The 288,358-nt window shown below is 43.6% G+C and overlaps 1 protein-coding gene across 2 annotated transcripts; it reads left to right on the top strand.

The window, feature by feature from the left end:
* Positions 1-62,050: 62,050 nt before the first annotated feature.
* On the top strand, positions 62,051-267,533 carry INO80D (INO80 complex subunit D). 2 transcript variants are annotated; one of them, XM_073541880.1, is made up of 11 exons: positions 62,051-62,438; positions 123,904-123,994; positions 124,093-124,339; positions 135,297-136,039; positions 160,043-160,151; positions 165,012-165,236; positions 192,187-192,296; positions 226,864-226,997; positions 245,239-245,456; positions 251,504-251,661; positions 259,591-267,533. In XM_073541880.1, the coding sequence occupies exons 3-11, from the start codon at positions 124,122-124,124 to the stop codon at positions 260,757-260,759; spliced, it is 3,084 nt and encodes a 1,027-aa protein (XP_073397981.1). In that variant the 5' UTR covers positions 62,051-62,438; positions 123,904-123,994; positions 124,093-124,121; the 3' UTR covers positions 260,760-267,533. The 2 variants fall into 2 exon arrangements, with proteins under 2 accessions (XP_073397981.1, XP_073397980.1); XM_073541879.1 differs by lacking the exons at positions 62,051-62,438; positions 123,904-123,994 and having other exon boundaries at positions 124,075-124,339.
* Positions 267,534-288,358: the final 20,825 nt, after the last annotated feature.

Raw genomic sequence — 288,358 nt, 5'->3', positions numbered from 1 at the left:
TTTGTAAAATTTCATCTTACCTCCCTCAGCTGCGTTGTTCCTCAGACAATTCCTCCAGTGCCCTCAACGCTGCTTGTACATCCTCTGTGATTAAATTTTACTAAGGATTTGGGAGCTGCCTTAGTGGTGGATGAACCTATCATATCCACATTCCATCTGCTCCCGAAAATTCATAAAGATGCGCAATGTCCACCGAGTAGACCTATAGTTTTGGGTTGGGGGAACTACCTGGAGCATCTGAGCCAATGGATTGATTCAGTGTTGCAATCTTTGGTTGAGGAGTTACCTTCCTTCCGCAAAGATACAAATCAGTTACTCTGTAGAGTAGATGGGTTGTCTTTAGACACTGACTCTATACTAGTTACAGCCGACGTTGAGTATGTTGTATATGGCACTGTGATGGACTGCGTGCTGTTGAATTTTTTCTGGACATTTCCAGCATGTCCACCGGTATGAAATTGTTCATATTGGAGTTTCTTGAATTCACACTAACGCACAATTTTTTTGTTGTTAAGGGGTCCTTCTTCCTACAGACCAAGGGAACAGCAATGGGAGCGGCCTATGCGCCTTCATACGCTCATCTGTTCCTGGGTCTCTGGGAGAGGGACCTCTTCCTGTCAGATCCACACGAGTTTATGGACTGCGTCCTTCGCTGGACGCGGTCCATAGACGACGTGTTTCTGATCTGGCAGGGTAGCAGTGATTCCTTGGGCAACTTCTTCCATCAGTTAAATAGCAACGATCGTAACATAAAGCTGACTTTTTTATACGATCAGCATAAAATTGAATTCCTTGATGTGACATTGAAAAGAGATGTGGACCTCATGATTCAAACCAATATTTTCAGAAAACCAACTTCAACAAACATGTTGTTGCACGCCACCTCCTCTCTTCCTAATCATATGATTAGGTCGTTACCGATGGGCCAATTTCTACGCCTATGCCGAATTTGTTCGACGGATACGGATTATGAGGAGCAGGTGGAAGACCTTAAGCGATGTTTCCGTGAGAGGGGTTATAGTCACAGGTTGATTAAAAAAGCCTATAATTGGGCAAAATATAGTACGCGAAACTCTCTTCTGTACAAGACTGGGGTACATCCACAAAAATCAGAACAGCTTCGATTTAGCACTACCTTTCACTCCCAATCTGTGAACGTCAGGAAGGTGCTTGAGAAGTCATGGCCTATTTTGTTAACTGATCCGATAATGGCCAAATTGTTACCTGATAGGCCAATGATAACATACCGGAGGGCCAAAAATCTACGTGGGCATCTGATTAGGAGCCACTATGAGGGTAACCCGCCAATCACATTTTTGAATAATGGTACTCCTAGACGGGGTTGTTTTATCTGTGGACGCTGCGTGGCATGTGTCAATGTGGATCGCAACGATACCTTTACGGACTCGTCAGGCACTAAAACATACAAGATAAAGAATATCACATGCCTATCTAAGTATGTGATATACTATGCCACGTGCCCGTGCTCCCTGATCTATAAAGGACTAACTACGCGCCAACTGAAGGTCCGGATCAGGGAGCACGTACTGGGCACACAAGCCGCGGCGGGTGAAGAAGACCCATCAGTTCTCAAGACTATACCCAAACACTTCAAGATACATCACCAATGTGATAGTAAAGTGTTTAGGGTTAAAGGGATAGACAGACTGGAGTTAGGTATCCGTGGGGGAAAAGCTTCACAACGTCTTGCTCAACTAGAAGCAAGAAGGATTTGGACCTCAAATACGGTCCATCCACATGGATTAAATGAATGTCTAAATTTCGCATCATTTCTATGATCACCGGCCGACTGCACCGTTTGGTGCAGTTCGGGCACTCATGCTAATTTTGGTTGTTTTTATCCGGTTTTAATATTTTTCTTTTCTATCTTAGGTTGCATATAATGATGTGTTTTTTGTACACCATTATGATGTCGGATCCGGAGTATATTTACATCTTCATGCAGTGACAAAATATATGTCTTTTGTATTTATATGTAGGCTATGTCTATATTTATGAACTAATGGTACGGCACTATAAATGTTTGCATTTTAATCCTTTGTAAACATATACTTGTGAAGTAATTTACATGTTTGCTTCTGTATCTGTCTATAATATGTATGGGATGTGGCCTTTATTATTAAGTGATGTTTCACATTTATTTGCTGTTTGGTGTCTTGATGTATTTTCTATTTATTTTTGTGAAATGTGATATTGGCCCCGACATTATCTGTACATAGGTTGCTCTAATTTATAGACTGGCTATGATATATAATAGTGTCTTCCATTGGTATTGTTGAATACTTTCCCTAGGCGCTTATGTCCAACACAGATCTACAATACTATTGCTCCATAGTACTATGGCTTGACCGCCAAATGCCCCGTTTTGCATGTTGCACCAGGTGTTAGTGGCGATATTCACAGGACCAGTATGCATGCGCGTCATGCTCCGGGGTGCAGTGCGGCTTCCGGTGTCTGCAAGCGGCGTGCTGCTATGGCGTCAGCGACGCCTTGGCTCTCGCTGGTAGACGCCGGCGCCGCTCGGCATCCTCGGTTGTCATGACTGCGGATGCGTCATTTCCGGTCCATGCCCCCCACCTTCCGGGCCGTCTCCTTTTTAAAGCTTCCGGTTTTAGTACACACGCCCCCTGACGAAGTTCGAGCATCCGAAACGCACGTCGGGGCAGACGCGCAGACCCCTGGGACCCCTACCGTGCTACTCACTAGAGGTAATACATGGACAATTACTTGGCATTCTGTTGCGATATATAGTATACGATAGGTATTGGTTACTGATGAATCGCTAGCAAGTGTGACCCGGGCCGGTTGAGTATGGCTTACATGACTTACACAGGGCAGCAAATATTCTTAACCCTTTGTGGTGATATAGTAGTGTTAATCTTGCTGTGTTGGGGCTCAATTATTTCCAGGAGTCTACCCTGTCATTTTACCAATATTTACTTGGGCTTTGGGGATCGCAGCGTTTTCTCCCATTATTGACGCAGGTTTGTCTGTTTCATGCATTTTTCGGCACTGTTATTGTCTTTTCTTGTCTTTTCCTGCATAATTGTTTAATAAAGATGTACAATTTTAATATTTGGATCTGCGGTCGTTTATTAGTGGTTTTCTCCACCACCCCTTGATTGTCACCTGCATCGCACGGTGCTTGCATCGACATCTGTGATCTCACTGTTATGAAGTATTTTAGCCACCTCCACTGCTGTGTTTATTGTGATAGAACTTGGGATGAGCTGACGTGTTGACTCCGATATTTTGCGTCAATGTACACCTCTTGGCTTCTGATTGGATGGACTTCATTTTGAATATATATCAAATACTAGCTGAAGAGCCCGGCGTTGCCTGGGCGTAGTAACCAACTGTGGTTAGTTATAACAAATTATAATGATTATATTGCACATAAAAACGTGGATCTAATCCTATCCTGTGTGATATTGACTGCTGAGCTGTGTATCTAATCCTATCCTGTGTGATACTGACTGCTGAGCCGTGTATCTAATCCTATCCTGTGTGATACTGTCTGCTGAGCCGTGTATCTAATCCTATCCTGTGTGATACTGACTGCTGAGCCGTGCATCTAATCCTATCCTGTGTGATACTGACTGCTGAGCCGTGCATCTAATCCTATCCTGTGTGATACTGACTGCTGAGCCGTGCATCTAATCCTATCCTGTGTGATACTGACTGCTGAGCCGTGCATCTAATCCTATCCTGTGTGATACTGACTGCTGAGCCATGCATCTAATCCTATCCTGTGTGATACTGACTGCTGAGCCGTGCATCTAATCCTATCCTGTGTGATACTGACTGCTGAGCCGTGCATCTAATCCTATCCTGTGTGATACTGACTGCTGAGCCGTGCATCTAATCCTATCCTGTGTGATACTGACTGCTGAGCCGTGTATCTAATCCTATCCTGTGTGATATTGACTGCTGAGCCGTGTATCTAATCCTATTCTGTGTGATACTGTCTACTGAGCTGCGTATCTAATCCTATCCTGTGTGATACTGACTGATGAGCTGTGCATCTAATCCTATCCAGTGTGATATTGACTGCTGAGCTGTGTATCAAATCCTATCCTGTGTGATACAGTCTGCTCAGCTGAGTATCTAATCCTATCCTGTGTGATACTGTCTGCTGAGCCGTGTATCTAATCCTATCCTGTGTGATACTGACTGCTGAGCAGTGCATCTAATCCTATCCTGTGTGATACTGACTGCTGAGCCGTGCATCTATTCCTATCCTGTGTGATACTGCCTGCTGAGCCATGTGTCTAATCCTCTCCTGTGTGATACTGACTGCTGAGCCGTGTATCTAATCCTCTCCTGTGTGATACTCACTGCTGAGCCGTGTATCTAATCCTATCCTGTGTGATACTGCCTGCTGAGCTGTGCATCTAATCCTATCCTGTGTGATACTGTCTGCTGAGCTATGTATCTATTCCTATCCTGTGTGATACTGCCTGCTGAGCCATGTGTCTAATCCTCTCCTGTGTGATACTGACTGCTGAGCTGTGTATCTAATCCTATCCTGTGTGATACTGACTGCTGAGCTGTGTATCTAATCCTATCCTGTGTAATACTGACTGCTGAGCCGTGTATCTAATCCTATCCTGTGTGATACTGGGCTCCCCCTGCAGTCTGTGTCAGAGGGTGGTCTGTGTTGGCACAGTAATAATTTGTGTTATTTCCAGCTTTACAGAAGGACGCTAACACCATAGAAATGATAAGAATAATAAGCCTCAGTTACTACAACTGTCTACGAAGAAAACTGTTGCTGATAGCAACCAATCACAGCTCATTTTTCCTCTTTTAAACAGCTCTGGGACAGCGTGGTGAGTTTAGAGTTGCGACTTTTGTGTTTTGACTTTTATGTGGCGAGGTTGGTGTATGTGTGGTGAAATGTGTGCTGAGGGTGGTATATGTATTGAAGCACGTGGTATTGTGTGGTGCATTTTGTGTGTGTGTTCATATCCCCGTGTGTGGTGAGTATCCCATGTCAGGGCCCCACCTTAGCAACTGTATGGTATATACTCTTTGGCACCATCGCTCTCATTCTTTAAGTCCCCCTTTTTCACATCTGGCAGCTGTCAATTTGCCTCCAGCACTTTTCCTTTCACTTTTTCCCAATTATGTAGATAGGGGCAAAATTGTTTGGTGAATTGGAATGTGGGGGGTTAAAATTTCGCCTCACAACATAACCTATGATGCTCTCGAGGTCTAGATGTGTGACTGTGCCAAATGTTGTGGCTGTAGCAGCGACAGTGCGGATGCCAGTCCCGGACATACATACATACATACATACATACACACACACACCCACATTGAGCTTTATATATTAGATACCGTATATATCTCTAATATATATCAAATATATATATATATGTCTATCCCACCTATCTAACACCTTGTCACTCCCTTGCCAAAGCAGGGCTGAACAGGGTGAGCAGGGAGAGCCGCCGTGGAGTGGTGGCGCCACTGCGCAGGTTTTACGGTGCCAACCTCCACGGGTAGCGAGGGATACTGAGGCCAGTGTAGGGATAGGCACCTCCCTATGGTGATCATTTCTAACTGTTCTTTTTGGTGATGGTATGATGTGGTATTTTTTATATAAATTTTTTTAATATATTATAATAAAGGTTGTTGTTTTATTGTTTAAGTGTAAGACTATACGGTGAGCCTACTTGAAATTATCTTACATTCTATTTCTGAATACTGTGAAGCAATTCGTAAAATTTATAAGACGATCTCCAAGCAGCTTGATGTTCCTGTGACTACAATTGCACATATTATTCAGAAATTTAAGCTCCATGGGACTTTATCCAACCTCCCTGGACGAGGCCGCAGGAGGAAAATTGATGACAAATCAAAGAGACGGATAATACGAATGGTAACAAAAGAGCCCAGAAATACTTCTAAACAGAACTTCAAGCTTCAAGCTCAAGGAATATCAGTGTAATATTGAACCATCCGTCTTTGTATGAGCCAAAGTGGACTTCATGGGAAACGACCAAGGAGGACACCATTGTTGAAAAAAAAAATCATAAAGAAGCCAGACTGTCCTATGGACAGATGAGACAAAAATTTAACTTTTTGGCAAGGCACATCAGCTCTATGTTCACAGATGGAAAAATGAAGCATATCAAGAAAAGAACACTGTCCCTACTGTGAAACATGGAGAAGGCTGTTATGTTCTGGGGCTGCTTTGCTGCATTTGGCACAGGGTGTCGAGAATCTGTGCAGGGTACAACGAAATCTCAAGACTATCAAGGGATTCTAGAGAGAAATGTGCTGCCCAGTGTCAGAAAGCTTGGTCTCAGTCACAGGCTATGGGTCTTGCAACAGGATAATGACCCAAAACACACAGCTAAAAACACCCAATAAAGGCAAGAGGAAACAACTGGACTATTCAGAAGTGGCCTTCTATGAACCCTGACCTAAATCCTATTGAGCATCTTTGGAAAGAGCTGAAACATGCCGTCTGGAAAAGGCAACCTTCAAACATGAGACAACTGGAGCAGTTTGAGGAGTGGGCCAAAATACCTGTCGAGAGGTGCAGAAGTCTCATTGACAGTTACTGGAATCGTTTGATTGCAGTGATTGCCTCATAAGGTTGTGCAACAAAATATAAAGTTAATGGTATCATCATTTCTCTCCTATTTCATGAGTTTAATTTGTTTTACATTCTGTGGAAACATGGTTGAAAAGCAACGTCTGACTTTCATTTGTTCAGTTTCATAGATTTTTTATTTATTATTACTTTTGTCAGATTCAAGTTATTTCTGTCACCATTGTGGATTTGTCTGTCATTAAACGAGGGGAACCAACAGTTTTGACCACTTGTGTGTATGGTAGATATAAGAGCATTATTACTATATAGAGTATCTAGCTATAGGAGTATTATACATTATTATACACAGATTATACAGAATTACTATATACAGTAGCTGAGTATTATTATACATTATTACTATATGGCCAGGATCACAGTACAGTGTGTGATGCGAAAAACTCGCACGAGTCTCTCACATCAACACCCGGCGCTGCTGCCGGCACTCAGGACCGGAGATGCGGCAGCATAGAAATACATGCAGCCGCAGGTCCGGTCCGAAGTCCGGCGGCAGTGCCGGGTGTTGGTGTGAGAGACTCGAGCGAGTTTCTCGCATCACACATGGTAGTGTGATCCCGGCCTATAGCTGAGTATTATTACACATTATTACTATATAGCTGAGTATTATTACACTATACACTATTACTATACAGATTATTATACACTGACAATACAGCTGAGTATTAGCAAACATTATTACTGTACAGATTATTACACATTATTACTATATAGCTGAGTATTATCACACATTATTACTGTACAGATTATACACCGACTATACAGCTGAGTACTATCACACAATATTATTGTACAGATTATTATACACTGACTATATAGCTGAGTATTATCACACATTACTGTACAGATTATACACTTACTATACAGCTGAGTATTATCACACATTATTACTGTACAATTATACATTACTATACAGCTGAGTATTACCACACATTACATTATTACTGTACAGATTACTAAACACTGACTATACAGCTGAGTTATCACACATTATTACTGTACAGATTATATACTGACTATACAGCTGAGTATTACCACAAATTTACTGTACAGATTATTATACACTGACTATATAGCTGAGTATTACCATACATTACATTATTATTGTACAGATAACACATTATTACTATATAGCTGAGTATTATCACAAATTATTACTGTACAGATTATACACTGACTATACAGCTGAGTATTATCACACATTACTGTACATATTATACATTATTATACAGCTGAGTATTATCACACATTACATTATTACTGTACAGATTATAACACATTATTACTATACAGCAGAGTATTATCACACATTATTATTGTACAGATTATACACTGACTACACAGCTGAGTATTATCACACATTATTACTGTACAGATTATTATACACTGACTATATAGCTGAGTATTATCACACATTACATTATTACTGTACAGATTATTACACATTATTACTATATAGCTGAGTTATCACACAATACATTATTACTGTACAGATTATTATACATTGACTATACAGCTGAGTATTATCACACATTATTACTATACAGATTATTATACATTACTATACAGCTGAGTATTATCACACATTACATTATTACTGTACAGATTATTACACATTATTACTATATAGCAGAGTATTATCACAAATTATTACTGTACAGATTACACACTGACTATACAGCTGAGTATTATCACACATTATTACTGTACAGATTATTATACATTACTATATAGTTGAGTATTATCACACAATACATTATTACTGTACAGATTATTATACACTATGACTATACAGCTGAGTATTATCACACATTACTGTAGATTATACACTGACTATACAGCTGAGTATTATCACACATTATTACTGTACAGAATATTATACATTACTATACAGTTGATTATCACACATTACATAATTACTATACAGATTATTACACATTACTGTATAGCTGAGAATTATCACAAATTATTACTGTACAGATTATACACTGACTATACAGCTGAGTATTATCACACATTAGTACTGTACAGATTACTATACACTGATTATACAGCTGAGTATTACCACAAATTACATTATTACTGTACAGATTATTACACATTATGACAATATTTAGCTGAGTTATCACAAATTATTACTGTACAGATTATACACTGACTATACAGCTGAGTATTATCACACATTATTACTGTACAGATTATTATACATTACTATACGGCTGAGTATTATCACACATTACATTACTGTACAGATTATTACACATTATTACTATATAGCTGAGTATCATCACACATTATTACTGTACAATTATACACTGACTATACAGCTGAGTTATCACACATTATTACTGTACAGATTATTATACATTACTATACAGCTGAGTATTATCACACATTACACTATTACTATACAGATTATTACACATTATTACTATATAGCTGAGTATTACCACAAATTATTACTGTACAGATTATACACTGACTATACAGCCGAGTATTATCACACATTATCACTGTACAGATTATTATACATTACTATACAGCTGAGTATTATCACACATTATATTATTACTCTACAGATTATTATACACTGACTATACAGCTGAGTATTATCACACATTACTGTACTGATTATTATACATTACTGTACAGCTGAGTATTATTATATATTATTACTGTACAGATTATTACACTATCACTAAACAGCTGAGTATTATCACACATCATTACTGTACAGATTATTATACACTGACTATACAGCTGAGTATTACCACACATTACATTATTACTATACAGATTATTACACATTATGACAATATTTAGCTGAGTATTATCACACATTACGGTACAGATTATACACTATGACTATACAGCTGAGTATTATCACACATTATTACTGTACAATTATAAACTGACTATACAGCTGAGTATTACCACACATTATTACTGTACAGATAATTACACATTATTACTATACAGCTGAGGATTATCACACATTATTACTGTACAGATTATACACTGACTACACAGCTGAGTATTATCACACATTATTACTGTACAGATTATACACTGATAAAACAGCAAAGTATTATCACACATTATAACTGTACAGATTATTATACATTACTATACAGCTGAGTATTATCACACATTACATTATTACAATACAGATTAAAACTATATAGCTGAGTATTATCACAAATTATTACTTGTGATAAAACACTCCGGGATCGCCTTTGCTGGGGTCAAAGGTCACGTGCATTCAGCATGAAACTCAGGCGCAGAGCTGGGATTCGGGTGTAACTGACCCTGGGTCAGGTTTATTAACGGTGAAAGCAATGCAAAAGGAAATAAAACATAAAACAAATCCTTGCCTGTCCGGCACTAACTAAACAATGGACAACCTAACTACCAACTGGCGGGCTTCTCCCGTCCAGCCTAACCACAGTTGCAGTGGGCACTGCTTCCACTCACGTGTGTCTCTCACACAGACAGGCTCTCTGTGTTCCCAGGCTGAGACACTCACACAACCACCTGGCATCCTTTTATATCCACCTCCCATTATCCATTAGTAAGCAGGTGCGATACTGACCAGACTAGGCCACATAGCAAAGGAATCTGGGCGAGATATACCTGCCCTCATCCACTATTCCCACATGATTCTCACATATCCCCCCCTCTGCTCAGACCACTCTGGTCGAGCAATGACACCCGCCAAACAGTGCACTCAGGACAGGGCATCTGCATTCCCCATCTGTACCCCTGGGCGGTGCTCCACCGTAAAAGTGTAGGCCTGCAGGGCAAGGAACCACCGGGTCACCCGGCTATTCCGTTCCTTGTTCAAGTGCATCCACTTGAGAGGGGCATGGTCAGTGATCAGCCTGAACTTTCGGCCCACCAGGTAATATTTGAGGGCCTCTAGAGCCCACTTAATGGCGAGGCACTCTTTTTCTACGACTGCATACCTTTGCTCGTGTTTATTCAGCTTCCTGCTGAGATAGAGGACTGGGTGTTCCACTCCGTCCCTCACTTGTGAGAGTACGGCCCCGATACCGGTATCAGAGGCATCCGTTTGTACCACAAACTCGCTGTGGAAGTCTGGAGTCACCAGTACGGGCTGAGAGCAAAGTGCCGTTTTAGGCTATGGGAGGCTTCTTCAGCTGCTAAACTCCATTTAATCATGACGGAGTCTTTCCCTTTTGTAAGATCCTTCAGGGGGGTAGCGATGGCTGCAAAATTGGGTATGAACCGGCGATCCCCAGGAAGGCTTGCACCTGCTTCTTGTTGACAGGTTGTGGCCAGTCCTGAACCGCCTGAATCTTATCAACCTGGGGTTTAACAACACCCCTCCCAAATTACATACTCCAAATACCGGGCTTCTTCTAGCCCGATGTGACATTTCTTGGGGTTCGCGGTTAGACCTGCCTCCCACAGGTCGTCAATCACAGCTTGTACTTTCTGGAGATGAGTCTCCCAGTCCAAGCTGTAAATGACAATGTCATCCAAATAGGCCGAAGCGTACCGCCTATGTGGCCTCAAGACTCGATCCATCAGTCTCTGGAAGGTCGCCGGTGCCCCGTGCAGTCCAAATGGCATATACACATACTGAAATAAACCTTCCGGCATAGCAAATGCCGTCTTTTCTCTGGCAGCCTCAGCCAGAGGGATCTGCCAATACCCCTTTGTTAGATCTAGGGTCGTAATATACCGGGCTTTTCCTAATCGATCTATTAACTCGTCGACTCAGGGCATAGGATAGGCATCAAATTTTGAGACCGCATTCAGTTTCCTGAAGTCATTGCAGAACCGGATGGTGCCGTCCGGTTTAGGAATTAGCACAATCGGGCTGGACCACGCACTGTGCGATTCCTCAATGACTCCTAACTCTAACATTGCCTTCACTTCTCGGGAAACGGCTTCACGGCGCGCTTCCAGGATTCAGTAGGGCTTTACGTGAACTGTGACACCAGGTTCCGTTACGATGTCATGTTTCATTAGCATAGTCTGCCCGGGTTTTTCTGAGAAAAACTTTTGGTTGTAAAGTAGAAACTGCCTGACCTCAGTCTTTTGCCGCTCCGAGAGAGTCTCTGCAACCCGTACCTCCGGTACGGTATGCGAGCAGACAGGACGGGCCAGCTCCGCTGACAAGGCAGACCGATCCTTCCAGGGCTTTATCAGATTTACATGATAAATCTGTTCAGGTTTCCATTTACCTGCCTGGTATACTTTGTAGTTTACTTCACCAACTCTTTCCTTGATCTCAAAGGGGCCCTGCCACTTTGCCAGGAACTTACTGTCCACCGTGGGGACCAGGATCAACACCCTATCTCCGGGTGCAAACGTACGGATCTTGGCGCCCCTATCATAGATTCTTTTTTGGGCTCCTTGAGCCTGTATCATGTGTTCTTTGACGATAGGCATAACAGCCGCAATACGGTCCTGCATTTGTGTGACGTGATCTATCACTGTTTTAAATGGAGTGACCTGACCCTCCCAGGTTTCTTTTGCAACGTCTAACAGTCCGCGAGGACGTCGGGCGTACAATAACTCGAAAGGCAAGAATCCCATGGAAGACTGGGGTACTTCCCTGATGGCAAAAAGCAAATACGGAAGTAAATAGTCCCAGTTCTTCCCATCCTTGTCTATCACCTTTCTCAGCATCTGCTTCAGAGTTTTATTGAACCGTTCAACCAACCCGTCTGTTTGAGGGTGATACACGGATGTGCGTAACGGTTCGATTTGTAACAATCGGCAGAGCTCCTTCATTATCCTGGACATAAAGGGGGTCCCCTGGTCGGTGAGTATCTGTTTTGGTATACCGACCCGACTAAACACATGCACCAGTTCCTTGGCAATCGTCTTGGTGGCCGTGTTACGCAAAGGGATGGCCTCCAGGTAACGAGTGGCATAATCCAAGATGACCAGGATATGTTGGTGTCCACGTGCAGACCGTGGAAGGGGCCCAACTAAATCCATCCCAATCCTCTCAAACGGGACTTCAATAATAGGTAGGGGTACCAAAGGGCTACAGAACCGGGGCTTAGGTGCAGAGGCTTGGCAGTAAGGACAAGACTCACAATATACACGAATATCGTGATGCATGCCTGGCCAAACAAAACAGTGTAATATCCTTTCGGTGGTTTTCTGGACTCCCAGGTGACCTCCCATCACATGTCCGTGGGCCAGGTCCAGCACCTGCCGCCGGTAGGGTTTTGGCACGACTAATAGTTGCACCGTATCTTCCCCCCTTTTCTCTATCTGATAGAGTAAATCATTCTCCAGAACCATGTAAGGATATGCCAGCCTAGAGCCAGGTTCTACGGGTACCCCATTTATCACTTTTACATTTGTCCTAGCCTGAGAATGGGTAGGATCCTTTATTTGCTCACTTTGGAAGTCATATTTCTGAACTTCTAAATCCGGCAAACGGGGAGGTGGACGGCTGTCGGCCTCCTCCTCTTCCCCGGTCTCCTCCGTTTCACCCGCCATGACTGAAACCGGGAACTGCAGGTCATTTCCCGCAGACTCTTCCCCAGAGTCTTCCGGGGAGACCTCTTCCAGGGGTTCGGGACCCACACGCGCCCTGGGAGAAGAATCATGTACACTACTACCCTGGGGTATCAACTGATTCTCCCACAATTGCCAGAAGTGGGGAAAATCCCGGCTCAGGATAACATCATGCAATAACGCCGGGACGAGTCCCACTTTATGTTGCACAGACCCATAGGAAGTTGTAAGGCATATGACCGTGGTGAGGTACGAACAGGTGTCTCCATGCACACACGTTACAGAAAATTTGTCTGATGGTCTAGTCGGGGCTGACACCAGACTGGCCTTCACCAGAGTCACCACACTTCCCGAGTCTAACAATGCCACCACATTTTTGCCATCAACAGTTAAATCACACAAGTGTTTTTCCACATCCTTTTGACCGGCATTCACACTCACTACCCGTGCAACCATAGACATGCGGTTTTTAGAGTCTGTGACGTCGCACTGCATGGGTTCAGTAGTGACCGGACAGTTCGCAGCAATATGTCCCATCTCTTGGCAGCGGAAACACCTAACGGGCCCCTTGCTTAGACCATAGTTCGTTACTCTCGGCCTCGCAGTGCGGGCAGTCCCGTTTTCCTCCCCCACTGTCTTAGGGATTTTTCCATCTCCCCTACTCCCTGGAACAGTCTTACCGGTTCCACGTGGAGATGATGAAGAACGAGGTGGGGTAGCGTCGTCTCGGAGTCCTTCCGCCACGGAGTAACGTTCAACCAGATCCATCAGTTGATCTGCCCTCGTAGGATTTCTATGGCTTACCCACTTCCTCAGGGCTGGCGGTAGAGCTCTCAGGTACTTGTCCATGACGACTCTCTGGATTATCTCTGGCGCTGTCAGCACCTCGGGTTGTAGCCACTTCTTCGTCACGTGGATCAGGTCGAACATCTGTGACCGCGGTGGTTTATCTGGCTGATAAGTCCATTGATGCACTCTCTGTGCACGGACAGCGTTCGTCACTCCCAGCCGGGCCAAGATCTCGGCTTTCAATTTGTCAAAGTCCTGCGCGGCTTCAGGCTCTAAGTCATAATAAGCCTTTTGGGCCTCACCGGAAAGAAACGGGGCAATCAGGCCGGCCCATCGTGCCTTCGGCCATTTTTCTCGCACCGCCGTCCGTTCAAACGTGGTCAGGTATGCCTCGACGTCATCTTCGGTCGTCATTTTCTGCCAGTACCGACTCACGTGAATCACTCTCGACTCGGCTTCCAGGTTAAGCTCAGGTAAGCTTGCCAAGCGCTGCGCCACCTGCTGGAGAAGCGAACGATCGGCAACTGTCATGTCCACCAACTCCTTCAGCTGGGCCATCATCACCCGATTAGCTTCTTGCTGGACGGCGGTGGACTGTACCAGCGCTTTCACCACGTCCTCCATGCTCATGCTTGCAACGTGATGCCCGCGTTCTCCACCACAATGTGATAAAACACTCCGGGATCGCCTTTGCTGGGGTCAAAGGTCACGTGCATTCAGCATGAAACTCAGGCGCAGAGCTGGGATTCGGGTGTAACTGACCCTGGGTCAGGTTTATTAACGGTGAAAGCAATGCAAAAGGAAATAAAACATAAAACAAATCCTTGCCTGTCCGGCACTAACTAAACAATGGACAACCTAACTACCAACTGGCGGGCTTCTCCCGTCCAGCCAAACCACAGTTGCAGTGGGCACTGCTTCCACTCACGTGTGTCTCTCACACAGACAGGCTCTCTGTGTTCGCAGGCTGAGACACTCACACAACCACCTGGCATCCTTTTATATCCACCTCCCATTATCCATTAGTAAGCAGGTGCGATACTGACCAGACTAGGCCACATAGGAAAGGAATCTGGGCGAGATATACCTGCCCTCATCCACTATTCCCACATGATTCTCACATACTGTACAGATTATACACTGACTATACAGCTGAGTATTATCACACATTATTACTGTACAGATTATTATACACTGACTATACAGCTGAGTATTACCACACATTACAATATTAATATACAGATTATTACACATTATGACAATATTTAGCTGAGTATTATCACACATTACTGTACTGATTATTATACATTACTGTACAGATGAGTATTATTATATATTATTACTGTACAGATTATTACACTATCACTAAACAGCTGAGTATTATCACACATTATTACTGTACAGATTATTATACACTGACTATACAGCTGAGTATTACCACACATTACATTATTACTATACAGATTATTACACATTATGACAATATTTAGCTGAGTATTATCACACATTACTGTACAGATTATACACTGACTATACAGCTGAGTTATCACAAATTATTACTGTATAGATTATTATACACTGACTATATAGCTGAGTATTATCACACATTACATTATTACTGTACAGATTATTATACACTGACTATACAGCTGAGTATTACCACACATTATTACTGTACAGATTATTACACATTATTACTATACAGCTGAGTATTATCACACATTATTACTGTACAGATTATTATACATTACTATACAGCTGAGTATTATATATTATTACTGTACAGATTATTATACACTGACTATACAGCTGAGTATTACCACACATTACATTATTACTATACAGATTATTACACATTATGACTATATAGCTGAGTATTAGCACACATTATTAATGTACATATTATTATACACTGACTATATAGCAGAGGATTACCACACATTACATTACTGTACAGATTATAACACATTATTACTATACAGCTGAGTATTATCACACATTACTGTACAGATTATTATATATTACCATACAGCTGAGTATTCACACATTACATTATTACTGTACAGATTATTACACATTATTACTATATAGCTAAGTTTTATCACACATTATTATGGTACAGATTATACACTGACTACACAGCTGAGTATTATCACACATTATTACTGTACAGATTATTATACACTGACTAGCTGAGTATTATCACACATTACATTATTACTGTACAGATTACACATTACACACACATTACACATTATTACTATATAGCTAAGTTTTATCACACATTATTACTGTACAGATTATACACTGATAAAACAGCTAAGTATTATCACACATTATAACTGTACAGATTATTATACATTACTATCCAGCTGAGTATTATCACACATTGCATTATTACTATACAGATTATTATATATTACTATACTTATATTATTACTATTCAGATTATTATACACTGACTATACAGCTAAGTATTATCACACATTATTACTGTACAGATTATTATACATTATTAATATACAGCTGAGTATTATATATTATTACTGTACAGATTATTATACACTGACTATACAGCTGAGTATTACCACACACTACATTATTACTATACAGATTATTACACATTATGACTATACAGCTTAGTATTATCACACATTATATTATTACTGTACAGATTATTATACACTGACTATACAGCTGAGCATTATCACACATTATATTACTGTACAGATTATTATACACTGACTATACAGCTGAGCATTATCACACATTACATTATTACTGTACAGATTATACACTGACTATACAGCTGAGTATTATCACTCATTACATTTACTGTACAGATTACACATTATTACTATACAGCTGAGCATTATCACACATATTACTGTACAGATTATTAAACACTGTCTATACAGCTGAGCATTATCACACATTACATTATTACTATACAGATTATTATCACTGTACAGATTATTATACACTGACTATACAGCTGAGCATTATCACAGATTATTACACATTATTACTATATAGCTGAGTATTATCACACATTATATTATTACTGTACACATTATTATACACTGACTATACAGCTGAGCATTATGACACATTACAGTATTACTGTGCAGATTATTACACATTATTACTATACAGCTGAGCATTCACACATTATATTATTACTGTACAGATTATTACACATTAATATACTGCTGAGTATTATCACACATTATATTACTGTACAGATTATTATACACTGACTATACAGCAGAGCATTATCACACATTCCGTTATTACTGTACAGATTATTATACACTGACTATACAGCTGAGTATTATCACACATTCCATTATTACTGTACAGATTATTATACACTGACTATATAGCTGAGTATTATCACACATTCCATTATTACTGTACAGATTATTACACATTATGACTAGACAGCTGAGCATTCACACATTCCATTATTACTGTACAGATTATTATACACTGACTATACAGCTGAGTATTATCACACATTACATTATTACTGTACACATTATTATACACTATGACAATACAGCTGAGTATTATCACACATTACTGTACAGATTATTATACACTGACTATACAGCTGAGCATTATCACACATTCCATTATTACTGTACAGATTATTATACACTGACTATACAGCTGAGTATTATCACACATTCCATTTTTACTGTACAGATTATTATACACTGACTATACAGCTGAGTATTATCACACATTCCATTATTACTGTACAGATTATTATACACTGACTAAACAGCTGAGCATTACAACACATTCCATTATTACTGTACAGATTATACACTGACTATACAGCTGAGCATTATCAGACATTCCATTATTACTGTACAGATTATTATCCACTGACTATACAGCTGAGTATTATCACACATTCCATTATTACTCTACAGATTATTATACACTGACTAGCTGAGTATTACCACACATTACATTATTACTGTACAGATTACACATTATTACTATACAGCTGAGCATTACCACACATTACATTATTACTGTACAGATTACACATTATTACTATACAGCTGAGCATTACCACACATTCCATTATTACTGTACAGATTACACATTATTGCTATACAGCTGAGCATTACCACACATTCCATTATTACTGTACAGATTACACATTATTACTATACAGCTGAGCATTACCACACATTCCATTATTACTGTACAGATTACACATTATTGCTATACAGCTGAGCATTACCACACATTCCATTATTACTGTACAGATTACACATTATGACTAGACAGCTGAGCATTATCACACATTCCATTATTACTGTACAGATTATAATACACTGACTATACAGCTGAGTATTATCACACATTACATTATTACTGTACAGATTATTATACACTATGACTATACAGCTGAGTATTATCACACATTACTGTACAGATTATTATACACTGACTATACAGCTGAGCATTATCACACATTCCATTATTACTGTACAGATTATTATACACTGACTATATAGCTGAGTATTATCACACATTCCATTATTACTGTACAGATTATTACACATTATGACTATACAGCTGAGCATTACCACACATTCCATTATTACTTTAGATTATCATACACTGACTATACAGCTGAGCATTACAACACATTCCATTATTACTGTACAGATTATTATACACTGACTATATAGCTGAGCATTATCACACATTCCATTATTACTGTACATATTATCCACTGACTATACAGCTGAGTATTATCACACATTCCATTATTACTGTACAGATTATTATACACTGACTATACAGCTGAGTATTATCACACATTCCATTACTGTACAGATTATTATACACTGACTATACAGCTGAGCATTACCACACATTCCATTATTACCGTAGATTATTATACACTGACTATACAGCTGAGTATTATCACACATTCCATTATTACTGTACAGATTATTGTACACTGACTAGCTGAGTATTACCACACATTCCATTATTACTGTACAGATTACACATTATTAGTATACAGCTGAGCATTACCACACATTCCATTATTACTGTACAGATTACACATTATTACTATACAGCTGAGCATCATCACACATTACATTATTACTGTACAGATTACACATTATTACTATACAGCTGAGCATTACCACACATTCCATTATTGCTGTACAGATTACATATTATTACTATACAGCTGAGCATTACCACACATTCCATTATTACTGTACAGATTATTATACACTGACTATACAGCTGAGCATTACCACACATTCCATTATTACTGTACAGATTATTATACACTGACTATACAGCTGAGTATTACCACACATTACATTATTACTGTACAGATTATACATTATTACTATACATCTGAGTATTACCACACATTCCATTATTACTGTACAGATTATTATACACTGACTATACAGCTGAGTATTATCACACATTCCATTATTACTGTACAGATTACACATTATTACTATACAGCTCAATATTATCACACATTCCATTATTACTGTACAGATTACACATTATTACTATACAGCTGAGCATTACCACACATTCCATTATTACTGTACAGATTACACATTATTACTATACAGCTGAGCATTACCACACATTCCATTATTACTGTACAGATTACATATTATTACTATACAGCTGAGCATTACCACACATTCCATTATTACTGTACAGATTATTTTACACTGACTATACACCTGAGTATTATCACACATTCCATTATTACTATACAGATTATTATACACTGACTATACAGCTGAGTATTACCACACATTACATTATTACTGTACAGATTACACATTATTACTATACATCTGAGTATTACCACACATTCCATTATTACTGTACAGATTATTATACACTGACTATACAGCTGAGTATTACCACACATTACATTATTACTGTACAGATTACACATTATTACTATACAGCTGAGTATTACCACACATTCCATTATTACTGTACAGATTATTATACACTGACTATATAGCTGAGTATTATCACACATTCCATTATTACTGTACAGATTATTACACATTATGACTATACAGCTGAGCATTACCACACATTCCATTATTACTGTAGATTATCATACACTGACTATACAGCTGAGCATTACAACACATTCCATTATTACTGTACAGATTATTATACACTGACTATATAGCTGAGCATTATCACACATTCCATTATTACTGTACATATTATCCACTGACTATACAGCTGAGTATTATCACACATTCCATTATTACTGTACAGATTATTATACACTGACTATACAGCTGAGTATTATCACACATTCCATTATTACTGTACAGATTATTATACACTGACTATACAGCTGAGCATTACCACACATTCCATTATTACCGTACAGATTATTATACACTGACTATACAGCTGAGTATTACCACACATTCCATTATTACTGTACAGATTATTATACACTGACTATACAGCTGAGTATTATCACACATTCCATTATTACTGTACAGATTATTATACACTGACTAGCTGAGTATTACCACACATTACATTATTACTGTACAGATTACACATTATTACTATACAGCTGAGCATTACCACACATTACATTATTACTGTACAGATTACACATTATTACTATACAGCTGAGCATTACCACACATTACATTATTACTGTACAGATTACACATTATTACTATACAGCTGAGTATTACCACACATTACATTATTACTGTACAGATTACACATTACTACTATACAGCTGAGTATTACCACACATTCCATTATTACTGTACAGATTATTATACACTTTCTAGCTGAGCATTACCACACATTACATTATTACTGTACAGAATACACATTATTACTATACAGCTGAGCATTACCACACATTCCATTATTACTGTACAGATTACACATTATTACTATATAGCTGAGCATTACCACACATTCCATTATTACTGTACAGATTACACATTACTATACAGCTGAGCATTACCACACATTCTATTACTGTACAGATTATTATACACTGACTATACAGCTGAGTATTATCACACATTCCATTATTACTGTACAGATTATTGTACACTGACTAGCTGAGTATTACCACACATTCCATTATTACTGTACAGATTACACATTATTACTATACAGCTGAGCATTACCACACATTCCATTATTACTGTACAGATTACACATTATTACTATACAGCTGAGCATTATCACACATTACATTATTACTGTACAGATTACACATTATTACTATACAGCTGAGTATTACCACACATTCCATTATTACTGTACAGATTATTATACACTGACTATACAGCTGAGTATTACCACACATTCCATTATCACTGTACAGATTATTATACACTGACTAGCTGTGCATTACCACACATTCCATTATTACTGTACAGATTACACATTATTACTATACAGCTGAACATTACCACACATTCCATTATTACTGTACAGATTATTATACACTGACTATACAGCTGAGTATTATCACACATTCCATTATTACTGTACAGATTATTGTACACTGACTAGCTGAGTATTACCACACGTTCCATTACTGTACAGATTACACATTATTACTATACAGCTGAGCATTACCACACATTCCATTACTGTACAGATTACACATTATTACTATACAGCTGAGCATTACCACACATTACATTATTACTGTACAGATTACACATTATTATTGTACAGCTGAGTATTACCACACATTCCATTATTACTGTACAGATTATTATACACTGACTATACAGCTGAGTATTACCACACATTACATTACTGTACAGATTACACATTATTACGATACAGCTGAGTATTACCACACATTACATTATTACTGTACAGATTATTATACACTGACTATACAGCTGAGTATTATCACACATTTCATTATTAATGTACAGATTATTATACACTGACTAAACAGCTGAGTATTACCACACATTACATTATTACTGTACAGATTACACATTATTACGATACAGCTGAGTATTACCACACATTACATTGTCAAGGTGAAAATATATTTTCTTATATAACTTTTATACTTTTATACTGTGAAACAATAAGTTTTTCCTAATTGCTTGCTAATGCAAATGTAACTGTATTAAAGATGGCTGCCAGTGTTCACTTTCACTTAAATTCAGTGTCTAAAGAGTTAAGTTAAGTTTCATTTCTCCTAAAAAAGATAACTCAGGAATGTGAAGAAGAAGTAACCATCGGGAGACGTTTTGACGAATCAGAGAGAGACTGGACACTAGATGTATACTGCATAAACCCCGCCTAATGCACGCCTTCCCCTAACACTCAATATAGTATTGTGTATTTGTAAATAAAGCCAGTTGTTGTACTGCTCCTGACAGGTGTGGATGCGGGACATTAGCTAAGACTGAATCAGCTGCGTGTCTGAGTCATTCTTAATTGGTACCAGATGTTTTGCGCTCGCACAATGATTTGGAATGACTGGTGAATGAGGATTTATTGTCGTTTACGACCCCGACAATTTGGCGCCCAACGTGGGGCGTGGACAGTGATCCGAGGCTCCTCTGGACCCATGCCTGGATGTCTGTGGATGATACCTGTAGTGGCTGACCTCGAGGACTGATCACCCTCCAAAACACGGTAAGTGAGATCATATACACTGTATGTGTCACACTTGCTAGTGTCTCAGCCGTTATTGGTTTGTCTGTGGTCTCCTTGGGTCTGAGGGGTGACCGGTCGAGTGGTGAGACTGAGTGCGATCCTGTGCCACGCTCTGAACCAGCAACTGAGAGACGTCGCATTCTGCGCATCCTCGTGTACACCACACCTCCTTCACCGGTCATTGTACTCCATTCAACCACCCTACCCGTGACTATTGTCTAGTAGTGAAGTGGAGTGATAAATTGAGCTAGTTGCAGATTGTGGGGCAACTTAGAGGAAGGGATAGGAGACGCAGCCTCTGATATTGTACCAGCTAGGTAATTAAGACGTCCCGAGAAGGGACCACCTGTATTTCTGTGGAGGGCTCTCACTAGGAGACCGCCTCCCGACTGTTGGAATATCGTGGCAGGATAATCTGTTAATCACTGCTGTTCAAGGTTAGGGAAAGGAAATATTGAGCACGAGGCTCTTTTCCTAGTACGTCGAACGTGAGGCTCCGTACTGTGGAACATCAGTGTTGATATCGCTACCAGTGGTTTTTCTGCAGAGAACCATAGTATTCTGTAAGAGTCATGCTGCGTATCTTAAAGCAGAAGAAGTCTGTGCCCCACAAGTTAGATGAGGATGCTGTGGAGGTCAAGGCAATAGTAGCGTCACGGGAAGGCAAGAAGGCAGTCAAGAATGTTGAGAGATTGTATAAGCATGTAGGATTGCCCTCGTCAGGGAGATTACAGCCGGCTATGTGGCATAATCTCATAGAGAACAAACGAGGCATGTTCAAAGATAAAGGATTGTTAGAACAAGCACAAGCTCATCTGCGAGTTGCGCGAGGCTTGAAGAATGAAGGATGGAAAGAGATTGATGGGGAAGGAGGATCAGACAATGCGGAACCTGTGTTTGGTTATAAAATGCCTTTGAACTGTGATCTTATAGATTGTAAAATGGCCGCCGTGCCACTGATGATGAAAATGCAGTCCCAACCACCGCCCTATAATGGCGACAAGACGAGCTCTCCAGAAGTGTGGGTGTGTCCTGTTTGTGGCGTGCAGAATCCAACCTGGGTGGAAACCTGCCGTGTGTGTGGGGCGGGCCGTCCTTGGGGTTCCGCCCAGACCATGGACGGAAGTGGGGCATGCCACGCCTCCACCGGCAGCCATCTTGGTGCACCCGGAATTCCTCCCCAGCCACTATGTCCGCTGGTAACACTTTCCGGCGAGTACTATCAGGGACCACCACTTCCTGAGAAACCTCCGGCACCGACCGATGCTGTTCCCACCTCTAATGTTCCTGTTTCTGTTCCGGCCTCTGGGCCTAGTCTCCCGGTGCAACCCACTGTGATATTTGTAAATACACCTGGTCAAGGTCCCTTCACTCTTGATGCCCTGACCGGCAGTACGGCTTTCCGGTCCGTAATGCGTATGAGGCGCCAAGCTATCGGAGATGATGAGGGATCAGAAGATTCTGACAATCAGGTTGCTACAATTCCCCCTGCCCCGCCACTGCTATTAGGTCCGTTCGAATCCCCCCGGCCCGGAAGGAGCCCACTACCTACCCCTCTCAACAAATCCTCTAGGTTGCCCCATGACCCTGAAATCTGGTTCCCCTGTCATTCACGCTATTACATCACACCTCAGGGCTCCCAGGTTCTTTTCTCAGTGGGGTATGGGGACATAGTTACCCACCAGGTAGGAGCCATAGTGAACCCAGCTAACTCTACCCTGTCGCATAGAGGTGGTTTGGCCCAACAGATAGCTAAAAAGGGAGGCCCAGCCATAACCCAAGAGTGTCAGGCCTACCTTACCAATTATGGCCCCTTGCATCCAGGAGACGCTATGTCCACCCAGGGAGGGAATTTGCCCTGTGATATAGTGTTACACACTGCAGGCCCTATATATGATTACAGGACACCCGAGCATTGCCGTACAATATTGCAGACCGCCTTACAGACAGTGCTTATCTTTGAAGGACGGCTAGGGAGAGATACACTTCCTCGTAGAACTTTGGCTATACCATTGATATCTTCAGGACTCTTTGGATACCCACTGGGCCCCTGTATGAAGGAACACGTTGAAGTCATCAAGAATTGTCTCCAATCAACCCCAGATCTCGATTTACAAGAAGTTAGGATCGTCTGTTACCATGAATCCGGATTAGAGGGCATCATGCCCTTGGTAGCTGAATACATGATACCACTGATGCACACAGGTATAAAGCCCCTGGATGAGGTAATACCCACAGCACCCCCAACTGCCCCGAAGGATGAGGCAGTGACACATGACGAAGAAGAAGAAGGGCTGAAGCTGAAATACAAACCCTTCACTCCGGTACAAATTGATGCTATTGTTAACAAGTTACCTGACCCGGACAAATTTCCCATGCAGTATGTAAGGAAACTGGAACAGACTAGGAGCATCTACGGGGCTACATGGTCTGATCTATCAGGCATCACCTCAATCAAAGCCTCCGAATATTTTCTCCCCACCATCATGAAGGAATTGGACCCCACTAAAGCAGGACCTCTCAACAAGTTCAAGTCTGGAAAGGAGTTTATCGCTCAACTCACAAAGTGGGCCCAGGATCGTCTCTGTGACGAAGCAGGATCAATACAGGATATACAACAAGAATCTGGTGAAGCTGTGGAGAAATACGCTGCCAGACTAACTATGCAGTTTGAAGACTTGGGTTATTCAACTCATGTGAAGACGCAGGCAGCCTTGTTGGTCCGTGCTTTTATTGATGGTCTGGAAGATCCACTGAAGGATAGGGTCATGAAGCTTCGTCCCGAATTACCTGATGGTCCCCTAAAACAGGCCCTCACTGTTGTGAAGAGTTATCAGAAAATGCTTCAAAGGGAAGAAAAAGAAGCAGAAAAGGAAGCAGAGAAGGAAGCACAGAAGGACAAAGGCAAGAAGAAACCAGCCATGTATATGGCAGAAGCCTCAGAAGTACCTGTTATGGTGTATCAGGCTCAGGATCGGTATGGATCACCACGCTTGAGGCCGAGAGGGTCCCAGGGCCAAAACTACAGGGACAGACCAGTTCGTGATGACCAAGGGAGTGTGCCAGCCCTGGTCATACGAGAAGTTGTCCTCGCAGGGGGCACCCTTAGAGACCTCTTCCTCCTCCACACTCATGAAGTTCAGGCCAACCGGTGCCCACTTTTCCCGCCACCTGTACTTCCTCGTCTTGTGGTACAGTGACCCTGGAAGTGGACAATCAACCTCTCAAGTTCTTAGTGGACACTGGGGCGGCCACCTCTGTTATCTCTTCATCTCAGCTGCCTCCTACAATCTCCCCGTCTTCAGATTTCCTCACATGTATTGGAGTTGAAGGTCAACAAACCTCATCACCACTCACTGTTCCCGTCCCAGCTGGCCCATTCTCTGGTGTCTTTGCCAAATTTCTGGTGTCTGAAACCTGCCCCGTCAACCTTCTAGGTGCTGACCTCCTTCAAAGGCTTCACGCTACCATCATCTTCGGTGATCAAGGGATGGAATTGCAATTACAAGATCCTGCCTCACAACAAGGCACTGAAGATCGTTGTGTCCTTAAGGCTTTCCCTCTGATGATGATGACTCTGCAAACGACACCTTCCCCGGATTTGCCCAATCTACCTACCACTCTGTGGTCAACTGGACCTGAGGATGTGGGTCTGCTCAAAGTGCCTCCAGTAAAAGTCCACCTCAAACCTGGGCACCCATACCCCAGACTACCTCAGTATCCGCTTAAGGCTGCCCAAGAGTGGAGCCTTGGAGTTCAGATTACCTCCCTCTTACATTCTGGAGTGCTAATCAGATGTGTTTCACCCTGTAACACACCCCTGTTTCCAGTGAAGAAGAAGACAGCTCCTGGAGACCCTCCGAAGTACAGACTTGTACAGGACCTCAGAGCAGTCAATTCAGCCACCATCTTGGAAACTCCTGTGGTACCCAACCCAAACACCTTGCTTTCTCAAGTGCCTACTTCAGCAACACTCTTCACCGTTATTGACCTGGCTAATGCTTTCTTCAGTGTCCCGCTTCATGAAGACTCACAGTTTTTATTTGCCTTCACGTTTCAAGGATCTCAGCTGACTTGGAGCAGGACACCACAGGGTGCCCAGAACTCCCCTAACCAGTTCACTCATGCTATGAAGATGACCCTGGATCCGTGGGTGTTACAGAATCTTCATGTCACGCTTCTCCAGTATGTTGATGACCTACTCCTCTGTGGAACTGAAGAGAATCTGTTTGCTGCTTCTGAGTCCTTGCTCCTTTTTCTTCATTCTGCCAACTGCAAAGTCTCAAAGGCCAAGGTCCAGTGGTGCAAAGAGAAAGTCGTCTTCCTCGGACACTGCATCTCTCAAGGCTCGAGACACCTCACCGAGGACAGAAAACATGCAATCGAGGATATCCCTGATCCAAAGACATACTCTGCTATGCAGTCTTTCTTAGGACTCATTACCTACTGCAGACAGTGGATTCCGGATGCTTCAAGACTCATGCAACCTTTGTATGATTGCCTCAAGACTGGAGGACCGGACTGGGATCATGCTGAAAATCCGTATATCTATGCTCAGCAAAAGGACTGTTTCCTGGCTCTCAAGGAAGCTGTTGTCAGCGCCCCTGCTCTGGGTCTCCCTGACTACACTCAGCCGTTTCATCTCTTTGTTTCAGAATCTGAAGGACATGCCTCTGGTGTGCTGGCACAGAAACATGCTGATCGTTTCCGTCCTCTGGCCTACTACTCAGCCAGGCTAGACCCTGTTGCCAGAACTGCTCCTTCCTGCCTCAAGGCTGTGCATGCAGCCCATGTTCTTCTGGATAAGTCTGCTGACATAGCACTTGGTCATGACTTGGTCATTCAAGCTGGACATGATCTCTCTGCTGTCCTCCAACAAACATCTCCTAAGCATCTAACGAGCCAAAGACATCTCAGACTTCAGTGCTCTCTACTTCTGCCCTCCAACATCACCTTCCAGAAATGTACTACCATCAACCCAGCCACTTTGCTTCCACATTCTAGGGGGGAGTTCCCTGACGGGTATAAGGACTTACCAGACGGGAGGTCACCTGATGACCCGCATGACTGTGTAAAAGCACTGGAACAAGAAGCCTCTGCACCACAAAATGTGGTAACTCAAGAACTTCTCAACCCTGATTTGCAACTATGGACTGATGGATCTCGATTTGCAGACTCTTATGGCAAGTTCCACACTGGATATGCGGTCACCACTGAAACAGAAGTCCTTCTGGCTGAAGCCTTGCCACCTCACCTTTCAGCTCAAGAAGCCGAACTTGTGGCCCTACAACAAGCATGTTATCTAGCAGAAGGGAAGACGGCCAATGTCTACACTGACTCAAGATACGGCTATGGAATCTGTCACGATTTTGGATTCCTGTGGAAGTCCCGAGGGTTCATTACGGCTACAGGAACCCCTGTTAAACATGCACTAAGGATTAAAGCCCTGATGAAGGCATTGGAGCTACCTGTACAAATTGCGGTGATCAAGGTCAAAGCTCACGGGAAAGTCAATTCGAAGGAGACTAGAGGAAACCATTTAGCAGATCAAGCTGCCAAAGCTGCTGCCATAAAGAATGTCTCAGCAAAGTGGGAAGAAGAAGAAACAGCACCAGAAAAACCCTGTTGGGAAGGCACTGATACACCTGTGATGCCTGTGCTTACCAGAGCACAAACAAGAGAACAGGCAACCAAAGAAGCTACCCAAGCCGAAGAAGAACGAGACTTTGAGAAGTCCGAAGCCCGAAGAAAGAAGAGGGAGTTGATAGAAGACATGGAAATGGAATACCCTGCCACCGGATCTGTCTGGAAGCCAGCCCGACCACCTGAAGAGAGATTGTGGGAAGAACAAAAGTTGACCGCTAAAGAAGAAAAGAAGCAGTGGGAAGCTGCAGGAGCCATTCATGGGAATCGTAGTTCTGCCGGACAATACCAATTTCCTAGACTCTATAAGGTGGATGGGAAACCCTGTCTACCCAAAAGAATGTATCCAGCCGTTGCAGCATGGGCTCATGGATCAACTCATCGAGGAAAGAACCAAGCTCTGGCCTGTATCAAGAAGCTCTACTGGGCCCCAGGAATCTCTACCACTGTCACAGCCTACTCAAGAGCCTGCCCAGTCTGTGCCATCTGTAACCCAACAGCCACCGCCAAGGTTCCACTTCAGCATCTTGCCAAACCAGACTACCCTTGGCAGAGAATCCAGGTTGATCATATTCAGATGCCCAAGTCAGGAAAGTATGAGTACGTCCTAGTGGCTGTGGATATGTTCTCAGGATGGCCCGAAGCCTACTCAGTGACCAACATGACTGCCAAAACTACAGCTAAGAAGCTCATCACTGAAATTTCGTGCAGATTTGGAATTCCCGAAGTTGTTGAATCAGATCAAGGCCCAGCCTTCACTGCCAATGTCTACGAGGAATTGTGGCACATGTTAGGGACAGATTTGGGTCTGCACACCCCCTATCACCCCTCCAGTTCAGCCAAAGTTGAGAGAATGAACTCCACAATTAAGACCCAGTTGCTTAAAATGAGCCAGGACCACCCACTCCCATGGCCAGATTTGCTCCCCGTGGTCCTATACCATATCAGACACACCCCACAGGGAAAACACGGCCTGACTCCCTTTGAGATTCTTTTTGGTGCTCCACCTAAAATAGGGGACATTAGGCCACAAGAGTTGTCTGAGACAAATGATAAAGTTGTACAATTTGTGATTGCATTGTCTAAGGAACTGTCTAACACCCTCTCTACAGTTTCTGCTTCTCTTCCAGAATCCACAGGTGACGTGGTCCATGACTTTGTGCCAGGAGACCTGGTGTATGTGAAAAAGTTTGTGCGCAGAGATTGTCTCCAGCCGAGATTTGAAGGACCCCACACGGTGATCCTGGTCACCCCCACTGCAGTAAAACTTGAAGGAAAGAGCACCTGAATTCATGCTTCACACTGTAAAAGAGACCGAACCAGTGTTTAGTCACAGTTGTGACTGAAGGGAAATGTTGCTGTTGTTTTTGACCTTGGGACTGGGGGCCATCCTCGCCCCTACCTCTTCGGCCCCTATTGTAAATAAGAATTCTGGTCCCTTTATTCTCTGGGTAAACCTGACAGCCCCGGTGAATATCTGGCGATTTGATTTCTGTGATGTAGTCAAGTGCCTTGAGACTGAACGGGTGGTAGAGGGGATCATCCAGTTCTATATGTGTGTTACCAGACAAGACAACAATAATTGTCATTATTGGACAGATGCTGCCTGGAGTACGGGGAATGATTGGGGATATAAACCTAGCGAAGCCATGTTCCCCAAGGATGGGACGGGTAGGAGTCTTCGTGAGAGAATGCATCTAACAGCCCTTCTGCAACCATTTAGGGGCTGTAAATGGGGTAGAAGCTGTCACCCCTTCTCCTAAATCTTGAAAGCCCTCAATCTGCTGATCTGCAGACGTTCGTACTAGGAAGGCATTATAATTATGTATTTAGTGCTGGACCTTATGCGTATTTAGGCCATATACGGCTTCAGGATATTAGCTTCAGACCAACCAAGGCCCCCGTTACCAGTACACCTAAAATAGGCCCAGGTGAGCGTTTGCAAAATGTAGTTAATGAAGTGATCCCCATTCCAGGTCTCAGTTGGCAAGAGGTTTTCTCCATAGAAACACAAACAGCCCCAAGGAAAAATTTGTGGTTAGAATGGGTGAGGTACAATGTAAAAGTCCAGAATATCTCTGTAGGATGTATTGCTTGTGCTGCTGCGAATACACACCTATACACACATGCATTATTGCTTTTCCCTGATGACAACACCACTGCCTGTGTCATGAATTTGTTGAAAGGTTTGAAGCCCACTGATTGCCCAGATTACGTCCCACTAATTCATAAGGAACCCAAACTAAAGGTCCCAGGAGAAGTAACTGTATTAGCTGACAATTACACCTGCTATAATTCCCACGACACCACAGGTACACCAGTAGGGATCTTCGAGACAGGTTTCTGCAAAGAGAATAGTTCTCTAGATACTGACTTGTTAATCAAACATACACAATATATGTATGACATTTATTGGTTATGTGGAGATGGTAAGCTCCATCCTAGGTTGCCAAATGCCTGGACAGGCCAATGCACCCTTGTTAAACTAGCTATGCAGTTCAAGATTCTACCCTGGGATCCAAAGATACCTGATGAACCTACCAGGAAAAGGAGAAGCCTCGATCAGCTCCATATGAGTTATGAAGAAGATCCACTAGTATATATTGATGCTATTGGAGTGCCAAGGGGGGTGCCTGACCAATTTAAAGCCCAGAACCAGATCTATGCTGGCTTTGCTTCTATAATCCCACAGGTGCAGATTAATAAAAATGTTGAATGGATCAATTACATATATTACAGTGAACAAAGGTTTGTCAATTTCAGCCAAGATGCCTTCCAAGGTATAGTTGAAGAATTGGGCCCTAACACTAGAATGACACTCCAAAATCGACTAGCCCTTGATATGATATTAGCTGAGAAAGGAGGAGTTTGTGGGATGGTGGGAGAGGAGTGTTGTACCTATATCCCTCAGAACTCTGGAGTGAATGGAAAAACCATGATAGCCCTTAAAAAGATAACTGGGTTAGCAGCAGAATTGAAAACTAATGCTGGAGTAGACACATCTTTCTTTTCCGGCTGGTTGGGTGGACTCAAGGGATTCCTTCAACAAGCTTGTATAGTACTGATTGCCCTCCTTGTAATTGGATCGATAACTCTTTGTTGTGTTATTCCCTTGTATAAAAAGGTTATTGCCAAAGCAACTCCGACTGGCACCTTCCTCAATCAAGAAGTAGACCCACCAGAGTACGATGGTACTGATCTAGGGGAGATCCCTAAGTATATTCCCCTCAAGAGAGTAGACAAAACCCCCCATTCTCAGATGATGTTAAGAGACTTAGTTTAGGGACAGCGGGAGAACTCCATGTGAGGTTAGTGAAGGGTTCAGCTGCCTGGAGGCCTCTCGCTAGGGGAGAGCTTCTGAGGTGTCTGGATGAAGAAATCCACCTCCCCTTTTCCCATCGCATGGACAGTCTCGAAGGATCTTTCATTAAGGGAAAAACTTAGTGTTTAGGGGGGATTGTCAAGGTGAAAATATATTTTCTTATATAACTTTTATACTTTTATACTGTGAAACAATAAGTTTTTCCTAATTGCTTGCTAATGCAAATGTAACTGTATTAAAGATGGCTGCCAGTGTTCACTTTCACTTAAATTCAGTGTCTAAAGAGTTAAGTTAAGTTTCATTTCTCCTAAAAAAGATAACTCAGGAATGTGAAGAAGAAGTAACCATCGGGAGACGTTTTGACGAATCAGAGAGAGACTGGACACTAGATGTATACTGCATAAACCCCGCCTAATGCACGCCTTCCCCTAACACTCAATATAGTATTGTGTATTTGTAAATAAAGCCAGTTGTTGTACTGCTCCTGACAGGTGTGGATGCGGGACATTAGCTAAGACTGAATCAGCTGCGTGTCTGAGTCATTCTTAATTGGTACCAGATGTTTTGCGCTCGCACAATGATTTGGAATGACTGGTGAATGAGGATTTATTGTCGTTTACGACCCCGACAACATTATTACTGTACAGATTATTATACACTGACTATACAGCTGAGTATTATCACACCTTCCATTAGTACTGTACAGATTATTATACACTGACTAGCTGAGTATTACAACACATTACATTATTACTGTATAGATTACACATTATTACTATACAGCTGAGCATTACCACACATTACATTATTACTGTACAGATTACACATTATTACTATACAGCTGAGCATTACCACACATTCCATTATTACTGTACAGATTACATATTATTACTATACAGCTGAGCATTACCACACATTCCATTATTACTGTACAGATTATTATACACTGACTATACAGCTGAGTATTATCACACATTCCATTATTACTGTACAGATTATTATACACTGACTATACAGCTGAATATTATCACACATTTCATTATTACTGTACAGATTACACATTATTACTATACAGCTGAGCATTACCACACATTCCATTATTACTGTACAGATTATTATACACTGACTATACAGCTGAGTATTATCACACATTCCATTATTACTGTACAGATTATTATACACTGACTATACAGCTGAGTATTACCACACATTACATTATTACTGTACAGATTACACATTATTACTATACATCTGAGTATTACCACACATTCCATTATTACTGTACAGATTATTATACACTGACTATACAGCTGAGTATTACCACACATTACATTATTACTGTACAGATTACACATTATTACTATACAGCTGAGTATTACCACACATTCCATTATTACTGTTCAGATTATTATACACTGACTAGCTGAGCATTAACACACATTACATTATTACTGTACAGATTACACATTATTACTATACAGCTGAGCATTACCACACATTATTACTATACAGCTGAGCATTACCACACATTCCATTATTACTGTACAGATTACACATTATTACTATACAATGAGTAGGGAGAAGACATAGTACTGTGGATGCCGGAAAGTATAAGACTAAACGGCCATAAATTATGATCAATAATATATATTATATATCATGATCCACATAATAGGACAATCCAATAAAGAGGACACTGCACATTCAATAGAAGCTACCCAAGAAGAAAAAGCAGTCAAAAATCCATAAAACATAATTTTTATTAAATAATGTAAAATATTATATAAGGACATACGGTGTGTGGTGGGGAAAACAGAAATAAAGAGCATAATGGTCAACAACGGAGACCAGCCACACTGCAAGCATCGCTTCAAGAATGACCGTATTATAATAAACAAAATGGCAAAAGTCAGACAGGGAAAAAATGGCCCATATTGTTATGGCAAGGAGTGTATTAAAACATCACCATATAGCCAAAGGATGGTATCCTATTCCATGGCACACTACCCTGCCCATAAAAGACACATAACATCCATCCATAACTGATGCTATGTAAAGCATCAGAAACAAGAGCAAAAGTAACTAGTTATACCTGGAAGCAGTGGTGGCAGTGGGGTCGGTCCAGTCCCCACTGGACCGACCCCACTGCCACCACTGCTTCCAGGTATAACTAGTTACTTTTGCTCTTGTTTCTGATGCTTTACATAGCATCAGTTATGGATGGATGTTATGTGTCTTTTATGGGCAGGGTAGTGTGCCATGGAATAGGATACCATCCTTTGGCTATATGGTGATGTTTTAATACACTCCTTGCCATAACAATATGGGCCATTTTTTCCCTGTCTGACTTTTGCCATTTTGTTTATTATAATACGGTCATTCTTGAAGCGATGCTTGCAGTGTGGCTGGTCTCCGTTGTTGACCATTATGCTCTTTATTTCTGTTTTCCCCACCACACACCGTATGTCCTTATATAATATTTTACATTATTTAATAAAAATTATGTTTTATGGATTTTTGACTGCTTTTTCTTCTTGGGTAGCTATTATTACTATACAGCTGAGCATTACCACACATTCCATTATTACTGTACAGATTATTATACACTGACTATACAGCTGAGTATTATCACACATTCCATTACTGTACAGATTATTGTACACTGACTAGCTGAGTATTACCACACATTCCATTATTACTGTACAGATTACACATTATTAGTATACAGCTGAGCGTTACCACACATTCCATTATTACTGTACAGATTATACACTGACTATACAGCTGATTATTACCACACATTACATTATTACTGTACAGATTACACATTATTACTATACATCTGAATATTATCACACATTCCATAATTACTGTACAGATTACACATTATTACTATATAGCTGAGCATTACCACACATTCCATTATCACTGTACAGATTACACATTATTACTATACAGCTGAGCATTACCACACATTCCATTATTACTGTACAGATTACACATTATTACTATACAGCTGAGCATTACCACACATTACATTATTACTGTGCAGGTTACACATTATTACTATACAGTTGAGCATTACCACACATTCCATTATTACTGTACAGATTATTGTACACTGACTAGCTGAGTATTACCACACATTCCATTATTACTGTACAGATTACACATTATTAGTATACAGCTGAGCATTACCACACATTCCATTATTACTGCACAGATTACACATTATTACTATACAGCTGAGCATCATCACACATTACATTATTACTGTACAGATTACACATTATTACTATACAGCTGAGCATTACCACACATTCCATTATTGCTGTACAGATTACATATTATTACTATACAGCTGAGCATTACCACACATTCCATTATTACTGTACAGATTATTATACACTGACTATACAGCTGAGTATTATCACACATTACATTATTACTGTACAGATTATACATTATTACTATACATCTGAGTATTACCACACATTCCATTATTACTGTACAGATTATTATACACTGACTATACAGCTGAGTATTATCACACATTCCATTTTTACTGTACAGATTACACATTATTACTATACAGCTGAATATTATCACACATTCCATTACTGTACAGATTACACATTATTACTATACAGCTGAGCATTACCACACATTCCATTATTACTGTACAGATTACACATTATTACTATACAGCTGAGCATTACCACACATTCCATTATTACTGTACAGATTACATATTACTATACAGCTGAGCATTACCACACATTCCATTATTACTGTACAGATTATTTTACACTGACTATACAGCTGAGTATTATCACACATTCCATTACTGTACAGATTATTATACACTGACTATACAGCTGAGTATTACCACACATTACATTATTACTGTACAGATTACACATTATTACTATACATCTGAGTATTACCACACATTCCATTATTACTGTACAGATTATTATACACTGACTATACAGCTGAGTATTACCACACATTACATTATTACTGTACAGATTACACATTATTACTATACAGCTGAGTATTACCACACATTCCATTATTACTGTACAGATTATTATACACTGACTAGCTGAGCATTACCACACATTACATTATTACTGTACAGATTACACATTATTACTATACAGCTGAGTATTACCACACATTCAATTATTACTGTACAGATTACACATTACTACTATTCAGCTGAGCATTACCACACATTCCATTATTACTGTACAGATTACACATTATTACTATACAGCTGAGCATTACCACACATTCCATTATTACTGTACAGATTACACATTATTACTATACAGCGGAGCATTACCACACATTCCATTATTACTGTACAGATTACATATTACTATACAGCTGAGCATTACCACACATTCCATTACTGTACAGATTATTATACACTGACTATACAGCTGAGTATTATCACACATTCCATTACGGTACAGATTACACATTATTACTATACAGCTGAGCATAACCACACATTCCATTATTACTGTACAGATTACACATTATTACTATACAGTTGAGTATTATCACACATTCCATTATTACTGTACAGATTATACATTATTACTGTACAGCTGAGTATTACCACACATTCCATTATTACTGTACAGATTACACATTATTACTATACAGCTGAATATTAACACACATTCCATTATTAATGTACAGATTACACATTATTGCTAATCAGCTGAGCATTACCACACATTCCATTATTACTGTACAGATTACACATTATTACTATACAGCTGAGCATTACCACACATTCCATTATTACTGTACAGATTACACATTATTACTATACAGCTGAGCATTACCACACATTCCATTATTACTGTACAGATTACACATTATTTCTGTACAGCTGAGCATTACCACACATTCCATTATTACTGTACAGATTATTATACACCGACTATACAGCTGAGTATTATCACACATTCCATTATTACTGTACAGATTATTATACACTGACTATACAGCTGAGTATTACCACACATTACATTATTACTGTACAGATTACACATTATTACTATACATCTGATTACCACACATTACATTATTACTGTACAGATTATTATACACTGACTATACAGCTGAGTATTATCACACATTCCATTATTACTGTACAGATTACACATTATTACTATACAGCTGAGCATTACCACACATTCCATTATTACTGTACAGATTACACATTATTACTATACAGCTGAGCATTACCACACATTACATTACTGTACAGATTACACATTATTACTGTACAGCTGAGTATTACTACACATTCCATTATTACTGTACAGATTACACTGACTATACAGCTGAGTATTACCACACATTCCATTATTACTGTACAGATTATTATACACTGACTATACAGCTGAGTATTACCACACATTCCATTATTACTGTACAGATTACACATTATTACTATTCAGCTGAGCATTATCACACATTCCATTATTACTGTACAGATTACACATTATTACTATACAGCTGAGAATTACCACACATTACATTATTACTGTACAGATTACACATTACTGTACAGCTGAGTATTACCACACATTCCATTATTACTGTACAGATTAATATACACTGACTATACAGCTGAGTATTACCACACATTACATTATTACTGTACAGATTACACATTATTACTATACAGCTGAGTATTACCACACTTTACATTATTACTGTACAGATTATTATACACTGACTGTACAGCTGAGTATTACCACACATTCCATTATTACTGGACAGATTACACATTATTACTGTACAGCTGAGTATTACCACACATTCCATTATTACTGTACAGATTATTATACACTGACTATACAGCTGAGTATTACCACACATTACATTATTACTGTACAGATTACACATTATTACTATACAGCTGAGTATTACCACACATTACATTATTACTGTACAGATTATTATACACTGACTATACAGCTGAGTATTACCACACATTCCATTATTACTGTACAGATTAAACATTATTACTACACAGCTGAGCATTACCACACATTCCATTATTACTGTACAGATTACACATTATTACTATTCAGCTGAGCATTACCACACATTCCATTATTACTGTACAGATTACACATTATTACTACACAGCTGAGCATTACCACACATTCCATTACTGTACAGATTACACATTATTACTATACAGCTGAGCATTACCACACATTCCATTATTAATGTACAGATTACATATTATTAATATACAGCTGAGCATAACCACACATTCCATTATTACTGTACAGATTATTATACACTGACTATACAGCTGAGTATTATCACACATTCCATTATTACTGTACAGATTATTATACACTCACTATACAGCTGAGTATTAACACACATTATATTATTGCTGTACACATTATTATACACTGACTATACAGCTGAGCATTATCACACATTACAGTATTACTGTGCAGATTATTACACATTACTATACAGCTGAGCATTATCACACATTATATTATTACTGTACAGATTATAATACACTGACTATACAGCTGAGTATTATCACACATTCCATTATTACTGTACAGATTATTACACATTACTATACTGCTGAGTATTATCACACATTATATTACTGTACAGATAATTATACACTGACTATACAGCAGAGCATTATCACACATTCCATTATTACAGTACAGATTATTATACACTGACTATACAGCTGAGTATTATCACACATTCTATTATTACTGTACAGATTATTATACACTGACTATATAGCTGAATATCACACATTCCATTATTACTGTACAGATTATTACACATTATGACTAGACAGCTGAGCATTATCACACATTCCATTATTACTGTACAGATTATATACACTGACTATACAGCTGAGTATTATCACACATTACATTACTGTACAGATTATTATACACTATGACTATACAGCGGAGTATTATCACACATTACTGTACAGATTACTATACACTGACTATATAGCTGAGTATTATCACACATTCCATTATTACTGTACAGATTATTACACATTATGACTATACAGCTGAGCATTACAACACATTCCATTATTACTGTACAGATTATTATACACTGACTATACAGCTGAGCATTACAACACATTCTATTATTACTGTACAGATTATTATACACTGACTATACAGCTGAGTATTATCACACATTCCATTATTACTGTACAGATTATTATACACTGACTATACAGCTGAGCATTACCACACATTCCATTATTACCGTACAGATTATTATACACTAACTATACAGCTGAGCATTACCACACATTCCATTATTACTGTACAGATTATTATACACTGACTATACAGCTGAGTATTATCACACATTCCATTATTACTGTACAGATTATTATACACTGACTATACAGCTGAGTATTACCACACATTACATTATTACTGTACAGATTACACATTATTACTATACAGCTGAGCTTTACCACACATTACATTATTACTGTACAGATTACACATTATTACTATACAGCTGAGCATTACCACACATTACATTATTACTGTACAGATAACACATTATTACTATACAGCTAAGTATTACCACACATTACATTATTACTGTACAGATTACACATTATTACTAGAGTTGAGCGAAACGGGTCGAAAAAATTCAAAAGTCGCCGACTTTTGGCAAAGTCGGGTTTCATGAAACGAAACCCGACCCTAGGATGAGGTCGGCCACGAGGTCGGCGACTTACGCGCCAAAGTCGCGTTTCAAAAGTTTGTTTTGCGCTCTTTTTCAGCCAATCAGGATCCACGGACACTGTGGGCAACGTGATGACCTAGGCACGGGTCACCACCATCTTTCAGAAGGGCATGCAAGTGATTGGCTTGCTTTGGTGGGCGTCACAGGGGGTATAAAAGGGCGTGCACGCCGACCGCCATCTTACTTCTGCCGATCTTAGTATAGGGAGAGGTTGCTGCTGATTCTGTAGGGAGAGCGTTAGGCAGGGAAGAAGACAAAAGAACTGCTTCTGCTGCTAGCGATTTGGCCTGCACAACACACAAGTCACTGTGTGTGCAGTGCAAGGGGAGGCTATATTGTGGTGTATCAGTGGTGTTGGTTGTTGGGCTGCCTTCTAAGGCTTCCTGACAAGCTGGCATTGCTGTTTACCCACTGCTCCGCAAACTGCTTTTTTAAAAGCAATCCAATCTCCCTTATCCTCTAGTCACTTTTGTCACAGCTGTGCCATCGAGCGTGTCACATAGCGCTCAGATATCAGTGGGCCTCACACAATCCACAAGTGTCCAGTGTCCAAAAGTGTACGCAGAGATTCAAAATCTCCATTATCCTCTCGTCACTTTGGTCACAGGCAGCTGTGCCATCGAGCGTGTCACATAGCGCTCAGATATCAGTGGGCCTCACACAATCCACAAGTGTCCAGTGTCCAAAAGTGTACGCAGAGATTCAAAATCTCCATTATCCTCTCGTCACTTTGGTCACAGGCAGCTGTGCCATCGAGCGTGTCACATAGCGCTCAGATATCAGTGGGCCTCACACAATCTACAAGTGTCCAGTGTCCAAAAGTGTACGCAGAGATTCAAAATCTCCATTATCCTCTCGTCACTTTGGTCACAGGCAGCTGTGCCATCGAGCGTGTCACATAGCGCTCAGATATCAGTGGGCCTCACACAATCCACAAGTGTCCAGTGTCCAAAAGTGTACGCAGAGATTCAAAATCTCCATTATCCTCTCGTCACTTTGGTCACAGGCAGCTGTGCCATCGAGCGTGTCACATAGCGCTCAGATATCAGTGGGCCTCACACAATCCACAAGTGTCCAGTGTCCAAAAGTGTACGCAGAGATTCAAAATCTCCATTATCCTCTCGTCACTTTGGTCACAGGCAGCTGTGCCATCGAGCGTGTCACATAGCGCTCAGATATCAGTGGGCCTCACACAATCTACAAGTGTCCAGTGTCCAAAAGTGTACGCAGAGATTCAAAATCTCCATTATCCTCTCGTCACTTTGGTCACAGGCAGCTGTGCCATCGAGCGTGTCACATAGCGCTCAGATATCAGTGGGCCTCACACAATCTACAAGTGTCCAGTGTCCAAAAGTGTACGCAGAGATTCAAAATCTCCATTATCCTCTCGTCACTTTGGTCACAGGCAGCTGTGCCATCGAGCGTGTCACATAGCGCTCAGATATCAGTGGGCCTCACACAATCTACAAGTGTCCAGTGTCCAAAAGTGTACGCAGAGATTCAAAATATCCATTATCCTCTCGTCACTTTGGTCACAGGCAGCTGTGCCATCGAGCGTGTCACATAGCGCTCAGATATCAGTGGGCCTCACACAATCCACAAGTGTCCAGTGTCCAAAAGTGTACGCAGAGATTCAAAATCTCCATTATCCTCTCGTCACTTTGGTCACAGGCAGCTGTGCCATCGAGCGTGTCACATAGCGCTCAGATATCAGTGGGCCTCACACAATCCACAAGTGTCCAGTGTCCAAAAGTGTACGCAGAGATTCAAAATCTCCATTATCCTCTCGTCACTTTGGTCACAGGCAGCTGTGCCATCGAGCGTGTCACATAGCGCTCAGATATCAGTGGGCCTCACACAATCTACAAGTGTCCAGTGTCCAAAAGTGTAAGCAGAGATTCAAATTCTCCATTATCCTCTCGTCACTTTGGTCACAGGCAGCTGTGCCATCGAGCGTGTCACATAGCGCTCAGATATCAGTTGTCCTCACACAATCCACAAGTGTCCAGTGTCCAAAAGTGTACGCAAAGATTCAAAATCTCCATTATCCTCTCGTCACTTTGGTCACAGGCAGCTGTGCCATCGAGCGTGTCACATAGCGCTCAGATATCAGTGGGCCTCACACAATCCAAAAGTGTCCACTGTCCACAAGTGTGTGCAGAAATTCTAAATCTCCCCTGTCCTATAGACACCTTTTACCTTGTTTTACATTACTATATAGTTTGTTGGATTTTGTCTACATTTCTACCAAAAATGAGGAAGGCTGGTGGAAGAGGCCGTGGAATTGGGCGGGGGTTGGCAGCTGGTAATGATGGTGTTGGTGGTGGATCTGATGGTAGTGGCAAGAGCAAAATAGGACCGAATGCAGGAGGTGCTGACCCTGCGTCATCGTCTGGCTACATAAGGCCTCGAACGCTTAGTTTTCTAGGAGTTGGCAAACCGCTTTTAAAGGCAGAGCATCAGGAAAAAGTTTTGTCTTACATTGCTTACTCAGCCTCCGGCTCTATCGCCTCCTCTTCTGAAGTTGTAAAAAGTAAAAGCACTGAGTCGTCATTGGAGGCTCATGTTCATGAACCACACCTTTCCTTGTGTCCTTCACCCCAACCAAGATTGAAGGATGACGCAGGCCATACTACTGATTACTCCATGGAGCTGTTTTCACATACCATGCCTGGATTATCAAGTCAAATGGTGAATTACCCAGGCCAAGATGAATCTGACATGGAGTGCACTGATGCACAGCCGCTGATGGATGATTCTGCTGGTACATTCACTCAGAGCACTACATTGTCCTCGCAGTGTACAGAGCCAGATTTTGACCCTGATGAGACTCAGGTGCCCCTTCCCGCACACTATACCACCATACACGGTGACACAGAGAAAGGTGCACATGACATAGAAGAGGAGGTGATGGATGACCCAGTTGTTGACCCAGATTGGCATCCATTGGGGGAAGAGGGTGCTGCTTCCAATAGCTCAGATGAGGAGCATCCACAGCAGACATCGACATCGCAACAGCTGTTATCTGGCAGGCCCGGAGCACTCCAAAGACAGGTTCCAAACATCAAAACAGTTGCTGGACAGCTTGTCCAGAGGGTCAAAAGATCACAGCGTGCTAGGCCGCAAAATGCCTGCCAAAGTAGGAAGAGTGCAGTGTGGCACTTTTTTGAACAAAATCCTCATGATCAGGCCAAGGTTATCTGTAAGAAGTGCGCAAAGACCTTTAGCCGAGGGAAAAATCTGAAAAATTTGAATACCAGTTGCATGCTTAGACATTTAACCAGCATGCACTTGCAAGCGTGGACACAACACCAAACCTCAAGTGCCACATGTGCAACTGATCACAACGAAGGTAGTCAGCAACGCTACATTGTTTCCCCCACTGTAAGCCCACTGGTTAGCACAGCAGCAAATGTTGAGGTGTCGTTGCAAGGCCACAGCAGTCAGGGAATCCCACTGTTATATCAACGAAAGACTGAATCTAGGCCATCAGAAAGAACACCAACTCCATCACCATCATCAACCCTCTCTCAGTCCGCCCTGTCCACCGCTACTTCCACCATATGCAGCTCTCAAGTCCAGCTCACCCTCCCAGACACTATGAGTAGGTCAAGAAAGTACTCAGTCTCTCATCCGCGTACACTGGGTTTGAACGCCCACATTGCCAAACTAATCTCGTTTGAGATGATGCCCTTTCGGTTGGTGGAAAGCACAGCTTTCCGCGAACTCATGGCCTATGCAGTACCACGCTATGACCTACCCAGTCGCCACTTCTTCTCTCGCAAAGCCATCCCAGCCCTCCACCATCATGTGAAAGACCGCATTGTCCATGCACTCAAGCAGTCAGTGAGCGGAAAGGTGCACCTCACAACTGATGCATGGTCCAGTCGGCATGGCCAGGGCCGTTACGTGTCCATCACTGCGCACTGGGTTAATGTGGTGGATGCAGGGTCCACAGGGGACAGCGGTGGTGGGACAGTGCTGCCTAGCCCACGGTATAGGAAACAGTTGGCTGTAGGCGTTCGACCCTCCTCCTCCTCCAGAAGCGAAAGCTCGTCCACAGAGCGCAGTCGTACGAGCACTCCATCTGCAGCTGCCACTGTTGCACACGCTGTGTCCCCCTATCGAGCAGCTAGTGGAAAGCGTCAGCAAGCTGTGTTGCAGATGATGTGTTTGGGCGACAGACACACCGCCGAGGTGCTGGCCGAGTACTTGAAGCGACAAACTGAGTCATGGCTGGGCAGTGTACATCTTGAGGCAGGCAAGGTAGTTAGTGATAACGGCCGTAATTTTGTGGCAGCCATAGCCCTTTCAAAACTCAGCCACATACCTTGCTTGGCTCACACATTGAACCTGGTGGTGCAGTGCTTCCTCAAAAATTATCCGGAGTTAACAGCCCTGCTCCAGAAGGTGCGAAGACTGTGCGCGCACATCCGCCGGTCGCCTGTACACTCCGTTCGTATGCAGAAGCTGCAGCGATTGCTCCACCTTCCCAACCACCGCCTCATTATCGACATTGCAACAAGGTGGAACTCCACCCTGCACATGGTGGAGCGGCTGTGCGAGCAGAGGCAGGCCATAATGCATTTGTGGGAGGATACACGGCCAGGCACTTTGAGAGCAGACATGGAGTTGACAGGCGTGCAGTGGTCGAAGCTGAAAGACCTTTGTAAAGTCCTTCAGTGTTTTGAGGAATGCACACGGCTGGTAAGCGCAGACGACGCCATCCTAAGCATGAGCATCCCACTTATGCGTCTGCTCATGCAAACTTTGACGCACCTTAAGGAGCAGGAGTCTGCAGCCAATGTTGATGAGGAGGAAGAGGAGGAGGGAATCCTTGATGACATTCAGCCATTGTCTGCTCAGGGACCTCTCCTGGACGAAGTGGAGGAAGAAGAGGAGGAGGAGGAGGAGGATGATGGGGATGATTACTTAGGGGAGGAGGATGCATCTCGTGGGGCAAGTGAAAATGTTGGCGTGGCAAGGTCTGGTACAGGGTTTGTGCGTGACTGGAGGGATGTGGATTTGCCAGAAAGTGCTCCTCCACCCAGCACTCGCAGTGCATCATTGACACCGGGAACATTGGCCCACATGTCAGATTATGCCTTGCGGATCCTAAAAAGGGACCCCCGCATTGCCAAAATGATGAACGATGACGACTACTGGTTGGCCAGCATCCTGGATCCACGCTATAAAGTCAAATTACAAAACATCATGCCACAGGAGAACCTTGACCTAATATTGGCTAATAAACAAGCAACTCTGGTAAATCGGTTGCTTGAGGCATTCCCAGCACACAGCAGCGGTGATGGTTCTCACACGAGCCGTACGGGCCGGGGGCAGCTTGGCAGAGGTGTTCGTGGTGCACACAGCAGAAGTGGCGTTGGAGACAGGGGTTTCATGACAATGTTGTGGACTGATTTTTCAAATACCGCTCACACAACTGGTAATACTGCATCGATGGAAAGTGACAGGAGACAGCAGTTGTCAACTATGGTTACAAACTACTTTTCCTCCCATATCGATGTTCTCCCACACAGGTCATTCCCCTTTGACTATTGGGCCGCTAAACTGGACACCTGGCCTGAATTGGCCAAATATGCCTTACAGGAGCTCGCTTGCCCAGCTGCAAGTGTGCTATCGGAAAGAGTCTTCAGTGCAGCTGGATCAATCCTTACAGAAAAAAGGACCCGTCTGTCAACCCAAAATGTGGATGATCTAACCTTCATTAAAATGAACCACGCATGGGTTTCCAAGGATTTTGTCCCACCTTCCCCTGATGACACATAGGGTGACAGAAAAATGGCTTGCTTTGGTCCACCTCTTCCTGGTACTTCACCTATTTCGCCTTTTGCATCAGCTGAATGTCCAACATCAACATATGCCACTTTCTAAAACTCCCTAACTGTGCTGCCTCCCCCCCCATGGCCGGGGTCACCACCTACCGCACGACACCGTGCGAGTGCCGTTGCCCTGGACAGGTGGGTAGGCCGACTCTTGGGCGCGGGCACTGGCACAGGGTCCCTCATAGTGCAATCAAGTGTCTCTGACGGCGGTGGTGCACACCCGCCGTCAGACACACCGCTGTACTATGAAGGGCCCAGTGCCAGTACCGACGCCCACGAGTGGGCCCCCCTTGCTTGGGCAGGGCCCCAGCATTTGCAATCTTTACCTCTCCCTGCTCCTCCTCTGTGTAATCTGGGCCGTCAAATCCATACTGTGCCTGACACCGTCTGAGCCTGCCTCCTGAGACATATATTTTGAATGTGTACGCTATCCATACATGTTATCCGGGGATACGGTACCCTTTCTAAACTTTGTGCAATGACGTGCAATCCATACTGGGCCTAACACCGTCTGAGCCTGCCTCATGCTGTATAGACATATATTTTGAATGTGTACGCTATCCATACATGTTATCCGGGGATACGGTACCCTTTCTAACCTTTGTGCAATGACGTGCAATCCATACTGGGCCTAACACCGTCTGAGCCTGCCTCATGCTGTATAGACATATTTTGAATGTGTACGCTATCCATACATGTTATCCGGGGATACGGTACCCTTTCTAACCTTTGTGCAATGACGTGCAATCCATACTGGGCCTAACACCGTCTGAGCCTGCCTCATGCTGTATAGACATATATTTTGAATGTGTACGCTATCCATACATGTTATCCGGGGATACGGTACCCTTTCTAACCTTTGTGCAATGACGTGCAATCCATACTGGGCCTAACACCGTCTGAGCCTGCCTCATGCTGTATAGACATATATTTTGAATGTGTACGCTATCCATACATGTTATCCGGGGATACGGTACCCTTTCTAACCTTTGTGCAATGACGTGCAATCCATACTGGGCCTAACACCGTCTGAGCCTGCCTCATGCTGTATAGACATATATTTTGAATGTGTACGCTATCCATACATGTTATCCGGGGATACGGTACCCTTTCTAACCTTTGTGCAATGACGTGCAATCCATACTGGGCCTAACACCGTCTGAGCCTGCCTCATGCTGTATAGACATATATTTTGAATGTGTACACTATCCATACATGTTATCCGGGGATACGGTACCCTTTCTAACCTTTGTGCAATGACGTGCAATCCATACTGGGCCTAACACCGTCTGAGCCTGCCTCATGCTGTATAGACATATATTTTGAATGTGTACGCTATCCATACATGTTATCCAGGGATACGGTACCCTTTCTAACCTTTGTGCAATCACGTGCAATCCATACTGGGCGTGAGAACGGCTGGCGAGCTGTTAAGCAAGCAACAGCACCTGTCCAGACAAGTACAGGGATTCCCTAGCGAGGAGACTTATTTGATTGTTTTCAATGTTGGGACAGCAATTTTTGGGGAGCACTATACTCTGGAGAATGATAGATGGGGCCCACCATACACTGGAACATTCCAAAGGTGGACATCAGACACTGGAGCAGCATTTACAGGGCCCAATATACACTAGAGCATTAGAAATGGGGCCCATTATGTTTGGAGCATTATTTGGGCCCATAAGACAGTGGAGCTTCATCCATGGGGACCAACATATACTGTAGCATTATGTGGAGCTCATCATATACTGTTTCAAACATTATATGGGACCAATGATTCTGTATGGAGAAATAGATGGGCCTCGTCATGAGATGTAAAAAGTGAGGTATTTTTCATTGTACTATACCGCTATTTCTCTGCCGTATCGGAGCATGATGAGTTGTGGTATGTGTTAAAGGGGCGCTCTTTCGCCCAGGGCACATGAAAACCTGGAGCCAGCCCTCCCCCCCCACAGTTTGTAGCCAAATAACCCCCATTTTTCAGTGCGTAACTTGTAATATGAAGTTAATTAAGGTTGACAAGCTTAAGAAAGAAGAATTGATGCTTTTGGCATTCAAATAGGCACTGTAGGTGTGTTTCCTGTCCTCCTCTCACTGCCGACTTTTATTCCCCATTGACTTACATTGGGTTTCGTGTTTCGGGACGACCCCGACTTTTCCCTATAATCGGACGATCTTGCTCGACCCGACTTTTGGAAAAGTCGGGTTTCACGAAACGAAACGCAACCCTAAAAAACCGAAAGTCGCTCAATTCTAATTATTACCATACAGCTCAGTATTACCACACATTACATTATTACTGTACAGATTATTATACACTGACTATACAGCTGAGTATTACCACACATTACATTATTACTGTACAGATTACACATTATTACTATACAGCTGAGTATTACCACACATTAAATTATGACTGTACAGATTATTATACACTGACTAGCTGAGCATTACCACACATTACATTATAACTGTACATATTACACATTATTACTATACAGCTGAGCATTACCACACATTCCATTATTACTGTACAGATTACACATTATTACTATACAGCTGAGCATTACCACACATTCATTACTGTACAGATTACACATTATTACTATACAGCTGAGCATTACCACACATTCCATTATTACTGTACAGATTATTATACACTGACTATACAGCTGAGTATTATCACACATTCCATTATTACTGTACAGATTATTGTACACTGACTAGCTGAGTATTACCACACATTCCATTATTACTGTACAGATTACACATTATTACTATACAGCTGAGTATTACCACACATTACATTATTACTGTACAGATTATTATACACTGACTATACAGCTGAGTATTACTACACATTTCATTATTATTGTACAGATTACACATTACTATACAGCTGAGCATTACCACACATTCCATTATTACTGTACAGATTACACATTATTACTATACAGCTGAGCATTACCACACATTCCATTATTACTGTACAGATTACACAATATTACTATACAGCTGAGCATTACCACACATTCCATTATTACTGTACAGATTACATATTATTACTATACAGCTGAGCATTACCACACATTCCATTATTAATGTACAGATTATTATACACTGACTATACAGCTGAGTATTAGCACACATTCCATTATTACTGTACAGATTATTATACACTGACTATACAGCTGAGTATTACCACACATTACATTATTACTGTACAGATTACACATTATTACTATACATCTGAGTATTACCACACATTCCATTATTACTATACAGATTATTATACACTGACTATACAGCTGAGTATTATCACACATTCCATTATTACTGTACAGTTTACACATTATTACTATACAGCTGAATATTTTCACACATTCCATTATTACTGTACAGATTACACATAATTACTATACAGCTGAGCATTACCACACATTCCATTACTGTACAGATTACACATTATTACTATACAGCTGAGCATTACCACACATTCCATTATTACTGTACAGATTACATATTATTACTATACAGCTGAGCATTACCACACATTCCATTATTACTGTACAGATTATTATACACTGACTATACAGCTGAGTATTATCACACATTACATTATTACTGTACAGATTATTATACACTGACTATACAGCTGAGTATTACCACACATTACATTATTACTGTACAGATTACACATTACTACTATACATCTGAGTATTACCACACATTCCATTATTACTGTACAGATTATTATATACTGACTATACAGCTGAGTATTACCACACATTACATTATTACTGTACAGATTACATATTATTACTATACAGCTGAGTATTACCACACATTCCATTATTAAGGTACAGATTATTATACACTGACTAGCTGAGCATTACCACACATTACATTATTACTGCACAGATTACACATTATTACTATACAGCTGAGCATTACCACACATTCCATTATTACTGTACAGATTACACATTATTACTATACAGCTGAGCATTACCACACATTCCATTATTACTGTACAGATTATTATACACTGACTAGCTGAGTATTACCACACATTCCATCATTACTGTACAGATTACACATTATTACTATACAGCTGAGCATTACCACACATTCCATTATTACTGTACAGATTACACATTATTACTATACAGCTGAGCATCAACACACATTACATTATTACTGTACAGATTACACATTATTACTATACAGCTGAGCATTACCACACATTCCATTATTACTGTACAGATTACATATTATTACTATACAGCTGAGTATTATCACACATTCCATTATTACTGTACAGATTATTATACACTGACTATACAGCTGAGTATTACCACACATTCCATTATTACTGTACAGATTACACATTATTACTATACATCTGAGTATTACCACACATTACATTATTACTGTACAGATTATTATACACTGACTAGCTGAGTATTACCACACATTACATTATTACTGTATAGATTACACATTATTACTATACAGCTGAGCATTACCACACATTCCATTATTACTGTACAGATTACATATTACTATACAGCTGAGTATGACCACACATTCCATTATTACTGTACAGATTATTATACACTGACTATACAGCTGAGTATTATCACACATTCCATTATTACTGTACAGATTATTATACACTGACTATACAGCTGAGTATTACCACACATTCCATTATTACTGTACAGATTACACATTATTACTATACATCTGAGTATTACCACACATTACATTATTACTGTACAGATTATTATACACTGACTAGCTGAGTATTACCACACATTACATTATTACTGTATAGATTACACATTATTACTATACAGCTGAGCATTACCACACATTACATTATTACTGTACAGATTACACATTATTACTATACAGCTGAGCATTACCACACATTACATTACTGTACAGATTACACATTATTACTATACAGCTGAGCATTACCACACATTACATTATTACTGTACCGATTACACATTATTACTATACAGCTGAGCATTACCACACATTACATTATTACTGTACAGATTACACATTATTACTATACAGCTGAGTATTACCACACATTCCATTATTACTGTACAGATTATTATACACTTTCTAGCTGAGCATTACCACACATTCCATTATTACTGTACAGATTACACATTATTACTATACAGCTGAGCATTACCACACATTCCATTATTACTGTACAGATTACATTTTATTACTATACAGCTGAGCATTATCACACATTCCATTATTACTGTACAGATTATTATACACTGACTATACAGCTGAGTATTATCACACATTCCATTATTACTGTACAGATTATTATACACTGACTATACAGCTGAATATTATCACACATTCCATTATTACTGTACAGATTACACATTATTACTATACAACTGAGCATTACCACACATTCCATTATTACTGTACAGATTACACATTATTACTATACAGCTGAGCATTACCACAAATTCCATTATTACTGTATAGATTACATTTTATTACTATACAGCTGAGCATTATCACACATTCCATTATTACTGTACAGATTATTATACACTGACTATACAGCTGAGTATTATCACACATTCCATTATTACTGTACAGATTATTATACACTGACTATACAGCTGAGTATTACCACACATTACATTATTACTGTAAAGATTACACATTATTACTATACATCTGAGTATTACCACACATTCCATTATTACTGTACAGATTATTATACACTGACTATACAGCTGAGTATTACCACACATTACATTATTACTGTACAGATTACACATTATTACTATACAGCTGAGTATTACCACACATTCCATTATTACTGTACAGATTACACATTATTACTATACAGCTGAGCATTACCACACATTCCATTATTACTGTACAGATTACACATTATTACTATACAGCTGAGCATTACCACACATTCCATTATTACTGTACAGATTATTATACACTGACTATACAGCTGAGTATTATCACACATTCCATTATTACTGTACAGATTATTGTACACTGACTAGCTGAGTATTACCACACATTCCATTATTACTGTACAGATTACACATTATTAGTATACAGCTGAGCATTACCACACATTCCATTATTACTGTACAGATTATTATACACAGACTATATAGCTGAGTATTACCACACATTACATTATTACTGTACAGATTACACATTATTACTATACATCTGAGTATTACCACACATTCCATTATTACTGTACAGATTATTATACACTGACTATACAGCAGAGTATTATCACACATTCCATTATTACTGTACAGATTACACATTATTACTATACAGCTGAATATTATCACACATTCCATTATTACTGTACAGATTACACATTATTACTATATAGCTGAGCATTACCACACATTCCATTATTACTGTACAGATTACACATTATTACTATACAGCTGAGCATTACCACACATTCCATTATTACTGTACAGATTACACATTATTACTATACAGCTGAGCATTACCACACATTACATTATTACTGTACAGATTACACATTATTACTATTCAGTTGAGCATTACCACATATTCCATTATTACTGTACAGATTATTATACACTGACTATACAGCTGAGTATTATCACACATTCCATTATTACTGTACAGATTATTGTACACTGACTAGCTGAGTATTACCACACATTCCATTATTACTGTACAGATTACACATTATTACTATACAGCTGAGCATCATCACACATTACATTATTACTGTACAGATTACACATTATTACTATACAGCTGAGCATTACCACACATTCCATTATTACTGTACAGATTATTATACACTGACTATACAGCTGAGTATTATCACACATTATTACTGTACAGATTATTATACACTGACTATACAGCTGAGTATTATCACACATTCCATTATTACTGTACAGATTATAACACATTATGACTAGACAGCTGAGCATTATCACACATTCCATTATTACTGTACAGATTATATACACTGACTATACAGCTGAGTATTATCACACATTACATTATTACTGTACAGATTATTATACACTATGACTATACAGCTGAGTATTATCACACATTACTGTACAGATTACTATACACTGACTATATAGCTGAGTATTATCACACATTCCATTATTACTGTACAGATTATTAAACATTACGACTATACAGCTGAGCATTATCACACATTCCATTATTACTTTACAGATTATTATACACTGACTATACAGCTGAGTATTATCACACATTCCATTATTACTGTACAGATTATTATACACTGACTACACAGCTGAGCATTACCACACATTCCATTATTACCGTACAGATTATTATACACTGACTATACAGCTGAGCATTACCACACATTCCATTATTACTGTACAGATTATTATACACTGACTATACAGCTGAGTATTATCACACATTCCATTATTACTGTACAGATTATTATACACTGACTATACAGCTGAGTATTACCACACATTACATTATTACTGTACAGATTACACATTATTACTATACAGCTCAGTATTACCACACATTACATTATTACTGTACAGATTATTATACACTGACTATACAGCTGAGTATTACCACACATTACATTATTACTGTACAGATTACACATTATTACTATACAGCTGAGTATTACCACACATTACATTATGACTGTACAGATTATTATACACTGACTAGCTGAGCATTACCACATATTACATTATAACTGTACAGATTACACATTATTACTATACAGCTGAGCATTACCACACATTCCATTATTACTGTACAGATTACACATTATTACTATACAGCTGAGCATTACCACACATTCCATTATTACTGTACAGATTATTATACACTGACTATACAGCTGAGTATTATCACACATAACATTATTACTGTACAGATTATTGTACACTGACTAGCTGAGTATTACCACACATTCCATTATTACTGTACAGATTACACATTATTACTATACAGCTCAGTATTACCACACATTACATTATTACTGTACAGATTATTATACACTGACTATACAGTTGAGCATTACCACACATTCCATTATTACTGTACAGATTATTATACACTGACTATACAGCTGAGTATTATCACACATTCCATTATTACTGTACAGATTACACATTATTACTATACAGCTGAGCATTACCACACATTACATTATTACTGTACAGATTACACATTATTACTATACAGCTGAGCATTACCACACATTACATTATTACTGTACAGATAACACATTATTACTATACAGCTAAGTATTACCACACATTACATTATTACTGTACAGATTACACATTATTACTATACAGCTCAGTATTACCACACATTACATTATTACTGTACAGATTATTATACACTGACTATACAGCTGAGTATTACCACACATTACATTACTGTACAGATTACACATTATTACTATACAGCTGAGTATTACCACACATTACATTATGACTGTACAGATTATTATACACTGACTAGCTGAGCATTACCACATATTACATTATAACTGTACAGATTACACATTATTACTATACAGCTGAGCATTACCACACATTCCATTATTACTGTACAGATTACACATTATTACTATACAGCTGAGCATTACCACACATTCATTACTGTACAGATTACACATTATTACTATACAGCTGAGCATTACCACACATTCCATTATTACTGTACAGATTATTATACACTGACTATACAGCTGAGTATTATCACACATTCCATTATTACTGTACAGATTATTGTACACTGACTAGCTGAGTATTACCACACATTCCATTATTACTGTACAGATTACACATTATTACTATACAGCTGAGTATTACCACACATTACATTATTACTGTACAGATTATTATACACTGACTATACAGCTGAGTATTACTACACATTTCATTATTATTGTACAGATTACACATTATTACTATACAGCTGAGTATTACCACACATTCCATTATTACTGTACAGATTATTATACACTGACTATACAGCTGAGTATTATCACACATTCCATTATTACTGTACAGATTATTATACACTGACTATACAGCTGAGTATTACCACACATTACATTATTACTGTACAGATTACACATTATTACTATACATCTGAGTATTACCACACATTCCATTATTACTATACAGATTATTATACACTGACTATACAGCTGAGTATTATCACACATTCCATTATTACTGTACAGATTACACATTATTACTATACAGCTGAATATTTTCACACATTCCATTATTACTGTACAGATTACACATAATTACTATACAGCTGAGCATTACCACACATTCTATTATTACTGTACAGATTACACATTATTACTATACAGCTGAGCATTACCACACATTCCATTATTACTGTACAGATTATTATACACTGACTATACAGCTGAGTATTATCACACATTCCATTATTACTGTACAGATTATTATACACTGACTATACAGCTGAGTATTACCACACATTACATTATTACTGTACAGACTACACATTATTACTATACATCTGAGTATTACCACACATTCCATTATTACTGTACAGATTATTATACACTGACTATACAGCTGAGTATTACCACACATTACATTATTACTGTACAGATTACATATTATTACTATGCAGCTGAGTATTACCACACATTCCATTATTACTGTACAGATTATTATACACTGACTAGCTGAGCATTACCACACATTACATTATTACTGCACAGATTACACATTATTACTATACAGCTGAGCATTACCACACATTCCATTATTACTGTACAGATTACACATTATTACTATACAGCTGAGCATTACCACACATTCCATTATTACTGTATAGATTACACATTATTACTTTACAGCTGAGCATTACCACACATTCCATTATTACTGTACAGATTATACACTGACTATACAGCTGAGTATTATCACACATTCCATTATTACTGTACAGATTATTGTACACTGACTAGCTGAGTATTACCACACATTCCATCATTACTGTACAGATTACACATTATTACTATACAGTTGAGCATTACCACACATTCCATTATTACTGTACAGATTACATATTATTACTATACAGCTGAGCATCAACACACATTACATTACTGTACAGATTACACATTATTACTATACAGCTGGGCATTACCACACATTCCATTATTACTGTACAGATTACATATTATTACTATACAGCTGAGCATGACCACACATTCCATTATTACTCTACAGATTATTATACACTGACTATACAGCTGAGTATTATCACACATTCCATTATTACTGTACAGATTATTATACACTGACTATACAGCTGAGTATTACCACACATTACATTATTACTGTACAGATTATACATTATTACTATACATCTGAGTATTACCACACATTCCATTATTACTGTACAGATTATTATACACTGACTATACAGCTGAGTATTACCACACATTCCATTATTACTGTACAGATTATACATTATTACTATACAGCTGAATATTATCACACATTCCATTACTGTACAGATTACACATTATTACTATACAGCTGAGCATTACCACACATTCCATTATTACTGTACAGATTACATATTATTACTATACAGCTGAGCATTACCACACATTCCATTATTACTGTACAGATTATTTTACACTGACTATACAGCTGAGTATTATCACACATTCCATTATTACTGTACAGATTATTATACACTGACTATACAGCTGAGTATTACCACACATTACATTATTACTGTACAGATTACACATTATTACTATACATCTGAGTATTACCACACATTCCATTACTGTACAGATTATTATACACTGACTATACAGCTGAGTATTACCACACATTACATTATTACTGGACAGATTACACATTATTACTGTACAGCTGAGTATTACCACACATTCCATTATTACTGTACAGATTATTATACACTGACTATACAGCTGAGTATTACCACACATTACACTATTACTGTACAGATTACACATTATTACTATACAGCTGAGTATTACCACACATTCCATTATTACTGGACAGATTACACATTATTACTATACAGCTGAGTATTACCACACATTCCATTATTACTGTACAGATTAAACATTATTACTATACAGCTGAGCATTACCACACATTCCATTATTACTGTACAGATTACACATTATTACTATTCAGCTGAGCATTACCACACATTCCATTATTACTGTACAGATTACATATTATTACTATACAGCTGAGCATTACCACACATTCCATTATTACTGTACAGATTATTATACACTGACTATACAGCTGAGTATTACCACACATTCCATTATTACTGTACAGATTACACATTATTACTATACAGCTGAGCATTACCACAAATTCCATTATTAGTGTACAGATTACATATTATTACTATACAGCTGAGCATTACCACACTTTCCATTATTACTGTACAGATTATTATACACTGACTATACAGCTGAGTATTATCACACATTCCATTATTACTGTACAGATTATTATACACTGACTATACAGCTGAGTATTACCACACATTACATTATTACTGTACAGATTACACATTATTACTATACAGCTGAGTATTACCACACATTCCATTATTAGTGTACAGATTATTATACACTGACTAGCTGAGCATTAACACACATTACATTATTACTGTACAGATTACACATTACTATACAGCTGAGCATTACCACACATTCCATTATTACTGTACAGATTACACATTATTACTATACAGCTGAGCATTACCACACATTCCATTATTGCTGTACAGATTATTATACACTGACTATACAGCTGAGTATTATCACACATTCCATTATTACTGTACAGATTATTGTACACTGACTAGCTGAGTATTACCACACATTCCATTATTACTGTACAGATTACACATTATTAGTATACAGCTGAGCATTACCACACATTCCATTATTACTGCACAGATTACACATTATTACTATATAGCTGAGCATCATCACACATTACATTATCACTGTACAGATTACATATTATTACTATACAACTGAGCATTACCACACATTCCATTATTACTGTACAGATTATTTTACACTGACTATACAGCTGAGTATTATCACACATTCCATTATTACAGTACAGATTATTATACACTGACTATACAGCTGAGTATTACCACACATTACATTATTACTGTACAGATTACACATTATTACTATACATCTGAGTATTACCACACATTCCATTATTACTGTACAGATTATTATACACTGACTATACAGCTGAGTATTATCACACATTCCATTATTACTGTACAGATTACACATTATTACTATACAGCTGAATATTATCACACATTCCATTATTACTGTACAGATTACACATTATTACTATACAGCTGAGCATTACCACACATTCCATTATTACTGTACAGATTACACATTATTACTATACAGCTGAGCGTTACCACACATTCCATTATTACTGTACAGATTACACATTATTACTATACAGCTGAGCATTACCACACATTACATTATTACTGTGCAGATTACACATTATTACTATACAGTTGAGCATTACCACACATTCCATTATTACTGTACAGATTATTATACACTGACTATACAGCTGAGTATTATCACACATTCCATTATTACTGTACAGATTATTGTACACTGACTAGCTGAGTATTACCACACATTCCATTATTACTGTACAGATTACACATTATTAGTATACAGCTGAGCATTACCACACATTCCATTATTACTGTACAGATTACACATTATTACTATACAGCTGAGCATCATCACACATTACATTATTACTGTACAGATTACACATTATTACTATACAGCTGAGCATTACCACACATTCCATTATTGCTGTACAGATTACATATTATTACTATACAGCTGAGCATTACCACAAATTCCATTATTACTGTAAAGATTATTATACACTGACTATACAGCTGAGTATTACCACACATTCCATTATTACTGTACAGATTATTATACACTGACTATACAGCTGAGTATTATCACACATTCCATTATTACTGTACTGATTACACATTATTACTATACAGCTGAATATTATCACACATTCCATTATTACTGTACAGATTATTATACACTGACTAGCTGAGTATTACCACACATTACATTATTACTGTACAGATTACACATTATTACTATACAGCTGAGCATTACCACACATTCCATTATTACTGTACAGATTACACATTATTACTATACAGCTGACCATTACCACACATTCCATTATTACTGTACAGATTATTTTACACTGACTATACAGCTATTATTACACATTCCATTATTACTGTATAGATTATTATACACTGACTATACAGCTGAGTATTACCACACATTACATTATTACTGTACAGATTACACATTATTACTATACAGCTGAGTATTACCACACATTCCATTATTACTGTACAGATTATTATACACTGACTATACAGCTGAGTATTACCACACATTACATTATTACTGTACAGATTACACATTATTACTATACAGCTGAGTATTACCACACATTCCATTATTACTGTACAGATTATTATACACTGACTATATAGCTGAGTATTATCACACATTCCATTATTACTGTACAGATTATTACACATTATGACTATACAGCTGAGCATTACCACACATTCCATTATTACTGTAGATTATCATACACTGACTGTACAGCTGAGCATTACAACACATTCCATTATTACTGTACAGATTATTATACACTGACTATATAGCTGAGTATTATCACACATTCCATTATTACTGTACAGATTATTATACACTGACTATACAGCTGAGTATTATCACACATTTCATTATTAATGTACAGATTATTATACACTGACTAAACAGCTGAGTATTACCACACATTACATTATTACTGTACAGATTATTATACACTCACTATACAGCTGAGCATTACCACACATTCCATTATTACCGTACAGATTATTATACACTGACTATACAGCTGAGTATTACCACACATTCCATTATTACTGTACAGATTATTATACACTGACTAGCTGAGTATTACCACACATTACATTATTACTGTATAGATTACACATTATTACTATACAGCTGAGCATTACCACACATTACATTATTACTGTACAGATTACACATTATTACTATACAGCTGAGCATTACCACACATTCCATTATTACTGTACAGATTACACATTATTACTATACAGCTGAGCATTACCACACATTACATTATTACTGTACAGATTACACATTATTACTATACAGCTGAGCATTACCACACATTACATTACTGTACAGATTACACATTATTACTATACAGCTGAGCATTACCACACATTACATTATTACTGTACAGATTACACATTATTACTATACAGCTGAGTATTACCACACATTCAATTATTACTGTACAGATTATAAACTTTCTAGCTGAGCATTACCACACATTCCATTATTACTGTACAGATTACATATTATTACTATATAGCTGAGCATTACCACACATTCCATTATTACTGTACAGATTACACATTATTACTATACAGCTGAGCATTACCACACATTCCATTATTACTGTACAGATTACACATTATTACTATACAGCTGAGCATTATCACACATTCCATTATTACTGTACAGATTACACATTACTATACAGCTGAGTATTACCACACAATCCATTATTACTGTACAGATTACACATTATTACTATACAGCTGAGCATTACCACACATTCCATTATTACTGTACAGATTACATATTATTACTATACAGCTGAGCATTACCACACATTCCATTATTACTGTACAGATTACACATTATTACTATACAGCTGAGCATTACCACACATTCCATTATTACTGTAGCATTACCACACATTCCATTATTACTGTACAGATTACATATTATTACTATACAGCTGAGGATTACCACACATTCCATTATTACTGTACAGATTACACATTATTACTATACTGCTGAGTATTACCACACATTCCATTATTACTGTACAGATTACACATTATTACTATACAGCTGAGCATTACCACACATTCCATTATTACTGTACAGATTACATATTATTACTATACAGCTGAGCATTACCACACATTCCATTATTACTGTACAGATTACATATTATTACTATACAGCTGAGTATTATCACACATTCCATTATTACTGCACAGATTACACATTACTATACAGCTGAGCATTACCACACATTCCATTATTACTGTACAGATTACACATTATTACTATACAGCTGAGCATTACCACACATTCCATTATTACTGTACAGATTACATATTATTACTATACAGCTGAGCATTACCACACATTCCATTATTACTGTACAGATTACACATTATTACTATACAGCTGAGCATTACCACACATTCCATTATTACTGTACAGATTACATATTATTACTATACAGCTGAGTATTATCACACATTCCATTATTACTGCACAGATTACACATTATTACTATACAGCTGAGCATTACCACACATTCCATTATTACTGTACAGATTACATATTATTACTATACAGCTGAGCATTATCACACATTCCATTATTACTGCACAGATTACACATTATTACTATACAGCTGAGCATTACCACACATTCCATTATTACTGTACAGATTACACATTATTACTATACAGCTGAGCATTACCACACATTACATTATTACTGTACAGATTACACATTATTACTATACTGCTGAGTATTACCACACATTCCATTATTACTGTACAGATTACACATTATTACTATACAGCTGAGCATTACCACACATTCCATTATTACTGTACAGATTACACATTATTACTATACTGCTGAGTATTACCACACATTACATTATTACTGTACAGATTATTATACACTGACTATATAGCTGAGCATTACCACACATTCCATTATTACTGTACAGATTACACATTATTACTATACAGCTGAGCATTACCACACATTCCATTATTACTGTACAGATTACACATTATTGCTATACAGCTGAATATTACCACACATTCCATTATTACTGTACAGATTACACATTATTACTATACAGCTGAATATTACCACACATTCCATTATTACTGTACAGATTACACATTATTACTATACTGCTGAGTATTACCACACATTCCATTATTACTGTACAGATTACACATTATTACTATACAGCTGAATATTACCACACATTCCATTATTACTGTACAGATTACACATTATTACTATACAGCTGAATATTACCACACATTCCATTATTACTGTACAGATTACACATTATTACTATACAGCTGAGAATTACCACACATTCCATTATTACTGTACAGATTACATATTATTACTATACAGCTGAATATTACCACACATTCCATTATTACTGTACAGATTACACATTATTACTATACAGCTGAGCATTACCACACATTCCATTATTACTGTACAGATTACACATTATTACTATACAGCTGAATATTACCACACATTCCATTATTACTGTACAGATTACACATTATTACTATACAGCTGAGCATTACCACACATTCCATTATTCCTGGACAGGGCACACAGAGCCTATAGAGCAGAGTTGCACCCAGGACAGACTCGCTGTAGAGCGGCGGCCGCTGAGGGCAAAGCAGCGCCCCGGTGTCATGTCCTTTGAGCGCCGGTAGTGGTGCTGTCGGAGGCAGCTGCAGGAGGAGCAGCCCAGCCTTCCCTGCTGGAGAATACATCCAGGGATTCCCTTCCAGGCTCCGGCCCCCGCTCTGTTACTACGAGATTTTTTTATGACCTCCACCCCCTCCCTCCTTCCCCCGTAGAAATTAATTCGCATCGTACAGTTATTACTGGGGTCCTGGCTGGAAGGAGGAGATCCAGAGCGGCACAGCGCCCCCGGTCCAGATCGCAGCCGGCTGGGGAGGTCCTGGGATCTGACAGCCAAACAGAAAAGGGGGGAGAAAGGAGGAGAGAAAAAAGCAGCTTAAGGTAAGTGGAGAACACTGGGCCAGAGCGAGGCCTCGGCCTGCAGTGAGGCGCTCATGCCGGCTGGCGGCACACTGCTGCGGGGCGCTGAGTGTAGGACAGGCCGAGGATTCGGTGGGCCTCACTGGGCCGTCTCCTCATTTCCCCCCATTGCTCCGCTCACTTACTGCTGTGTGTTAGTACTGCTGCAGCGGCCCGTGGGCCGGAGAATCACATTGTACAGAAGCGCCGGTTCCTGGCCGAGCGGACGAGGCCTCGGTTATCCTGGGGGGGTGGGGGACACAGACCCGCTCCTGTGTGCTGTGCCCGGCTGGAGTAGCGGGGTTATCCCGCTATAACCGGGAGGAGCGGCCGCTCTGCTCTACTGCTCACAGGAGACTCCTGGGCGCCGGGTGTGTACCGTGTATGGACGAATGTATATGTCATATGTATACTGTGCAGTGTGTGATACATATGTGTATACTGTGCCTCCTGTGCAGTGTATGTGTGTGTATACTGTGCCCCCTGTGCAGTGTGTGTGTGTGATACATATGTGTATACTGTGCCCCCTGTGCAGTGTGTGTGTGTGATACATATGTGTATACTGTGCCTCCTGTGCAGTGTTTGTGTGATGCATATGTGTATACTGTGCCCCCCTGTGCAATGTATATGTGTATACTGTGCCCCCCTGTGCAGTGTGATACATACTGTATATGTATACTGTGCCCCCCTGTGCAGTGTATATGTGTATACTGTGCCCCTGTGCTTTGTATGTGTGTGATACATACACTCACTGGCCACTTTATTAGGTACACCTGTCCAACTGTGTGTTAAGACTTGATTTCTAATCAGCCAATCACATGGCGGCAACTCAGTGCATTTAGGCATGTAGACATGGTCAAGACAATCTCCTGCAGTTCAAACCGAGCATCAGTATGGGGAAGAAAGGTGATTTGAGTGCCTTTGAACGTGGCATGATTGTTGGTGCCAGAAGGGCTGGTCTGAGAATTTCAGAAACTGCTGATCTACTGGGATTTTCACGCACAACCATCTCTAGGGTTTACAGAGAATGGTCCGAAAAAGAAAAAAAATCCAGTGAGCGGCAGTTCTGTGGCCGGAAATGCCATGTTGATGCCAGAGGTCAGAGGAGAATGGGCAGACTGGTTCGAGCTGATAGAAAGGCAACAGTGACTCAAATTGCCACCCGTTACAACCAAGGTAGGCAGAAGAGCATCTCTGAACGCACGGTGCGTCGAACTTTGAGGCAGATGGGCTACAGCAGCAGAAGACCACACTGGGTACCACTCCTCTCAGCTAAGAACAGGAAACTGAGGCTACAATTTGCACAAGCTCATCGAAATTGGACAGTAGAAGATTGGAAAAACGTTGCCTGGTCTGATGAGTCTCGATTTCTGCTGCGACATTCGGATGGTAGGGTCAGAATTTGGCGTAAACAACATGAAAGCATGGATCCATCCTGCCTTGTATCAACGGTTCAGGCTGGTGGTGGTGGTGTCATGGTGTGGGGAATTTTTTCTGGGCACTCTTTGGGCCCCTTGGTACCAATTGAGCATCGTTGCAACGCCACAGCCTACCTGAGTATTGTTGCTGACCATGTCCATCCCTTTATGACCACAATGTACCCAACATCTGATGGCTACTTTCAGCAGGATAATGCGCCATGTCATAAAGCTCGAATCATCTCAGATTGGTTTCTTGAACATGACAATGAGTTTACTGTACTCAAATGGCCTCCTCAGTCACCAGATCTCAATCCAATAGAGCATCTTTGGGATGTGGTGGAACGGGAGATTCGCATCAGGGATGTGCAGCCGACAAATCTGCGCCAACTGTGTGATGCCATCATGTCAATATGGTCCAAAATCTCTGAGGAATGCTTCCAGCACCTTGTTGAATCTCTGCCACGAAGAATTGAGGCAGTTCTGAAGGCAAAAGGGGGTCCAACCCCTTACTAGCATGGTGTACCTAATAAAGTGGCCAGTGAGTGTATATGTATACTGTGCCCCCTGTGCAATGTATATGTGTATACTGTGCCCCCCTGTGCAGTGTTTGTGTGTGATACATATATGTATACTGTGCCCCCCTGTGCAGTGTATGTGTGATACATATATGTATACTGTGGCCCCCTGTGCTTTGTATGTGTGTGTGATACATATGTGTATACTGTGCCCCCTGTGCAGTGTATGTGTGTGATACATATGTGTATACTGTTCTCCTCTGTGCAATGTATATGTGTATACTGTGCCCCCTGTGCAGTGTATGTCTGTGATACATATATGTATACTGTGCCCCCTGTGCAGTGTATATGTGTATACTGTGCCCCCTGTGCTTTGTATGTGTGTGATACATATGTGTATACTGTGCCCCCTGTGCAGTGTATGTGTGTGATACATATGTGTATACTGTGCCCCCTGTGCAGTGTATGTGTGTGATACATATGTGTATACTGTGCCCCCCTGTGCAGTGTATGTGTGTGATACATATGTGTATACTGTGCCCCCTGTGCAATGTATACTATGCCCCCCTGTGCAGTGTTTGTGTGTGATACATTGCACAGGGGGGCACAGTATACACATATACATTGCACAGAGGAGAACAGTATACACATATGTATCACACACATACACTGCACAGGGGGCAAAGTATACACATATACATTGCACAGGGGCACAGCACAGTATACACATACATTGCACAGGGGGGCACAGTATACATACATGTATGTGTATACTGTGCTGTGCCCCTGTGCAATGTATATGTGTATACTTTGCCCCCTGTGCAGTGTATGTGTGTGATACATATGTGTATACTGTTCTCCTCTGTGCAATGTATATGTGTATACTGTGCCCCCTGTGCAGTGTATGTCTGTGATACATATATGTATACTGTGCCCCCTGTGCAATGTATATGTGTATACTGTGCCCCCCTGTGCAGTGTTTGTGTGTGATACATATATGTATACTGTTCCCTCTGTGCAGTGTTTGTGTGTGATACATATATGTATACTGTGCCCCCTGTGCAGTGTATGTGTGTATACTGTGCCCCCCTGTGCAGTATATGTGTGTGATACATATGTGTATACTGTTCTCCTCTGTGCAATGTATATGTGTATACTGTGCCCCCTGTGTAGTGTATGTCTGTGATACATGTGTATACTGTGCCCCTCTGTGCAGTGTTTGTGTGATACATATATGTATACTGTGCCCCCCCTGTGCAGTGTATGTGTGTATACTGTGCCCACCTGTGCAGTGTTTGTGTGTGATGCATATGTGTATACTGTGCCCCCTGTGCAGTGTATGTGTGTGATACATATGTGTATACTGTGCCCCCTGTGCAGTGTATATGTGTATACTGTGCCCCCTGTGCTTTGTATGTGTGTGATACATGTGTATACTGTGCCCCCTGTGCAGTGTATGTGTGTGATACATATATGTATACTGTGCCCCCTGTGCAATGTATATTTGTATAATGTGCCCCCCCTGTGCAGGGTATATGTATACTGTGCCCCCCTGTGCTTTGTATGTGTGTGATGTGTATACTGTGCCCCCTGTGCAATGTATATGTGTATACGGTGCCCCCCTGTGCAGTGTATATGTATACTGTGCTCCCCTGAGCAGTGTGTGTGATACATATGTGCATACTGTGTCCCCTGTGCAGTGTATATGTATATACTGTGCCCCCTGTGCTTTGTATGTGTGTGATGCATGTGTATACTGTGCCCCCCTGTGCAATGTATGTGTATACTGTGCCCCCCTGTGCTTTGTATGTGTGTGATACATATATGTATACGGTGCCCCCTGTGCAGTGTGTGTGTGATACATATGTGCATACTGTGTCCCCTGTGCAATGTATATGTGTATACTGTGCCCCCCTGTGCAGTGTTTGTGTGTGATGCATGTGTATACTGTGGCCCCTGTGCAGTGTGTGTGTGTGTGTGATGCATATATGTATACTGTGACCCCTATGCAGTGTGAGATACATATATGCATACTGTGCCCCTTGTGCAGTGTGTGTGTGTGTTACATATATGTATACTGTGCCCCCTGTGCAGTGTGTGTGATACATATGTGTATACTGTGCCCCCTGTGCAGTGTGTGTGTGTGTGAGATACACTGCACAGGGGGCACAGTATACATATATGTATCACACACACACACATTGCAGAGGGGGCACAGTATACACATAGGTATCACACACACACTGCACAGAGGGCACAGTATACGCATCACACATATACACTGCACAGAGGGCACAGTATACGCATCACACATATACACTGCACAGGGGGCACAGTATACGCATCACACATATACACTGCACAGGGGGCACAGTATACGCATCACACATATACACTGCACAGGGGGCACAGTATACGCATCACACATATACACTGCACAGGGGGCACAGTATACGCAGCACACACTGCACAGGGGGCACAGTATACGCATCACACACACTGCACAGCGGGCACAGTATACGCATCACACACACTGCACAGGGGGCACAGTATACGCATCACACACACTGCACAGGGGGCACAGTATACGCATCACACACACTGCACAGGGGGCACAGTATACGCATCACACACACTGCACAGGGGGCACAGTATACGCATCACACACACTGCACAGTATACGCATCACACACACTGCACAGTATACGCATCACACACACTGCACAGTATACGCGTCACACACACTGCACAGGGGGCACAGTATACGCATCACACACACTGCACAGGGGGCACAGTATACGCATCACACACACTGCACAGGGGGCACAGTATACGCATAACACACACTGCACAGGGGGCACAGTATACGCATCACACACACTGCACAGGGGGCACAGTATACGCATCACACACACGGCACAGTATACATATATGTATCACACACAAACACTGCACAGGGGGCACAGTATACACATACACTGCACAAGGGGGGTACAGTATACACATGTATCACACACATTCACTGCACAGGGGGCACAGTATACACATTCACTGCACAGGGGGGCACAGTATACACATTCACTGCACAGGGGGGCACAGTATACACATTCACTGCACAGGGGGGCACAGTATATACATATACATTGCACAGGGGGGCACAGTATACATACAGTCATATGTAAAAGTTTGGGCACCCCTATTAATGTTAACCTTTTTTCTTTATAACAATTTTGGTTTTTGCAACAGCTATTTCAGTTTCATATATCTAATAACTGATGGACTCAGTTATATTTCTGGATTCAAATCAGGTTTATTGTACTAACAGAAAATGTGCAATCTGCATTTAAACAAAATTTGACCGGTGCAAAAGTATGGGCACCCTTATCATTTTCTTGATTTGAACACTCCTAACTACTTTTTACTGACTTCCTGAAGCACTAAATTGGTTTTGTAACCTCATTGAGCTTTGAACTTCATAGCCAGGTATATCAAATCATGAGAAAAGGTATTTAAAGTGGCCACTTGCAAGTAGTTCTCCTATTTGATTCTCCTATGAAGAGTGGCATCATGGGCTCCTCAAATCAACTCTCAAATGATCTGAAAACAAAGATTATTCAACATAGCTTTTCAGGGGAAGGATACAAAAAGTTGTCTCAGTGATTTAACCTGTCAGTTTCCACTGTGAGGAACATAGTTAGGAAATGGAAGAACACAGGTACAGTTCTTGTTAAGCCCAGAAGTGGCAGGCCAAGAAAAATGTCAGAAAGGCAGAGAAGAAGAATGGTGAGAACAGTCAAGGACAATCCACAGACCACCTCCAAAGACCTGCAGCATCATCTTGCTGCAGATGGTGTCACTGTGCATCGGTCAACAATACAGCGCATGCATAACGCCTTTTTGTATGACCAAACAACTCAATCTTTGTTTCATCAGTCCACAGGACCTTCTTCCAAAATGTACCTGGCTTGTCCAAATGTGCTTTTGCATACCTCAGGCGACTCTGTTTGTGGCGTGCTTGCAGAAACGGCTTCTTTCGCATCACTCTCCCATACAGCTTCTCCTTGTGCAAAGTGCGCTGTATTGTTGACCGATGCACAGTGACACCATCTGCAGCAAGATGATGCTGCAGGTCTTTGGAGGTGGTCTGTGGATTGTCCTCGACTGTTCTCACCATTCTTCTCTGCCTTTCTGATATTTTTCTTGGCCTGCCACTTCTGGGCTTAACAAGAACTGTACCTGTGTTCTTCCATTTCCTTACTATGTTCCTCACAGTGGAAACTGACAGGTTAAATCTCTGAGACAACTTTTTGTATCCTTCCCCTGAAAAGCTATGTTGAATAATCTTTGTTTTCAGATCATTTGAGAGTTGTTTTGAGGAGCCCATGATGCCACTCTTCATAGGAGAATCTAATAGGAGAACTACTTGCAAGTGGCCACTTTAAATACCTTTTCTCATGATTTGATACACCTGGCTATGAAGTTCAAAGCTTAATGAGGATACAAAACCAATTTAGTGCTTCAGGAAGTCAGTAAAAAGTAGTTAGGAGTGTTCAAATCAAGAAAATGATAAGGGTGCCCATACTTTTGCACCGGTCAAATTTTGTTTAAATGCAGATTGCACATTTTCTGTTAGTACAATAAACCTGATTTGAATCCAGAAATATAACTGAGTCCATCAGTTATTAGATATATGAAACTGAAATAGCTGTTGCAAAAACCAAAATTGTTATAAAGAAAAAAGGTTAACATTAATAGGGGTGCCCAAACTTTTACATATGACTGTATATGTATCACACACATACACTGCACAGGGGGCACAGTATGCACATACAGTCATGGCCAAAAGTATTGACACCCCTGCAATTCTGTCAGATAATACTCCGTTTCTTCCTGAAAATGATTGCAAACACAAATTCTTTGGTATTATTATCTTCATTTAATTTGTCTTAAATGAAAAAACACAAAAAGAATTGTCCTAAAGCCAAATCGGATATAATTCCACACCAAACATAAAGAAGAGGGTGGACAAAAGTATTGGCACTGTTCGAAAAATCATGTGATGCTTCTCTAATTTGTGTAATTAACAGCACTTATAACTTACCTGTGGCACCTAACAGGTGTTGGCAATAACTAAATCACACTTGCAGCCAGTTGACATGGATTAAAGTTTAATCAACCTCTGTCTTGTGTCCTTGTGTGTACCATATTGAGCATGGAGAAAAGAAAGAAGACCAAAGAACTGTCTGAGGACTTGAGAAACCAAATTGTGAGGAAGCATGAGCAATCTCAAGGCTACAAGTCCATCTCCAAAGACCTGAATGTTCCTGTGTCTACCATGCGCAGTGTCATTAAGAAGTTTAAAGCCCATGGCACTGTGGCTAACCTCCCTAGATGTGGCCGGAAAAAAAAAATTGACAAGAGATTTCAACGCAAGATTGTGCGGATGTTGGATAAAGAACCTCCACTAACATCCAAACAAGTTCAAGCTGCCCTGCAGTCCGAGAGTACAACGGTGTCAACCCGTACTATCCGTCGGGATCTGAATGAAAAGGGACTGTATGGTAGGAGACCCAGGAAGACTCCACTTCTTACCCCGAGACATAAAAAAGCCAGGCTAGAGTTTGCCAAAACTTACCTGAAAAAGCCTAAAACATTTTGGAAGAATGTTCTTTGGTCAGATGAGACAAAAGTAGAGCTTTTAGGGCAAAAGCATCAACATAGAGTTTACAGGAGAAAAAAGAGGCATTCAAAGAAAAGTACATGGTCCCTACAGTCAAACATGGCGGAGGTTCCCTGATGTTTTGGGGTTGCTTTGCTGCCTCTGGCACTGGACTGCTTGACCGTGTGCATGGTATTATGAAGTCAGAAGACTACCAACAAATTTTGCAGCATAATTTAGGGCCCAGTGTGAGAAAGCTGGGTCTACCTCAGAGGTCATGGGTCTTCCAGCAGGACAATAACCCAAAACACACTTCAAAAAGCACTAGAAAATGGTTTGAGAGAAAGCACTGGAGACTTCTAAGGTGGCCAGCAATGAGTCCAGACCTGAATCCCATAGAACACCTGTGGAGAGATCTAAAAATGGCAGTTTGGAGAAGGCACCCTTCAAATATCAGGGACCTGGAGTAGTTTGCCAAAGAAGAATGGTCTAAAATTCCAGCAGAGCATTGTAAGAAACTCATTGATGGTTACCGGAAGCGGTTGGTCGCAGTTATTTTGGCTAAAGGTTGTGCAACCAAGTATTAGGCTGAGGGTGCCAATACTTTTGTCCGGCCCATTTTTGGAGTTTTGTGTGAAATGATCAATGTTATGCTTTTTGCTTCATTCTCTTTTGCGTTTTTTCATTTAAGACAAATTAAATGAAGATAATAATACCAAAGAATTTGTGTTTGCAATCATTTTCAGGAAGAAACTGAATATTATCTGACAGAATTGCAGGGGTGTCAATACTTTTGGCCATGACTGTGTGTATCACACACATACAGTGCACAGGGGGGCACAGTATACACATATACAGTGCACTGGGGGCACAGTATACACATATACAGTGCACAGGGGGGCACAGTATACACATATGTATCACACACATACACTGCACAGGGGGGCACAGTATACACATATGTGTGTGATACATGTGTATACTGTGCCCCCCTGTGCAGTGTATGTGTGTGATACATATGTGCATACTGTGCCCCCTGTGCAGTGTATGTGTGTGATGCATATGTGCATACTGTGCCCCCTGTGCAGTGTATGTGTGTGATGCATATGTGTATACTGTGCCCCCTGTGCAGTGTATGTGTGTGATGCATATGTGTATACTGTGCCCCCTGTGCAGTGTGTGTGATACATATGTGCATACTGTGCCCCCTGTGCAGTGTGTGATGTGTATACTGTGCCCCCTGTGCAGTGTGTGATGCGTATACTGTGCCCCCTGTGCAGTGTGTGATGCGTATACTGTGCCCCCTGTGCAGTGTGTGATGCGTATACTGTGCCCCCTGTGCAGTGTGTGATGCGTATACTGTGCCCCCTGTGCAGTGTGTGATGCGTATACTGTGCCCCCTGTGCAGTGTGTGATGCGTATACTGTGCCCCCTGTGCAGTGTGTGATGCGTATACTGTGCCCCCTGTGCAGTGTGTATGTGTGATACATATGTATATTGTGCCCTCTGTGCAGTGTGTGTGATACACTGCACAGGGGGCACAGTATACACATATGTATCACACACACACACATTGCAGAGGGAGCACAGTATACACATATGTGTCACACTGCACAGAGGGCACAGTATACATATGTATCACACATATACACTGCACAGGGGGCACAGTATACACATACACTGCACAGGGGGCACAGTATACATATATGTATGTGTATACTGTGCCCCCTGTGCAGTGTATGTGTGATACATATGTATACTGTGCCCTCTGTGCAGTGTGTGATACATATGTGTATACTGTGCCCCCTGTGCAATTTGTGTTTGATAAATATATGTATACTGTGCCCCCTGTGCAGTGTGTGTACACTGTGCCCCCTGTGCAATGTGTGTGTGATACATGTGTATACTGTGCCCCCTGTGCAGTGTGTATGTGTGTGATACATATGTGTATACTGTGCCCCCTGTACAGTGTGTGTGATACATGTGTATACTGTGCCCCCTGATCAATGTGTGTGTGTTTGTCATACATATGTGTATACTGTGCCTCCTGTGCAATGTGTGTCTGATACATGTGTATACTGTGCCCCCTGTGCAGTGTATGTGTATACTGTGCCCTCTGTAGAGTGTGTGATGCGTATACTGTGCCCCCTGTGCAATGTGTGTATACTATGCAGTGTGTATGGTACATAATGTGTAAACTATGCTATACATACCTGTTATCCAGTGATACGGTGCCCTTTCTCACCTTTGTCCAATCACGTCTAATCCATACTGGGCCTGAGACCGTCTGAGCCTGCCTCCTGTTATATAGACATAGGTTTTTTTAATGTGTAAACTATGCTACATATATATGTGTTATCCTGTGAAACTGTACCCTTTATCAACTTTCTAGAATCTTGTTGAATCCATACTGGGCGTGAGAATGGCTGCCGAGCTGTTAAGCAAGCTACAGCACCTGTGGTTAGGACACTTAATTTTTTGCATTTTTTTCAGGACTGCCGGTTAGGCCTAATTCAGGAATTGCGGTTGACCTGCACTTACTGGGAAATCATCGTTAGCGGGGAATAATTGGAATCACAGATCCCAATCACTAACTGTGTTCAGCGGGTTATCTGCACCTGTAAGCGACAAAAGCTGGTCCTTTCAGTGTAGCACGCATGCAGCCCCGGACATGTAAGGCCATGATAGACCTGTTATTGCTCGATGTCGCGTGCCAGAGCCTCGCGTATCCCTCTAGTAAGCTTGACGCGTACCACGGGGGCATGCCGGAGTCTCGTTCGTTAACGGAATAAAGCTGACAAATCGCTAGCACAGCTACAAACGGGCATACCACACCACACACAGAATCGACAAAACTTTCAATGTGTGCATCTTTTCTTGAGGTGGCATGGTTGTGGTTTCCCGGGTGGAGTCTAATTAAGCCGCAGACTCCACTCCTGGTGGTGCCCTTTTGGACATTCATTTAAGGTTCAGCTTTGCAATCATACTGCCCCCGGAAAGCAAACACTTTGCCTTCATGGACGCTGTTTGGAGGTTCGTGGGAATAACGCCACCCGATCGCCAGTTGGCATAATTTATTGGTGGGAAGTCCGACGGTATATGATCGTGTTCGATTTCAGAATTTTTATTTTTTGGTTTGTATCTTACATTTTTATTCCAGCCATTCTTGACTTCATAAGGGCATGACAAGTCTATATCTGTGTCTCCTCCACCTCTTTTCTAAATGTAGTTGCCCTTTTCCATGTGTTTTGTATGTGTTTGTGTTTGCCTGCCATTATTTTCAATGTGGTTCGACGAACATTCGACGAACTTGCCTCCTGTGCGACGAACCAAAACACTAGCGGGGTGGCTCAACACTACTCCTGATATATAGACGTACATTGTTAATGTTTAAACTATGCTATATATACCTGCTATCTGATGATACTGTACACTTTGTCTACTTATTATATTCTTGTCTAATCCATAGAGCCTGTGAGCGTCTGTGTGACGGAATATATATGGAAATTGACAATTATCCTTTGAATGAATAGAGCTGTACGCTTCTGATACAGTGCCATATATCTGATGTTATTTTGTGCTAAATTTTGAAGTTTGGTGGAAGAGGCTGCGGACGTGGGGGGGCCAGCTGGTGCTGATGGTGGTGGTGCATCTGCTAGTAGTGGCAAAAGCACAATAGCAGCTAAGGCAGGAGGTGTTGAGCCTGCGTTATGGTCTGGCTCCAGAACGCCTGGAAGGCTACCTTTTCTGGGAGTAGGTTAACCGCTTTTAAAGCCGGAGCATGAGGAACTGGTTTTGGCTTACATTGCCGAAACAGACTCCAGCAAATATGCCCTCCTCTTCTGAAGTTTCAAGAAATGCAAGCACTGAGCACTGGCTCCTGGTCAGGAAGAACTCCTTTCCTTGTGTCCTGCACCCCCACCCAAAGTGAACGATGCAGCAGGCCACACTTCACATTAGTCCATGTAGCTCTTTCTATCATACCATGCCTGGGTTATCAAGTCAAATCGTGAATTCCCCAGTCCAAGATGAATCTGACATGGAGTGTGGGTGGCCAGCCAGGGCAGTGGGGTTAATCGGTACCAGGACGGTGTCTCACAGGGATGTGTCACGGTGGTGGTGACCCGTTCCGTGGCCCTGGGTGTCCATGCAAAGGGGTGAATTACGTTTATAGGTGAATGATATGTGACGCCACCTGTGGTTTCTGATTAGATTGACCAGCGCTGCAGTGTCGCTTCTCTGGGACAGATGTTGTGGTGCAGCTAAGATGTAGAAGCCCTGCACAGTTAGGGCTGTAGTCGCAGGGCAGATGAAAGAGTTGGTAGATGGTGTGCAGTGCAGGATGTAGCAGAGCCGTGTGCCAGGCGCAGGAGAAAGATGACCGACACAGTCGTGCAGTTCCTTTACCTGTACTTGGTAAGTGCCGTCCAGGACCCAGAGTACATATGGAGAAGGAGTTGGTCAGCCTGGAAGCCAATTTGGAGTTCTCTCTCTGCAGATAGGTAGTGTGGCCTCCGTTCTAGCGCTTATCTGAGGTACTCGCAGTGCTGAGTTCAATGAAGTTCCCCCTGTTGACTCTCTTTTGGAACTTTCTCGTATGGCAGGCAGCCGTAGCCTTTTCCTTCTGGCTCCCACACGTCGCTGCTGGGGCCTCCGAGCCTTAGTTGTGTACAGAGCATTTACAACTGCTACTTCCTCCGGTTTCGGCTGCAGGAACGTCAGTGTCCCTACAAACACGCAGACCGGAATCTGGACCATGCGTTCCAGCTAGGAGTGAGCCTTAACTCTGCTCATCCTCCAGCTCCCCTTCTCACGTCCACACACTTCCCCTTCCCTTCACAGACTGCCCTAACTTACCTCCTCCCGGCCACAGAGAGCAGCTCCTGAGCAGTCAGGTTCAGAGGTCTCCCTGCTGGCCTGGAGTGTGAAATGTGTTGTGTGTTGGTTTAACTGCTAGAGAGATCCTTCGTTGCTCCTAAGCATGACATCACACTCCCTAGGAGGAAGGTAATGCCACTCTGGCGACCGTACTCCTGGGGGCGCCACAAGTGCACTGATGCCCAGCCACTGCTAGATGATTCTGCTGGTACATTGACCCAGACCACTATATTCCCCTCGCACTCTACACAGCCAGAATCTGACGAGTGGGCCCCCCCTGCTTGCTCAGGATCACAGCACTTGCAAAGTTGAAATACTTACCTCTCCCTGCTCCACTGCCATGACGTCTTCTCCTTTCCTGACAGTGATATTCTGATCAGAGAGCGCAATGACATCACGTCTGTACGCCCAGACTAGTACAGGGATTCCCTAGCGAGGAGACTTATTTGAGGAGACTTATTTAATTGTTTTCAATGTTGGGACAGCAATTTTTGGAGAGCACTATAATCTGGAGAATGATGTGTGGGGCCCACCATACACTGAAGCATTCCAAAGGTGGACATCAGACACTGGGGCAGCATTTACAGGGCCCATTATACACTAGAGCATTAGAAATGGGGCCCATTATATATGGAGCATTATTTGGGCCCATAAGACAGTGCAGCTTCATCCATGGGGACCAACATATACTGTAGCATTATGTGGAGCTCATCATATACTGTTTCAAACATTATATGGGACCAATGATTCTGTATGGAGAAATATATGGGCCTCATTACTCTGTATAGCGCACTATGCGGTGGCCATAATACTGTATGGCCCGAAACCCGACTCGACCCGAAAAAAGGCAAAGTCGCTCATCTTTAGTGCCCCCCTGTGCAATGTGTGTGTGTGTGTGTGTGTGTGTGTGTGTGTGATACATATGTGTATACTGTGCCCCCTGTGCAGTGTGTGTGTGTGATGCATATGTGTATACTGTGCCCCCCTGTGCAGTGTATATCTGTTTGATACATGTGCACAGTGCCTTGCGAAAATATTCGGCCCCTGGAACTAACCTTTTCCCACATATCATGCTTCAACCATAAAGAAACCAAATGTAAATTTTTGGTGACGAATCAACAAGTGGAACACAATTGTGAAGTTGAACGAAATTTATTGGTTATTTTAAATTTTTGTGGAAATTCAAAAACTGAAAAGTGGGGCGTGCAATATTATTTGGCCCCTTTACTTTCAGTGCAGCAAACTCACTCCAGAAGTTCATTGTATATCTCTGAATGATCCAATGTTGTCCTAAATGACTAATGATGATAAATATAATCCACCTGTGTGTAATCAAGTCTCCATATAAATGCACCTGCTCTGTGATAGTCTCAGGGTTCTGTTTGAAGCACAGAGAGCATCATGAAGACCAAGGAGCACAACAGGCAGGTCCGTGATACTTTTGTGGAGAAGTTTAAAGCCGGATTTGGATACAAAATGATTTCCAAAACTTTAAACATCCCAAGGAGCACTATGCAAGCGATCATATTGAAATGAAAGGAGTATCATACCACTGCAAATCTACCAAGACCCGGCCGTCCCGCTAAACTTTCATCTCAAATAAGGAGAAGACTGATCAGAGATGCAGCCAAGAGGCCCATGATCACTCTGGATGAAATGCAGAGATCTACAGCTGAGGTGGGACAGTCTGTCCATAGGACAACAATCAGTCGTAGACTGCACAAATCTGGCCTTTATGGAAGAGTGACAAGAAGAAAGCCATTTCTCAAAGATATCCATAAAAAGTGTCTTTTAAAGTTTGCAACAAGCCACCTGGGAGACACACCAAACATGTGGAAGAAGGTGCTCTGGTCAGATGAAACTAAAATTGAACTTTTTGGCAACAATACCAAACGATACGTTTGGCGTAAAGGTAACACACCATCCCCACTGCCAAACATGGCGGTGGCAGCATCATGGTTTGGGCCTGCTTTTCTTCAGCAGGGACAGGGAAGATGGTTAAAATTGATGGGAAGATGGATGGAGCCAAATACAGGACCATTTTTGAAGAAAACCTGTTGGAGTCTGCAAAAGACCTGAGACTGGGACGGAGATTTGTCTTCCAACAAGACACTGATCCCAAACATAAAGCAAAATCTACAATGGAATGGTTCACAAATAAACGTATCCAGGTGTTAGAATGGCCAAGTCAAAGTCCAGTCATGAATCCAATCGAGAAACTTTGGAAAGAGCTGAAAACTGCTGTTCACTAACGATCTCCATCCAACCTCACTGAGCTCAAGCTGTTTGCCAAGGAAGATTGGGCAAGAATTTCAGTCTCTCGATGTACAAAACTGATAGAGGCATACCCCAAGCGACTTGCAGCTGTAATCGCAGCAAAAGGTGGCGCAACAAAGTATTAAGTTAAAGGGGTCGAATAATAATGCACGCCCCACTTTTCAGTTTTTGAATTTCCACAAAAATTTAAAATAACCAATAAATTTCGTTCAACTTCACAATTGTGTTCCACTTGTTGTTTATTCTTCACCAAAAATTTACATTTGGTATCTTTGTTTGAAGCATGATATGTGGGAAAACGTTGAAAACTTTCAGAGGGCTGAATCCTTTCACAAGGCACTGTATACTGTGCCCCCTGTGCAGTGTGTATGTGTGTGATAGATATGTGTATATTGTGCCCACTATGCAGTGTGTGATGCATATGTGCATACTGTGCCACCTGTGCCATGTATGTGTGTGATGCACATGTGTATACTGTTGCCCCCTGTGCATTGTGTGATACATATATGTATACTGTGCCCCCCTGTGCAATGTGTGTATGATACATATATGTATACTGTGCCCCCCTGTGCAATGTGTGTATGTGTGTGATACATATATGTATACTGTGCCCCCTGTGCAGTGTGTGTGATACATATGTATGATACATATGTGTATACTGTGCCCCCTGTGCAGTGTGTGTGATACATATGTGTATACTGTGCCCCCTGTGCAGTGTGTGTGATACATGTGTATACTGTGCCCCCTGTGCAGTGTGTGTGATACATGTGTGTGCTGTGCCCCCTGTGCAGTGTGTGTGTGATACATATGTGTGTGCTGTGCCCCCTGTGCAGTGTGTGTGTGATACATATGTGTGTGCTGTGCCCCCTGTGCAGTGTGTGTGTGATACATATGTGTGTGCTGTGCCCCCTGTGCAGTGTGTGTGTGATACATATGTGTGTGCTGTGCCCCCTGTGCAGTGTGTGTGTGATACATATGTGTGTGCTGTGTCCCCTGTGCCGTGTGTATGTGTGTGGTGCATATGTGTATACTGTGCCCCCTGTGCCGTGTGTATGTGTGTGGTGCATATATGTATACTGTGCCCCCTGTGCCGTGTGTATGTGTGTGGTGCATATATGTATACTGTGCCGTGTATGTGTGTTGTGCATATGTGTGAAAGGTGCCTCCTGTGCAGTGTATATGTGTATATTGTGCCCCCTGTGCAGTGTGTGTGATACATATATGTATACTGTGCCCCCTCTGTGCACTGTGTGTGGGATACATATGTGTATACTGTGCCCCCTGTGTGGGAGGTATGCGTGTGTCTATACTGTGCCCCGTGTGGGAGGTATGCGTGACTGTATGTATACTTTGCCCCGTGTGGGAAGTATGTGTAAACTGTGCTCCGTGTGAGAGGAGTGTGCCCCCCCTGTGTGGGAGGAGTGTGCGCGTGTGTCTATACTGTGCCCCCCCGTGTGGGAGGCATTTTTGTTTGTGCTTGTGTATACTGTACCCTGTGTGGTATACATATAGACAGGGCACAGTATATACACATGTACAGCGCAAACAGAGCATATTCTGAGCCCTGTGTAGGATACATATGTGTATATACTGTTCGCTGTATATGTGTGTGATACATATACACCGCACACTATATACATAGGTATCACACATACAGGGCACATTATATGCATATGTATCACATGTATGTACTGTGCCGTGTGTGTGAGAGAGAGAGAGATATATCACAGTACAGACCAAAAGTTTGGACACACCTTCTCATTCAAAGAGCTTTATTTTCATGACTATGAAAATTGTTGATTCACTCTGAAGGCATCAAAACTATAAATTAACACATGTGGAATTATATAATTAACAAGTGTGAAACAACTGAAAATGTCTTATATTCTACTGTAGGTTCTTCAAAGTAGCCACCTTTTGCTCTGATTACTGCTTTGAACACTCTTGGCATTCTCTTAATGAGCTTCAAGAGGTAGTCACCAGAAATGGTTTTCACTTCACAGGTGTGCCCTGTCAGGTTTAGTAAGTGGCATTTCTTGCCTTATAAATGGGGTTGGGACCATCAGTTGTGTTGTGCAGAAGTCTGGTGGATACACAGCTGATAGTCCTACAGAATAGACTGTTAGCTGCTTTTTTCTTGCCATAACACAAATTCTAAGTAAAGAAAAACGAGTGGCCATCATTACTTTAAGAAATGAACGTCAGTCAGTCCGAAAAATTGGGAAAACTCTGAAAGTGTCCCCAAGTGCTGTGGCAAAAACCATCAATCGCTACAAAGAAACTGTCTCGCATCAGGACCGCCCCAGGAAAGGAAGACCAAGAGTCACCTCTACTGCGGAGGATAAGTTAATCTGAGTCACCAGCCTCAGAAATCGCAGTGAAGCATGGAGGAGGAGGTGTGATGGTGTGGGGGTCCTTTTCTGGTGATACTGTTGGGAATTTATTCCAAAATGAAGGCATACTGAACCAGCATGGCTACCACAGCATTTTGCAGCGGCATGCTATTCAATCTGCTTTGCGTTTAGTTGGACCATCATTTATTTTTCAACAGGACAATGACCCCAAACACACCTCCAGGCTGTGTAAGGGCTATTTGGCCAAGGAGAGTGATAGGGTGCTATGCCAGATGACCTGGCCTCCAGTCACCAGACCTGAACCCAATCGAGATGGTTTGGGGTGAGCTGGACCGCAGAGTGAAGGCAAAAGGACCAACAAGTGCTAAGTATCTCTGGGAACTCCTTCAAGACTGTTGGAAGACCATTTCCGGTGACTACCTCTTGACGCTCTACAAGAAAATGCCAAGAGTGTTCAAAGTGGTAATCAAAGCAAAAGGTTGCTACTTTGAAGAACCTAGAATATAAGACATATTTTCAGTTGTTTCTTACTTTTTTGTTAATTATATAATTCCACATGTGCTAATTCATAGTTTTGTTGCCTTCAGAGTGAATCTACAATCTTCATAGTCATGAAAATAAAGAAAACTCTTTGAATTAGGTGTCTCCAAACTTTTGGTCAGTACTGTGTGTGTGTGTGTGTGTATGTGTGTGTATATATATATATATATATATATATATATATATATATATATATATATATATATAATATATTTATTTATCTTAAATTGCCTGTCATCCACTTCTGTCTGGATGTCCCAGAATCCCACAATCCACTGCGCCACACTGGAAGTGTGCCGACTGCCATTTAGGAACACCCAAGTGCTGCCGCTCGGATCCAGGCCGCCGCTGCGATCCCGACTGTGGCTGGAATCCTGGCTGCCGCTCGGATACAGGCCACCGCTGAGATCCCGGCAGCCGCTCGGATCCAGGCCGCCGCTGGGATCCTGGCAGCTGCTCGGATCCAGGCTGCAGCTGGGATCCCAGCAGCCGCTCGGATCCAGGCTGCCGCTGGGATCCCAGCTGCGGCTCGGATCCAGGCTGCCGCTGCGATCCCGGCCGCTGCTTGGATCCCAGCCGCCGCTCGGATCCAGGCCGCTGCTTGGATCCCAGCCGCCGCTCGGATCCAGGCCGCAGTTGTGATCACGAGGCTGTGAAAGGGATGTAACGAGGGGATCTAACGAGAGGGGTGTAATGAAGGGGTTTTAATGAGAGGGGATGCCGCTGCCGGATTCTCGCCAGGACCGACCGCCTGACTACACGCGCCGGATCCCGCAGCTGCCTGCCCACCCAGCTCGGTGCAGTCACAGCCGGCAGGAAAGACCGCGGCTTGAGGCCTGTGCTGGAGATTGGGTGTGGCCACCCACTGGTGGCGCCGCACAGGCAGCAAAACAGTCTTTCCTGCCAGTTGTGACTGCATGGAAGTGGGTGGGCCGCCACCCCCAGCACCACAAAGCTGCCCCCATCGTGATGTTACTGCCCTCCCGATGCGATAGCATCGTGCGCACATCTAGTGTATATATATATATGTGAGTTGACGGGGATTACTCACGTTGCTGGTCTTGGCGGTAAAACACTGGCACACTTAGGGTTCAAATGAGTCCATTCGGTTTATTTGCTCCATAAACCTCACAGCAACAAATCACGGTTTCCAGCCTTCACAGCGGTCGAAAGCAACATAAACAGTCCTTAGCTGGGCTTTGTTCCCTCAGGCCCTGTGCACACACAGGCCAGGGCAATGTCCAGCCCGGAGGCTCCGTCTTGAGCCGTACACACAGTAGGGCTTCTCCTTCTTCCGCACAGAGATCACTCTGTAATGTCCCACCTTGACTTCTGTGCACACTCCCAGACTCCCAAAACTCACTGCACATGTGCTAAACACCGCCTCCATTACGTGGGTTGTAATCACACCCACAGGTGAGGTATGGATCACATGGGCATGACCTCATGGCAGGTCCTGAAACTCCTGCAGGTCATGAAGGAAAACAGGGGTACAGTCAACACCCTCACCCAGAGGTGAGGCAATATGGGTAGCCAGACCCTCCCATCTGTCGTAGCTACCCGCAACCCGGACCCAGTGGACTAAATGACATCTTTAGTGCTCATGTACACTAGAGACAAAATACTCTGGGTTGCATCGCAGGGAGCATCCGTCCCTGTGACATATACCTCCCATTAACCACGCGACCACAAGTCACGCCACATATTCACCCCCTCTGCCTAAAGCCGTGGGGCTTGGCACTTTCTATTACGCGACCAGAGATCCTTCTCGGTCGTCTCTGCCAGTCAAACCGTCTATCAAAGTCGGACCCTGCTACTGAACCCTTCTGTAGGCGTCCATCATCCGACTTGGTCTCGTTCTTTGATAAAGATGCCCCCTTGTCAGACCACCCGAATCCGCGGCAGTCAGTATGGTGTCGCGATTCCCTTGCACCCATACCTCTTGTCTGGACCGACTTTGTCACCACGTCTGCTATAGGGTCTCCCACCTAGGTCATTCAGTCCTGAGCTAACTGGGGCATCACTACTTCCTCTTCCATTAGGCCACCTTCTGTTATCTCTCTGCTGGCCATTTCCCCCATGGTCTTTACTGCCTGGAGAGCAGTCCTTCCATTTGTCTCTATGTTCGCTGTTAGCTTCAGCTTGATGACTTCCAGTCTTTAGAGAATCTCTTCGCCTCTCCATACCACGAGTTAAAGGTGACGGCCACCTTCTTCCCATTTCCTGCAACTCTCTGTTGGTTTGCTCCCTCTCAAGTCTTAGCTGCTGTACTTCCTTCAGGTACGCCACGCGATACTCCAGGAGCATCCGGATATTCCCAAGGCTCTCCATGGATCCGACAATGAGGAATGGATCCATCCCATCTTCACCCATGTTTTGGGCTTCGTCATCAGCTGGAATCCTCACTCTCATCACTCTCATCACCATCTCTTGCATCACTTTCCCAAACGTTCCGATGACTTTCCTCACCAGACCTCTGGGCACTAGAACGATGTCTTCTTCAATGCCCCGCTGACTTTGAACTTACTTCGCATGTTCTAGACGTCGAGCGGCTTCCTTATTTTTCAACAAGATCATCTGCTTTGTGCGGAGGCATTGTAGATGCATATCCCTCAGGATAGCCACCCGCTTCACTGTGACTTTCTTAGTTGACAGTATGACCAACTGCTTCGTCTCTGGTGCCCAGTTAACACTCCATGCTTCTATTGCCTTTCTAAAGGCTTCATGCACATCCTCAATGGCACAAGCTTCTCGCATGTCTTAGGGTACCTCTATTATACACTTGAAAAGCGAAGTCTGCCCTTCTTGGACATACTGTTGGACCTCCTCGTCATGAGCGTCAGCGCAATTTTCCAAGACATCGATGTCCCTTGTATGGCCATCTGCGTGGCACTTCCCCTGCTGGATTTTTTCCTCTGTGGAGGCCCCTTCTTTGGTCAGCCTCTCCAGTTCACTCTCCTTCATTGTCATCAGATCGGGAGAGCGTGACAGTTCGATTTCCCGGTCATCCGTGGATTTCTGGAGCTGGTCATTAGTGTCCTTCTCTATCTTGAGCTCTCTAAGAAATTTTTCTCGCCCCTCTGCCAGGCAGAGACGCTCATCCTCTCTCCAGAGAATCTCCTGCCGATGCTTTTCTTGGGCCTCTCCGAGCACATCCATATCTTTCACTATAGCTTTGCTTATAGTTTGACACTCTGACAGGTGACCTCTGAGCTCAGAGACTTCCTTCTCCAGCTCATCCACTCTGTGCTCAGCTGCTTGTCTTAGGACCCTTTCTCGTTCAATATGCTCTTTTACAGTCTCTTTAAACAGCTCTATCTCATGGTCCTGCTCTCTTTTGGCCAGCATATGTCGCACCATCAGTTCTTTAATCGGATTTTCACATGGGCTCTCTTGCCCACCCATACTCTGCCTCTTCAGAGCTCCACCTGTTCCTGCATCCGCAGGTTCCACTCTCTCCCGACTCTCAGTAACTCCAGAGAACTCCAGCTCTTCAGCATCATGTACTCCGGAGCCTTCATCATACTGAGCCATTTCTCCCTTTCCGGGCATTGCAGATGTCAGACTACCACAGGTCTGTTTTAATTCCAGCCCTACCTCTGTGCTGGGATTTGTTAGAGATATAGGGACCTCCTTTTCAAGGACAGTAACCTGATCTATATCTGACCCTGTCTCTCCCACATCATCTCTCTTCTCAGATGGTGTAGCCTATCCCGCCTTTCCGCGGCCCCCGCGAGAGGAAGATTTATTATTTTTACACGGCTCCACCTTACTGCACTCTCTTTTCCTGGCGTTCGAGTCACAGTCTGAACTGGAGTCACCCCCACTCACCCTGTCATCCTGGAACAGCAAGTCCCTACTTAAACAGGTGTTGGACCCCTTTCCTGAAGGTACCCCGTTTCCCACGGTCACACGTTTGGTCACCCCAGCCAAGTCCCCGAGTTGGTCAGACCCACAGTTTCTCTCGGTCACCCGTAACTCTGGACTATCGACCTTAGGTGGTGCTACTTCCTCCTTTGAGCCACCCCACACTTCATCAACTTCCCATGCATCTTCAAACAACACAAAGTCCCGGCCCCTCTCAAAAGGATACAATAAGTTTGGTGGTATACTGCCACCTTTGCACTCAACACTTTTGGACATCTCAATCATCACTGTCCACAGTATGGTCCACAGTGACCCTATGGTTGCAGCGAACCTTGACCTTTTTCTCGGTCAGAAAGAAAACGAGAGGAGTTCCTGTCAGTCACCTGACTCTTAAGTACAGCCGTCCAGAGACTCCTTCACGGTGTAGCATCACGGTACACACCTGCGGCTTTTCGTCAAATGGAAAGTCTATGCCGCACTCAGAATAAGTCAGACACAAACACCGCTGTTCCCCAGACATGTCCACTGAGGTAACCAGTGCTGTCCCTTTTGAAAGCTCCGCCCCTCTTTGGGCCACTATCCCCTTTTGGGACTTCGCCTCCCTCTGGGACTCCACCCCTTTTTGGGCCACCACCCCCTTTCTGGATTTCCCCATGTCCCCTCTAGAGGCCTGTACACAGCAGTCTGTCTGCCCCAACAGTACCACCTGTAAGGTTGCGCTCACTGAGTGCGCTGGGGAACACTCGCTTGGCTGCGATATTGATGCACACAGGAACACTTTCACTTAAAACAGTCCAATGCAGTTTATTATGGCATCATAAACTGCACCGTAAGCCATGTTATACTTCACAGGCTTACATATGGCTTTTCCGTGCAGTCCCTAAACAAGCTGGACCTCTTCACTGTCCAGTTTCTGTGGCCGACCGCACGCCGTTCAGTTCATTAATGTCCATAGAACACAACAGGCACCAACAGTCATATCCCCATGTCCGGGGTTACCTTGCAGGAGCTACGGCTCCAGATGCCGACTCTTGGTTGGTCCTTTCTGTCGGGGAAGCGGCCGCACTGGGCTCTCTGTTCCAGACAGTGCCTTATTCACTAGGCTGCCTCACGGTTCCAGAACCACAGCTGGGCAGTGGCTTCCCCAAATGTAGGCTGTCACAGATTCTGCTCACACACATGGCCTGTCTGGGTGCTATTCAGGGATCCGTCCCTACTCCCAGGGACTCCCAACACACCGGCCTCGCCAGGTCCAAGGTCGCAGCAGGTGCTATTCAGGAAGGCAGCACAACTTCCAACACACAGACCCTCCAGGACCTTCCACCCTGAACCATTCAGGTACACACTCTCTCCTCCATGTGACCAGACCTCAGGCACCTTATATTGTCAATATCCACACCCAGAGGTGAGGTATGGATCACATGGTTATGACCTCACTACAGGTCTTCTTTCACACACACACACACACACACACACACACACACACACACACACACACACACACGCACACGCACACGCTTTATCTTGGGCGTTCAGACACACGCCCCTGGGTGGGTTTGTAGGTGACTGGTCCCACCCATCTCACCAAGCCACCTTGAAGCTTTTCCCTGATACATAGTAACAAACACTCAGCAGTACCTCTGCTGATTACCATATATTTCAGCTTCCATCCCAGGGCCACCCACCCTGGGATACACAAGTCATTTACCATCCTATCTCCATTACCACAATGGATATGCCTGTGTGCATGACCCATACAGCGCCCCCTAGCTGTCACAAGGGTCACTGCATCACACACTGTACACTTAGGGCTTGTACTGGCCCTTTAAGAGGTCGCCCGCTCTGGACCTCTGATGTCCTTATGGCACCTCACCAGCTCCTACTGGCACTGCCACAGCTCCGACTGTAGCCACAAACCTCTGGCACCTCCGGCTGATGCTCACAAGCCACCACTGCAGCTCCTGCTGCGGCAGAACCTCTTGCTGCAACTTTCGACTGCAGCTCCCGCTGCCTCAAGTCTCTGCATGGCTCCGCACCGCAGACTTCGTGGACACGCCGATCCACCGCAAGCTTCGTAACCCCGCTGTTACAGCCATACGCTTGTCACCTTCGTGACCCCACTGAGCCACCGCAAGATGACTTGAGAAAAAAAAACTTTGTAACCCCGCCGAGTCACAGCAAACACCTTCAGCTTTATGGAGAAAAAAAAAAAAAAAGTCTCTCACTGACCCCGGTCAGTACAACACGGACTCCTGTCCGTTACCAGCTGGTGTCGGCCACACAGGTTCCTGGGTACCTCTTATCCACAGAGGCACCCTATAGCCACTTCTCACACAGTCTTCCACTGACCCCGGTCAGCATACCACAGATTCTGTCTGTTACCTTTTGGTGACGGCCACACAGGTTCCCGGATGCCTCTTCTCCTCAGAGGTATCCCACAAATATCAATACACAGTCTTTCTGACCCCGGTCAGCGTAACACGGACTCTGTTCCATTACCTGTTGGCCACGCAGGTTTGCGGATCCCTCTTATCCACAGAGGTATCCCAAAAATAGCTCTCACTGACCCCCGGTCAGTATTACTCACGGTTATCAGACTGTACGCTCTCCTGGCTCAGAGTCGCCAGCACTGCCACATGTGCTTCTTGGACCATTGCCCGCAGTCTAGCACCAATTGTAACGTTCCACCATGTGAGTGGACGGGGATTACTCACGTTGCCGGTCTTGGAGTTAAAACACTGGCACACTTGGGGTTAAAATGAGTCCATTTGTTTTATTTGCTCCATAAACCTCACAGCAACAAAACACGGTTTCCAGCCTTCACAGCAGTCGAAAGCAACATAAACAGTCCTTAGCTAAGTTAGCTGGGCTTTGTTCCCTCAGGCCCTGTGCACACACAGACCAGGGCAATGTCCAGCCCGGAGGCTCCGTCTTGAGCCGTACACACAGGAGGGCTTCTCCTTCTTCTGCACAGAGACCACTCTGTAATGTCCCACCTGGACGTCTGTACACACTCCCAGACTCCCAAAACTCACTGCCCATATGCTAAACACAGCCTGGTCTAATGTCCATTCCTTGTGTTCTTTAGCCCAAACAAGTCTCCTCTGCTTGTTGCCTGTCCTTAGCATTGGTTTCCTAGCAGCTATTTTACCATGAAGGCCTGCTGCACAAAGTCTTCTCTTAACAGTTGTTGTTGTAGAGATGTGTCTACTGCTAGAACTCTGTTTGGCATTGACCTGGTCTCTAATCTGAGCTGCTGTTAACCTGCGATTTCTGAGGCTGGTGACTCGGATGAACTTATCCTCCGCAGCAGAGGTGACTCTTGGTCTTCCTTTCCTGGGGCTGGCCTCATGTGAGCCAGTTTCTTTGTAGCACTTGATGGTTTTTGCCACTGCACTTGGGGACACTTTCAAAGTTTTCCCAATTTTTCGGACTGACTGACCTTCATTTTTTAAAGTAATGATGGCCACTCGTTTTTCTTTACTTAGGCTGGTTTCACATTTGCGTTTTTTTGCGCTGGAAAAAAACGCATATGTGCGCATGAGTTTTTTCCCCTATATTTAACATGGGTGCGCATACCTGCGCGCTGGCATGCGCACATATGCGATTTTCATGCGCTGCGTTTTTTTGGGGTGTGCGTTGGTATTTTCCAGACGCAGCATGTTGCATTTTTTGGCCCTGCAAAAAAGCGCATGCGCACATATGCGCACGTTTTGTGCTAAAAATGGCCATTATAGCCTATGGGTGCGCATATGTGCGCATTGGCATGCTTATGTATGCGTTTTTTTGCACAAGCGTTTTTTTTTTTTTTTAACCATGGAATTTAGGGGTTTGGGTTAGAGTTAGGGTTAGTTAAAGGGGTTTAGGGTTAGGGTCAGGGTTAGGGTTGGGGTTAGGGTCAGGGTTAGGGTTAAGTATGGTTTGGTTAAGGGTTAGGGTCAGGGTTAGGGTTAGGGTCAGGGTTAAGTATGGTTTGGTTAAGGGTTAGGGTCAGGGTCAGGGTTAGGGTTATGGTTAGTTAGGGTTTAGGGTTTGGGTTAGGGTTAAGTATGGTTTGGTTAAGGGTTAGGGTCAGGGTTAGTTAGGGTTAGGGTCAGGGTTAGGGTTAGTTAGGGTTTAGGGTTTGGGTTAGGGTTAAGTATGGTTTGGTTAAGGGTTAGGGTTAGTTAGGGTTAGGGTCAGGGTCAGGGTTAGGGTTAGTTAGGGTTTAGGGTTTGGGTTAGGGTTAAGTATGGTTTGGTTAAGGGTTAGGGTTAGTTAGGGTTAGGGTTAGTTAGGGTCAGGGTTAGGGTTAGGGTTAGTTAGGGTTTGGGTTAGGGTTAAGTATGGTTTGGTTAAGGGTCAGGGTCAGGGTTAGGGTTAGGGTTAGTTAGGGTTAGGGTCAGGGTTAGGGTTAGGGTTAGTTAGGGTCAGGGTTAGGGTCAGGGTTAGGGTCAGGGTTAGGGTTAGGGTTAGTTAGGGTTTAGGGTTTGGGTTAGGGTTAAGTATGGTTTGGTTAAGGGTTAGGGTCAGGGTTGGGGTTAGGGTTAGTTAGGGTTAGGGTTAGTTAGGGTTTAGGGTTTGGGTTAGAGTTAAGTATGGTTTGGTTAAGGGTTAGGGTCAGGGTTAGGGTTAGTTAGGGTTAGGGTTAGTAAAGTCATGGTTTGGGTTAGTGTGAGGGGCCACCTAATGTTGGAAAAAAACGCAAACGCGGTAAAAACGCACTAAAAACGCATACAAACGCATAAAAACGCTGCGTTTTTTTCATGCATGCTCATAAAAATGCTTGAGAAAAACGCAGCAGTTGTATGCTTTTGTATGCGTTTTTTTAATGCGTTTTTTTGCGGGAAAAACGCGCTGCAAAAAAAAGCAAGTGTGAAACTAGCCTTAGCTGCTTTTTTCTTGCCTTTATACAAATTCTAACAGTCTATTCAGTAGTAGCTGTGTATATTAAACCTGACAGGGCACACCTGTGAAGTGAAAACCATTTCCGGTGACTACCTCTTGAAGCTCATCAAGAGAATGCAAAGAGTGTGTAAAGCAGTAATCAAAGCAAAAGGTGGCTAATTTGAAGAACCTAGAATATAAGACATATAGTATTTTCAGTTGTTTCACACTTTTGTGTTAATTATATAATTCCACATGTGTAAATTCATAGTTTTGATGCCTTCAGAATGAATCTACAATTTTCTACAATTTTCATAGTCATGAAAATAAAGAAAACTCTTTGAATGAGAAGGTGTGTCCAAACTTTTGGTCTGTACTGTGTGTATGTATATAATATATATAATATAATTTGTGCCCTGTGTATGATACATATGTAGTGCGAAAGTGTTTGCACCCTTCCTAATTTCAGATCACCAAACAAATGTAAAAATTAAGCAAAGATAACACAAGTAAAGACAAAATTCAGTTTTTAAATGAAGGTCTTTATTATTAAGGGGAAAAGAAATCCAAGTCTACAGGTCTCCTCAAAAACTGGACATCATGCCGCAATCCAAAGAAATTCTGGAACAAGTAAGAAACAAAGTAATTGAGATCTACCAGCCTGGAAAATGTTATAAACGATTTTTAAAGCCATTCTCTACAAATAGGGAAAACATGGAATAGTGGTGAACCTTCCCAGGATTGGCGGGCCGACCAAAATTACCCCAAGAGCGCAGCGACGACTCATCCAAGAGGCCACAAAAGGACCCCACAAAAACATCCAAAGAACTGCAGGCCTCGCTTGAGTTAAGGTCCGTAAGGAGACTGGGCAAAAATGGCCTGCATGGCAGAGTTCCAAGACGAAAACCACTGCTGAGCAATAAGAACATAAAGGCTCATCTCCGTTTTGCCAGAAAACATCTTGATGATCCCCAAGACTTTTGGGAGAATACTCTGTGGACTGACGAGACAAAAGTTGAACTGTTTTGGAAGGTGTATGTCCCATTACAGCTGGTGTAGAAGTAGCACAGCATTTCAGAAAAGGAACATAATACCAATAGTTGCCTTTAACAACCTTCCCATGATGTTGTTTTTATTTGGTCCAGATTTTAGACACAACATCTTTTGCAACATTGCGTCATGATTTACCGTCTTTTAAGAGTTTGATAATCCTCTCCTTTGTTTCAATTGACATATCTCATGTTGGATACATGATTCATGTCAGTCCACTTGGTGCAACAGCACTTCAAGGTGTGCTCACTCCTTTTTAGATGCAGACTAACGAACAGATCTAATTTGATGCAGGTGTTAGTTTTGGGAATGAAAATTTACAGGGTGATTCCATATTTTTTTCCTCAGAATTGAGTGATTCCATAATTTTTTTCCTATGCTTAGTTTAAAAAAGTAACCATTACTGACTACCACATTTTTTGTTCTTGATTTCTTTTAGTGTTTCTTAAAGCCAGAAAGTTGCCATTTGAATTGAGTTTAGTTTTCTGCCATGTCTGTGATCTGCTTTTTTTTTCTACAAAATTAAACTGAATGAAATCCTCCAAGGCCGGTGATTCCATAATTTTTGCCAGGTGTTGTAAAATGTGTTGGTAGTCTGATGGTCTGTGGCTGTTTTGCGGCTTCAGGACCTGGAAGACTTGCTCTAGTAAATAGAACCATGAATTCTGCTGTCTACCAAAAAATCCTGAAGGAGAATGTACTGCCATCTCTTGGGTGACTTCAAGATGAAGCGTACTTGGGTTATGCTGCAGCACAATGATCCAAAACACATCAGAAAGTCCATCTCTGGCTTAAGGCCCGGTTCACATTAGCGATTGGCTGGTCTGCGTATGGCAGTGCACTTCTTCCCTTAACCCTTTCCTGACATCAGACGTACTATCCCATCCATGGGACCCGGGCCCCTATGCCCATGGACGGGATAGTACGTCTAGCGCGATCAGCGGCGCCCACGTGGTGAGTGCCGCTGATCGCGGCCGGGTGTCAGCTAATTATCACAGCTGACACCCGGCACAATGTGTCAGGGGCGGTCACGGACCGCCCCAACACGTTCAACCCCTTGCACACCGCGATCAAACATGATCGCGGTGTACCGGGGGTTAAAGGGAAGCATCGGCAGGGAGGGGGCTCCCTCCGCGCTTCCCTGAGCCCCCCACGGCAGCGCAAAGTGCAGCGCTGCTGCGGGGGGCTCCTTCCCTGCAGGCCCCCGAATCCAAGATGGCGACAGGGGCCTGCAGGGAGCCGACTTCCTCAGTGCCTGCAAAGCGCAGGCATGAGGAAGTCTGCAGCAGTGCCTGTGACAGATCACTGATCTGTCAGTGATCTGTGATGTGACAGATCAGCGATCTGTCACAGGACAGTGATGTCCCACCTGGGACTATGTAATAAAGTAAAAAAAAAAAAGTGTTTAAAATAATTTAAAAAAACCCCCCCCAAATTAGAAAAAAAAAAAAAATTCCCCCAATAAATCCATTTTTTGGAAATAAAAAAAAAAACAATAAAAGTACACACATTGGGTATCGCTGCGTCCGTAACGACCTGCCCTATAAAACTGTCCCATTAGTTAACCCCTTTAGCAAACCCCTTAAAAAATAAAAATAAAAGAAGCAAAAAATAATTTCATACCGCCAAACAAAAAGTGCAATAACGCACAATCAAAAAGACGCATATAAATATCCATGGTATCCACTGAAAACGTCATCTTGTCCTGCAAAAAACGAGCCGCCACACAGCATCATCAGCGAAAAAATAAAAAAGTTATAGCTCGCAGAATAAAGCGATGCAAAAATAATTATTTTTTTATATAAGTTTTCATTGCATAAAACCGACAAAACATAAAAAAAGACCTAAATAAGGTATCGCTGTAACCGTACTGACCCGAAGAATGAAACCGCTTTATCAATTTTACCGCACGCGGAATGGTGTAAACGCCCCCCCCCCCCAAAAGAAATTAATGAAACGCTGGTTTTTGTTCATTCTGCGTCCCAAAAATCGGAATAAAAAAAAGCGATCAAAAAATGTCACGTTCCCGAAAATGGTACCAATAAAAGCGTCAACTCATCCCGCAAAAAATAAGACCTCACATGACTCAGTGGGTCAAAATACGGAAAAATAGCTCTCAATATGTGGTGATGCAAAAACTATTTTTACAATAAAAAGCGTCTTTTAGTGTATGACAGCTGCCAAATATAAAAACTGCCATAAATAGTAAATTAAACCCCCCGTTATCACCCCCTTAGTAAGGGAAAAATAATTAAATTAGAAGAAAATGTATTTATTTCCATTTTCCTGTTAGGGCCAGGGCTTGGTGTTTGGGTTAGGGGTGTGTTGTCATTAGGGTTGGAGTTATAATTGGGGGTTTCCACTGTTTGGGCACATCAGGTGCTCTCCAAATGCAACATGCTTCTGATCTCAATTCCAGCCAATTCTGAGTTGAAATAGTCAAATGGTGCTCCTTCCCTTCCAAGCTCTGCCATGCGCCCAAACAGTGTTTTACCCCCACATGTAGGGTATCAACCTACTCAGGACAAATTGCAAAACAACTTTTGGGGTCCAATTTCTCCTGTTACCCTTAGGAAAATAAAAAATTGGGGACTAATTGATCATGTTTGTGGAAAAAATACGATTTTTTTTTTTTCATGCCCGGGCATTATAAACTTCTGTGAAGCCCTTGGGGGTTCAAAGTGCTCACCACACATCTAGATAAGTTCCTTAGGGGGTCTAGATTTCAAAATGGGGTCATTTGTGGGGGGTTTCCACTGTTTAGGTACGTTAGGGGCTCTCCAAAAGCAACATGACCCCCGCAGACCATTCCATCAAAGTCTGCATTCCAAAACGTCACTACTTCCCTTCCAAGCCCCGACATGTGCCCATACAGTAGTTTTCTCCCACATATGGGGTATCAGCGTACTCAGGACAAATTGGACAACAACTTTTGGGGTCCAATTTCTCCTGGTACCCTTGGGAAAATAAAAAAAATTGGTGACTAAAAGATCATGTTTGTGGAAAAAATACAAATTTTTTTATTTTCACGCCCGGGCGTTATAAACTTCTGTGAAGTACTGGAGGGGTCAAAGTGCTCACCACACATCTAGATAAGTTCCTTGGGGGGGTCTAGTTTCCAAAATGGGGTCACTTGTGGGGGGTTTCCACTGTTTAGGTACATCAGGGGCTCTCCAAACGTGACATGGCGTCCGATCTGAATTCCAGCCAATTTTGCATTGAAAAAGTCAAACGGCGCTCCTTCCCTTCTGAGCTCTGCTATGCGCCGAAACAGTGGTTCCCCCCCACATATCAGGTATCAGCGTACTCAGGACAAATTGCACAATAATTTTGCTGTCCAATTTCTCCTGCTACCCTTGGTAAAATAAAAAAAATTGAACCTGAAGTATTTTTTTTGTGAAAAAAAGTTTGATGTTCATTTTTTTTTTAAATATTCAAAAAATTCCTGTGACGCACCTAAAGGGTTAATAAACGTCTTCAATGTGGTTTTGAGCACCTTAAGGGGTGCAGTTTTTAGAATGGTGTCACTTTTGGGTATTTTCTATCATATAGACCCCTTAAAGTGGCTTCAAATGTGATGTGGTCCGTAAAAATAAAATGGTGTTGCAAAAATGAGAAATCGCTGGTCAATTTTTAACCCTTATAACTTCCTAAGAAAAAAAATTTTGGTTCCAAAATTGTGCTGATGTAAAGTAAACGTGAGAAATGTTACTTATCAAGTTTTTTGTGTGCCGTATCTCTGTGATTTAAGGGCATAAAAATTCAAAGTTGGAAAATTGCGACATTTTCGCCAAATTTCCGTTTTTTTCACAAATAAACGCAAGTTATTTGAATTAAATTTTACCACTAACATAAAGTACAATATGTCATGAGAAAACATTGTCAGAATCACCGGATCCATGGAAGAGTTTCAGAGTTATTACCTCATAAAAGGACAGTGGTCAGAATAGTAAAAATTGGCCCGGTCATGAACGTGCAAACCACCCTTGGGGGTGAAGGGGTTAAGCTCTGCCTACTTGCGCAGGTGTCCTGCGTACCTATCTTTAACATTCGGTACGCAGGGACATGCGTTGTCTGCGTGCGTCGTTTTGAAGTGCCCGCCGATAGGTACACAGGACACCTGCGGGAGTAGGCGGAGCTTAAGGGAAGAAGTGCACAGCCATACGCAGACCAGCCAAATGCTAATGTGAACCCGGCCTAAGAAAAGTAAAATTAGGACTTTGGAATGGCCTAGTCACAGTCCTGACCTCAATCAACTTGAGATGCTGTGGCATGACCTTTGAAAAGGTGGTTCATGTTTGTCTACTGTGGCTGAATTGCCAAAATTCCTCCGGAGCATTGTAAAAGATTCATTTCCAGTTATTGTAAATGCTTGATTGCAGTTGTTGCTGCTAAGAGTGGCCCAACAAGTTATTGGGTTTAGGGGGCAATCACTTGTTTCACACGAGGCTCTTCTGGTTTGGATTTCTTTTTCTTTTAATAATAAAGACCTTCCTTTAAAAACTGAATGTTGTGTTGTGTTATCTTTGCCCCCTTCCTAATTTCTTATTCTTTTGCAAGTTTACAAAACCAAATTTAATTAACCCCTTTACCCCCAAAGGTGGTTTGCACGTTCATGACCGGGCCAATTTTACAGTTCTGACCACTGTCCCTTTATGAGGTAATAACTCTGGAATGCTTCCATGGATCCCGGTGATTCTGACATTGTTTTCTATTGACACATTAACAGGAATTTTTTTGAATGTTAAAATGTTCATTTTTTTTTTTAAACTTTTTTCACAAAAAAATTACTTCAGGTCCAATTTTTTTTTTTATTTTACCTAGGGTAACAGGAGAAACTGGACTGCAAAAGTTATTGTACAATTTGTCATGAGTACGCTGATACCTGATATGTAGGGGGGAACCACTGTTTCGGCGTATGGCAGAGCTCAGAAGGGAAGGACTTTTTCAATGCAAAATTGGCTGGAATTCAGATCCGACGCCATGTCGCGTTTAGAAAGCCCCTGATGTGCCAAAACAGTGGAAGCCCCCCACAAGTGACCCCATTTTGGAAACTAGACCCCCCCCCAAGGAACTTATCTAGATATGTGATGAGAACTTTGAACCCCCAAGGGCTTCACAGAAGTTTATAACGTACAATTAAGAAATCATATTTTTTGCACAAAAATGATGTTTTCACCCCCAATTTTTATTTTCCCAAAGGTAACAGGACCCCAAAAGTTACTGTGCAATTTGTCCTGAGTTAGCTGATACTCCACATGTGGGGGTAAACCACTATTTGGGTGCATGGCAGAGCTTGGAAGGGAAGCGGCGCCATTTGACTTTTTTGGCTGGAATTGGGATCGGACGCCATGCAGCGTTTGGAAAGCCCCTGATGTGCCAAAACAGTGGAAATCCCCACAAGTGACACCATTTTGGAAACTAGACCCCCCCAAGGAACTTATCTAGATGTGTGGTGAGCACTTTGAACCCCCGAGGGCTTCACAGAAGTTTGTAACGCCCGGGCGTGAAAATATAAAAAATCATATAGTCTTTCCGCACACATGATCTTTTAGTCCCCAATTTTTTTTTATTTTTTCCAAGGGTAACAGGAGAAATTGGACCCCAAAAGCTGTTGTCCAATTTGTCCTGAATACGCTGATATCCTATATGTGGGAGAAAACTACTGTATGGGCACACGTCGGGGCTCGGAAGGGATGTAGTGACGTTTTGGAATGCAGACTTTGATGGAATGGTCTGCGGGTGCCATGTTGCCTTTGAAGAGCCCCTGATGTGCCTAATCTGTTGAAACCCCCCACAAGTGACACCATTTTGGAAACTAAACCCCCCCACCCCAGGAACTTATCTAGATGTGTGGTTAGCACTTTGAACTCCCAAGTGCTTCACAGAAGTTTATAACGCCCAGGCGTGAAAATAAAAAAATCATATTTTTTTTTCCACAAAAATGATATTTTTGCCCCCAATTTTTTTTTATTTTCCCAAGGGTAACAGGAGAAATTGGACCCCAAAAGTTGTTGTGCAATTTGTCCTGAGTAGGCTGATACCCCATATGTGGGGGTAAAACACTGGGCGCATGGCAGAGCTTGGAAGGGAAGGAGCCCCGTTTGACTTTTTCAGAATTGACAGAATTGGCTGAAATTGAGATCAGACGCCATGTTGCGTTTGGAGAGCACCTTATGTGCCTAAACAGTGGAAATGCCCCAATTCTAACTCCAACCCTAACCCCAACACACCCCTAACCCTAATCTCAGCCCTAATTGGAAAATGGAAATAAATACATTTTTTTAAATTATTTTTTCCTAACAAAGGGGGTGATAATGGGTTTTTGACTTATTATTTATTATTTATGGCGGGTTTTTATGTTTGGCAGCTGTCATACGCTAAGACACTTTTTATTGTAAAAATAGTTTTTGCATCACCACTTTTTTGAGAGCTTTAATTTTTCCATATTTTGACCCACCGAGTCATGTGAGGTCTGGGACGAGTTGACATTTTTATTGGTACCATTTTCGGGCACGTGACATTTTTTGATCGCTTTTTATTCCGATTTTTGGGACACAGAATGAACAAAAACCAGCATTTCAGGAGTTACTTTTGGGGGGTGCGATTACACCGTTCCACGTGTGGTAAAATTGTTAAAGCAGTTTTATTCTTCGGGTCATTATGATTACAGTGATACCTCATTTATGTCGTTTTTTTATGTTTTGGCGCTTTGATGCAATGAAAACAATTTTAGATAAAAATAATTATGCATCGCCTTATACTGCGAGCTATAACTTTTTTTTTATTTTTTTCGCTGATGATGCTGTGTGGTGGCTCGTTTTCAGCGGTACCATGGTTATTTACATCCGTCTTTTTGATCGCGCGTTATTGCACTTTTTGTTCGGCGGTATGATGATAAAGCATTGTTTTTTATATTTATTTTTTTAAGGGGTTCACTAAAGGGGTTAGCTAATGGGACAGTTTTATAGGGCTGGTCGTTACGGATGCGGCAATACTAAATGTGTACTTTTATTGTTTGTTTTTTTATTTCGAAAAAATGAATTTATTAGGGAATATTTTTTTTTTTTTTTTTAATTTATTTTACACTTTTTTTTTTTTTTTACTTTATTACAATGTCCCAGGGGGGGACATCACTGTCATGTGTCAGATCACTGATCTGACACTTCACACAGCGCTGTGTCAGATCAGCGATTTGACAGGCGCTGCACAGGCTTCCTCACTGCCTGCTCTCTGCAGGCACTGAGGAAGCCGCCTCCCTGCAGAAGGAGGCCCCCAGTGCAGCGCAGCACATCGCGCTGTGCTGGGGGTCTCAGGGAAGCAAGGAGGGAGCCCCCTCCCTGCCGATGCTTCTCTAAACCCCTGGTACACTTCGATCATGTTTGATCGCAGTGTGCCAGGGGTTAATGTGCCGAGGGCGGTCCGTGACTGCCCCTGACACACAGTGCCGGGTGTCAGCTGTGATAATCAGCTGACATCCGCCCCCCCCCCCCCACCGGGAGCGCCACTGATCGCTTAGACGTACTATCCCGTCCCCGGTGATAGGGGTTCGGGTACCATGAGCGGGATAATACGTTTGATGTCAGAAAGGGTTTAAACAAACACTTTGCACGCCAATATATGTATATTCTATGCCCTCTGTGCACTGTATGTGTGTGTGTGTGATACATATGTGTACACTGTGTGCTCCGTGTGTAAGACATATGTATATACTGTTCCCTGTGTGTGCTTTATGTGTGTGTGAAACATAGAAACAGTGGCATGAAAAAGTTTGGGCACCCCTGGTCAAAATTACTGTTGTGAACAGTTAAGTGAGTTGAAGATGAATTGATCTGTAAAATGCCTAAAGCTAAAGATGACACATTTCCTTTGTATTTTAGGCAAAAAAACCCCAAACTGTCAAAGATCGCAGCCAGGGTGCTTGTATTCCAGCTACTGACTATGTAGTCATTTGTGTAAGAATATTGCTTTAGAAGCAGAAGCATACAGGTGCTTCTCACAAAATTAGAATATCATCAAAAAGTTATTTTATTTCAGTTCTTGAATACGAAAAGTGAAACTCATGTATTATATACACAGGGTGCAGAATTATTAGGCAAATGAGTATTTTGATCTCGTCATTCTTTTTATACATGTTGTCCTACTCCAAGCTGTATAGGCTTGAACGGCAACTGCCAATTATGTAAATCAAGTGATTTGCATCTCTGTAATGAGGAGGTGTGTGGTCTAATGACATCAACACTCTATATAAAGTGTGCTTAATTATTAGGCAACTTCCTTTCCTTTGGCAAAATGGGTCCGAAGAAAGATTTGACGGACTGTGAAAAGTCAAAAATTGTGAGATGTCTTGCAGAGGGATGCAGCAGTCTTGAAATTGCCAAGCTTTTGAAGCGTGATCACCGAACAATCAAGCATTTCATGGCAAATATCCAACAGGGTCGCAAGAAGTGTGTTGATTAAAAAAAAGGCGCAAAATAACTGCCCATAAATTGAGGAAAATCAAGCGTGAAGCTGCCAAGATGCCATTTGCCACCAGTTTTGCCATATTTAAGAGCTGCAACGTTACTGGAGCATCAAAAAGCAAAAGGTGTGCCATACTCAGGGACATGGCCAAGCTAAGGAAGGCTGAAAAACGATCACCTTTCAACAAGAAACATAAGGTAAAATGTTAAGACTGGGCCAAGAAATATCTTAAGACTGATTTTTCTAAGGTTTTATGGACTGATGAAATGAGAGCGACTCTTGATTGGCCAGATGGATGGGCCCAAGGCTGGATCAGTAAAGGGCAGAGAGCTCCACTCTGACGCCAGCAAGGTGGAGGTGGGGTACTGGTATGGGCTGGTATCATCAAAGATGAACTTGTGGGACCTTTTCGGGTTGAGGATGGAGTGAAGCCCAACTCCCAGACCTACTTGCAGTTTCTGGAAGACACCTTCTTCAAGCAGTGGTACAGGAAGAAGTCGGTATCATTCAAGAAAAACATGATTTTCATGCAGGACAATGCTCCATCACATGCATCCACTCCACAGTGTGGGTGGCCAGTAAAGGTCTAAAAGAAGAAAAAATAATGACATGGCCCCCTTGTTCACCTGATCTGAACCCCATGGAGAACCTGTGGTCCCTCATAAAATGTGAGATCTACAGAGAGTGAAAACATTACACCTGTCCGAACAGTGTCTGGGAGGCTGTGGTGGCTGCTGCACGCAATGTTGATCGTAAACAGATCAAGCAACTGACAGAATCTGTGGATGGAAGGCTTTTGAGTGTCATCGTAAAGAAAAGTGGCTATATTGGTCACTGACTTTTTTGTTTTGTTTTTGAATGTCAGAAATGTTTATTTCTAATTTTTGTGTTGCTCTATTGGTTTACGTGGTGAAAATAAGTGAGATGGGTATTTATTTGGTTTTTATTAAGTTGCCTAATAATTCTGCACTGTAATAGTTACCTGCACAAACAGATATCCTCCTAAGATGGCCAAATCTAAAAAAAAACCCACTCCAACGTCCAAAAATATTAAGCTTTGATATCTGAGTCTTCTGGGTTGATTGAGAACATAGTTGTTATTCAATAATAAAAAGAATCCTCTCAAATACAACTTGCCTAATAATTCTGCACACGGTGTAGTCATTACAGACGGAGTGATCTATTTCAAGTGCTGTATTTCTGTTAATGTTGATGATTATGGCTTACAGCCAATGAAAACCCTAAAGGCATTATCTCAGTAAATTAGAATACTTTATAACACCAGCTTGAAAAATGATTTTAAAATCCGAAATATTGGCCTATGGAAATGTATGTTCAGTAAATGCACTCAATACTTGGTCGGGGCTCCTTTTTGCATTAATTACTGCATCAGTGTGGCGTGGCATGGATGCGATCAGCCTGTGGCACTGCTGAGGTGTTATGGAAGCCCAGGTTGCTTTGATAACAGTATTCAGCTCGTCTGCATTGTTGGGTCTAGTGTCTCTCATCTTCCTCTTGACAATGCCCCATATATTCTCTATGGGGTTAAGGTCAGACTAGTTTGCTGGCCAATCCAGCAAAGTGATACTGTTGCTTTTAAACCTGGTATTGGTACTTTTGGCAGTGTGGACAGGTGCCAAGTCCTGCTAGAGAATATTTCCATCTCCAAAAAGCTTGTCGGCAGAGGGAAGCATGAAGCGCTCTAATATTCCTCTAGTCACCTTCCATGACCGCCATATCGGAGGATGTCTCCCCGCCCTAATGGGGGACAGGAAACCCAAGGGATTAAATATCCCTCCCCTTCCTGCCACCACCAGTGTTTTTCCTGTCCCCTATGGGGCACGAAGAGGACCTGATAGTGCTGCCATGGCCGGTGACCGGAGGCATTATAACATCTACTGGCATGCCGGGCAGCCGCGGTCAGGGGCTCTGCTCTCCAGTGGAAAAGGCTGCTCCCCTTTCCATTTCAGATGGCACTTGGGACCCTCACCCGCCCCTCCTGCGCCTCCTCCGTGAGGTAAAGTGGGGCGGTGTTGTGCAGCCGGGGTCCCTCCTAGTGCTCCCCGGCGTCATCCTCCCCCATGCGGCTTTATCCAGGGCTGCGCGTGCACCGGAAGTCACGTCGAAGCCGGCGCCGGACTTCCGGTCTGTCTCCTATTGCGTTCCAGGCTGGAACGCACGCGCGGCCAGTGTGTGTCGCCGATCCGCTGGCGGTTTCGGTGTCCCCATCACGTCACAGCTGTGGCTCGCTGCATCACCCGACGTCGGGTGAGTGAGTCTCCAGCAACCCCTACAACAGCTTAATGCCAATGAATGGCAGAGCAGCTTGCAGCCGCTGAGCAGCTTGAGGAATCAGCTGTAAAGGATTAGGGGTGATTTGAGATGACCCCCACATGTGGACCAAGGGGAGGAGGAGCACAGAACACGCTGGTGTACCTCGGTTATATATATCCTGGTCTGGGTGCGTCCAGGTAAGGGCGTTACCTGTACAGGTGACTGTGACTGACTGACCATGGACGGCAACATACCCGTACTGCCTGTTTCTGCGGAGCCCAGCGTTCACCCTCCTACTGTAAGTAGCAGGGTGGGTTTCTTTTTCTGTCCTGGTAGTTTCTGAGGTGACTTGGTATGCCCCTCTTTCTCTCTCTCTCTCTCTATTTTAGGGAGACAAGGCCCCTGCCCTTAAAAAGGATAAACCACCAAGCCGCAAATGTGTGTGTGTGTGGTTCCCTACTTCCCTCTGCATATCGGAAGAAACTTTGTCAGCCCTGCACAGACGATGTTTTATTTGCAGAGCAGCTCTCCCTACTGGACAGTATAAAAACGCTCATCAGACAGGAAGTCCAATCTTGTATGATGACATTTTACCAGGCCCCCGACACCACAGCCCCCTCCTCCTAAGAAAAGGAAAATGGCACCTGTGGAATCTGACTCAGGCGAGATTGATACCTCTAACTCAGAAGATGCTTGGGAAAATGAGGGTACCACTTCCACCCCCAAATTCGATAACAAAAAATACTATTTCTCTTCCGAAGATATGGGAGAATTAGTATGGTGAGGGGCACTATGGGATTGGAAGAGGAGGAAGTAGAATACCCTATACAGGGTGAGATGTTTGGGGGGCTGAAACCTAAAACCCAAAAGGGGTTTCCCATTCATGAAAATATCCAAAACCTTGTTATGCAAGAATGGGCCCTCCCTGAGAAGGGACTTGGCGTCCCCTCAGAATTAAGAAATCTGTTTCCTTAGATGGAGATTGCTCCTTATGGGAAGTCCCTAAGGAGGACGTGCAGGTGTCCAGGGTAACTAAAAGAACGGCTCTTCCCTTCGAAGATTCGTCTCCGCTCAAAGATCCCATGGATCGGAAGATAGAGAGTTTGCTAAGGAAATCCTGGGACACTTCCACAACCCTGCTTAAAGCCAATATAGCCTCTATGTGTGTAGCCAGGTCCCTGTTCTGCTGGCTGCGTACGTTGGAGGATCACCTTACTCCGGGGACCTCCAGGGAAGAAATCCTTGACTCTCTTCCCCTATTACAAAAAGCAACAGGGCTCCCAGCTGATGCTTCCGCTGAATCCGTCCGGGTAGCAGCAAAATCTGTGGTCCTCTCCAACTCAGCCAGGAGGACACAGTCGCTGAAATCTTAGGGAGGAGACTTTACGTCAAAAATGAAACTCTGTGCGACTCCCTTTCAGGGAAATTATGTATTCTGCCCGTCCCTGGAAGAAGTCGCTTCCCGAGCAGAAGAAACCTAAAAAAATGCTTTTTTTGCGCCCCCCCCCACCCCCGAACAGTCCTCCCATGGAAAGAATTCAAGGGGAAGGGCAAAACGGGCCGGTGGAGTTATCCAAGAGGAGGTATGGGCATAAATATTCTTGCCCCCCAACAACAACAAAATACCACGGACAAACAATGACTGTTCTCCGGTCAGGGGCCGACTCTCGCATTTCATAGATCAGTGGCAATCCATATCGTCAAACCAATGGGTTCTTCGCACCATTCGCGACGGAGTGAGATTGGAATTTGAAAGTCCTCCCCCTCAATGCCTGAGAGTCACCTCCCTTCAGGCGCACCTCCAAAAATCCTTGTTAGATATACAGACACTTCTACAAGCAAGAGCGATCTCCCCAGTACCGCAACAGGAGATAGGCAGAGGCCACTACTCTCGCCTGTTCGTAAAAGTAAAACCTTAAGGGAAGCACAGAGTTATCATAAACTTAAAACCCTTGAATCAAGTAGTACAGTACAGACGATTCAAAATGGAGTCGGTCAAGTCAGCAATCCTTCTCATAGGACATAACTAGGTGATGGCTACAATAGACCTGAGGGACGCCTACTATCACATCCCTTTTCATCCAGACCACAGGAAATTCCTCAGGTTTGCAGTCTCCCAGGGTCACCAGGTCAACCATTACCAATTCAATGTCCTGCTGTTTGGTGTGTCATCAGCTCCATGCGTATTTACCAAGATTATGACAGAGGCAATGATCTTTATTCGTCAGCAGGGGATTTGCATTATCCCGTACCTAGACTGCTTTCTATTAATGGCTCCATCCATATCTCGCCTGAACCAAGACGTGGAGAGGACCCTGGAAATTTTACAGTCCCTGGGTTGGATCCTAAATTTGGAGAAATCAGACCTCCATCCTTCATCGAAGTAGTTGTTTTTGGGAATACTCCTGGACTCAGAGAAGAGAACATCTTTTTTGCCCAGGGAGCGATAACTCGACCTTGTTGAGAGGATCTCCACGTTCAGGGATCAGAGAGCACCAACCCTGAGGGACTCAATGTCCATCCTAGGATCACTTACAGCGTTCACCCAAGCAGTCTCCTGGGCTCAAACTCATGCTCGGATTCTTCAGTCCTGTGTGCTTCGGTGTTCAAAGAAGTATCGGAACACACTGACCAAGAGAACCCCCCCCTTCCTGGTCATATAAAGGCTTCTCTCCTATGGTGGTTGGACTACCAGAACCTCCAGCTGGGATCAGCTTCCCCTAAAAATACTCACCTCAGACGCCAGTCAGAGAGGCTGGGATGCTTTAGTGGCGAGATCACACTTTCAGGGGGTTTGGACCCCAGACATCAGAAACAGCTCCTCAAATATGAGAGAACTGAAAGCGGTAGAGGAGGCGTTGAAAGCAGCATCAACCCTTATCCGAAATCATCATGTACGCGTCTCCTCAGACAACGTAACTACAGTGGCCTACCTTCGACACCAAGGAGGCGCGAAATACTTCAATCTAAAATCTTTTCTTAGAAATCCTTTCAAGGCTGCAGTTATCCCGGTTGCTTGTGCACCTTTTTCTACCACACTTTTTCCTTCAACTCAACTTTCCATTAATATGCTTGTTTGCAGCACTCTGTGAATAGCCAGCCCTTTGTGGTTTATCCTCCTTGTGGAGTTTGTCAATGACTGCATTCTGGACATCTATCAAGTCAGCAGTCTTCCCCCATGAGTGTGAAGCCTACTGAAACAGACAAAGGGACCTTTTTAAATGCTTAGGAAGCATTTGCAGGTGTTTTTGTTAAGTATTCTAATTTACTGAGATAATGACTTTTGGGTTTTCATTGGCTGTAAGCCATAATCAACAGAAGTAAACACTTGAAACAGATCACTCTGTAATGAATGAATATATATATATATATATCTAATATATAAAGCTCAAAGTGTGTATGTATGTATGTATGTATGTATGTCTGTGTGTGTGTGTATGTTTGTATGTCCGGGATAGGCATCCGCACCGTCACAGCTACAGCCACAAAATTTGGCACAGTCACACGTCTGGACCCCGAGAGCGTCCTAGGCTATGTTGTGAGGTGAAATTTTAACCCTGCACGTTCCAATTCACCAAACAATTTTGCCCCTATCTACATACTGGGGGAAAGAGTGTGTACGCGTCAAGCCCCCCCCTCATTATGATGTCATAAAGCCCCTATTTGCATACTGGGGAAGCAGTGTGTGCGTATCAAGCCCCGCCCCTCATTATGATGTCACAATGGTTGCCATGGCGACGCTGATGTCATCAAAGGTTGCAAGCCCTGCCGCCGCTCATTATGATGTCATAATGGTTGACTATGGAATGGAGTTTGTGTGATGAGTATATGGGGACCGGACTATGGGATGGAGGATATGTATGACAGGTATATGGGCACGGGACTATGGGATGGCGGATATGTATATGGGCACGGGACTATGGGATGGAGGATGTGTGATGGGTATATGGGCACTGGACTATGGGATGGAGGATATGTTTGACGGGTATATGGGCACGGGACTATGGGATGGCGGATATGTATATGGGCACGAGACTATGGGATGGAGGATGTGTGATGGGTATATGGGCACTGGACTATAGGATGGAGGATATGTATGATGGGTATATCGGCACGGGACTATGAGATTGCAGATATGTATGATGGGTATATGGGCACGGGACTATGGGATGGAGGATATGTATGATGGTATATGGGCATGGGACGGAGAATATGTATGATGGGTATATGGGCATGGGACGATGGGATGGAGAATATGTATGATGGGTATATGGGCATGGGACTATGGGATGGAGGATGTGTGATGGCTATATGGGCACTCGACTATGGGATGGAGGATATGTATGATGGGTATATGGGCACGGGCCTATGGGATCGTGGACATGTATGTATGATGGGTATATGGGCACGGGACTATGGGATGGAGGATAATTATAATTTTCTATAACTAACCACAGTTAGTTACTATGCCCGGGCAGCGCCGGGCTCTTCAGCTAGTGTATATGTGTGTGTGTGTGTGTATGTATGTATATGTATGTATGTGTGTGTGTGTATGTATATATGTATATATATATATGTGTTTCACTTTTCGTATTGAAGAACTAGATTGACTTTTTGATGATCTAATTTTGTGAGAAGCACTTATGTTTGTATATACACTGGAGTCTATGGAAATCGGAGTGCTGGGGAATTCTAATAGATGAGGGTAACTGACGTCATCCCGCAGATATGCCATCAAAGGGATTGTCCGATGTACAGCGTTTATCACCAATCCACAGGATAAGTTATAGCTGCATAAACGCTGACTGCCCCATTAGTCATGAGAATAAGACTTTTATGTCCTATTTTTCAATAGATCAGAGGTCACATTCCCACTACAGTTTATTCAATGTCTATGAGAATGAGAGAAAACCAAGTACAGCTTCCTAACTGTAGACAGGGGTGGGGACCACTGGTGTAGGACCACCCAGTGATCTTGCATTCATCTCCTATCCTGCACTTAGGATCACAAGAAAAAAACAAAATGATACATGTAAATAACATGGGGTACTTAACACTGTTTTGATCAAAAAAGCGCAAAAGCTGTCCCACTGTGACAAGGTATACCCAATCAGGTCCTATCTCTAATATTAAAACATCACCTTGTGTCACCTGACCTCAGTATAGATGAGTGCAGAATGGGATCCAGGCCAGACTGTTCAGACTCCTGCCCATTGGAAGCTATAAAGATGAAAGGCCGAGCTGAAAAAAGAGCAGCCATGCCCCCTGTTAGCACAAAGTACAAGAAACTACAGCAAAACCAAAGAAATAACCCGGATCATAAATTGGTATACATGCAATGTATAGGAACATGTTCACACTTTGGCCATTCCTGCTCTCTGCCCTTCTCTATATTGAGGTTGGCCAAACCAGTGTTAACTATGTACCTTATGTTATTTACATGTACTACGAGTATTACTATTTAGTTACTCCAAGGTATCTGCTTTTTTTGTTTCTTTTTCCCCCTTGGGTTTTGGGCTATGGAATGGCCACAGTGTGAGCCTGCTCCTGCACATAGCACATATACTGTATCATCTTATGATCTGGCTCACTGCTTTTGTTTTGCTGTTCATGGGATGATGTTTGTGGACTGACCCCTTCAGGCTTGGATGCAGGTCAAAAATCGCAGTGAAAGTACTTTCTGTGGCAGGATGTTACCTAATCCTGTCCTTTCGCTTCTATACTAAACAAGTACTATGTTGTGTCTCACATGTAATCGTGTTACCACAACATATACTGGGTGTGCCAGTCAGTAAAGTGCTGTGAGATACTAAGTTACAGTAAAACCTCCCCAAGTGGTGCCACCTACTTATCCAGACCAGATATTTCTGACAGATTCTCATGCCTCTTATAACCTACTAGAATTAGGCCCAATTCTAAAGCATCGGGAGTGCGGTGAAATAAACATCCGCCAGCGGCTCAGCCAATGAGCGGTGCCGCGCAGCTTTGGCGGGGGATTTGAATCCCAATGATCAGTGTCGCGCCGGATTTGAATGCAGGCATGGTCCTCTCACCCCCCTATCCTGGTATGCATGGTCCTCTCACCCCCCTATCCTGGTAGGCATGGTCCTTTCACCCCCCTATCCTGGTAGGCATGGTCCTTTCACCCCCCTATCCTGGTAGGCATGGTCCTCTCACCCCCCTATCCTGGTAGGCATGGTCCTCTCACCCCCCTATCCTGGTAGGCATGGTCCTCTCACCCCCCTATCCTGGTAGGCATGGTCCTCTCACCCCCCTATCCTGGTAGGCATGGTCCTCTCACCCCCCCCCCCCTATCCTGGTAGGCATGGTCCTCTCACCCCCCCCCTATCCTGGTAGGCATGGTCCTCTCACCCCCCCCCCCATCCTGGTAGGCATGGTCCTCTCACCCCCCCCCCATCCTGGTAGGCATGGTCCTCTCACCCCCCCCCCCTATCCTGGTAGGCATGGTCCTCTCACACCCCCCTATCCTGGTAGGCATGGTCCTCTCACCCCCCCTATCCTGGTAGGCATGGTCCTCTCACCACCCCTATCCTGGTAGGCATGGTCCTCTCACCCCCCCCATCCTGGTAGGCATGGTCCTCTCACCCCCCCCATCCTGGTAGGCATGGTCCTCTCACCCCCCTATCCTGGTAGGCATGGTCCCCTCACCCCCCCTATCCTGGTAGGCGGGGTCCCATCACCCCCCCTATCCTGGTAGGCATGATCCTCTCACCCCCTATATCCTGGTAGGCATGGTCCTCTCACCCCCTATATCCTGGTAGGCAGGGTCCCCTCACCCCACCTATCCTGGTAGGCAGGGTCCCCTCACCCCCCCTATCCTGGTAGGCAGGGTCCTCTCACCCCTATTAAACTGCACACATTAAAAAAAACAAAACACTTATACTCCCCTTTCTTCCCTGTGCTCCAGCGCCGTCCCGTTCTGCTGGAGGAGGAGCTCCGGAGTACGCGCATGCCCATACCGCACTGTCCGGCACCATATTGCTGAAGGCACACCTGCAAATGTGTCTTCAGTAAAATGGCGCCAGATAGCACTATGCGCATGCGCGATACTCACGCACTCCGGCTCTGTTCTCCGGCCGAAGAGAAGTGCCGAGGCAACGCTCCTCCCTGTCAGTTAAGTATGTAAGTAAGTAATCCCCCGCCCCGCTGGCTGAGCCATTGAGCAGTGCCGCAGGGGATTTGAATCCGGCGCCGCTCATTGGTTGAGGCCAGGGGCACGGCTTGGTGGGGGATTCAAATCCCTTGCAGCAATGCTCATTGTGTATCGGAATACCCACAATTTGGGTTCAGTCACGTAACTACAAAGTTATGGGCCCCGGTGCGAACTTTCAAATGGGGGCCCCCCATGCCAAAATACGCGTGCGGCTCCGCCACCTTCCACCTCGTGCGCGCGCGGCTCCGCCCCACCCCGTGCGCGCGGCCCGCCCACCCCATACGCGCGCCATTGAGCAGTGCCGCACGGGATTTGAATCCTGTGCCGCTCATTGGATGAGGCCAGGGGCACGGCTTGGTGAGGGATTCAAATCCCGCGTGGCAACGCTCATTGCGTATCGGAAAATACATAACTTGGGTGCAGTCGCGTGACTACAAAGTTATGGGCCCCGGTGCAAACTTTCAAATGGGGGCCCCTATGTCAAAATACGCATGCAGCTCCGCCCTGCCCACCTCGTACGTGAGTGGCTCCACCCACCCCTCCCCCGTACACACAGTTTTTAAGAACACCCAGTGATCGAAACGCGTCCAGATCCTCTTGGGCTTCTCCGTATTATGATGAATATAGCAGCCTTGTCATGAATATTTCAATGGATCTACAATAAAGAAATTCTTTGGATTTTAACATTGGAGATGGACATTACTTTTTCAAGCAACACCTTGTTATACACGGAGTATGGAAAGTATTCAGACCCCTTTAAATTTTTCACTCTTTGTTTCACTGCACCCATTTGATAAATTCAAAAAGTTCATTTTTTTCTCATTAACCCCTTCATGACCAAGCCTATTATGACCTTAATGACCAGGCCATTTTTTGCAATTCTGACCAGTGTCCCTTTATGAGGTAATAACTCTTCAACGGATCGTAGCGATTCTGAGATTGTTTTTTCGTGACCTATTGGGCTTCATGATAGTGGTAAATTTAGGTCGATCATTTTTGCGTTTATTTGTGAAAAAAAACGGAAATTTGGAAAATTTAGCAATTTTCAGATTTTTAATTTTTATTCCATTAAACCACAGAGTTATGTGACACAAAATAGTTAATAAACAACATTTCCCACATGTCTACTTTACATCAGCACAATTTTGGAAACAAAATTTTTTTTTTGTTAGGAAGTTATAAGGGTTAAAAGTTGACCAGCGATTTCTCATTTTTACAACACCATTTTTTTTAGGGACCACCTCACATTTGAGGTCACTTTGAGGCTATGTGCCCACGTTGCGTTTTAAAACCCACACTGAAAACCGGACTCCTTCCCAGAAATTGCGTGGTTTTTTCCACGCGATTTCAACGCGATTTTACCGCGATTCTGTTCGCGATTTTGCCGCGATTTTCTCAAGCACTTTCCAAGCGATTTGCAGCATCGCTTGGAAAGTGATTGACAGGTTGGTCACACTCGTCAAACATAGTGTTTGACAAGTGTGACCAGCTTTTTACTATTGAGGCCGCCTAACAAAAATTTTCTTTTAGCATCAATTTTTTTCATTTTCACATGGATAACAGGATAAAGTGAATCATAAAATTTGTTGGGCAATTTCTCCTGAGTACACCAATTCCTCATATGTGGTCATAAACCACTGTTTGGGCTCAGAAGGGAAGGAGCACTGTTTGACTTTTTAAGTGGAAAATATGCTGGAATATTTAGCGGTTGCCATGTCGCGTTTGGAGAGTCCCTGTGTGCCTAAACATTGGAGCTCCCCCACAAGTGACCCCATTTTGGAAACTAGACCCCCAAAGGAACTTATCTAGGTGTGTGGTGAGCACTTTGAACCCCCAAGTGCTTCACCGAAGATTATAACACAGAGCAGAGAAAATAAAAAATCATTTTTTTTCCTCAAAAATTATTTTTTAGCAAGCTAATTTTTATTTTTCCAAGGGAAACAGGATAAATTGGACCCCAAAAGTTGTTGTCCAGTTTGTCCTGAGTACGCTGGTACCCCATATGGGGGGGGACCATTGTTTGGGCGCACGGCAGGGCTCAGAAGTGAAGGAGCGCCATTTTGACTTTTTGAATGGAAAATTAGCTCCAATCGCTAGCGGACACCATGTCGTATTTGGAGAGCCCCTGTGTGCCTAAACTTTGGAGCTCCCCCACAAATGACCCCATTTTGGAAACTATACCCCCTAAGGAACTTATCTAGATGCATAGTGAGCACTTTGAACCTCCAGGTGCTTCACAGAAGTTTATAACGCAGAGCCGTGAAAATAAAAATATTTTTTTTCTCAAAAAATTATTTTTTAGCCCGCTATTTTTTATCTTCACAATTGTAACAGGAGAAATTGGACCCCAAAAGTTGTTGTCCAGCTTGTCCTGACTACGATGGTACCCCATATGTGGGGGTAAACCACTGTTTGGGCACACGTCGGGGCTCGGAAGAGAAGTAGTGACGTTTTGAAATGCCGACTTGATGGAATGGTCTGCGGGTAACATGTTACGGTTGCAGAGCCTCTGATGTGCCTAAACAGTGGAAACCCCCGACAAGTAACCCCATTTTGGAACCTAGACCAACTTAGGAACTAATCTAGATGTGTGGTGAGCACATTGAACCCCCAAGTGATTCACCCAGGCGTGAAAATAAAAAATCATTTTTCCACAAAAATAATTTTTTAGCCCCCAATTTTTTTATTTTCCCAACGGTAAAAGAAGAAATTAGACCTCCAAAGTTCTGCAATTTTTCCTGAGTACGCGGATACCCCATATGTGGGGGTAAACCACTGTTTGGGCTCACATCGGGGCTCGGAATGGAGGGAGCATTGTTTGACTTTTTGAACGCAAAATTGGCTGGAATAAATGGTGGCGCCATGTCACGTTTGGAGACCCCCTGATGTGCCTAAACAGTGGAAACCCCTCAATTCTAACTCCAATCCTAACCCTAATCGCAACCCTAATAATAACCCTAACCACAACCCTAACCCCAACACACCCCTAACCCTAATCCCACCTCTAACCCTAACCCCAACCCACCCCTAACCCTAATCTTAACCCTAATTCCAACCCTAACCCTAATCCCAACCCTAATTCCAGCCCTAGCCCTAACCCTAAATGGAAAAATAAAAATATTTTCTTTATTTTATTATATGTGCCTGCCTATGGGGGTGATAAGGGGGCGGTGATTTACTTTTTTTTTAATCACTGTGAGAGTTTATCACAATGATCAAAATAAATGAATGAATGAATCTGCTGGCCGGCATATTCCGGCGGCGCACTGCGCATGCGCCCGCCATTTTCCAAGATGGCGGAGCCCATGCAGGAGGGACAGCGGGACACCGGGAGCCAGAGCGGGACATAGCAGGTACCGGGGAGGGTGAGTGGGGGTGATCGGACTGCGGGGGGGAGCGGAGGGAAGGCGAGGGAGAGCATATTGTGACAGCGGCGGGCAATCGCTGCTATCAGTCCGTGGCGGGGGGGCAGATCAGTGTCTCCAGCCATGTCCGATGCCACTGCAGCATCGGCCATGGCTGGATTGTAATATTTCATCAAATTTCATTGATGAAATATTACTATCGCTCTGATTGGCTGTTTCATTTTCAACAGCCAATCAGAGCGATCGTAGCCACGTGGGGGCTAAGCCACCCCCCCTGTGGTGAAGCACAAAGGGTCCTGTGTGTGCGGGTCGCGTGACCTTTCATTGATCCCAGTCACCCGACCCGCAGGGGGGCTTTTTATACCATGACGCCTACGGGGGCGTCATGGGTCGTTTGGGCACTACTTTTCATGACTCCTACGTAGGTGTCATGGGTCGGGAAGGGGTTAAATGAAACAAGTTTGGGACCACCAGAAGTCTTCCTAGACTTGGCCGTCCAGCCAAACTGAGCAATCATGGGAGAAGAGCCTTGGTGAGAGAGGTAAAGAAGAACCCCAAGATCGCTGTGGCTGAGCTCCACAGATGCAGTAGGGAGATGGGAGAAATTTAATGTCAGCTAATCACTGCAGCCCTCCACTAGTCAGGCCTTTATGGCAGAGTGGCCCAATGGAAGCCTCTTCTCAGGGCCAGACGTATGAAAGGCCGCATAGAGTTTGCTAAAAAAAAACACATGAAGGACTCCCAGACTATGAGAAATAAGATTCTTTGGTCTGATGAGACGAAGATAGAACTTCTTGGTGATAGTTCTAAGCGGTATGTGTGGAGAAAACCAGGCACTGCTCATCACCTGCCCAATACAATCCCAACAGTGAAGCCTGGTGGTGACATCATCATGCTGGGGGTGTTTTTCAGCTGCAGGGATAGGACAACTGGTTGCACTTGAAGGAAATATGAATGCGGCCAAGTACAGAGATATCCTGAATGAAAACCTCTTTCAGGGTGCTCTGGACCTCCGACTTGGCCGAAGGTTCACCTTCCAACAAGGCAATGACCCTAACTAAGCACACAGCTAAAATAACAAAGGAGTGGTTTCAGAACAACTGTGACCATTTTTGAATGGCTCAGCCAGAGCTTTGACCTAAACCCAATTGAGCATCTCTGGAAAGACCTGAAAATGGCTGTCCACGAACATTCACCATCCAACCTGACGGAACTGGAGAGGATCTGCAAGAAAGAATGGCAGAGGATCCCCAAATCCAGGTGTGAAAAACCAGTTGTATCATTCCTAAGGCCATATGCACGCGTTGCGGATTGTGCTGCGGATTTTTCCGCACGGATTTGGAAAAATCCGCAGGTCAAAAGACCTGCGGATTAGCCTGCGGTTTTCCCCTGCGGTTTGACACCTGGACAATGGAGTAGGTGTAAAACCGTTGCGGATTCCGAACAAAGAGTTGACATGCTGCGGATTTAAAACTGCAGCAAATCTGCACGGAAAAATCTGCAGCATGTGCACTGCGTTTTTCATTTTCCATTGACTATAGTGGTAAAATAGTCAATGGAAAAATCGCCGAAAACGCTGCGATCTGCAGCAGAATCCGCAATGTGTGCACATGGCCTAAGAAGACTCATGGCTGTACTGGCTCAAAAGGATGCATCTACTCAATATTGAGCAAAGGGTCTGAATGCTTATGACCATGTGATATTTCAGTTTTTCTTTTTTAATAAGTTTGCAGAAATTTCTACATTTCTGGTTTTTTTCAGTCTCAATGGTGTGCAGGGTGTACATTAATGAGAAGAAAAATGACTTTTTTTTAGAATTTACCAAATGGCTGCAATAAAACAGAGTGAAAAATTGAAAGGGGTCTGAATACATTCTGTGCCACTGTATAACGACATGACAAAGCAATGACCTCATTACCCCAACCAATATTTTTTCGGGCAGGTTTGGAGCGGATCCACTCTGAAAGCCACCTGAAAAAGTGGTAATAAAATGCTTTAAACGAATGAACATTTACATTTCTATGTAAAAATGACTTGCTGTTCATGTGTTCAGGCTATTTTAACTACTTATTCCAAAAGATGCCAAGCAGTAAAAAAAAAAAAAAAAAAAAGACATGGCTTTATTAATTCGGCTTAGACTTTGAAGACACTCTATGTAGGGTGATTCTTAAAGATAGTGCAAAATGATATCCTTGGTATTCATAATCCAGACAGCAGAACACATGTATTATCAGAAAACTCACTAAGTTTTTTCCATCCACTACAAAAGTTCAGTGTGAGCTCCATGACACGTGCCAGCATGTCCTCGGATATGAACTCCAATGTTTCAATGTGATGTCTGAAGTCATGCAGAACCTGTGGCTGGGGGACACAGTTCTTGATCTAATCCTACAGGAAGGGGTCTTGGGGTGTTAGATCTGATTATTGTGGAGGTCAATAGGCGCAACATTGGTGAATCGACCTGAGACAATGCATCAGTGAAATGCTCCATATTTCAGCGTTTTGTCAGCAGTTTTGCTTGAAAGCCTACCAGCGGTTTCTTAGTTTCTTCATAAATCAACGGCAGTCAAAACATTGTAAAAGTGCTAAAGAAATATCCAAAGCATGCTAAAAAATGCTTTAGGATTGTGGGCTTGAATGACAGGTCACTGAACCTTCAGTCACCTGCCTCCTATTTTAAATACTGCGCCAGCACTTAATATTCTGGTCTTCAAAAAAAAAAAAAGTTGATTCAACAAAATGGTGGTGCATGCGCAGTAGCATCTATCGACAAGTGATGCTCTCAATCTGCACGTGTTCCACCCACTGTGTTCCCGGGACCAGTCCGGCAGCGTTGCTATGTTGAGCGGCAACAATTTCCTCTTCTTGTGCGCGCTCCTGTACTGGTCCCTGGAACACAGTGGGCAGCGCATGCGCAGATTGAGAGCATTGGTTGCCGATTGGTGCCGGGACAGTAGCATCTTTTTGTTTAAGCAATTTTTTTTTTTCTTGAAGACCAGAATATTAAATGCTCAGTATATAAAATAGGAGGCTGGTCAATGAAGGTTCAGGGACCTGTCATTTATGCCAGAATGAGGATGATGAGACATCCCCCCACAGGCCGCCCTGGAGCATGAGCATTTCATTAACTCAAAACTGCAAACACAGATTACACAACAACCACAAGACTGATTTCTTGAACACCAGGTATCATTGTAATCAGTATAACGGTGCCAACATGACAGTGTCTGTAGGTTACGGTGCACAATCCTGATGACAGGTTCAGTTTGTCATATTGCTGTTTGTATTTCTGTGACTCTTATCTGGTGTGAGGAGCAGTAAAGCGAAATGAAGTGATCAGGTACAGGACACATTTATTTGAATGTTGTGTTGTTGCTTTTTTTTTTTTTTTTTTTTTACCAAAATTCAGGTAGCAGAACGGACACAAGCTGAAAAATAAAAAACAAAGCAATGGGCCCTGTAACTGAATGTTCTATTTTCGTTTTACTGCTCCTCAATCAGGTCAGAAACACTGAAATACAAAAGGAAATGGGAAGTGGCCTAAGGGCATATTCACACATCTGGTTTTCTCATAGATGTGCTCTTTCTAAAATGGCTAATACCGCTATATGGATTGATGGAACTGTCCCTCGGGTCCATTTTTAATCATCATCCTTGCACAGAACAGAGGTGTACAGATCTACAGTAAAAAAGTGGATTCTTTCAGAATGGATCTTACATATACCAAAGATCCTATGCTGATTCATTATTATGAATTCTCCCCTTTTCTGGAAAAATATTCAGAATTGAGAGTCCTCAGTGGTTGATACCTTTTAACCCCTTCCCAACCTGTGACACAGCGTATGCGTCATGAAAGTCGGTGCCAATCCGACCTATGACGCATACCCTGTGTCATGAATTCAAAGCCCCCCTGCGGGTCGGGTGACCGGGGTCAATGAAAGGTCACCTGACCCGCAGATACAGGGGGGTTTGTAATTTACCACAGTGGGCGTGGCTTCGCCCCCACGTGGCTACGATCGCTCTGATTGGCTGTTAAAAGTGAAACAGCCAATCAGAGCGATAGTAATATTTCATCAATGAAAATTGATGAAATATTACAATCCAGCCATGGCCGATGCTGCAGTAGCATCGGACATGGCTGGAGACACCGATTTGACCCCCCCACCGGCGATCGCCCCCCCTGCCACTGAATGACAGCGGCGATCTGCCGCCGCTGTCATCATCTGCCCCCCCTCCCATTCCCTTCGCTCCCCGCCAGCTTCCGATCCCCCCCCCTCACCCACTCTCACCGCCCCCGGCACCTTCCAAGTCCCCCCGTCGCTCTCGGTGTCTGGTGGGTCCGGTTCATGGGCGCCGCCATCTTAGAAAATGGCGGGCGCATGCGCAGTGCGCCCGCCCGAATCTGCCGGCTGCAGATTCCATTATTTCATTTTGATCACTCTCACAGTGATCAAAATGAAATAAAAAGTAAATGAACCCCCCGATTATCACCCCCATAGGTAGGCAGAACTAATAAAATAAAGAAAATATTTTTATTTTTATTTTTCCATCAGGGTTAGGGTTAGGGTTGGAAAGAGGGTTAGGGTTAGGGTTGGAAAGAGGGTTAGGGTTGGAAAGAGGGTTAGGGTTGGAAAGAGGGTTAGGGTTAGGGTTGGAAAGAGGGTTAGGGTTGGAAAGAGGGTTAGGGTTGGAAAGAGGGTTAGGGTTGAAAAGAGGGTTAGGGTTGGAAAGAGGGTTAGGGTTGGAAAGAGGGTTAGGGTTGGAAAGAGGGTTAGGGTTGGAAAGAGGGTTAGGGTTGGAAAGAGGGTTAGGGTTGGAAAGAGGGTTAGGGTTGGAAAGAGGGTTAGGGTTTGAAAGAGGGTTAGGGTTGAAAAGAGGCTTAGGGTTAGAATTAGGGTTATTCTTGTGGTTAGTGTTATGGTTAGTGTTGGGGTTAGGGGTGTGTTGGGGTTAGGGTTAGGGTTGGGATTAGGGTTAGGGATGTGTTGGGGTTAGGGTTGTGGTTAGGGGTGTGTTAGGGTTGGAGTTAGAATTGAGGGGTTTCCACTGTTTAGGCACATCAGGGGGTCTCCAAACGCGACATGGTGCAACCTTTGATTCCAGCCAATTTTGCGTTCAAAAAGTCAAATGGTGCTCACTCCCTTCCAAGCCCCGATGTGTGCCCAAACAGTGGTTTACCCCCACATATGGGGTATCAGCGTACTCAGGAAAAATTGCACAACAACTTTTGGGGTCTAATTTCTCCTGTTACCCTTGGGAAAATAAAAAATTGGGGGCTAAAAAATTATTTTTGTGGAAAAAAAATGTTTTTTTCATTTTCATGTCTCTGCATTATAAACTTCTGTGAAGCACTTGGGGGTTGAAAGTGCTCACCATACATCTACATAAGTTCCTTGGAAGGTCTAGTTTCCAAAATGGGGTCACTTGTGGGGGGGTTTCCACTGTTTAGGCACATCAGGGGCTCTGCAAACGTAATCACGACTGCAGACTATTCCATCAAAGTCTGCATTTCAAAACGTCACTACTTCCATTCCGAGCCCTGACGTGTGCCCAAACAATGGTTCCCCCACACATATGGGGTATCAGCGTACTCAGGACAAACTGGACAACAACTTTTGGGGTCCAATTTATCCTGTTACCCTTGTGAAAAAAAAAAATTGCGGGCTAAAAATCATTTTTTTTTGAGGGAAAAAAATGATTTTTTATTTTCATGGCTCTGCGTTATAAACTTCTGTGAAGCACTTGGGGGTTCAAGGTGCTCACCATACATCTAGATAAGTTCCCTGGGGGGTCTAGTTTCCAAAATGGGGTCACTTGTGGGAGGTTTCTACTGTTTAGGCACATCAGGGGCTCAGCAAATGTAACATGACGCCCGCAGACCATTCCATCAAAGTCAGCATTTCAAAATGTCACTACTTCCCTGCTGAGACCCAACGTGTGCCCAAACAGTGGTTTCCCCCCACATATGGGGTACCAGCGTACTCAGGACAAACTGGACAACAACTTTTGGGGTCCAATTTCTCCTGTTACCTTTGTGAAAATAAAAAATTGCGAGCTAAAAATTCATTTTTTGAGGAAAAAAAAGATTTTTTATTTTCATCGCTCTGCGTTACAATCTTCTGTGAAGCACTTCGGGGTTCAAGGTGCTCACCACACATCTAGGCAAGTTCCTTATGGGGTCTAGTTTCCAAAATGGGGTCACTTGTGGGGGGTTTCCACAGTTTAGGAACATCAAGGGCTCTGCAAATGTAACATGATGCCCGCAGACCATTCCATCAAAGTCAGCGTACCAAAACGTCACTACTTCCCTTCCGAGCCCTGACGTGTGCCCATACAGTGGTCATCCCCCACATATGGGGTATCAGCGTACTCAGGACAAACTAGACAACAACTTTTGGGGTCCAATTTCTCCTGTTACCCTTGTGAAAAAAAAAATTGCGGGCTAAAAATCATTTTTTTTTTAGGGAAAAAAATGATTTTTTATTTTCACGGCTCTGCGTTACAATCTTCTGTGAAGCACTTGGGGGTTCAAGGTGCTCACCACACATCTAGATAAGTTCCTTGGGGGGTCTTGTTTCCAAAATGGGGTCCCTTGTGGGGGGTTTCTACTGTTTAGGCACACAGGGGCTCAGCAAATGTAACATGATGCCCGCAGACTATTCCATCAAAGTCAGCATTTCAAAATGTCACTACTTCCCTTCCGAGCCCCGACGTGTGCCCAAACAGTGGTTCCCCCCCACATATGGGGTACCAGCGTACTCAGGACAAACTGGAAAACAACTTTTGGGGTCCAATTTATCCTGGTACCCTTGTGAAAATAAAAAATTGCAGACTAAAAAATTTTTTTTTAGGAAAAAAAAAGATTTTTTATTTTCACTGCTCTGCATTATAAACTTCTGTGAATCACCTGGGGGTTCAACGTGCTCACTATGCATCTAGATAGGTTCCTTAGGGGGTCTAGTTTCCAAAATGGGGTCATTTGTGGGGGAGCTCCAAAGTTTAGGCACACTGGGGATCTCCAAACACGACATGGTATCCGCTAACGATTGGAGCCAATTTTCATTTCAAAAAGTCAAATGGCGCTCATTCCCTTCTGCGCCCTGCCGTGCACTCAAACAGTGCCCCCCCCCACATATGGGGTACCAGCGTACTCAGGACAATCTGGACAACAACTTTTATGGTCCAATTTCTCCTGTTACCCTTGTGAAAATAAAAAATAGCGTGCTAAAAAATCATTTTTGAGGAAAAAAAAATGATTTTTTATTTTCACTGCTCTATGTTATAAACTTTTGTGAGGCACTTGGGGGTTCAAAGTGCTTACTACACATCTAGATAAGTTCCTTAAGGGGTCTAGTTACCAAAATGGTGTCACTTGTGGGGGAGCTCCAATGTTTAGGCACACAGGGGCTCTCCAAACGCGACATGGTGTCCGATAACGATTGGAGCTAATTTTCCATTCAAAAAGTCAAATGGCGCTCCTTCCCTTCCGGGCCCTGCCCTGCACCCAAACAGTGGTTTATGACCACATATGAGGTATTGGTGTGCTCAGGAGAAATTGCCCAACAAATTTTAGGATCCATTTTATCCTGTTGCCCATGTGAAAATGAAAAAACTGAGGCTAAAAGATAATTTTTGTGAAAAAAAAGTACTTTTTTTTTTTTTTACAGATCAATTTGAGAAGCACCTGGGGGTTCAAAGTGATCACTATGCATCTAGATAAGTTCCTTGGGGGGTCTAGTTTCCAAAATGGGGTCACTTGTGGGGGAGCTCCAGTGTTTAGGCACACAGCGACTCTCCAAACGCGACATGGCAACCGCTAAATATTCCAGCATATTTTCCATTCAAAAAGTCAAATGGTGCTCCTTCCCTTCTGAGCCCTGCCGTACGCCCAAACAGTGGTTTATGACCACATATGAGGTATCGGTGTACTCAGGGGAAATTGCCCAACGAATTTTAGGATCCATTTCATCCTGTTGCCCATGTGAAAATGAAAAAATTGATGCTGAAAGGAAATTTGTGTTGGAAAAATTAAAATGTCCATTTTTTCCTTCCACATTGCCTTAGCTGTTGTGAAACACCTGAAGGGTTAATAATCTTGAATGTGGTTTTGAATAGCTTGAGGGGTGCAGTTTTTAGAATGGTGTCACTTTTGGGTATTTTCTGCCATATAGACCCCTCAAAGTGACTTCAAATGTGAGGTGGTCCCTAAAAAAAATGGTTTTGTAAATTTTGTTGTAAAAATGAGAAATCGCTGGTCAACTTTTAACCCTTATAACTTCCTAACAAAAAAATATTTTGCTTCCAAAATTGTGCTGATGTAAAGTAGACATGTGGGAAATGTTATTTAGTATCTATTTTGTGTCACATAACTCTCTAGTTTAACAGAATAAAAATTCAAAATTTGAAAATTGCGAAATTTTCGCCAAATTTCTGATTTTTTCACAAACGCAAAAATTATCGACCTAAATTTACCATTAACATGAAGCCCAATATGTCACGAAAAAACAATCTCAGAATCGCTAGGATGCGTTGAAGCGTTCCAGAGTTATTACCTCATAAATGGACACTGGTCAGAATTGCAAAAAATGGCCAGGTCATTAAGATCAAAATAGGCTGGGTCATGAAGGGGTTAATGGCTAACTGAAAAGATGGTAACACATTGCAAGCTTTCGAGACTACTCAGGTCTCTTCATCAGGCATAGGCTAATACAAAATCTGAAGAGTCACATATTTATGCACAATAAAACACAGAAAAAATGCAATGGATAAGACAAGTGAGTAATTTGCCCTTTTTTAGTGTCTTTAGTATTTACACCTTATTCTTGATATGGTTTTGAGACTTTTTTTTTTCTCCACAAATGTGCTTATCCCGATATTTCAGGGAGATTCATGAATTGCGACTCTTAATTACCCCCTTTTATTTTACCACGTCTCACTCCAGTACTGCCTGGAATAAGATTTCTGGAGGAGTTTTCAATATGATGCATTCTAAAGCAAATTTTTAAAGGATTTGCGACTTTTAATGTTAAACCACAAGACAAAAAAAAGTCAAGTGACTTCAGTAAATTGCAAATGGTGAATCCATGCCTCCTGTTTTTACATGGATCCGTGTAAAAATGGGTACTTTTTAACCCCGTTTGCATCTGTATTTAATCTCTTCCATTTTTGTATAAAACTGCATCCATTACAAAATGGTTCCCATACAGAAATGTGAACATAACCTTACATATAGAGGAGGGAGCATGAGAAATTGTGTATAAGGGGCTAGATCACAATGGAGTCAGTGGATGTAGGTATCTACTGTATATAGATCTTGTTCAGTGAGAGGAGGCCATTGGGTTATCTATGCTTGTACTGTACCCTGGCCAATCGATTATTGTAGTCGCCATCCCATCTGCTCCATTACTACATAACTAATTAGCCAGCAGTAGAATGAAGGCGCCCAAGTGTGAAGTGTCTGCATGGCCTTGAGGAAACAAAAAAAATAGTGATGACTTCCAACTGCTGAAGTGTCTAGGGTGTGTAACAGCAGGCCTATCTGTCTCATAATGCAGCTGGGATCTGAGGTCTTGGCCATTTTTTTTTTTTTACGTATTTGTCTTATAGAATAGTAATAATGAATGGTTAAAAGTTCAACATTTCACATTGCAGTTAGGCTTCCTAAGGTTTTACTTATTTTATCGGGGCTGGTGGGCATTTCCCAGGTACTTGCAGCAATGGCTTTCAATCATGTAGTGGCCACACACTTTGACCTTAGGACATGGATTTTTAAGCGGATTCACTCCAATATCCACATAAAAAAAATAACAGTACAACCTAAGGCTGCATTCATGTGACTCCCTGGTGCTGTTGTTTTTACTATGATTACACACTGACCCATAGACATTCATCTATCCATGCACACTAATATTAAAAATGGCTCAATGGCTCTGGTCCGTGAGACTTGGAGCATGTCCTATTCTCACCATGCTCTGTGGATCAGTCTCGACCATTAAACTCTATAAGGATCCCTGTAAAACGAATGACACACAGAAGACACACTTTGTACGTCAGTGCTCCTTACACATTTAAAGGAGAATTTCCATCACCAAGATCCTTTCCCAATATGTAGTCAGTATAATATTAGCAAATACCTCAAATTAGAAATGTAGTGTAGTTTTTATGATTCACTATGTCTCTTTCCTCATGTGTAGGCATTGCAGGACCTTAGGTATTCATAGCATAATTAGGACCACTAGCAACTAGCTCACTATATCAGTGGTCGAAAAATATTCAGAATTGAGAGACCTTTTAATGGCTAACTGAAAAGATGGTAACAAATTGCAAGCTTTCGAGACTACTCGGGTCTCTTCATCAGGCATTGACTAATACAAAATCTGAAGACTCACATATTTATGCATAACACAGCACAGAAAAAAATGCAATAGATAACACAAATGACGTGAAGCAGAACTATCATTATGGGAGAGGGATAAACATAAATATTGGACCAGTTCATAGATATGGAGTAGAAGTTTTATTGTCCTCTGGGGTCTGGTTCTCTGTTGTAATGGCCCCACAAGGTCTTAGGAGCAAATTCCTTAATTGATGTAAAAAGACATAAATCCATGCCACACATTCATTCCAGCATTGAGTGTGTCAAGGGTCGTCATGAGCTTGTACTCCCAGACTTTTCTGTCTGAGATGTGAAGTTACCTTTCAATACCAATAATCTCATGTGTATGGTGCCACACCAGGATGGATTAAATGCCTGCAAATTCTTCATGGAAAACACAGGGACTGATGCTGATTCTGTGGTGAAACTTATAAAATTCATCCTCACCCACAATTACTTTGAATTTGACAACAAGATATATCTACAGGAGACTGGCACAGCTATAGGAAGTAAGATGGCTCCACAATATGCAAATCTTTTCATGGCCAAGCTTGAAAGCAACTTTTTGCCCTTATGTCCCATCAGGCCTCTTTATATGTGAATATAAGAATATGTGATTCTTCAGATTTTGTATTAGTCTAGCCTGATGAAGAGACCTGAGTCTGAGTTTCTGTTAGGCCTCTTTCACACTTCCGTTTTTTCTTGTCAGTTAAAATCCGCTAAAATGGCGGAAAGCGGATCCGTTTGTAACTGATGCAAACGGATGCCACGAGAGAGAGAGAGATTTTTTTTTTTTCACCGCCAGAAAGGATTTCAGGGTTAAATCCTTGGCTGACTTCCTTTCTCCGGGCATGCGCACTGAAAAATGCGGATCCTACAGCCAAAAAAACGTTGCAGGGTCCGTCCAGGCATGCCGGCGGACGCAAACATTTTGGCGGATCCGCAAAAAAACGGATCCAACGGATGGCCATCCGTCAAGATCCGCCGCTAATGCAACTCAATGGGGAAAAAAACGGATCCGCCAAAAAAAATTGCGGATCCGATTTTTTTCAAAATCTGGCGGATTTTGACTGATGGTCAAAAACGGAAGTGTGAAAGAGGCCTTAGCCATTAAAAGGTATCAACCACTGAGGACTCTCAATTCTGAATATTTTTCTATCTACTGGCTAACACGGTCCAAAGATATACATCTTTCGCATATCAGTGGTCGTAACCATGGATACCTAAGGTCCTGCAATGCCTGCACATGAGGAAAGAGACATAGCGAATCAGAAAAACTATACTACATTTCTAATTGGAGGGATTTGCTAATATTATTACACCTACCACATATTGGGATAGTATCTAGGAGATGGGAATACTCCTTTAACTCCTCTTTAACTGATATATTGTGAACAATTAATGAAAAACCTGATGTAAGGCTTAGATTCACACAGGTTGGGAAGTGAGACTGTGTTCTCACTGGTCATCTGGTTACAATCCATTTTTTTACAGACCATTTACAGTTTCCTAAGTTGGATTGCAGTCGATCAGTAATAATCTGATGCTGTACTGTGGCTCCATGTGGCATTCTATTTTTTTCAGTTTATGTATTTTATTTTTTTACACACTCGTAGACATGAGTGGGTGAGTCTCTGCCAGTGTATGGTGGAAACTAATGCTAATTGAAAAACACTGCTCCTAATGCTGTGTTGGTTTTTTTTTTTTTTTTTTTTTTCTCGGACCAAAAATACGGTTGTTTGAACAAGCCCATACATAGATGACACCTGAAGAAAATTGCTAATTTTCTCTCTGGCAAGACTCTGATCTGTGAATGTAGCCTAATTCTGTGATTTCTGAGCTGAAGATTGATTGAACTGTTGCTTTATTACTGGGGTAACTTGTTCTTTTGACCTGCACCCCATCTGCCTCGTGCTCCTCTCCATGTGTCCTTTGTGTAGTGTTGGAGCCATTTCTTACCAATGCGTCTTGGTCAGCTGATCCAGCCTGGGCTATAGCCGGTCATCTAGAGGCCGCTCTGGGCTTCTCTGGTTTCTGTTGACTCTGATAATAAATTGATCAAAATCAGCTGTGTTTTATCTATTTTCTGGTTTCTCTATACAGTCAGCTTGTTCTTAGGAGCAGCAGAGACTGAATTTATTCCCATTTATTCTGGATGCCGTGGGAGGCATACCATTCTATTTGTTTCTGTGCTCCGCGGGCCACTGAGTGCCACGACAAGTTTTCTGGTTTCTGTCCTTTACGTAATGGATGAGCATATTCTCAGCTGTTTCACACTTATACTCTTCTTTGCCATTTTGCTTTGATACAAGAAAATGTGATCTTTTCTGATGTACGCCATTTACATTTTCCCTCTTTTATTTTTCCAGGGTACTACCTTCCCTTGCTCGCTGTTGTAGAGGGTTTGTTGGAGGGCACATCACCTAATAAGCATATAAAATGCATAAAGTTTGAAATCAGGTAAGATGCCATATTTCCTAATGACAACGATAACATATTGTGCATGAGGATATTTCCCACGATAAAGCCATTATTGACTCCAATTATTGTTCTTTCAGCTGATGTTCTCAAGGAACAGAGTCACGTGATGTATGAAGGCAAACACATACACTTCTCTGAGGTTGACAATAAGCCCCTATGCTCCTACAGTCCCAAACTCTGCAAGCAGAGGAGACTTAACGGCTACGCTTTCTGTATCCGACACGTTTTAGAGGACAAAACTGCCCCCTTCAAGCAATGTGAATATGTGGCCAAGTATAATAGCCAACGTTGCACTAATCCCATCCCGAAATCGGAGGACCGGAGGTAAGTTGTCCACTCGCGTCTGAATACAGCTTTGTTAGGTTCCTTTAGAAGGACGTAGATATGGGGATTTATGCTGGGGATTTTATAGGCTGAACTGGATGGACTAATGTCTTTTTTCGGCCTTACTAACTATGTTACTATGACATAAGAGAATTGGAGCTGGAGTCTGCCACCTTCTGTTTATACGTGAGCGCTGATAATAAATGTGCATCTCTTAGGCTAGTTTCACACTAGCGTTTATGAGCGCAGCGACGGCCTGCGCACGGCCGCCGCTAAGCCCCGCCCCCTGCCGCGCCTCCGCCGGTAGCTCCGCCTACCGGCGCATGACGCTGCATGCGCCCTGCGTCCCCTATCTTTATTTATCACTGGGGGCGCAGGCCGTGCGCAATATGCGTTTGGCGGCGCATGCGCCTTTTTGACGGTGCGCCGGCGCAACCAAACTGCAGCAGGTTGCGTTTGGCGCAGGTCGGCGCATCGTCAAAAGGATGCATGCGCCGCCAAACGCATATTGCGCACGGCCTGCGCCCCCAGTGATAAAGATAGGGGACGCAGGGCGCATGCAGCGTCATGCGCCGGTAGGCGGAGCTACCGGCGGAGGCGCGGCAGGGGGCGGGGCTTAGCGGCGGCCGTGCGCAGGCCGTCGCTGCGCTCATAAACGCTAGTGTGAAACTAGCCTTACCTTGGCAAACTCAGCCTGTCACCAATTACATGGTTGGACATTTAGCCCCTTCATGACCTGAGCTTTTTTTGACTTTTCGTTTTTCGCTCCCCTCCTTCCCAGAGCCATAACTTTTTTATTTTTCCATCAATATTGCCATTTGAGAGCTTATTTTTTGCGGGACAAGTTGTACTTTTGAACAACATCATTGGTTTTAGCATGTCGTGTACTCGAAAACGGAAAAAAAATTCTAAGTGCGGTGAAATTGCAAAAAAAAAGTGCAATCACACACTGGTTTTTTGCATGGCTTTTTTGCTAGGTTCAATAAATGTAAAAACTGACCTATCATTATGATTCTCCAGGTCATTACGAGTTCATAGACTGCAAACATGTCTATGTCCTCTTTTATCTAAATGGTGAAAAAAATTTCCAAAGTTTGCTGAAAAAAAACAACGCAATTTTCCGAGACTCGTAAGCATCTTCATTTTTCGTGATCTGGGGTTGAGTGAGGGCTTATTTTTTGCGGGCCGAGGTGTAGTTTTTAATGATACCATTTATGTGCAGATACGTTCTTTTGATCGCCCGTTATTGCATTTTAACCCCTTAACGACCGTAGATACGCCTTTTAACGGCGGTAGTTAAGGGAACTAAAACCACAGCGCCGTTAATTCACGGCGCTGTGATTTAAGTGAATAGCGCCCCCCAGTGTCGGATTTTCTCCTGGGCCTCGGCTGCCAGGGGTAGCCGAGACCCCAGAGAACATGAATCGGTCGGTTTTTACCGACCCCCGCTTTTGCGATCGCCGTTATTAACCCTATACCGGCGACCGGAAAAAAAAGCTGCGATTTTACATTTAATTTCTCTCTCACATCAGAGGAGAGAGAAATGGGGTCCCCGATCCCCCCCCCGGTACCTCTCCGTGGCCCTCCGTCCCCTCCCGGTGGTCCCACGTCCCGCCGGCATCCTCCGATGGGCGCCGCCATCTTGAAAATGGCGGGCGCATGCGCAGTACGCCCGCCGGGAATCTGCCGGCTCCGGCTGGCAGATTCCATTAATTATTTTGATCATTATGATAAACGATCATAGTGATCATAATAAAAAAAAATAGTACATAACCCCCCTGTTTATCACTCCCTTATATAGGTCAATATAATGAAATAAAGAAAATATTTTTTTTTTTAGTTTTCCATTAGGGTTAGGGTTAGGGTTGGGCTAGGGTTAGGGTTAGGCTAGGATTAAGGTTGGGCTAGGGTTAGGGCTCGGGTCACGGCTAGGGTTAGAATTAGGGTTAGGGCGAACTAGGATTAGGGTTAGAATTAGGGTTGGGATTAGGGTTAGGGGTGTGTTGGGGTTAGGGTTGGAGCAAGAATTGAGGGGTTTCCACTATTTACCAACTTTGGGGTCTAAAAAATCACTTTTGTGGAAATAAAAAAGACTTTTTATTTTCACGGCTCTGCGTTTATAAACTTTTGTGAAGCGCTTGGGGGTTCAAAGTGCTCACCACACATCTAGATAAGTTCCTTAGGGGGTCTAATTTCCAAAATGGGGTCACTTGTGTGGGTTTTCCATTGTTTAGGCCCATCAGGGGCTCTGCAAGCGCAACATGATGCCCGCAGACCATTCCATCAAAGTCTGCATTCCAAAATGGCACTCCTTCCCTTCCGAGCTCTCCCATGCACCCAAACAGTGGTTCCCCCCACATATGGGGTGTCGGCGTACTCAGGACAAATCGCATAACAACTGTGCGGGTATGATTTCTCCTGTTACCTTTGTAAAAAATAAAAATTTGGGGGCGAAAAGATCATTTTTATGGAAAAAAATAGATTTCTTGTTTTCACGACTCTACGTTATAAACTTCTGTGAAGCCCTTGGGGGTTCAAAGTGCTCACCACACATCTATATAAGTTCCTTAATGGGTCTAGTTTCCAAAATGGGGTCACTTGTTGGAGGTTTCCACTGTTTAGGCACATTAAGGGCTCTCCGAACGCAACATGGCATCCGATCTCAATTCCAGCCAATTCTGCGTTGAAAAAGTCAAACGGCGCTCCATCCCTTACGAGCTCTGCCGTGTGCTGAAAAAGTGGTTTACCCCCACATATAGGGTATCGGCGTATTCAGGAGAAATTGTACAACAAATTTTGTGGTTGATTTTGTCTTTTAACACTTGTGAAAATAAAAAAAATTGGTTCTGAAGTAAATTTTTTGCAAAAAAAAAGTTAAATGTTAATTTTTTCCTTCCACATTGCTTTAGTTCCTGTGAAGCACTTAAAGGGTTAATAAACTTCTTGAATGTGGTTTTGAGCACCTTGAGGGGTCTAGTGTTTAGAATGGTGCCACTTTTGGGTATTTTCTGTCATGTACACCCCTCAAAATGACTTTAAATATGATGTGGTCCCTAAAAAAAATGGTTTTGTAAATTTTGTTGTAAAAATGAGAAATCGCTGGTCAACTTTTAACCCTTATAACTTCCTAACAAAAAAAAATTTTGCTTCCAAAATTGTGCTGATGTAAAGTAGACATGTGGGAAATGTTATTTATTAAGAAATTTATGTGACACATCTCTCTGATTTAAGGGCATAAAAATTTAAAGTTTTAAAATTGCAAAATTTTCAAAATTTTCGCCATATTTCCGTTTTTTTCATAAATAAACACAAGACTTATCGAAGAAATTTTACCACTAACATGAAGTACAATATGTCACGAAAAAACAGTCTTAGAATCAGCGGGATCCATTAAAGCATTCCAGAGTTATAACCTCATAAAGGGACAGTGGTCAGAATTGTAAAAATTGGCCTGGTCATTAAGCTGCAAACTGGCTCTGTCGCTAAGGGGTTAATGCAATGTCGCGGCAACCAAAAAAACGTAATTCTGGCATTTTTAATTTTTTTTCTCGCTACGCCATTTAGCGATTGGGTTAATGCTTTTTTTTTTTTTTTTTTATTGATCGGGCGATTCTGAACGCGGCGATACCGAATATTTATATGTGCGGTTTTTTTTTTTTATATTTTTATTTTGATTGGGGCGAAAGGGAGTTATTTTAACTTTTTGGTTTTTTTTTAACTTTTGGCATGCTTCAATAGCCTCCATAGGAGGCTTGAAGAATGCACAACCCGATCGGCTCTGCTACATATGGGCGATGAGCAGATCGCCAATATGTAGCAGATTTACTGCAGTGCTTTGAGGTGGCCGGCGCTCAATGCGATCTGCCTGCAACAACCATAGAGGTCTCTATAAGACCTCTGGTTGTCAGGCAACCCGTCGCCGACCCCCGATCACGAGCTCATTTCCAACCCAGCGGCTGGAAGCTCTACTTAAATGCCCGCTGTCAGAGCTTGACAGCGGGATTTAACAAGTTAATAGGCGAGGGCGGATGGCGATTCCGCCCGGGTCTATTGCGGGCACATGTCAGCTGTTCATAACAACTGACATGTCGCGGCTATGAGGTGGGCTCACCGACGGAACCCACCTCAAAGCGGGGAGTCTGACTGCTGACGTACTATCCCGTAAGCAGTCAGAAAGGGGTTAAAGCGGCTGCCCACTACTCGAAGAATCCCTTCTGAATCGCTATGTTTCCCTCCCAGATAAATAACACTTTTTACACTCTCCTCCGGTGCCGTCACTGTTTGAGTGACGTCGGCACTGGCTCTCTCAAGCATTGCGCACGCGAGTCCTTCAGCCAATCAGCGTTGGCTTCGCTCTTCTCTTCTATGGGCAGAGTAGACATTCTGTGGAAGTGAGAGCTGTGACTTCTCTCTCACTTCCTCCAGATGTCTTGATTTGTCCAGAAGAGGAAAGAGTGAAGCCAGCGCTGATTGGCCACAGGGATCGCGTGACATAACATTGTCATGCGATCCCCGAGAGAGCCGGTGCCAACACCGCTGAAACAGTGATTGCTCTGGAGGCGAGTGTAGGTGGTGCTGTTTTACTGGGTGGAAACATAGGGATTGAGAAGGGGTTGTCCAAGTAGTTGGAAGCCCCTTTAACTTGTATGTCTGGCAGGGAAACCTCCATTTTTCTTTTCGTGGTCACTGCAGGGAAAATGACAATCTCCACCACCTCCATCGGTTGTATGTTGTGTAGCATTTTACATCCCAAAACTGGCAAGCCTTGACTCTGCTGAGCAGTTTTATTTTTGGTCTTTTTCCTGACATTTACGATACACACTCAGTGAATAGTGGTCTAATTATTTTTTTTCGTTTGGCGTGACATTACATTTCTCCTTCGGATCATTGGGGGACACAGGACTGTGGTGTATGCTACTGCCGCCAGGAGGCTGACACTAAGTGAATGAAAAAAAAAAAAAAAAAAAGTTAGCTCCTCCTCCGCAGTATACACCCTTGCCCTGATTGCCGGCGACACCAGTTCATGCTTGGTGTCCTAGGAGACACACGTCTGGTCTTTTCTCCCCAGACTCTTTTAATTTTTTCTTTTTCCATGAAGATGAGACAGGGGCGACGGACCCTATTGAAAGGGTCCAATCTCCCCAAACCAACAACGGGCGAGCACGTGGAGTGTCGCCTCCACGTGTCCTCTCCCGCAACGTGGGACAAGATGCTGGACTCAGCCCTGACCACCCTAAGGTATTGAAACCCTAGGCTGTACAGAGGCCTAGGAACAGTCCGTGTGTCCCCCACTGCATCACCAATGCTAGACTGCAGTGATGGAAGGTGGTGGACTGTCCATCTCCTCATCCCTCGGAGGGAAAGATGGAGTTAGGGTGCTTGCACTGTCCATTACGCCGCCCTCCTCCCCGCTAACCTGAAGCTGGCAGCCGAAGCGCTTCATCCAGGGATCTCTGCAGGAAGCACGGAAGGAGGGTGGGCTAGGAGGGCTCCTGTAAAACGTTCCCCATGGCAGTCCGGCCCATACTAAGGCTGTGTCCCATGTTCTGGCCACAGCTTCTGCAGGAAAAAGGTCGCCACAGGTGCGCCCAGACGCACGCACCGCCACCTGTATCGTCTGGCATTCCGGATCCTTACTCCCCGGGCTGGGCCTGTGCTTTCAGCGCGCCCCCGTGTCTCCGGGCGGGCGCCAAAAATTTAGTCCCTGGCTTCGACCAGTGCTAGGGCTCGGGCGGAAGGCCCGCCCCCATCGACACATCTACTTCAGGCGGGCCCACCCCCCAGATACTGGGGCAGGCGCTGGAAATTTAGCCCCCGGCTTCGGCTGTTGCTATGCCGCGGCTGGATGTTTAGTATTTACTTCTGGCGGACCCGCCCACTCGCAGGGGCGCGATTTTTGAGATTAGACGCGGCCCCTTCTTTCTGCTGCAGTTCCGGACGCTTGGGGGTACATGACTTGGGCAAGTGCTAAACCCCCCAGTCACCCACGCAGTTTCTCCCGCTTGCATCACCCCTTTTTTCGGTGATAGCTACTCGGCTTATATACATGGCCGCAGCATATCAGCATGCAGGTCCAACATATCAGTCACACTGTGTTATATGCCTCATGCACCGCCTGTGGTCTGCTTTCCTGAAGGCACAGAGTCATCAGCTACGTGATGCCTGCGATTTGGAATGTGCCCAGGAGCCCTCCTCTGCGACCGAGCCCAGTGTACAGAGTCCCCCCGGAATGGGCTCTGTCCCTGTCGTAGTCTATGGCGTCACTAACGAGAGCTATCGAGTCCCTTCAGACCCCAGAATGACAAGCCACTGTCCCTGCCCCTATCTTGGAGGAATGCTCCTCCTCACAGGAGCCTCTGGCCTGCAGGGGCTGCTCTCACGCTAGGCAGATGCAGGGGAAGCGAACCCATACAGCGTCACCCAGCCCGTCCGGTGCCTCGGCATCCATGAGCTCTGCCTCTCACTCTCCTCACCAGTGGGTGATATCGAACTAAGCTCGGATTATGATTCCGATGGACCCCTTATTTTGGATGCACCTGACTAACGGGAAACAGTTGACAGTCTCATTGAGCCATCAACCAAACCCTGGTGATTCACGATGAATCCACCTTGACCTTAGGTCACAAGGTGTCATTCAAACGAGCCAAACGGCCTCATGGGGTATTTTGCGCTCACCCGGAATTCGAGGACATAGTGCAACGACACAGGGTACGGCAGACACCACCCGTGTCACGCTTGGCTTCTGAGACTATCTCTACCTAACGGCTCTTCTATTAAGGAGCCCACGGACCGTCTCATAGAGAGCCTGGCTCGCTCGTTTTTTGGAGGCCTTAGGACCAGCCCTCACTCTTTTGCGGCAACTTGGGTGGCTAAAGCCATGACTTCCTGGTCAGAATCGTTAAATAGAGCCCGGCAGGACATGGACCGGTCACCAGAAGTGGCACAAATTTCGAATTGGATCGCCCTGGCATGAGACTATCTGATTAATACATCTTTGGATGCGGCTAACTACGCACCATTAGCTGCTGCAAATGCAATTTCCGTCAGGAGAGCCCTGTGGTTGAGGACATGGAGAGCGCAGACTCAACGTCCAAGAAATCCCTAACTTATTTGCCCTATCAGAGCAGCCGATTATTCGGTGAGATGCTAGACCAGCTTATCATCGACACCAAAGGGGGGAAAAGCAACTTTCTCCCTTAGCAAAGGGTGAAGCAGCCATTCCGTCACCAGCTTCAGGCACTGTTTCGTTCCTTTCGCAACCCTGGGTGGGCCACGGAGGCCAACACCGCTGTTGCAGGTCGGCCTAATCAGGACAGAGATCGTCAGGTCTCATACAGGACCAACCCGTTGGGAAAGATACGATCTCACCAGCCAAAATCGAGGGGATCTAGGTCCCACAGATTTTTCAGCCATATGACTGGAGGCATTCTCCGGTCGACACCAGCAGCGTAGGCGGTCACCTTCTCTGGCTTCGCCACGTCTGGCTCACCATCGTTCATGACGCATGGGTAAGAGAGCTGGTGTCCTCGGGGTGCAAGATCAAATTTATCAGCCCCCCAGGACGATTTTTTTTCTCTCTCGCCCTCCCAGATTGGAAGCCTGTGCACGCGCCCTGTTCGAGGCCGCCAAAACTCTCTGGCGCAGTTATCATCCCCGTACCAGAAAACGAGAAATTTCAGGGTTTCTTTTCCAACCGGTTTGTTGTCCCCAAGAAAGCCGGATCTGTAAGGCCCATTCTGGACCTGAAACTGCTGAACAAATTAGTCAGGGTCAGGCACTTCCGGTTGGAGCCTCTCCGCTCTGTCTTATCTGCCATGGGAAAGGGAGGAATGTTTGGCCTCTATCGACGTCCAAGACGCCTACCTTCACATCCCCATCTTTCCGTTGCATCAAAGGTTCCTGAGATTCACCATCAGCAACCTACATTGCTAGTTCACAGCCTTACCCTTCGACCTAGCCAGCGCCCCCAGAGTATTCACAAAGGTCATGGCAGCGGCCATTTCCATTCTACATTACCGGGGCATAGTCGTCTTGCCATATCTGGACGACCTCCTGGTCAAGGGCCCGTCTTTTCGGGCTTGCAAGGAAAACGTCAACATCACGCTGTATACTCTTCGCCGACTAGGGTGGCTGGTGAAGTTGAAAAGGTCATCCCCTGGTTCCAGCTCAGAAATTGCCTCTTTGGGGATGATCTTCGACACCTCCCGGGGGTTGGTGATTCTCCCTCGGGACAAGGCCCTAGCCCTCCCCCAGGGGGTCTGGGCACTTCGCCAGCCAGTCTCGCGTACCATCCGGTTTTGCATGAAGGTTTTGGGGAGAATGGTGGCAGCAATAGAGGTAGTTCTGTTTGCCCAACTTCATCTTCGTCCCCTGCAGCACGCCCTCTTGGCGGCTTGGGACAGGAACCCATTCTCTCTCGACCACCGGTGCAGGCTGTCCGCGCAGGTCAAACGGACTCTCAGATGGTGGACAAGGTGCCCCTGACCATTGGCTGGTGGTCACATCTGACGCCAGTCTTCTCGGCTGGGGAGCGGTGTTTAGCCATCACACAGCCCAGGGATGTTGCTCTCCTCGGAATCACACCTCCCGATCAACCTTCCAGAGATATGGGCGATCTGGCTGGCTCTGCAGCTCTTTTCCTCATCTTCTAGCAGGCCGTCCTGTCCGGATTCAGTCAGACAATGCCACGACCGTGGCATACATAAACCATCAGGGGGGCACCTGCAGCAAGATGGCCATGCTTGAGATAAAGCATATCCTTTGCTGGGCCGAAAGAGACCTCTCCGTGTTATCAGCAGTCCACATTCCGGGCGTAGAGAACTGGGCGACAGACTTCCTCAGTTGGCAGGGTCATGCGTCCGGGGAATGGTCACTCCACCCCGAGGTTTTCCCTTCAGATTTGCCAACGCTGGGGAACTCCAGATGTGGACCAGATGGCCTCCAGGTTGAACGCCAAGGTGCCCACGTCTGTCGCTCGATGCCAGGATCCACAGGCATTGGTCGTGGACGCGTTGGTTCTGCCATGGAACCAGTTTTCGCCTCCCATACCTGTTTCCCCCGCTGTCATTTCTTCCGAAGGTCATCAGGAAGGTCAAGCCAGAGGGGGGGTCCCAGTAATTCTGGTTACCCCAGATCGGCCTCGTCGGGCATGGTAAGCAGATCTAGTACAGCTTCTCACCGACGTCACCTGGCGGCTACCGGAGTGCCCAGACCTGTCTTCTCCGGGCCCGATCTGCCACCAGAACTCAGGGACCCTGTGTTTAACGGCTTGGCCATTGAATCATGAATCCTAACCCAAGCCGGGTTCTGCCAGAAGGTGGTCACTACAATGATTAGCGCCCGGAAGCCCGCCTCAGCACATATTTACAACCATACTTGGAAGGTTTCTTTGCCTGGTGCAGAGAACGCGGTCATCCCCTGTTTCATTTCTCTATCCCTAACATTTTAGCGTTTCTCCAAACCAGCCTGGACTCTGTTCTAGCACCTAGCTCCCTTAAAAGGCAGATATCAGCCTTGTCCGTCCTTTTTCAACGTAAGATCGCTAACAATTTGCAGGTAAAAACCTTCTCCCAGGCGGTTTTCTCATGTGGTGCCACCTTATGAAACCCCCCCCTAGACACTTGGGACCTTAACCTGGTTCTAGGTGTTCTGCAGGAGTCTCCATTTGAACCACTACAGGACGTCTCGCTAACATGCCTTTCCTGGAAGATGGCGTTCCTGGTGGCAGTAACCTCAATCAGATGGGTTTCAGTACTGGCGGCTCTGTCCTGTCGAGCCCCGTTTTTGATTTTCCATGAGGTGGTGCTCAGACCAGCTCCTTCATTTTTACCTAGGGTCATTTTCTTCATTCCACATTAATGAGAACATTGTCTTGCCCTCATTTTGCCCAGCTCCGGTACACCGTGTGGAAAAGGCTCGTCATACGTTGGATCTAGTGAGTGCTCTCAGGAGGTATGTGTCACGGACGGCGTCCTTCTGTCAGAAAAGACACGCTGTTCGTGCTTCCCAAGGGTCGCAGGAAGGGACTCGCTGCCTCAAGGTCGACCATAACCAGGTGGATTCGCTTAATGATTCAGGAGTCTTACCGCATCAGAGACACACCGGTCCCAGTGGGGATCAGGGCGCACTCCATTCGGGCAGTGGGCGCCTCTTGGATGCTTTGGCACCATGCATCGGCAGAACGGGTTTGCAAGCGGCAACCTGGTCCAGCCTACACATGTTCTCCAAACATTACGATATCCATACTCATACTTCAGCAGATGCAAGTTTGAGTAGAAGGATTCTCCAGGCAGCGGTAGCGCACCTATAGACAGTAGGTGTTTATGGCCTGTACCGGTGAGTCGGTTTCCCGCCCAGGGACTGCTTTAGGACGTCCCACAGACTTGTGTCCCCTAATGAGGCGAAGAAGAAACATGGATTTTTGTGATACTCACCATAAAATCCTTTTCTCCGAGACACTCATTGTGGGACACAGCACCCATCCTGTTAGCCAATTGGCTCCTTTTTTTTTTTTTTTTAAATATGTATTTATGATAGTAGGTGGGTTTTCTAGACATGTTGTTTCCTGCATTAAGGCTGATTTTTGTCTGTTTTGAACTGATCTCCTATTGCTTTTACACCGAACTGGTCTCGCTGGCAATCAGGGCGAGGGTGTATACTGTGGAGGAGGAGATAACCTTTTTTTTTCATTCACTTAGTGTCAGCCTCTTGGCGGCAGTAGCATACACTACAGTCCTGTGTCCCCCAATGAGTGTCTCGGAGAAAAGGATTTTACGGTGAGTATCACAAAAATCCATGTTTTTAGACATGCACTTTCAATTTCCGAGCGCAGTCAAAATCTTCTATTTATGACCTGATTCTCCAATTAGACCACAAAATCTTAATATCTAAACGCCAGTTAAGTCCTGATTTTTAATTTTTTGTCTCAGACTAATAAATGTCTTTGTCTTTTTGCAAGGTACTGCAACAGTCACCTGCAGGTACTGGGGTTTATCCCCAAAAAGGAAAGGAAGAAAAAGAATGATGCGCTGGAGGACATAAAGCCTAGGCATCAAATGGAAACTGTGGCCTTCAGCTTAACAGTGCCCACCTTGGCCTTGAAGATGCCCAATGGACTGGATGGTATGACGCTATCCCCTCCTGGAGCCAGGCTTCCTCTCCACTACTTGGAAACGGACTTGGATGACTCCTTCACGCTTGAAGAGGAGGATGAAGAGGTTAAGAAAGGCGCATGCATTAAAAAGAAACTTCAAAGCAAGTTGGCCCAGAACCGGCAGCGGCAAAAAGAGACAGAGATTATAAAAGTTCATCAAGAGCACTTTAGCCCTCAACCTGCACCTTCTCAGCTGCAACCTCTGTCTCTCCAAGAGCAGCAGATGCTGGTGCAGCCGGCACCGACATCACTGAAGTCCACCGGGTTATCGCCGAGCCTGGCTTGTACGTCGCCTCAGCCTCAGAACACCAGCTTACCAGTACAGGGAGCGTCGCCCATAGCGCACACATTAGCACAAATAAAGACTCTGTCTAATAAAAGACCACTCCCTGCCCCTCCGCCCTCCGCAGATCCGTCACGTTCAGACAGGATTCAGGTGACAGCCTCCGCCTTACCCACGTACTCGTCTTGTGTTAGCCGGCTGCAGAGACTAATGAAACTGTGCACGCAAAAGCGCCAACTGGATTCGGATTTATTTCCACATTTGGGTAAGACCATATATCCAACTTATCTTAAACGCTCTGTAAATGGGCAATTTCTAATTCTTCTATAGACCAGTCAATGTCCTCCTCTAATATCAGTGAACATTAAACATTTAAATAACTCCTGATGGAAATATTGATTAGAAGAATGAAGTGAGAGATGTAGGATAGAGCATCTCATAGGACGCTAATATTGATGGCCTATCCTTGGATTAGGTCATCAATATCAGACTGCTGTCCCCGTCACCAACTCACTCCCATTAATAAGGTGATGGAAGGGACCAAGATCTTCCTTCATTTCATGGTTTGTTGTGCATAGCGCCTTTGTTTTGTAGTGGCTGTGCCTGGTACTGCAGCTCACTTATATGGTACTGGACTGCAGTACCAGGCACAGCCACTACAAGATGCACTGCGCTGTTTGTGGGGAAACTATTAAGGGGATGTGTAGCTCACTGAATGTCCACAATCCCTTCAATCAGCTGATCCTTGAAAGTGGCGGGATCTGGATCCTCACCCATCTGAAATTCATGGCTTATTTTAAGGATAGACCATCAATATTTGCATCTCTGCGTTTGTTAAAAGTCCGGTCAATCTCTATATATAAAACTGAGGGGGTGTGTGTGTATCACCAACCAATCACAAAGCATCTTTAATTTCAACAGAGCTGTTCAAAAGAAGCTGAGCTATGATTGGTTGCTATGAGCAACAGTTTTCCTTGCAACCAATCACTAAGCATCTCTCATTTCACCAGAGCTAGTTAAAAGAAGCTGAGCTGTGATTGGTTGCTATGAGCAAGTTTTCCCACTTGACAACACCTCAGCAGACACTGACATGGTGGGAGAAATCTAGCATCCCTGGGAACATAAGCTCCCAGTCATTGTCTGCCCCCCTGAAAGGAGCAGAGAGCGCATGACAGAAATAAATCCCCCCCTCCTATGCCCATATACAATCACACATCCTCCATCATATAGGCACATCTTCCTTCTTAAAGGGATCATTGGTATGCAAGTCAGAGCAAATCCATCCAGCGCTTTGGTTTTGACCCCAGGCCTCTGTTAAAGGGATCTCCGGTATGGAAGATAGGACTGTTCCACTCAGCTCTGTGGTTCTGACCCCAGTTTCTCTTAAAGGGATCATTGGTATGGAATTTAGGGCAAATCCACTCTGTGCTTTGGTACTGACCCCAGGCCTCTCTTAAAGGGATCTCCGGTATGGAAGTTATGGTAAATCCCTCAGTGCTCTGATTCTCACCCCAGGCTTCTATTAAAGGGATCCCCGGTATGGAAGTTAGGACCGTTTCACTAAGCACTCTGCTTCTGACGCCAGACCTCTCTTAAAGGGATCCCCGGTATGGAAGTTAGGGCAATTCCACTCAGCGTTCTGGTTCTGATTCCAGGCTCTCTTAAAGGGATCCCCGGTATGGAAGTCAGGGCAATTGCCTTCAGATGCCTGGTATTGACCTCCAGGATTTCCTGTATGGAAGTTAGGGCAGGTGGCTCTGGCTGACGGGACGATGTGGGATATTAGGAATAGTAGTCCGGTGGCTCTGGCTGATGGGACGATGTGGGATATTAGAGGTAGTAGTCCGGTGGCTCTGGCTGACGGGATGATGTGGAATATTAGGGGTACTAGTCCGGTGGCTCTGGCTGATGGGACGATGTGGGATAATAGGGGTTGTTGTCCGGTAGCTCTGGCTGACAGGATGATGTGGGATATTATAGTGAATATGGCTATGCGGAGTGGGCGTGGCTCTACACTCAGCTTTATATATATATATATATATATATATATATATATATATATATATATATATATATATATATATATATATATATTTAATTACACAAATTAGAGAAGCATCACATGATTTTTCGAGCAGTGCCAATACTTTTGTCCACCCTCTTTTTTATGTTTGGGGTGGAAATATATCCAATTTGGCTTTAGGACAATTCTTTTTGTGTTTTTTCATTTAAGACAAATTAAATGAAGATAATACCAAAGAATTTGTGATTGCAATCATTTTCAGGAAGAAACGGAGTATTATCTGACAAAATTGCAGGGGTGTCAATACTTTTGGCCACAACTGTATGTGACTGAGAAGCAGAACACTTCTTATATCCTCCTCTCATTCTTGGGCTAATGGAGACCCCCCATTATAAGCTCCTGCCTGTTATTACACCGTTATGTGACTGAGCAGCAGAACACTTCTTATATCCTCCTCTCATTCTTGAGATAATGGAGACCCCCATTATAAGCTGTCTCGGGGTCCTTCTCTGGTATCACATAATCAACAGAGCAAGTGAAGAGTGAACAATTCCAAGACCTTTATTCAGGCAAAAATACGAAAAGGTCCATATTCAGTCCACCACACAAAGGATAAGATATTCCAGAATAAGAATGCAGTCCAGTAACAGGATAAAATGTCCAGGGAAACGAGATTCCAAAACTCTAGCACCAGACGATAAAAATGGGTCCTTCTCTCTGAAACGCAGTCTTTACACGATCCTGTCCACACCGGAACTGACTTGCCCAGTTCCTGTTCTCTCTCCACCCCCTTCCTTGTCCAGGGGTAGTCAAACAAGTTGGGGCGGTTTCCAGGCCTTCCAGAGGAGAACAAAGGGCCTTAGGGATTAATGCACTACAGGGGGTCATCAAGAGACAGATACAGTGAGGCTGTAGACTTACAATGTAATAAGAAAAACACTATGAAAATAACTGAAATAGAAAAATAGGAATATACAAAAAATGACATCCACATAGCATATCACACCATCACATAAGCTCCTGCCTGTTATTACACCGTTATGTAACTGAGCAGCAGAACACTTCTTATATCCTCCTCTCATTCTTGGGGTAATGGAGACCCTCATTATAAGCTCCTGCCTGTTATTACACCGTTATGTAACTGAGCAGCAGAACACTTATTGTATCCTCCTCTCATTCTTGGGGTAATGGAGACCCCCATTATAAGCTCCTGCCTGTTATTACACTGTTATGTGACTGAGCAGCAGAACAGTTCTTATATCCTCCTCTCATTCTTGGAATAATGGAGACCCCCATTATAAGCTCCTGCCTGTTATGACACTGTTATGTGACTGAGCAGCAGAACACTTATTGTATCCTCCTCTCATTCTTGGGGTAATGGAGACCCCCTTTATAAGCTCCTGCCTGTTATGACACTGTTATGTGACTGAGCAGCTGAACACTTCTTATATCCTCCTCTCATTCTTGGGATAATGGAGACCCCCATTATAAGCTCCTGCCTGTTATGACACTGTTATGTGACTGAGCAGCAGAACACTTATTGTATCCTCCTCTCATTCTTGGGGTAATGGAGACCCCCTTTATAAGCTCCTGCCTGTTATGACACTGTTATGTGACTGAGCAGCTGAACACTTCTTATATCCTCCTCTCATTCTTGGGATAATGGAGACCCCCATTATAAGCTCCTGCCTGTTATGACACTGTTATGTGACTGAGCAGCAGAACACTTATTGTATCCTCCTCTCATTCTTGGGGTAATGGAGACCCCCTTTATAAGCTCCTGCCTGTTATGACACTGTTATGTGACTGAGCAGCTGAACACTTCTTATATCCTCCTCTCATTCTTGGGGTAATGGAGACCCCCTTTATAAGCTCCTGCCTGTTATGACACTGTTATGTGACTGAGCAGCTGAACACTTCTTATATCCTCCTCTCATTCTTGGGATAATGGAGACCCCCATTATAAGCTCCTGCCTGTTATGACACTGTTATGTGACTGAGCAGCAGAACACTTCTTATATCCTCCTCTCATTCTTGGGATAATGGAGACCCCCATTATTAGCTCCTGCCTGTTATTACACTGTTATGTGACTGAGCAGCAGAACACTTCTTATATCCTCCTCTCATTCTTGGGGTAATGGAGACCCCCATTATTAGCTCCTGCCTGTTATTACACTGTTATGTGACTGAGCAGCAGAACACTTCTTACACTTTTCCCTCCACATTTTTGCTTTCCTGGGAGCTGGCGCCATCTTGTGGTTGCTTTCCATTGCTTTGTGTTAATTCTGTGGAAACTGCTTGGGCTTCTTCTTGGCGTCTGTTCACATTCACCTAAGGCCTCATTCACACTCCGAGTGTCACGTATGTTTTGTATCCATTTTTTTTGTTTTTCACAGATATAACGTACCAACTATATAATCTTTGGTTCTGTTTTTTCCTAACAGCACAAATGACCAGGGCCATGAAGAACGCATGCAGCACACGGGTGGCATCAGTGTACAGTCAGTGTGCTGTCTTTATATAACATTGAAAGTATAGGAGAAGCTTTGTCATTTATTTCTTTATCCGACCATGGAAAACACTGATGGTAGTGATGGTAATATCAACCATACAGACCAAATACTGATGCAGAACGCCAATACGATTTTTTTTCACAACTTCTGACATAATTGTACTTCACGAGGGCCCAATGGTAGTCATGGCAACTTGGTGTCACATGATGACCCCCCCCGGGCCGTCAGCTACAGAGGCCTGTTAGATCATGCCCGCAGCAGCGGTTTTCTAAAAAAAATATATATATTTTTTTGTGTGTGTGACAGCAGCCATACATAAAACCGTTTATACAGTATCTCACAATAGTGACTACACCCCTCACATTTCTGTTAATATTGCATTGTGTCTTTTCATAGGACAACACTGAATATCTGACACTTGGATACAATGTAAAGTAATCAGTGTACAGATGGTAGAAGGCCGGGGACTCATTAGTGTATGGCATCTGATGATTCTCTCATGTGAGAGCATCAGATGCGATCTGCTAGTGACCCTCAGCTGCGGTGAGCGTGATCGAGTGTCAGTGCTCTGTACTCCCATCCTCTCACATGAGAGAATCAGAGTGCAGCTGCCGAGGAGACTGAGGAAGTCCTTTCTCCATCTCCTCTGCTGTCTGTGTTGGCGGGAATATAGACTCTTATATGGGTGTGTGCAATTCAATTCTTGGGTGCATTCTGAGAATGCTGCAATTGTTTTCGCATGCTGGATTGGCATGAGAAAATGATCACATGTGAGCTGCACTATAGGGAAACATTGGGGCCAGTTGAATTCGATTTTTTTATTTATTTTTATCGAATTGCTCTTGTTTGAATGGATTGCAAGTGGGAGTGAGCCCTAACAGTGTAAATTTGGTGTGCTCTCTAAATAACTCCACACAGCTATTAATGTCTAAACTACTGGCAACAAAAGGAAGTTCCACCCTTAGTGGAAATGGCCAAGATGTGCCCAAAGTGTCAATATTTTGTGTGGCCACCATTATTTTTCAGCACTGCCTTTACTCTTTTGGGCATTGCATTCACTAGAGCTTCAAAGGTTGCCTCTGGAATCCTCTTCCCTCCTCCATGACGACATCACAAAGCTGATGGATGTAAGAGACTTTGCGCTCCTCCACCTCCGTTTTCAGATACCCCACAGATGTTGAATAGGGTTTAGATCTGGAGACATGCTTGACCAGTACAACATCTTTACCCTCAGTTTCTTTAGCAAGGCAGTGGTCATCTTAAAGGTGTGTTTGGGGTCGTTATGTTGGAATACTGCCCTGCGACCCAGTTTCTGAAGAGAAATGATCATGCGCTACTTCAGTATGTCACAGTACATGTTGGCATTTATGGTTCCCTCAACGAACTGTAGCTCCCCACAGCTGGTAGCACTCATGAAGCCCCAAACAATAACACTCCCTCCACCATGCTTGACTGTAGGCAAGACATTCTTGTCTTTGTACTCCTCACCTGGTTACTGCCACACATGCTTGACACTATATGAACCGAATAAGTTTATCTTGCTGTCTTCAGACCACAGACCATGGTTCCAGTAATATATTGATAGATCGGCTGATTCTGAACACGGCGATACCAAATGTGTATTTTTTTTATATTTTGAATGGGGTGAATGTGGCGTAGTTTAAACTTTTTTTATATATTTTTATTTCTAACAATTTTTTAACCCCTTCCTGACATCAGACGTACTATCCCGTCCATGGGACCCGGGCCCCTATGCCCATGGACGGGATAGTACGTCTACCGCGATCAGCGGCGCCCACGTGGTGAGCGCCGCTGATCGCGGCCGGGTGTCAGCTGATTATCACAGCTGACACCCGGCACAATGTGTCAGGGGTGGTCACGGACCGCCCCCGACATGTTAACCCCTTGCACACCGCGATCAAACGATCGCGGTGTACCGGTGGTTAAAGGGTAGCATCGGCAGGGAGGGGGCTCCCTCCGTGCTTCCCTGAGCCCCCCACAGCAGCGCAATGTGCAGCGCTGCTGCGGGGGGCTCCTTTCCTGCAGGCCCCCGAATCCAAGATGGCGACGGGGGCCTTCGGGGGCCTGCAGGAAGCTGGCTTCCTCAGTGCCTGCAAAGCGCAGGCATGAGGAAGCCTTCTGCACTGCCTGTGACAGATCGCTGATCTGTCACAGTGATCTGTGATGTGACAGATCAGCGATCTGTCACAGAACAGTGATGTCCCACCTGGGACTATTTAATAAAGTTAAAAAAAAAGTGTTAAAACAATTTAAAAAAAATCGCCAAATAAATTACAAAAAAAAAAAAATATTCCCCCAAATCCATTTTTTGAAAAAAAAAAACAAAAAACAATAAAAGTACACATATTAGGTATCGCCGCGTCCGTAACGACCCGCCCTATAAAACTGTCCCATTAGTTAACCCCTTTAGCGAACCCCTTAAAAAATAAAAATAAAAAACGAAGCAAAAAATAAAGATTTATTATCATACCGCCGAACAAAAAGTGCAATAACGCGCGATCAAAAAGACGCATATAAATATCCATGGTACCGCTGAAAACGTCATCTGGTCCCGCAAAAAACGAGCTGCCACACAGCATGATCAGCGAAAAAATAAAAAAGTTATAGCTTGCAGAATAAAGCGATGCAAAAATTATTTTTTATATAAAATAGTTTTCATTGCATAAAACCGACAAAACATAAAAGACCTAAATGAGGTATCGCTGTAACCGTACTGACCCGAAAAATAAAACCGCTTTATCAATTTTACCGCACGTGGAACGGTGTAAACGCACCCCCCCAAAAGAAATTCATGAAACGCTGGTTTTTGTTCATTCTGCGTCCCAAAAATCGGAATAAAAAGTGATCAAAAAATGTCACATGCCCGAAAATGGTACCAATAAAAACGTCAAATCGTCCGCAAAAAATAAGACCTCGCATGACTCAGTGGGTCAAAATACAGAAAAATTATAGCTCTCAATATGTGGTGATGCAAAAACTATTTTTACAATAAAAAGCGTCTTTTAGGCTGTGTGCACACGTAGCGATTTTTAAGCGTTTTTGCCGCGATTTTCGGCGCGAAAACGCTTAAAAATCGTGTACAGAACGCCCCCCATGCATTCCTATGGCATTCCGCATATGCCGTGCTAATGCTGCGCTTTTTTCCGTGGCGGAATCGCATCGCGGAAAAAATCGCAGCATGCTCATTCTTTGTGCGGAATCGCAAAGAATTGCCGCGATTCCGCACCCATAGGAATGCATGAGAATCGCTTACTTCCCGCATGTGGCTATGCCCACCATGCGGGAAGTTAAGCGTCTCATGTGCGGTTGGTACCCACGGTGTGGAGGAGAGGAGACTGTCCTCCAGGCCCTGGGTACCATACCCCTGTAAAAAAAGAATAAAAAATAAAAAATCGGGGTATATTTACCTTCCGGCGTCCCGCAATGCATTCCCGGCCTAAGCGTTCCCAGTAATGACTTGCGGCAAGGTCCTGTGATGACGTAGTCTCGCGTGACTCTAGCGGTCTCGCGAGATCGCTATGGCAACGCGAGACTACCTCATCACAGGTCTCGCAAGGCATTACTGGGAACGCTGAGGCCCGGGAATGTAGCGCGGGACGCCGGAAGGTAAACATACCCTGATTTTTTTATTTTTTTTTTTAGCATTTTAACATCCTATCTTTTACTATTGATGCCGCATAGGCTGCCTCAATAGTAAAAACCTGGTCACACTTGTCAAACACTATGTTTGACGAGTGTGACCAACCTGTCAATCACATTCCAAGCGATGCTTCAAATCGCTTGGAAAGTGCTTGAATATCGCACGCGAAAATCGCGGCAAAATCGTGATCATAATCGCGGTAAAATCGCTGTGAAATCGCGCGGAAAAAAACGCGCAATTTCTGGGAAGGAGTCCGGTTTTTAGTGAGCGTTTTAAAACGCTACGTGTGCACATAGCCTTAGCGTGCGACAGCCGCCAAGCATAAAAACTGCCATAAATAGTAAATCAAACCCCTGTTATCACCCCCTTAGTTAGGGAAAAATAAAATAATAAAAAAAATGTATTTATTTCCATTTTTCCATTAGGGTTAGGGCTAGGGTTAGGGCTAGGGCTGAGATTAGGGTTAGGGGTGTGTTGGGGTTCGGGTTGGAGTTAGAATTGGGGGTTTCCACTGTTTGGGCACATCAGGGGCTCTCCAAATGCAACATGGCGTCTGATTTCAATTCCAGCCAATTCTGCGTTGAAAAAGTCAAATGGTGCTCCTTCCCTTCCAAGCTCTGACATGCACCCAAACAGTGTTTTACCCCCACATGTAGGGTATCAGCCTACTCAGGACAAATTGCAAAACAATTTTTAGGGTCCAATTTCTCCTGTTACCCTTAGGGAAATAAAAAATTGGTGGCAAAAATATCATTTTTGTGGAAAAAAATGATTTTTTTATTTTCACGTCCGAGCGTTATAAACTTCTGTGAAGCACTTGGGGGTTCAAAGTGCTCACCACACATCTAGATAAGTTCTGTGGGGGATCTAGTGTCCAAAATGGGTCACTTGTGGGGAGTTTCAATAGTTTAGGTACATCAGGGGCTCTCCAAATGCACATGACACCCGCAGACCATTCCATCGAAGTCTGCATTCAAAAACCTCACTGCTTCCCTTCCGAGCCCCGACGTGTGTCCATACAGTAGTTTTCACCCACATATGGGGTGTCAGAGTACTCATGACAAATTGGACAACAACTTTTGGGGTCCAATTTCTCCTGTTACCCTTGGGAAAATGAAAAAATTGGGGACTAATTGGTCATGTTTGTGGAAAAAATACGATTTTTTTTATTTTGGGCAGCACGGTGGCTCAGTGGTTAGTTCTGCAGCCTTGCAGCGCTGGAGTCCTGGGTTCGAATCCCACCAAGGACAACATCTGCAAGGAGTTTGTATGTTCTCCCCGTGTTTGCGTGGGTTTCCTCCGGGCACTCCGGTTTCCTCCCACACTCCAAAGACATACTGATAGGGAATATAGATTGTGAGCCCCATCGGGGACAGTGATGAAAAAATGTGTGCAAACTGTGTAAAGCGCTGCGGAATATGTTAGCGCTATATAAAAATAAAGATTATTAAAAATAAAGATTATTATTATTTTCATGCCCGGGCATTATAAACTTCTGTGAAGCCCTTGGGGGTTCAAAGTGCTCACCACACATCTAGATAAGTTCCTTAGGGGGTCTCGTTTCCAAAATGGGGTCATTTGTGGGGGGGGTTTCCACTGTTTAGGTACATTAGGGGCTCTCTAAAAGCAACATGACACCCGCAGAACATTCCCTCAAAGTCTGCATTCCAAAACGTCACTACTTCCCTTCCGAGCCCCGACGTGTGTCCATACAGTAGTTTTCTCCCACATATGGGGCGTCAGCGTACTCAGAACAAATTGGACAACAACTTTTGGGGTTCAATTTCTCCTGTTACCCTTGGGAAAATAAAAAAATTGCAGACTAATTGATCATGTTTGTGGGAAAAAATACGATTTTTTTATTTTCATGCCCTGGCATTATAAACTTCTGTGAAGCCCTTGGGGGTTCAAAGTGCTCACCTCACATCTAGATAAGTTCCTTAGGGGGTCTAGTTTCCAAAATGGTGTCATTTGTGGGGGGTTTCCACTGTTTTGGTACATCAGTGGTTTTCCAATCGCGACATGATGTCCGATCTCAATTCCAGCCAAAAACGTCAAATGGCGCTGCTTCCCTTCCGAGCTCTGCCATGCGCCCAAATAGTGGTTTACCCCCACATGTGGGGTATCGGCGTACTCAGGACAAATTGCACAATAACTTTTATGGTCTTGTTACCCTTGGGAAAATAAAAATTGGGGTGAAAAGATCATTTTTGTGGAAAAAATATGATTTTTTAATTGTACTGCTGTACGTTATAAACTTCTGTAAAGCCCTTGTGGTTTCAAAGTTCTCACCACATATCTAGATAAGTTCCTTGGGGGGTCTAGTTTCCAAAATGGGGTCACTTGTAGGGGGTTTCCACTGTTTAGGTACATCAGGGACTCTCCAAACGTGACATGGCGTCCGATCTGAATTCCAGACAATTTTGCATTGAAAAAGTCAAACGGCGCTCCTTCCATTCTGAGCTCTGCCATGCGCCGAAACAGTCGTTCCTCCCCACATATCAGGTATCAGCGTACTCAGGACAAATTGCACAATAACTTTTGCAGTCCAATTTCTCCTGTTACCCTTGGTAAAATAAAAAAAATTGAACCTGAAGTATTTTTTTTGTGAAAAAAAGTTAGATGTTCATTTTTTTTAAATATTCAAAAAAATTCCTGTGACGCACCTAAAGGGTTAATAAACTTCTTGAATGTGGTTTTGAGCACCTTAAGGGGTGCAGTTTTTAGAATGGTGTCACTTTTGGGTATTTTCTATCATATAGACCTCTCAAAGTGGCTTCAAATGTGATGTGGTCCGTAAAAATAAAATGGTGTTGTAAAAATGAGAAATCGCTGGTCAACTTTTAACCCTTATAACTTCCTAACAAAAAAAAATTTTGGTTCCAAAATTGTGCTGATGTAAAGTAAACGTGGGAAATGTTAGTTATCAAGTTTTTTGTGTGCCATATCTCTGTGATTTAAGGGCATAAAAATTCAAAGTTGGAAAATTGCGAAATTTTCAAAATTTTCGCCAAATTTCCGTTTTCTCACAAATAAACGCAAGTTATTTGAATGAAATTTTACCACTAACATGGAGTACAATATGTCACGAGAAAACAGTGTCAGAATCACCGGGATCCATGGAAGCGTTCCAGAGTTATGACCTCATAAAGGTACAGTGGTCAGAATTGTAAAAATTGGCCCGGTCATGAACGTGCAAACCACCCTTGGGGGTGAAGGGGTTAAACTTTTCTTTCTGTTTTGCCTCATTGGGGCACACAGGTACTGTGGGTGTATGCTACTGCCGCCTGGAGGCTGACACTAAGTGGAATAAAAGAGGTTAGCTCCGCCGCCGCCGCAGGGCTGTGGAGTCGGAGTCGGTAGAAATGTACCGACTCCGACTCCAGCTTTAAAAAAAAATGTATTAATATTTCATAATTGAACTTTCATATGAATTTTATAAATGTTACTCAAATATATATGTCCTATCAAAGTATGAACAACAGTGATAAGCAGTTCTGCTGGAGATAGAGACATTTCTTACTTCTTGTGTGTCACTGTTCTCCACTGCCCTTATCTAATCTTATACTTGGTTAACCTCATGCTGCCCCAACCCCCCTACTTACAATGTATGAAACTGAAAGTGAAAATGTGTTGCAAATTCTTAGTAGTAAAGCTCCTCCTCTAGACTAGATCATACTAGGTGTGCGTCTTCCAAGCATCTCACAGCTGCCTGCTACTCAGAAGAGGAAGACTGTAAGAAGTATTATCCTTTCAACAAACTTTGCATCAGTTAACTGTGAGTACATGAGGAATAATAACAGTATTACTGACCACCATATCAGTTGTACGACCTGGCAATAATTTTGTACAATTGTTTTTAGGAAAAACAATTGTCATTTGGATTGTGAATGCAGAATTAAAAACCTGAGAATGTCAAAGAAGCATCACATTAAATCAGCTGTATTTGAACATTTCACCATCACTCAACATAGAAAACATTATGTCTGTCAGTGTATGACAAATGATCCAGACGAAAACAAATGCTGTGAAGCCAAGATGAGTGCATATTCAGGCAAAGATAAAAATGCTCCTACCAGAGCTTCTAATCTAAAGAGACATTTACAGCGCTTTCATCCAGAAGTACTGAAAGCAGTGGATGAGAAAGACTGCATCCAAACCAATGAACCAGTGCCCAGCTCTTCCAGCCAAACAAAGGAGCAGAGAACTTTGCAGCCATCAGTTGCAAGATATTTTGTCAGTGACAAAGTTACTGTGACAATGACAGTAGATACATTTAAAAAAGAGATCATAGAGCTTGTTGTAAAGGATAGTGTGCCTATTTCATTATTTTCACGACCAGCTTTTATGTGTCTGAATGGGGAAATGGCCCGCAAGCTTGGTGTTTCTCTGGAGAGAGAGAGTATTAGAAAATTAGTAATCGAAGAAGCTTTTAAACAAAAGGAAGAACTTAAAAAAACTCTCAAGGGACGCTTTCTGTTTCTTAAAATGGATGCCGTCACAGAGTGAACTATTTTGCCATCAATGTCCGATTTGTTTGTGACAAAAATGAAATAGTTACCAAGACATTGGCAGTAAAAGACACCAAAGCTCATCACACCAGTGAGTTTCTCCAGGTCTTGGTGGAAAAGGTTCTGCAAGACTATGAACTTAAAAAAGAGCAAGTTCTTTCTGTCGTAACTGACAATGCTTCAAATATTATAAGTACTATTAAGCTAATGAATGAGAGTAATGATGGTGACCAGCAGCTAGAAGAACATTCTGGGTCCACAGACACAGAAATGTTTGAAATAGAGGAACACAGTATTGTAACTGAGGAGCAAACTGAAGTTGCTTCAGATGAACAGCAACATGATAGTTTAGATGATCTTGTTGAAACTGGGTCAATATGTTCTTTCATTCATCACATGCGCTGTGTTGTGCATACGCTACAGCTGGCTATAAGAGACAGTCTGCAAGAAGGACATGCTGCTGCACTGATTGGCAAGGTGAGAAAATTGGCTACTGTTGCCAGAACCCCTAAAGTTGACTCAATTTTGAAGAGACGTGCTGGAAAAGGGGCAATTATTGATCAAGCCACACAATGGGGCAGTACTTAATGATTCAGCGCTTGGTTGAACTGAAAACCTTTCTTGTAGACATGGCTAACCCTCAACTGACGCTAAATGAAAGTCAGTGGAATCAGGTGACTGAGCTGGAAAAATTGCTAGAGCACCCATTTACAGTGACTAAAAAATTACAAGCAGAGGACTTAACTCCAGGTATTTTCTTAAAGGAGTGGAAGAACCTGATGTTTCGCCTGTCCCAAAGAGGAAGGTTAATTGCAAGTGGCATTGCTACATCAATGAAACGGAGAGAGGAGCTACTATTACAAAATAACATTCTTTTGGCAGCTGTTTATGTAGACCCAATGCATCGGTTTCTTCTAGATGATCAACAGCTAAGTAAAGGAAAAGAAGCTCTGTTTGAAATAGCAGTAAGGATGAAAGGGTTGCAGAACAGTCAGGAGGAACAAGAAGAATTTGGTCGTCCTGCCACATCTTCACCCTCATCATCAACTGATGAAGAATTTAATTTCGAAAAACATTTGGATCACAAGGACCGTGCAAAGCGTTCCCGCATAGAAGAAGAGTCATCCCCATCAAGGAACACAGCCAGTACATTTCAGCAGAATTTTTCATGTGCTCTAAAAGAAATTGAGAAATTTGACCGTTCATCAAAAATAACAGTGCAACAAGCGATTCCTCTGTATCCTGACATTGTCAGAGATGTTGCCCGAGTGGTTACTGCTTTGCCACCAACACAAGTTAGTGTAGAGAGGTTGTTCTCTGCTCTCAAAATAATTAGATCAGATTTAAGGGTATCCATGAAGGAGGATCTGACAGAGGCAATACTTTTTCTGAGGACAAATTTATAGATTTCTTCTTATTAACTGCATAAAAGTGTTTATTGCATATTTACTTAGTTTAGAAAAGTTTATAAAAGTTATTTGCTATATTCTAATTGTATTCTAATAAATGTAGTTTTTGCTCTAAGTGGTCTGATTACTTATATGATGGTGAGAAACTGAATAAGTACGATGTTTAATATTTTACAACAGTAAATTTGTTGTTATGAATTGGCCATTTATGAAGGAGCCGGAGCCGGAGTCGGAGTCTGATAAAATCCAGGAGTCGGAGTCGCAACTGTGGCTTACCGACTCCACAGCCCTGCTCCACCGTATACACCCTCGCCCCGATTGCGGGCGGAAACCAGTTTTTTGCTTAGTGTCTGTTGGAGGCACACGTCGGTCTGTCTCAAGACTGATTTTTTTTTTTTTCTTTTTTCCCCATGAAGATAAGACAGGGGCGATGAACCCTATTGAAAGCGTCCGATCTCCCCAAACCAACAATGGGCGAGCACGTGAGTGTCCCTCCACGTATCCTCTCCTGCAACGGGGATTTTTTTCCGGATGTTCTTTTTTCACATGAAGATGATAGGGGCGACGGATCCTATTGAAAGGGTCCGATCTCCCCAAACCAACAACAGGCGAGCACGTGCGAGTGTCCCTCCACGTATCTTCTCCCGCACCGTGGGACACGAGGCCGGACTTAGCCCTGTCCACCCTAGGATAATGAAACCTTAGGCTGCGCAGAGGCACAAGCGAAGTCCGTGCGGCCCCCACTGCCCCACCAATGCTAAGACCGCGGTGGGGCAAGGTGGCGGACGGTCCCTCTCCTCACCTCTCGAAGGGGTTAGATAGAGCTAGGGTGCCCGCTCCGTCCTTGTTGCATATGGCCCCCCTTCCCGCTACCTGAGCTGGATGGAGGTGGATGGCCTGGGAGGGCTCCTGTAGCAGCGGCTGCTCTGGGGCAGCAGCAGAGATGCGCGTTCGGTGGCGGTAGATCCGGATCTGTAGTCCGGTGGTTCCGCCCGTCCCCCCCGGGTGGATAGTTAAAATCAAGGCCGCGGCTTCAGTCGGCGCTAGGTCGCGGCCGGAAGTCCCTGGCGTCGCGTCACGGCGGCCCCGCCCCCGGAAGCCTGGGCGGACGCTGAAGAAATTTAGGCCCCGGCTTCAGGCCGAAGCTAGGCCGCAAAAGGAAGTACCACCCCCAGGATCCTATTTTTCTTCCGGGGGCATGCCCGCAGTACTGGCGCGCAGATTGAAGCGACACCTCGCACACTGAGAACATGGACACAGGACTGAGGTAAGTGCTGCCTCCTAGCCACAGAGAGGCCACGCTAATAGAAGCAAAGAGCGCCCTCCCCTGGCGTTTTTTTCAGCGCGGATGCCTGACAGGTACAGCATGTCAGGAAAACTTAAGACGCATACGTTCTTATACGCTGCATGCATCTCCTTCGGTCCACTTTTCCGTGGGCGCAGACCAAGCGAGTATGCGAAGCGTGCGAGTCCGAACGCGCTCAGGATCCCTCCCCTGCGGCCGAGCCCAGTGTACCAAGTCCCCCGGAATGGGCGTTATCACTGTCGCAATCTATGGCGTCGCGAGAGCAATCGAGTCCCTTCGAGCCCCAGATAGGGACAGTGGCTCGCCTTTCTTAGAGGGGTCATCTACCTCACAGGAGCCTCCGGCCTGCAGGAGCCGCTCTCACTCCAGGCAGACCCGGGGGAAACGAACCCGCACGGCGTCTCCCGGTCCATCCGGTGCCTCGTCATCCATGAGCTCTGCTTCTCGCTCCCCGTCACGAGCAGTCGATAGTGAGCAAGGCTCGGAATACGACTCGGATGAACCCCTTGACCTGGATAGGCCGGGTGGTCAGGATACGGTTGACAGTCTCATAGAGGCCGTCAACCAGACTCTGGGGATTGAGGATGATTCCACTCTGGCTTTGGGCCATAAGGTGTCATTTAAGCGAGTCAAGCGTCCCCATAGAGTATTTTGCACTCACCCTGAATTTGAGGACATAGTGCAACGACACAGAGAACGGCCGGACAGGCGTTTCTCGGGCCAGAAGGCACTCGAGGCGAAGTATCCGTTTGCCCCGGATCTCTGTAAAAAGTGGACGGAATCCCCAATGGTGGATTCACCTGTGTCACGCTTGGCTGCAAAAACTCTACTATCTGTACCTAGTGGTTCTTCTATTACTGATTTCCCCACTGATCGTCTCATAGAGAACTTGGCTCGCTCAGTGTTTGAGGCATCAGGATCAGGCACTCTCTCCCTCGTTCGCAGCAACGTGGGTAGCCAAGGCCATGATTTCTTGGTCAGAATCATTGAATAGAGCCTTGCAAGACATAGACCTACCAGCTGAAGCATCAGATATCACAAATCAGATAGCCATGGCGGGGGACTACTTGATCCATGCATCTTTATATGCGGCCAACTGCGCGGTACTTGCGGCCGCAAATGCAATCTCCATTAGGAGAGTGCTATGGTTAAGGACATGGCGGGCCGATTCAGCCTCAAAAAAGTTCTTGACAGCGCTACCATACCTGTGTGGCCGCCTGTTCGGAGAGAAGTTAGATCAGCTCATCTCCGACTCCACAGGAGGCAAGAGCGGTTTTCTTCCTCAACAAAAGGTCAAACCGCTGTTTCGTCACCAGTTTCAGGTGCGTGTTCGGGCCTTTCGCAACCCCGGGTGGACTACGGCGGCTAATGCCACCGCGTCAGGGCACCCCAACCAGAACAGGGACCGTCAGGTCTCATATGGAGCCAACTCATTGGGGAGGATGCGTACTAACCAGTCCAGGTTGAGGGGATCCAGGTCCCAAAGATCTTCAGCCAAATGACTCGGGGCATTTGTCAGGCGGCTCCAGCAAGGTAGGCGGCTGCCTACTCCAGTTTCACCATGCCTGGCTCAATGTCGAACACGACACATGGGTGAGAGCTATTATCCACAGGATAAAAGATAAAAATTTGTCAGGTACCCCCCAAGACGATTTTTTCTTTCACGTCTTCCCAAAGTGGATACCCAGGCAAAGGCTCTACTAGGAGCCATCGATTCGCTCAGCCACAACAGAGACTCAGGGCTTCTATTCCAATCTGTTTGCAGTCCCCAAAAAGGACGGGACTGTCAGGCCCATTTTGGATCTAAAGCTCCTGAACAAATTTATCAGGATCAGACAGATCGGCAATGGGGCAGGGAGATTACTTGGCCTCTATTGATATTCAGGATGCCTATCTACATATCCCCATTTTCCCTCCTCATCAAAGGTTTCTACGCTTCGCCATCAACTGTCTTCATTTTCAGTTTGCAGCGCTGCCCTTCGGGCTAACCTCTGTCCCCAGAGTGTTCACGAAGGTCATGGCAGTCCCCATGGCCATCCTGCATTCCTCCCGGGGCATAGTCGTATTCCCCTACTTAGACGACCTCGTGGTCAAGGGCCCTTCAAGGCAGGCATGCGAGGAAAGTGTCAGCATCACGCTAGATACTCTTGCCTGCTTAGGGTGGTTGGTCAATGTAAAGAAGTCATCCCTTGTTCCAGCTCAGAGAGTTTCCTTTTTAGGGATGACCTTCGACACTTGCCGAGGGTTAGTAATTCTCCCTCGAGACAAGGCCTTAGCCCTCCGGCAGGGAGTGCGGGTACTGCGCCCACCAGTCCCTCACACCATCCGTTTCTGCATGAGAATTTTAGGAATAATGGTGGTGGCGATGGAAGCGATCTAGTTCGCCCAGTTCCATCTTCGCCCCCTGCAGCACACCCTCTTGTCATCCTGGGACAAGAAACCGTTCACACTCGATCATCGGTGCCGGTTGTCCTCTCAGGTCAGACAGTCACTAGAGTGGTGGACAATCACTTCCTCCCTTCTTCAGGGGAAACCCTTTCCCCCAGATCAGTGGCTGGTGGTCAAAACAGACGCCAGTCTCCTCGCCTGGGGAGCGGTATTTTGCCACCACACGACCCAGGGACGGTGGTCACCGCAGGAGGGACGTCTGCCGATCAACTTGTTGGCGATACGGGCAATCCGGCTGACTCTGCAACGGTTTCATCACCTTCTAGCAGGCCACCCCGTCTGGATTAAGTAGGACAACGCCACGGCGGTGGCTTACATAAATCACCAAGGGGGCACCCGCAGCAGGACAACCATGCGTGAGTTAGGGCACGTGCTTCGCTGGGCCGAGAGGTAGAGAGCTGGGTGGCAGACTTCCTCAGCTGGCAGGGGCTTGTGTCCGGGGAATGGTCACTACACCCAGAGTTCTTTCAGCAGATTTGCCAACGGTGGGGAACACCGGATGTGGATCTGATGGCCTCCAGGTTGAACGCCAAGGTGATTGCCTGCGGGTCCCGGGACCGGGTGACAAATACAATCGCAGTGGATGCGCTGGTTCTGCCATGGAATCAGTATCGCCTCCCATACCTATTTCCCCCGCTGCCACTACTTCTGAGAGTCATCAAGAAGATCAAGGCAGAAGGGGTGCCAGTGATTCTGCTGGCCCCAGACTGGCCTCGTCGGCAGGGCTGCGGAGTAAGAGTCATGGAGTCGGTGCTCATTTTGGTGGAGTCGGTATAAAATGGACCGACTCCTAAAATATATAACAAACTGGGTACAATAAACTGTGTTCCAAATTATTATACAAAAAGAGTTTAGGAGTGATAAGGTTAGAATTTTTTTGTTTGTCATTTAAACTCATTGATGTGTGTCAGGGCTCTTTATATCACTGAAAGCAATTGCAGTTACCTGTGCAAATTAGTTTGGCAGGTGTGTCCAAATAAAGGCAAGACTACTTAAAGGGAATCTGTCATCTCAAAAAAGGGGTATCATTTAATGATATCATTCAATTGTGTGTCACATAAGGATTCTCTTAGTACTTTTGCTTCCCCCTGACCCCGCACCTTTTATGCATAAATACCTTTTTTATATCGGATCAGATGTATGTAAACTGCCACGGTCCGGTCCGATGGGCGGGGCTTATTCAACTGCTCCCCCCTTCCTGTCTTGCTCTACACAAGAAGAAATGCGTAGAGCAAGACAGGGAGGGGGGGAGCAGGTGAATAAGCCCCGCCCAGCGGACCGAACAGCGGCAGTTTATATACATCTGAACCGATATAAAAAAGGTATTTATGCATGAAAGGTGCGGGGTCAGGGGGAAACAAAAGTACTAAGAGAATCCTTATGTGACACACAATTGAATGATATCATTATATGATATCTCAAAAAAGGGGTGACAGATTCCCTTTAAGAAGGCTGTTCCACATTATTAAGCAGCCTACATTTTTTGCCAAAATGGGAAAGAAAAAGGATGTGTCGGCTGCTGAGAAGCAACAAATTGTGGAGTATTTAGGTCAAAGCATGACTACAATCAACATTGCCAAGACACTTCATCGTGATCTTCACACAATCAAGAAGTATGTAGCTGATTCCCAGCACACACGTGTGCGTGCTGATAAGGAAAAATTGAGGACTCTTTCCAACAGGCAATTGCGTCAGGTTAAAAGAGCAGCTGCAAAAATGCCTTGTCATAGCAGCAGACAAGTTTTTGAAGCTGCTGGTGCCTCCGTCCCCCGAACAACAAGATGCAGGGTCCTTCAGAGGTTTGCAGCTGTGCGTAAGCCATCCTGTCGACCACCTCTATCCACTGCACACAAGCAGAAACGGCTCCAGTGGGCCAAACGATACATGAAGACTGACTTCCAAACTGTGTTGTTCACCGATGAGTGCCGTGCAACGCTCGATGGTCCAGATGGATGGAGTGGAGGATGGCTGGTTGATGGACACCCCATGAAAACACGGCTAAGGTGCCAACAAGGAGGAGGTGGAGTAATGTTTTGGGCTGGAGTCATGGGCAGAGAGACTTAGGATCCCTGAAGGGGTAAAGATGAACCATGGCAGGAAGTCTGTTTTAGAAACTCCCCATAGATTATGGAGTTCAAGAGGAAGAACCATGCTTTCCGCACAGCACCTAGAACATTTTTTTTTAAATTCGGAAACCCCTGAGCAAAATGTTGCAGTTGACTATTCCTTGATGATTTTCAAGGGCCGTCTGTTATTCTGCCAATTACTCCCCTTCAAGCGAGCCAAATGCGGTGTCAAACTGTACAAAATGTGAGCGAGCGCAATGGGGTACACATCCACCTTCATAATTTATGAATGTAGAGACCTAGGAGGCTTGAAGCATGCATAACCCGATCGGCTCTGCTACATATGGACAAAGAGCAGATCGCCCATATGTAGCAGATTTCCTGCTGTGCTTTGAGCACCGGGCAGCGCTCAAAGCGATCTACCTACAACAACCATAAATAGAGACCTCTGGTTGTCCAGGCAACGTGACAGGGGTCGGCGTTGAGCTCACTTCCGGCCCGGCAGCCGGAAACTCTAGTTAAATGCCCTCTGTCAGCGCTTGACAGCTGGATTTAACTAGCTAATAGGCGCGGGCGGATGGCGATTCGGCCTGCGCCTATTGCGGGCACATGTCAGCTGTTCATAACAGCTGACATGTTGCGGCTTTGAGGTGGGCTCACCGCCCGAGCCCACCTCAAAGCAGGGGAGTCTGACTGCTGACGTACTATCCCGCAAAAGAAAGGGGTTAACACACACTCAGGAATAAATGGACCTCAGTTTGTTGTAAAAAAAAAAAAATCCTATTAGCCCTTAGAAAAATTAAAAACTTGGGGCTAAAACATTTTAGTGGTTAAAAAAATGTAGTTTATTCTTTCTTCACCGCTCAATGGTATACAATTCTGTGAGGCACATGTGGTGTCAATATGATCACTGCTCCACTAGATGAATTCATTGGGGAGTGTAGTTTGTAAAATGAGATCACGTATTGGGGGTTTCTGTTGTTCTGGCGCCTCAGGGGCTCTGTCAATGTGACATGGCACCCTCAAACCATTAGAGCAAAATCTGAACTCCAATATGGCGTCTCTTCCTTTCTGAGCTTTCTGCTGTGTCTGAATAGTATTTCTTGATTACATGTACGGTATTGGCGCACTCGGGAGAAATTTTCACAACAAACTGAGAGGTCCATTTTTTCCTATTGGCCCTTATAGAAATTATAAACTTGAGGTTAAACCAACATTTTAGTGGTAAAAATGTAATTAGTTTTTCTTCACCGCCAAATGGTATGAATTTCTGTGAGGCACATGTGGTGTCAACATTATCACTGCACCCTTAGATGAATTCATTGAGGTGTAGTTTGTGAGGTGAGGTCACTTATGGGGGTGGGCGGCTGTTCTGGCACCTCAAGGGCTCTGCCAATGTCACATGGCGCCCTCAAACAAATCCAACAAAATCTGAACTCCAGTACGGCGCTTCTTCCCTTCTGAGTTTTACACTGTGCCTCAAAAGTAGTTTTCAACCATATATGGGATATTGGCGTACTCGGGAGAATTTACATAACAAAACTGCTTACAAATGTATTTTTTCAGTTTCAGGTCTCAACCTTATAAACCTCTGGGGGTTCAAGGTGCTCACCACACATGTAGGTAAATTCATTGAAGGGTGTAGTATTCAGAATAGGGTCACTTCTACTTGTTGGGCACATCAGAGGCATTGCAAGCGCAACACGGCGTCCGCTATCTAGGTTAGCCAATTTACTCTCCAAAAGTCAAATGGAGCTCCTTCCCTTCTGAGCTCTGCTGTGCATTCAGACAGTACGTTTCCATCACGTGTATCGGCGTACTCAGGACAAATTACACAACAAACCTGGGGCTAAAGCCACATTTTTGATGGAAAAATTAAAATGTACATATTTTCCTTCCACATTGCCTTTATTCCAGTGTAGCACCCAAAGTTGAGCACTTTGAGGGGTGCGGTTTTTCAGAATGGTGACGCTTTTTGGGTATTTTCTGTCACATAGGCCCCTCAAAATCACTTCGAATGGGATGTGGTCCTTAGAAAACAAATGAATTTGTAAATTTAGTTGGAAAAATGAAAAATTGTGGATAAACTTAACCCTTCTAAATTCATAACAACCTAAATGCATCAATAATATGATGTACAAGGTTGTTAAAAAAAAAAAACACACCAAAAAACGTTTCAGAATGACTGAGAGACATTGAAGCGTTCCAGAGTTATAAAGTGACACTGGTTAGGGCTTGTGCACACATTGCAGATTTTGGGCATTTTTGCCATGCAGATTTGCTGGCAAAACCTGAAGCAATCCTGATGCCAGCAAAGTGAATGAGAAACCTGAAATATCATGCACACGTTGCTCATTTTTGACTTGCAGATTTGGTGCAGAAAATAATCTGCAGCATGTCAGTTCTCTGTGCGTTTTTGCCCTACATTTTTCACTATTGTCTTCACTCAAATCTGGGAAAATTTACTCAACGTGTGCACATAGCCTTAATGAAAACTGGCCTGGTCAGGAAGGTGAAAACCGGCTTGGGGGTGGTGAAGGGGTTAAACACAGATATGTGAATGAGGCCTAAATCAAAATTGAGAGCTTTGTTCCTAAAGTTGGCTACTGGCCAGTATACATAGAAACTTTTAACCCATTACTGCCATTGGACGGGATAGTATGTCCGATGGCAGTACCCCCGCTTTGATGTGGGCTCCGGCGGTGAGCCCGCTTCAAAGCCGGGACATGTCAGCTGTTTTGAACAACTGACATGTGCCAACAATAGGCGCAGGTGAAATCGCGACCCACCCGCGCCTATTAACTAGTTAAACGCCGCTGTCAAATGCTGACAGCAGCATTTAACCAGCGCTTCAGGCCACCGGGCCGGAAATACGCGCATAGCCGACCCCAGTTACGTGATCAGGGGTCAGCGATGCGTTGCCATCACAACCAGAGGTCTCCTAGAGACCCCTATGGTTGTTGAGGAGGCATTGCTTATGAGCGCCACCCGGTGGTCGGCTCTCATAGCAATGCTGTAATTCTGCTACATATAGGCGATCTGTTCATCGCCTACATGTAGCAGAGCCGATCAAGTTGTGGATTCGTCTAGCCTCCCTTGGAGGCTATTGAAGCATGCCAAAATTTAGAAAAAAAAGTTTTAAAAAATCTGAAAAACAAAAAAATAAAAGTTTAAATCACCCCCCTTTCGCCACATTCAAAATAAAATAATAAAAGAAATCATACATGCACATATTAGGTATTGCCACTTTCAGAATCACCCAATCTATCAATAATAAAAAAAAAGGATTAACCCGATCGCTAAACGGCGTAGCGAGGGAAAAAATCAAAACCCCAGAATTACGGTTTATTGGTCGCCGCAACATTGCATTAAAATGCAATAACGGGCGATCAAAAGATCATATCTGCACATAAATGGTATCCTTAAAAAGTCAGCTCGGCACACAAAAAATAAGCCCAAGGTCATGAAAAATGGAGACGTTACGGGTATCGGAAAATGGCGCAATTTTTTTTTTATTTTTCGGAGGGTTTTTTAGCAAACTTTGGAATTTTTTTTCACCACTTAGTTAAAAAAGAAAAACCTAGGCATGTTGGTGTCTATGAACTTGTAATTACCTGGAGAATCATAATGGCAGGTCAGTTTTAGGTTCACTAAATGCTATCAAAAAAGCCAAACAAAAAACAAGTGAGGGATTGCATTTTTTTTGCAATTTCACCGCACTTGCAATTTTTTTCCCGTTTTCTGTTACACTACATGGTAAAACCAATGGTGTCGTTCAAAAGTACAACTTGTCCAGCAAAACATAAGCCCTCACATGGCCATATTGACGGGAAAATAAAAAAGTTATGGCTCTGGGAAGAAGGGGAGCGAAAAATGAAAATGCAAAAACGAAGAAAGCTCCGGTCATTAAGGGGTTTAAAGGAGTTGTCTACTTTTAAAAAAAAATTTTGTTTCCTGGCAGTAATTTGAGCAGTGCCAGAGTCTCAGCCCTTGAACTGGAGGCCAAAAGTACTACTTTTTTTTTATATAAACTGTGGGCAGGGACCAAGATTTCCTGAAACAGGACAACCCATTTGAAGCTGAGAAGCCCTGCCAGATACATCATCACTATATGAGGCAGCTTTTTATTTCACGCACAGAGACTATTGTAGATAACCACAGATATTTTTTGAGGGATTTAAAGCCTGAGTACACACACAGTGTGGTTTACTTTTGCTTTGCGGTATGTCACCTGTGCACTGTTAAGTGCTTTTTGAACTAGTTTGCTAGGCTTTCTATGCTAGACATATGAGAACTTTTTGTTAATTCCTTTTGATCCTTTTTCTCCATAGGGCTTGACTGGTCAGAAGACAGCGGAGAAGACCAAGATGACGTTGATCAGGCATCTCCTTACCAAGTTGCATGGTCATTCCGCGAGAATCTCCAACATGACTGCAAAAAGTAAGTGTTGTCTCTGTATACAGTCCAGTATAATATTCTCATGCACCATTCATAACTGGTCTTGCTCGGCAGGGCCTCCCACCAGGTCTGAAAAGAATTGTAGAAATCCAGAGAAATCAAAGGCACCATAGGATAATCCTAATAAAATGTCAATCGTTATTCCAAATTATTAAAAAGACATCACAAAAGTGAGGAGGCACAGTGAAGCAAGTTTTGGCCATATTGGCCATTCTCAATCCTATAACACTGCACTTTTAGGCTCGAGAAAGGCCGAAATGAAACATTACCTCACTGCGCCTCCTCACTGTTACGTCTTTTTAATAATTTGAAATAAAGATTGAAGTTTTATAAGGATCATCCTATAGTGCCTTTGATTTTTTCTGGATTGTCTCTGCATGTGTTCTCCTGTTCTTCACAGCCACCAACTAACCCTCTATAACTTATTGTCAAAGGAATACAATCAATGCAACACATTGGGCCCAATTCTGTCAAGCTTTCATGCAGATTTCTGACGTAAAAGCTTAAATTTGCAAAATTTGGATGCAACTCCTAATACGCAAAGTTTTGTTTGAACTTTGACGTTTTCATACCAGTTTCTCTCAGCTCGGCCAAAATCGATGGATCTAGAGCCAGACGTTGACGAGGCAGAGATGGAATGTTACAGCTCATCTAATTTGTAACGAGCTATGGCGTTCCCTACTCCAATTATCATTCTAGTACCTGACTTGAGTAAGGTTTCTGGCTTGGTGCATGAAGGTGCACACCACTCATCAGAAGCTCCAGATTCATGGATAGGTGTGCATCTCTTCTTGAGTGAGGGGGACTGACTCCAGCATATCTGCTCAAGAGCAATGTGAACATTGCAGATCTTGATTAGGCTCTAGTGATGAGCGAGTGTGCTTGTTATTCGAGTTTTCAGAATATGCTCAGGTGTTCTGAGTATTTTGGCGTGTTCAGAGATTTAGTTTGTGTCGCTGCAGCTGCATGATTTGCGACAGCCTGAATACATGTGGGGATTTCCTAACAAACAGGCAATCTCCACATGTATTCAGGCTGTCTAGCAGTCGCAAATCATGCAGCTATGGCTACACAAAATAAATTGAGCACGCCCAAACTACTCGGAGAACACCCGAGCATGCTTGGAAAAACTCAAGTAAGGAGCATACTCGCTCATCACTCTTGGGCTCCAATATTTCTAATTTGCAGGCACATGGCTCTCTACAACGTTTGTTTCGACTCGGCCGTTAGAACTCCAGTTGCGTTGATGTAGATGGAGTCTCTTCCATAAGCGACAGGGCACAATTCTTCAGTATTCTGTTTCTTTATAGTCCGTCTAGCATTCCTTCCAGACAGCAAGAGCAGGGTGAGGTTTTCCCGACTCCCATGACGGCACACATGAGAGAGGGGATCCGCCCAGTCAGGACAGGAACCCTACTGAAGATAAATAGGCGGTACCTCTCCCTCGCTTCAGTTGGGTTGGGTTTCCTGTCCTGACAGGGACCCGTGTGCTGAAGACGGCGGTCACACGTACCTGCCCCTCTCCCGTGCAGGCGTGAAAGATCAGGTGGGCCCTGTGCGCTGTGTGGGGGCAGGGGGAAGCGCCGTCCGCGGGTCCTTCCTGTTGGAGGCTCAGAGTCCGAGCGGGCGTATGTGCAGCACGGCCACTGGGTCCAGAGGCTCTGCCTTGGCTGCCGCGCCGCCCTCTCTCCTCTGCTGGTGTCTGGGAGCTCCAGGAAGCGTCCGCTTCTGGGTCGTGCCCCTCTGACGTCACGCGCAAGGCACGCTGGGAACGGGCGTGCCCGCGTGACGGGACGGTGCCGGATCCAAGATGGCGGCGCCCATGAAATAAAACGCCGGCCGGCAAATAATCATCCTGGCGGTGTGGCGGGGGGGAGGGGCTGTTAATGGGCACCGGAGGAGGCGGAGAGTGCAGTGGATCCCTCTTAAAAAGTGGGATAACCACAGAAGATGCACTCATGCCCAAAGCTTCACAATGGAAGTGGGGCAAAAAGAGCAGCAGCAGGAGCTCTCATCAGATGCCTTGCCGAGCCGCCAGCATATCAGGAGTAACTGCTCGAGTGGTAGGAGCGGCAGTCGTAAACAGGACCGGCAAGACTCTGCGACGTCCAGAAAAAAGTCACACGTGCATCTGATCAGCCTCCAAAATCGGTACCCTTGATTGACAGCGGTGGTGAGTGATCTACGTGAATGTCACCCTTATGGTAACGGGGTTCCATATTTCTGTTTGACCACTAGGGGTCGAGGAAGTCTAGCGGCAAAACAAAGAATAGAGAATGCGCCCTATGCAAAAACCCGCTGGCAGTTCAGTGGCTGAAAAATCTCTGCGCTGACTATATAAACAAAACCATACCGGATGAGACCCCTGATTTTGTAACTAGCCTTAGGGCTATAATACAAGAGGAGGTGAAAGTCTCCCTATAGGCAGCCCTCAAAAAGACGGATAAAAAAAGCCGCAAAAGGGATTCTGATTCAGAGGCCCCCCTCCGCTCTTCTTCCTCTACTCAGTCCTCAGAATCCTCCTCGGACAGCGATATAGGGGGCCGTTCGTGTTTCCCAACAGAAGATGTGGGAAAGCTGGTCAAAGCTGTCGAGTCTACAATGGGCCTTAAGGAGGAAAAGACACCCAAGTCATTGGAGGATGGTATTTTTGGAGGGCTGGAGGAAAAGAAAAAACACACCTTCCCTGTAAATGGTAAGATAAAGGCCTTAATTGACAGGGAAAGGAAAAAACCTGAGAGGTCGGGTGCCTTAAGGCCCCTTTACATTTAGCGATGCATCAGCGATCCCGACCACGATACGACCCGGTCAGGATCGCTGGTGCATCGCTAAATGGTCGCTAGTGAGCTGCCACACAAGCAGATCTCACAGCGATACAGCGGTCGTTACTTACCTTTCACATGCAACGATCCTGGCATCCTCCCGTCCGCGTCCACGCATCGCCAGAAGGAAGCGCCTGACGAGAAATGGAGCTGCGCGATCTCGCGCGAATAGCGACAGACAGCGGGGGAGCCGGTCGGAGGTAAAGGCCCCGTCACACTAAGCGACTTACCAGCGATCCCGACACCGATATCAAGGTGTCAGGATCGCTGGTAAGTCGCTATGTGATCGCTGGTGAGCTGTCACACAGACAGCTTCACCAGCGATCAGCACAGCGATGCCGAGCGCCCGGCATCGCTTGCCATCGCTGTAGAAAATAGAATCAAAATAAAAAATATAGTTATTCTCACCTTCCGATGTCCCGTTCAGCCATCCTGCCTCTCTCCACGCTCCGGTCCCAGTGATCCTTTGCACGAATGACCGCGAGATGTCACGGTCTCACGGGAGCGTGAAGTCTCGCGGTCATTCATGCAAAGGATCACTGGGACCGGAGCGTGGAGAGAGGCAGGATGGCTGAACGGGACATCGGAAGGTGAGAATAACTATATTTTTTATTTTTTTTATTATTTGTTTACACCTGATCGCTGGTCTCCCGCTGTCACACACAGCGATGCGTGCTGGCCAGCGGGAGACCAGCGACAAAAGAAATGTCCAGAGATTTCTTGCAGCGATCAGCGATACCGGCAGGGGGGCCGCTCGCTGATCGCTGTCACACACAGCGATCTCGCTGGTGAGATCGCTGTTACATCACAAAAGTTGTGACTCAGCAGCGATCTCGCTACTGAGATCGCTTAGTGAGACGGGGCCTTAAGTATCACACATAGCGATATCGCTGCTGCGTCACAAAATCGGTGATGCTATAGCGATATTGCTAGCGATATCGCTATGTGTAAAACCCCCTTTACCTTCTACATTGAAAAGGAGGTACCCATTTGAACAAAAAGACTCAGAAACCTGGGAAAAAAAATCCCAAAAATTGATGGTGCCGTAGCTAAATCCTCAAAAAAGGTATTTCTACCATTAGAGGACTCTGGCGTACTGAAAGACCCGCTTGAGGAAGTAGTGATGGCCAACTCACTGAATGAATTTAAGAAAGGAATGGATGCTTTTCTTGTGAGTAACAGTACAGAAGGTTACGAATAACAGAATATTATAGGTAGATGGTTGACCCGGCTTAGGGGAAGGAATTTTTTCCCTATGGAGAAAATTGGCTTCTACTCTGTGGGTTTTTTGCCTTCCCCAGGATCAACAATGCAGAACAACTGCACTAAAAATAGGCTGAACTAGATGGACATAAGGTCTTCCTTCAGCCTTCAAAACTATGTTACTATGTTGATAAAAAAGCAGATGGTTTCCTGAAACATAATATACAGTAAAGAGCACAGGGATCGTGTGATACATGGACATTTCAATAAACAAACACTGAGCTTAAAGAGAGAATCCTTAATTAGGTAAGATTAGATAAGTGGTGTGAAAGTTTTATGGACCCCATATGCTTGTGAGATCAAAGGGCTGGTGGTGCTTTCATAGTTTTTGGAGGAAATAGCTCAGATTTGGTAGTGGGCCATAAATCCTCCTGACAAATTGAGTCCTGTGTGAACAGAATCAAAGATTGTAATGAATTTGTATTCCCAGACTTAAGTATTGAAATGTCCATGTATCACACCATGCCTGTACACTTTACTGTATATAATTAGGTTTCTTCAAATATTTTGTTATATCAGCCTGATGAAGAGACGCAAGAAGTCTCGAGAACTAGCTTTGTAACATCATTCACTATATTTTGTTAGCCATTAAAAGGTATCACACCCACAAGATTCCTATTTTGTTTCTCTCACTGAGAGCACTTTGATATATTTTTTTCTACTGGCTAACACAGTACTAAACCACTTTTTTTTTGTTATATGTCTGCACCCACTCTGTGCTTGATCTGTCACTTTATGCTGTCATTTGTGATTCTAGGTATGATGCAGAGGTTGCAAACAGCAGGAGCTCCAGGGTTGCACAACTTTGCACTTATTTTCAACAAAAATACAAGCACCTCTGCCGCCTGGAGCGAGCAGATTCCTGTCAGCGGAAATACCGCCACACATTCCGGAAAGCTTTGCTGAAAGACGCCCTCAGACATCCCGAATCAGCAGGGCAGCTAATGCAAGAATTGCGGAAAACTACATGCATGAGGTCCAGGTAAGGAGTCACAAAGCATGAGTTACAGCAAACTGCTATATCATACTATGGAAAAATGGACCGACTCCTATAATATATAGTAAATTGAGTCCACTAGTTCAGTGCAGGATGTGCTGTAAGTATTTTCATAAGAATTTAGGAAAGTTATGAAATGTCCTATAAATGTCTGTTCTGTTCCTGATCTAAGGATCTCGTCTTTTAGCTGAAATGAGTCTGTGCTGCACTTTATTATGTACATGCTCAGTAGTGAGGCCATGCTGGGGAGTCGGAGTTGGGAGGTTTGGCTTACCAACTACACAGCACTGGTGACTGTGCGATGTTAGGAAATGATGAAGAAGCCATTTGGCAGTGCTAACCTGCAATCAGTACAGTGGGGAAAAATGGTATTTAGTCAGCCACCAATTGTGCAAGTTCTCCCACTTAAAAAGATGAGAGAGGCCTGTAATTGGCATCATAGGTAGACAAGAACTATGAGAGTCAAAATGAGAAAACAAATCAAGAAAATCATCTTGTCTGATTGGGCAAAATTTATTTTGCAAATTATGGTGGAAAATAAGTATTTGGTCATTAATAGTGATGAACGAGGATACTCGTTGCTCGGATTTTCCCGAGCATGCTCGTTTGACCTCCGAGTATTTGGATGTGCTCGGAGATTTAGTTTGTGTTGATGCAGCTGCATGATGTACGGCTGCTAGACAGCCTGAATTCATGTGGGGATTCCCTAACAAACAGGCATTCCTCACATGTATTCAGGCTGTCCAGCAGCCGTAAATCATGCAGCTGTATTGACACAAACTAAATCTCTGAGCACATCCAAATACTCAGAGATCACCCGAGCAAAGAGTATACTCACTCATCAGTAGTCATTAACAAAAGTTCATCTCAATATTTAGTTATGTATCCTTTGGCAATGATAGAGGTCAAACGTTTTCTGTAAGTTTTCACAAGGTTGGAATACACTGTTGGTGGTATGTTGGCCCATTCCTCCATGCAGATCTCCTCTAGAGCAGTGATGTTTTGGGACTGTCTATGGGTAACACTGACTTTCAAATCCCTCCAAAGGTTGTCTATGGGGTTGAGATTTGGAGACTGGCTAGGCCACTCCAGGACCTTCATATGCTTCTTATGAAGCCACACCTTCGTTGCCCTGGCGGTGTGCTTGGGATCATTATCATGCTGAAAGACTCATCCACGTTTCATCTTCAATGCCCTTTCTGATGGAAGGAGGTTTGCACTCAAAATCTCACAATACATGGCCCCATTCATTCTTTCATGTACACGGATCAGTCGTCCTGGTCCCTTTGCAAAGAACAAATCCTAAAGCATGAAGTTGCCACCCCCCATGCTTCACAGTAGGTATGGAGTTCTTTGGATGCGACTCAGCAATCTGTCTCCTCCAAACACGACGAGATTTGTTTCTAACAAACAGTTCCACTTTGGTTTCATCAGACTATATGACATTCTCCCAATACTCTTCTAGATAATCCAAATGCTCTCTAGCAAACTTCAGACGGGCCCGGACATATACTGGCTTATGCAGAGGGACACATCTGGCACTGCAGGATCTGAGTCCCGGCCGGCGTAATGTGTTACTGATGGTAGCCTTTGTTACAGTGGTCCCAGCTCTATGCAGGTCATTCACTAGGTCCCTACCGTGTGGTTCTGGCATTTTTGCTCACCGGTCTTGTGATCATTTTGACCCCACGGGGTGAGATTTTGTGTGGAGCCCCAGATCGAGGGAGATTATAAGTGGTCTTGTTTGTCTTTCATTTTCTTATTATTGCTCCCACAGTTGATTTCATCACACCAAGCTGCTTGCCTATTGCAGACTCAGTCTTCCCAGCCTGGTGCAGGGCTATAATTTTCTTTCTGGTGTCCTTCGACAGTTCTTTGGTCTTCACTATAGTGGAGTTTGGAGTGTGACTGTTTGAGGTTGTGGACAGGTGTCTTTTGTACTGATAACAAGTTCAAACAGATGCCATTACTACAAGTAATGAGTGGAGGACAGAGGAGCCTCTTAAAGAAGAAGTTACAGGTCTGTGAGAGCCAGAAATTTTGCATGTTTTTAGGTGACCAAATACTTATTTTCCACCATAATTTGCCAAATAAATCTTGCCAAATCAGACAAGGTGATTGTGATGAATCGCACAGGGGAAGGGAGTGTCAACTTTGTTCACCTTGGGGGAGGGGAGAGAAGGATCCAGCAGGGATCGGCTCTCTGGCGCCACCACTTGCCCCAGGTCAGTCAGGGAACTGCACCGAGGGCAAATAGTTGCCGGAAAGGCTTCCCTTATAGGTACGAGTTATTCAGGCACTCCCAGTGACGGAGGTATATAGCTGGGAAAATATATATAAGCCTCCCGGCCGTCACTGCCAGAGTTCTTCACTAAAACCTTGCAGTCTGCTTCCACCAGTTCCTCGTTCGAAATAAGCCCCGTCCGTCAGCAGGCTTATATCCGGTCAGAAACCAACCCGGGTGTCGTATAATAATAATAATAAATTTTATTTTTATAGCGCCGACATATTCCGCAGCACTTTACATTTTAGAGGGGATTTGTACAGACAATAGACATTACAGCATAACAATAATCACATACAGTAGATTATAACAAATACCAAGAGGAAAGAGGGCCCTGCTCGCAAGCTTACAGTCTATGAGGAAAGAGGTAGACACAAAAGGTGGGTTGTAACAGTTGCCCTGATTGTATGGACCAGCCATAATGTTAAGTGTGTAACAGTACAGACACAGAGGGCTAATGGATGCATAAAGCATGTGGGAACATGATGCGGGAAATCTGGTTATGGTAAAACTTTTGGCTGTGCCACACAGGGATAGATTAGGTTAATGTGTTGAGGCGATAGGCCAGTCTGAATAAATGCATTTTCAGGGCACGCTTAAAATTGTGGGGATTGGGGACTAATCGTATTGACCTGGGAAGTGCATTCCAAAGAATATGATCCTGGCTACAGCATTCAAGACAGATTGGAGAGGGGAGAGTTTGGTAAGAGGGAGACCGATTAGAAGAGAGTTACAATAGTCGAGACGAGAATGAATAAGAGAAACAGTAAGAGTTTTTGCAGAGTCAAAAGTAAGAAAAGGTCAAATTCTAGAAATGTATAATAACCAACGGAGCGTGCAGACGTGGGGATTCGTGTATGGAGATAAGAGCAGCCCAAGATTAATTTTATATTTAATCGCCGAAAGGCGCACTAGAAATATAGAGGCATATATCTACAGGACATCAGACAGGTATACAGTCAAGTGTTGTGAATTCTCTTGATCTGACTTCTGAGTCGGGGCTCCCTCTGGTGGTTACTGCGGGTAGTGGAGCTGGCTGGGTTGACAGATGTCTGCCACCTGACAACGATGATTGGAAATCAGGGGTTACTGACTGGGAGGATATAAGTGAGCAGGCTTCCCTCAGTTCCTGCTGATTAGTTTTTTCCTGTGCATTTTGAGGTCTGCTGTCTCCTGCCTGATCCTGCAATTTTCAGTTAAGTTGTTCATTTGCTAATCCTTTTCATCTGATCTGGTTTTGCCTCTTTTCTGCTTTGCTGTGAGGGTTCAGCGTGCTTCCTGCTGGGGCAGTGCTGGACCCCGCTCCTTATGTTAAAGCTTGTCAGTTTGTTCAGTACCCTGTTATATTAGTCTCTTTTGCTTTGCTGCCAGTTCACACCCGAATGCTGATATAGTGGGGGAGAGGTCGTGAGACCTCAGTGTTTTTTGTATATCAGACATGTTGGATTTTTTATGGTTTTTGGGTGATTCTGTGTCTTTCCTTTGCAGACAGTGTATTTCCTTTCCTATCCTATCTAGTCAGTTTGGGCCCCTTCGTTTGCTCAGTCTATTTCCTGCCTGCGTTTGTGTATCATCTTGTCTCACCGACAATATACCATATTTTTCGGACTATAAGACGCACCCAGATTTTAGAGGTGGAAAATAGGGGAAAAATGTTTGAACCAAAAAAAGTGGTAAAATATTTAATAACATACTATTATATGTGGTGTTAAAATATATATATATATATATATATATATATATATATATATTAGTATGTTATTATGTTGGGAGCTACAGGTAGAAGATGGTGCTGCGGGACTAGTGTGTTGTGTGTAAAGTACTGTATTAAGACGCTAGAGGGTGAGTATAAGAATGGGGGCACAGGGCTTATATTGAAAGCACCACTCCAGCACTGAAAAATAACACTGGGATGCTGGTTTAATATCCCATGGGAGAACTATAACTCCCAACATGTCATGCAGATCCTATGGCATGCTGGGAGTTATAGTTCACCACGGGATGTCAGAGTGATTTTTATGTGCTGCAATTACTAACCTTAGAATTCATTCTTGTACAGGCTGCTGCTCACTGTGCTCAGTGCAGGTCCTGCAGCTAGAAAGCCACGCTGTGGTGAGGTAATGCAGCATCCCATGGCCGCACAGAGCCCTCTTATGACCTCACCACAGGTCATGTAAGCGGAAACTACACTGTTTGTAGTGCGGTGTCTGCAGGACCTGTGATGACATCATGAAGAGGCAGGGCTTTGTGCGGTCATGTGATGCTCCAGCCCGCCCTCTTCATGACTTCACCACAGGTTCTCCACAGGAGCATTCCGCATCACGTCAGTACAGCCCTGGCTGTGCTGCCTGTCAGGTATGTGAGGATCGCTTCTGCTGCACTCTGCTCCTGCCCCTCCACCCTGCTCCTGCCCCTCCACCCTGCTCCTGCCCCCTCCACCACCTGACACACATCTCCCCAGCTGCTGCAGGAATCGGCGCTGGGGAAGCCATGTGGGTCTGTCCTTTGCTGCTCCCAGCTCACTGCTCAGCTGACAGGAGAGCAGGGAAGCGGCTCATGAATATTAATTTCACTTTAAGTATCGGGACCACGTGGTTTCCCCAGCGGCTGGATTCCTGCAGCAGGCAACATTTTCCTGCCTCCTGTGATCCCAGTGCGGTCTCACTCCACCGCTGCCCCCTCCCCACAAGCTACATTCCAACCATAAGACGCACCCACTCTTTCCTCCCAAATTTGGAGGAAAAAAAGTGCGTCATATGGTCAGAAAAATACGGTATGTCTGGGGGCTATCTATTCCTTTGGGGTTCTACTCCGGGGCAGTTTAGATTTCACCTTTCTTGCTTTAGGCTTAGTTAGCTCTCCGGCTGTGCCAAAGCATCTAGGGCATCGTAGGTACGCCCCACGGCAACTGCTAGTTGTGTTAGGATTAGGGGTCTGCAATCCGCTAAGTTACCAACCTTTCTGGTTTCCTGGTGGCTTAGCCTATTCCTGCCATCCTCCTCGGTGACCTATTCATAACAGAATCACCAGCCAAAACTGTAGACTCTAGGGTACTCTAAAGAAGGAAAGAATTGTAAAAAAAAAAAAAAAAGCGTCTGCATTTTTTTATGTTTTATTTTCTTTTTCTTTGGGGCCATAGGAGGATTTTTTCTTTAATGGAGACTAAGCAATTGTCCGATCGTTTTGTGCAGCTCGCTGCTGAAGTGAGGGGAATTTCTGCCTATCTCGCTCAATCATCTGCTGTAGAACCAAAGTTCCCTTCTCCTGATGTGTTTTCTGGGGATCGGTCTAAATTTTTGAATTTTAAGAATAATTGTAAACTATTTTAAACTGTGAAACCTAACTCATCGGGGAGCTCGGTGCAGCAGGTTAAAATTTTCATCTCCTTGCTGCGCGGCGATCCCCAGGACTGGGCTTTTTCTCCGACAACTGGAGAGCCTATTCTGGCTAATGTGGATGCGTTTTTTCAAGCCCTGGGGTTGTATGATGAACCTAATGCTATGGATCAACCTGAGAGAAATTTATTGGCATTGAACCAGGGTCAGGATGCTGCAGAGTTATATTGTCAAAAAGTGGGCGGTCCTTACTAAATGGAATGATGATGCCCTAGCAGCTCTTTCGGAAAGGTTTGGCAGAAACCGTAAAAGATGTTATGGTGGGATTTTCTTTCCCCTCTGGTCTTAACGACTCTGTCATTAGCCATTCAAATTGATCGACGTTTACGTGAATGTCAAACTGCGCGAGAGGCGTGCTGTCTTTTGAACAAACTTCTGAACCCATGCAATGTGATAGGGTTTTGTCTAGGGCGAAACGTCCAGAGTTTAGAAGGCGTAATAAGTTGTGCTTCTTTTGTGGGGACGCCTCTCATACTATTTCTATGAAGAGGAGAATGAATGAACTCATGGAGATCAACATCCGACACTGCGGAGACACCATCACGTGTTTCTCAACGCAGTGATTCTAGAGCACTGCCCCCATCCCTTATGGGAAATATGTAAAACATGCAAAACAGAAGCCGCGGAGACACCATCACGTGTTTCTCAACGCAAGCAATGACCAGCCAGGTCTTTGCCCGGGAAGGAACAACCACGGGAAGGGCAGTCTGTGGATGGATACCATGTTTTGGCATAGGTGGTTTCCTTCATTGGAGACTGCCCTTCCCGTGGTTGTTCCTTCCCGGGCAAAGACCTGGCTGGTCATTGCTTGCGTTGAGAAACACGTGATGGTGTCTCCGTGGCTTCTGTTTTGCATGTTTTACATATTTCCCATAAGGGATGGGGGCAGTGCTCTAGAATCACTGCATTGAGAAACACGTGATGGTGTCTCCGCAGTGTCGGATGTTGATCTCCATGAGTTCATTCATCCTCCTCTTCATAGTCTTTTTACTAGGCATTGCTCCTACCAGCCAGTTTCCTACTCCACACTGATGAGGGGCAATACCCCGAAACAGCTGTATGTGGATGGATACCATGTTTTGGCATAGGTGGTTTCCTTCATTGGAGACTGCCCTTCCCGTGGTTGTTCCTTCCCAGGCAAAGACCTGGCTGGTCATTGCTTGCGTTGAGAAACACGTGATGGTGTCTCCGCGGCTTCTCTTTTGCATGTTTTACATATTTCCCATAAGGGATGGGGGCAGTGCTCTAGAATCACTGCGTTGAGATACACGTGATGGTGTCTCCGCAGTGTCGGATGTTGATCTCCATGAGTTCATTCATCCTCCTCTTCATAGTCTTTTTACTAGGCATTGCTCCTACCAGCCAGTTTCCTACTCCACACTGATGAGGGGCAATACCCCGAAACAGCTGTATGTGGATGGATACCATGTTTTGGCATAGGTGGTTTCCTTCATTGGAGACTGCCCTTCCCGTGGTTGTTCCTTCCCGGGCAAAGACCTGGCTGGTCATTGCTTGCGTTGAGAAACACGTGATGGTGTCTCCGCGGCTTCTGTTTTGCATGTCTCATACTATTTCTGTCTGCCCTAAACGAGAAAAACGTTTTGCTCACTCATTTGCGGTAGGCAGTGTACAGCCTAAGTTTCTTTTGGCGGTTACCTTGATCTGCTCCTTGTCTACATTTTCTGCTAAGGCTTTTGTTGATTCAAGAGCAGCTTTGAATCTGATGGATTTTGACTTTGCCAAACGTTGTGGTTTTCCCATGGTGCCCCTGTGGACCCCTATTCCTTTGAGGGGTATTGATGCAACCCCTTTGGCGGAGAACAAACCCTAGCTTTGGACCCAGGTGATAATGCAGGTCGCCCCGGACCACTAAGAGAATTGTAAATTTTTGGTGTTGCACAGTTTACATGATATTATTGTACTGGGTTTTCCTTGGTTGCAAACCCATAATCCTGTTTTGGATTGTCATTCTGTGTCTGTGGTGAGTTGGGGTTGTCAGTGTGTTCTTAGTGACACTCCTGTTTTCTCCACCTCTCCCCAGTCTCATGATGTTCCTGACTATTTGGATGATTTTTCTGATGTATTTAGTGAGAGTAAGTCCGCGTCTTTGCCTCCTCATAGGAGTTATGACTGCTCATTTGAGTTAATGCCCGGTTGTAAATTTCCAAAAGGTCGGCTTTTCAACTTATCTGTACCTGAACATGATGCTATGCGATCTTATATCAAGGAGTCATTGGGGAAGGGTCATATCAGACCATCCTCTTCACCTTTAGGTGCTGTTTTTTGTTTTTTTTTTGTGGCCAAGAAAGATAGCTCATTAAGACCATGTATTATAGACTATCGTTCCCTTAACAAAACCACTGTTAAATATCAGTACCCGTTACCCCTGATTTGTGATTTATTTTCCAGAGTTAAAAGTGATTGTTGGTTTACCAAACTTGACCTCAGGGGTGGCGTATAATCTTATTCGCATCAAGCACAGGGATGAATGGAAGTTGGCGTTCAATACTCCGGAGGGACATTTTGAGTACCTGGTGATGCCTTTTGGGCTCACTAATGCCCCTTCCGTCTTCCAATCTTTTATGAACGATATTTTCCGGGACTTTGTGGATAAGTTTTTGATCATTTATCTGGATGATATTTTGGTCTTTTCCAGTGATTGGGATTCTCATGTGGAACATGTCCGGACTGTGTTCCGGATTTTGAGGGAAACTACTCTGTATGTTAAGGGATCGAAATGTCTCTTTGGTGTACAAAGGATTTCGTTTTCGGGATTCATTTTGTCCCCGTCTGCTATTGAAATGGACCCGGCCAAGATACAGGCCATTTATGATTGGGTTCAGCCCACTTCTCTGAAGGCTCTCCAGAAGTTTTTGGGTTTTGCTAATTTCTACCGTAAATTTATAAGGAATTTTTCTGGTATTGTTAAACCACTGACGGATTTTACCAAAAAGGCGCTGATGTGGTGAATTGGCCTCCAGAGGCTGTCTCGGCATATCAGGAGCTTAAGCGGAGATTCACTTTTGCTCCGGTTCTACGGCAACCTGATGTTTCACTCCCATTTCAGGTGGAGATAGATGCTTCCGAGATTGGTGCAGGAGCCGTTTTGTCTCAAATAGATCCGGTAATCTCAAAGATGAATCCCTGTGCCTTGTTTTCTCGAAAATTTTCCCCATCTGAACGTAATTATGATGTGGGGAATTGAGAATTGTTGGCCATGAAGTGGGCATTTGAAGAGTGGAGACATTGGTTGGAGGTAGCTAGACATCAAGTTGTGGTCCTCACCGACCACAAGAATTTGATTTTTCTTGAATCAGCCAAGCGCTTGAATCCTAGACAGGCTAGGTGGGCCTTGTTTTTCACGCGTTTTAATTTTGTGGTCTCCTTTCTTCCGGGCACTAAGAATGTTAAGGCGGACGCCCTTTCTACGCGTTTCTTAGCGGATTCTCTTGATGTGACCCAGCCTACTACCATTCTAAATGAGGGGGTAGTTCTTTCCGCCTTATCTCCCGATTTGAGACGTGCCCTAGAGGAATTTCAGGAGGACAAAACTGAAAGATGCCCTAAGGGAAAATTGTATGTCCCTGACCAGTGGAGGAGAAGAGTAATGACTGAAATTCATTGCTCCGCGTAAGCTGGTCATCCAGGTATTTTTGGTATCAGAGATTTGGTGAGTCGGTCTTTTTGGTGGCCTGCCTTATCTCGTGATGTCAGGAATTTTGTGCAGTCCTGTGGGACTTGTTCTCGGTCCAAGCGCTGTTCTCGTTGTAGTGGTTTGTTGATGCCCCTGCCGGTGCCCAGGAGGCCATGGACCCATAGCTCAATGGATTTTATTTCTGTTCTCCCTGTCTCTCAGAGAATGACTGTTATCTGGGTGATCTGTGATAGATTTTCTAAGATGGTCCATCTTGTACTACTCCCAAAGTTGCCATCTTCTGAGTTGGTGCCCTTGTTTTTACAACAGGTGGTTCATTTGCACGGGATTCCTGAGAACATTGTGTCGGACAGAGGAGTCCAGTTTGTTTCCAGATTTTGGAGAGCTTTTTGTTGCAAACTGGGAATTCAGTTATCTTTCTCCTCTGCATTTCATCCTCAGACCAATGGGCAGACTGAGAGAACAAACCAGACTTTGGAATCCTATTTGAGATGTTTCATATCAGCTGATCAAGATGATTGGGTCTCATTTTTGCCCTTGGCCGAATTCGCGCTAAACAATAGGGATAGTTCTGCCACTTTGTCTCCTTTTTTCTGTAACTTTGGGTTTCATCCTCGATTTTCTTCGGGGCAGGTGGAAGCTTCGGCCTGCCCAAATGTGGATTCTGTGTTAGAAAGAATGCAGCAGATTTGGGACCAAGTAGTGGATAAGTTGTCCCACTCTCAGGAAAAGGCCTAACAGTTTTCCAACCGGCATAGGACCATTGTTCCCCATTTAAAGTGGGTGATATGGTTTGGTTGTCCTCAAAAAATATTCCTATGAAGGTTGCGTCTCCAAAATTCAAGCCAAGGTTCATTGGACCTTATAAGATTTTGGAAATCCTTAACCCCGTTTCTTTCCGTTTTGACTCTTCCAGTTACTTTTAAGATTCATAATGTTTTTCATAAATCTTTGTTGAAAAGGTTTGTGGAGCCAGTAGTTCCCATGGCGGCGCCCCTGACCCCGTATTGGTGAAGGGTAATTTGGAATATGAGGTAGAGAAGATATTGGATTCTCGTCTGGCTAGACGGAGACTCCAATACTTGGTCAAGTGGAAAGGTTATGGCCAGGAGGATAATTCTTGGGTCTCTGCTTCTGACATTCATGCCGAGAGATTGTTTCGTGCTTTTCACCGGGCCCATCCTGATCGGCCTGGTGGCGTGGATGAGGGTTCGGTGACCCCTCCTCAAGGGGGGTACTGTTGTGAATTCTCTTGATCTGACTTCTGAGTCGGGGCTCCCTCTAGTGGTTACTGCGGGTAGTGGAGCTGGCCGGGTTGACAGAAGTCTGCCACCTGACGATGATGATTGGAAATCAGGGGAAATCAAGGGTTACTGACTGGGAGGATATAAGTGAGCAGGCTTACCTCTGTTGCTGCTGGTGATTTTTTTTTTTTCCTGTGCATTTTGAGGTCTACTGTCTCCTGCCTGATCCTGCAATTTTCAGTTAAGTTGTTCATTTGCTAATCCTTTGCATCTGATCTGGTTTTGCCTCTTTCTGCTTTGCTGTGAGGGTTCAGCGTGCTCCCTGCTGGGGCAGTGCTGGACCCCGCTCCATATGTTACAGCTTGTGTCAGTTTGTTCAGTCCCCTGTTATATTAGTCTCTTTTGCTTTGCTGACAGTTCACACCAGAATGCTGATATAGTGAGAGAGAGGTCGTGAGACCTCAGTGTTTTTTGTACATCAGACATGTTGGATTTTTTTGCGTGATTGCAGACAGTGTCTTTCCTTTCCTATCCTATCTAGACATCTTCCCTGAGACCCCCGCAGCAGCACGATGTGCAGCGCTGCTGCGGGGGCCTCCTTCCCTGCAGGTCCCCGGATCCAAAAAGGCTGGGACCTTCGAGGGCCTGCAGGGAGGCGGCTTCCTCATGGCTGCAAAGCGTCGGCATGAGGAAGCCTGCAGCACTGCCTGTGACAGATCGCTGATCTGTCACAGCGATCTGTGATGTGACAGATCAGCGATCTGTCACATGACAGTTATGTCCCCCCTGGGACATTGTAATACAGTTAAAAAAAAAAAAAAAAGTGTAAAAATAATTTATAAAGAATCGCTAAATAAATTAAAAAAATGTGTCCAACCTATATCATTCATCTTTGCAGCATATATAATGGTATTTAACTATTTCCAGCAACTTCTCGGAGTCCTGCATGTGTCCAACCTATATCATTCATCTTTGCAGCATATATAATGGTATATAGTTATTTCAATTCACCCTGCTTGTCCCCTTATGCTATTGAGGGCAAGTAACTTTTCAAAGTGGATTATGATCCATGTAGGCCTGGACACTTGTTTATCTGCTAAATACATTTATTGTGTCCTGCTGTCCTAACTTAGTTTGATTGATTGCTAACGGGTAAGGAGAGAGAAAAAAAAAAGAAGATCTTAGAACTGGCCTTCTATAAATTCAGAGCTAGCCTGGGGATGCATTTATGCAGGTGGGCATTTAAGTACATGTAATCGAAGTACATGTATCAGTATGCTGGCAGTTATAACATGGCAGTTAGACAGGGCAGGAGAAAGGTAAGACAAATAAATAAATCTATTCCCTGTACATTTGGACTACCACAAATATTTACCATATGCATTTGTATAATTTATGTCCTGGCCGCTGCATTTACACACATCCACCACTCTAGCATTAACTCTCTACACTCCATCCATATTGGCCCCTCACTCCTTTCCTCTCCTATGAATAGCACTCACGCTCTTTTCACATTGCTACACAGCACAGATCCATTCAGTCCCACCATTCAACATCAGAGCATTCTCACAAATCACTTAACCATCTGCTCACTCTTTCTATCTTCCTTCTCCTAGTCGCAGGAGACATTGCTCCCAACCCTGGTCCCCCATGTTATAGAAAGTCAAACCCCCCAACTGCTACACTCAGAAACCCCTCTAATCTTATTAATATTCCCTGCCTGCCATCTGTCTCTCTTAATTGTGCCCTTTGGAATTCTCGCTCAGTGTGTAACAAACTCTCTTAAATTCATGACTTTTTCCTTTCTAATTCTCTTAACCTTCTGGCTCTTACTGAAACCTGGATCCAGCAGTCAGACACTACCGCTGCTGCTGCTCTTTCATATGGTGGACTACACTTTTCTCATACCCCAAGATCAGACAATAGAGCAGGTGGAGGCGTTGGTCTGCTCCTATCACCAAAATGTACTTTTCAGGTTATCCCTCAAGTACCCTCACTTGTCTTCCCTTCTTTTGAGGTCCATGCCGTCAGACTCTACACCCCCTTCTCCATGCAAATGGTGGTGGTATATCGTCCTTCCGGCCCCTCCCATCAGTTCCTGGATCATTTTGCCACTTGGCTTCCACATTTTCTCTCCTTTGACATCCCTACCCTCATCATGGGCAATTTCAACATCCCCATTGCTCTTCCCCTCTCCCCATCTGCTACTCATCTTTTATCTCTAACCTCCTCTTTTGGCCTTTCGCAGCTTACTAGTTCTCCAACGCATGAAGACGGAAACTCCCTCGACTTGGTCTTCTCTCGGCTTTGTGCAGTGGATGATTTTGCAAACTCCCCTCTCCCGCTCTCTGACCACAACCTTCTTTCATTCTCTATCAAGAACTGCCAGGCTGCTCAGGTCACCCCCACTGTCCATATTTATAGAAACATACAGGCCATTAACATCCAGAAACTTATGAAGAGCTTGCAGTCTTCATTGGCCCCTATCTCCTTCCTCTCATGTCCGGAATCTGCACTGAAGCATTACAATAAAACACTTCAAAGTGCCCTGGATGAATTTGCACCTCCTACACATAGAACACCACAACACAGACGGCGACAACCCTGGCAAACCCTGGAAACACGTTTCCTGCAGCGGTGCTCCAGGTGCGCCAAACGTCTGTGGAGAAAATCCAACCTACCCGAAGATTTCATCCATTATAAGTTTATGCTTCAAACATACAACACTGCCCTTCACCTCTCAAAACAAACCTATTTCAACACCCTCATCACCTCACTGTCCAATAACCCTAAACGTCTCTTTGACACTTTTAATTCTCTACTCAACACAAGCGTAGAGGCCCCAACCACTGAGCTTTAAGCTGACGATCTGGCCAATTATTTCAAAGAAAAAATTGACTAGATCCGACAGGAAATGATCTCCCAATTACCTCATACTATGCACTGTCCTCCTTCCCCCACTGCATCTAGTTCACTCACTGATTTTGCACCAGTGACCCATTTCCGTCACATCTCCTCCAGTCCCTTTCCCCTGCTGTCACCCCTCACCTAACTAAAATATTTAACCTCTCTCTCTCTCTTCTGGTATCTTTCCCTCCTCATTTAAGCATGCCATCATACATCCACTACTTAAAAAACCATCCCTCGACCAAAACTGTGCCGCTAACTATAGACCTGTCTCTAATCTTCCCTTCATCTCTAAACTCCTGGAACGCCTGGTCCACTCCCGTCTTATCCGCTATCTCTTTGATAACTCTCTTCTCGACCCTCTCCAATCCAGTTTCCGCTCTTTACACTCTACTGAAACTGCCCTCACTAAAGTCTCTAATGATCTACTAACAGCTAAATCAAATGGTCATTACTCCATGCTAATTCTCTTGGATCTCTCTGCAGCATTCGACACTGTGGATCATCAGCTCCTCCTCACTATGCTCTGTTCCATTGGCCTCAAGGACACCGTTCTCTCCTGGTTCTCCTCCTATCTCTCTGACCGCTCCTTTACTGTATCTTTTGCTGGCTCCTCCTCCTCTCATCTTCCCCTTGCTGTTGGGGTTCCTCAAGGATCAGTCCTAGGCCCCCTCCTCTTCTCTTTGTACACTGCCCCTATTGGTCAAACAATCAGTAGATTTAGTTTCCAGTACCATCTCTATGCTGATGACACCCAATTATGTGCTTCTTCTCCTGACATCACGCCTGCCTTTCTAGAAGACACCAGCGATTGTCTAAAAGCCCGCGTGCTTCCGGTGACGCCGTAGCATGGATCCGGCTGATGCGAGGCGGGCACATCGTGCGCGCAGACGGCCTCTGGCGGGCGCGCTATATAAACCTGGTGGTCGCGCCTCTTTCCACCCACCCTGAGGAAGGAGCCCTTTGGCTCCGAAACGCGCGTCGGGGACCGGACCGACCCCACTGCCACCACTGTTTCCAGGTACATGTATGTAGCTACTAGCTATTCTATTTACGTTGCTCTTTGCGCAACGGTTTTGTTATATGTATGTTTTACCATCAGGGATCTTTTGTTATCTACACAAGGGCAGTAGCACTTGCTACATGGTGATGTCTTTATAACACTCCTTGCTATAAGATCATTATTTTCTATGTGTCCCTGACTTATCAGTATTTTGTAACTATTATTGCTGTTACCTGGTGCTGTGTCTGAAGTGTGGCTGGTCCTATGACCACTATGTCCGTATTTTCTGTTCCTCCCCATCAATACACTGCATGTCCATAATATATATATATATATACAGTGCCTACAAGTAGTATTCAACCCCCTGCAGATTTAGCAGGTTTACACATTCGGAATTAACTTGGCATTGTGATATTTGGACTGTAGATCAGCCTGGAAGTGTGAAATGCACTGCAGCAAAAAAGAATGTTATTTCTTTGTTTAATTTTTTTTTAAATTGTGAAAAGTTTATTCAGAGGGTCATTTATTATTCAACCCCTCAAACCACCAGAATTCTGTTTGGTTCCCCTAAAGTATTAAGAAGTATTTCAGGCACAAAGAACAATGAGCTTCACATGTTTGGATTAATTATCTCTTTTTCCAGCCTTTTCTGACTATTTAAGACCCTCCCCAAACTTGTGAACAGCACTCATACATGGTCAACATGGGAAAGACAAAGGAGCATTCCAAGGCCATCAGAGACAAGATGGTGGAGGGTCACAAGGCTGGCAAGGGGTACAAAACCCTTTCCAAGGAGTTGGGCCTACCTGTCTCCACTGTTGGGAGCATCATCCGGAAGTGGAAGGCTTATGGAACTACTGTTAGCCTTCCACGGCCTGGACAGCCTTTGAAAGTTTCCTCCCGTGCCGAGGCCAGGCTTGTCCGAAGAGTCAAGGCTAACCCAAAGACAACAAGGAAGGAGCTCCGGGAAGATCTCATGGTAGTGGGGACATTGGTTTCAGTCAATACCATAAGTAACGTACTCCACCGCAATGGTCTCCGTTCCAGACGAGCCCGTAAGGTACCTTTACTTTCAAAGCGTCATGTCAAGGCTCGTCTACAGTTTGCTCATGATCACTTGGAGGACTCTGAGACAGACTGGTTCAAGGTTCTCTGGTCTGATGAGACCAAGATCGAGATCTTTGGTGAAAAACCACACGTGATGTTTGGAGACTGGATGGCACTGCATACGACCCCAAGAATACCATCCCTACAGTCAAGCATGGTGGTGGCAGCATCATGCTGTGGGGCTGTTTCTCAGCCAAGGGGCCTGGCCATCTGGTCCGCATCCATGGGAAGATGGATAGCACGGCCTACCTGGAGATTTTGGCCAAGAACCTCCGCTCCTCCATCAAGGATCTTAAGATGGGTCGTCATTTCATCTTCCAACAAGACAATGACCCAAAGCACACAGCCAAGAAAACCAAGGCCTGGTTCAAGAGGCAAAAAATCAAGGTGTTGGAGTGGCCTAGTCAGTCTCCTGACCTTAACCCAATTGAAAACTTGTGGAAGGAGCTCAAGATTAAAGTCCACATGAGACACCCAAAGAACCTAGATAACTTGGAGAAGATCTGCATGGAGGAGTGGGCCAAGATAACTCCAGAGACCTGTGCCGGCCTGATCAGGTCTTATAAAAGACGATTATTAGCTGTAATTGCAAACAAGGGTTATTCCACAAAATATTAAACCTAGGGGTTGAATAATAATTGACCCACACTTGTATGTTTAAAATTTATTAAAATTTAACTGAGCAACATAACTTTTTGGTCTGTAAGATTTATGCATCTGTTAATAAATCCTGCTCTTGTGTGAAGTTTGAAGGCTCTAACTTATTTGCATCTTATCAAACCTGCTAAATCTGCAGGGGGTTGAATACTACTTGTAGGCACTGTGTATATATATATATATATATATATATATATATATATATGTGTGTGTGTTTTTTTTAAACATTATTCAATAAAATATTACATTTTATGGATCTTTTGACTGCTGTTCTCTTTTGGTTTTTGCTATACCCGACATTGCCATTTCCGTGTGTGGTTCCACTATTACTCCCCAGCAACATGCCCGCTGTCTTGGGGTCATACTTGACTCCGAGCTTTCCTTTGTCCCCCACATCCGATCACTGGCTCGCTCTTGTCATCTGCACCTCAAAAACATTTCTAGAATTCGACCTTTTCTTACTTTTGACTCCGCAAAAACTTACTGTTTCTCTTATTCATTCTCGTCTCTACTATTGTAACTCTCTTTTAATCGGTCTCCCTCTTGCCAAACTCTCCCCCCTCCAATCTGTCTTGAATGCTGCTGCCAGGATCATATTCCTCGCCAATCGTTACACCGATGCCTCTACCTTGTGCCAGTCATTACACTAGCTACCCATCCACTCCAGAATCCAGTACAAACTTATTACCCTCACCCACAAAACTCTTCATGGCTCAGCACCACCCTACATCTCCTCCCTTGTTTCAGTATACCATCCTACCCGCGCCCTCCGTTCTGCTGATGACCTGAGGTTAGCATCCACAATAATCAGAACCTCACACTCCCGTCTCCAAGACTATACACGTGCTGCACCAATTCTTTCGAATGCACTTCCCAGGTCAATACGATTAGTCCCCAATCCCCACAATTTTAAGCGTGCCCTGAAAACTCATTTATTCAGACTGGTCTACCGCCTCAACACCTTAACCTAATCTATCCCTGTGTGGCACAGCCAAATGTTATTACCATAACCAGGTTCCCCGCATCATGTTCCCACATGCTTTATGCATCCATTAGCCCTCTGTGTCTGTACTGTTACACACTTAACATTATGACTGGTCCATACAATCAGGGCAACTGTTACCACCCACCTTTCGTGTCTCCCTTTTTTCCTGATAGATTGTAAGCTTGCGAGCAGGGCCCTCATTCCTCTTGGTATCTGTTATGATCTATGTGATTATTGTTATGCTGTAATGTCTATTGTCTGTACAAGTCCCCTCTGAAATGTAAAGTGCTGCGGAATATGTCGGCAGTATAGAAATAAAATTTATTATTATAAAAAAAAAAAAAATATTCCCTAATTCATTTTTTGGAAATAAAAAATAAAACAATAAACGTACGCATTTAGTATCGCTGCGTCCGTAACGACCCGTCCTATAAAACTGTCCCATTAGTGAACCCCTTAAAAAATAAAAGTAAGAAACAAAGCAAAAAATGACGCTTTATTATCATACCGCCGAACAAAAAGTGCAATAACGAGCGATCAAAAAGACGGATATAAATAACCATGGTACCGCTGAAAATGTTACCTTGTCCCGCAAAAAACGAGCCACCACACAGCGTCATCAATGAAAAAAAGTTATAGCTCGCAGAATAAAGTGATGCAAAAATTATTTTTGATATAAAATTGTTTTTATTGCATAAAAGCACCAAAACAAAAAAAGATATTAATGAGGCATCGCTGTAACCATACTGACCCAAAGAATAAAACCGCCTTATCAATTTTACCGCATGCGGAGCGGTGTAAACGCACCCCCAAAAGAAATTCTTGAAATGCTGGTTTTTGTTTATTCTGCGTCCCAAAAATCGGAATAAAAAGCTATCAAAAAATGTCACATGCCCGAAAATGGTACTAATAAAAACGACAACTCGTCCCGCAAAAAATAAAGACCTCACATAACTCGGTGGTTCAAAATATGGAAAAATTATAGCGCTCAAAATGTGGTGATGCAAAAACTATTTTTACAATAAAAAGCATCTTTTAGCGTATGACAGCTGCAAAACATAAAAACCCGCCATAAATAGTAAATCAAACCCCCCTTTATCACCCCCTTAGTTAAAAATAATAAAATAAAAAAAATGTATGTATTTCCATTTTCCTGCTAGGGTTAGGGCTGAGATTAGGGTTAGTGGTGTGCTGGGGGGTTAGGGTTGGAGTTAGAATTGGGGGTTTCCACTGTTTGGGCACATCAGGTGCTCTCCAAATGCAGCATGGCGTCTGATCCCAATTCCAGCCAATTCTGCGTTGAAAAAGTCAAACGGTGCTCCTTCCCTTCCAAGCTCTGCTTTGCGCCCAAACAGTGTTTTACCCCCACTTATGGGGTATCAGCCTACTCAGGAAAAATTGCAAAACAACTTTTACGGTCCAATTTCTCCTGTTACCCTTGGGAAAATAAAAAATTGGAGACTAAAAGATCATGTTTGTGGAAAAAATGATTTTTTTATCTTCACGCCCAGGCGTTATAAACTTCTGTGAAGCCCTTGGGGGTTCAAAGTGCTCACCACACATCTAGATAAGTTCCTTGGGGGGGTCTAGTTTCCAAAATGGTGTCATTTGTGGGGGGGTTTCCACTGTTTAGGCACATCAGGCGCTTTCCAAACGCTGCATGGCGTCCAATCCCAATTCCAGCCCAAAAATTCAATTGGCGCTGCTTACCTTCCTGGCTCTGCCATGCGCCCAAATAGTGGTTTACCCCCACATGTAAGGGTATCAGCGTACTCGGGACAAATTGCACAATAACTTTTAGCGTCATGTTACCCTCAGGAAAATCAAAATTGGGGGTGAAAGATCATTTTTGTGGAAAAAATGATTTTTTAATTTTACGACTGTACGTTATAAACTTTCTGTGAAGCCCTGGGAGGTTCAAAGTTCTCACCACACATCTAGATAAGTTCCTTGGGGGGGTCTAGTTTCCAAAATGGTGTCATTTGTGGGGGTTTCTACTGTTTTGGCACATCAGGGGCTTTCCAAACGCGACATGGCGTCCGATCTGAATTCCAGCCAATTTTGCATTGAAAACGTCAAACGGCGCTCCTTCCATTCTGAGCGCTGCCATGCACCGAAACAGTGGTTTCCCCCCCCCCCACATATCAGGTATCAGTGTACTCAGGAGAAATTGCACAATAACTTTTGCTGTCCAATTTCTCCTGTCACCCTTGGTAAAAGAAAAAAAAAATTGGACCTGAAGTAATTTTTTTGTGAAAAAAAAGTTAAATGTTCACTTTTTTTAAACATTCAAAAAATTCCTGTGAAGCACCTGAAGGGTAAATAAACTTCTTGAATGTGGTTCTGAGCACCTTGAGGGTTGCAGTTTTTAGAATGGTGTCACTTTTGGGTATTTTCTATCATATGGGCCCATCAAAGTGACTTCAAATGTGATGTGGTCCGGAAAAATAAAATGGTGTTGTAAAAATGAGAAATCGCTGGTCAACTTTCAACCCTTATAACGTTGTAATAAAAAAAAATTTTGGCTCCAAAATTGTGCTGATGTAAAGTAAACATATGTGAACTGTTACTTATTAAGTTTTTTGTGTGCCATATCTCTGTGATTTAAGGACATAAAAATTCAAAGTTGGAAACTTGCAAAATTTTCGCCAAATTTCCATTTTTTTCACAAATAAACGCAAGTTATTTGAATGAAATTTTACCACTAACATGAAGTACAATATGTCACGAGAAAAAATTGTCAGAATCACCGGGATCCATGAAGAGTTTCAGAGTTATTACCTCATAAAGGGACAGTGGTCAGAATGGTAAAAATTGGCCCGGTCATGAACATGCAAACCACCCTTAGGGGTGAAGGGGTTAAAAACTAGATCACTTGGGAAGTGAAGAGTATATCTGGCGGCCTGCAGGACAGGCTCCAAAGTATTTGAAGGATACGGCTATCCCTCACAGGCTCACAGCCTTATGACCTAATGTGGACCGCCCCCAGAGCCAGGCCAGATATCGATGCACCAACCCCTTCACCTCTGACAGAAAAGCGAAGCCTGCACCCACCAGACGCCTGCTCAGGGGCCCCTACTGTCACCACCATCACCCACAGGAGAAACACGGAGATGCCCAACAACAGAGGCATGCGTCAAAGGAGTGGGACCACTTGAGGACTTAGCCCTCCTATCGCCGTCACCACCAGTCGAAAAAGTCCGGCGCCTTCCAGCGGCCGAGGCAGGAACACCAACCCCCGAGTCTGACGGCGACGTGACAGTCCGGCGCCTCCCATTGGCCGAGGCAGGAACACCAGCCCCCAAGTCCGACGGCAACGTGACAGTCCAGCGCCTCCCAGTGGCCGAGACAGGAACACCAGCCCTTGAATCCGACGGCGACGTGACAGTCCAGCGCCTCCCAGTGGCCGAGGCAGGAACACCAGCCCCTGAGTCTGACGGCGACGTGATAGTACCCCCCTTCTAAGAGGGGCCTCCGGACCCTCAAAACCCGGTTTGTTAGGTTGAAGGAGATGAAGCTTCCTGATCAAACCCTTGGCAGGCACCCAGGACCTTTCCTCTGGACCGTAGCCCTTCCAGTGCACCAGATACTGCACGGATCCTCTCACTAAGCGGCAGTCAAGGATTCTTTGGACTTCGTATTCCAAGGCACCCCCGACCAAAACTGGAGGAGGAGGGGACTGGGCAGGATGAATCGGGGAGCGGTACAATTTGAGAAGGGACTTATGGAATACATTAGGCAGTTTAAATGATTGAGGGAGTTTCAGACGAAAGGCTACTGGGTTAATCACCTCAATAATTTCATATGGACCGTTAAACCTGGGACACAGTTTGGAAGACGGCACTAGCTTAATATTCCTGGTAGAAAGCCAGACTTTGTCTCCAACTCCCAGGTGTGAGCCCTTTGCACGCCGTGTATTAGCAGAAGAAGCTTGTCTAGCCTGAGCCCCTTTTAATTTTACGTTGACTTCTGACCAGATTGTTTTTAACTGATGTATGGATCTTTCTACCCCAGGGAGCTCTGACATCTTAGAAGAGAATGAGCCAAAGTGCGGGTGCAGCCCATGATTACAGTTAAAAGGGGTGTAGTCTTGATGGACTCCTGGTACTGATTATTTATGGCAAACTCTGCTAACGGCAGGTGTCCCCCCCCCCCCCCCCAAACGGACTGATGCTCAGAGACATAACAACGGAGATACTGTTCAAGAGCTTGGTTGGTGCGCTTGGTTTGACCATTGGTTTCAGGGTGATAGGCAGAGGAGAAGGACAATTCAATTCAAATCGGTTTACAGAATGTCTTCCAAAATTTCGAAACAAACTGGGTTCCCCTGTCGGACACAATATTCACAGGAGCACCATGCAGTCGTACAACATGAGCAATGAACAGTTTGCTCAGGGTCTCGGAATTAGGTATTCCAGACAGAGGAACAAAATGACACTGCTTGCTGAATCTATCCACCACCCAGATACACGTCTTCCCTTCTGAGAGCGGTAAGTCAGTATTAAAATCCATGGAGATATGAGTCCAAGGACCCTCACGGGTAGGCAAGGAATGGAGCCACCCGGCAGGGAGATTATGGGGAGAGTTAGTGCGAGCACAGCTTTCACAAGCCAGTACATAATCCTTACAGTCCTTTACTATAGTTGGCCACCAAAAATTCCTGGTTACAGGTCTGATGGTGTTATTGATACCTGGATGCCCTGCAAGGACAGAATCATGCGATTCCTTCAGAACTAATTTTTGGGGAAGAGTAGTGTCAGGGGCTTGTTCTGGGGATCTACGGATTTCTTCCAGAAGATCCATAGACACAGCCGAAATAACAATCCCGTTAACTATTATAGGAGTCAGTTCAGAGTCCTCGACCTGTGAGGGGCAAAAACTTCGAGAAAGGGCATCAACCCTTATTTTCTTAGTACCTGGTCGGAAAGTGATCACAAACCAAATAATAATAATCTTTATTTTTATATAGCGCTAACATATTTCGCAGAGCTTAACATACATTTTCATCACTGTCCCCAATAGGGCTCACAATCTAAATTCCCTATCAGTATGTCTTTGGAATGTGGGAGGAAAACCCACGCAAACACGGGGAGAACATACAAACTCCTTGCAGATGTTGTCCTTGGTGGGATTGGAACCCAGGACTCCAGCGCTGCAAGGCTGCAGTGCTATCCACTGAGCCACCATGCTTCCTTTCACAATGCTTTAGTTAACTTCTTGATTGTGGTTTTGGGCACTTTGAGGGGTGCAGTTTTTAGAATGGTTTCACTTTTGTGTATTTTCTGTCCTATAGGCCCCCCAAAGTCACTTCAAATGTGATGTGGTCCCTAAAAAAATGGTTTTGTAAATTTTATTTCAAAAATGAGAAATTGCTGATAAAATTTTTAACCTTCTAATTTCCTAACAAAAAAAAGGTTAAATTATGCAAATGTAAAGTCTACATGTGGTAAATGTTATTTATTAACTATTGTGTGACATGACTTTCTGTTTTAAGGGGATTCGAACCCAGGACTCCAGCGCTGCAAGGCCGCAGTGCTATCCACTGAGCCACCGTGCTGCCCAAATCTAGAGAAGAACAAGGCCCACCTTGCCCGTCTAGGATTCGGTCTTTTTGCTGACTCCAAGTAGGTCAGGTTCTTGTGGTCAGTAATTACGGTGATGTTATGTTTGGCACCTTCGAGGAAGTGGCTATAATTCCCTATTACCTATATCATAATTCCTCTCGGTGGAAGAGAATTTTCGGGACAAGAAGGCACATGGACGAAGTTGAGTGAGCAATGCAGTGCCTTGCGATAGCACTGCTCCTACTCCAACTTCAGAGGCATCTACCTCTACAATAAAGGGGCCATCCAGATCAGGCTGAACCAATATTGGGTTAGAGGAGAAACATTCCTTTAATACAGAAAATGCATGAAGTGCTTCAGGCTTCCAGTTAACCACATCCGCCGCTTTCCGAGTCAAATCACTAAGTGGTTTGGCTATCTCAGAAAAACCTTTAATGAATTTACGATGATAGTTCATGAAACCTAGAAATCGCTGCAGCGCCTTTAGAGACTTGGGTTGTACCCATTCCTTAATGGGTTGGATCTTAGCAGGATCCATGCGAAACCCTTTAGCTGACACAATGTATCCCAGAAACTGTACCTCCTCAGCCATGAAAACACAATTCTCTAGTTTGGTGAATAAAGAATGCTCTCTAAGTCTCTGGAGGACAGGACAGACATGTTGAACGTGCGTCATAAGGTCAGCAGAATAAATCAGGATGTCATCCAAATAAACGACTACATATACCCCACAGATGTCTCTGAAGATATCGTTCACAAAATTCTGAAACACTGCAGGTGCATTACTGAGCCCGAACGGCATTACGAGGTACTCAAAGTGGCCAAGGGGTGTGTTAAACGCGTTCTTCCACTCATCTCCCTTTCTTATACGAACAAGATTATATGCTCCTCAGAGGTCAAGCTTAGTAAACCAACGGGCTCCCAACAGCTGATTAAAAAGATCAGGTATGAGTGGAAGCAGATACTGGTTTTTCACAGAGATTACGTTTAACTTACGGTAATCAATGCAAGGTCTGAGACCACCATCTTTCTTTTCCACAAAAAAGAACCCAGCCCCAACTGGTGAGGTGGATGGTCTAATAAACCCTTTTCGTAAACTGCTATGTAGTCTTTCATTGCCTGACGCTCTGGACCAGAGTGATTAAATGTTCTCCCCTTTGGGAGACGAGAATCCGATATCAAGTCTATGGGGCAATCATACTCTGTGAGGGGGTAATTTCTCTGATTTTAATATAGAAAAGACATCCTCATAATCCCTGAAATCATAAGGTACAAAGGGAGGTTTGACTTTATCTTGGTTCACTGATAGCGATATACAGTTGTCCTGACACTGGGCTCCAGAGCACAATATCACCCAAGTGCCAGTCAATGACTGGATTATTTTTGCGTAACCGTGGTATACCCAGAATAACAGCGGATGATAAATTATCGATAACAAAAAATGACACATGTTCAGCATGTAATGATCCCACTGACATTGATACTTCCTCAGTGACAAACTCCACTCCACCCTGGACGATGGATGTGCCATTAATCGCAGTGGTTTTAATGGGAGCATTAAGCCTTAGCAGTGGTACGCCAAGATTCCTTGCTACCAGGAAATCTATGAAGTTCCCTTCAGAACCACTATCTACATAAGCCTCCAAACACACAGATTTATTAAGGTAGGACAAAGAAATAGGTAAAAAGACTTTGGCCGCATCAGCGGGCAATACCTGGGCAGGCATGACCAGAACGACCCAGGTGCTGACGTCCTGGGAGTGAAGACTTCTGATGTCCAGCGTTTTCCCAGAGGTCTCCAGAATGTGGCTTGTGCAGCATGTTAGTGCAAGATGATGGGAGTGATCCTCCATAGGGCTGAGCAATGAAGCAGGTAACAGGTGCTTTAGCCACAGAATCAACTCAGAAAAAGAGAGGCAGGAGAAAAAAAATTCAGGAAAAAAGTAAGGTAATGCTTTTGTATATATCCTGGATACATACAAAAACGATTTTTGGCCAGATATAATGTGATGTCCGTCAGTTGCGAGTCTGAGCTGCACGCAAGACAGCACCCCGAGACCCATTACCTCCATACAGGGATCTAGAATTACAGCGGAGCCCAAGAGGTAGCTGCCTATGAGAGCAGCGGACCGGAGCAGGACGGTTGCCAGGAATGGACTAAAAACTGGGACCGAAAGCGTAGTCAGGAGTCAAAGGTCAGAAACCGGACGAGCAGTAGAGGTACAAAAATCGGCAGGTTGAAGCAGAGTCAATATCCAGGCTAAGGTCAGAGTCAAAAACCGGGCGAGCAGCAGAGGTACAAAATCGGCAGGCTGAAGCAGAGTCAGAAATCCAGGCAAAGGTCAGAGTCAAAAGTAGCAATTAAACCCTAGATCACTGGGGAAACCAAGACTATATCTGGCGGCCTGCAGGACAGGCTCCAAAGTATTTGAAGGATACGGCTATCCCTCACAGGCTCACAGCCTGATGACCTAATCTGGACCGCCCCTAGAGCCAGGACAGATGGTGATGCACCAACCCCTTCACCTCGGACAGAAGAGCCCCTTCTTTGTCACCACCATCACCCACAGGAGAAACACGGCGATGCCCAACGACAGAGGCATGCGTCAAAGGAGTGGGCCGAGGCAAGAACACCAGCCCCCGAGTCTTGACGGCGACGTGACATTCCTGCGCCTCCCAGTGGCCGAGGCAGGAACACCAGCCCCCGAGTCTGACGACGATGTGACACTGAGGTCCAGAGCACTCTGTAAGAGGTTTTCATCCAGGATATCTCTGTATTTGGCAGCATTCATGTTTCCTTCAATTGCAACCAGTCATCCTGTCCCTGCAGCTGAAAAACACCTCTGTAGCATGATGCTGCTACAACGATGTTTCACTGTTGAGATTCTATTGGGCAGGTGATGAACAGTGCCTGGTTTTCTCCACACATACTGCTTAGAATTATCACCAAAAAGTTCTATCTTTGTCTCATCAGACGAGAGAATCTTATTTCTCATAGTCTGGGAGTCCTTCATGTGTTTTTTTTAGCAAACTCTGCGGCCTGTCATATGTCTTCCACAGAGGAGAGTCTCCCGTTGTGCCACTCTGCCATAAAGGCCTGACTGGTGGAGGGCTGCAGTGATAGTTGACTTTGTGGAACTTTCTCCCATCTCCCTACTGCATCTGTGGAGCTCAGCCACAGTGATCTTGGGGTTTTTCTTTACCTCTCTCACCAAGGCTCTTCTCCCACAATTTCTCAGTTTGGCTGAATAGTCAGATCTAGGAAGACTTCTGGTGGTTCCAAACTTCTTCCATTTAAGGATTATGAAGGCCACTGTGCTTTTAGGATCCTTGAGTACTGCAGAAATTCTTTTGTAACCTTGGCCAGATTTGTGCCTTGCCACATTTCTGGCTCTGAGCTCCTTGACAGTTCCTTTGACCTCATGATTCTCATTTGGTCTGACATGCACTGTGAGCTGTGAGGTGTTATATAGACAGGTGTGTGCCTTTACAAATCAAGTCCTGTCAGTTTAATAAACACAGTTGGACTCCAATGAAGTAGAAGAACCATCTCAAGGAAGATCACAAGGAAATGGACAGCATGTGACTTAAATGGGTGTCTGAGCAAAGGGTCTGAATACTTATGACCATGTGATATTTCAGTTTTTCTTTTTTAATAAACTTGCAAAAATTTCTGCATTTCTGTTTTTTTTTTCAGTCAAGATGGGGAGCAGAGTGTACATTAATGAGAAGAAAAATGAGCTTTTTTGAATTTACCAAATGGCTGCAATGAAAAAAAGAGTGTAAAGGGGTCTGAATATGTTCTGTACCCACTGTATAGGCTTTACCAAGGGAGGGTGGGGGCATTGCTCACAGGTAAGTGTGCAGGATCAGCTTGTCCCCAAAGAATTCTGTGAGAATCGCTGCTTTGTGAAATACCATAAAATTGGCACTAACTAAAAAGTCCAAATCACTGGAACCGTATGGTGGATTAAGGGAAAGCAATACTCTGGGGAGCAGCAGTAATAAAATAAGACTGAAAACTTGACACTTTTGAACTGGTGACTGGTCCTCTTGGACAAAACAAAGTGTTTTTTTTTTTTGTGCTTATAGAATTTTCTTGAAAATAACTTTTTTTGTTTGTTTTACTTGCAGAACTATTCAACCTGAGCTCAGAGGGACAGAAACAGCACTTTGCAGTGCCATGGTGAGGAGTGTGTCTTGCACAAACAGAGCCCTCCCGTATTCAAGACATTGTTTTCAGCGTATCCTTTTACATAGCAGATGTCATGTTTTGCTCTTTAAGCTCAAAGGTACAAATTGGATTAGACAATTATCAAGGATGGAAGGAACCTGAATAATGTGACTCAATCACTGTCCAGTACTCTAGACCAGTGGTCCCCAACCTTTCTTGCACCAGGGACCGGCTTCAAGCAAGACCATTCTTCCATGGCCCGGCAGGGCGGAGAAGGAGGTGTGGCAGGGGTGGGGCTTTGGTCATAAGGGGGCGGGACTATGGACGAGGTTGTAATTTAGTAGTGCATACTTATCATTTAATTATAACATTTATAATGTGAATGTGACTCAACTCACCATAGGTTTTGAATGAGTGGGAGCACCGGGCTTGTTTCCCTGTATCAGTGGGAGCTCTGGGCTTGTTTTCCTGCAACAAGACGGTCCCATCTAGGGGTGATGGGAGACAGCGACACCTTTGTATGCATGGCTCCGATCCCACCCTTGTATGCATGGCTCTGCTCCCACCCTTGTATACATGGCTCTGCTCCCACCCTTGTATACATGGCTCCGCTCCCACCCTTGTATGCATGGCTCCGCTCCCACCCTTGTATGCATGGCTCCGCTCCCACCCTTGTATGCATGGCTCCGCTCCCACTCTTGTATGCATGGCTCCGCTCCCACTCTTGTTTGCATTGCTCCGCTCCCACCCTTGTATACATGGCTCTGCTCCCACCCTTGTATACGTGGCTCTGCTCCCACCCTTGTATACGTGGCTCTGCTCCCACCCTTGTATACATGGCTCTGCTCCCACCCTTGTATGCATGGCTCTGCTCCCACCCTTGTATGCATGGCTCTGCTCCCACCCTTGTATGCATGGCTCTGCTCCCACCCTTGTATGCATGGCTCCGCTCCCACCCTTGTATGCATGGCTCCGCTCCCACCCTTGTATGCATGGCTCCGCTCCCACCCTTGTATGCATGGCTCCGCTCCCACCCTTGCATGCATGGCTCCGCTCCCACCCTTGCATGCATGGCTCTGCTCCCACCCTTGCATGCATGGCTCTGCTCCCACCCTTGCATGCATGGCTCTGCTCCCACCCTTGCATGCATGGCTCTGCTCCCACCCTTGCATGCATGGCTCTGCTCCCACCCTTGCATGCATGGCTCTGCTCCCACCCTTGCATGCATGGCTCTGCTCCCACCCTTGCATGCATGGCTCTGCTCCCACCCTTGCATGCATGGCTCTGCTCCCACCCTTGCATGCATGGCTCTGCTCCCACCCTTGCATGCATGGCTCTGCTCCCACCCTTGCATGCATGGCTCTGCTCCCACCCTTGCATGCATGGCTCTGCTCCCACCCTTGCATGCATGGCTCTGCTCTCACCCTTGTATGCATGGCTCTGCTCCCTCCCTTGTATGCATGGCAGGGCTCCTGTCATGATCCATGTGGGATCAGGACAGATAAAAACACAGGTAACCTTTTTTTTCTGTGCTTAGTTTTGGTTTTTGCCCTCGGTGGCCATTTGGATTATTGCACTGTGGTGTCTTTTGTTCTAAATTTGCCCCCCGATGGTGGTGAGCGTCTTTGCACTTTGTTTCTTTAGTTAAGTGCACATGATTAGATTGCAGGTGTGATTCCTGGCTCTGCTATAAAAGAGTCACCGGTGTTGCAATCAGTGTTGGTGATAGTATTCATTTCAACCTTCCTTGGTGAAGGAAGGAGCTGGAGAACGTTCCTTGCAGCACTGTCTTAGCCCTGGTGTGGAAGGAGTCATAGGAGATTTCCTTGTAGCTCTGACAGAGCTTGGTGGCAGCATTTCGGGAGGAGAGCTGCATTCTGGTGGTAGACTCTGTTGCCGGGAGCAAGTGCACAGAGTAAAGCTAAGTGGTGTTCCCCTGTTTGTGTTTTCCCTTCGTGTGTATTAGTACAGCGGTGGGGCCAGTGCCTGCGCCACCTAGCTCCCTAGCAAAGGATAGGTGTAGGGTGTGCTAGGGCGACAGTTATCCTGAGCGGCGCCCGGTGCGGAATCGGCATAGGGAACGTTAGGGACACTGACTCAGGGGAGTGCAGGAGGTCTCCACGTCCCCATTCCCTATCGCAGGGCCCACCGTTGTTACTGTTGTCCCTCCCCCTTGTCTTGTTGTTTACAGTTACCGGCCTGCGGGCTGTGTCACACAGGACGGGTCCACGTGACATTATCACCAACCTACAACTTTTTTTTCTCTCTGCTGAGCCATGAACCCAGTTCAGACCTTTGCCCAAATCCTGCAGACCCTTACTAATGAGATTAGGGGGCTGCGCGGAGGGTTGGTGCGGCAGCTTCGGCTGTTGGTGGGCTCTGGGGGCTTGGTTCAGGAACAGGCTCAGTCAGAACCCAAGATATCCCTCCCTGACAGATTTTCTGTAGGGAGAGATCAATTCTTGGTATTCCAGCAAGCCTGTAAATTGTATTTCAGGCTGCGCCCTCGTTCATCAGGGAGTGAGGAGCAACGGGTGGGAATCATTATGTCCCTTCTTAAAGGAGATCCTCCCTGGGCCTTCTCCCTACTGGACGATTCTCCATCATTGGTATCCGTGGACGAGTTTTTTGCGGCTTTGGCGCTTGTGTATGGGGATCCTGATGGCGTCGCCCTGGCGGAATCTCGGATCCGTAGGTGTAATCATGGAGCCCGGGTTGCTGAGTAGTACTGCTCAGAGTTTAGGAGATGGGCCACTAACATTCAGTGGAATGACACTGCACTTAGGAGTCAATTTGTGCAGGGTTTGTCTCCAAAGTTGCAGGATACTCTGGTGCAGTACGCCGCCCCCAGGTCGCTGGAGGCCGCCATGTCCCTTGCCATCCGGGTGGATAGACGCCTCAGGGAAAGACATATACAAAAAGTGCCCCCTGATGTCCTTGCTAGGGAGGAGGACCCAACAGTGCGGACGGAGGAACCCAGACAGCCCGGTGTTGTTGATTCAAAAAAGGGGGTGTCTGCGGCTCGTCGTGGTGGGGGGGGTATACTTTTCCTGTGGGAAGCCTGGCCATTTTATGAGAGCCTGCCCAGTTAATGCCAAGTCTCCAGACGAACCTATGCAAGTAGGAGGAGCTAGTTTGTGTACGGAGCTGCCTACGGTTCGGGGAGTGGTGTCGGCATGTTTGTACTGTGGGCCGACTGGTCATGTCCTGAAGGCTTGCCCATTGCACGCCAAATTATCTGTGCCATCTGAGAAGCCGCATTTCCCTGGTCGCTTGGAGGGAGGCGACCAGGGAGTATACATTTCCTCCATTTTGCCCTCCCAAGGTACCATGTCAGCAGAGGTCTTGGCTGGTGGGGTACCAGAGGTGATACCGGTGCTTGTGTACAGCGGAGCAGGAGTCAGTCTGGTGGATGCTCGCTTTGTCCAGACTCATGGTCTGAGGTGTAGGAAGCTAGCCCAGCCTATAAGCGTCCAGGCCATAAACTCTCTTCCACTGAGCCAGGGGAGCTTGACCAAGGACGTAGACAATATCCATCTGCGTATAGGACATCATGAGGAGTCCTTATCGTGTTACATCTTGGAGGGAATTCCAGTACCTATTGTTTTAGGCCTCCCTAGGCTGAAAAGACACAACCCGGTAATAGATTGGCAGGCAAGGGAAGTGGTCAGCTGGGGGCAGTCGTGTGAGGGCTGCTGCCTAGGAACTACTGTCTCTGCCGTCTCTCTTCAACGGACCCCTTCCTCTCTGGTGAGAGCAGCAGATGTGCTGCAGGAGAGTAGGGGCAAGTCTCAACCCTCGCCATTTGCCAACCCTGGGAGGCGCAGACCTCGTGGTGGAAGGGGTTGGAGGGTGGTGTACCCCTTAGTGAAGTGCGGGGGTATGAGTGTGGTGACACAGAGGGCCGCCTCTGTTCTCAATCCCAGAATGAGTTCTCCAAATGGTGACAAACGAACGAGTGGCAATAAACGTTCAGGTCCGGACCTGTGTGTGAACGAGCGTGTATGGGTGGCCACCAAAAAACATCCAGTGGAAGTGTGTTGTGGAGTGTTACCAGCTCATACCAAACATACACAACTCGTTCCCCAGGTCAACGCTTCGGAGATGTGTGGTGCCTCCAGAACAAACGTTGCCAATACCAGCGGGCTCGTTTGTCATCAACCTGACGTGCAGGTAGTTGCTGGGGTGAACTCTGGGTCTGGGCGCCCCCGCTGTAGGTGGTTCCCTGATGGGGAGCGATCTTGAGGGTCCCGAGGCCCCTCATTAAGGGGAGGGTACTGTCATGATCCATGCGGGATCAGGACAGATAAAAGCACAGGTATCCTTTTTTTCTGTGCTGTTAGGTTTGGTTTTTGCCCCCGGTGGCCATTTGGATTATTGCACTGTGGTGTCTCTTGTTCTAAATTTGCCCCCCGGTGGTGGTGAGCGTCTTTGCACTCTGTTTCTTTAGTTAAGTGCACATGATTAGATTGCAGGTGTGATTGCTGGCTCTTCTATAAAAGAGTCACAAGTGTTGCAATCAGCGTTGGTGATAATATTCATTTCAACCATCCTTGGTGGAGGAAGGAGCTGGAGAACGTTCCTTGCAGCACTGTCTTAGCCCTGGTGTGGAAGGAGTCATAGGGGATTTCATTGTAGCTCTGACAGAGCTTGGTGGCAGCATTTCGGGAGGAGAGCTGCATTCTGGTGGTGGACTCTTGCCGGGAGCAAGTGCACAGAGTAAAGCTAAGTGGTGTTTCCCTGTTTGTGTTTTCCCTTCGTGTGTATTAGTACAGCGGTGGGGCCAGTGCCTGCGCCACCCAGCTCCCTAGCAAAGGATAGGTGTAGGGTGTGCTAGGGCGACAGTTATCCTGAGCGGCGCCCGGTGCGGAACCGGCATAGGGAACGTTAGGAGCGTTAGGGACACTGACTCAGGGGAGTGCAGGAGGTCTCCACGTCCCCTTTCCCTATCGCAGGGCCCACCGTTGTAACTGTTGTCCCTCCCCCTTGTCTTGTTGTTTACAGTTACTGGCCTGCGGGCTGTCACACAGGACAGCTTCACGTGCCACGCCGTGTTGTTTGTTACCGGCCTGCGGGTCGCGTCACACAGGACGGGTCCACATGACAGCTCCCCTGTCGTCCCCCATCATACTTACCCTCACACCGTCACTGAGCTTCCCTGCATCTCTATCCTGGCGCGTCAGCTTCTTCCTGTGCAGAGCGGTCACGTAGTACCGCTCATTAGGGTCATGAATATGGCGCCACGCCTATGGGAGTGGAGTCGTGTCCATATTATGACCTTAATGAGCGGTACTACGTGACCGATCAGCACTGGATGAAGCTGCCGCGCCCGACAGGGATGCAGGAACTGAGGGTGAGTATCGATGTCTTCTGAAAGCCGGCGGTTGCGGCTGTCACTACAGTGCTACAGCCGCCAGCTCCCCTTGTGTCCAGCATTCTGAGCCGTGGCTCCACAGACCGGCAACAGAACTACAACGGCCCCGTCCTGGGCCGCGGACCAGTGGTTGGGGACCCCTGCTTTAGACGAGGACTAACTGCCTCAACTGTGCATGCTGTGTAGCCTTAGTCCAGGCGAGCAATCATGGTTGACAGCAGTTAGTATCTAAAACAAATAGGACTCAGGGGAGATCCGTAGTAAATCTGGATTATGGACATGTTGCTAATGAACCGCATGAGTATTCGTACAATTTATTTTCCTCTTCGCCACGACAGCACCCACTGAGAGAGGGGATCCGCCCCCGGAACAGGAAACCTACAGAGAGATAAATGGGGCGGTCCCCCTCGCTCCCTCAGTTTTGGATGCCTTCACTCAGGCACCGTTTGAGCCCATAAGCTCAGCATCAGTAAAGTGCCTCTCATTGAAAACGGCTATGCTGGTGGCCTTAGTATCGGCCAGGAGAGTGAGTGATCTTCACGCTTTATCAGTAGACCCACCGTTCCTGTTAACAACACGAGACAGTCTGATTTTAAAGACGGACCCGTCCTACCTGCCCAAACGGGCAACTAAATTTCATAGATCTCAAGAGATATGCCTACCTTCATTCTATGAGAACCCGTCAACACAGGACGAGGAGAAATATCACACCTTAGATGTGAAGAGAGCCGTGCTAGCCTATCTAGATATGACCAGTCCCTGGAGGCAGAGTAGGTCTCTTTTTGTCTCCTTCCAGGGCAGCAGGAAGGGGTCTGCAGTTACATCAGGCACGATATCCAGATGGATTAGAGATGCGATCACAATGGCGTATCTGACAAAAGGAGAAGACCCTCCACTGGGGATTAAGGCGCACTCTACTAGAGCCATATCATCCTCCTGGGCCGAGAGGGCGAACGTCCCAATTGAACAAATATGTAAGGCTGCAACCTGGTCTTCTCCATCTACCTTTTATAGTCACTATAGACTAGATTTGTCCTCTACCGAGGATCTAACTTTTGGTAGATCAGTCCTTAACACGGTGTGCCCGCCCAAGTGATTATCTCTGGAAATCTCTCAGTGGGTGCTGTCGTGGCGAAGAGGAAAAACCGGATTACTTACCGGTAATACTCTTTTGTAGAGTCCACGACAGCACCCGCTCACTTCCCTCCTGTAAGAATTTTTTCACACATGGGTCTCCTTGGTGGTGGAGATTATGATTTAAGTTAGATATGTGATTAAACTTAGTAAGCTTAAAACTGCATAGGGGTAAGATAGATGAATCGCCCAAACAGTTTGACTAAAACATGTATGGCGGTTCCTCCGTTGTTCTCGGTAACACAAACTGAGGGAGCGAGGGGGACCGCCCCATTTATCTCTCTGTAGGTTTCCTGTTCCGGGGCGGATCCCCTCTCTCAGTGGGTGCTGTCGTGGACTCTACAAAAGAGTATTACCGGTAAGTAATCCGGTTTTTTAAATGAGTTGTCAATTACTCAAACCATCACTACTGAACCCCAGTAAAATAATTCCCGGTGCTGCAGCGTTCCAGTCATGTTGGCGCTTGCTGTCCCATGGATCACATGACATTGTTATGTCACGTGATCCCTATGGCCAATTATTGCTGGCTTCACTCTCCTCTCCTATGTTCGTAATTGACTTCAAAAGGAAATGAAAGCTGATCCTCCGGATTTTTGGATTTTTAGTCCAAAGGAGGAAAGAGTGAAGCCATTGCTAATTGGCCGCAGAGCTCAATGACATGCGGTCCCCGGTAGAGTCGGTGCCGACAATCCCTTTAAACCATGGGATGTTGTGCTATTAGGGGTCCAGCCTTTGTGTACTGTAAATCCAAAGAACTAAGTATTCAGAGACATGAGAAAGGAAATAATCCAAAAGTGAGTGTACAGCGTTTCGGTCATCGACTCTGACCTTCATCAGGCTCAGAGATGGTTTTTGCAGAGACAAGGACCAAGATGTGATAAAACTCTATAGGGAAAAACAGAATGGTTGGCTGCTGAGCACTGTGCTCATATTTTTCCAGCAGCGTCATAGTAAATGAATGAAGAGGCAGATAAACATGCGGTACGCACTGATTCTCCATTGTAACAGGAATAATTATTCTCCATTGGGAATAAAAAAAAAATTCTGCTGATCAGTGTGGGTCCCAGTGATCAGACCCCCACTGCTCAGTTTATCACCTTTCCTGTTGGATTGGTGAGAAATTTTCACCAGAAAAGCCCTTTTAACAGTTACATCATATGTCGGGTCCCTGACTTTACTGCAGGCTTGCAAGCCGAGCTTGCATGTTTCCCAGCTACTGATGGCTGTACTATTCTGCCATAATCTGCCTCTAACAGCTGTGGATGGAATAACTTTGTTAAACTGTCAATCTGTGACAGCATCATTTAATGCGTACTGGCAGGGGGTGCGTCAAACTATGCGTCCATCGGTGCCCTGTTGACGTACACACGAGGCGCAAATGGGTTGTCATAACAACTGAGGGTCTCTGGAAGATCGCCATGCCTGTAATTCTGTGAAAGCCAAGCCGGTAGCTGTGACTTTCACTATTCATATCAGTGCTGTACCACTGCTCTGCATAGTAAAAGGAATCAGATGATCACAGTTTCTAGTCTCCTAAGGGGACTAAGAAATACAGTAAAAAGTGAAAAAAAAAGTTAAAAAAATAAAGTTAAGTTCAAATAATCCCACTTTTGGCCCATTAAGAATAAAGCAATTAAAAAATAAAACTACACACATTTGGTAATGCTGCATAATTTTGGAATTTAATTTTTTTTTTTTCTCGTTACGCCATTTATCAATTTGGATTAATTTATTTGGTATTTTGATAGATGGACTTTGCCAACATTTTTTTGTTGTTGCAAATTTTCAAATTTGTACTTCAATAAAAATAATGCATATGTTTCATAATTGTACTGACCTGGAGAATCATATTTCCAAACCAGTTTTATTGTATAGTGAACTTGGTAAAAATAAAGCCCAAATACCAATTATGGAATTGCACTTTTTTTTGCAATTTTGACACACTTAGGCTGTGTTCACGCACAGCGTTTTTTAGCGGTTTTTACCGCGGTTTTCACTATAAAACCGCTATAAAGCCGCTAAAAATAAGCTTCCCAGTCATTTGTATGCATTTTGCACTTTGTGTGCACATTGATGCGTTTTTTTACTGCGAAAAAACCGCATCGCGGTAAAAAACGCAGCATGCTCATTAATTTTGCGGATTTTTCCGCGGTTTAGGATTCTTCCATGCGGTTTGAAACCGTTGCGGAAAAAAACACATCAAAACGTATCAAAACCGTGCAAAAACCGCCTCGGAAAAATAGGTGCGTTTTCTGGGAAGGGATTCAGGTTTTTGAGCAGAAATTTTCTGCAACGTGTGCACTTAGCCTTAGAATTTCATCACAATAAGATGAATGGTGTCATTCTAAAGTACAACTTAATAATACAAAATACACCAGCACCTATTTTGTAGAAATAGATGGAAAAGAAGGTCAAGGATGTTGAAAGCTGCGGACAGAATATGGAGTCTGTGTGATGACTCAGAAAATAGTCTATATTTACCGTATATGGTCTGTCGCGCTAATTTAATGGCTTTGTATGCCAAACACTATGTGCCTGATAATGAGTTAGTCTCAGGGTGGATTAATCATATAATAAATGGTGCGGATAGTCATAAATTAGTGCCGCTAATAAAACAAATTTATATGACATGTAAACTCACTGCTTGCTTGGCACTGAAAAATACTCCGTGCTACTGCTAGAGGAGACTGGCTTGCAGAAAGTGGGGGTGTCAGTAGATGACTGTTACGCTGCAATAACTTTGTATTTCAATCACTATTCACCTGATAAGTTAATTGCAGGATGAATTAAACATACGGTGAGTCATTTAGAAAGTTATGAATATTGCCAGTGATTAAACAAACTTATAAAGCTTCTGCACTCACTGTTTAGCTGCCACCAAAAGGATTTGCCTCGCGTGGCTGCCGATCGCTCACCTTCTACAAGACGGTCTCCTGTCAGTGGATGCAGTGTGTCGCATTAGGCTTGTCCCGTGGCTGTATGGAGCGGGATCTGTACTGTAGAGCCAGGAGCGCTGCGGCCGGTACCGCTCCTGGATGCCCAGCAGAAAAATGGCTGCTAGTACTTGGAGATGGTGTGTGGCATCACCTAGAGGTACGGAGGCCGATAAAAAACAAAAATCAATCCGTTACGTTTCGAGGAGTGCACGCACGGCTCCTTTTCCTCAGGGTGTCTACACATCGATACAGACCATGGTTTTATAGGTTGCCGATCCGCCCCTCTTGTTTTCTCCAAGCACATTACAATGCTATTCCCTTATTCCACTGAATCTCCGCATCCCATGTTATTAAATTGCTGGAATAAATGCTGCTGTTAGTATTGACGTGTGAGCAGTATGGAGTTTGCATGGTTTTGGTGCTAAAAATTTTTATTATATTAAAACAATGTATTGCTTTATTTAAATTTTAGTTAAAAAGAAAAATTGAAAAAGGTGGGGGGGAGTTTATTATTATTTATTATTAAAATCGTATTTTGTCTGAAAAAGTTAAAATCCAATGTTATATATAAAATCCAAATAGTTCAAGTGTGCATATGTGTATGCGCACACTTACACACCCAGAAAAAAAAATAAAATATAGAAAAGGGTGAAAACAGTATAAACAAAATATATATGGTAATAATTGGAATATTTTGAATCTTTTAAACTTAATGAAGCCGTAGATTGTCTATGCTTGTAATTAAGTTTCTATCTGTCCATATTTTAGACCTTTTTCATAGATGCTTCCAAAGAGTCTTGATTATAACCTTTACTTACAGTTGTGGCCAAAAGTATTGACACCCCTGCAATTTTGTCAGATAATACTCAGTTTCTTCCTGAAAATGATTGCAAAAAACAAATTCTTTGGTATTATTATCTTCATTTAATTTGTGTTAAATGAAAAAACACAAAAGAGAATGAAGCAAAGAGCAAAACATTGATCATTTCACACAAAACTCCAGTAATGGGCCAGACAAAATATTGGCACCCTCAGCCTAATACTTGGTTGCACAACCTTTAGCCAAAATAACTGCGACCAACCGCTTCCGGTAACCATAAATGAGTTTCTTACAATGCTCTGCTGGAATTTTAGACCATTCTTCTTTGGCAAACTGCTCCAGGTCCCTGATATTTGAAGGGTGCCTGTTGTGAGCTCATTTTCTCCTTCACCTTTGATGTCCAATGAACTCCCTCTGCTGGTGAAAGGAGGTGGTGAAACTGATTTGGATGGGAGAAACCTGTCATCTGAACAGTTGGATTGCGATTGGACATCTGGAATCTCTGAGTGGATATAAGGCTGCCGACGCCCTTGTAAGGTTGCTGGTGATTTCTCTGCTCTGAGCTCTGGCCTCCAGTTCAGTTCCTGTCTTCTGAAAGCTAAGTTTTGCTCTGTTATTGTTTCATGAGATTTTGTCTGATTTGCTTAGTTTTGTGTTCAGCAAGCCCCGGCTGGGGCTTTGCTGAATTTCCATTTTTGTCCCTGATCGGTTAAATCTCTTTTGCTCTGTCTTCAGAATATATCGGAGTGCTGATATAGGGATTTTGAAGTCTAGTGACTTCAGGGCCATTTTTCTTATCAGACGTGTTGGGACATTTTTGGTAGGATTTTTGCGGATTGCAGCTAGCATCTTTTCTGTCCTTTCCTATCTAGTTAGGTGGGCTCCATCGTTTGCTCTGCCTGTCTTTCTGTCTGTGTTTGTGTTTTCATCTGTTTTCACCGACAATACATGTTGGGGGGCTGTCTATTGCTTTGAGGTCTGCTCTGGGGCAGTTTAGATTTCCCCTTTCTTTCTTTAGGCTTGTGTAGTTCTCCGGCTGTGACGAGGTGTCTAGGATCACCGTAGGAACACTCCACGGCTACTGTTAGTTGTGTGAATAGGATCAGGGGTCTGCAATCCGTTAGCTACCAACCTCTCTGGTTTTCTGGACTTAGCTTGCATTTTTGTTTTTTCCTCCTCCGGTGTCTCATTCATAACAGAATCACCAGCCATACCGCAGATTCTAGGGTACTCAATAGCAGGAAAGAATTGTTAAAAAAAAAAAAAAAAAAGTGTCAGAATTTTTTTTTTTTTTTTTATGTATATTTTTCCTCTTTTTCTCTGAGGCCGTAGGAGGAACTTTTTCTTAATGGAGATTAAGCAATTGTCTGATCGTGTGGAGCAGCTTACTGCTGAAGTGCGGGGAATTTCCACCTATCTTGCTCATTCACATGCTGCTGAACTAAAGATCCCTACTCCTGATGTGTTTTTTGGGGATCGGTCTAAATTTTTGAATTTTAAGAATAATTGTAAATTATTTCTTGCCTTGAAGCCTAGCTCATCGGGGAGCTCTGCGCAGCAGGTTAAAATTGTCATCTCTTTGCTGCGCGGCGATCCCCAGGATTGGGCGTTTTCTTTGTACCTGATGATCCTATTCTAACTAATGTGGATGCATTTTTTCAAGCCTTGGGGTTATTGTATGATGAACCTAATGCTATTGATCAAGCTGAAAAAGCCCTGTTGGCATTGAGCCAGGGTCAGGATTCTGCAGAGTTGTACTGTCAAAAATTCCAAAAGTGGGCGGTTCCTACTACCTGGAATGATGGTGCCTTGTCAGCTCTCTTTCGGAATGGTTTGTCAGAAACTGTAAAAGATACTATGGTGGGATTTCCTGTTCCCTCTGGTCTTGACGATTCTATGTCATTAGCCATTCAGGTTGATCGGCGTTTACGTGAACGTAAGATTACACGAGAAATGTTGCCACCTGTTGAAAAAATGTCTGAACCTATGCAATGTGATAGTTTCTTCTAGGGCGCAACATCAGGAGTTAAGAAGGCGTAATAAGCTGTGTTTTTTCTGTGGAGATGCCTCTCATATTATTTCTGTCTACCCTAAACGAGAGAAACGTTTTGCACACACATTTGCTGTGGGTGGTGTACAACCTAAGTTTCTTCTGGCAATTACTCTGATCTGCTCCCTGTCCACATTTATATATCACAAATTTGGAAAAATAAACTCCAAATATGAAGCGTTCCATTAAAATGCAATTTATTTCAATATATTTTTAAAAAAGACACACAGAATAAAATAAAACAAAATGTCTCCAAAATGAGACGTCACCAAAAATTATTTAAACTACTATCAAGGCTAATAATTATAACCATTCAATTCAGAATACATAGTATGTTTTTTATATTTTTGATATATGCCAAATAATAAAAAGAGACTAATACACTTTATATTTAGATTGGTATGTATATCAAAAAATCAAACCATATAGAGACAAAGTCTAGCTATCAACTTCATAGTCATATATTATTACCAAAAAATAGTTTATACGTATCAGCAAAGACCTGCTCCATGATCACATAATTATTCCCAGCAAAGAGATTCTAGATATAAAATAATACAAAATGTATATTAGGCACCTAATAAATGAATTAAATTTATACCTGATAGTGTATAATGGTGGCGTCTCAGTACCCCAACGCGCGTTTCGCGGTCTGCTTCTTCCGGGGGCGTCCACATTGTCCGCTAAGTCTTTTGTGGATTCAGGAGCGGCTCTGAACCTGATGGACTTGGATTTTGCTAAACGTTGTGGGTTTCCTATGACACCTCTGCGGATGCCTATCCCTTTGAGGGGTATTGATGCTACTCCTTTGGTGAAGAATAAACCTCGGTTTTTGACCCAGGTGATAATGCGGGTCGCCCCAGTCCATCAAGAAAATTGCAGATTTTTGGTGTTGCATAATTTGCATGATTCCATTGTTTTGGGGTTTCCCTGGTTGCAAATCCATAATCCAGTTTTAGATTGGAAATCTGTGTCTGTGGTGAGTTGGGTTGTCGGTATGCTCTTAGTGACGCTCCTATTTTCTCCACCTCTCCCCAGTCGCATGATGTTCCTGACTATTTGGCTGATTTTTATGATGTATTTAGTGAGAATAAGTCTGCGTCTTTGCCTCCTCATAGGAGTTATAACTGTGCAATTGAGCTGAGCCCTGGGTGTAAATTTCCCAAGGGTCGACTTTTCAATTTATCTGTACCTGAGCACGAGGCTATGCGATCTTATATTAAGGAGTCATTGGAGAAGGGTCATATTAGACCATCCTCTTCACCCTTGGGTGCTGTTTTTTTTTTCGTGGCCAAGAAAGATGGTTCATTAAGGCCTTGTATTGACTATCGTTCCCTCAACAAAATTACTGATAAATATCAGTATCCATTACCCCTGATTTCTGATCTATTCTCCAGAGTTAAAGGTGCTTGCTGGTTTACCAAGCTTGACCTCAGGGGGGCGTATAAGCTTATTCGCATTAAGCATGGGGATGAAAGGAAGATGGCGTTTAATACTCCGGAGGGACATTTTGAGTACCTGCTGATGCCTTTTGGGCTCACTAATGCCCCTTCTGTCTTCCAGTGCTTCATGAATGATATTTTCCGGGACTTTGTGGATACGTTTTTGGTCATCTATCTGGATGATATTTTGATCTTTTCCAGGGATTGGGACTCTCATGTGGAACATGTTCGGACTGTGTTCCGGATTTTGAGGGAGAATTCCCTGTATGTTAAGGGATCGAAATGCCTTTTTGGTGTACAGAGGATTTCATTTTTGGGATTTATTTTGTCTCCGTCAACTATTGAAATGGACCCGGCCAAGGTACAGGCCATTTATGATTGGGTTCAGCCCACTTCTTTGAAGGCCCTACAGAAGTTTTTGGGTTTTGCTAATTTTTATCATAAATTTATAGCTAATTTTTCTGGTATTGCCAAACCATTGACAGATTTGACTAAGAAGGGTGCTGATGTGCTGAATTGGTCTCCAGAGGCTGTTTCTTCCTTTCAGGAGCTGAAGCGGAGGTTCACTTCTGCTCCAGTTTTGCGGCAACCTGATGTCTCACTCCCGTTTCAGGTAGAGGTGGACGCTTCTGAGATTGGTGCAGGAGCTGTTTTGTCCCAAAAAAATCCAGTAACATCTAAAATGAATCCCTGTGCTTTCTTTTCCCGAAAGTTCTCCCCATCTGAACGCAACTATGATGTGGGGAATCGGGAAATGTTAGCTAAGAAATGGGCATTTGAGGAGTGGAGACATTGGTTGGAGGGAGCTAGACATTAAGTCGTGGTCCTCACTGACCACAAGAATTTGATTTACCTTGAGTCGGCCAAACGCTTGAATCCTAGACAGGCTAGGTTGGCCTTGTTTTTCACACGTTTTGATTTTGTGGTCTCTTTTTTCTTCCAGGCACTAAGAATGTCAAGGCAGACGGCCTCTCTAGGAGTTTCTTTGCTGATTCTCTTAATGTGACCAAGCCTCCTACCATCTTAGTTGAGGGGGTAGTTCTTTCTGCCATCTCGCCCGATTTGAGACGTGCTCTGGAAGAGTTTCAGGAGGACAAACCTGAGCGTTGTCCCATTGGAAAATTGTATGTTCCTGACCAGTGGAGAAAGAGAGTAATGTCTGAAGTTCATTGCTCCGCATTGGCTGGTCATCCAGGTATTTTTGGTACTAGAGATATGGTGAGTCGGTCTTTTTGGTGGCCCGCCTTGTCTCGTGATGTCAGGAATTTTGTGCAGTCCTGTGGGACTTGCTCCCGGTCAAAATCTTGTTCTCGTTCTAGTGGGTTGTTGATGCCTTTGCCGGTACCCAGGAGGCCATGGACCCATATTTCAATGGATTTTATTTCTGATCTGCCTGTCTCTCAGAGGATGACTGTTATCTGGGTGATTTGTGATAGATTCTCTAAGATGGTCCATCTTGTACCACTCCCTAAGCTGCCATCTTCCTCAGAGTTGGTGCCCTTGTTTTTGCAACATGTGGTTCGCTTGCATGGGATTCCTGAGAACATTGTATCTGACAGAGGAGTCCAGTTTGTCTCTAGATTTTGGAGGACTTTTTGTTCCAAGCTGGGAATTCAGTTGTCCTTCTCCTCTGTGTTTCACCCTCAGACCAATGGGCAGACGGAGAGAACAAACCAGACTTTGGAGTCTTATTTGAGATGTTTTATCTCTGCTGATCAGGACGATTGGATCTCATTTTTGCCCTTGGCCAAATTTGCTTTATATAATAGAGCAAGTTCTGCCACTTTGATATCACCTTTTTTTTGTAACTTTGGGTTTCATCCTCGATTCTCTTCAGGGCAGGTGGATTCTTCTGCCTGCCCAGGTGTTGACACTGTGGTGGAGAGAATGCACCAGATATGGGACCAAGTGGTGGATAAGTTGTCTCTCTCCCAGGAAAAGGCCCAGCGGTTTTCCAACCGGCATAGATGACCATTGGTCCCCGGTTTAAGGTGGGTGATATGGTTTGGTTGTCATCAAAGAATATCTCTATGAGGGTGGCTTCTCCAAAGTTTAAACCTAGATTTATTGGACCTTACAAGATTTTGGAGATTCTTAATTGTATTGCCAACTGTTTAGCAATAAGGTTCGGGTACGGCTTTAAAGAAGGCTACTACTTGCATATAACACAATTTTATTATACAATGATTATAAAACACCAAATTTATGGAATGGCAGATATAATATTACCCTGTCTTGTTAATTCCATGTGAATCATACAATTATGAATTATAATACATAGAGAAATACGTATCCATTCTATACATTACCAAGTAGTATTGCAACATCACTTCTCCACTGGAGGGACCACAGTGTCAAATGAGAAGGAAATGCTCTGGTCTTGTCATCACGGAGACCGTGCACCCCACGATAGCTTCTGGAAATGTCCCCTGCTGGAAAATGTCCCTACCTCACTGACACAGGTCCACCTTTTTATACACAATATTCCCACATTCCCTCTGTGCAGTATGCTGAGTCATCAGAATCTGGAACTGCACAAGACTTCAAGGTCTGTTTGCTATAGCCTCTTAGTGTGTTTGCACCAACCAGAGATTTGTTTGCTATTAGTATGCCTCTTAACAATAGTACAATGCATCAGGGTTGTTTTGCTACTGATTATAACCTAGACTCTGTTTGCCTCTAGTCAACTTGTCAAAGTTGTCTGTCACTGTTCAAAGTTCAACATATGTTGCTTGTTACAAAGTTAACTCTTCATGCTCATAGCATAACACTCTAAGATGGCAGCCTATGGGCAGCATGACTTCCATTCTGAAAACTGGATACCTATGTAACTCACACTCATACATGTCAGATATGTATCACAATCAGTCCTAGATTATGGATGTCATGCATGACCCAATATTGCTACATGAGACCATAAAACATTTTGGTCTCTCTTGTCTTCGAGCAACATACTATTATTGAGCACAAGACTTCCTTGTTCAAGCAGCATATTAATTATCTATACAGTTGTTATTCCTATTGTCCTAGAATATACCACACAACTCTTATATTAGAATACCACACAGAATTAGTTGGAGAGCTTCTTTCCATCAACCACCCCCAATTGAAGGTATTCAGTATCTATCACTGTTTGTCAACAGGGGTCACTTGCCTGCAAATCAGGATAATGCTTTATCAATATACCCGCACCATTCACTACTCTTGAAATTCAAGTACATACACAAAGGTTAATCCTTTCCAGTAATCCAGATTAAACACACTGTTTCAACAAGCATTGTCTTTCAGTATACTCAGCACACAGACTGCATTTCAATAGCCATTGCAGGTCTGACCTCATGAACTCTGGTACTGGATATGGGGTCTTCTAATCCTGACATTACAGGTTAATTTCAATATGGACTAATCAATATATTACAATATGTAGGCTATAAGATATCCATATTTTTGTTAGCACCACATTAATCTGGTCTCTTTTCGATTGGCTCTTCCTCTTACATTTAAGATCCATAACGTGTTTCATAAGTCTCTGTTGAAGAGGTTTGTTGAGCCAGTAGTTCCTGTGGTGGCACCTCCTGACCCTGTATTGGTTGAAGGTAATGTGGAATATGAGGTTGAGATTATACTGGATTCTCATCTGGCTAGGCGGAGACTCCAGTATTTGGTTAAGTGGAAGGGTTATGGCCAGGAGGACAATTCTTGGGTCTCTGCATCTGATATTCATGCCTAAAGATTGGTTTGTGCTTTTCATCGGGCCCATCCTGATCGGCCTGGTGGCGTGGATGAGGGTTCGGTGACCCCTCCTCAAGGGGGAGGTACTGTTGTGAGCTCATTTTCTCCTTCACCTTTGATGTCCGATGAACTCCCTCTGCTGGTGAAAGGAGGTGGTGAAACTGATTTGGATGGGAGAAACCTGTCATCTGAACAGGTGGATTGCGATTGGACATCTGGAATCTGAGTGGATATAAGGCTGCCGACGCCCTTGTAAGGTTGCTGGTGGTTTCTCTGCTCTGAGCTCTGGCCTCCAGTTCAGTTCCTGTCTTCTGAAAGCTAAGTTTTGCTCTGTTATTGTTCCATGAGATTTTGTCTGATTTGCTTAGTTTTGTGTTCTGCAAGCCCCGGATGGGGCTTTGCTGAATTTCCATTTTTGTTCCTGATCGGTTAAATCTCTTTTGCTCTGTCTTCAGAATATATCGGAGTGCTGATATAGGGATTTTGAAGTCTAGTGACTTCAGGGCCATTTTTCTTATCAGACGTGTTGGGACATTTTTGGTAGGATTTTTGCGGATTGCAGCTAGCATCTTTTCTGTCCTTTCCTATCTAGTTAGGTGGGCTCCATCGTTTGCTCTGCCTGTCTTTCTGTCTGTGTTAGTGTTTTCATCTGTTTTCACCGACAATACATGTTGGGGGGCTGTCTATTGCTTTGAGGTCTGCTCTGGGGCAGTTTAGATTTCCCCTTTCTTTCTTTAGGCTTGTGTAGTTCTCCGGCTGTGACGAGGTGTCTAGAATCACCGTAGGAACACTCCACGGCTACTGTTAGTTGTGTGAATAGGATCAGGGGTCTGCAATCCGTTAGCTACCAACCTCTCTGGTTTTCTGGACTTAGCTTGCATTTTTGTTTTTTCCTCCTCTGGTGTCTCATTCATAACAGGTGCCTTCTCCAAACTGCTATTTTTAGATCTCTCCACAGGTGTTCTATGGGATTCAGGTCTGGACTCATTGCTGGCCACCTTAGAAGTCTCCAGTGCTTTCTCTCAAACCATTTTCTAGTGGTTTTTGAAGTGCGTTTTGGGTCATTGTCCTGCTGGATGACCCATGACCTCTGAGGGAGACCCAGCTTTCTCACACTGGGCCCTACATTATGCTGCAAAATTTGTTGGTAGTCTTCAGGCTTCATAATGCCATGCACACGGTCAAGCAGTCCAGTGCCAGAGGCAGCAAAGCAACCCCAAAACATCTGGGAACTTCCGCCATGTTTGACTGTAGGGACCGTGTTCTTTTCTTTGAATGCCTCTTTTTTCCTCCTGTAAACTCTATGTTGATGCCTTTGCCCTAAAAGCTCTACTTTTGTTTCATCTGACCAGAGAACATTCTTCCAAAACGTTTTAGGCTTTTTCAGGTAAGTTTTGGCAAACTCCAGCCTGGCTTTTTTATGTCTCGGGGTCAGAAGTGGGGTCTTCCTGGGTCTCCTACCATACAGTCCCTTTTCATTCAGACGTCGACATATAGTACAGGTTGACACTGTTGTACCCTCGGACTGCAGGGCAGCTTGAACTTGTTTGGATGTTAGTCGAGGTTCTTTATCCAACATCCGCACAATCTTGCATAGAAATCTCTTGTCAATTTTTCTTTTCCGCCCACATCTAGGGAGGTTAGCCACAGTGCCATGGGCTTTAAACTTCTTGATGACACTGCGCACGGTAGACACAGGAACATTCAGGTCTTTGGAGATGGACTTGTAGCCTTAAGATTGCTCATGCTTCCTCACAATTTGGTTTCTCAAGTCCTCAGACAGTTCTTTGGTCTTCTTTCTTTTCTCCATGCTCAATGTGGTACACACAAGGACACAGGACAGAGGTTGAGTCAACTTAATCCATGTCAACTGGCTGCAAATGTGATTTAGTTATTGCCAATACCTGTTAGGTGCCACAGGTAAGTTACAGGTGCTGTTAATTACACAAATTAGAGAAGCATCACATGATTTTTCGAACAGTGCCAATACTTTTGTCCACCCTCTTTTTTTATGTTTGGTGTGGAATTATATCCAATTTGGCTTTAGGACAATTCTTTGTGCTTTTTCATTTAAGACAAATTAAATGAAGATAATAATACCAAAGAATTTGTGTTTGCAATCATTTTCAGGAAGAAACTGAGTATTATCTGACAAAATTCCAGGGGTGTCAATACTTTTGGCCACAACTGTATAAATTGTTTTTTTTTTTTAAATGTGCTTCCTCTACATAAATCAGACGTTTTAGTACAATTACGTCAGAGACGACTGAATTGGCTTTTCGGGATGTTTAATAGCCATGCCGGAAGATGGCAGCTTGTAATGGGGATATAACTATTTGAGTTCACCTCTTTACGAAAGCTTTTAGTAATTAATTTGTTTTGCTCTACCATTATAGTGAAATCCAAAAAGTTTATCCTCATGGAGCTAGTGGTGGCAGTAAAGATTAAGCCAAAGTTATTCTTATTTTTATTTAAAAAGGCAGATATAGTGTCTATTGACCCTTACCTAATAAAAATCATGTTGTCAATAACTAGACCCTGGTGTAATTTTCCCTGATTGTAGATGACTAACTCCTCCCATCTTCCCACATATAGGTTGGTATAGCTTTGGGCAAATGTTGTTCCCAATTGCTGTGCATCATTTTTGAATGTAAAATTTTTTACCAAATATAAAAAAAATTGAGTTAGAATGAATAAAATTTCCTGAATAAACTGAATCTGTGTTGGTGAATGGATTCCTTTTTTGTCTAAAAAGAACTTTGCATCCTGACACCCTTTTTCATGTTCTGTAACTGTGTAAAGTGATGTTATGTCTAAAGTTACAAGAAAGTAATTGGGTTTCCATATAATTTTTTCCAATATTTGAATAGCTTGGCATGTGTCTTTTAAATAAACTGGCAAAAAGGGTACACATTGTTGCAAATGGTATGCCACATATTGTCATAAATTAGCAGTAAGGCCATTTATACCAGAAATGATGGGTCGACCTGGTGGATTTCTGATGTTTTTGTGTTTTTTAGGTATATGGTAGAAGAAGGGTATACTTGGATTTTTGTTAAGAATATAGAGAAATTCATTTTTATTTAGTATACCTTTTGTTTTAACCAATTGGGCCAATTTATTCAGTTCTTCCAAGAATTTATTAGTTAGATCTCTGCTAAGTAGTTGATAAATTTTGATAGTGTGAGCAGGTTGCAAGGTGCAGTAATGGGTTGGAGGCAGAGCAAGGGATAACATGGGGCTTAATTTAACAGGTATACTCCTCGCAGGCAGAATGCAGGGAAAACAGTATAAAGGAACATAGGGTACGTAACTCAGGGGAAACTGGTGTGAGGAATAGGGTAGGAAGTTGAAGAATAACTTATCAGTCTGACAAGTTCTGAATGCGGTTTGTTCAGAATGTGGACATTGGCGCCAAAGCTGAGGCGTGTAAAGGGTCCAGTATGGTCCTGGAAAAATGGCATCCTGGCGGCGGTGATTCCTTGTGGTCTGGAGTAGTCCTGGAAAAGATGACGCCTTTGCTCCTGGTGGCGACTGTGATTCCTCGTGGTCCAGTCGGTGATCGGTGTGTCAGGAAACGACGGGCAGGGCACAATCTATCCCCCTGTCAGCGTACAGTGACAACAAGCGACTTTATTCAGGTACGAAGGGAAACCACTCACTGCGGGTGTCACAATTCTCCCGTCTGTGTGTGCGTACGATTATGTACTGACTGGGTGTCCTGCCACTCATGGTCAGCGTGTCAGCGGGGACTGTTATGAATGGGTCACTGAGGAGGAAAACTAAACAAGCTAAGTCACAGAAAACCAGAGAGGTTGGTGACTATGCAGATTGCAGACCCCTGATCCTAACCACACAACTAGCAGCAGCCGTGGAGCGTTCCTACGATGAATCTAGACGCCTCGTCACAGCCGGAGGACTAAATAAGCCTAAAGCAAGAAAAGAGGAAAACTAACTGCCACAGAGCAGACCCCAAAGGAATAGACAGCCCCCACACATGTATTGATGGTGAAACAAGATGAAAACACAAACAGGCAGGAAAATAGGCTGAGCAAACGATGGGGCCCAAACTAAATAGAAAGGACAGGAAAGGAAAGACACTGCAATCTGCCCAAAAAACCCTACAAAAATAATGTCCAACACTTCTGATAACAAAATTGACCCTGGAGTCACTAGACTTCTCCCACTATATCAGCACTCTGAAATATTCTGAGACAGAGCAAAAAAGAGGCCAATCTAATAAGGGACAAAAAGCAAAATGGCTAATACAGATAAATAAGAGTGGAAATTCAGCACAGCCCCAGCTGGGGCAGGCTGATCACAAAAATCTGAATAGACCAACAAAATCAAGTGTGAACATTAGCAGAAACACTTAGCTTGAGAAGACTGGAACAGAGCTGAAAACCAAGACCTGAAAAGCCAGAAGGAATCACCAGCACCAGAATAGGGCGTCGGCTGTCTAAAATCCAGTCTGAGATTCCAGAGATCCAATTGTTATCCTCATCATCAGGTGGCAGATCTCTACTAATTAAATCAACCTCACTACCTCCTGTTACCACCAGAGGGAGCCCGGAAGGAGAACTCACAACTGGTAGACCAGAAAATGAGTTCACAACAGTACCCCCCCTTGAGGAAGGGTCACCGAACCCTCATCCACGCCACCAGGCCGATCAGGATGGGCCCGGTGAAAAGCACGAGCCAATCTATTAGCATGAATATCGGAGGCAGAGACCCAAGAATTATCCTCCTGGCCATAACCCTTCCATTTGACCAAATACTGGAGTCTCCGTCTAACCAAACGAGAATCCAATATTTTCTCAACCTCATATTCCACATTGCCTTCAACCAACACAGGGTCAGGAGGTGCTGCCATAGGAACTATTGGCTCAACAAACCTCTTCAACAGTGATTTGTGAAATACGTTATGGATCTTGAACGTAACTGGAAGAGCCAATCGAAAAGAAACAGGATTAAGAATCTCCAAAATCTTATAAGGTCCAATAAATCTTGGCTTAAATTTTGGAGATGCAACCTTCATAGGAATATTCTTAGACGACAACCAAACCATATCACCCATTTTAAACCGGGGACCAATGGTCCTATGCCGGTTGGAAAATCGCTGGGCCTTTTCCTGAGAGAGTGACAATTTATCCACCACTTGGTCCCATATCTGCTGCATTCTCTCAACCACAGTGTCCACACCTGGGCAGGACCAAGATTCCACTTGCCCTGAAGAGAATCGAGGATGAAACCCAAAATTGCAGAAAAAGGGTGACATCTAAGTGGCAGAACTAGCTCTATTGTTCAGCGCGAATTCGGCCAAGGGGAAAAATGAGACCCAATCATCCTGATCAGCAGATATAAAACATCTCAAATAAGACTCCAAAGTCTGGTTTGTTCTCTGTCTGCCCATTGGTCTGGGGATGAAACACGGAGGAGAAGGATAACTGAATTCCCAGATTGGAACAAAAGGCTTTCCAGAATCTGGAAACAAACTGGACTCCTCTGTTGGACACAATATTCTCAGGAATCCCATGTAACCAAACCACCTGTTGTAAAAACAAGGGCACCAACTCAGCAGAAGATGGCAACTTTGGGAGTGGTACAAGATGGACCATTGTTGTGAGTTCCTTTTTCCCTTCATCATTGAGGTCTGATGAACTCCCTCCTCTGGTGAAGGAAGGTAGTGAGACTGATTACCAAACACCTGGGCAGCTAGATGATAACTGGGTGGCTGGAATTGAGGACTGTAAGGCTGCCGACGCCCTTCTTCCTGGCTGGTGATTTTCCTGCTGGATTCTTGGAGACCAGTCTGATTCCTGCGTCTCAAAGCTAAGTTTTTCTGCTCTGCTATGTACTCTTCAGTTTTGTTTTTGTTTTCCTTGTTTTTTGGGAGTTCTGCCATCCCCGGCCGGGGGTGAGCTGAATTCCATTTTTTTCTCTGATCTGTTGATCTTTTGCTTTGTCTTCAGAATATACCTGAGTGCTGATATAGTCTTTTGAAGCCTAGCGACTTCAGGGCCTGTTTTTCCTATCAGTCGATTGGCTCATTTTGATAGGGTTTTTGAGGATGGCAGACAGCAGCTTTCCTATCCTGTCCTATGTAGTTAGCTTGGGCCCCATCATTTGCTCAACCTATCTTTCTATCTGTGTTAGTGTTTTCATCTTGCTTCACCGTCATTATATGTTGGGGGCTGCCTATTGCTTTGGGGTCTGCTCTGGGGCAGTTTAGTTTTTCCCCTTTCTGTCTTTAGGCTATGTAGCTCTCCGGCTGTGATCGAGGGGTCTAGGGCACCGTAGGAACCCTCCACGGCTATTGCTAGTTGTTGTGGATAGATTCAGGGGTCTGCAATCCGATAGCTGCCAACCTCTCTGGTTTTTCTGGACTTAGCTGGTATTTTGTTTTTTCCTCCTTCGGTGACTCATCATAACAGACCATCTTTGAAAATCACAAATCACCCAGATAAGTCATTCTCTGAGAGACAGGAAGATAAGAAATAAAATTCATTGAGATATGGGTCCATGGCCTCTTGGGCACCGGCAGCGGCATCAGCAACCCACTAGAACGAGAACAGGGTTTAGACCGAGAACAAGTCCCACAGGACTGTACAAAATTCCTGACATCACGAGATAAGGCAGGCCACCAAAAAGACCGACTCACCAAATCTCTGGTCCCAAAAATACCTTAATGACCAGCCAATGCGGAGCAATGAACTTCAGACATCACTCTTTCTCCACTGGTCAGGTACATACAATTTTCCCATCAACGCTCAGGTTTATCCTCCTGAAATTCCTCCAGGGCGCGTCTCAAATCGGGCGAAATGGCAGAAAGAACTACCCCCTCACCTAGGATGATAGTAGGCTCGGTCACATTAAGAGAATCAGCAAAGAAACTCCTAGAAAGGGCGTCTGCCTTAACATTCTTAGTGCCCAGAAGAAAAGAGACCACAAAATTAAAACGCGTGAAAAACAAGGCCCATCTAGCCTGTCTAGGATTCAAGCATTTGGCCGACTCCAGATAAATCAAATTCTTGTGATCGTTGAGGACCACAACTTGATGTCTATCTCCCTCCAACCAATGTCTCCACTCCTCAAATGCCCATTTCATGGCAAACAATTCTCGATTCCCCACGTCATAGTTGCGTTCAGATGGGGGGAACTTTCGAGAAAAGAAGGCACAGGGATTCATCTTAGAAGTCAACAGGGTCTTTTTGGGACAAAACAACTCCTGCACCAATCTCAGAAGCATCTACCTCCACCTGAAATGGAAGTGAGACATCAGGTTGCTGTAAAACTTGAGCTGAAGTAAATCTCCGCTTAAGCTCCTGAAATGCTGTGACAGCCTCAGGAGACCAATTCAGCACATCAGCGGCCTTCTTGGTCAGATCAGTCAGTGGTTTGACAATACCAGAAAAATTACCTATAAATTTACGATAGAAATTAGGAAAACCCAAAAACTTTTGGAGGGCCTTCAAAGAAGTAGGGTGAACCCAATCATAAATGGCCTGTACCTTGGCCGGGTCCATTTCAATTGTCGACGGAGACAAGATAAATCCCAAAAATGAAATCCTCTGTACACCAAAGAGGCATTTCGATCCCTTAACAAACAAGGAATTCTCCTTCAAAATCCGGAACACAGTCCGGACGTGTTCCTCATGAGAATCCCAATCACTAGAAAAGATCAAAATATCATCCAGATAGATCAAAAACTTATCCACAAAGTCTCGGAAAATATCATTCATAAAGGACTAGAAGACAGAAGGGGCATTAGTGAGCCCAAAAGGCATCACCAGGTACTCAAAATGTCCCTCCGGAGTATTAAACGCCGTTTTCCATTCATCCCCGTGCTTGATGCGAATAAGATTATACGCCCCCTGAGGTCAAGCTTAGTAAACCAGCAGGCACTCTTAACTCTGGAGAATAAATCAGACATCAGAGGTAATGGGTACTGATATTTAACCGTCATCTTGTTAAGGGAATGATAATCAATACACGGTCTTAATGAACCATCTTTCTTGGCTACAAAAACCCCCCCCCGCACCTAAAGGTGAACGAGGATGGTCTAATATGACCCTTCTCCAACGACTCCTTAATATAGGATCGCATAGCATCATGTTCGGGTACTGATAAGTTGAAAAGCCGACCCTTGGGAAATTTACACCCCGGCATCAACTCAATTGCACAGTCATAACTCCTATGAGGAGGCAAAGATGCAGACTTACTCTCACTAAATACATCAGAAAGATCGGCCAGATAATCAGGAATATCATGAGACTGAGAGGTGGAGAAAACAGGAGCGTCCCTAAGAACACACTGACAACCCCAACTCACCACAGACCCAGATTTCCAATCTAAAACTGGATTATGAGTTTGCAACCAGGGAAAACCCAGAACAATAGTATCATGCAAATTATGCAGCACCAAAAATTTACAATTTTCTTGGTGGTCAGGGGCAACTCGCATTATCACCTGGGTCCAAAACAGGTTTATTCTCCGCCAAAGGAGTAGCATCAATACCCCTCAAAGGAATAGGCGTCCGCAGAGGCGTCATGAAAAACCACAACGTTTAGCAAAGTCCAAATCCATCAGATTCAAAGCTGCTCCTGAATCCACAAAAGCCTTAGTGAAAAATGTGGATAAGGAGCAGATCAGAGTAATTGCCAAAAGGAACTTAGGTTGTACACTGCCCACAGCAAATGTGTGTGCAAAACGTTTCTCTCGTTATAGGGCAGACAGAAATAGTATGAGAGGCGTCTCCACAGAAAAAACAGATATTACGCCTTCTAAACTCCTGACGTTGCGCCCTAGACAAAACCCCATCACATTGCATAGGTTCAGACGTTTGTTCAAAAAGTGGCAGCGCCTTCCGTGTAGTTTTACGTTCACGTAAACGCAGATCAACTTGAATGGCTAATGACAGAGAATCATCCAGACCAGGGGGAACAGTAAATCCCACCATAACATCTTTTACGGTCTCTGATAAACCCTTTTGAAAGAGAGCTGCCAAAGCACTATCATTCCATGTAGTAATGACCACCCACTTTTGGAATTTTTGACAGTATAACTCTGCAGAATCCTGACCCTGGTTTAATGCCAACAGGGTTCTCTCAGCTTGATCAACAGCATTAGGTTAATCGTACAGCAACCCCAAGACTTGAAAAAATGCATCCACATTAATCAGAATAGGATTTTCAGATGTCAGAGAAAAATCCCAATCCTGGGGATCGCCGCGTAGCAAGGAGATGACAATTTTAACCTGCTGCGCAGAGCTCCCCGATGAGTTAGGCTTAAAGGCAAGAAATAATTTACAATTATTCTTAAAATTCCAAAATTTAGACCAATCCCCAGAAAACTCATTAGAAGTAGGGATCTTAGGTTCAGCAGCATGTGACTGAGTAAGGTAGGTGGAAATTCCCTGCACTTCAGCAGCAAGCTGCTCCATACGATCAGACAATTGCTTAACCTCCATTAGGAAAAAAAAAATCCTCCTACGGCCCCAGAGAAAAAGGAAAACATAAAAAAAAATGCTGACCTTTTTTTTTTTTTTTTTTTTTTAAACAATTTTTCCCTGCTTTTGAGTACCCTAGAATCAGCGGTATGGCTGGTGATTCTTTTATGAATGGGTCACCGAGGAGGAAAACTAAACAAGCTAAGTCACAGAAAACCAGAGAGGTTGGTAACTATGCAGATTGCAGACCCCTGATCCTAACCACACAACTAGCAGCGCCGTGGAGCGTTCCTACGATGAATCTAGACGCCTCGTCACAGCCGGAGGACTAAATAAGCCTAAAGCAAGAAAAGGGGAAAACTAACTGCCCCAGAGCAGACCCCAAAGGAATAGATAGCCCCCACACATGTATTGATGGTGAAACAAGATGAAAACACAAACACAGGCAGGAAAATAGGCTAAGCAAACGATGGGGGCCCAAACTAACTAGAAAGGACAGGAAAGAAAAGACACAGTCTGCAATCAGCCCAAAAAACCCTACAAAAATAATGTCCAACACTTCTGATAACAAAATTAACCCTGAAGTCACTAGACATCTCCCACTATATCAGCACTCTGAAATATTCTGAGACAGAGCAAAAAAGAGACCAATCTAATAAGGGACAAAAAGCAAATTTGCAAATACATATAAATAAGAGTGGAAATTCAGCACAGCCCCAGCCGGGGCTGGCTGACCACACAAGAAACTGAATACACCAACAAAATCAAGTGTGAACATTAGCAGAAACACTTAGCTTGAGATGACTGGAACAGAGCTGAAAACCAAGACCTGAAAAGCCAGAAGGAATCACCAGCACCAGAATAGGGCGTTGGCTGTCTTAAATCCAGTCTGAGATTCCAGAGATCCAATTGTTATCCTCATCATCAGGTGGCAGATCTCTTCTAATTAAATCAACCTCACTACCTCCTGTTACCACCAGAGGGAGCCCGGGAGGAGACTAACTGATTTGCCTGGCGCCACTGCTCCCTGCCGGAGCATTACGATCTGTGGCTGCTGCAACACTCGGCTGCTCGGCTCTGCACGGCTCTTTCTGCAGGCCATGGGGGCTCCTCCTTAAATACGGCCCATCGCCACGCCGGTTCTCTCTGGTGAGGGAAACAGAGCGCGCTGCTCTCTGCACTGTCCTCTCCACTGCTCTGCGCTAACGCCAGACTGCTTTGCTTCGCACGCTTTTTCCCTTTTTTTTCCCGCTGCTGCTCTCGCCTTTTTGGCTCCTTCTGCTCTCCTGGGTTCAAGGGTTGGTCCGGTTCACTCAGGCTTCCCCCCATGAACGGAAGATACAGCCTTTTCAGTTCCGGACCCGGAACCAGGTACCCGTCGTCTTGTCGGCCTCCTTAAAATATCACCCAGCAGACGGAGGGATTCTTGGTGATAGGCATCTATGTCCAGTATTACAATTCCACACCCTTTTGTCTGCTGGGAGAATGACAATTTCATTGTTAAGTTGAAGTGATCTAATGGCCTGTTGTTCTGTAATGGATAAATTATGTATGTATTTGTTGTATTTTTTTTCATCCCCACATTTTTTTTTTCCCTGACCTCTCCTACCACCATATTTTCAAAGGTTATAATAGTTTTTCAGTATTTGTTAGTAGCATTGAATTTAGATTTTTTAGTTAAATTGATATGTATAAAATTACAACATTCGGGTACAACTGTTTTATTTTTATTACTGTTATTGTTTATCTGTGATAAAATATTTCTTAAGCGCTAGGTTCCGTAGAAATTTCTTGAGCTCTATTATAAATCTTTTCGGATTATATGTTGGGGCAAACTTTAGTCCTTTCTGGAGTAGGGATTATTCTGCTTGAGACAGTTGGTACTGGCTAAGACTGAGAAATTTTTGAGAAGGGGTCAAAATTGTTTGGTTCACTTTCTTTTTAGCGAGCTTCCTGCCTCTCGAACCTCCGTTTGTTTTTCTGATGTTACGCTGAAAAAATCCCGATTTGATGATGGTTGGGGGTTGGACCATTTTTTTGGTATAATTGTGTTTTTTTTTTTTTATTACCATTATTAAAAAAAAACCAAACAAACTAAAAAAAAAAAAACCCAAGTATATTCTTGTAACTTTAGACATACCATCCCTTTACAGTTATAGAACATGAAAAAGGGTGTCAGGCAGCCGAGTTCTTTTTCGACGAAAAAGGAATTCACTCACCAACACTGATTCAGTTTATTCAGGAAAGTATTTTATTCATTCTAACTCATAATTTTTTCATGTATGACAAAAAAAATTTACATTCAAAAATGAGGCACAGCAATCAGCACAGAATTTGCCTCAAGCTATGCCAACCTATATGTGGGAAGATGAGAGGGGAGATAGTCATTTACAATCAGGGAAATTACACCAAGGTCTAGTTATGTTGAACCATTTTATTGATGACATGATTTTTATTTGGGAAGGGTCATTGCACACTATCCGTCTTTTTAAATAAATAAGAATGACTTTGGATTAATGTTTACTGATTAATCTATTCTATTATTTCTAAACACTGTTTTTCGGTGATTCCTTTTGTATCCCCGTTCATACTGAACCCACACACACAAATGATACACCATTTGAAAGGTAAACTTGCCCCCTTCAGCAAGAAAATAGTCAAACAAACCACACATCTATGATTTGATCACAAAATACAGTTTAAACATTAGTTTTCATAAACCTGCATTAAGGAAAAATGACCTACAGGTGACACCACAGTACCCCAAAGCACACTACCAACACATTTGTATACATGCACTGCTTTTTTGGGGATTACTTCGCCACACACACACACACACACACGATACACCATTTGAAAGGTAAACTTGCTCCTTTCAGCAAGAAAACAGCCAAACAAACCACACATTCACAATTTTATCACTAAATACAGTTTAAAAATTCATTTTCATAAACCTTCAAAAAGACACAATGACCTGCAGGTGGCACCTCAACCGGAAAACTTTCTTTGGCCTCTACTGATCAAAACTATTTATTGTATTACCAATCTACATATATAAATACCGGTCTGTTCATCAGCTCATGAAATACATTCACCGTATATACTCGTGTATAAGCCGCCCCGTGTATAAGCTGACCCCCCCCTAATTTTGCCACATAAAACTGGGAAAACTTATTGACTCGCGTAAAAGCCTAGGGTGGAAAATGCAGCAGCTACTGGTAAATTTCAAAAATAAAAATAGATACCAATAAAAGTCAAATTAATTGAGACATCAGTAGGTTAAATGTTTTTGAATATCCATATTGAATCAGGAGCCCCATATAATGCTCCATACAGTTCATGATGGGCCCCATAAGATGCTCCAAACAAAATACACCCCATATAATGCTGCACAAAGGTTAATAATGCCTCCATAAGATGCTCTATAGAATAATATGCCCCATATAATGCTTCATAAAGGTTATGGCCCCATAAGATGCTCCATAGGTTATGCCCCCATAAGATGCCCCATAGATTATGCCCCAATAAGATGCTAACATGGATTATGCCCCCATAATATCCTCCATAGATTATGCCCCAATTAGATGCTCCATAGATTATACCCCCATAAAATGCTCCATAGATTATGCCCCCATATGGTGCTCCATAGACTATGCCCCCATATGCTGCCCCATAGAATATGCCCCCATATGCTGCCCCCATATACTGTGCCATACCTCTCCTGCTCAGGACCCGGCACCTGATATTCACCTGTCCCCGGTCCACGCTGCTCACCGCTGTCTGCTGCTTCCTATGTCAGTGACTGTTTAGCCAGCAGAGGGCGCAGCATGCACTAACCATGTCGCGCCCTTTGCTGCCTAAACGTCACTGACACAGGACACAGCAGACAGTGGTGTGTAGCGATGGACTTGGGACAGGTGAATATCGCTATACTTACCCCCTCCTGGCGCGGTCTCTGCCCCATTAAATGTGCCATAGATTATACCCCCATAAGATGCTCCATAGATTATGCCCCAGTAAGATGCTCCATAGATTATGCCCCAATAAGATGCTCCATCATAGATTATTCCCCCATGATATGCACCATAGATTATGCCCCAATAAGATGCTTCATCGATTATGCCCCCATAAAATGCTCCATAGATTATGCCCTCATATGCCCCCTTTTTTGCGAACTTGAATTCCCAAATCACGTCCAAAATTCCCAAAAACTAGACCCAAACTCAGGTTATCCACTCTGCAGAGGCCTAAAAAGGGAGGTGGGGCGGCGTTACCAGACTTTTTTCTATATTATTTGGCTGGGCAGGCTTGAGCTCTAAGTAAATGGATGCCTGGTAATTATCTTCCCAATTCTAAAAATCACTTAATTCATGCCACACGAGCTGCTTGCCCACTGGGTTTCCTGGAGTTAGAAAAGAATAATGTTCCTCGTCTATTGCTCCTGCTCCGACTGGCACGATCAGTATGGAGGCAAATTAAGAAAATAATTGGATTTAAAGACATTATAACTGAAATGCCCTTGTGGAATAATAATTATCTACTAAACCACCCATCCACTGATTTTTGAATTCAATATAATGTCTCCTCGATAGGTGATTTGTATGATCATGGGACCTTGGCGTCTTTTGTACAACTACAGGTTAAACATGGTGTCCCGAGATCCCAATTTTTACGCTACTTGCAGTTGAGATTGGCCTTTCAGTCACACATGAGGTGCATGGATGTGGGTCATGCTATCTCCTCTCTACCTCTTATAGGAATCCTTAACTCACAGGGCCCCCAGCCCTTATCTCTTCTTTGTATACATACATGCTGTCAGTAGGGGCGGAATCTGCAGTAAGCTCTATTAAGGGGAAGTGGGAAAGACTCATCCCCGATACACAGGGAGAGGAGTGGGAAGAGATTCTGGAGTCTCTGATCGGAGTATCACCATCTATTAATAATAGAATGACACAGTTATTTATAATAAACCAATCATATTTGACTCCGACATGACTCTTCAGGATGGTTTGTTTTCAATCATCAGAATGTCTATGATGCCACTCACTGGACGCAGATTTTATTCACCTGGTATAGCTGTGTCCTATTATCCTACAATTCTGGAAAGAGGTGATGTCACTATTGACATCTCTGGTACAAGCTCCTGTTCCGCTTGAACCACTGGTTTGTTTGTTTGGGGTATGGGATGAGGAAACTTGTGGTCATTATGTTCGGATTTTTCTGCGAGAGACGTTATTTATGGCACGAAAGGTACTGGCACTGTGGTTTATGACAGGCTCATGTCCTTTCCTTAGAACCTGGATTGATTTGGTGAACTCGATTATCCCATATGAACGCACATTATATCAGAATAGGGAATGCCCGGGTAAATTTGAAAAGATTTGTGAGAGGTGGAACTCCTCTCATCTTACTCTGCAACGTGGGGGCATCGCATAGGAGATAACATAATGTAAAGTATTAGGCTACAAAATAGTAGTTGTTGTAGCTGTAGTTGTAGTTTAGGAATTTAAAATAGGTTTTATTATCTGTGCAACAATACAAGAGCTTGTATGATTTAACTGTCACAAATATTTCATGAAACAAATCCAAAGAGCAGAAAGAAGACGGGTTTAATGAACCGCGCTGACCAGAGAAACGCAACTTCCGCAGCAGATGTAATAAAAACTTCTTTAATGAGCCTACGCGAACCTACCAATTCAAAAAAAGGATCAAAAGTATAATTCACATGCATTAACCCACTGGACCACACCAAATGTTTCAGAGTAAATATCCCCTAAAATCCCCACTCATTAATTAAATACATCAAAAATAAGAATCTAATATAAATATCACATATCCCGTTATTTATTTTACCTCAATATATCTAAAAAGGTCACTAATTTCATTTAAACCCATTTTAGGGGATATTTACTCTGAAACATTTGGTGTGGTCCAGTGGGTTAATGCATGTGAATTATACTTTTGAGTCTTTTTTGAATTGGTAGGTTCGAGCTGGTATATTGATGTATTCTGTTTTATATTTAATTTTAATTTTGGTGCATAAAATTGTGATGTTTTTGACAGAAATGTTACTGGTTTTTAGAATATAGTAGTATACTAAAGTAAAAAATTTTTTTTATATATATTTAGATGTTTAAATGTTATATGGGCGTTTTCACAGGAAATGATGTCAAAGGAAGGTGTAAGGAAACGATTTGTGTTTGTATATATATCTTGAATTTGTGATTACTCTTGATGCCCTGATGAAGTGGCTGGTTTAAGCCACGAAACGCGTAGGCTCATTAAAGAAGTTTTTATTACATCTGCTGCGGAAGGTGCGTTTCTCTGGTCAGCGCGATTCATTAAACCCGTCTTCTTTCTGCTCTTTGGATTTGTTTCATCTATTACCAGCGGGAAACCAGCGACGACCGGATACATTTGTGAGTGATTCCCAGTTTGTTGTGACTCACACAACTATAGCAGGTGAGTCAAACAGATTGGGTGTGCCGTTGTGTTTTTTAATAGATGATACACCCTATGTGCGCTTTCCATTTTTGTTTTTACAAATATTTCATAGTATACAGCCTATTGTCCTTCACATTTATCCAATAGGTTATGTATGTATCACTTTGCATGTATATAAGAATGCACATTTTGTTTAGTATTCAACAATATATGGAAGTGTGTATGTTTTGTATAATGCTTACTACTGTATGCAAATATGTATGTTTTACATCTTGTTTTGGAGGTTAAATAAACGAATTTAAAAGAAAAAGTCAGTGAAATAATTTACCCCACAAAATGTATCCTCTGTGCTCTCCTGCTGTAATGTCAGTATTGTCTTTTGCTTCCTCCCCTGCCCAGGAGCTGTGGTATGTTCTATACACAGACAGACAATTTTTAAAATGAATTTTCTTTCACGGGAAAACCCCTTTAAATAGAAATTCCTTCTAACATGCTGTGCACTGACTGTTTAGTGATGGGGTGCACAGTTCAAACAAAAAATGACATGAGAGGAGAAGACAGCAGATGGGGGATAGAGAAAGCGCACAGGGGTGAGACAGAGCACGGGGGAGACAGCTCAAATGGGACAGTACATGAGGGGAGAACACAGCACAGGAAGCAGAGAGACAGCAGACAAAGGTGATAGCACATGGGGTAGACAGGTCAAAGAAGAGAGCACAGACGGGAGAAGTCAGCACATGGGGAAAGAGAGTGGATAGGTGGGTGAGCACATGGGGGTGAGAGATTCTCAACGCTGCAAAACCTGCCCCCATCGTGACATTACCGCTCTCCCGATGCTATCTCATCGGGCCTCCATCTAGTTTAATATATCCTTCTAAAGTACAATTCATCCTGCAAAAAAAGGTTATGGCTCTTAGAAGAAGGGGGCGAAAAAACAAAAACTCAACAATGAAAAGAAAACAATGGAAATTGGCCACCGTGTAAAGGGGTTATGGATGCTGAAGTATTAAAATGGGAAACTCCTGGGGTTTTGCTGACGTTTCCTGTATAACCACGCATGTATATTCATAGTTTTCAGAATGTAGTTTTGGCTTTCCAATTTAAGGTCCAGCATGAAAATATTACCGTACGGCTTATCCATTACTTCTCCATTTTACATCTGCCATGCGGTTACTAATGTTGGCTGTTCATCATATGTTCTGAATATTTTCTGAATTGTGGTAATGCTTTGACAAATTTTCCTTAATGATAGTAAAGATATCTTGTCAAACACCTCTCAGCAACTTTTTACCAGCTGCACAGCAAAATTTGCAGATGGACAACAGTGCTCTGTACCGGTTTTTGACGTTACTCATCAAACACCTCTATGTGAAGAACATGCCAAGAAAATGGTAAGCGAGAGATGGTTGTCTTAAATATTAGTTCCGACAGAGCCATTTTCAAATGTCTAAGGGCAGGGGTGCATAACATTTTTTTGGTCTGAGGACCACATTGTCATACTAAACCAATGCAAAGGGCCACAAAAATATGTAAAGAGGTACTTCCATGAATTTCATCCGCATAACTACTGTCAGTACAAAATTACATCACCTGAACCAAGTTTTGTGTATTTGCGAAGGATTTGGAGAGATTCTACAGGAAAAAAAAATCAGTGTCAACACATCCTAACTTGCATTGAGATTTTGGACCAGAAACTGCATTCCCCCTCAAAATCTCAAAATGCCCAAGCTTTGAAGAATTTTTAGTTTTAACATAGCCGTATATCATATCATCTGACCAGTCATGGATTGCTACATATGTAGAAGATTAGAACCACTATCAGAACATTAATACATCACCAGACCCACCATCCATAGAGTAGTGCAGCACCAGAATTACCAACAGTTCATAAATGAATCACCAGAACCTGCATCAATACAGCTCCACATTGTCCCCCATTATAAATTATAACCACAACAATATCCTCCCTTGTAAATCCTAACCAACACAGTCCACCCTTATGCCCTATAAGTACCACGCTGTCCTTCCTTACGAACTATGGCCTCAACACTGTTCTTCATTGTCCACCTTAGACCGTCACCACTCCATACTATCCCCCCACACTCCCACCACTCCATTCTGCCCCCACACTACCAGCAGTCTATACTGCCTCCCATTTCTTAATACTATCTCCCCGCCTCTCCATACTGCCCCCCCCATACTCCCAACACACCATACTGTGATCCCCAAGTTCTCCATATTGCCCCCTCGCACTGCCACCTTTCCACAATGTCCCACACACTGCTCCTCTCCCTATTTCAAGCCCACCTACACTGCTACCTCTCTATACTGGATCACCTTTTACAATTTTCCACTTGTTGCCCGCCCTTGTGGTAGATCGGCTCACTTTGCTGCACACGGAGGTAGACACGGGTACACAGCGGCTCTAAATACTTTTTTGGGTTTATTGTCGGCATCATAAACCTAGGTGTAGTAAAGAAAATGCAGCTTTCTGGGCAAAACAGGAAAACAAAATGGTGGCAGAACAAACAGTCCTTCTGGGAGCCGGGTTCCTCCTGCTCACGGCTAGCAGAACACACACTGTTCAGCTTCATAAGTCCATGCAGCACTTTCCTGGAGTGCTCCTTCTCCAGGCACACACACTGAACACTCAAAGCTGTTTCCTTCAGCCATTTATGCCCAGACCATGCGACTTCTCAACCATGTGAGTGATCATATGACTGTAACATCACCAAGGTGCTATCCGCACACAGTGGTGCCGACTCAGTAGGTGAAAATATGGGGGGGGGGGTACACTCCCACCCGCTCTATGCATGCCCCCCTAAAAACCAGCCCATAACATACGTTAATTTAACCCTCGCAACCCTTACTGTGGTGGAGGAAATAAAACTCTGGATTTTATATTACACCATAAGGCGTTGTGAAACACATCTCCCCTCTATTACATTACCAATGACTCTTGTCACATATTCCCCTCCCTCTGTCCAAAGCCAGGGGTTTGGGCACCTTCATTGGCTAAGCAGGGGACTCTGGACAGGGCATCTGCATTCCCATGCAACCTCACTGGCTTGTGCTCCACATGGAAAGTAAAGTCCTGGAGCGCCAGAAACCACCTAGTTACTTGGGCATTCTTCTCCTTCTTTTCTCTCATCTATCTCAGGGACGCATTCTGTTAATAGCCTGAACTTATGGCCTAGCAGGTAGTACCTCAGGGTGTCAATAGCCCATTTGATGGCCAAGCACTCTTTCTCAATCCCCCATGACAGCACCAGTGAGAGAGGGGATCTGCCCTTCAGGGACAGGAATCTTACTGATAAAAGGGCAGTACCTTGTATCAGTTGGTTTCCTGTTCCTGACGGGAAACCTTCAGTTTCTGCGGTACCTGAGAAGTTTGCAGGATGAAGATCCAGGGCCGGCCAGTCCGGGTTCCGGCTGCGGGGAGGCCCCTGCCGCAGCTGGTGCGGTGCCTGAGGCTACCACCGCTGGGACCGAGGGGTCTTGCAGGGTGAGCGGGGGGAAGCGCGGCTGCCACTCTAGAGAGGAGGCAGGGGCTTCTGGATTCCCAGGGGTGCGCGCGCCGGCAGCGTGCGCACCTGAAGGTGAAGAAAGCTGGCCGCCGCTCCGGAAGTAAAGCGGGGCTTCCGGGTTCCCGGCAGATGCATGCACAGTTGAGGCGCTTCCTGATGATGCGGCGCAGTAGGAGGGGCAGGCCGGACGTGAGCGCTGGGTGGTAAATTGAAAAGGGGAAAATACAAAGAGAAAATGGAGGGCACCACTAAACAATATTGGCGGGGTTCTCCGTAAGCATGTAAAAAACACTATGAAGTAACCAGAAGATCATGCCCACATGGATGGGAACACCCACAAGTAAAAAGCAATTGCTTTTTACTTGTGGGTGTTCCCATCCATGTGGGCATGATCTTCAGGTTGATTCAAATTCAAAAGGGGAAAGTGCAGACATTCTTGCTCCATGCAGTCCCCGTGAATCATGGAGGACAGCGACCACCAGCAGGAGCAGCAGCAGCAACCTAGGCAGCAGCAGCGCCACTACAAGCAGCAGTCAGATGTGCCAAAGGACCGAGACAAGCGGGGAAGCCGGTGTAGCAGCCACTCTACGCAGCACAGCAGATCTGCTGCAATGAGTAAGTCACCGTCTCTGGATCATCCCCTACAAGATCCTATACCCCCCCCCAGAGCCGATACCTGCGACTGCATCTAACTGGTGAGTGACAGGGTGAGATAGTTCACCATTGTAATGGGGTTCCTTCTCTTTCCTTATTAGGGAAAGAAGAGATTGGGGAAAATGCTATTCCACCTGTAACAGACCTTTACCAGAATCCTGGAACAAGAAGCTCTGTAAATCCTGTATACACAAGTACTCTGTGGGGAAACCCCGGATTTTGCCTCTGAACTGAGATCTGCAATCAGATCAGAGTTCCAGAGTGCCTTTACGTCCCTTAGGCAGGGGGATAAATTAAAAAAGGAGGAGGCTATATTATACTCCCAATCTAACCCCTCTACTTCTGGAGACATGAACTTGGTCATATCAGACTCCTCATCATCATCATCCTCTGGTGAAGAAACAGGGGGGTGTCATTGTTTTCCCCTAGGTGAAGAAGATACTCTGGTGAAAGCAGTGAGCTCTACCATGGGGGTAGCATAGGCTCGTCCTGATAAGACAATGCAGGACATGTTTGGGGGATTGGCTCGTCCTGATAAGACAATGCAGGACATGTTTGGGGGATTGGGCCAGAAGAAACGAAGGATGTTTCCACTAAATCAAAATGTCCAAACCCTAATGAAAAAAGAGTGGGAGTGACCGGATAGGGAAAACTCTTCAGTGCCTTCCCTTAAAAGGAAATATCCCTTTGAAGAGGAAGCATCCACCTCTTGGGACAAAGCCCCTATGCATGACATTGATATGGCCAAAACCTCTAAAAAGTTCGCCCTCCCCTTTGAGGACATAGGTACACTTAAAGACCCCTTGGATAAAAAAGCTGACACCTTCCTTAAAGGGGCCTGGGAATCAGCAGGGGTAAACCTTAGGCCAGATGGAGAAACAGCTGAGGGAAGAGACACCCAGAAATAAAATCTTAGAATCCATTCCCCTGATAAGAGGCGCGGCGGCTTTTTTAGCAGACTCAGCTGATTCTGTCCGCTTAACATCTAAATCTGCAGCCCTCTCAAATTTGGCTAGGGAAGCTCTATGGCTTAAATTCTGGCTAGGGGATTTACAAACAAAACTTAAATTATGCTCGATTCCTTGTGAGGGAAAATTTTTGTTTGGAGAAACTTTGGATGATATCCTCCAAAAGGCGGGGGTTAAGAAGAAGAGATTCCCGAACCTAGGACCAACGTCATTTAAACGGTCCTTTCGGAGCAAGAAATGTTTTCATAAAAAAAAAACCTGAGAGCAAAACAGATGGGATCAGGGAAGAAGGAAACACAGAGGGTTCCTCTTTATCAGCTCTTCCCGAGACAAAAAACCCTCGAAGTGACGGTCTCCCCAGGGTGGGGGGAAGATTAAGCCTTTTCCTTCCGGCCTGGGAAAGACTATCAAACAGCCCTTGGATCTTAAATCTCAAGTCAGGCTTGAGGATAGATTTTTCTTCTCCCTCACCCTCAAAATTACGTGGTGACTCCCCTAAGATCTTCAGCACGAGAACAAAAAGCCTTAGAAGGCGAAGTCTTAAACCTTGTAGAAAAGTCAGTCCTGCAGGAAGTTCCCCCTCAAGAAACGGGGAGGGGAGTTCTACTCCCCACTATTTCTAGTGTCCAAACAAGACGTCACCTATCGGACAATAATAAACTTGCAGAAATTGAATGGATATGTCAGGAATCAAAAGTTCAAAATGGAATCGATAAAATCCACCATCAAAATACTGTCCCTGAACTGTTTTATGACCGTCTTGGATCTCAGCGATGCATATTATCACGTCCCTTTCCACAAACAATCCCGGAAATTCCTCAGACTAGCAGTTTCGATAAATTGGGAAATAAGAAAATTCCAATAGAAAGCCCTCCTCTTCGGAATATCGATAGCCCCCCGCGTATTCACAAAATTGGTAGCAGAAATGATGACTCATCTGAGGGAGCAACATATCTTAATAATCCCTTACTTGGATGATTTTCTGATAGCAAGAGACTCGGCCCAGAACTGCAGAGAGCAGAGGGACAGAGTAATGAGCACACTGGTGAACCTGGGCTGGCTTCTAAATCTAAAGTCAAGGTTGGAACCCAGCAAAATCCAAGAGTTCCTAGGGCTAAAGATGAACTCTCAAATCTCAAAAACAAGAGTGTCACCTCCCATTCGCAAAAAAGAAAAAATCATGCACATAGTGGCAAAGGCCTTACGGATCCCCTCCATGACACTGAGGAAGGCGATTTCACTACTAGGCTCACTTTCCGCCTGTCTACCAGCAGTCCAGTGGGCACATCTACACACGAGATCTCCAGTGGGATATATTAGGTGCTAAGGAAATCAGTCGGTGCCAAGAGGTCACTTAGAGGGTCACATAACTTTAAATTCTTCTTCTATTCATTCCCTACTTTGGTGGAAGGATGCCAGCAACAGAGGGATCCCCTGGGTGACAAGAGTGTGCCACATAATTACCACTGATGCAAGTCCCATGGGATGGGGCGCTCACATGGACAACTGGGTTACTCAGGGGAAATGGGGGAATCAGGAATTAGGGGCTTCCTCGATCCAGAATGAACTCCGGGCGATGGGTCACGCTCTGTCAAATTTTCTACCTTTTCTACGGGGACATCAGGTCCGGATATTCTCGGACAATCAAGTAACGGTGGCTTATATAAACCATCAAGGGGGAACCAGGTCCCGAACTCTAATGGACACTTCCTCCAGGATCCTCAGCTTCGCGGAGAATAACCTTGTATCCCTTTCTGCACTACACATTCGGGGGGTAGAAAATCAAAAGGCAGACTTTCTGAGCCGCACTCAACTAAGGCAAGGCGAGTGGGTTTTAACTCAGTCCATTTTCGATCAGATTGCAATGATGTGGGGGACCCTGGAAATAGATTTATTTGCCGATTTCAAAAACAAAAAAGTAGAGGCATTTTGCTCACTGAACCCAAGGGGGAATCCTCAGGCACTAGATGCCTTTATGCTTCCATGGACACAGAACTTGACATATGTCATTCCCTCGATTTGTCCTTATTCCAGCAGTCACACGGAAAGTCAGGGAAGACAAAGCAAGAATGTTACTAATAGCTCTTTTCTGGCCAAAAAGAACTTGGTTCTATTGGCTGAGGATACTATGGATCACTGACCCTTGGACCCTATCGGATCTCCCGGACCTTCAATCTCAATGACCGGTGTTACATCCTCAGGCAGCGAACCTTCATTTAACAACATGGAATTTGAAGGGGCACTGCTGAGAGAAAGTGGGTTTTAGGAGAACCTAATTTCTACACTGTTAAAAAGCAGGAAACCAGTTATTACAAAGGCTTATGGTAAAATCTGGAAAAAGTTCCTGTCCAACTCCAGAATGAGAGTCCAGGATGGGGCCTCAATTTGTGAAATCCTTGAATTTCTAGAAAAGGGTCTAGAAAGAGTCCTGGCAGTCGGTACTTTAGAGGTACAGGTGGCAACTTTAGGTGCACTAATCAGGATATTGCAGTTAACCCATTGGTAGTGCGGTTCATTAAAACCGCAGCAAGATCTAGACCGTTAGTTAGTCAAAAGCTACCATTTTGTGACCGGAGTCTGGTCCTATCCGCTCTAACAGGTCCCCCATTCAAGCCTATAGATGCAGCCCCTCTCAGGATCTTATCCTTAAAGACCATCCTCCTGGTAGCTCTAACATCAGCCCGCAGAGTAAGCGACATTCAGGCCCTATCTGCGGGCCCCCCTTTTACAAAGATTTTAGATGATAGAGTTATCCTAAAGCCTGACCCTGCTCATTTACCAAAGGTAGCATCTTGATTCCATAGGTCCCAAGAGGTAGTCCTGCCTTCCTTTTGCCCAAATCCTGGAAATAGGAAAGAGAAAAAATTCCACACCCTAGATATTAAAAGAGGTCTTGTTCAGTACCTAGAGTCCACCCAGAGGTGTAGGAAGGAAGGATCTCTCTTTGTGTGTTTCCAGGGGCCTAGAAAGGGACTCAAAGCGTCCAAGAGTACCCTGGCAAGATGGATAAGAGATGCGATAGCCCTGGCCTATTCATCAACCGGGAACGTCATTCCAGAGGGGTTGAAAGCTCATTCCACAAGGGCCGTAGCGACCTCTTGGGCAGAGAGGTCCGAGGTATCAATAGAACAAATCTGTAAGGCGGCCACATGGTCATCACCTTCAACCTTTTTTAAACACTATCGACTAGATCTAACATCCATGTCTGACTTGACCTTCGGAAGAAGGGTCCTTCAGGCTGTGGTCCCTCCCTAAGCTTCCAATCTCTGTAATTCTCTCTGAGGTGCTGTCATGGGGGATTGAGAAAAATGTAGTTACTTACCGATAACTGTGTTTCTCAGAGCCCATGACAGCACCCGCTTATTCCCTCCCATCACGTGTGTGGTGATCACATTTTATTGTTCGTAGCGTGTTTTTGTATAGGCACGGTGTTTCTCCTGATAAGCAATACTATAATGTATATATATTTTTGTTGTCACTAACATGGAGGCCCTTCGATGCTCTGTAAACCAACTGATGAAAAGGAGAGGGACCGCCATTTTATCTGTCGGTTTCCTGTCCCTGAAAGGCGGGTCCCTTCTCTCCTTGGTGCTGTCATGGGCTCTGAGAAACACTTATAGGTAAGTAACTACGTTTTTCTCCACTTTGGCATAGTTCTTCTCACAGAAGGAGAGTTTCCTACTTGGGTACAGGACTGGATATTCGTCCCCATCTATTTCCTGGGACAGCACCGCTCCTAAACCGACTCCGGAGGCGTCCGTCTGGAGCACAAACTCCTTTGTGAGGTCTGGTGCGACCAAGACTGGCTGTCGGCACAGGAGGAGCTTGAACTCCTGGAATGCCATCTCTGCTTCAGCGGACCATTTGATCATCGTCAACTTTGTGCCCTTGAGAAGATCAGTCAAGGGGCAACTATCATGGCGAAATTCTTCATAAATCACCCATAATATCCCTCAATTCCCAGAAATGCCTTAACCTGCTTCTTGGAGAATGGCTGCGGCCACTTTTGGATTAGTTACACTTTTCTACTTGCAGCTTTATCTCGCCCCTTTCGACGATGTAGCCCAAGTATTTTCCCTCTTCTTTCCTGATAGCGCACTTCTTTGGGTTTATGGTAAACCCTGCCTTCCTCAGTGCATCCAGTACTGCCTGGACCTTCTGCAGGTGACTTCACCACTCTGGACTGAAGATCATGATGTCATCCAAATAAGCAGCGGCATACTTCTTCTGAGGGGCTAGGTCCATAGCCCTCTGGAAGGTAGCTGGGGCTCCTTGTAGACCGAACGGCATTCTGGTATACTGGAAGCATCCATCAGGGGTAGAGAAGGCCGTTTCTCCTTGGCACTTGGGGACCTCAGAATCTGCCAGTACCCTTTTGTTAGGTCAAAAGTGGTGATATATCTGGCTGAGCATAGCCTCTCAATGATCTCGTCAACCTGAGGCATTGGATACGCGTCAAATTTGGATACCTCCATTTAGCTTTCTGTAATCGCTGCAGAAGCGCCACTCTTCATTGGGCTTTGGCACAAGGACAGTAGGGCTGGACCAACCACTGTTTGACTCCTCGATGACTCCCAGGCTTAACATTCTCCTCACCTCCTTGGAGATCACCTTGCGGCGGGCTTCAGGAATCTGATATGGCCTCTGATTCACCCCCACATGTGGTTCAGTCAGAATCTCATGCTCCACAACCTGCGTACAACCTGGTAGCTCCGTAAATAGGTCACAGTTCTGCTGAAACAGCTCACGGCACTGTTTCTGGGCTGGTGACAGTCTCTCTGCCACACTGACATCCTCGACCCTGGCTTCAGCACTGGCTCAAAGGCACGCAGCCTCCCCTGGTTCCCGGTATCGCCACGGTTTGAGCAGGTTGATGTGGTACACTTGGTACGACTATTGTCTCCCTGGTTGGTGTTCCTTATAGTTAACATCACTGAACTTCTTGACCACCTCGTATGGCCCTTGCCACTTTGCAAGGAATATATTTTCCACGGAGGGAATCAACACCAACACCCGGTCTCCATGGCTAAACTGTCTCAGCCTCATGGCTCGGTTGTAGACCCTCGCCTGGGCTTCTTGTGCTTGAAGAAGGCTCTCCTTCACAATCGGCATCACCCTTGCGATCCGGTCCTGCATTTGAGCCACGTGCTCAATAATTCTTCAGTGTGGTGTAATTTCTGCCTCCCAGGTATCCTTTGCAACATTTAGAAATCCACGGGGGTGTCTTCCATACAATACAATACAATACAAAAGCTTGAACGTCGAGAATCCAGTAGAGAACTGAAGAACTTCCCTGATAGAGAACAACAGATATGGCAGTAAGAAATCCCAGTCAAGGCCATCCTTCTCCACGACCTTCTTAAGCATGGAGTTCAACATGTTGTTGAATCTCTCCATCAGGCTGTCCGCCTGGAGAGCCTTACACAACCCCCTTATTACTTTGGACATAAACGGTGTGCCTTGGTCTTTCAGGATCTCTTTCGGCAGGCCCGTGCGAGAAAAAATATGGACTAACTTTCGGGCTATGCTCTTGGCGGAGGAGTTTCTAAGAGGTACCACCTCCGGGAACCATATTGCATAGTCCATCACCACTAGAATGTATTAGTGCCCTCTAGCGGACTTAACCAGGGGCCCCACAAGGTCCATGACAATCCTGTCAAATAGGACCTCTATATTGGCCAATGGGACATGGGAGCTGTAAGCTGACAAGTAGGGTAGGACCGGCAGTAGTTGGCAATCTCCCTGTGACACCCAGGCCAGTAGAGCCTCCTAATCACCCGCTCTTGTGTTTTGTCTACTCCCAGATGTCCACCCAAGATATGGGAATGGGCCAGGTCTAATACCCTATGTCTATAGGGACCCGATACTAACAACTGCTCTACCTCTTCTTCTCTTAGCTTAGTGACCCGATACAGCAGCTCTCCATTTAATGCAAAATGTTGAAACCTGGTGTCAGCCCCCGGCTCTTGGACAACCCCATTTATCACGGTCACATTTTCCATTGCCTTTTTTTTAGGGTAAGATCCCGCATTTGCGCAGTCCCAAAATTTCCACCAGAAACCCCCAGTTCAGGAATCTCTGATCTGCCTCACTGGTCACCGTCTTGTCCTCATCACCATCCAGGACACACAAGGTGAACTCATCCACTTCCAACTGCGATGGAGTTTCCTCAGGGTTGAGTTGGCTTCTTTCTGGGACACTTGGTATCTCCGACTTCCTCCACAAGTCCCAGAACAGGCTAAAGTACCACCCTATTATTACCATGTGTAGCAAGTCCTTAACCACCCTGACCTCACGCGACTCAACCCCACATTTAGTTTTTATAGTCACTCTGGCAACGGGATAGTCCTTGGCGTCCCCGTGGATACAGTGGATTGCCCACGTTTCCCTGGGATCAACTGGTGGGGTGAGTGTGGCTCTTATCAGAGTCACCAAACTCCCTGAGTCTAACAGTCCTGGCACCAGCACTCCGTTTGTGGTCACAGGACATGACTGCGACCCCTCTCCGGGCTGATGGTCCACTCCACACTGCAGGCAGGATATGCATAGTAGGATCTGCACCACCCTAGGCTGCAGTCCATCTCTTAGGGGGACAAGGGACAACGGGCGGCTATATGTCTGAGACCGCCACATCTCCAGCAAACCAATTCTCTCCTCGAGGCCTTTGAGAACCCCTCAGCGACCCCTTGGGATCTTGGGGACCTTTTTGACCACCTGAAACCGTTCCACTAGGCCCACCAGTTTTTCCGCATTTTGGGGCTCTCCCTGGGCAACCCAGGTCTGCACCAGCCTAGGAAGGGAGTGCACAAATCTGTCCATGAAAACCCGCTCTACCATCTTGGCTGGAGTGGAGGATTTTTGCATCAGATGCAGTAGGTCAAACATTTGGGACCGAGGCGGTTTGTCTCCATAATACGCCCAGTGGTAAACCCTTTGCTCTCACTGACAGTAACTCCTGCACATGCCAAAATTTGTTTTTAACTTGGCATACTCTTGCGCATCCTGGAATATCAGATCATAATGGGCCTTCTGGGTTTCACCAGTCAAATAGAGGGCCAGCACCTCTGCCCACTGCTCTGGTGGTAGCTTCTCATGCTCCGTCACCCGCTCAAATACAGTCAAAAATGCCTCCACATCACCCGGGGTCATTTTTTGCATAGCTCGTCTTACCACCTTCCGGACATACGTGTCGTCAGCTGGACCTGGGGGAGGAGCTGCTCGTCTTCCACGAACTGCCTCTGTAAGTAAGTCAATCTGCTTCTGGTGTTGCTAGTGCTGCATCTGCTGCATAAGCAGCTTCTCTTTTGCTGCATCATTTGTTGCTTCTGTATTTGCTGCTGGTGCTGTAGTTGCTGTTGCTGCTGTGCTTGTAGCAGATGTTTCAGCAGGTCCACCATCTTGCCTGACGTCGTACACTTGCTTGTGGCCATCACATGTGTTCACTGTAAACGTTGCCCGCACTTCTAACACCATCTGTGGTAGATCGGCTCACTCGATTGCACACGGAGGTAGACACTGGTACAGTGCGGCTTTAAAAACTTCCTTGGATTTATTGTAGTCAGCATAAACCCAGGTGTGGTAAAAAAACACAGCCCTCTGGGCAAAACAGAAAAACAAAACAAAATGGTGGCAGAACAAACACAGTCCTTGTGTGAGCGGGGTTCCTCTTGCTCACGGCTGGCAGAACACACACTGTTCAGTTTCTCAATTCCATGCAGCACTTTCCTGGAGTGCTCCTTCTCAGGGCACACACAATGAACAGTGAAAGCTCTTTCTTTCAGCCATTTAAACCCAGACTATGTGACTCCTCAACCACGTGACTGATCGCATGACTGTGACATCACCATGGTTCTGTCAGCACACAGTGGTGTCGGCTCTGTAGGTGGAGATGTGAGGGTGTTTTCTAAGGGATTCAAGTGATCGTAGTGAATAAGAAATGGATCACGGAATGAATTACCTAAACGATGGACTACTTGCTAGAGATGGGGTGCACCTTACGAAGACTGGAAAACATGTATTTGGAAGTCGCCTTGCTACACTTGTAAGGAGAGCTTTAAACTAGAACAACGTGGGAAGGGAAGCAAAAGACCAGAAAAAGCCATACACCTGACAAATGCTATTGAGAACTCTGCTATTAGAACTGGAAAGGAAGAACAAAGACAAAAGAATCTAAATAATAGAAATATTGGAGAAAGAGAAACCAATCACAAACTAAAATGTTTCTATACTAATGCCCAAAGCATGGGCAACAAACAAGGAGAATTGGAACTACTAACACAGGAAAAGAAATATGATGTCATTGGAATCACTGAAACTTGGTGGGACGGTACACATGATTGGAATACTAGACTAGAAGGATACAACTTATTTGCAAGAAACAGACTTGATAAACGAGGAGGAGGTGTCGCATTGTATGTTAGAAACGCGTATATCTGCACAGAGATTGAAGCTTCTGAGACTGGGAGTTCTGTGGAAACTGTTTGGGTAAGAATACAAGGACAGAACAATGGAAAGGACACCATTGTAGGCATTTACTACAGGCCGCCTGTGCAAGCTGAAGATATGGATGAACTCTTTATGCATCAAATGGCCAAGTTCTCCAAAAAATATGACATAGTTGTCATGGGAGATTTCAACTATCCAGACATTTGTTGGGAATCTCTCTCAGGCAAAACTAACAGGTCAAGGAAATTCTTATCCTCTCTTGCTGACAACTTTATCTTCCAAAAGGTAGGGGAGAAAACAAGGAGGAACTGCTACCTTGGATCTAATCCTTATAAACATGGAGGAAATGGTTGAGGAGGTAAAAGTGGCTGGGACCCTAGGAGGTAGCGACCATGCTATTTTAGAATTTTGGATAACTAGAAGAGGAAGACCTGTGAAGACTCAGACATCAAGGTTAGATTTCAGAAAGGCAGATTTTAAGGGATTCAGAAAGAGAATTAGAGGGATACAATGGCTGGATATCCTGAAAGACAAAAATGTCCAGGAAGGATGGGAAATCTTGAAAAATGAAATTCTCAAAACACAATTGTTAACAATTCCGAAAAGAGGGAAGAATAGGAAGCATTTAAGGAAACCAGGATGGAGGAACACAGAACTTAAGCACATGCTAAAAAGGAAGAAAGAAATGTTTATAAAATGGAAAGAGGGAGGCATATCTAAAGAAGAATATAATGCTGTCTGCAGAACCTGCAGGGCACAAATCAGATTAGCTAAAGCTGACAATGAATTGAGGCTTGCAAGAGATGTCAAAAGCAATCATAAAGGATTTTGGGGATATGTCAAAAGTAAAAGAAAAGTCAAAGATGCTATAGGATTTTTACAGGATGAAAATGATGAAATGGCAAGACAGGATGTTGAGAAGGCCGAACTTTTAAATTCCTATTTTGCATCTGTTTTCTCTCAGAAAGGAAATGTAACCTCAGCTGTTCTTCACTGTCCTATTAAGGGAATAGAAGAATCCAGGATATCTATAAACAGAAACATAGTGAGGAAACACTTAGCTAACCTAAATGAATTCAAGTCTCCAGGTCCAGATGAATTACACCCCAGAGTACTGAAGGAGATAGCAGAAGAAATTTTTGAACCCCTCTCCATAATCTTTGAAAATTCTTGGAGAACAGGAGAAGTCCCAGAAGACTGGAGAAGAGCAAATGTTGTTCCTATCTTCAAAAAGGGGAAGAAGGTGGACCCAGGCAACTATAGGCCGGTGAGCCTGACTTCTATACCAGGAAAGATCTTTGAACAAATTATTAAACAACATGTATGTCAGTACCTAGATAAGAATGAAGTGATTAAACAGAGTCAGCATGGGTTTGTAACTAATAAGTCATGTCAGACTAACTTAATTTCCTTCTATGATGGAATCACTGATTGGGTGGATCAAGGAAATGCTGTAGATATAGTATATCTTGACTTCAGCAAAGCATTTGACAAAGTATCTCATACAATCCTTATTGAAAAAATGACTAAGTATGGAATGGACAAGGCAACTGTTAGGTGGATTCATAACTGGCTTAGTGATCGGACCCAAAGAGTGGTCGTAAATGGCTGCACATCCAGTTGGAAGAATGTCTCAAGTGGGGTACCACAGGGCTCTGTCCTGGGCCCTGTATTATTCAACATCTTTATCAACGATTTAGATGAAGGAATTGAGGGTAAACTGATTAAATTTGCTGATGACACAAAGCTAGGTGGGATAGCTAATACTAGAGAAGAGAGAGAGAGGATTCAAAAAGATATAAATAAACTGGAGCAGTAGGCAGCAACTAACAGAATGGTTTTTAACAGGGAAAAATGCAAAGTACTACATCTGAGCAATAAAAATGAAAAAAGCTTATACAGAATGGGAGGAATAGGGCTAAGTGACAGCACATGTGAAAAAGACTTGGGTATACTAATAGATCACAGACTGAATATGAGTCAACAGTGTGATGCAGCAGCAAAAAAGGCAAATGCAATTCTAGGATGTATTAACAGAAGCATACAGTCTAGATCACGTGAAGTCATTATTGCCCTCTACTCCTCTTTGGTCAGACCTCATCTGGAATATTGTGTCCAGTTTTGGGCACCACATTTTAAAAAAGACATCAACAAACTGGAGCAAGTTCAGAAAAGAGCGACCAGAATGGTGACCGGTCTGCAAACCCTGTCTTATGAGGAAAGGTTGCAGGATTTGGGAATGTTTAGTTTGCAAAAGAGAAGACTGAGAGGAGACTTAATAGCGGTCTACAAATATCTAAAGGGCTGTCACATTGTAGAAGGATCATCGTTATTCTCATTTGCACAAGGAAAGACTAGAAGCAATGGGATGAAACTGAATGGGAGGAGACACAGATTAGATATTAGAAAAAACTTTTTGACAGAGTGATCAATGAGTGGAACAGGCTGCCAAGAGAAGTCGTGAGTTCTCCTTCAATGGAAGTCTTCAAACAGAGGCTGGACAGACATCTGACTGGGATGATTTAGTGAATCCTGCTTTGAGCAGGGGGTTGGACCAGATGGCCCAGGAGGTCCCTTCCAACTCTATAATTCTATGATTCTAATAAAATGCTCACACAACAATTGAGTAGACTAAATTGAATTAACATAATAAATGATAAGATTAAGCAAGAAAGTAAAATAAATACATGTGCAGCAAAAACAAGCATTTTCATACATTACATAATTAAGGTGAGCCTCTGTGTCCATCTCTCTCCCTCGGAATCCCTTTATCCCCCATCTCCAATCTCTGCTGTATGTGTGTCCCTTCTCCCAAAATTCAGTCCTCTTTTATCCTAAAGCATCCAATGTATCTTATCTAAAGGAGGGGGACACTCTACCACCCGCTCTATGAATGACCCACCAAAAGCCAGCCCATAACATACTTTAACTTAACCCTCACAACCCTTACTGTGCTGGAGGAAATAAAACTCTGGATTTTATATTACTGACGCCATAAGGCGTAGTGAAACATATCTCCCCTCTATTACATCATCAGTGACTCTGTTACACCCTATAATGTACTCTCTCAGTAAATTCACCCCCCCCCCCAATCTATGATAATTGTCAGGACATTTAATCATTGGCTGCTCCATGGAGAACTTGGTCTTCAGTTCCCCCTCGTCTCTGCGGTGATAAAGCAGCGTGATAACCTCATCATACCGCTGCATGTGGGTGCGGGGAGCTGAGGAGCGCTTCTTAGCCCCTGTCCCGGCATTCAAATGGTCAAATATATTTGCATCAGGAATACATTTGAATACAGGAACAAGAGAACAGCATCTCCTGGTTCTCCGCAGACCACAAGAAATCCTTTGGCAGGCCGTGTGTTGTGTTGGCCTGTCTTAGGCCGGGGTTACACTTGCAACTGCAGTGTGAGGCATCAATACCCGGCACTGCCACTGACACTCGGGACCAGAGCGGTCAGCTGCATAGAAATATATGCAGCCGTACACTCTGGTCCCGAGTGCTGGCGGCAGTGCCGGGTATTGATGCAAGAGACTCACACGAGTTTCTCACATTGCAGTTGCAAGTGTGACCCCGGCCTTAGGGGGAAGGGTGGTTTTCTACATGTCATACACAAATCTATTAAAACTGTATGTGAGACCTCTGATTTAATTAATGCAACCTTAAAGAGCCTTAAACCCCCCAATAACACTTTAGATTACCGTTAGCTTAACCCACTGATATTGATTAGTTCAACCTACAGTCTGTGTATTGAGGCCACCCACTCTCCCCCCAATAGATAATGTCAGGGAACACCGGATACGGCATGTTTGATTTTGGCGTCTTAACCCCATAGTGACTGATCCAAATTTGACCTTGGATAACCAAGCCAAATTTTAGAAATCTGAGGCTGGTTTCACATTTGCGTTTTTTAGCGCTGGAAAAAAACGCTAACCTGCGCATGCGTTTTTTCCCCTATCTTTAACATGGGTGCGCATACTTGCGCGCTTGTAAGCGCATGTATGCGATTTTCATGCGCTGCGTTTTTTTGGGGTGTGCGATTGGATTTTCCAGACGCATCATGTTGCATTTTTTGGCCCTGCAAAAAAGCGCATGCGCACATATGCGCACGTTTTGCGCTAAAAAGGGCCATTATAGCCTATGGATGCGCATATGTGCGCACTGGCATGCTCATGTAAGCGTTTTTTTGCATATGCGTTTTTTTTTTTAACCATGGAATTTATGGGTTTGAGTTAGAGTTAGGGTTAGTTAAGGGGGTTTAGGGTTAGGGTCAGGGTCAGGGTTAGGGTTGGGTTTTGGGTCAGGGTTAGGGTTTAGTATGGTTTGGTTAAGGGTTAGGGTCAGGGTTAGGGTCAGGATTAGGGTTAAGTATGGTTTTGTTAAGGGTTAGGGTTAGGGTCAGGGTTAGGGTTAGGGTCAGGGTTAGGGTTAGGGTCAGGGTTAGGGTTAAGTATGGTTTTGTTAAGGATTAGGGTCAGGGTTAGGGTTAGGGTTAGGGTTAGGGTTAGGGTTAGGGTCAGGGTTAGGGTTAAGTATGGTTTTGTTAAGGGTTAGGGTCAGGGTTAGGGTTAGGGTTAGGGTCAGGGTTAGGGTTAGGGTCAGGGTTAGGGTCAGGGTTAGGGTCAGGGTTAGGGTCAGGGTTAGGGTTAGGGTTAGTTAGGGTTTAGGGTTTGGGTTAGGGTTAAGTATGATTTGGTTAAGGGTTAGGGTCAGGGTTAGGGTCAGGGTTAGGGTTAGGGTTAGGGTCAGGGTTAGGGTTAGTAAAGTCATGGTTTGGGTAGTGTGAGGGGCCACCTAAAAATGTTGGAAAAAAACGCAAACGCGGTAAAAACGCGCTAAAAACGCATACAAACGCATAAAAACGCTGCGTTTTTTTCATGCATGCTCATAAAAATGCTTGAAAAAAACGCAGCAGTTGTATGCTTATGTATGCGTTTTTTCAATGCGTTTTTTTGCGGGAAAAACGCGCTGCAAAAAAAAGCAAGTGTGAAACTAGCCTGACCAGTGTCACTTTACGTGGTAATAACTCTAACGGTTCAACGTATCCCACTGATTCTGAGGTTGTTTTTTATTTACGTATTGTACTGTTAGTGGTAAATTTTGGTTAATATGATTTGTGTACATTTATGAAAATATCGAAATTTTGACAATTTAAAAATTTTGCAATTTTCAAACTTTAGCCCTTAAATCAGATGATCATACCACACAAAATAAATAATAAATGTCATTTTCATTATGTCTACTTTACATCAGCATAATTTTTTTAGCAAAGTAATAGTGCGTCCACCGACATCTGCCAGTCGGCACCTGGCTAGAGCAGGGAATTTTTTGTTTTTTTGTTGGTCCCTGACTTTTGATTACTGTGTTAGGATTTGTCATCACCCTAGTCAGATTTTTTTTTTTCCTTTTATAGTTTTTCTTTCTTTGCCTTTAGCTAGGGTTAGGGTTAAGCTTCATTCAAAAGTACTTCAAAACAGGAAAACCAATATTTCATGATACTCGACACTTCCTTGGTGGTCAGTCTGTCTACAACTCTCCGAGGAACACCTGCAACGTCTCCCTGATTTCTCTGTATGGAATTTAGAGAATTTTCAGGAAGATACATTTTTTTTTTTCTTTTATTTTGCTAAAAATTGCATCTTTTAGCCAATAATAACCCATTAGTTAATGGATAAATTGCTGGCGTAACACCACCTAGCACAAGGTAGCAGCATTAGGAGGTCCATACTTGGCAGCCAAACTGACATTACAGGTATAGTGTAATGTAACCACACAAGGCTGTAATGGAGCCACTGGTTCCTCCATATAGACTGGGATAATGTACAAACGATGTGGAAGGATAAGAGCTAGATGCTTTAATGCTCAGTAACTATGGATTTTGCTTGTATTCCACAGAGACAGTCTCATATGTAATGCATACAGATGTGTTTATTGCTGTCCCACAAAATATTGTCAGTTACAATAGATTTTGGAAATACTTTTCCCTGTAAATTATTGTCCGTTGGTGTTATTGCATCTGTCTTTTGTGTTATCAGGATAATTTCCTACGCGGGGACAATTCACGTAAGGTTCAGCACCAGCAGCAGAGGAAACCCAGGAAAAAGACCAAGCCTCCTGCTCTTACCAAAAAACACAAGAAAAAGAGGCGGCGGGGACCCAGGAGACCTCAGAAGCCCATTCCACCTGCAGTGCCCCAAGGCAACCTCTGTATGCCAAGCAGCCTATCACTGCCAGTGGAGGTCACTAGTATAAGGTCAGTATTGGAACTTTATTAACCCCTTTCTGACATCAGACGTACTATCCCGTCCATGGGACCCGGGCCCCTATGCCCATGGACGGGATAGTACGTCAAGCGCGATCAGCGGTGCCCACGTGGTGAGCGCCGCTGATCGCGGCCGGGTGTCAGCTGATTATCACAGCTGACCCCCGGCACTGTGTGTCAGGGGCGGTCACGGACCGCCCCCGACACGTTAACCCCTTGCACACCGCGATCAAACACGATCGCGGTGTACCGGGGGTTAAAAGGAAGCATCGGTATGGAGGGGGCTCACTCCGTGCTTCCCTGAGCCCCCCACAGCAGCGCAATGTGCAGCGCTGCTGCGGGGGGCTCTTTCCCTGCTGGTCCCCGGATCCAAGATGGCGACGGGGACCTTCGGGGGCCTGCAGGGAGATGGCTTCTTCAGTGCCTGCAAAGCGCAGGCATGAGGAAGCCTTCTGCACTGCCTGTGACAGATTGCTGATCTGTGATGTGACAGATCAGCGAACTGTCACAGGACAGTGATGTCCCCCCGGGACAACCTAATAAAGTTAAGAAAAAAAAAGTGTAAAAATGATTTTTAAAAAATCGCTAAATAAATGTAAAAAAAAATATTCCCTAATAAATTTATTTTTTGGAAATAAAAAAAAAAACAATAAAAATACACATTTGGTATCGCCGTGTCCGTAATGACCTGCCCTAAAAAACTGTCCCATTAGTTAACCCCTTTAGCGAACCCCTTAAAAAATAAAAAACGAAGCAAAAAATATTGATTTATTATCATACCGCCGAACAAAAAGTGCAATAACGCGCGATCAAAAAGACGCATATAAATATCCATGGTACCGCTGAAAACGTCATCTTGTCTCGCAAAAAACGAGCCGCCACACAGCATCATCAGAGAAAAAATAAAAAAGTTATAGCTCGCAGAATATAGCGATGCAAAAATAATTATTTTTTATATAAAATTGTTTTTATTGCATAAAAGTGCCAAAACATAAAAAAAGACACAAAAGAGGTATCGCTGTAACCGTACTGACCTGAAGAATAAAACCGCCTTATCAATTTTACCGCACGGGGAACGGTGTAAACGCACCCCCCCCCCAAAAGAAATTCATGAAACACTGGTTTTTGTTCATTCTGCGTCCCAAAAATCGGAATAAAAAGCGATCAAAAAATGTCACGTGCCCGAACATGATACCAATAAAAGCGTCAACTCGTCCCGCAAAAAATAAGACCTCACATGACTCAGTGGGTCAAAATACGGAAAAATTATAGCTCTCAATATGTGGTGATGCAAAAACTATTTTTACAATAAAAAGCGTCATTTAGCGTGTGACAGCTGCCAAAAATAAAAACCGCCATAAATAGTAAATCAAACCCCCCGTTATCACCCCTTTAGTTAGGGAAAAATAATAAAATTTAAAAAATGTATTTATTTCCATTTTCCCATTAGGGTTAGGGCTAGGGTTAGGGCTGAGATTAGGGTTAGGGGTGTGTTGGGGTTAGGGTTGGAGTTAGAATTGGGGAGTTTCCACTGTTTGGGCACATCAGGTGCTCTCCAAACGCAACATGGTGTCTGATCTCAATTCCAGCCAATTCTGCGTTGAAAAAGTCAAATGGTGCTCCTTCCCTTCCAAGCTCTGCCATGCGCCCAAACAATGTTTTACCCCCACATATGGGGTATCAGCCTACTCAGGACAAATTGCAAAACAACTTTTGGGGTCCTATTTCCTCTGTTGCCCTTAGGAAAATAAAAAATTGGGGGCAAAAATATCAATTTTGTGGGAAAAAATGATTTTTTTATTTTCACGCCCGGGCGTTATAAACTTCTGTGAAGCACTGGGGGAGTTCAAAGTGCTCACCACACACCTAGATAAGTTCCTTAGGGGGTCTAGTTTTCAAAATGGGGTCATTTGTGGGGGGGTTTCCATTGTTTAGGTACATTAGGGGCTCTCCAAAGGCAACATGACATCCGCAGACCATTCCATCAAAGTCTGCATTCCAAAACGTCACTACTTCCCTTCCGAGCCCCGACGTGTGCCTATACAGTAGTTTTCTCCCACATATGGGGTATCAGTGTACTCAGAACAAATTGGACAACAACTTTTGGGGTCCATTTTCTCCTGGTACCCTTGGGAAAATAAAAAAAATGGCGACTAAATGATCATGTTTGTGGAAAAAATACGATTTTTTTATTTTCACGCCCGGGCGTTATAAACTTCTGTGAAACCCTAGGGGGTTCAAGGTGCTCACCACACATGTAGATAAGTTCCTTAGGGGGTCTAGTTTCCAAAATGGGGTCACTTGTGGGGGGATTCCACTGTTGAGGTACATCAGGGGCTTTCCAAACGTAATATGGTGTCCGATCTCAATTCCAGCCAAAAAAGTCAAATGGCGCGGTTTCCCTTCCGAGCTCTGCCATGCGCCCAAATAGTGGTTTACCCCCACATGTGGGGTATCAGCGTACTCAGGACAAATTGCACAATAACTTTTAGTGTCCTGTTACCCTTGGGAAAGTAAGAATTGAGCGTGAAAAGATCATTTTTGTGGAAAAAATATGATTTTACAATTGTACGACTGTACGTTATAAACTTCTGTGAAGCCCTTGGGGGTTCAAAGTTCTCACCAAACATCTAGATAAGTTCCTTGGGGGGGGGGTCTAGTTTCCAAAATGGTGTCATTTGTGGGGGGTTTCCACTGTTTTGGTACATCAGGGGCTTTCCAAACGCGACATGGTTTCCGATCTCAATTCCAGCCAAAAAAGTCAAATGGCACTGCTTCGCTTCCGAGCTCTGCCATGCGCCCAAATAGTGGTTTACCCCCACATGTGGGTTATCAGCGTACTAGGGACAAATTGCACAATAACTTTTAGGGTCCTGTTACCCTTGGGAAAATAAAAATTGGGGGTGAAAAGATCATTTTTGTGGAAAAAATGATTTTTTAATTGTACCGCTGTAAATTATAAACTTCTGTGAAGCCCTTGTGGGTTCAAAGCTCTCACCACATATCTAGATAAGTTCCTTGGGGGGTCTAGTTTCCAAAATGGGGTCACTTGTGGGGGGTTTCCACTGTTTAGGTATTATCAGGGGCTCTCCATACGTGACATGGCGTCCGATCAGAGTTCCAGCCAATTTTGCATTGAAAAAGTCAAACGGCGCTCCTTCCCTTCTGAGCTCTGCCATGCGCCGAAACAGTGGTTCCCCCCACATATCAGGTATCAGCGTACTCAGGACAAATTGCACAATAACTTTTCCAGTCCAATTTCTCCTTTTACCCTTGGTAAAATAAAAAAAATTGAACCTGAATTATTTTTTTGTGAAAAAAAAGTTAAATGTTTTTTTTTTTTTTTAAATATTCAAAAAATTCCTGTGAAGCACCTTAAGGGTTAATAAACTTCTTGAATGTGGTTTTGAGCACCTTGAGGGGTGCAGTTTTTAGAATGGTGTCACTTTTGGGTATTTTCTATCATATAGACCCCTCAAAGTGGCTTCAAATGTGATGTGGTCCGTAAAAATAAAATGGTGTTGTAAAAATAGAAATCGCTGGTCAACTTTTAACCCTTATAACTTCCTAACAAAAAAAAATTTTGGTTCCAAAATTGTGCTGATGTAAAGTAAACGTGGGAAATGTTACTTATTAAGTTTTTTGTGTGCCTTATCTCTGTCATTTAAGGGCATAAAAATTCAAAGTTGGAAAATTGCGAAATGTTCAAAATTTTCGCCAAATTTCCTTGTTTTTAACAAATAAACGTAAGTTATATGAATGAAATTTTACCACTAACATGAAGTACAATATTTCACGAGAAAACAGTGTCAGAATCACCGGGAGCCATGGAAGAGTTTCAGAGTTATTACCTCATAATGGGACAGTGGTCAGAATTGTAAAAATTGGCCCGGTCATGAACGTTCAAACCACCCTTGGGGGTGAAGGGGTTAAGAGAGTGTGGGTGTATAATCCCCAATAGAGAAAATGTCCTGTTGAATAAATAAACCCCTAAATACTTGTACATCTCATGACTGTTGGAGTCTGCTTAGGTTATACTTTAGCAGTGAAATTGGCATCTCCACTTCCGATCATAAAAGATGAAAGCTGAGCTGTGATTGGTTGCTATGAGCAACAGTTTTCTTTGTAGACAGTTGTGGTAACTGAGGCCTATTATTCGTATAATTTCTATGGTGTTATCGTCCTTCTGTAAAGCTGGAAATAACACAATTTATTACCGTGCCGACACAGACCACCCTCTGACACAGACTGCAGGGGGAGCCCAGTATCATACAGGATAGGATTAGATACACTGCTCAGCACACAGTATCACACAGGAGAGGATTAGATACATGGTTCAGCAGTCAGTATCACACATGATAGGATTAGATACACGGCTCAGCAGTCAGTATCACACAGGATAGGATTAGATACACAGCTCAGCGGACAATAATACACAATATAGGATTAGATACCTCTCAGCAGACAATAATACACAATATAGGATTAGATACACAGCTCAGCAGACGGTATCACCCAGGATAGGATTAGATATGCAGCTCAGCAACAGGATGTGCCAAAGGAAAGGAAATTTTCATTCCAAGAATTTCACTCATTCCATCTGATTTGCCTTTTGATTTTAAACACCTTCAGTTTCCAACTCAAGTTGCATTTGCAATGTCCATTAATAAGGCTCAGAGATAGTCCTTGAAAGTAGTAGGGATCGATTTGTAATCTCCATGCTTTTCTCATGGTCAACTTTACCTGGCCTGTTCAAGATTTGGAACTGCCAAAAATCTGGCCATCTTTGCCCCAAAAGGAAAAGCCAAAAATATTGTTTATCAAACGGCTCTTGAATAAGTTGAAAATAATATACTATCAATACTAAGGTAATCGTTTAGTTAATTTGTGTTGCAAATCTGTATTGTTGAATATATGATGTGAAATGTTTTTATGTGCAATATAATCATTATAATTTGTTACAACTCACCACAGTTGGTTACTATGCCTGGGCAACGCCGGGCTCTGCAGCTAGTAAATAAATAAAAACGAATTATAAATTCCTAAATGTCTTTAATTAGCAAATCATATTTGTTTTGTTAGAGTATATTAAAAAAATATCCGCCATTTTGTTACACTGACAATAACTTGCCCTAGGATGTTAAAGAAGCATTCCTACAAAAGTTTGTATTGCCTAAACATGTGTAAATATGTATATAGTGTACTGTATGTGCGATAATATACTCACAAATCTCCTGGAAGTTGCTTTCACAATGTAAGCCTATGAATTGTTAGAACAAAGCTCCTTAGACTTACACTGTATGGGCACATGCTCACTTGCGAGAGACTCTCAAGATTCTCGCACGATTCTCTCGCATGAAAACCTGGCACTGCCGCTGGCACTGGTACCAGAGCATGCGGCTGCATAGAAATACATGTATTCCTATGTAGCCACACGCTCCGGTCCGAGTGCCGGCGGCAATGTCAGGTTTGCATGCGAGAGACTCGTGCGAGAATCGTGCAAGTCTCTCGCAAGTGAGTATGAGCCATTAAAGTGATTCCGGCTCAAACACAAACCCCAGTGTGACCCAGCTAGTTACAACAAAACTCGTGTGAGTCAGAAGACGACCAGAGCTGCTCTGGAAACTAGAGAACATGACGATTTGTGAGTATATTACTGCAATGGCACTACATTACATATACTGTAGATTTACACAGGTTTAGGCAATATATATCTGATTTAATACTGGAAATCCCAGGAGTGCTAAGGTAAGAAGAGACTGCTAACACTGCTATCCACCTGGTCTATCTGATCTAATTCTAGAGATACTAGGGTTGCTGAGGACTGAGGTCTTGCTCACTGCTGTCCACTGTTTCTTCTTACCTGAGCACCCTTGATATCTCCAGTGTTATATCAGATAGACTGGGTTGGCAGCAGTGTGAGCAGCCTCTTCTTCGACCACCTCTGATCGACGTTAGAACATGTTGTTACTTTGATGTATCCATAACCTTTACTTGGTAATTTTCAATTTAACCGTGTGTATTTTGCTGGTTTATAGGAGTCCTTCCACACCAGACCTGAGCACAGAAGAGCTACCTGATGACATCACTAGTGAGATTACAGACATTCCCCATGATTTAGAGCTTAATCAGGAAGACTTTTCTGACGTTCTCCCACGTTTGCCTGATGATCTGCAAGACTTCGATTTCTTTGAAGGTGTTGTTCTATTGTGATTTTAGATTTATTCACTGTTCTGTCCCATACGTTATGTATTTTAGTTACTCTTTAGTAGAATACAACTTAGGCTACGTTCACACTACCAAATTTTTGGCCTGGATGTTGTCCATGGAAAACAGCGATCGCTCGGATCACTGATCTTAAATAGGGTTGTTCAGATGATTGTTTTTTTTTCCATACGTATCGAATCTCTGTTTGAAAAAAAAATTGCAGCATTCCCTATTTTCTTCTGGATTTTGATTGGGAATCAGCTATTCAAGTCTATTGGTGCGTAAAAGAAAAAAAATCGGATCCCATGCAATCGACCATATAGAATTTGATTTTTTTTCTTTTATACATTGCCATTATTAACGTAGGGAAATGTATTTTGTCTAGGTTTTATCAACTGCTGATGTATAAAAAATAATGCCATATGGATTACAATACAGATGGAGAATTGTCCGTTGTTTCTGTCTTACGATTCTTTTGTAAGCTCATGTGAACAAATGATGACAGGCATAGAGGGAATCTGTCGAGAGGATTTCACCCTCAAACTATTTATATGTCCATGTAGCTCTTTCAAAGACAAGTCCATGAATACCTTTTATGTTTAGGGAGTTGAGCTGGAGTGACAGATGTGGAAAAGGAAGCTGGAGTGTGTTTTTTGTGTTTAACACAATGATCTTATGTGATCTTATGTGTTTATTTTTTACATGTAATGTTATAACTGTGGGCGTTTTACATCTATTATCACAACATAGTGGATATTGTTAAAGAAAAACTGCTTCATCTAAATTCACCTATTTTGTAGTTTTGATCCAGGTTTGATCATGCGGCCTCATGCTGAGCGCCAAAGTGATCCGGTGCTGGTGTCAGCATTGTGTGAGAGCTGACACCCTGCAGCAATGCTCACGATCGGTAATAGCACTAATCGCGTTCGTTTAGCCCCTCTGATGCCGCTGTCAATAGTGACAGCAACAACGAGGAGATCGCACACCGGGAGGGGGCTCCCTGAGTGCTCCCTTCAGAACGTGATACGATTGCGTTGTTCTGATGGTCTCCAGGGAGACCTCCGGACCCAAGATGGCCGCAGGGTCCTTCAGGGAAGGTGGCGTGTCTGCCTGCTCAGAGCAGGAGCTGAGACGCTTCCTTCCCTGCCTGTCAGATGGTGATCTGTGACTGCAGTGCAGAAACGTTGCAGAGTATCAGATCAGCGATCTGATACTATACAGTGATGTCCCATCCTAGGATAATGTATAAAAAAAGATTTTAAATTTTTTTTTTTAAATCCCCAAATAAAGCAAAAAAAGGAAACAAATTTTCCCAATAAATAGATTTATTTGTGTAAAAAAATAAAAAAAAGTATACATATTTGGTATTGCCGCGTCTGTAAAAAAGAAAAACGAGGCAAAAAAACACTGTTCTCATCATACCGCTGAACAAAGTGCAATAAAAGGCGGTAAAAAAGACGAATGTAAATAAAAATGGTACCACTAAAAACGTCATCTTGTCCCGCAAAAAAAAAGCAGCCATACGGCTCCATCAGCAGAAAAATAAAAAGTCTATAAAATAGTTTTTGTGTAAAAGCACCAAAACATAAAAAAATATAAATGAGGTATAGCTGTAATCGTACTGACCCAAAGAATAAAGCTGCCTTATCAATTTTATCATACGTGGAACACTATAAAAAATCCTGAATTGCTGGTTTTTGTTCATTCTGCCTCCCAAAAATCGGAATAGAAAGCAATCAAAAAATTTCATGTGTCTGAAAATGGTACCAATAAAAATGTAAACTCTCCCTGCAAAAAAACAAGCCCTCACATGACTCTGTCCACCGAAATTTGGAAAAATTAAAGCTCTCAAAATATGGGGATGCAAATACTAGTTTTTGCAATAAAAGGCGTCTTTTAGTGTGTGACAGCAGCCAAATCTAAAAACCTGATATAAATCTGGTATCTATGTAATCGCATCGACTCAAAGAATTGTCGTCTAATACCACACATGAGAAGGCGTAAAACATAAAAAAAAAAATAAAAAAAAATTCTTCACCTGTTGATTTTTTTTTCAGTCTGCCTCCCAAAAATCACAGTAATGCTTGGCGCACATTTATCCTGCGCTCACACCACGGTTTACGTGTAAATCTCTGAAATACGTGATTCAGACTTATCCCCTGGCAGAAAATTCCCTATAATGAGGCATATGGAGGCACTGTAGACGCCATAGGACCTGTGATCCGGCAAGAAAAGAAAAGTGCCGTCTGCCTCAATTTTGTGCACTTCTGAAAAGAAGGAAACCGCTGAACAAAGGCCAGACAGAGTCCAGAGTAACTCTACTGCTTCATTATAGTGATACGATCCCTCGAGGGTTTCATCTGAATCACGTCACTCGGAGATTTAGATGGAAACGACTAAGTAAGTGCTTAGCGTAGAGCGCCGGATAAATGTGATCCCAAACGTTATCTAAAATGTTCCCAAAAAAAGCAAGTACCCACCCAGGTCTATCATCTATTATTGGAAATATAGGAGTCTTCCACGATACTGGTAGGACAAAGGCTCTGGAACAGTGATATGGCTCCAGTCCTCACCCTTCAAAAGTAATTCAGCAAATTCCCCCCTCACTTCTGAGCTCTAGTCTGTATAAACCACATATAGCGTCCACATTTTTGGCATTTCTGCAGTGATGAGAGGTTGCCTAATTTACTGGTGCGTGTCTCCAGAAGCATTAGCTGTGCATAATGTACTGGTCACTCAGCAACATCTACTACTACTACCTGTTTCTGTAAAACAATGATGGAGTCAAGTCGTCACATTTATAGATAAATTCCCAAAGGGGTATAATTTCTAAAATGAGGGTCACTTTATGTGGGATTCTGCTTTTCTAGCACTTAGGGGCTTTGTATATCGAGTCCGCAAACTATTGTAGGAAAATCTGCTCCAGGATGCAAATAACGCGCTGTCCCTTCAGAGTCTCTCTGTATGGCTAAGCAGTACTGTACAGCCATATATGGGTTGTTTCTATATTCAACAGAAATTGTGGAACAAGTTTTGGTGCCATGTTTACCATTTTCCCTTTATGAAAATGTTAAATTTTGGGCAAGCACCCAATTTTGGTGGTAAAAATGTAAATTGCTTTTTCTTCACTGCCCAATGGTATAAAATTCTATAACACACCTGTTGTGTCAAGATGATCACTACACCCTTAGGTTAATTCATTGAGAGGTTTAGTTTGTAAATTGGAGTTACTTATGGAGGGTCCAGCTCTGTTGGCACCTCAGGGGCTCTGCCAGTGTGACATGGCACCATCAAACCTGTGTGGCTAAATCTGCACTGTATTATGGCGCTGCTTCCATTCTGAGCTTTGCACTGTGCCTCAAAAGTAGTTTTAATCCACATATGGGGTACCAGCGAACTCAGGAGAAATTGCACAACAAATTTTGGGGTCCATTTTCTCCTTTTTATCTTGGGAAAATACTAAATTTTGGAATAAACATTTTTCTGGGAAGCATGGGATTTTTTTATTTTCATGGCTCAACGTTATAAACTTTTGTGAAGTACCTGGGGTTTTAGATGATCATCACACATCTAGATAGATAAGTTCCCTTAGGGGTCTAGTATCCAAAATGGTGTCACTTGGGGTGTTTGTGTTGGGGGGGGTTCCACTGTTTAGGCATATCAGGGGCTCTCCAAACATGACATAGTGTGCTCTAATTACAGTTGTGCTCAGAAGTTTACATACCCTGGCAGAATTTTTTGTTTTCTTGGAGAGAATTCTTCAGAGAATATGAATGGTAACACCAAAACTTTTTCTCCACTCATGGTTAGTGGTTGGGTGAAGCCATTTAGGCCGGGGTCACACTGGCGAGGAATACGGCCGACTGAGAGGCGCTAAAAGCACGCATTAGACACGGACCAATGATTCTCTATGGGGTCCCTCGCACCAGCCGTATATTTCTCATCCGTATTCTACGGTCTGTGCCAATCGCAGCATGCTGCGATTGTCAGTGTACTACGGCCGTAGTACGCCAATGCAAGTCTATGGGTGTGCAAAAAATATGGATTACACACGGACCACACATGTGACTTGCGAGAAATACGCACCAGGTGTCTTTTAGCAAAGCCGGCAATTCAGTGCGCTATACAGTAAACTCACACTGACAGTTTTAATAAAGAAACGAAAGAATAGATATATACACATAGAAAATATATATATATATATATATATATGCATTCTATGTGTCTATATCTATTCTTTGGTTTCTGTTAGAAACCCTGTCATAGGGCTCCATTATATGTCCATTTTGCAAGCCTGTGAGAACATCTCGCCAAAAGGATGCTTACATGCGCAAAATACGCGACCACACCTTGATTACGGATGACATACGGAGCACTGTTTAGGGGCCATTCATCCGTATTACGCATGTAAAATTCTGACCATATTTTGCGTCGGTTAGTGTGACCCCGGCCTTATTGTCAAAATATTGTGTTCAAAAGGTCACATACCCCGGCGATTTTGGCCTGATAACATGCACAGAAGTGGATGCAAATGGGTTTGAATAGCTACTAAAGGTAACATCCTCACCTGTGACCTGTTTGCTTGTAATCAGTATGTGCATAAAAGCTGAATGAGTTTCTGGGATCCAGACAGACTCTTCCATCTTTCATCCAGCCACTGACGTTTCTGGACTGTAAGTCATGGGTAAAGCAAAAGAATTGTCAACAGATCTATGGGAAAAGCTAGTTGAACTGTATTAAACAGGAAAGGGATACAAAAAGATATCCAAGGAATTGATCATGCCAGTCAGCAGCGTTCAAGCTGTTATAAACAAATGGAAAATCAAAGGCTCTGTAAAAACAAAACCACGGTCAGGTAGATCAACAAAAATATCGTCCACAACTGCCAGGAAAATTGATCGGGATGCAAAGATAAACCCATAAGTAAAATCAGCTGAAATACTGGACTCTGAAAACTAGCGGGGTGGCTGTTTGAAGATGCACAATAAGGAGGCACTTGAAGAAAAATGGGCTGCATGGTCGAGTCACCAGAAAAAAGCCATTGCTGAGCAAATGCCACAAAGTATCTCGCCTAGAATACGCAAACCAGCACAGAGACAAGCCTCAAAACTTCTGGAACAAGGTAATTTGGAGTGATGAGACCAAAATTGAACTTTTTGTCCACAACCATAAACGTTACATCTGGAGAGAGGTCAACAAGGCCTATGATGAAAGGAACACCATTCCTATTGTAAAGCACGGAGGTGAATCGCTGATATTTTGGGGATATGTGAACTACAAACGTACAAGAAACTAGATCTAAGTTGAAGGAAGATGATTGCAAATTTGCCTCCAGTATTTGCTGATAACGTGCTGCATTCATCAGTCTGGAAGCTGCACACGGGACGTACTTGGACGTTCCAGCGTGACAACGATCCAAAACACATGGCCAAGTCGACCTGTCATTGGCTACAGCAGAACAAAGTGAACGTTCTGGAGAGGCCATCTCAGTCTCCTGATCTCTGTATCATTCAGCCACTCTGGGGAGATCTCAAGTGCGCAGTTCATGCTAGACAGTCGAGGAATTTACAGGAACTGGAGGCTTTTGCCTTGAAGAGTGGGCAGCTTTACCATCTGAGAAAATAAAGAACCTCATCCACAACCACCACAAAAGACTTCAAGCTGTCATTGATGTTAGAATGGGCAAAACACGGTGTTAAGAAATTGGGTATGTGAAGTTTTGATCAGGGTCATTTGGATGTTTTGGGTTGTCATTATGAGTTAAAAAGAGAAAACACAGAAGTTTGACAATAAATGGCATAATCCAACCACTGATAATGAGTGGAGAAAAAGTTTTGGTGTTATCATTTATATTCTCTGAAAAAGGTAAAGAAAGCTAAATTTCTGCCGGGGTATGTAAACTTTTAAGCAAAACTGTATTCCAGCACATTTTACATTCAAAAAGTCAAATGGCGCTCCTTCCCATCTGAGCCCTATTGTGCGCCCAAATAGTGATTTTCCCCCACATATGGGGTATCGGCAAGCTTAGGGGAAATTGCACAACAAATTGTATGGTGCAATTTCTCCTGCCACCCTTATGAAAATAAAAAAATGCGTCTAAAGAAAAAATTTTGTGGAAAAACAAGTTGTTTATTTTTTCCTTCCACATTCCATTAATTCCTGTGAGGCACCTGAAGGGTTAATAAACTTCTTGAATGTTTTGAGCACCTTGAGGGGTGCAGTTTTTAGAATGATGTCAATTTTGGGTATTTTCTGTCATATAAGCCCCTTAAAGTCTCTTCAAATGTGATGTGGTCCCTAAAAAAAATATGGTGTTATAAATTTTGTTGTAAAAATTAGAAATCGCTGGTCAATTTTTAACACTTATAACTTCCTAATAAAAAAAAAAAAGTACCGTATATACTCGTGTACAAGCTGACATTTTCAGCACATTTTTGTGTGATGAAAACGCCATTCTCAGCATATACACAAGTCATTGTCCAGAAAGCCGGAGGGGGCTTCCAGAAGACATCTATACTCGCCCTCTGTTGTTGCATCTCCATCTCTGCATCTCTCTCCAAGCGCTGGCAGCTTCTTCATGTGTTCAGTGGTCACATGGTACCGCTCATTAAAGGTAAAGAATATGCACGCATCTCCACTCCCATAGTTGTGGCGTGCATATTCATTACATTAATGAGCGGTACCACATGATCACTGATCACAGGAACAACGAAGTACTGCCGGTATGGGACAGGGATGCGTGAGGAGGGTGAGTAGGATGGGGGGGTGAGCCATGCTGGTGGTTTGTGAGCTATGAGGGGGTTGTGAGCCTTGCTGGGGGAATGGGAGCCTTGCTGGGGGAATGGGAGCCTTGCTGGGGGGTTGTGAGCCATGCTTGGGGGGGTTGTGAGCCATGCTGGGGGAGGTTGTGAGCCATGCTGGGGGGTTGTGAGCCATGCTGTGGGGAGGTTGTGAACCATGCTGGGGGGGTTGTGAGCCACGCGGGACTGTTTGAGCCACGCGGGACTGTTTGAGCCACGCGGGACTGTTTGAGCCACGCGGGACTGTTTGAGCCACGCGGGACTGTTTGAGCCATGCGGGACTGTTTGAGCCATGCATTCAACAGGGGGAGCCACACACAGCTAGACAGGACGCGGGGAGCCACACATAGCAGGACAGTGACGAGGGGACAATGCATACCTGGCTTATATTCGAGTCAATAAGCTTTCCCAGTTTTCCGTGGCAAAATTAGGTGCCTCAGCTTATACTCAAGGATTTACGGTATGTTTCAAAAATTGTGCTGATGTAAAGTAGACATGTAGGAAATGTTATTTATTAACTATTTTGTGTGACATAACTCTCTGATTTAGGGGCATAAAAATTAAGTTTGAAAATTGCAACATTTTTGCCAAATTTCCGATTATTCTTTTTTTTTTACTGATAAGCGCAAGACATAGATAAGAAATTTTACCACTATTGTGAATTACAATATGTCAAGAGAAAACAGTCTCAAAATCGGAGGAATCCATAGAAGCATTGCAGAGTTATGACCTCATAGAGTGAGAGTGGTCAGAATAGCAGCAAAAATTGGCTTGGTCAGGAAGGTGAAAACAGGCTTTGGGGTGAAGGGGTTAAAAAGAAAAATTCTTCATGGCTCCAAATCTATTTCCGGTGATCTAGTACCTGCTTTATTGTTTGATAAACGTGCAGGGTCCGAATATTGCTCAGACATTATTCACAATTATGACTCGCGTTCTTAGGAAGTTTTTGGTTGATTAACATCTTGGCCAAAATTTTGATACAAAAATGTTACAAAACTGATTAAGAATTTTAAGACATAACAGTTTTCAAGGGTATGGGATAAAGACTTCTTGATTGCATGAAAAGTAATATTTTTCTGTTGTACCAGTTCAACTTTTTCTTTTTATTTTCTGTAAAGGTAAGAACGGTGAACTTCTCCCTACTACCGAAGAGGCGGAAGAGTTGGAGCGGGCTCTTCAAGCTGTTACATCTCTGGAATGTCTGAGTTCTATTGCGGTGCTGGCCCATGCTGATAGTGTTAATAGTCATGACCTCTCAGAACGCAGCCTAACAGCCTTCTCCTCAGGTGCTGGAAGTTCAGAAATCCAACAGTTGACCAGAGACGATCACACAGATCTTGGAGAGCTACTCAACGGGCGAATGGTCCACGAAAACTTTACCAGTCTGGAATTGGATGAAAACCTTCTTGGCCGTGCTGCTTTATCTAGCTCGTCTGCACCTCCGAGTGGGCATGTTCAGAGGCAGTTTTCATCCTCTGCCAATGTTGGCCTTACTTCTACCACTCTAATAAGCCACAGCTCTCTTGAAGAGAGGTCTTACACGGGTTCATATCATGGACTACAAGAAAGTAGCCATGCATCCCTGAGGCCTCTCCCAGGAGAGATATTAGGTAAAGGAGAAGATGGGATCACCTCACAACAGCAATATAGCAGTGACCATTCACATTCGTCCCCGCATGGAAGCCATTACGATAGTGAGCATGTGCCATCACCATATAGTGACCAACCTACATCCCCACATACCACCTCCTTCTCTGGTGATGGTTTAACATTAACCTTTTCTTCTGAGGTACCCATTATTACTCAGCACTTGCTCACCACCCAGCTGGATGTACCACTAAGTGGGGTTGTAAATCCCCGAACTCACTGGGGGAACCTTCCTGTCAACCTTAGTGACCCATTAACATTTGCCACCTTCATAAGTTCTGATGGACACCTACTTTCAACGTCTTTATCCACCCCACAAGCTGCCTCTCATTCAGAGGTAACGCAGCCTACTTTCTCCACTGTGACCCCAAATAGCTCCAACATGCTTCAGGGGTTACCGCAGACAAGTTTCAGCGGCCTAAGCCCCCCTTCTACAGAACTCATGGACTCTACATCCCCCAAACTGCAGCTCCCTCAATTCATAGCAGCGTTTGGTCATCAGTTATCTGCTCACAGTGGCATACCCAAAGACCTGCAACCCAGCCATAGCTCAATTGCACCTCCTGCGGGATTTACTGTGACAGGTGCCACGGCTACTAGTACCAACAACTCCACCTCCTCTTTCCCAAATCCTAATTGATATCTTTCCTTGTTGCATAAAGGAATAAGCTGGATGGGAAGTGACTCCTGCTTTATGCCCCTTGCTCTTACCACATTTTCCCCTGGATGCCCTTTTGAAGGAGGTCTTTGCTTACCACAGTGTCCTCTTTGTGCTGTAATAGCACTGGTGCTCCTATACTTGTTTGTCTGCTTTACTGTCTTCATCCCAAGAAGTGATATTGGGCCCCTACATTAATTCTGATACCAGGATAAATGCCTCATTCTGTTACTACCTGAGATCCATAGTCCCTTTTGAGTTGTGGGGAGGGAGTTATATGTCGGTAGATTAAGCCACTAAGCTAAGTCTGTTTTATTTAATCCAGAATGAACCCAATGTGTTTCCTGACATATTAAGCCATTTTGATCTTGGCTCCATTGTGTGAGTGTTATGTTTTGTATGTTTTCTTTGTTAAAATCTAGAAAAGTCTTGCAGATCTGGGCTGCACCCGCAAGAAGCGTTGCTTGCGGTAACTCCATTCCATGTTTTCTGTTGGCCTTACACATGTGAAATATATCTATGTTGTATGGACGGGGCAGAAAAGATCTAAGAGCAGCAGAGTCATGTTTTCTTCCGTTAACTAGAAGCCGATATGTTGGAAGATTTTTAGTTCTCATTCCTCCACATGATATTTGGCATGAGGGCTGCTTTACGATTTTTGCCATTAGCCCACATCATTTTTTAGTGAGGATGTAAACAATTCAGTTGATGGAAGGATACAATGATTTACCTTGGCTCTTAAATTAAATTCATCTTTTTAGGTGGACTTCCTGCATGGGGGAGGGGATGGAGGGGATACAATTGCAGATTAATGTCGATGGTTAAACGTATTGGTGGTCAAATGGTAGATTGGTAGATGTGATGAAGCCTGTTCTCCTGTGGGTTGCAGATGTTGGTGGTTGCTTTGTGTCAGAATATTTGGATAATCTTAAATTTGTTGCATATCTATGAAATATAGTTCCTATTCGATCTTAAGATGTCATTTTTGAACCAATCAAGATTGCTTTTTTCAATTTTATCAGATGTTTATGATTTGTAGTAATCTTTATAATATTCACTTTGAAATTAAAATTAAACAGAACTACTTGATTTAAAAAAAAAATGTGTATGTACATATACACACACCCACTCACTCACACTCTCGCTCTTTGCACAATTTTTAGGCAATTTGTATTTTTGATGATCACTCTAAAAGGCTAATAAACATGAAACCTGTATATTTAAGAAAGTAAAAGTGAGGTTTTGTCTTTCTTAGGAGTATATCTGTGTGTAGAATTATTATGCAACCAAATTAAAAATATAACATTTATTTATTTTCATTTGTTAAAATGAGAATAACCAAACCACTCAATATACACAAATACATTTCAGATATTTCTTAGAAAATCTCAGTGACCAATTTAGGCACCCTCTTTTTCAATAATGGTCCTAATCCCTCCATCCTTGGAGTCTGTCAGCTTCTTAATCTGTTGATGAACAACTTTTTGGGCAGCACCAACCATAGCCTCCAGGGCACTGTTCAGAAGGGAGACTGGTTTCCTTCTCTTTAATTCTCCCTTTTTTAAGAAGGATTCACAAGTTCTCAAATAGGGTATAATAGGTCAGGTGATGAAGGGGTCTTGTCATTCTTTTATCTTTAAGGCCTTTACTGGCAGCCAAGCAGTGGAGACTTTGATATATGCAATTGAGAACTCTCCTGCATAAAAATCGTGGTTTTCTTGAATGATGTATACTTTTTCCTGTACCACTGCTTGAAAAAAGTGTCTTCTAAAATTTGGAAATAGGCTTGGGAGTTGAGTTTGAGTCCATCTTCAACCTGGAAAGGTCCAACTGCTCATCTTTAATAGCAGCCGCCATATCAGTACCCAACCTGCTCTTTGCTGGTGCCGTTATCGAAGTGGAGGTCTGTGCCCATTACTCATCCAACCACAGGCCCATCCATCTGGTTCTTCAAGAGTCATTCTCAGCTCATCAGTTTGTCTGAGTAAAACAAGCTGCCAAATAATTCTGCATACCTTGATAAAGGGTGTTGATAACCATAGGCCTCAAACTTCATCACAGAAATACACATCATCTGATCGGCTTCAGCCAATAAGTTTTCAAGTTTATACAGCTTGGAGTTGGAAAACCATGATATTGTCAAAATATTCGCTTGCCTATTAATTGTACACTCAGTGTAGTTTACACTGCAATTCAATTTTTTTTCTTAAAATTTGGAAAACCTTTTTTTTCCTTCAAGAGGTAGGGTTAATAATAGTTTTCAGACTTTCCCAGTAAATTAGCAGTAGCAAGCTATAAAATTTGGATATTGGAAGGAGTGGCCTATGTAAAAGCCTGAACAATATGATGTGAGGAAAATATGGTAAATTATTAAATTCTTGAAAAGACTGATCTTTAGAGTAATCCAACTGAATTTTTTTTTACTTTTATTGGCAAGTATATCAAGTTTCTGCACAAACTCAATACGTAGTGTTATCCTTATTTTTTTAAGACTTCTGCAATTCACCCTGGCAGCTGGATATTGGCACATGGGTCAAATACTGACTGATGACAACCCATTCTTGCTTGGGGACATTCATACTTTTTTTTTTTAGCATGACGGAGGCCATTTCACAAGGCAAACGTGAAAGCTAATTTGCTTAGTTAACAGAACATTAACATTTTGGAATGTGGGATAAGCTAAATCTGAAACTGCCTCCATAAAAAATTTACTCTTTCTGTTGATGCTGAGCAAAATACAGGGCAGGCCATTTATATGGATACACCAGGATGGGCCATTTATATGGATAAACCTAAATTAAATGGGAATGGTTGGTGATATCAACTTCCTGTTTGTGGCACATTAGTATATTGTTTGGGTGCGAAAACTTTTCAAGATGGGTGGTGACTATGGTGGCCATTTTGAAGTCGGCCATTTTGGATTCCAACTTTATAAATGTCCCACCGAGGTGTATCCATATAAATGGCACACCCTGTATAGAAATAAGCTGCAATTTGAAATGCATTTCTAAAAAGACTGAGATTTCACGGGATTTATTATAAAATAAGAAAATGAGTACCACCCTCGTTGCTCCAGTGGTCTGTCGAGACCTAGATGTGAAGATACCTCATCCTGTGAGTCTCCTGACCCTGCAGTCAGTGGCTTCAATGGTCATGAGGAGAATCAGAAAAAAATCATTACTGTACAGTACTACTCTTAATATTTACATATGCAGCCAGTATGATGGAAAACTCTCCTGTCAACCAAGATCCTGTATGGTTCTCTATTGATAGAAAAGTCATTGCTTGCTACATGAAAAATTGATTTGGTTCCCACAATTAGAAAACTGCATCCACAGTATTTTGTCCATTATTATTTTTTGTGGATTCTTTGGAATCCCATATATGCTAGTTTATACCTAGCATCAACTTTGAGGTGTTGTCGTGTACTATGGCTTATGGGACTCTGTGCAATTTCTTGAAGTGTCTTATTTGTTTACGATGATTACATACTGGCTTCTAAACTTATTGTGGTAGGTGCACATCAAAATAAAAGCTCTGTTGTATGGCAGATGCACCTTTTTGGTGCCAATTGCCATTGCTTCCGATTAGTGATGTGCGAGCGTTCTCGAATAATGTGTTATCTGAGTATCTTGGCTGTGCTTGGTTAATATATTCAAGTCCCTGTGGCTGCTTGTTTTGCAGCGGCAGACAGTCGCAACACATGTAGGGATTGCCAAACAAACAATCTCTGCATATGTTGTGGCTGTCTCCTGCCGCAAAACAAGCAGCCTCTGGGACGCGAACATATTATCCGAGCTCACCCAAGATACTCGGATAACACCCGAGCATGCTCAGATAACACGTTAACCGAGCACATTCGCTTATTGCTACTTATGATATGTAGATAAAGTAACCAAGGTCGAGTGTCTCTACTAAGGGACGTGATGCTTGAGGACTTGGAGCGTTACTGATTAAGAATCCTTTCATATTAGATATTCCGTCGTGGAATTTTTCTTCTATAATTATCACCATTGTTGCTCAGTTAGGCTACATTCAAATGTTACAGCCTCAGATTGTCTTCGATTGATAACATAGGAAAAGAACTGTTGAAGAATGCAGAAGAATTGCTGGGATTCACTTTATTTCTACAATCCAGAACATCAAAATCAGCTGGAGAGGGCACAAAGCTCCTTATTTTATTTCTTACCAGGGACAGCGCTTTACATTTCTGGGTTAATGTTGCTCTGTTCACGAACTAAGGCACAGTCGTCAAGTAAATGGGTCTGATCTGCATTAATGTGCCCTCTATCAGGAGAATACTCTCAGGAGGCATGCGCCCAATGGTGGCAACTGTCAGGATTGATGTCTAGGTATCTGTCCATCGTTGGGACTGACTGTATAAAACATTTCCAGTAGACCTCTGTATAGGAAAGCAGTCTGCAACGCTTTTCTATACTGTTAATTAAACCTACCAGACGGAAGCATCAGTCTTAAAAATGGTGGTCTATGGGAACATTACAGTATATGTCGGGAAGACAAGCTCCTGACGCATAATGCAATGTGCACATAGGCCAAGTTGAAGTCTTGTGGCACTTTTTATTAGCTCTTCGTTAAATCATCTCTGATCTAATGTTGATGCCCTTTCCTGAAGATCTTTTCGCTTAGGCCAGGGGGCACTGATCTGTATGACAAGGGGGCAGATAGCGCTTGTGCCTGGTTTCAACAGTCTTGTTGAGAGTTGCATTAAATGCAAGGGACAGTGGAGGAAGCCCTTACTGAGCTAAGGTGTGGTGTACTCTAGAAGGAGTAAGGAAGAAAGTGATACGTATTTTACTCTATAGTTAGTATAAATGACTTTGAATTGAGCCCTAGTTGCATCTACAACCGAAGACTGACTGCCATTATTGTATTATTGGCACATAAGACCCTTTCTTTCCGTTTGTCACTTCACCCCTGCACATATTTTTTTGGAGACAGGCAGCAGTTTATAATGCTATAATCCTTAGGTTGGATACACCGCTCTCCTTCCGGCACCTGATACTCTACTGCAGATGTACAGATAGAAGACATAGTAGACGAAAGATATTAATTGAATTGCAAATTATACATTTATTAAAGGAAATTAAATAAGAATTTTGTGTTGAATGTGGAGCTTGGAACCCATATGAAATGCAACTTTATGGGTCATGTTGATAAGACAACAATGCGTTTTACATACACTTGATTGAACATGTAAAGTGCCATGGAATAAATGGCGCTATATAATGCATAATAATAATATTGTATGTTCTATATAAAAAAGAATGTAAGGCTCTGTTCACATCTGCATCATGGCTTCCATAACAGATACCACAATGCTGTATCTTTTATACTATGGATACCATCAGTGCCCTACTGACTTATAATTTGAGGTTCATTTGGTTCTTCATTCAATGTAGCCTATTACGTAGATGTAAACATCACCTGCTAGCTTTGTCTCTAGACTGGAGGTGCGGCAGACACTATACACGGTAGTTCTTTTCACTTTGAACATTTTTAGTAATATTTCACTTTTTTGTCTCTTGTATGGTACAGTTAACAGTAAAATCTGAAGTAGTTGCTAAAAACAAGGCGTATTTAGTACAATTAAAAGGTTTTTCCATTTTCAGAAAAATCCTTGTCCCTTGCTGCAGTTTGTTCTAAAATAGCGAACTATTCTTTACTTGCCCTCCCCTGGTCCAGCGCTGACTCTCTGCCGCCCAGTCACGGTTATTGTCTGCAGCACTGGTGTCACGTTGACTTTGCTGCAGCCGATCACGGCTCCGCAGCTCTGCCCAAGTTGGCTCAAACCGCTGAGAGCCTCTGAGCTCACTAACTGCAGTGCTGCTGTCTGTGCTGCAAACAGTATCTGTGCTGGACCCTGGTGGGGGTGACTAAAAAGTGTTTTCTTTTATTTTTTTTTTTTTTTAAAGGAAAATGTGTTTGGGCTGGAGGTTTTTGAAACCAGAAAAACGCTTTAATATCCAGAATTAAAACCTGCTATATCATAGAGCATCCAGGCTAGGTCACTTTATAAGTTTACGCGATTTGGCTAAGGAAAAAAATGACTTTGGAAAAAGTCATACCTGTGATTACTGTGCCTCTACAGAAAGAAAAGGAAAGTCATATAGGCACTATACAGCATTTAGGAGGAAGGGTTGCAGTAGTAATTGGCAGTAATGTGGAGGGTCTCTTTACTATGTCTATGATGGTGAATCGAGTGGGGTCCTGAGTCGCTTCTGATTTGTAACCGCATATTGTCTGTTCGTGGCCAGAGCGCTGTGTTCTGCATTTTCCAGTGATCTGCATCTTCCCAGGGTATGAAAGGTCCAGCTGTTGTGCCCCAGTAGCGGCCGTAGAATTTCGTATGTCTCAGGGATTCCCTTGGTGGAAACAAGGGCAGTTATAAAGTTAACACAAATCTTTCAAGTCCTTTTATTAAGAATCGTATGAGTGTGTCTATAGCGTGTCTGTGTTTTTACCCCTACTCCTTTTCAGGTTAACATGTAAGTAAAGTTTCCTATATTTTTTTCCCCCTCTGAGCTTTAATGTTTTATTTAATGATCACCCTCCCCTGTATGTTCCCCTGTCTTAAGCTTTCTGATATCCTAAATTTTAGATTTTAAGAGAAAAGTTATATTAATTTATGCTAACATTGCCTCGTAAATTATACATTTTATACTAAAGCTGTATTGATGTTCTGAATTATGTTGCATATGTGTACTTGATAGCTATATTAAAAATATCTATATACAAGCTTTTATTTTACTTTTTAAGAGAGAATTTTACACTGGAATTTCGGATTACCGTGCTGAAGGTGTAAATGTGTTCCTTGCTACCTTGCAGATCTGCTTGGGAAATCTGTACCTATCGCAATGTATGGAGATAGACGATAAAATGGGCTAATTATTATGTGGCTTGTATCAGTTTTTAGCACATCTGTCAGGGGCTCAGCTGGGTTTATACACAGAAGGATGCAATGTATAAATGCCATTATAGAAGCTCTGTGGGAAAGTGTTGTGTTCCATTGGAAACTCCGATATATAAAGAGTAACATTAGAACAAGATAAACAAAGCTGTTTTTTTATTTCTTTACCCAAATTTAGTTCTATAAATTAAATCTTTTAAAAAATGTGTACGTGACAAGTATTGGAAACAGTAGATCTAATGTGTTGTGCGTATGTGCGGTAGTGACAGTATTAGCTGATGTGTGTATGTGTGACTTGTACATGTAAAGGCTATTTCCAGAGCACGACCCTCAATAGATGTGCCAAATCCTGAAATATCCCACGTTATCACGGCAGTATTCAGTGCACAGGTTCTCTCTAGCAATCTAAAGAGAGCGGGGGCATTTATTACGACTGATGCATAGGTGACTGCAGAAAGAAGTGCCTTAATCTGTGGCATCAGCTTGGCTTTAGACTGCCATTATCCTTTATGTAAAATATATAAAGGAATGGCTGCTATTGGTTACAGCGCCATTTTTTCACTGTCGCATTTAGGCCTCATGCACATGGTGCACCATCTCTAACTTGTACAGAGCCATAATATGGCATCCATGTACTTCTGCAGGACATTGCTGTACCATCTTACAAGTCTCTGATTTTGACTGAGATTTTTTTTGTGAGATTTTCTGTTTCCATCAGAAAGTAATTGTGACACACTCAGAATGGCACTGTATTCTGGAGCGTTTCTCTGGTGGGTGCATTGTTTCTAGGGAAAAAGAACTCCATTATACGCTATTTTAAAGGGGGCTTCTCATCTTAGAAAGTTATGGTATTTTGAGGGCAAATCCTAATTTGCCCTCAGTGATCATGGTTTTTTGACCTTTTAGGTCACATCCTAAAAATAAAGCAGCCGCAATGCTAGAAACTCTGCCTCCTTTATTCTCCCAGTTGGTGAGGGACCCAGAGTTCGGGTCAATAACTATCCTTAAGCTGTGGCACTATACCATAACTTGGAGCAAGATTCTAAAGCACATGAAGCATGTGCCTCTGTAAAGGCTTCCTGCCATGTGAATGAGTCCTAATGTTACTTCGTGTAAATGACCAAGGTTGGATGGGGGGGGTGTCTTATCAAGGGCAATGGCCAGTACGTAAACTATATGGCGGAACTAAAAATAGTCTTGTCTGAAGGTGGCCTTTTGGAGAGTTTTCACTGGTTAGGTCAATGTTTATTCAAAAATATACCAGGGAAAGAGTTTTGGTTGGAGTGGTGGCCTATCTCCATTGCCTCAAGAAGTATGTCGGAAAGTTTGATTCTAGGCAGAAACCAATGTGCCACACTCTGCCCATCTCCTCATTTCTTAGAACATTCAGAAACATATGGAGATGGTCATTGTCCAACTCTTCAGCCAAAATAGAAATGGATGGGTTTGGCAGATTAAACATATTTTTGTGAATCAATGCCATTTTCAGTGTGTTGTATGTCTGTGTGTGTGTGTGTGTATATATATATATATATATATATATATATATATATATATATATATACATACAGTGCTGTGGAAATTAATTGGGACAAAACATTTTTTTTAAAGTAAAATCGTAAGTTGGTTACCAGTCAGTGATTCTAACCAGTTTTAACTGCTTTGAACATGTGTGAATGCCTATTCAAAGCAGTTAAAACCGGTTTGAATCCCCGACTCGTAACCAGCTTACGATTTTACTTAAAAAAAAAAATGCTTTATCCCAATCAATTTGCACAGCACTGTAATATTATTCATAGAAAACCAGGAAAATGGCTTCCGCTGAAAGGGACACAACAGAAAGTGGCACTGATGGGTTCCTATGACTTTATTATTCTGTGAAAAAGCTGCATGGTAGCAAGGATACAACACATTTCTGTTTTATGTAACACTTGTCTGCTGCAGTTTATTGTGTTAAACATTCAATTTCCAGATCTAGCCTATGACGCACCGGTGCGTGATAGGCTCATATACTGAAACTTATTTCATTTCCTAACAAAGACTCATGTACACAGATGGCTAAGTGAGGGGATTATATTTTTTTTAACCCATTCACTGATGGCATTTTTGGATATATATACATATATACATATATTTTTATGTACCTTTTTAACACAAGGTTTGGTGATTTAATGTTGTGATGACACATGTGGGTCACATAAATAAAAAGAAAGGGGCTTTCCAGTCTTCTGGTGTACAACTATAGACCCTCTCCATACAGAATTCCGTTTATGTATGGATGCACGTGTGCGAATAGACACCGTTCGCATGAGTCCCATATTGACCTAGATGGGCTACTTGGCGTTGTAGCATTCTGCGTCTTGATACATAAGAGGCCTATGTTGGCGTTTTGGGGAACTACTTTAACCCCTTTTTTTTTTTTTAAATTAACTGCATTAAGTAAAATGTAAATAATTCTTAAATATTTTAAAGCTTCGTTTGGCTTTATTTGGCCTCTTTTGTTGGACAATGGCTAATTTCCTTGCAGACAGTGAATGGGGTTAATGTAAATTGTGTCCTCTTTCATTTTTGCACCTGCCTGCATAACACTGTTCATAAAGGAAGTGTGAAATATTCTTCCTACAGTTTGCTTTGTAATGCAAGTTGACCATTTCATGACTATTCTGGCAGCGAATGTACCATCTTGCCATGTGACTCCCAAAATTAGCTGAAAATAATCCTTTTGTTATATGGTCTTTGTTTAGTCGTTTAAGGTTTTTTTGTATACAGAAGTTTACATTTTTATGTATATTTTCTTGTGTAAGAAAAAAAGGAAAAATGGGTAAAAAGATACAATCCCCAATGTAATATGTGTATAAAAATGTGTATTATCTGTATATAGTGTGACAAATGATTCTTTTCTTTCTTTTTTTGGATGTATTAATAAATCTTGCTGTGAAGTTAACTGCTCTTGAGTTTTCTCTTATAATAGGTTTATAAGAAAATGTAAATCACCCCAGCATTTATTTTTTCCTTTTTTGTGCACATGCAAAACAATCATTCAAATAAGTATCAACATTTCAGATGTTTTCCTATTTTGGACCACAGTTAGGTATTGTCGTTTGCTTTTCCTTTTCAACCCCTTAGGCTATGTGCATACGGTGCGGATTCTGCTGCGGATCCACAGCGTTTCTGGCCCTGCGGATCCGCAGCAGTTTCTGCTGCGTTGTACAATACCATTCTTTGCAATGGTAAAACCAAAAACGCTGTGCACATGCTGTGGATTTTTCCGCGCGGATTCGCTGCGGGTTACAATCCGCAGCATGTCAATTCTTTGTGCGAATTCCGCTGCGGTTTCACACCTTCACCGTTGTGAGGTGTGCAACCGCAGGGCTAAATCGCAGGCTAATCCGCAGGTATTTTGACCTGTGGATTTTCCCAAATCCGCAGGGACAAATCCGCAGCACCTAAAACTACGTGTGCACGACCGCCGTTTTAATGCATATAAGGCCTCGCCCTATCCTGGATCTCATACCTTTCCAACTGCACATTCAGCGTCTCCCACTCCCACACCACCTACTCATCCCACCGTCTCTCTCTGTTGGAGTCCCCCAAGGCTCCGTTTTAGGACCCCTACTCTTCTCAATCTATACACTTTGGTCTGGGGCAACTCATAAAGTCCCACGGATTCCAGTACCACCTTTATGCTGATGACACTCAGATCTGCCTCTCTTACCCAGACGTCACCTCTCTGCTGTCCAGAATCCCAGAGTGTCTATCAGCCATATCCTCTCGCTTCCTCAAGCTCAATGTGAACAAATCTGAACTCATCATCTTTCCTCCATCTCACAGATCTTCCTTACCCGACCTAGCTATAACAATTAATGACATCACGCTTCCCCAGTACCGGAAGTCTGCTGCCTCGGAGTAACCTTTGACTCTGCCCTGTCCTTCTAACCGCACATCCAAGCTCTTTCTACCTCCTGTCGCCTCCAGCTCAAAAATATTTCCAGAATCCGTCCTTTTCTCAACCCTCAATCTACTAAAATGCTTGTGCATGCCCTCATCATCTCCCGCCCCGACTACTGCAACATCCTTTTCTGTGGTCTCCCTGCTAACGCTCTCGCACCTCTCCAGTCCATCCTTAACTCTGCTGCCCGACTAATTCATCTCTCCTCGCTACTTCTCCGCTCTGCAAATCTCTTCACTGGCTCCCATTCCCTCAGCGTATCCAGTTCAAATTACTAATACTGACCTACAAGGCCATCTATAACCTGTCTCCCCCATATGTCTCTGAACTAATCTCCCGATACCTTCCCTCACGTAATCTCCGGTCCTCCCAAGACCTCGTTCTCTCCACACTTATTCGCTCCTCATCCAACCGCCTCCAAGACTTCTCCCGAATATCCCCCATCCTCTGGAATTCTTTGCCCCAACACGTCCGACTATGAACCACATTCGTCTCCTTCAGATGGAACCTGAAAACCCACCTCTTCAAGAAAGCCTACAGCCTGCAATGACCCCACTACCACCTCACCACTACCGGAGATATCACAACCAACACCGGAACTGCTGCAACCCACCAACCTACTGTCTCCTTCCCCACCATCCTGTAGTATGTAAGCCCGAAAGGGCAGGGTCCTCTCCCCTCTGTATCAGTCTGTCATTGCTAGTTTGTTTACTGTAAGTGATATCTGTAAATTGTATGTAACCCCTTCTCATATACTGCACCATGGAATCAATGGTGCTATATAAATAAATATTAGAGGGTTTTATTAAGGGTAGACTGCCGACCTCAGGTGTCAGCTGGTGTCAATCGTGACAGCGATATTTAATTAGTTGCAAGTGGGTTACAAGACCCGCTTTGTAACCATCGGACCCTCGCAATGACAATCACGGGTGCTGATGGTTACCATGGAACCATCAGGTGATGATACAAGGGTAAGGTGGCTTATAAGCTAGGGCTCGCAGGCTGAGTCAGTGACTCACTGACTGGTCTCCTGTACTGCAGTGTATGAGACCAGCAATCAAAATAAAAAGTATACATGTCCCACAGTGAGACTAAGTAGATAAAAAGTGAAATAAATTATGTAAAAAAAAAAAGCACACAAATCAGAAAAAGCCGTTTAGCCACTCAAAACTCAGCGTTTGTGATCAAAAACAAAAATAAAAAAAAGTACATAATTGGTATCGCCACGTCCGGAACAACCTGCTCAATAAAACCGGCCTGTTATTCCGTATGTCGAACGCCATAAAAATTAGTAAACATGCCAAAAATGTCACTTTTTCATTATACTAACTCACAAAGTGGATAAAAAGTGATCAACAAGTCATATGAGAAAATGAAAAAAAAAAAAAAAAACGGTATAAATAACGCCAAACCGTCCCGCAAAAAAACATGCCTTTACATTTGGCTTATTCATAAAAAAAAGGTTACAGCTCTCAGAATATGGCAATGCAAAAAACAAATTCATTTTACTAAAATATTGTTTTTAGTGTGTAAAAATAGCAAAGCATAAACAAACTATAAATCTGGTATCGCTGTGATCGTATCTTACCCGGGGGACAAATCAGTCATCACTTTTACTGCAGAGTGAATGAATAAGAGCAACTGAATTGCTGTTTTTGTTCATTCTGTGTTTGAAAAATCTAAATAAAAAGTCATCAAAAATATATACTCCAAATGGTACCAAAAAAACTGCAACTTGTAATGCAAAAATAAGCCCTCATACAGCTCTGTTCTACAAAAAAAAAAAGATAGCAGCAAAACTTAAAAGGAAAATCTACATAAATCTGGTATCGCTGGAATCTCACCGACCCAAAGAATAAATCCGCCTTACCACTTATATTCTACCTCTCAAAATCTGAATAAGGATCGGCACTAGAGTTGAGCGATACCGTCCGATACTTCAAAGTATCGTATCGGATGGTATCGGCCGATCTTTAAAAAAAAGTATCGGTATCGCCGATTCCGATACCGGAAGTCCCATTCAAGTCTATGGGACTTCCGGTATCGGAATAAGAAAAACCCTGTTTTTGCCTTGTACAGCCTCTCTGGGGTATGTACGGGCCTTTCGGGGGGCTGTGCCGGCCTGCCAGGGGGTCTGTGCAGGCTCCGGTGGTCTGTGCTGGCCTGCCGGGGGGCTGTGCCGGCCTGCCGCTGTGCCGGCCTGCCGGGGGGCTGTGCCGGCCTGCCGGTGGTCTGTGCAGGCTCCGGGGGGCTGTGCCGGCCTGCCGGGGGGCTGTGCAGGCTTCGGGGGTCTGTGCAGGCATCGTCCGATGGGACTACAAGTCCCATCGGGCGATGCCTGCTACCATGACAGTGATTGACACATTAGCCAATGATGGGACAGTAATAGTCCCATCATCCGGCTAATGTGTTGAATGTAAAAAAAAAAAAAAAAAATTACATGCTACATACATACAATATGCATACTACATACATGCTACATTCATACTACATACTACATACATGCTACATTCATACTACATACTACATACATGCTACATTCATACTACATAAATACTACATGCAACATACATACTACATATATACTACATACATACTACATATATACTACATGCATGCTACATACATACTACATGCTACATACATACCACATATATACTACATACATACTACATACATACTACATGCATGCTACATGCATGCTACATGCTACATACATAACACATATATACTACATGCATGCTACATACATACTACATGCTACATACATACCACATACATACTACATGCATGCTACATACATACTACATGCTACATACTACATATATACTACATGCATGCTACATATATACTACATGCATGCTACATACATACTACATGCTACATACATACTACATATATACTACATGCATGCTACATACATACTACATGCTACATACATACTACATATATACTACATGTATGCTACATACATACTACATGCTACATACATACTACATATAAACTACATGCATGCTACATACATACTACATGCTACATACATGCTACATATATACTACATGCATGCTACATACATACTACATGCTACATACATACTACATATATACTACATGCATGCTACATGCTACATACATACTACATATATACTACATGCATGCTACATACATACTACATATATACTACATGCATGCTACATACATGCTACATGCATGCTACATACATACTACATACATGCTACATGCTACATACATACCACATATATACTACATACATACAATACATTCATACAATACATAAATAGACATACAGTACATATAACATAGAGTAACATACTTACCAATACTTGTCACATTGTTCCCCGAAGCCATTGTCTTTTCCGGAATAAATATTAACATAACAAACCACAAAAATACTCACCCACGATCCGAAGCAGTCCACGAGTGTGTCCCACGACGATCTTGGGTAGAGAACTGCAGCATCAGCTGATGCTGCCGTTCTCTACGGGCTGCAGGAATCCAATGACGGAAGGTAGGTATCCTTCCGCACTGTATTCCTCCGCCACTTAAAAAAAAAAAAAAAGTCCCTAGTCTCACTTTATGCCATTGCTGTGTGGGAATTTCCCACGCAGCAATGGCATAAAGTGAGACTAGGGACTTTTTTTTTTTTAAGTGGCGGAGGAATACAGTGCGGAAGGATACCTACCTTCCGTCATTGGATTCCTGCAGCCCGTAGAGAACGGCAGCATCATCTGATGCTGCCGTTCTCTACCCAAGATCGTCGTGGGACACACTCGTGGACTGCTTCGGATCGTGGGTGAGTATTTTTGTGGTTTGTTATGTTAATATTTATTCCGGAAAAGACAATGGCTTCGGGGAACAATGTGACAAGTATTGGTAAGTATGTTACTCTATGTTATATGTACTGTATGTCTATGTATGTATTGTATGAATGTATTGTATGTATGTAGTATATATGTGGTATGTATGTAGCATGTAGTATGTATGTAGTATGTATGTAGCATGCATGTAGCATGCAGTATGTATGTAGCATGCATGTAGTATATATGTAGTATGTATGTAGCATGCATGTAGTATATATGTAGTATGTATGTAGCTAGCATGCATGTAGTATATATGTAGTATGTATGTAGCATGTATGTAGTATGTATGTGGTATGTATGTAGCATGTAGTATGTATGTAGCATGCATGTAGTATGTATGTAGTATGTATGTAGTATGTATGTGGTATGTATGTAGCATGCATGTAGTATGTATGTAGCATGCATGTAGTATGTATGTAGTATGTATGTAGCATGCATGTAGTATGCATGTAGTATGTATGTAGTATGTATGTAGCATGTATGTAGTATGTATGTTGTATGTATGTAGCATGTAGTATGTATGTAGCATGCATGTAGTATATATGTAGTATGTAGTATGTATGTAGTATATATGTAGTATGCATGTAGTATGCATGTAGTATGCATGTAGCATGCATGTAGCATGCATGTAGTATGCATGTAGTATGTATGTAGCATGCATGTAGCATGCATGTAGCATGCATGTAGTATGTATGTAGCATGCATGTAGTATGTATGTAGCATGCATGTAGTATGTATGTAGTATGCAGTATGTATGTAGCATGTATGTAGCATGTATGTAGTATGTATGTAGCATGTAGCATGCATGTAGCATGCATGTAGCATGCATGTAGTATGTATGTAGTATGTATGTAGCATGCAGTATGTATGTAGCATGTATGTAGCATGTATGTAGCATGTAGTATGCATGTAGCATGCATGTAGTATGTATGTAGTATGTATGTAGTATGTATGTAGTATGTAGTATGTATGTAGCATGTATGTAGCATGTATGTAGTATATATGTAGTATGTATGTAGCATGTAGTATGTATGTATGTAGTATGTATGTAGCATGCAGTATGTATGTAGCATGTATGTAGTATATGTGTAGTATGTATGTAGCATGTAGTATGTATGTAGCATGCATGTAGTATGTATGTAGTATTTTTTTTTTTTTTTTAACATTTAACACATTAGCCGGATGATGGGACTACTACTGTCCCATCATTGGCTAATGTGTCAATCACTGTCATGGTAGCAGGCATCGCCAGATGGGACTTGTAGTCCCATCGGACGATGCTTGCACAGACCCCCGGACATCAGCACAGCCCCCCGGCAGGCCGGCACAGCCCCCCGGCAGGCCGGTACAGACCCCCACAGGGTGCACAGACCACCGGCAGGCCGGCACAGCCCCCCGGCAGGCCGGTACAGACCCCCACAGGGTGCACAGACCACCGGCAGGCCGGCACAGCCCCCCGGCAGGCCGGTACAGACCCCCACAGGGTGCACAGACCACCGGCAGGCCGGCACAGCCCCCCGGCAGGCCGGTACAGACCCCGGGCAGTCCACACAGCCCCCCGGCAGGCCGGCACAGCCCCCCGGCAGGCCGGCAGAGACCCCCGGAAGGCCCGAAATGACGGCGCATCATGATGCGCACACACCGCGCATCATGATGACGTCAGGCTGTCAATCAACTTTGAACTTCCGATTCCGATGCCGAATTCCGATATTGAAAAAATATCGGAAGTCGGTATCGGAATTCCGATACAGCAAGTATCGGCCGATACCCGATACTTGCGGTATCGGAATGCTCAACACTAATCGGCACACATCTATCCTACACTCTCCACTGAGCGCTTACATTGGGGTTTCTGTTTAAATTCCAATAAACCACGATTCAGAAAAAAAACCTAGACCGTACCACTCGCTTATGAGGAAGGTAAAGTCACTTTGAACTGGTCTGCGTTTCAGCAATGTCCCATCATATGAGACATCTTTTTAGCGCACAAGTGCGGTTAACCACAGATCTGTGCACACCTGAAAAGCTAGATACTACCAGAGTAGATGCCAAACTGAGTACGAAGTGTCTCCATCTGCCTCATTATGGGTGCGTGGTTCAGTAGTTATTTGTTGTTTTTTTTTTTCTCTGATTTGCATTTTTGTTGGATTTGCATGGAAACCCCGACGTAAGTGCTCAGCATAGAACACAAGATTGTGATCCAGCCTTATTCTGGAAGTGATCGAATAATATATACCCCAAAATGTTAACAATAAAAACCCTAATTTATCCCGCACAAAACCAGCACTCAATCAGGTCCATCATCTGTCACTGGAACTACAGGGGGTTCCCACGTTACCGCTAGAACAAAGATTCTGGAAAAATTACATGACTCCCACCTCTGCAAATAATACCCACTGAATTCTGTGCTCCCAAAGCCAAATGTCCCCCTCCTGAGCCCCACTGTGCCTAAATTACATTAAGTGGCCATATGTTTGGTATTATTGTAGTGGCAATTCTCCAGAAAAAAAGGCTGGCGTGAATGTTACAAAATAGTCACTGCAGCCGTAGATGAATTCATTGAGAGGTGCAATTTTTACAATGGGTTCATTTGTGGAGTTTTCTGCTCTTGCAACATCAGAGCTCCACAAATGTTGCCTGTAAACTATTCTAGCAAAATCTGTGCTCTAAAAGCCAAAAAGTGCACCTTCCTTCTCAGCCTTGACGTGTGGCCAAACAGTAATTTGATGACATATGGGGCATTACCGCATTTGTGAGAAGTTGCGTAATAAATTATGAGGGCCAGTTTCACCTTCTAATCCTTGTGTTCCTAATAAACACAAAAATTACATTTTTACCACTAAAATACTATAATGTTGTGCTCAACTAGAAAACTAGAAGTTTTTGACGAAATATGGGATATCTTCTCTTCTAGGAGAAATTGCGTAACAAATTATGGGGTGCGGTTTCACCTATTATGCATTGTGAAAATTACAGATTTGGGGCTAAAAAAATATTTTCCTGAAAATTTTCAATATGATGACCTAAAGTTATCAAATTCTGTGTTGTACCTGTGAGTTAAAAATGTCACTGTCCTGTTAAGGTCGGCGTGCAGCCACCACTGAGCAAGGACTCGCCCACACTGCAGAGGGGCCCGAGGTCAGACACAGCCGGATAGTTCAGGCAAACAGGAGCTGGAGAAGCTAAAGTCAGTGAGCAGTGAAGGACCTACGGTCGTGTGACCGCAAGGGGGTGGGGCTTAGCATCCTGCTGTCAGAGATGGGCAGAACACTAATACAGGAATTCTAAAAGTCAGACAAACCGGCTCATACACAGAGATAACAGTAAAGTACCAGGGATGAGACAGAGCGGAGAGTCGGGGCCAGGCAATGGTCAAAGCCAAACAGGCATAGAAGGTAGCAAGCAGAATCCCACAAGCAGTATCCAGAGAACAGACCGAGTAGTACACAGAGTATCAGATAAACAAGAACACAGCACAAACACACTCAGGGGTCAGCACACTATGCCAAGGGCGAAAGTATAACTGATGGGGATAGGAGCTTCCTGAGGCTATAAGAAGCCTTTCCCAGTATCAGGGAGAGGCCACAATCATAAGCCCCAGGTGTGCAGGTAAGCCTGCACTGGGATCACAACCTTTAACCCCAGAAATGCCAGTCATCAGCACTGGTTCTAGACATTAACCCCACATGTGTGAGTCAAACCCGCACTGAGATTATGACAGTATCCCCCTCTCAACAGGGGGCCTCTGGACCCCCAGGCTTGCCCGGGAACTTAGCATGGAAAGCCCGCACCAGGCGATCAGCATGCGTCAACCAGGCCGGTACCCAGGACCTGTCTTCTGGTCCATACCCCGTTCCAATGAACCAGGTACTGTACCGACCGCCATACCAACCTGGAATCTACGATATGACCAACCTCGTACTCCACCTGCCCCTCGACCAAAACAGGAGCAGCGGACTCTGAGTCTCCCCGGACTGCTTCAAAAGGTTTCAGTAGAGATTTGTGGAAGACGTTGGGGATCTTGAAAGAGGGTGGAAGGCACAGCCTATACGCCACTGGATTGATTTTTTTCCACAGTCTTCTATGGGCCCCAACTTGGCTGAAGGAAACTTCAACTTAATGTTTCGCGTGGAGAGCCAAACCTTGTCTCCAACCTGAAAAGTTTGGCCCTGGTGTTCATTTCCTGTCCGCGAAAAACGTATACTTGCCCTGAGACCTAGATATACTCCGTTGGACTTCTGCCCACATATTCTGTAATCGCCAAACAGAGCCCTCAGCCCCGGGACACCCCAAGTCCAGACGAGAAAACTCACCAAAATGAGGACAGAACCCATAATTGATCAAAAAAGGAGTCATACCCGTGGATTGACTCACCCGACTATTGAAGGCAAATTCAGCCAACGGCAGTGCATCGCACCAGTCATTCTGTCTAGCAGAAGTTGGACACCTGAGGATCTGTTCCACGGACTGATTAGTGCATTCCGTCTGACAATTGCTCTCAGGATGGTATGCAGACGAAAAGGACAGAGACATCCCTAATTTTTTGCAGAAAGCACGCCAAAACTTAGCCACAAACTGCACACCACATTCAGGGGTACCCCGTGCAACCGGATCACATGCTGCACAAACAACCTGGACGTCTCAGCTGACGGTAGTGCGGACAGGGGTACAAAATGAGCCTGCTTAGAAAACCTGTCCACCACTACCTATACCACCGTATTACCCTTAGATGGAGGGAGATTGGTAACAAAATCCATGGATAAGTGAGTCCATGGTCTTTCGAGCACTGCCAAGGGCATCAGCTCCCCTGCCGGCCGGCTATGAGAGCTTTTAGAACGAGCGCAGACCCCACAACCAGCATTGAATTTTTTTATGTCCGAACCAAGGGTAGGCCACCAAAAGATCCTAGCCACCGCCAGACGCGTGGCTGAAATACCAGGGTGAGCACTCAGCTTGGATTCATGGAACTCCTGCAAGAGTTTCAGGCGAAGTTGCTCTGGGACAAACAACTTACCCCCCGGCTTGGCCGCCGGAGCCCTCAACTGGGCCCCCTGAATCTCCCGTTCCAATTCAGACGAGACCCCTGCTAACAACCCCAGGGTGAAGAATGGAGGACGGTGGATCAGGGGGAGACACCGCCTGAAAACTGCACGATAAGGTTTCAGCCTTGACATTCTTAGACCCTGGACGAAATGTAATAGTAAACTGAAAACGGGAAAAAAAAGTGACCAACGGGCCTATATATAGATATATCCCTGAGGAAGGTGCCAGGAAGGGCGCCGAAACGCGTAGGAGGAAATAAAGGAGTACACTGCTACAACATCTTGCATCCCAGGTGATTTGTGAATCTCGGCAGCGCGGACTGCAACACACCCTGCTTCCCACAACTTTCTGAAGGTTTTTCCACGTGCGAGTGGTTGGTGGAGGTCCTGCAGCAGCTGATTCTGTGATATGCTCTCAAGCCAGTTGTGGGTTACACAACTGGAATAGGTGAGTGGAACTGTATTATACCGCTCATACTTCTAGTGTCACTAGTGATAGGGCACTATTGCGCCTCTTGTTCCCCCCACCATTTTTGTATTGAAACAATCGAAAAGGGGATTCATCAGAGAAAATGACTTTACCCCAGTCCTCAGCAGTCCACTCCCTGTACCTCTTGCAGAATATCAGTCTGTCCATGATGTTTTTCCTGGAGAGAAGTGGCTTCTTTGCTGCCCTCCTTGAGACCAGGCCTTGCTCCAAGAGTCTCCGCCTCACAGTGCGTGCAGATGCACTCACACCTGCCTGCTGCCATTCCTGAGCAAGCTCTGCACTGCTGGTAGCCCGATCCCGCAGCTGAAACACTTTTAAGAGACGGTCCTGGCGCTTGCTGGTCTTTCTTGGGCGCCCTGGAGCCTTTTTGGCAACAAGGGAATCTCTCTCCTTGAAGTTCTTGATGATGCGATAGATTGTTGACTGAGGTGCAATCTTTCTAGCTGCGATACTCTTCCCTGTTAGGCCATTTTTGTGCAGTGCAATAATGACTGCACGTGTTTCTTTAGAGATAACCATGGTTAACAGAAGAGAAACAATGATGCCAAGCACCAGCCTCCTTTTAAAGTGTCCAGTGGTGTCATTCTTACTTAATCATGACAGATTGATCTCCAGCCCTGTCCTCATCAACACCCACACATGTGTGAATGGAGCAATCACTGAAACGATGTTAGCTGGTCCTTTTAAGGCAGGGCTGCAATGATGTTGAAATGTGTTTTGGGGGATAAAGTTCATTTTCTAGGCAAATATTGACTTTGCAAGTAATTGCTGTTAAGCTGATCACTCTTTATAACATTCTGGAGTATATGCAAATTGCCATTAGAAAAACTGAAGCAGTAGACTTTGTAAAAATTAATATTTGTGTCATTCTCAAAACTTTTGGCTATGACTGTACAGTCATATGTTAAAGTTTGGGCACCCCTATTAATGTTAACCTTTTTTCTTTATAACAATTTTGGTTTTAGCAACAGCTATTTCAGTTTCATATATCTAATAAGTGATGGACTCAGTTATATTTCTGGATTCAAATGAGGTTTATTGTACTAACAGAAAATGTGCAATCTGCATTTAAACAAAATTTGACCGGTGCAAAAGTATGGGCACCCTTACCATTTTCTTGATTTGAACACTCCTAACTACTTTTTACTGACTTCCTGAAGCACTAAATTGGTTTTGTAACCTCTTTGAGCTTTGAACTTCATAGCCAGGTGTGTCAAATCATGAGAAAAGGTATTTAAGGTGGCCACTTGCAAGTAGTTCTCCTATTTGATTCTCCTATGAAGAGTGGCATCATGGGCTCCTCAAAACAACTCTTAAATGATCTGAAAACAAAGATTATTCAACATAGCTTTTCAGGGGAAGGATACAAAAAGTTGTCTCAGAGATTTAACCTGTCAGTTTCCACTTTGAGGAACATAGTAAGGAAATGGAAGAACACAGGTACAGTTCTTGTTAAGCCCAGAAGTGGCAGGCCAAGAAAAATATCAGAAAGGCAGAGAAGAAGAATGGTGAGAACAGTCAAGGACAATCCACAGACCACCTCCAAAGACCTGCAGCATCATCTTGCTGCAGATGGTGTCACTGTGCATCGGTCAACAATACAGCGCACTTTGCACAAGGAGAAGCTGTATGGGAGAGTGATGCGAAAGAAGCCGTTTCTGCAAGTACGCCACAAACAGAGTCGCCTGAGGTATGCAAAAGCACATTTGGACAAGCCAGTTACATTTTGGAAGAAGGTCCTGTGGACTGATGAAACAAAGATTGAGTTGTTTGGTCATACAAAAAGGCGTTATGCATGGAGGCTAAAAAACACAGCATTCCAAGAAAAACACTTGCTACCCACAGTAAAATTTGGTGGAGGTTCCATCATGCTTTGGGGCTGTGTGGCCAATGCCGGCACCGGGAATCTTGTTAAAGTTGAGGGTCGCATGGATTCAACTCAGTATCAGCAGATTCTTGACAATAATGTGCAAGAATCAGTGACAAAGTTGAAGTTACGCAGGGGATGGATATTTCAGCAAGACAATGATCCAAAACACCGCTCCAAATCTACTCAGGCATTCATGCAGAGGAACAGTTACAATGTTCTGAAATGGCCATCCCAGTCCCCAGACCTGAATATCATTGAACATCTGTTGGATGATTTGAAGCGGGCTGTCCATGCTCGGCGACCATCAAACTTAACTGAACTGGAATTGTTTTGTAAACAGGAATGTTCACAAATACCTTCATCCAGGAACTCATTAATAGCTACAGGAAGCGACTAGAGGCTGTTATTTTTACAAAAGGAGGATCTACGAAAGATTAATGTCACTTTTATGTTGAGGTGCCCATACTTTTGCACCGGTCAAATTTTGTTAAAATGCAGATTGCACATTTTCTGTTAGTACAATAAACCTCATTTGAATCCAGAAATATAACTGAGTCCATCAGTTATTAGATATATGAAACTGAAATAGCTGTTGCAAAAACCAAAATTGTTATAAAGAAAAAAGGTTAACATTAATAGGGGTGCCCAAACTTTAACATATGACTGTATGTGTCCTTTGTGAAGACTCTTAGCAATGTAATCTTTCATGGCCAAGAGCTCAGGGCCAGACAAATTAAACAGACGGGCTTTAGGCAATTTAGCCCCCAGGACTAACTCAATAGCTCAGTCAAAGGGACTATGTGGCGGCAACGTCTCGGCCTCGCTTTCAGAGAAGACATCTTCGAATTCTTTCAGGTACTCCGGAATACCTTCCAGCTCGACAGATGACACAGATACAGATTTAACAGGTTCAACCAATAGTGCAAACTTATCACATTATCGAATCATTAAACCCCCACTGAACAATCTCCCCCATTTTCCAGTTAATGACTGGGTTATGGCGTTGTAACCAGGGCATGCCCAACACCAATCCTTCTGGTAGATTGTCCAGAACCAAACAATTTAAGCTTTCCACATGTGTAGCGCCCACTTTGAGCGGAAAAAGTCAGACATAAAGAGATTTCTCTCTTTAGTGAGGGGGGAGGAGTCAATGGCCACCACTTTGATCGGAACCTTAAGTCTAACTGTCCCTATCTTACAGCGTGTGACCAATTGGGAGTCAATAAGTGTTAGCGGCGGATTAATCAGCGTAACATCCAGAGTCAGCAACACAGAATGTAGATTTATTCATATCCAGGTTGAACAGCTTACAGCATGAAATGTGATCAGTCTGATATCTGCTATGGCTTGCAGCATGGGAGCATTACAACAAGAAGGGAAGAGAAGGAGGGGGCATCCTGTCTGTTTTTTTTTTTGTCACTGAACTTTGTTAACAATCTCACAATATGCACAATATATAAAACAGTACAGTAGTAGTTGTTGCAATACATACAGATTAATATGCATTATTCCAACACCCCCACTCAACAACTACTTATCCTCTTAGTCCCAGTGTGGTCCTCATTTCTTGGAACCTGGCTCGTGGCAATGGCTTTGTCATAATGTCAGCTGCCATCTTATCAGTTTCACAATAGATGAACTGAATTATGTCACGATCTATCAAATCACGTAAATGATGATGTCTGACGTCAATGTGCTTGGTTCTAGCACTGATCTTTTCACTGCATGCAAGTTTAATGCATCCTTGGTTGTCCTCATAAATCACCATTTAAAAAGGCAGTTTTTATATCCAAATGTCTGGCATTCATCTTTTGTACAGCAGCTACAGCTAACAAAGCTCTGAACGTGGTCTGTTTAGCGACTGGAGCAAATGTAGCATCGTAATCTTCGCCATACTTTTGGGAATATCCTTTTGCCACCAACCTTGCTTTAAATCTGTGGACTTTACCTTCAGAGTCATATTTGGTTTTGAAGACCCACTTGCACTTGATTACCTTTTTGCCCTGTGGCAGCTTGGTGAGTTTCCAAGTTTGAAGTTGATGAAGCGATTTGATTTCCTCATTAGCAGCATTGATCCACTTTGTTCTTTCATGGACAGGTAGTTCTTGCATTTCAACCCATGACTGCGGCTCTGATTCAGGTAGTGTCTTGACTATGTAGGATAGACGTTTAGCTGGTACGCCTCTGTTTGATCTTGAAGATCTCCTGATTTCATATTCACCTGATTTTTCTGTTGTTCCTTGAGTGGTTGAAGAATCCAGCCAGACCTCTACATCCTCCTTGCCATTGTCTTGTAATTGTGACTTCAGCTGGACTACTGGCGTGATGTCACAGAACTTGGGGGACACAAAGTTCTCATCAATCACTACATCTCTACTTATTGTGACCTTGTTTGTTTCTGGGTGTAGAATCCTATAACCTTTCTGGGTTTCACTGTAGCCTACCAGGATCCCTTCCTTATCGTGAGATTCCCACTTAGTTCGCCTTTCTTTGGGAACATGTACAAGCGCTTTACTTCCGAATATTCTTATATGATGTAGTTTTGGCTTTCTGCTGTTCCATTGCTCAAACGGAGTTTTCACTGTAGCTTTACCTGGTAGTCTGTTCTGAAGATAGCAAGCTGTCATGATTGCTTCACCCCAATATGCTGTGGGCAGATTTGCATCAAACAACATACTTCTTCCACTTTCACAGAGTGTTCGGTTCCTTCTTTCTGCGACACCATTTTGCTCAGGATTGTACGGTACAGTGGTCTGAAATAGGATTCCATTTTTCTTTAAAATGCTCTGTGTCTCATTACTTGTGTATTTAGTCCCATTATCTGCACGTAGAATCTTTGGCATTCTCCCAAATGTATTATATACCTCAGCTAGATATACTTCAAGTTTCTCTGGAACTTCTTTCTTGCTGTGAAGCAGATGGACAACTGTATATCTTGAATGATCATCAATAAATGTGAGAAAATATCTCTTCTTCCCAGGAGTCTGAGTGCTCATTGGACCACAGACATCTGTATGTATTAAATCTAGTGTCTGTTATGTTCTTGTAGTACTTCTCTTAGGAAAAGCTTTTCTGGACATTTTCCCTTTGATGCAGCTAGTACATTTCATTATCTGGTTACATAGATCAATTGTAATGTCCTCAGCTAGTTGCTTTTGAACGAACTTCCTTATTTCTTCTGGGTCTCTGTGTGCTAGGCGCCTATGCCATACATGAATGCAGTTATTGTGCCTTTCTTCCTGAGCAGTATACACACACTCTTTGCATTTAAGGCCTCTTTCACACTTCAGTTTTTTACAATCAGTCACAATCCGCCAGGTTTTGAAAAAAATGGATCCTCAATTTTTTTTGAGGATCCGTTTTTTTTTCCCCATTGACTTGCATTAATGGCGGATTGTGACGGATTGCTGTCCGTTGCATCTGTTTTTTTTGAGGATCCGCCAAAATTTGCTGTCCGTCACCATCCTCAAAGATTTCAAAACGGAGCTTGTAACGTTTTTTTCTCTGGCGGATCCTCCAGACACTCATTTAACCCGAAATTCTGTCTGGGTGCCGGACAAAAAAAATTGTCTCTCTCTCTCTCTCTCTCTCTCTCTCTCTCTCTCTCTCTCTCCAGCGTTTCTCTGACTTACTTTGGTTAAGCTTAGAAAAGAAATCCCTGTTATTAGTCATGTGACTAGTTGCTCCAGAGTCTATACACCATGCATGCTTTGATGTATTTACACTGACAGTAAATGCAGTTTCAGTATTCACAGAATCATTTTCTGCAGACACAGCACTTTTAACCCTTTGAAGACTGCTTTGCTTTTTCAGCTGATTCATTCTAGCTTTCCAGACTCTGCAGTCGGCTTTCAAATGTCCTGATTTCTTGCTTACAAAACATTCACGTGTTTCTTTTAGGTGCTTTCTGTTATCATTTAGATTTTGTGTCTGTAAAGCAGATTCTGCATCTCATGTCCTGCTGTTTACACCTTCCGCTTTCCGCTTATATTCATCTATGAGCTTCCCTCTGACATACTCCAATGTAAGCTCATCATCTGGGCGCGCATCTAGTGCGGTTACAAGCGTGTCATAGTTTTCTGGAAGACCACTAAGCAGTAATGCGGCTACATGAAAATCCTTCAAATCTTCCCCAATGCCTCTCAGGCGTTCTACAATCTCTAGAATGCTTGTTATGTAGTCCTGCATATCCTGGCCATTCTGTAGTTTAGACTGGTACAATTTTCTCAAGAGATAAAATGTATTGCTTAAATGTATCCTCTCATGCACCTTTTGCAGCTGCTCCCACATTTCTCTTGCAGTTTCACTTTTACACACATGCACAATCTGATCATCATCTATACTGAGTGATATGGTACTTTGTGCTTTCTGATCCATCTCTATCCACTCCTGTGATACTGGGTCAGGTTTAGGCTCCTGTGTGTATTTCCACGTACCTTCTCTTATCAGCAGCATTTCCACTTTGAATTTCCAGGATTGATAATTCTGGTTAGTGAGACTTGGTACTGTAAACTTCTTGGAGTTGCTGCTGCTGGTGGCCATCTTTGCTGTCTTCCTTTCTTTTCTCTGTGCTCTGGGGATCTGGGACTCTTGGACTCTGGGCCCATAACCTGTTAGCAGCGGATTAATCAGCATAACATCCAGAGTCAGCAACACAGAATGTAGATTTATTCATATCCAGGTTGAACAGCTTACAGCATGAAATGTGATCAGTCTGGTATCTGCTATGGCTTGCAGCATGGGAGCATTACAACAACAAGAAGGGAAGAGAAGGAGGGGGCATCCTGTCTGTTAACAAAGTTCAGTGGCAAAAAAAACAATCTCACAATATGCACATTATATAAAACAGTACAGTAGTAGTTGTTGCAATACATACAGATCAATATGCATTATTCCAACAATAAGATTGATGGATGATCTACAGTCCATGAAAGCTGTAGAGGGAAAAAAAACACCATCCACTAACAGTTCCACATGAAGCAGCACCTTAGAAAACGAGGAAAAGGGTACCTGAGGGTCTGAGTAGTCTCCCCGCTGACTACCCAGACCTAGTCGTTTCCCGTTGACCGGGCCGAGGATGGACAATCAGGACACTCCCTTTTCCAATGTCCCATTTTACCGCAGTAGGAGCATAACTGCTTTTCTCTCCGGTGTTGTCTCGCCTTTTCCTTCAGGGAGAGAGCCCTTACGTCCATGGGCACAGAAACAGTCTCCTTTCCACTAGGGAACAATGGAGCCTCCGCCTGCATCACCCCCCTGGCCCGCAGCCTGCGGTCCATCCGGGCGGCCTGGGTCATGGCGTCCTCGAGTGAGTTAGGTGGGGGATGTAATACCAAGGCATCCTGGAACCGCTTGGACAAGCCTCTGCGAAAGAGTCCTCAGAGTGCGCCGTCATCCCATGAGACCTCTGCGGCCCTGTGGC

Source organism: Dendrobates tinctorius, unplaced genomic scaffold (assembly GCF_039654945.1).
Source record: "Dendrobates tinctorius isolate UK_male_01 unplaced genomic scaffold, ASM3965494v1 ptg000125l, whole genome shotgun sequence".
NCBI classification, from domain to species: Eukaryota; Metazoa; Chordata; class Amphibia; order Anura; family Dendrobatidae; genus Dendrobates; species Dendrobates tinctorius.
Note: the sequence above shows the minus strand (reverse complement) of the source record. Positions and strands in the feature narration are given on the sequence as shown.

Coding starts and splice junctions, on each gene's coding strand:
- INO80D (XM_073541880.1), top strand. CDS start 124,122: ATGTATGAAGGCAAACACATACACTTCTCTGAGGTTGACAATAAGCCC. Junction 136,040..160,042: donor GGATTTATTTCCACATTTGG/GTAAGACCATAT, acceptor TTTTCTCCATAG/GGCTTGACTGGTCAGAAGAC. Junction 192,297..226,863: donor TTCAAGACATTGTTTTCAGC/GTATCCTTTTAC, acceptor ATGATAGTAAAG/ATATCTTGTCAAACACCTCT.